The 278,066-nt window shown below is 47.1% G+C and overlaps 1 protein-coding gene across 1 annotated transcript; it reads right to left on the bottom strand.

Annotated features, from left to right (window-relative positions):
* Nucleotides 1-43,820: 43,820 nt before the first annotated feature.
* On the bottom strand, nt 43,821-221,821 carry LOC123649064 (tyrosine-protein kinase SRK2-like). Its single transcript, XM_045566989.1, is given in 4 exon segments — nt 43,821-43,879; nt 44,597-45,346; nt 220,665-221,412; nt 221,813-221,821. Coding segments are annotated over 4 exon segments (1,566 nt in total).
* Between the last annotated feature and the right edge of the window lie 56,245 nt (nt 221,822-278,066).

Raw genomic sequence — 278,066 nt, 5'->3', positions numbered from 1 at the left:
TTCGGAAAAATACCAAATAGTTCTCCACTTAGCGGTTCTTTCAAAAGTTGGGCCACACACCTCTTGGAAAGATCGAGTTACTTTGGCCTAGCTTTCGATTGGTCTGGAGAAGCAATTGGCATTCCTAGCTGATGAATCAAATGATTCTGAAAGGAACGGTGAAAAGTGCGGATCCTGTTTCAGTCTTTAGACTGAAACAGGATCCGCACTATTCACCTGTCCCACAAAGGCGCACTTCTCATGTCTGGCGCTAGTCCAACAAACCCAGGACTGACAGAGGCCCTGCACTTGCCACCCCAGAAAAATATCTCATCTCCAAAGAAGGATTCTTCCGCTAACGGTTGGAAAGGGCTCCCGTTCTTGAAACAGTGGTGAAAAAATTGTGAAATAATACTGAAAGCAATCCTATCTTCCAAGGCTCCTGTGCCAGCTATGGGAAATAGCAAGTTACCTGGGCCTCAGCAGAGGTTTCTCTGCAAAAAGCATCATAGGCTTCAGGATGCAGAGACCGACCTCATGACTATTACGGTGCCAAACGCCATGGAAATGGCAAATAATTACCAACACACTGGTCATTTCAAAGTGTCAGGATGAAATGTGAAGCACGATCCACACTTTTCCCATCTCACGCAAATATGCACTTTCCAACTCTGGAGGTAAACAAATCAAAGGCAGGGCCTACAGAAGCCCTGCGCTTACACCCCACCCAGAAATCTCAACTACCAGGCAGGATTCTTATGCTAATGCGAGAACACTGCTCGGGTTCTGAAAATAATCCTGAAACCACAACGGAATAATACTTAAAAGAACACTTTCTTGGTAGTGTCTAGGACCAACTATTGGAAATGCCAACATTACTGGGCCTCAGCCTGTTTCGTCTGTGAAGACTCTGGTATGCTTAAGGATGCAGAGTCCAGCCTTATGACAATTACGGTGAAAAGTGCTTCGGAAAAATACCAAATAGTTCTCCACTTAGCGGTTCTTTCAAAAGTTGGGCCACACACCTCTTGGAAAGATCGAGTTACTTTCGCCTAGCTTTCGATTGGTCTGGAGAAGCAATCGGCATTCCTAGCTGATGAATCAAATGATTCTGAAAGGAACGGTGAAAAGTGCGGATCCTGTTTCAGTCTTTAGACTGAAACAGGATCCGCACTATTCACCTGTCCCACAAAGGTGCACTTGTCATGTCTGGCGCTAGTCCAACAAACCCAGGACTGACAGAGACCCTGCACTTGCCACCCCAGAAAAATATCTCATCTCCAAAGAAGGATTCTTCCGCTAACGGTTGAAAAGGGCTCCCGTTCTTGAAACAGTGGTGAAAGGATGGTAAAATATTACTGAAAACAATCCTATCTTTCAAGGCTCCTGTTCCTGCTATGGGAAATAGCAAGTTACCTGGGCCTCAGCAGAGGTTTCTCTGCAAAAAGCATCATAGGCTTCAGGATGCAGAGACCGACCTCATGACTATTACGGTGCCAAACGCCATGGAAATGGCAAATAATTACCAACACACTGGTCATTTCAAAGTGTCAGGATGAAATCTGAAGCACGATCCACACTTTTCCCATCTCACGCAAATATGCACTTTCCAACTCTGGAGGTAAACAAATCAAAGGCAGGGCCTAGAGCAGCCCTGCGCTTACACCCCACCCAGAAATCTCAACTACCAGGCAGGATTCTTATGCTAATGCGAGAACACTGCTCGGGTTCTGAAAATAATGCTGAAACCACAACGGAATAATACTTAAAAGAACACTTTCTTGGTAGTGTCTAGGACCAACTATTGGAAATGCCAACATTACTGGGCCTCAGCCTGTTTCGTCTGTGAAGACTCTGGTATGCTTAAGGATGCAGAGACCAGCCTTATGACAATTACGGTGAAAAGTGCTTCGGAAAAATACCAAATAGTTCTCCACTTAGCGGTTCTTTCAAAAGTTGGGCCACACACCTCTTGGAAAGATCGAGTTACTTTGGCCTAGCTTTCGATTGGTCTGGAGAAGCAATCGGCATTCCTAGCTGATGAATCAAATGATTCTGAAAGGAACGGTGAAAAGTGCGGATCCTGTTTCAGTCTTTAGACTGAAACAGGATCCGCACTATTCACCTGTCCCACAAAGGCGCACTTCTCATGTCTGGCGCTAGTCCAACAAACCCAGGACTGACAGAGGCCCTGCACTTGCCACCCCAGAAAAATATCTCATCTCCAAAGAAGGATTCTTCCGCTAACGGTTGGAAAGGGCTCCCGTTCTTGAAACAGTGGTGAAAAAATTGTGAAATAATACTGAAAGCAATCCTATCTTCCAAGGCTCCTGTGCCAGCTATGGGAAATAGCAAGTTACCTGGGCCTCAGCAGAGGTTTCTCTGCAAAAAGCATCATAGGCTTCAGGATGCAGAGACCGACCTCATGACTATTACGGTGCCAAACGCCATGGAAATGGCAAATAATTACCAACACACTGGTCATTTCAAAGTGTCAGGATGAAATGTGAAGCACGATCCACACTTTTCCCATCTCACGCAATTATGCAATTAAGAAATCTGGATGTAAACAAATGAACGGCAGGGCCTACAGAAGCCCCGCGCTTACACCCCACCCAGAAATCTCAACTACCAGGCAGGATTCTTATGCTAATGCGAGAACCCTGCTCGGGTTCTGAAAATAATGCTGAAACCACAACGGAATAATACTTAAAAGAACACTTTCTTGGTAGTCTCTAGGACCAACTATTGGAAATGCCAACATTACTGGGCCTCAGCCTGTTTCGTCTGTGAAGACTCTGGTATGCATAAGGATGCAGAGACCACCCTTATGACAATTACGGTGAAAAGTGCTTCGGAAAAAATACCAAATAGTTCTCCACTTAGCGGTTCTATCAAAAGTTAGGCCACACACCTCTTGGAAAGATCGAGTTACTTTGGCCTAGCCTTCGATTGGTCTGTAGAAGCAATCGCCATTCCTAGCTGATGAATCAAATGATTCTGAAAGGAACGGTGAAAAGTGCGGATCCTGTTTCAGTCTTTAGACTGAAACAGGATCCGCACTATTCACCTGTCCCACAAAGGCACACTTCTCATGTCTGGCGCTAGTCCAACAAACCCAGGAATGACAGAGGCCCTGCATTTGCCATCCCAGAAAAATATCTCATCTCCAAAGAAGGATTCTTCCGCTAACGGTTGGAAAGGGCTCCCGTTCTTGAAACAGTGGTGAAAAAATTGTGAAATAATACTGAAAGCAATCCTATCTTCCAAGGCTCCTGTGCCAGCTATGGGAAATAGCAAGTTACCTGGGCCTCAGCAGAGGTTTCTCTGCAAAAAGCATTATAGGCTTCAGGATGCAGAGACCGACCTCATGACTATTACGGTGCCAAACGCCATGGAAATGGCAAATAATTACCAACACACTGGTCATCTCAAAGTGTCAGGATGAAATCTGAAGCACGATCCACACTTTTCCCATCTCACGCAAATATGCACTTTCCAACTCTGGAGGTAAACAAATCAAAGGCAGGGCCTACAGAAGCCCTGCGCTTACACCCCACCCAGAAATCTCAACTACCAGGCAGGATTCTTATGCTAATGCGAGAACACTGCTCGGGTTCTGAAAATAATGCTGAAACCACAACGGAATAATACTTAAAAGAACACTTTCTTGGTAGTCTCTAGGACCAACTATTGGAAATGCCAACATTACTGGGCCTCAGCCTGTTTCGTTTGTGAAGACTCTGGTATGCTTAAGGATGCAGAGACCAGCCTTATGACAATTACGGTGAAAAGTGCTTCGGAAAAAATACCAAATGGTTCTCCACTTAGCGGTTCTTTCAAAAGTTGGGCCACACACCTCTTGGAAAGATCGAGTTACTTTGGCCTAGCTTTCGATTGGTCTGGAGAAGCAATCGGCATTCCTAGCTGATGAATCAAATGATTCTGAAAGGAACGGTGAAAAGTGCGGATCCTGTTTCAGTCTTTAGACTGAAACAGGATCCGCACTATTCACCTGTCCCACAAAGGTGCACTTCTCATGTCTGGCGCTAGTCCAACAAACCCAGGACAGACAGAGGCCCTGCACTTGCCACCCCAGAAAAATATCTCATCTCCAAAGAAGGATTCTTCCGCTAACGGTTGAAAAGGGCTCCCGTTCTTGAAACAGCGGTGAAAGGATGGTGAAATATTACTGAAAACAATCCTATCTTCCAAGGCTCCTGTTCCTGCTATGGGAAATAGCAAGTTACCTGGGCCTCAGCAGAGGTTTCTCTGCAAAAAGCATCATAGGCTTCAGGATGCAGAGACCGACCTCATGACTATTACGGTGCCAAACGCCATGGAAATGGCAAATAATTACCAACACACTGGTCATTTCAAAGTGTCAGGATGAAATGTGAAGCACGATCCACACTTTTCCCATCTCACGCAATTATGCAATTAAGAAATCTGGATGTAAACAAATGAACGGCAGGGCCTACAGAAGCCCCGCGCTTACACCCCACCCAGAAATCTCAACTACCAGGCAGGATTCTTATGCTAATGCGAGAATCCTGCTTGGGTTCTGAAAATAATGCTGAAACCACAACGGAATAATACTTAAAAGAACACTTTCTTGGTAGTCTCTAGGACCAACTATTGGAAATGCCAACATTACTGGGCCTCAGCCTGTTTCGTCTGTGAAGACTCTGGTATGCTTTAGGATGCAGAGACCACCCTTATGACAATTACGGTTAAAAGTGCTTCGGAAAAAATACCAAATAGTTCTCCACTTAGCGGTTCTATCAAAAGTTAGGCCACACACCTCTTGGAAAGATCGAGTTACTTTGGCCTAGCCTTCGATTGGTCTGTAGAAGCAATCGCCATTCCTAGCTGATGAATCAAATGATTCTGAAAGGAACGGTGAAGAGTGCGGATCCTGTTTCAGTCTTTAGACTGAAACAGGATCCGCACTATTCACCTGTCCCACAAAGGCGGACTTCTCATGTCTGGCGCTAGTCCAACAAACCCAGGAATGACAGAGGCCCTGCACTTGCCACCCTAGAAAAATATCTCATCTCCAAAGAAGGATTCTTCCGCTAACGGTTAAAAAGGGCTCCCGTTCTTGAAACAGCGGTGAAAGGATGGTGAAATATTACTGAAAACAATCCTATCTTCCAAGGCTCCTGTTCCTGCTATGGGAAATAGCAAGTTACCTGGGCCTCAGCAGAGGTTTCTCTGCAAAAAGCATCATAGGCTTCAGGATGCAGAGACCGACCTCATGACTATTACGGTGCCAAACGCCATGGAAATGGCAAATAATTACCAACACACTGGTCATTTCAAAGTGTCAGGATGAAATGTGAAGCACGATCCACACTTTTCCCATCTCACGCAAATATGCACTTTCCACCTCTGGAGGTAAACAAATCAAAGGCAGGGCCTACAGAAGCCCTGCGCTTACACCCCACCCAGAAATCTCAACTACCAGGCAGGATTCTTATGCTAATGCGAGAACACTGCTCGGGTTCTGAAAATAATGCTGAAACCACAACGGAATAATACTTAAAAGAACACTTTCTTGGTAGTGTCTAGGACCAACTATTGGAAATGCCAACATTACTGGGCCTCAGCCTGTTTCGTCTGTGAAGACTCTGGTATGCTTAAGGATGCAGAGACCAGCCTTATGACAATTACGGTGAAAAGTGCTTCGGAAAAATACCAAATAGTTCTCCTCTTGGCGGTTCTTTCAAAAGTTGGGCCACACACCTCTTGGAAAGATCGAGTTACTTTCGCCTAGCTTTCGATTGGTCTGGAGAAGCAATCGGCATTCCTAGCTGATGAATCAAATGATTCTGAAAGGAACGGTGAAAAGTGCGGATCCTGTTTCAGTCTTTAGACTGAAACAGGATCCGCACTATTCACCTGTCCCACAAAGGCGCACTTCTCATGTCTGGCGCTAGTCCAACAAACCCAGGAATGACAGAGGCCCTGCATTTGCCATCCCAGAAAAATATCTCATCTCCAAAGAAGGATTCTTCCGCTAACGGTTGGAAAGGGCTCCCGTTCTTGAAACAGTGGTGAAAAAATTGTGAAATAATACTGAAAGCAATCCTATCTTCCAAGGCTCCTGTGCCAGCTATGGGAAATAGCAAGTTACCTGGGCCTCAGCAGAGGTTTCTCTGCAAAAAGCATTATAGGCTTCAGGATGCAGAGACCGACCTCATGACTATTACGGTGCCAAACGCCATGGAAATGGCAAATAATTACCAACACACTGGTCATTTCAAAGTGTCAGGATGAAATCTGAAGCACGATCCACACTTTTCCCATCTCACGCAAATATGCACTTTCCAACTCTGGAGGTAAACAAATCAAAGGCAGGGCCTACAGAAGCCCTGCGCTTACACCCCACCCAGAAATCTCAACTACCAGGCAGGATTCTTATGCTAATGCGAGAACACTGCTCGGGTTCTGAAAATAATGCTGAAACCACAACGGAATAATACTTAAAAGAACACTTTCTTGGTAGTCTCTAGGACCAACTATTGGAAATGCCAACATTACTGGGCCTCAGCCTGTTTCGTTTGTGAAGACTCTGGTATGCTTAAGGATGCAGAGACCAGCCTTATGACAATTACGGTGAAAAGTGCTTCGGAAAAAATACCAAATGGTTCTCCACTTAGCGGTTCTTTCAAAAGTTGGGCCACACACCTCTTGGAAAGATCGAGTTACTTTGGCCTAGCTTTCGATTGGTCTGGAGAAGCAATCGGCATTCCTAGCTGATGAATCAAATGATTCTGAAAGGAACGGTGAAAAGTGCGGATCCTGTTTCAGTCTTTAGACTGAAACAGGATCCGCACTATTCACCTGTCCCACAAAGGTGCACTTCTCATGTCTGGCGCTAGTCCAACAAACCCAGGACTGACAGAGGCCCTGCACTTGCCACCCCAGAAAAATATCTCATCTCCAAAGAAGGATTCTTCCGCTAACGGTTGAAAAGTGCTCCCGTTCTTGAAACAGCGGTGAAAGGATGGTGAAATATTACTGAAAACAATCCTATCTTCCAAGGCTCCTGTTCCTGCTATGGGAAATAGCAAGTTACCTGGGCCTCAGCAGAGGTTTCTCTGCAAAAAGCATCATAGGCTTCAGGATGCAGAGACCGACCTCATGACTATTACGGTGCCAAACGCCATGGAAATGGCAAATAATTACCAACACACTGGTCATTTCAAAGTGTCAGGATGAAATGTGAAGCACGATCCACACTTTTCCCATCTCACGCAATTATGCAATTAAGAAATCTGGATGTAAACAAATGAACGGCAGGGCCTACAGAAGCCCCGCGCTTACACCCCACCCAGAAATCTCAACTACCAGGCAGGATTCTTATGCTAATGCGAGAATCCTGCTTGGGTTCTGAAAATAATGCTGAAACCACAACGGAATAATACTTAAAAGAACACTTTCTTGGTAGTCTCTAGGACCAACTATTGGAAATGCCAACATTACTGGGCCTCAGCCTGTTTCGTCTGTGAAGACTCTGGTATGCTTTAGGATGCAGAGACCAGCCTTATGACAATTACGGTGAAAAGTGCTTCGGAAAAATACCAAATAGTTCTCCACTTAGCGGTTCTTTCAAAAGTTGGGCCACACACCTCTTGGAAAGATCGAGTTACTTTGGCCTAGCCTTCGATTGGTCTGGAGAAGCAATCGGCATTCCTAGCTGATGAATCAAATGATTCTGAAAGGAACGGTGAAAAGTGCGGATCCTGTTTCAGTCTTTAGACAGAAACAGGATCCGCACTATTCACCTGTCCCACAAAGGCGCACTTCTCATGTCTGGCGCTAGTCCAACAAACCCAGGACTGACAGAGGCCCTGCACTTGCCATCCCAGAAAAATATCTCATCTCCAAAGAAGGATTCTTCCGCTAACCTTTGGAAAGGTCTCCCGTTCTTGAAACAGTGGTGAAAAAATTATGAAATAATACTGAAAGCAATCCTATCTTCCAAGGCTCCTGTGCCAGCTATGGGAAATAGCAAGTTACCTGGGCCTCAGCAGAGGTTTCTCTGCAAAAAGCATCATAGGCTTCAGGATGCAGAGACCGACCTCATGACTATTACGGTGCCAAACGCCATGGAAATGGCAAATAATTACCAACACACTGGTCATTTCAAAGTGTCAGGATGAAATGTGAAGCACGATCCACACTTTTCCCATCTCACGCAATTATGCAATTAAGAAATCTGGATGTAAACAAATGAACGGCAGGGCCTACAGAAGCCCCGCGCTTACACCCCACCCAGAAATCTCAACTACCAGGCAGGATTCTTATGCTAATGCGAGAACCCTGCTCGGGTTCTGAAAATAATGCTGAAACCACAACGGAATAATACTTAAAAGAACACTTTCTTGGTAGTGTCTAGGACCAACTATTGGAAATGCCAACATTACTGGGCCTCAGCCTGTTTCGTCTGTGAAGACTCTGGTATGCTTTAGGATGCAGAGACCAGCCTTATGACAATTACGGTGAAAAGTGCTTCGGAAAAATACCAAATAGTTCTCCACTTAGCGGTTCTTTCAAAAGTTGGGCCACACACCTCTTGGAAAGATCGAGTTACTTTGGCCTAGCTTTCGATTGGTCTGGAGAAGCAATCGGCATTCCTAGCTGATGAATCAAATGATTCTGAAAGGAACGGTGAAAAGTGCGGATCCTGTTTCAGTCTTTAGACTGAAACAGGATCCGCACTATTCACCTGTCCCACAAAGTTGCACTTCTCATGTCTGGCGCTAGTCCAACAAACCCAGGACTGACAGAGGCCCTGCACTTGCCACCCCAGAAAAATATCTCATCTCCAAAGAAGGATTCTTCCGCTAACCTTTGGAAAGGTCTCCCGTTCTTGAAACAGTGGTGAAAGGATGGTGAAATATTACTGAAAACAATCCTATCTTTCAAGGCTCCTGTTCCTGTTATGGGAAATAGCAAGTTACCTGGGCCTCAGCAGAGGTTTCTCTGCAAAAAGCATCATAGGCTTCAGGATGCAGAGACCGACCTCATGACTATTACGGTGCCAAACGCCATGGAAATGGCAAATAATTACCAACACACTGGTCATTTCAAAGTGTCAGGATGAAATCTGAAGCACGATCCACACTTTTCCAATCTCACGCAAATATGCACTTTCCAACTCTGGAGGTAAACAAATCAAAGGCAGGGCCTAGAGCAGCCCTGCGCTTACACCCCACCCAGAAATCTCAACTACCAGGCAGGATTCTTATGCTAATGCGAGAACACTGCTCGGGTTCTGAAAATAATGCTGAAACCACAACGGAATAATACTTAAAAGAACACTTTCTTGGTAGTGTCTAGGACCAACTATTGGAAATGCCAACATTACTGGGCCTCAGCCTGTTTCGTCTGTGAAGACTCTGGTATGCTTAAGGATGCAGAGACCAGCCTTATGACAATTACGGTGAAAAGTGCTTCGGAAAAATACCAAATAGTTCTCCACTTAGCGGTTCTTTCAAAAGTTGGGCCACACACCTCTTGGAAAGATCGAGTTACTTTGGCCTAGCTTTCGATTGGTCTGGAGAAGCAATCGGCATTCCTAGCTGATGAATCAAATGATTCTGAAAGGAACGGTGAAAAGTGCGGATCCTGTTTCAGTCTTTAGACTGAAACAGGATCCGCACTATTCACCTGTCCCACAAAGGCGCACTTCTCATGTCTGGCGCTAGTCCAACAAACCCAGGACTGACAGAGGCCCTGCACTTGCCACCCCAGAAAAATATCTCATCTCCAAAGAAGGATTCTTCCGCTAACGGTTGGAAAGGGCTCCCGTTCTTGAAACAGTGGTGAAAAAATTGTGAAATAATACTGAAAGCAATCCTATCTTCCAAGGCTCCTGTGCCAGCTATGGGAAATAGCAAGTTACCTGGGCCTCAGCAGAGGTTTCTCTGCAAAAAGCATCATAGGCTTCAGGATGCAGAGACCGACCTCATGACTATTACGGTGCCAAACGCCATGGAAATGGCAAATAATTACCAACACACTGGTCATTTCAAAGTGTCAGGATGAAATGTGAAGCACGATCCACACTTTTCCCATCTCACGCAATTATGCAATTAAGAAATCTGGATGTAAACAAATGAACGGCAGGGCCTACAGAAGCCCCGCGCTTACACCCCACCCAGAAATCTCAACTACCAGGCAGGATTCTTATGCTAATGCGAGAACCCTGCTCGGGTTCTGAAAATAATGCTGAAACCACAACGGAATAATACTTAAAAGAACACTTTCTTGGTAGTCTCTAGGACCAACTATTGGAAATGCCAACATTACTGGGCCTCAGCCTGTTTCGTCTGTGAAGACTCTGGTATGCATAAGGATGCAGAGACCAGCCTTATGACAATTACGGTGAAAAGTGCTTCGGAAAAATACCAAATAGTTCTCCTCTTGGCGGTTCTTTCAAAAGTTGGGCCACACACCTCTTGGAAAGATCGAGTTACTTTCGCCTAGCTTTCGATTGGTCTGGAGAAGCAATCGGCATTCCTAGCTGATGAATCAAATGATTCTGAAAGGAACGGTGAAAAGTGCGGATCCTGTTTCAGTCTTTAGACTGAAACAGGATCCGCACTATTCACCTGTCCCACAAAGGCGCACTTCTCATGTCTGGCGCTAGTCCAACAAACCCAGGAATGACAGAGGCCCTGCATTTGCCATCCCAGAAAAATATCTCATCTCCAAAGAAGGATTCTTCCGCTAACGGTTGGAAAGGGCTCCCGTTCTTGAAACAGTGGTGAAAAAATTGTGAAATAATACTGAAAGCAATCCTATCTTCCAAGGCTCCTGTGCCAGCTATGGGAAATAGCAAGTTACCTGGGCCTCAGCAGAGGTTTCTCTGCAAAAAGCATTATAGGCTTCAGGATGCAGAGACCGACCTCATGACTATTACGGTGCCAAACGCCATGGAAATGGCAAATAATTGCCAACACACTGGTCATTTCAAAGTGTCAGGATGAAATCTGAAGCACGATCCACACTTTTCCCATCTCACGCAAATATGCACTTTCCAACTCTGGAGGTAAACAAATCAAAGGCAGGGCCTACAGAAGCCCTGCGCTTACACCCCACCCAGAAATCTCAACTACCAGGCAGGATTCTTATGCTAATGCGAGAACACTGCTCGGGTTCTGAAAATAATGCTGAAACCACAACGGAATAATACTTAAAAGAACACTTTCTTGGTAGTCTCTAGGACCAACTATTGGAAATGCCAACATTACTGGGCCTCAGCCTGTTTCGTCTGTGAAGACTCTGGTATGCTTAAGGATGCAGAGACCAGCCTTATGACAATTACGGTGAAAAGTGCTTCGGAAAAAATACCAAATGGTTCTCCACTTAGCGGTTCTTTCAAAAGTTGGGCCACACACCTCTTGGAAAGATCGAGTTACTTTGGCCTAGCTTTCGATTGGTCTGGAGAAGCAATCGGCATTCCTAGCTGATGAATCAAATGATTCTGAAAGGAACGGTGAAAAGTGCGGATCCTGTTTCAGTCTTTAGACTGAAACAGGATCCGCACTATTCACCTGTCCCACAAAGGCGCACTTCTCATGTCTGGCGCTAGTCCAACAAACCCAGGACTGACAGAGGCCCTGCACTTGCCACCCCAGAAAAATATCTCATCTCCAAAGAAGGATTCTTCCGCTAACGGTTGAAAAGGGCTCCCGTTCTTGAAACAGCGGTGAAAGCATCGTGAAATATTACTGAAAACAATCCTATCTTCCAAGGCTCCTGTTCCTGCTATGGGAAATAGCAAGTTACCCGGGCCTCAGCAGAGGTTTCTCTGCAAAAAGCATCATAGGCTTCAGGATGCAGAGACCGACCTCATGACTATTACGGTGCCAAACGCCATGGAAATGGCAAATAATTACCAACACACTGGTCATTTCAAAGTGTCAGGATGAAATGTGAAGCACGATCCACACTTTTCCCATCTCACGCAATTATGCAATTAAGAAATCTGGATGTAAACAAATGAACGGCAGGGCCTACAGAAGCCCCGCGCTTACACCCCACCCAGAAATCTCAACTACCAGGCAGGATTCTTATGCTAATGCGAGATTCCTGCTTGGGTTCTGAAAATAATGCTGAAACCACAACGGAATAATACTTAAAAGAACACTTTCTTGGTAGTCTCTAGGACCAACTATTGGAAATGCCAACATTACTGGGCCTCAGCCTGTTTCGTCTGTGAAGACTCTGGTATGCTTTAGGATGCAGAGACCAGCCTTATGACAATTACGGTGAAAAGTGCTTCGGAAAAATACCAAATACTTCTCCACTTAGCGGTTCTTTCAAAAGTTGGGCCACACACCTCTTGGAAAGATCGAGTTACTTTGGCCTAGCTTTCGATTGGTCTGGAGAAGCAATCGGCATTCCTAGCTGATGAATCAAATGATTCTGAAAGGAACGGTGAAAAGTGCGGATCCTGTTTCAGACTTTAGACTGAAACAGGATCCGCACTATTCACCTGTCCCACAAAGGCGCACTTCTCATGTCTGGCGCTAGTCCAACAAACCCAGGACTGACAGAGGCCCTGCACTTGCCATCCCAGAAAAATATCTCATCTCCAAAGAAGGATTCTTCCGCTAACCTTTGGAAAGGTCTCCCGTTCTTGAAACAGTGGTGAAAACATTATGAAATAATACTGAAAGCAATCCTATCTTCCAAGGCTGCTGTGCCAGCTATGGGAAATAGCAAGTTACCTGGGCCTCAGCAGAGGTTTCTCTGCAAAAAGCATCATAGGCTTCAGGATGCAGAGACCGACCTCATGACTATTACGGTGCCAAACGCCATGGAAATGGCAAATAATTACCAACACACTGGTCATTTCAAAGTGTCAGGATGAAATGTGAAGCACGATCCACACTTTTCCCATCTCACGCAATTATGCAATTAAGAAATCTGGATGTAAACAAATGAACGGCAGGGCCTACAGAAGCCCCGCGCTTACACCCCACCCAGAAATCTCAACTACCAGGCAGGATTCTTATGCTAATGCGAGAACCCTGCTCGGGTTCTGAAAATAATGCTGAAACCACAACGGAATAATACTTAAAAGAACACTTTCTTGGTAGTGTCTAGGACCAACTATTGGAAATGCCAACATTACTGGGCGTCAGCCTGTTTCGTCTGTGAAGACTCTGGTATGCTTTAGGATGCAGAGACCAGCCTTATGACAATTACGGTGAAAAGTGCTTCGGAAAAATACCAAATAGTTCTCCACTTAGCGGTTCTTTCAAAAGTTGGGCCACACACCTCTTGGAAAGATCGAGTTACTTTGGCCTAGCTTTCGATTGGTCTGGAGAAGCAATCGGCATTCCTAGCTGATGAATCAAATGATTCTGAAAGGAACGGTGAAAAGTGCGGATCCTGTTTCAGTCTTTAGACTGAAACAGGATCCGCACTATTCACCTGTCCCACAAAGTTGCACTTCTCATGTCTGGCGCTAGTCCAACAAACCCAGGACTGACAGAGGCCCTGCACTTGCCACCCCAGAAAAATATCTCATCTCCAAAGAAGGATTCTTCCGCTAACCTTTGGAAAGGTCTCCCGTTCTTGAAACAGTGGTGAAAAAATTATGAAATAATACTGAAAGCAATCCTATCTTCCAAGGCTCCTGTGCCAGCTATGGGAAATAGCAAGTTACCTGGGCCTCAGCAGAGGTTTCTCTGCAAAAAGCATCATAGGCTTCAGGATGCAGAGACCGACCTCATGACTATTACGGTGCCAAACGCCATGGAAATGGCAAATAATTACCAACACACTGGTCATTTCAAAGTGTCAGGATGAAATGTGAAGCACGATCCACACTTTTCCCATCTCACGCAATTATGCAATTAAGAAATCTGGATGTAAACAAATGAACGGCAGGGCCTACAGAAGCCCCGCGCTTACACCCCACCCAGAAATCTCAACTACCAGGCAGGATTCTTATGCTAATGCCAGAACCCTGTTCGGGTTCTGAAAATAATGCTGAAACCACAACGGAATAATACTTAAAAGAACACTTTCTTGGTAGTCTCTAGGACCAACTATTGGAAATGCCAACATTACTGGGCCTCAGCCTGTTTCGTCTGTGAAGACTCTGGTATGCTTAAGGATGCAGAGACCAGCCTTATGACAATTACGGTGAAAAGTGCTTCGGAAAAATACCAAATAGTTCTCCACTTAGCGGTTCTTTCAAAAGTTAGGCCACACACCTCTTGGAAAGATCGAGTTACTTTGGCCTAGCCTTCGATTGGTCTGGAGAAGCAATCGCCATTCCTAGCTGATGAATCAAATGATTCTGAAAGGAACGGTGAAAAGTGCGGATCCTGTTTCAGTCTTTAGACTGAAACAGGATCCGCACTATTCACCTGTCCGACAAAGGCGCACTTCTCATGTCTGGCGCTAGTCCAACAAACCCAGGACTGACAGAGGCCCTGCACTTGCCACCCCAGAAAAATATCTCATCTCCAAAGAAGGATTCTTCCGCTAACGGTTGAAAAGGGCTCCCGTTCTTGAAACAGCGGTGAAAGGATGGTGAAATATTACTGAAAACAATCCTATCTTCCAAGGCTCCTGTGCCAGCTAGGGGAAATAGCAAGTTACCTGGGCCTCAGCAGAGGTTTCTCTGCAAAAAGCATCATAGGCTTCAGGATGCAGAGACCGACCTCATGACTATTACGGTGCCAAACGCCATGGAAATGGCAAATAATTACCAACACACTGGTCATTTCAAAGTGTCAGGATGAAATCTGAAGCACGATCCACACTTTTCCCATCTCACGCAATTATGCACTTTCCAACTCTGGAGGTAAACAAATCAAAGGCAGGGCCTACAGAAGCCCCGCGCTTACACCCCACCCAGAAATCTCAACTACCAGGCAGGATTCTTATGCTAATGCGAGAACACTGTTCGGGTTCTGAAAATAATGCTGAAACCACAACGGAATAATACTTAAAAGAACACTTTCTTGGTCGTCTCTAGGACCAACTATTGGAAATGCCAAGATTACTGGGCCTCAGCCTGTTTCGTCTGTGAAGACTCTGGTATGCTTAAGGATGCAGAGACCAGCCTTATGACAATTACGGTGAAAAGTGCTTCGGAAAAAATACCAAATAGTTCTCCACTTAGCGGTTCTTTCAAAAGTTGGGCCACACACCTCTTGGAAAGATCGAGTTACTTTGGCCTAGCTTTCGATTGGTCTGGAGAAGCAATCGGCATTCCTAGCTGATGAATCAAATGATTCTGAAAGGAACGGTGAAAAGTGCGGATCCTGTTTCAGTCTTTAGACTGAAACAGGATCCACACTATTCACCTGTCCCACAAAGGCGCACTTCTTATGTCTGGCGCTAGTCCAACAAACCCAGGACTGACAGAGGCCCTGCACTTGCCACCCCAGAAAAATATCTCATCTCCAAAGAAGGATTCTTCCGCTAACGGTTGAAAAGGGCTCCCGTTCTTGAAACAGCGGTGAAAGGATGGTGAAATATTACTGAAAACAATCCTATCTTCCAAGGCTCCTGTTCCTGCTATGGGAAATAGCAAGTTACCTGGGCCTCAGCAGAGGTTTCTCTGCAAAAAGCATCATAGGCTTCAGGATGCAGAGACCGACCTCATGACTATTACGGTGCCAAACGCCATGGAAATGGCAAATAATTACCAACACACTGGTCATTTCAAAGTGTCAGGATGAAATCTGAAGCACGATCCACACTTTTCCCATCTCACGCAAATATGCACTTTCCAACTCTGGAGGTAAACAAATCAAAGGCAGGGCCTACAGAAGCCCCGCGCTTACACCCCACCCAGAAATCTCAACTACCAGGCAGGATTCTTATGCTAATGCGAGAACACTGTTCGGGTTCTGAAAATAATGCTGAAACCACAATGGAATAATACTTAAAAGAACACTTTCTTGGTAGTGTCTAGGACCAACTATTGGAAATGCCAACATTACTGGGCCTCAGCCTGTTTCGTCTGTGAAGACTCTGGTATGCTTAAGGATGCAGAGACCAGCCTTATGACAATTACGGTGAAAAGTGCTTCGGAAAAAATACCAAATAGTTCTCCACTTAGCGGTTCTTTCAAAAGTTAGGCCACACACCTCTTGGAAAGATCGAGTTACTTTGGCCTAGCCTTCGATTGGTCTGTAGAAGCAATCGCCATTCCTAGCTGATGAATCAAATGATTCTGAAAGGAACGGTGAAAAGTGCGGATCCTGTTTCAGTCTTTAGACTGAAACAGGATCCGCACTATTCACCTGTCCCACAAAGGCGCACTTCTCATGTCTGGCGCTAGTCCAACAAACCCAGGACTGACAGAGGCCCTGCACTTGCCACCCCAGAAAAATATCTCATCTCCAAGGAAGGATTCTTCCGCTAACGGTTGGAAAGGGCTCCCGTTCTTGAAACAGTGGTGAAAAAATTGTGAAATAATACTGAAAGCAATCCTATCTTCCAAGGCTCCTGTGCCAGCTATGGGAAATAGCAAGTTACCTGGGCCTCAGCAGAGGTTTCTCTGCAAAAAGCATCATCGGCTTCAGGATGCAGAGACTGACCTCATGACTATTACGGTGCCAAACGCCATGGAAATGGCAAATAATTACCAACACACTGGTCATTTCAAAGTGTCAGGATGAAATGTGAAGCACGATCCACACTTTTCCCATCTCACGCAAATATGCACTTTCCAACTCTGGAGGTAAACAAATCAAAGGCAGGGCCTACAGAAGCCCTGCGCTTACACCCCACCCAGAAATCTCCACTACCAGGCAGGATTCTTATGCTAATGCGAGAACACTGTTCGGGTTCTGAAAATAATGCTGAAACCACAACGGAATAATACTTAAAAGAACACTTTCGTGGTAGTGTCTAGGACCAACTATTGGAAATGCCAACATTACTGGGCCTCAGCCTGTTTCGTCTGTGAAGACTCTGGTATGCTTAAGGATGCAGAGACCAGCCTTATGACAATTACGGTGAAAAGTGCTTCGGAAAAATACCAAATAGTTCTCCACTTAGCGGTTCTTTCAAAAGTTGGGCCACACACCTCTTGGAAAGATCGAGTTACTTTGGCCTAGCTTTCGATTGGTCTGGAGAAGCAATCGGCATTCCTAGCTGATGAATCAAATGATTCTGAAAGGAACAGTGAAAAGTGCGGATCCTGTTTCAGTCTTTAGACGGAAACAGGATCCGCACTATTCACCTGTCCCACAAAGGCGCACTTCTCATGTCTGGCGCTAGTCCAACAAACCCAGGACTGACAGAGGCCCTGCACTTGCCACCCCAGAAAAATATCTCATCTCCAAAGAAGGATTCTTCCGCTAACGGTTGGAAAGGGCTCCCGTTCTTGAAACAGTGGTGAAAAAATTGTGAAATAATACTGAAAGCAATCCTATCTTCCAAGGCTCCTGTGCCAGCTATGGGAAATAGCAAGTTACCTGGGCCTCAGCAGAGGTTTCTCTGCAAAAAGCATCATAGGCTTCAGGATGCAGAGACCGACCTCATGACTATTACGGTGCCAAACGCCATGGAAATGGCAAATAATTACCAACACACTGGTCATTTCAAAGTGTCAGGATGAAATCTGAAGCACGATCCACACTTTTCCCATCTCACGCAAATATGCACTTTCCAACTCTGGATGTAAACAAATCAAAGGCAGGGCCTACAGAAGCTCTGCGCTTACACCCCACCCAGAAATCTCAACTACCAGGCAGGATTCTTAGGCTAATGCGAGAACACTGCTCGGGTTCTGAAAATAATGCTGAAACCACAACGGAATAATACTTAAAAGAACACTTTCTTGGTAGTGTCTAGGACCAACTATTGGAAATGCCAACATTACTGGGCCTCAGCCTGTTTCGTCTGTGAAGACTCTGGTATGCTTAAGGATGCAGAGAACAGCCTTATGACAATTACGGTGAAAAGTGCTTCGGAAAAAATACCAAATGGTTCTCCACTTAGCGGTTCTTTCAAAAGTTGGGCCACACACCTCTTGGAAAGATCGAGTTACTTTGGCCTAGCTTTCGATTGGTCTGGAGAAGCAATCGGCATTCCTAGCTGATGAATCAAATGCTTCTGAAAGGAACGGTGAAAAGTGCGGATCCTGTTTCAGTCTTTAGACTGAAACAGGATCCGCACTATTCACCTGTCCCACAAAGGCGCACTTCTCATGTCTGGGGCTAGTCCAACAAACCCAGGACTGACAGAGGCCCTGCACTTGCCACCCCAGAAAAATATCTCATCTCCAAAGAAGGATTCTTCCGCTAACGGTTGAAAAGGGCTCCCGTTCTTGAAACAGCGGTGAAAGGATGGTGAAATATTACTGAAAACAATCCTATCTTCCAAGGCTCCTGTTCCTGCTATGGGAAATAGCAAGTTACCTGGGCCTCAGCAGAGGTTTCTCTGCAAAAAGCATCATAGGCTTCAGGATGCAGAGACCGACCTCATGACTATTACGGTGCCAAACGCCATGGAAATGGCAAATAATTACCAACACACTGGTCATTTCAAAGTGTCAGGATGAAATCTGAAGCACGATCCACACTTTTCCCATCTCACGCAATTATGCAATTAAGAAATCTGGATGTAAACAAATGAACGGCAGGGCCTACAGAAGCCCCGCGCTTACACCCCACCCAGAAATCCAAACTACCAGGCAGGATTCTTATGCTAATGCGAGAACCCTGCTCGGGTTCTGAAAATAATGCTGAAACCACAACGGAATAATACTTAAAATAACACTTTCTTGGTAGTCTCTAGGACCAACTATTGGAAATGCCAACATTACTGGGCCTCAGCCTGTTTCGTCTGTGAAGACTCTGGTATGCATAAGGATGCAGAGACCACCCTTATGACAATTACGGTTAAAAGTGCTTCGGAAAAAATACCAAATAGTTCTCCACTTAGCGGTTCTTTCAAAAGTTAGGCCACACACCTCTTGGAAAGATCGAGTTACTTTGGCCTAGCCTTCGATTGGTCTGTAGAAGCAATCGCCATTCCTAGCTGATGAATCAAATGATTCTGAAAGGAACGGTGAAAAGTGCGGATCCTGTTTCAGTCTTTAGACTGAAACAGTATCCGCACTATTCACCTGTCCCACAAAGGCGCACTTCTCATGTCTGGCGCTAGTCCAACAAACCCAGGACTGACAGAGGCCCTGCACTTGCCACCCCAGAAAAATATATCATCTCCAAAGAAGGATTCTTCCGCTAACGGTTGAAAAGGGCTCCCGTTCTTGAAACAGCGGTGAAAGGATGGTGAAATATTACTGAAAACAATCCTATCTTCCAAGGCTCCTGTTCCTGCTATGGGAAATAGCAAGTTACCTGGGCCTCAGCAGAGGTTTCTCTGCAAAAAGCATCATAGGCTTCAGGATGCAGAGACCGACCTCATGACTATTACGGTGCCAAACGCCATGGAAATGGCAAATAATTACCAACACACTGGTCATTTCAAAGTGTCAGTATGAAATCTGAAGCACGATCCACACTTTTCCCATCTCACGCAAATATGCACTTTCCAACTCTGGAGGTAAACAAATCAAAGGCAGGGCCTACAGCAGCCCTGCGCTTACACCCCACCCAGAAATCTCAACTACCAGGCAGGATTCTTATGCTAATGCGAGAACACTGCTCGGGTTCTGAAAATAATGCTGAAACCACAACGGAATAATACTTAAAAGAACACATTCTTGGTAGTGTCTAGGACCAACTATTGGAAATGCCAACATTACTGGGCCTCAGCCTGTTTCGTCTGTGAAGAGTCTGGTATGCTTAAGGATGCAGAGACCAGCCTTATGACAATTACGGTGAAAAGTGCTTCGGAAAAATACCAAATAGTTCTCCTCTTAGCGGTTCTTTCAAAAGCTGGGCCACACACCTCTTGGAAAGATCGAGTTACTTTGGCCTAGCTTTCGATTGGTCTGGAGAAGCAATCGGCATTCCTAGCTGATGAATCAAATGATTCTGAAAGGAACGGTGAAAAGTGCGGATCCTGTTTCAGTCTTTAGACTGAAACAGTATCCGCACTATTCACCTGTCCCACAAAGGCGCACTTCTCATGTCTGGCGCTAGTCCAACAAACCCAGGACTGACAGAGGCCCTGCACTTGCCACCCCAGAAAAATATCTCATCTCCAAAGAAGGATTCTTCCGCTAACGGTTGGAAAGGGCTCCCGTTCTTGAAACAGTGGTGAAAAAATTGTGAAATAATACTGAAAGCAATCCTATCTTCCAAGGCTCCTGTGCCAGCTATGGGAAATAGCAAGTTACCTGGGCCTCAGCAGAGGTTTCTCTGCAAAAAGCATCATAGGCTTCAGGATGCAGAGACCGACCTCATGACTATTACGGTGCCAAACGCCATGGAAATGGCAAATAATTACCAACACACTGGTCATTTCAAAGTGTCAGGATGAAATCTGAAGCACGATCCACACTTTTCCCATCTCACGCAAATATGCACTTTCCAACTCTGGAGGTAAACAAATCAAAGGCAGGGCCTACAGAAGCCCTGCCCTTACACCCCACCCAGAAATCCAAACTACCAGGCAGGATTCTTATGCTAATGCGAGAACACTGTTCGGGTTCTGAAAATAATGCTGAAACCACAACGGAATAATACTTAAAAGAACACTTTCTTGGTAGTGTCTAGGACCAACTATTGGAAATGCCAACATTACTGGGCCTCAGCCTGTTTCGTCTGTGAAGACTCTGGTATGCTTAAGGATGCAGAGACCAGCCTTATGACAATTACGGTGAAAAGTGCTTCGGAAAAATACCAAATAGTTCTCCACTTAGCGGTTCTTTCAAAAGTTGGGCCACACACCTCTTGGAAAGATCGAGTTACTTTGGCCTAGCTTTCGATTGGTCTGGAGAAGCAATCGGCAATCCTAGCTGATGAATCAAATGATTCTGAAAGGAACGGTGAAAAGTGCGGATCCTGTTTCAGTCTTTAGACTGAAACAGGATCCGCACTATTCACCTGTCCCACAAAGGCGCACTTCTCATGTCTGGCGCTAGTCCAACAAACTCAGGACTGACAGAGGCCCTGCACTTGCCACCCCAGAAAAATATCTCATCTCCAAAGAAGGATTCTTCCGCTAACGGTTGGAAAGGGCTCCCGTTCTTGAAACAGTGGTGAAAAAATTGTGAAATAATACTGAAAGCAATCCTATCTTCCAAGGCTCCTGTGCCAGCTATGGGAAATAGCAAGTTACCTGGGCCTCAGCAGAGGTTTCTCTGCAAAAAGCATCATAGGCTTCAGGATGCAGAGACCGACCTCATGACTATTACGGTGCCAAACGCCATGGAAATGGCAAATAATTACCAACACACTGGTCATTTCAAAGTGTCAGGATGAAATGTGAAGCACGATCCACACTTTTCCCATCTCACGCAATTATGCAATTAAGAAATCTGGATGTAAACAAATGAACGGCAGGGCCTACAGAAGCCCCGCGCTTACACCCCACCCAGAAATCTCAACTACCAGGCAGGATTCTTATGCTAATGCGAGAACCCTGTTCGGGTTCTGAAAATAATGCTGAAACCACAACGGAATAATACTTAAAAGAACACTTTCTTGGTAGTCTCTAGGACCAACTATTGGAAATGCCAACATTACTGGGCCTCAGCCTGTTTCGTCTGTGAAGACTCTGGTATGCTTAAGGATGCAGAGACCAGCCTTATGACAATTACGGTGAAAAGTGCTTCGGAAAAATACCAAATAGTTCTCCACTTAGCGGTTCTTTCAAAAGTTAGGCCACACACCTCTTGGAAAGATCGAGTTACTTTGGCCTAGCCTTCGATTGGTCTGGAGAAGCAATAGCCATTCCTAGCTGATGAATCAAATGATTCTGAAAGGAACGGTGAAAAGTGCGGATCCTGTTTCAGTCTTTAGACTGAAACAGGATCCGCACTATTCACCTGTCCCACAAAGGCGCACTTCTCATGTCTGGCGCTAGTCCAACAAACCCAGGACTGACAGAGGCCCTGCACTTGCCACCCCAGAAAAATATCTCATCTCCAAAGAAGGATTCTTCCGCTAACGGTTGAAAAGGGCTCCCGTTCTTGAAACAGCGGTGAAAGGATGGTGAAATATTACTGAAAACAATCCTATCTTCCAAGGCTCCTGTTCCTGCTATGGGAAATAGCAAGTTACCTGGGCCTCAGCAGAGGTTTCTCTGCAAAAAGCATCATAGGCTTCAGGATGCAGAGACCGACCTCATGACTATTACGGTGCCAAACGCCATGGAAATGGCAAATAATTACCAACACACTGGTCATTTCAAAGTGTCAGGATGAAATCTGAAGCACGATCCACACTTTTCCCATCTCACGCAAATATGCACTTTCCAACTCTGGAGGTAAACAAATCAAAGGCAGGGCCTACAGAAGCCCCGCGCTTACACCCCACCCAGAAATCTCAACTACCAGGCAGGATTCTTATGCTAATGCGAGAACACTGTTCGGGTTCTGAAAATAATGCTGAAACCACAATGGAATAATACTTAAAAGAACACTTTCTTGGTAGTGTCTAGGACCAACTATTGGAAATGCCAACATTACTGGGCCTCAGCCTGTTTCGTCTGTGAAGACTCTGGTATGCTTAAGGATGCAGAGACCAGCCTTATGACAATTACGGTGAAAAGTGCTTCGGAAAAAATACCAAATAGTTCTCCACTTAGCGGTTCTTTCAAAAGTTAGGCCACACACCTCTTGGAAAGATCGAGTTACTTTGGCCTAGCCTTCGATTGGTCTGTAGAAGCAATCGCCATTCCTAGCTGATGAATCAAATGATTCTGAAAGGAACGGTGAAAAGTGCGGATCCTGTTTCAGTCTTTAGACTGAAACAGGATCCGCACTATTCACCTGTCCCACAAAGGCGCACTTCTCATGTCTGGCGCTAGTCCAACAAACCCAGGACTGACAGAGGCCCTGCACTTGCCACCCCAGAAAAATATCTCATCTCCAAGGAAGGATTCTTCCGCTAACGGTTGGAAAGGGCTCCCGTTCTTGAAACAGTGGTGAAAAAATTGTGAAATAATACTGAAAGCAATCCTATCTTCCAAGGCTCCTGTGCCAGCTATGGGAAATAGCAAGTTACCTGGGCCTCAGCAGAGGTTTCTCTGCAAAAAGCATCATCGGCTTCAGGATGCAGAGACTGACCTCATGACTATTACGGTGCCAAACGCCATGGAAATGGCAAATAATTACCAACACACTGGTCATTTCAAAGTGTCAGGATGAAATGTGAAGCACGATCCACACTTTTCCCATCTCACGCAAATATGCACTTTCCAACTCTGGAGGTAAACAAATCAAAGGCAGGGCCTACAGAAGCCCTGCGCTTACACCCCACCCAGAAATCTCCACTACCAGGCAGGATTCTTATGCTAATGCGAGAACACTGTTCGGGTTCTGAAAATAATGCTGAAACCACAACGGAATAATACTTAAAAGAACACTTTCGTGGTAGTGTCTAGGACCAACTATTGGAAATGCCAACATTACTGGGCCTCAGCCTGTTTCGTCTGTGAAGACTCTGGTATGCTTAAGGATGCAGAGACCAGCCTTATGACAATTACGGTGAAAAGTGCTTCGGAAAAATACCAAATAGTTCTCCACTTAGCGGTTCTTTCAAAAGTTGGGCCACACACCTCTTGGAAAGATCGAGTTACTTTGGCCTAGCTTTCGATTGGTCTGGAGAAGCAATCGGCATTCCTAGCTGATGAATCAAATGATTCTGAAAGGAACAGTGAAAAGTGCGGATCCTGTTTCAGTCTTTAGACGGAAACAGGATCCGCACTATTCACCTGTCCCACAAAGGCGCACTTCTCATGTCTGGCGCTAGTCCAACAAACCCAGGACTGACAGAGGCCCTGCACTTGCCACCCCAGAAAAATATCTCATCTCCAAAGAAGGATTCTTCCGCTAACGGTTGGAAAGGGCTCCCGTTCTTGAAACAGTGGTGAAAAAATTGTGAAATAATACTGAAAGCAATCCTATCTTCCAAGGCTCCTGTGCCAGCTATGGGAAATAGCAAGTTACCTGGGCCTCAGCAGAGGTTTCTCTGCAAAAAGCATCATAGGCTTCAGGATGCAGAGACCGACCTCATGACTATTACGGTGCCAAACGCCATGGAAATGGCAAATAATTACCAACACACTGGTCATTTCAAAGTGTCAGGATGAAATCTGAAGCACGATCCACACTTTTCCCATCTCACGCAAATATGCACTTTCCAACTCTGGATGTAAACAAATCAAAGGCAGGGCCTACAGAAGCTCTGCGCTTACACCCCACCCAGAAATCTCAACTACCAGGCAGGATTCTTAGGCTAATGCGAGAACACTGCTCGGGTTCTGAAAATAATGCTGAAACCACAACGGAATAATACTTAAAAGAACACTTTCTTGGTAGTGTCTAGGACCAACTATTGGAAATGCCAACATTACTGGGCCTCAGCCTGTTTCGTCTGTGAAGACTCTGGTATGCTTAAGGATGCAGAGAACAGCCTTATGACAATTACGGTGAAAAGTGCTTCGGAAAAAATACCAAATGGTTCTCCACTTAGCGGTTCTTTCAAAAGTTGGGCCACACACCTCTTGGAAAGATCGAGTTACTTTGGCCTAGCTTTCGATTGGTCTGGAGAAGCAATCGGCATTCCTAGCTGATGAATCAAATGCTTCTGAAAGGAACGGTGAAAAGTGCGGATCCTGTTTCAGTCTTTAGACTGAAACAGGATCCGCACTATTCACCTGTCCCACAAAGGCGCACTTCTCATGTCTGGGGCTAGTCCAACAAACCCAGGACTGACAGAGGCCCTGCACTTGCCACCCCAGAAAAATATCTCATCTCCAAAGAAGGATTCTTCCGCTAACGGTTGAAAAGGGCTCCCGTTCTTGAAACAGCGGTGAAAGGATGGTGAAATATTACTGAAAACAATCCTATCTTCCAAGGCTCCTGTTCCTGCTATGGGAAATAGCAAGTTACCTGGGCCTCAGCAGAGGTTTCTCTGCAAAAAGCATCATAGGCTTCAGGATGCAGAGACCGACCTCATGACTATTACGGTGCCAAACGCCATGGAAATGGCAAATAATTACCAACACACTGGTCATTTCAAAGTGTCAGGATGAAATCTGAAGCACGATCCACACTTTTCCCATCTCACGCAATTATGCAATTAAGAAATCTGGATGTAAACAAATGAACGGCAGGGCCTACAGAAGCCCCGCGCTTACACCCCACCCAGAAATCCAAACTACCAGGCAGGATTCTTATGCTAATGCGAGAACCCTGCTCGGGTTCTGAAAATAATGCTGAAACCACAACGGAATAATACTTAAAATAACACTTTCTTGGTAGTCTCTAGGACCAACTATTGGAAATGCCAACATTACTGGGCCTCAGCCTGTTTCGTCTGTGAAGACTCTGGTATGCATAAGGATGCAGAGACCACCCTTATGACAATTACGGTTAAAAGTGCTTCGGAAAAAATACCAAATAGTTCTCCACTTAGCGGTTCTTTCAAAAGTTAGGCCACACACCTCTTGGAAAGATCGAGTTACTTTGGCCTAGCCTTCGATTGGTCTGTAGAAGCAATCGCCATTCCTAGCTGATGAATCAAATGATTCTGAAAGGAACGGTGAAAAGTGCGGATCCTGTTTCAGTCTTTAGACTGAAACAGTATCCGCACTATTCACCTGTCCCACAAAGGCGCACTTCTCATGTCTGGCGCTAGTCCAACAAACCCAGGACTGACAGAGGCCCTGCACTTGCCACCCCAGAAAAATATATCATCTCCAAAGAAGGATTCTTCCGCTAACGGTTGAAAAGGGCTCCCGTTCTTGAAACAGCGGTGAAAGGATGGTGAAATATTACTGAAAACAATCCTATCTTCCAAGGCTCCTGTTCCTGCTATGGGAAATAGCAAGTTACCTGGGCCTCAGCAGAGGTTTCTCTGCAAAAAGCATCATAGGCTTCAGGATGCAGAGACCGACCTCATGACTATTACGGTGCCAAACGCCATGGAAATGGCAAATAATTACCAACACACTGGTCATTTCAAAGTGTCAGTATGAAATCTGAAGCACGATCCACACTTTTCCCATCTCACGCAAATATGCACTTTCCAACTCTGGAGGTAAACAAATCAAAGGCAGGGCCTACAGCAGCCCTGCGCTTACACCCCACCCAGAAATCTCAACTACCAGGCAGGATTCTTATGCTAATGCGAGAACACTGCTCGGGTTCTGAAAATAATGCTGAAACCACAACGGAATAATACTTAAAAGAACACATTCTTGGTAGTGTCTAGGACCAACTATTGGAAATGCCAACATTACTGGGCCTCAGCCTGTTTCGTCTGTGAAGAGTCTGGTATGCTTAAGGATGCAGAGACCAGCCTTATGACAATTACGGTGAAAAGTGCTTCGGAAAAATACCAAATAGTTCTCCTCTTAGCGGTTCTTTCAAAAGCTGGGCCACACACCTCTTGGAAAGATCGAGTTACTTTGGCCTAGCTTTCGATTGGTCTGGAGAAGCAATCGGCATTCCTAGCTGATGAATCAAATGATTCTGAAAGGAACGGTGAAAAGTGCGGATCCTGTTTCAGTCTTTAGACTGAAACAGTATCCGCACTATTCACCTGTCCCACAAAGGCGCACTTCTCATGTCTGGCGCTAGTCCAACAAACCCAGGACTGACAGAGGCCCTGCACTTGCCACCCCAGAAAAATATCTCATCTCCAAAGAAGGATTCTTCCGCTAACGGTTGGAAAGGGCTCCCGTTCTTGAAACAGTGGTGAAAAAATTGTGAAATAATACTGAAAGCAATCCTATCTTCCAAGGCTCCTGTGCCACTTATGGGAAATAGCAAGTTACCTGGGCCTCAGCAGAGGTTTCTCTGCAAAAAGCATCATAGGCTTCAGGATGCAGAGACCGACCTCATGACTATTACGGTGCCAAACGCCATGGAAATGGCAAATAATTACCAACACACTGGTCATTTCAAAGTGTCAGGATGAAATCTGAAGCACGATCCACACTTTTCCCATCTCACGCAAATATGCACTTTCCAACTCTGGAGGTAAACAAATCAAAGGCAGGGCCTACAGAAGCCCTGCCCTTACACCCCACCCAGAAATCCAAACTACCAGGCAGGATTCTTATGCTAATGCGAGAACACTGTTCGGGTTCTGAAAATAATGCTGAAACCACAACGGAATAATACTTAAAAGAACACTTTCTTGGTAGTGTCTAGGACCAACTATTGGAAATGCCAACATTACTGGGCCTCAGCCTGTTTCGTCTGTGAAGACTCTGGTATGCTTAAGGATGCAGAGACCAGCCTTATGACAATTACGGTGAAAAGTGCTTCGGAAAAATACCAAATAGTTCTCCACTTAGCGGTTCTTTCAAAAGTTGGGCCACACACCTCTTGGAAAGATCGAGTTACTTTGGCCTAGCTTTCGATTGGTCTGGAGAAGCAATCGGCAATCCTAGCTGATGAATCAAATGATTCTGAAAGGAACGGTGAAAAGTGCGGATCCTGTTTCAGTCTTTAGACTGAAACAGGATCCGCACTATTCACCTGTCCCACAAAGGCGCACTTCTCATGTCTGGCGCTAGTCCAACAAACTCAGGACTGACAGAGGCCCTGCACTTGCCACCCCAGAAAAATATCTCATCTCCAAAGAAGGATTCTTCCGCTAACGGTTGGAAAGGGCTCCCGTTCTTGAAACAGTGGTGAAAAAATTGTGAAATAATACTGAAAGCAATCCTATCTTCCAAGGCTCCTGTGCCAGCTATGGGAAATAGCAAGTTACCTGGGCCTCAGCAGAGGTTTCTCTGCAAAAAGCATCATAGGCTTCAGGATGCAGAGACCGACCTCATGACTATTACGGTGCCAAACGCCATGGAAATGGCAAATAATTGCCAACACACTGGTCATTTCAAAGTGTCAGGATGAAATCTGAAGCACGATCCACACTTTTCCCATCTCACGCAAATATGCACTTTCCAACTCTGGAGGTAAACAAATCAAAGGCAGGGCCTACAGAAGCCCTGCGCTTACACCCCACCCAGAAATTTCAACTACCAGGCAGGATTCTTATGCTAATGCGAGAACACTGTTCGGGTTCTGAAAATAATGCTGAAACCACAACGGAATAATACTTAAAAGAACACTTTCTTGGTAGTGTCTAGGACCAACTATTGGAAATGCCAACATTACTGGGCCTCAGCCTGTTTCGTCTGTGAAGACTCTGGTATGCTTAAGGATGCAGAGACCAGCCTTATGACAATTACGGTGAAAAGTGCTTCGGAAAAATACCAAATAGTTCTCCACTTAGCGGTTCTTTCAAAAGTTGGGCCACACACCTCTTGGAAAGATCGAGTTACTTTGGCCTAGCTTTCGATTGGTCTGGAGAAGCAATCGGCAATCCTAGCTGATGAATCAAATGATTCTGAAAGGAACGGTGAAAAGTGCGGATCCTGTTTCAGTCTTTAGACTGAAACAGGATCCGCACTATTCACCTGTCCCACAAAGGCGCACTTCTCATGTCTGGCGCTAGTCCAACAAACCCAGGACTGACAGAGGCCCTGCACTTGCCACCCCAGAAAAATATCTCATCTCCAAAGAAGGATTCTTCCGCTAACGGTTGGAAAGGGCTCCCGTTCTTGAAACAGTGGTGAAAAAATTGTGAAATAATACTGAAAGCAATCCTATCTTCCAAGGCTCCTGTGCCAGCTATGGGAAATAGCAAGTTACCTGGGCCTCAGCAGAGGTTTCTCTGCAAAAAGCATCATAGGCTTCAGGATGCAGAGACCGACCTCATGACTATTACGGTGCCAAACGCTATGGAAATGGCAAATAATTACCAACACACTGGTCATTTCAAAGTGTCAGGATGAAATGTGAAGCACGATGCACACTTTTCCCAGCTCACGCAATTATGCAATTAAGAAATCTGGATGTAAACAAATGAACGGCAGGGCCTACAGAAGCCCCGCGCTTACACCCCACCCAGAAATCTCAACTACCAGGCAGGATTCTTATGCTAATGCGAGAACCCTGCTCGGGTTCTGAAAATAATGCTGAAACCACAACGGAATAATACTTAAAAGAACACTTTCTTGGTAGTCTCTAGGACCAACTATTGGAAATGCCAACATTACTGGGCCTCAGCCTGTTTCGCCTGTGAAGACTCTGGTATGCTTAAGGATGCAGAGACCAGCCTTATGACAATTACGGTGAAAAGTGCTTCGGAAAAATACCAAATAGTTCTCCACTTAGCGGTTCTTTCAAAAGTTAGGCCACACACCTCTTGGAAAGATCGAGTTACTTTGGCCTAGCCTTCGATTGGTCTGGAGAAGCAATCGCCATTCCTAGATGATGAATCAAATGATTCTGAAAGGAACGGTGAAAAGTGCGGATCCTGTTTCAGTCTTTAGACTGAAACAGGATCCGCACTATTCACCTGTCCCACAAAGGCGCACTTCTCATGTCTGGCGCTAGTCCAACAAACCCAGGACTGACAGAGGCCCTGCACTTGCCACCCCAGAAAAATATCTCATCTCCAAGGAAGGATTCTTCCGCTAACGGTTGGAAAGGGCTCCCGTTCTTGAAACAGTGGTGAAAAAATTGTGAAATAATACTGAAAGCAATCCTATCTTCCAAGGCTCCTGTGCCAGCTATGGGAAATAGCAAGTTACCTGGGCCTCAGCAGAGGTTTCTCTGCAAAAAGCATCATAGGCTTCAGGATGCAGAGACCGACCTCATGACTATTACGGTGCCAAACGCCATGGAAATGGCAAATAATTACCAACACACTGGTCATTTCAAAGTGTCAGGATGAAATGTGAAGCACGATCCACACTTTTCCCATCTCACGCAAATATGCACTTTCCAACTCTGGAGGTAAACAAATCAAAGGCAGGGCCTACAGAAGCCCTGCGCTTACACCCCACCCAGAAATCTCAACTACCAGGCAGGATTCTTATGCTAATGCGAGAACACTGTTCGGGTTCTGAAAATAATGCTGAAACCACAACGGAATAATACTTAAAAGAACACTTTCCTGGTAGTGTCTAGGACCAACTATTGGAAATGCCAACATTACTGGGCCTCAGCCTGTTTCGTCTGTGAAGACTCTGGTATGCTTAAGGATGCAGAGACCAGCCTTATGACAATTACGGTGAAAAGTGCTTCGGAAAAATACCAAATAGTTCTCCACTTAGCGGTTCTTTCAAAAGTTGGGCCACACACCTCTTGGAAAGATCGAGTTACTTTGGCCTAGCTTTCGATTGGTCTGGAGAAGCAATCGGCATTCCTAGCTGATGAATCAAATGATTCTGAAAGGAACAGTGAAAAGTGCGGATCCTGTTTCAGTCTTTAGACGGAAACAGGATCCGCACTATTCACCTGTCCCACAAAGGCGCACTTCTCATGTCTGGCGCTAGTCCAACAAACCCAGGACTGACAGAGGCCCTGCACTTGCCACCCCAGAAAAATATCTCATCTCCAAAGAAGGATTCTTCCGCTAACGGTTGAAAAGGGCTCCCGTTCTTGAAACAGTGGTGAAAAAATTGTGAAATAATACTGAAAGCAATCCTATCTTCCAAGGCTCCTGTGCCAGCTATGGGAAATAGCAAGTTACCTGGGCCTCAGCAGAGGTTTCTCTGCAAAAAGCATCATAGGCTTCAGGATGCAGAGACCGACCTCATGACTATTACGGTGCCAAACGCCATGGAAATGGCAAATAATTACCAACACACTGGTCATTTCAAAGTGTCAGGATGAAATCTGAAGCACGATCCACACTTTTCCCATCTCACGCAAATATGCACTTTCCAACTCTGGATGTAAACAAATCAAAGGCAGGGCCTACAGAAGCTCTGCGCTTACACCCCACCCAGAAATCTCAACTACCAGGCAGGATTCTTATGCTAATGCGAGAACACTGCTCGGGTTCTGAAAATAATGCTGAAACCACAACGGAATAATACTTAAAAGAACACTTTCTTGGTAGTCTCTAGGACCAACTATTGGAAATGCCAACATTACTGGGCCTCAGCCTGTTTCGTCTGTGAAGACTCTGGTATGCATAAGGATGCAGAGACCACCCTTATGACAATTACGGTTAAAAGTGCTTCGGAAAAAATACCAAATAGTTCTCCACTTAGCGGTTCTTTCAAAAGTTAGGCCACACACCTCTTGGAAAGATCGAGTTACTTTGGCCTAGCCTTCGATTGGTCTGTAGAAGCAATCGCCATTCCTAGCTGATGAATCAAATGATTCTGAAAGGAACGGTGAAAAGTGCGGATCCTGTTTCAGTCTTTAGACTGAAACAGGATCCGCACTATTCACCTGTCCCACAAAGGCGCACTTCTCATGTCTGGCGCTAGTCCAACAAACCCAGGACTGACAGAGGCCCTGCACTTGCCACCCCAGAAAAATATATCATCTCCAAAGAAGGATTCTTCCGCTAACGGTTGAAAAGGGCTCCCGTTCTTGAAACAGTGGTGAAAGGATGGTGAAATATTACTGAAAACAATCCTATCTTCCAAGGCTCCTGTTCCTGCTATGGGAAATAGCAAGTTACCTGGGCCTCAGCAGAGGTTTCTCTGCAAAAAGCATCATAGGCTTCAGGATGCAGAGACCGACCTCATGACTATTACGGTGCCAAACGCCATGGAAATGGCAAATAATTACCAACACACTGGTCATTTCAAAGTGTCAGTATGAAATCTGAAGCACGATCCACACTTTTCCCATCTCACGCAAATATGCACTTTCCAACTCTGGAGGTAAACAAATCAAAGGCAGGGCCTACAGCAGCCCTGCGCTTACACCCCACCCAGAAATCTCAACTACCAGGCAGGATTCTTATGCTAATGCGAGAACACTGCTCGGGTTCTGAAAATAATGCTGAAACCACAACGGAATAATACTTAAAAGAACACATTCTTCGTAGTGTCTAGGACCAACTATTGGAAATGCCAACATTACTGGGCCTCAGCCTGTTTCGTCTGTGAAGAGTCTGGTATGCTTAAGGATGCAGAGACCAGCCTTATGACAATTACGGTGAAAAGTGCTTCGGAAAAATACCAAATAGTTCTCCTCTTAGCGGTTCTTTCAAAAGCTGGGCCACACACCTCTTGGAAAGATCGAGTTACTTTGGCCTAGCTTTCGATTGGTCTGGAGAAGCAATCGGCATTCCTAGCTGATGAATCAAATGATTCTGAAAGGAACGGTGAAAAGTGCGGATCCTGTTTCAGTCTTTAGACTGAAACAGTATCCGCACTATTCACCTGTCCCACAAAGGCGCACTTCTCATGTCTGGCGCTAGTCCAACAAACCCAGGACTGACAGAGGCCCTGCACTTGCCACCCCAGAAAATATCTCATCTCCAAAGAAGGATTCTTCCGCTAACGGTTGGAAAGGGCTCCCGTTCTTGAAACAGTGGTGAAAAAATTGTGAAATAATACTGAAAGCAATCCTATCTTCCAAGGCTCCTGTGCCAGCTATGGGAAATAGCAAGTTACCTGGGCCTCAGCAGAGGTTTCTCTGCAAAAAGCATCATAGGCTTCAGGATGCAGAGACCGACCTCATGACTATTACGGTGCCAAACGCCATGGAAATGGCAAATAATTGCCAACACACTGGTCATTTCAAAGTGTCAGGATGAAATCTGAAGCACGATCCACACTTTTCCCATCTCACGCAAATATGCACTTTCCAACTCTGGAGGTAAACAAATCAAAGGCAGGGCCTACAGAAGCCCTGCGCTTACACCCCACCCAGAAATTTCAACTACCAGGCAGGATTCTTATGCTAATGCGAGAACACTGTTCGGGTTCTGAAAATAATGCTGAAACCACAACGGAATAATACTTAAAAGAACACTTTCTTGGTAGTGTCTAGGACCAACTATTGGAAATGCCAACATTACTGGGCCTCAGCCTGTTTCGTCTGTGAAGACTCTGGTATGCTTAAGGATGCAGAGACCAGCCTTATGACAATTACGGTGAAAAGTGCTTCGGAAAAATACCAAATAGTTCTCCACTTAGCGGTTCTTTCAAAAGTTGGGCCACACACCTCTTGGAAAGATCGAGTTACTTTGGCCTAGCTTTCGATTGGTCTGGAGAAGCAATCGGCAATCCTAGCTGATGAATCAAATGATTCTGAAAGGAACGGTGAAAAGTGCGGATCCTGTTTCAGTCTTTAGACTGAAACAGGATCCGCACTATTCACCTGTCCCACAAAGGCGCACTTCTCATGTCTGGCGCTAGTCCAACAAACCCAGGACTGACAGAGGCCCTGCACTTGCCACCCCAGAAAAATATCTCATCTCCAAAGAAGGATTCTTCCGCTAACGGTTGGAAAGGGCTCCCGTTCTTGAAACAGTGGTGAAAAAATTGTGAAATAATACTGAAAGCAATCCTATCTTCCAAGGCTCCTGTGCCAGCTATGGGAAATAGCAAGTTACCTGGGCCTCAGCAGAGGTTTCTCTGCAAAAAGCATCATAGGCTTCAGGATGCAGAGACCGACCTCATGACTATTACGGTGCCAAACGCTATGGAAATGGCAAATAATTACCAACACACTGGTCATTTCAAAGTGTCAGGATGAAATGTGAAGCACGATGCACACTTTTCCCAGCTCACGCAATTATGCAATTAAGAAATCTGGATGTAAACAAATGAACGGCAGGGCCTACAGAAGCCCCGCGCTTACACCCCACCCAGAAATCTCAACTACCAGGCAGGATTCTTATGCTAATGCGAGAACCCTGCTCGGGTTCTGAAAATAATGCTGAAACCACAACGGAATAATACTTAAAAGAACACTTTCTTGGTAGTCTCTAGGACCAACTATTGGAAATGCCAACATTACTGGGCCTCAGCCTGTTTCGCCTGTGAAGACTCTGGTATGCTTAAGGATGCAGAGACCAGCCTTATGACAATTACGGTGAAAAGTGCTTCGGAAAAATACCAAATAGTTCTCCACTTAGCGGTTCTTTCAAAAGTTAGGCCACACACCTCTTGGAAAGATCGAGTTACTTTGGCCTAGCCTTCGATTGGTCTGGAGAAGCAATCGCCATTCCTAGATGATGAATCAAATGATTCTGAAAGGAACGGTGAAAAGTGCGGATCCTGTTTCAGTCTTTAGACTGAAACAGTATTCGCACTATTCACCTGTCCCACAAAGGCGCACTTCTCATGTCTGGCGCTAGTCCAACAAACCCAGGACTGACAGAGGCCCTGCACTTGCCACCCCAGAAAAATATCTCATCTCCAAAGAAGGATTCTTCCGCTAACGGTTGAAAAGGGCTCCCGTTCTTGAAACAGCGGTGAAAGGATGGTGAAATATTACTGAAAACAATCCTATCTTCCAAGGCTCCTGTTCTTGCTATGGGAAACAGCAAGTTACCTGGGCCTCAGCAGAGGTTTCTCTGCAAAAAGCATCATAGGCTTCAGGATGCAGAGACCGACCTCATGACTATTACGGTGCCAAACGCCATGGAAATGGCAAATAATTACCAACACACTGGTCATTTCAAAGTGTCAGGATGAAATCTGAAGCACGATCCACACTTTTCCCATCTCATGCAAATATGCACTTTCCAACTCTGGAGGTAAACAAATCAAAGGCAGGGCCTACAGAAGCCCCGCGCTTACACCCCACCCAGAAATCTCAACTACCAGGCAGCATTCTTATGCTAATGCGAGAACCCTGCTTGGGTTTTGAAAATAATGCTGAAACCACAACGGAATAATACTTAAAAGAACACTTTCTTGGTCGTCTCTAGGACCAACTATTGGAAATGCCAAGATTAATGGGCCTCAGCCTGTTTCGTCTGTGAAGACTCTGGTATGCCTAAGGATGCAGAGACCAGCCTTATGACAATTACGGTGAAAAGTGCTTCGGAAAAATACCAAATAGTTCTCCACTTAGCGGTTCTTTCAAAAGTTGGGCCACACACCTCTTGGAAAGGTCGAGTTACTTTGGCCTAGCCTTCAATTTGTCTGGAGAAGCAATCGCCATTCCTAGCTGATGAATCAAATGATTCTGAAAGGAAATGTGAAAAGTGCGGATCCTGTTTCAGTCTTTAGACTGAAACAGGATCCGCACTATTCACCTGTCCCACAAAGGCGCACTTCTCATGTCTGGCGCTAGTCCAACAAACCCAGGACTGACAGAGGCCCTGCACTTGCCACCCCAGAAAAATATCTCATCTCCAAAGAAGGATTCTTCCGCTAACGGTTGAAAAGGGCTCCCGTTCTTGAAACAGTGGTGAAAAAATTGTGAAATAATACTGAAAACAACCCTATCTTCCAAGGCTCCTGTGCCAGCTATGGGAAATAGCAAGTTACCTGGGCCTCAGCAGAGGTTTCTCTGCAAAAAGCATCATAGGCTTCAGGATGCAGAGACCGACCTCATGACTATTACGGTGCCAAACGCCATGGAAATGGCAAATAATTACCAACACACTGGTCATTTCAAAGTGTCAGGATGAAATGTGAAGCACGATCCACACTTTTCCCATCTCACGCAATTATGCACTTACCAACAATGGAGGTAAACAAACAAAGGCAGGGCCTACAGAAGCCCCGTGCTTACACCCCACCCAGAAATCTCAACTACCAGGCAGCATTCTTTGCTAATGCGATAACCCTGCTCGGGTTCTGAAAATAATGCTGAAACCACAACGGAATAATACTTAAAAGAACACTTTCTTGGTAGTCTCTAGGACCAACTATTAGAAATGCCAAGATTACTGGGCCTCAGCCTGTTTCGTCTGTGAAGACTCTCGTATGCTTAAGGATGCAGAGACCAACCTTATGACAATTACGGTGAAAAGTGCTTCCGAAAAATACCAAATAGTTCTCCAGGTAGCGGTTCTTTCAAAAGTTGGGCCAGACACCTCTTGGAAAGATCGAGTTACTTTGGCCTAGCCTTCGATTGGTCTGGTGAAGCAATCGGCATTCCTAGCTGATGAATCAAATGATTCTGAAAGGAACGGTGAAAAGTGCGGATCCTGTTTCAGTCTTTAGACTGAAACAGGATCCACATAATTCACCTGTCCCACAAAGGCGCACTTCTCATGTCTCGCGCTAGTCCAACAAACCCAGGACTGACAGAGGCCTTGCACTTGCCACCCCAGAAAAATATCTCATCTCCAAAGAAGGATTCTTCCACTAACGGTTGAAAAGGGCTCCCGTTCTTGAAACAGTGGTGAAAGGATGGTGAAATAATACTGAAAACAATCCTATCTTCCAAGGCTCCTGTGCCAGCTATGGGAAATAGCAAGTTACCTGGGCTTCAGCAGAGGTTTCTCTGCAAAAAGCATCATAGGCTTCAGGATGCAGAGACCGACCTCATGACTATTACGGTGCCAAACGCCATGGAAATGGCCAATAATTACCAACACACTGGTCATTTCAAAGTGTCAGGATGAAATCTGAAGCAAGATCCACACTTTTCCCATCCCACGCAAATATACACTTACCAACTTTGGAGGTAAACTTATCAAATGCAGGCCTGACAGAAGCCTCGCCCTTACACCCTACCCAGGAATCTCAACTACCAGGGAGGACTCTTATGAGAATGCGAGAAACCTGATCGTGTTCTGAAAACAATGGTGAAACCACAGTGGAATAATACATAAAAGAACACATTCTTGGTAGTCTCTAGGACCAACTATTGGAAATGCCAAGTTTACTGTTCCACAGCCTGCTTTCGTCTGTGAACATTCTCGTATGCTTAAGGATGCATAGACCAACCTTATGACAATTACGGGGAAAAGTGCTACGATAAAATGCCAAATAGTTCTCCACCTAGCGGTTGTTTCAAAATTGTGACACAACTCTTGGAAAGATCGAGTTACTTTGGCCTAGCCTTCGATTGGTCTGGAGAAGGAATCGCCATTCCTAGCTGATGAATCAAATGATTCTGAAAGGAGCGGTGAAAAGTGCGGATCCTGTTTCACTCTTTAGACTGAAACAGGATCCGCACTATTCACCTGTCCCACAAAGTCGCACTTCTCATGTCTGGCGCTAGTCCAAAAAACCCAGGACTCAAAGAGGCCCTGCACTTGCCACCCCAGTAAAATATCTCATCTCCAAAAAGGATTCTTATGCTAATGGTTGAAAAGTGCTCCCATTCTTGAAACAGTGGTGAAAGGATGGTGAAATCATACTGAAAACAATCGTATCTTCAAAGGCTCTGTTGCCAGGTATGGGAAATACCAAGTTACCTGGGCCTTAGTAGAATTTTCTATGCGAAAAGCATCATAGGTTTAAGGATGCAAAGACCAACTTTATGACAATTATGGTGAAAAGTGGTACGGAAAAGTACCAAATACTTCTCAACCTAGCAGTTATTTAAAAGTTGTGCCACATACCTCTTGGAAAGATCGAGTTACTTTGTCCTAGCCCTCCATTGGTCTGGAGAAGGAATTGCCATTCGTAGCTGATGAATCAATGATTCTGAAAAGAACATTTAAAAGTTTTGAAACAGGATCCGCACTATCCACCTCTCACACAAAGGCACACTTCACATTTTTGGCGCTAATCAAACAAACCCATGACCGGCAGAGGCTCTGCACTTGCCACCCCAGAAAAAATATCTCATCCCCAAAGAAGGATTCTTAGCCTGATGGTTGAAAAGTGCTCCCGTTCTTGAAACAGTGGTCAAAGGATGATGAAATAATACTGAAAACAATCGTATCTTCAAAGGCTCTGGTGCCAGGTATTGGAAATACCATGTGCCCTAGGCCTCAGTAGAGTTTTCTCTGCAAAAAGCGTCATAGGCTTAAGGATGCAGAGACCAACCACTATTACGGTGCAAATTGATATGGAAATGGGAAATAATTACCAACATACTGGTTATTTCAAAAGTGTCAGGATGAAATCTGAAGCATAACCCACACTTTTCCCCTCTCACGCAAATATGCACTTACCAAGTCTAGAGGTAAAATATCAAACACAGGGCTGACAGAAGCCCCGCACTTACACCCCACACAGAAATCTCAACTATGAGGAAAAAGTCTTACGTTAATGCGAGAAACCAGCTCTGGTTATGAAAATAATGGTGAAACCACAGTGGAATACAACTTAAAAGAACACTTTCTTCATAGACTCTAGTACCAACTATTGGAAATGCCAAGTTTAGTGGGCCTCAGCATACTTTTGTCTGTGTAAACTATCGTATACTTAAGGATGCAGACACCAACCTTATAACAATTATGGTGAAAAGTGCTATGGAAAAATACAAATAATTCTCAACCTAGCGGTTATTTCAATAGTTGTGCCACACACCTCTTGGAAATATCGAGTTACTTTGACCAACTTTAGATTGGTCTGGAGAAGGAATCGCCCTTCCTAGCTGATGAATCAAATGATTCTGAAAGGAACGGTGAAAAGTGCGGATCCTGTTTCAATCTTTAGACACTGTTCAACTCTCACACACAGGCGCACTTCTCATGTCTGCCGCTAGTCCAACAAATCCAGGACTGACAGAGGCCCTGCACTTGCCAACCCAGAAAATTATTTCATCTACAATGAAGGATGCTTATGCTAATGGTTGAAAGGTGCTCCCATTCTTGAAACTATGGTGAAAGGATTGTGAAATAATACTGAAAACTATCGTATCTTCAAAGACTCTGGTGCCAGGTATGGGAAATACTAAGTTACCTGGTCCTCAGTAGAGTTTTCTCTGCAAAAAGCATCATAGGCTTAAGGATGCGGAGACTAACCTTATCACTATTACGGTACAAAGCGCTATGGATAAGGGAAATAATTCCCAACATACTGGTTACTTCAAAAGTGTCAGGATGAAATCTGAAGCATGATCCACACTTTTACCTTCTCACGCCAATAGGCACTTACCAAGTCTAGAGGTAAACAAATCAAACACAGGGCTGACAGAAGCCCGGCATTTACATCCCACACCGAAATCTCAACTAACAGGAAGGCCTCTTATGCTAATGCGTGAAACCTGCTCTGGATCTGAAAGTAATCGTGAAACCACAGTGAAATAATACTTAAAAGAACACTTTCTTTACAGTCTCTAGTACCAACAATTATAAATGCCAAGTTTACTGGGCCTCAGCATCTTTTCTCTGGGAAATCTATTGTATTCTTAAGGATGCAGACATCAACCTTAAGACAATTATGGTGAAAAGTGCTAGGAAAAAATACCGAATAGTTCTCAACCTAGTGGTTATTTCAAAAGTTGTGCCACACACCTCTTGGAAAGATCGAGTTACTTTGGCCTACCCTTCGATTGGTCTGGAGAAGGCATCGCCATTCCTAACTGATGAATCAAATGATTCTCAAAAGAACGGTTAAAAGTTCTGAAACAGAATCCGCACTATTCACCACACACAAAGGCACACTTCTCATGTGTGCAGCTAGTCCAACAAACCCAGGACTGACAGAGGCCCTGCACTTGTCACCTGAGAAAAATATCTCATCTCCAAACAAGGATTCTTATGCTAACGGTTGAAAAGTGCTCCCAATCTTGAAATACTGGTGAAAGGATGGTGAAATAATGCTGAAAACAATTGTATCTTCAAAGGCTCTGGTGCAAGGTACCGGAAATACCAAGTTACCTGGGCCTCAGTAAAGTTTCCTGTGCGAAAAGCATCATAGGCTTAACGATGCAGAGACCAACCACTATTATGCTGAAAAACGCTATGGAAACAGCAAAACATTACCAACATACTGGTGATTTCAAAAGTGTCAGGATGAAATCTGAAGCATGACCCACACTTTTCCCATCTCACGCAAATATGCACTTACCAACTCTGGAGGTAAACAAATAAAACACAGTCCTGACAGAAGCCCCGCAGTTATTCCCACACAGAAATCTAAATTAAGAGGAAGGATACTTATGCTAATGCATAAAACCTGCTCAGGTTCTGAAAATAATGTTGAAACCACAATGGAATAATACTTAAAAGAACACTTTCTTTATAGTCTCTAGTACCAACTATTGGAAATTCCAAGTTTACTGGGCCTCAGCACGCTTCTCTCTGTGAAAACTACTGATTTCTTAAGGATGCGGAGAACAACCTTATGACAATTATGGTGAAAAGTGCTACGAAAAAATAACGAAATAGTTCTCAACCTAGCGGTTATTTCAAACGTTGTGCCACACACCCCTTGGAAAGATCGAGTTACTTTGGCCTAGCCTTCGATTGGTCTGGAGAAGGAATCCCCATTCCTAGCTGATGAATCAAATGATTCTGAAAAGAACAGTTAAAAGTGCGGATCCTGTTTCAGTCTTTTAGACTGAAACAGGATTCGCACTATTCACCTCTCACAAAAAGGCGCAATTCTCATGTCTGGCGCTAGTCCAACAAACCCAGGACTGACAGAGGCCCTGCACTTGCCACCCCAAAAAGAAAAATTCTCATCTCCAAAGAAGATTTCCTATGCTAACGCTTGAAAAGTGCTCCTGTTGTTGAAACAGTGGTGAAAGGATGGTGAAATAATACTGAAAACAATCGTATCTTCAAAGGCTCTGGTACAAGGTTTGAAAAATACCAAGTTACCTGGGCCTCAGTAGAGTTTTCTCTGTGAAAAACAATGTAGGCTTAGGTATGCAGAGACCAACCTTATCACTATTACTGTGAAAAACGCTATGGAAATGGCAAATAATTACCAACATACTGCTTATTTCAAACGTGTCCGAATGAAATCTGAAGCAAGATCGACCCTTTTCCCATTTCAGGCAAATATGCACTTACCAACTCTGGAGGTAAACAAACCAAAAACAGGGCTAACGGAAGCCTCGCACTTACACCCCACACAGAAAACTCTACTACGAGGAAGGATTCTTACGCCAATTGGCTAAACCTGCTCTGGTTCTGAAAATAATGGTGAAAATACAATGGAGTAATACTTAAAAGAACACTTTCTTTATAGTCTCTAGTACCAACTGTTGGAAATGCCAAGTTTACTGGGCCTCAGCATACTTCTGTCTGTGAAAACATCGTTATTCTTAAGGATGAAGAGAACAATCTTATGAAAATTATGGTGAAATGTGCTACGAAAAAACACCAAATAGTTCTCAACCTAGCGGTTATTTCAAAAGTTTTGCCACACACCTCTTGTAAAGATCGAGTTACTTTGGCCTAGCCTTCGATTGGTCTGGAGAAGGCATCGTCATTCCTAACTGATGAATCAAATGATTCTGAGAAGAACAGTTACAAGTTCTGAAACAGGATCCGCACTATTCACCTCTCACACAAAGGCGCACTTCTCATGTCTGGCGCTAGTCCAACAAACCCAGGACTGACAGAGGCCCTGCACTTGCCACCCAGAAAAATCTCTCATCTCCAAAGAAGGATTCTTATGCTAACACTTGAAAAGTACTCCCGTTCTTGAAACAGTGGTGAAAGGATGGTCAAATAATACTGAAAACAATCGTATCTTCAAAGGCTCTGGTGCCAGGTATGGGAAACACCAACTTACCTGGGCCCCAGTAGAGTTTTCTCTGCGAAAAGCATCATAGGCTTAAGGATGCAGAGACCAACCTTATCACTATTACGGTTAAAATGCTATGGAAATGGCACATAATTACCAACATACTGGTTATTTGAAAAGTGTCAGGATGAAATCAGAAGCACGATCCACACTGTTCCCATCATATGCAAATATGCACTTACCAACTTTGGAGGTAAACAAATCAAACACAGGGCTCACAGAGGCCGCGCACTTACAACCCACACAGAAATCTCAACTACCAGGCAGGATTCTTATGCTAATGGGAGAAACCTGCTCTGGTTCTGAAAGTAATAGTGAAACCGCAGTGAAATAATACTTAAAAGAACACTTTTTTATAGTCTCTATTACCAGCTATTGGAAATGCCAAGTTTACTGGGCCTTAGCGTACTTTTGTCCTTGAAAACTATCGTATGCTTCAGGATGCAGAGACCAACCTTATGACAATTATTGTGAGAAGTGCTACCAAAAAATACCAAGTAGTCTCAACCTAGCAGTTATTTCAAAAGTTTTGCCACACACCTCTTGGAAATCTGGAGTTACTTTGGCCTAGCCTTCGATTGGTCTGGAGAAGGAATCGCCATTCCTCGCTGATGAATCAAATGATTCTGAGAAGAACAGTGAAAAGTGTGGATCCTGTTTCAGTCTTTAGACTGGTGTCTCCTTAACTAGTTTCAGCCCCCAATACTATTTCCACCTGGGTCCTATTAGTCTCCCGCAGAACTAGGCTTTCACAGAGCACACTTTGGGAAACACAGCTCAAATGTGCGAGCAGCAAACCCTACACCTGAATTAGGGTCTGCACAGAACTCTCAGTTTTCTCTGCTAATATAACTGAGGTACAAATTCACTTTTACAAGAGGATCTGAGGTGTCAAATACATTTCCCTGCAAGCAAGCAAGTTTGCTGAGCATATGAATCAGCCATGCAAAAGGGTAGTTGTGGCTGGTTCCCTGGGGAACTTCAGGCTGGCTGGGCCACTGAGAGAGCCGGGCAAGGGGAGGGAGTGCCACCCGACCCCTGTGCTCTCCTGGGAACTCTGACCAGGCCCACCACTGTCACAGGGCCTCATGGGGAATCAGGATGCAAGTCCTTCTTCCACTGTGGTTTCACTATTATTTCCACAACCAGAGCAGATTTCATCCATTAGCAAAAGAATCCTTCCTCGTAGTTGAGATTTCTGTGTGGGGTGTAAGTGCGGGGCTTCTGTCAGTCCTGTGTTTGATTTGTTTACCTCCAGAGTTGGTAAGTGCATATTTGTGTGTGATGGGAACAGTGTGGATTGTGCTTCTGACTTCAACCTGACACTTTAAACTGAAAAAGGATCCACACTATTCACCTCTCACACAAAGGCGCACTTCCCCTGTCTGGCGCTAGTCCAACAAACCCAGGACTGACAGAGGCCCTGCACTTGCCACCCCAGAAAAATATCTCATCTCTAAAGACGGATTCTTATTCTAACGGTTGAATAGTGCTCCCGTTCTTGAAACAGTGGTGAAAGGATAGTGAAATAATACTGAAAACAATCGTATCTTCAAAGGCTCTGGTGCCAGCTCTGGGAAATACCAAGTTACCTGGGCCTCAGTAGAGTTTTCTCTGCGAAAGGCATCATAGGCTTAAGGATGCAGAGACCAACCTTATCACTATTACGGTGAAAAACGCTATGGAAACGGCACATAATTACCAACATAGTGGTTATTTCAAAAGTGTCAGGATGAAATCTGAAGCACGATCTACAGCTTTCCCATCTCACGCAAATATGCACTTACCAACTCTGGAGGTAAACAAATCAAACACAGGGCTGACAGAAGCCCCGCACTTACACCCCACACAGAAATCTCAACTAGGAGGAAGGATTCTTATGCTAATGCATGAAACCTGCTCTGGTTCTGAAAATAATGGTGAAAATACAATGGAGTAATACTTAAAAGAACACTTTCTTTATAGTCTCTAGTAGCAACTATTGGAAATGCCAAGTTTACTGGGCCTCAGCATACTTATGTCTGTGAAAACTTTCTTATGCTTAAGGATGCAGAGACCAACCTTATGACAATTATGGTGAAAAGTGCTATGGAAAAATACCAAATAGTTCTCAACCTAGCAGTTATTTCAAAGGTTGTGCCGCATACCTCTTGGAAAGATGGAGTTACTTTGGCCTACCCTTCGATTGGTCTGGAGAAGCAATCGCCATTCCTAGCTGATGAATCAAATGATTCTGAAAGGAACGATGAAAAGTTTGGATCCTTTTTCAGTCTTTTTTTTTTTTTTTTGTGTTCCTGGACCGCCTAGAATCACGATGAAGATGGACTTGCATCCTGATTCCCCATGAGGCCCTGTGACAGCGGTGGGCCTGGTCGGCGTTCCCAGGAGAGCACAGGGCTCGAGTGGCACTCCCTCCCCTTGCCCGGCTCTCTCAGTGGCCCAGCCAGCCTGAAGTTCCCCAGGGAACCAGCCGCATCTACCCTTTTGCATGGCTGATTCATATGCTCGGCGAATCTCACTGGCTCACAGGCAAATGTATTTGACCCCTCGGATCCTCTTGTGAAGTCAACTTGTACCTCAGTTATATTAGCAGAGAAAACTGAGAGTTCTGTGCAGACCCTAATTCAGGTGTAAGGTTTGCTGCTCACGCGTTTGAGCTGTGTTTCCCAAAGTGTGCTCTGTGAAAGCCTAGTTCTGTGGGAGATTAATAGGACCCAGGTGGAAATAGTATTGGGGGCTGAAACTAGTTCAGGAGACACTAGGTGAGGTGAATGTGAATTGTTGCTTGGATGCAGGACTTCTCAGTGCCTTTATGCTGCTGTGCATTGGGAATCTCCAAGGCAGGAAGGGTGATGAACTGCAGTTTCTCCAAACTGACCTTATCCTAAAGCCATTCCTCAGTGGGAGGTCTGGGGGCATTACTACTCTGCTGAACACAGTTAGGGAAATGCTGGTCTAGAATTGTAGAAACCACAGTGCTCTCAGGTCTTTGCACATGGGGCCGTACCATGTAATGTCAAGAGGCTTTGGGGAGTCGGGGAGGTAAGGCCCAAGGTCTCCCCTGCAGTTGTGGGGCTCTGCTCACCCTCCTGGGCAGTGTATTCACTGTCGATGATCCTGGCCAAACCGAAGTCAGCGATTTTGCAACACAAGGTCTCAGACACCAGGATGTTGGCCGCCCATAGGTAGCGGTGGATAGAATTCATGTGCTCGATGTACGCCATCCCTTCGGTGATCTGGGCTGACATGTCGATCAGTCTCGGGAGGGACAGTCTGCCACTGTCGTCTGTCTTCAGGAAATCCAGCAGGCACCCTCTGGCCACATACTCGGTGACAATATAGATGGGCTCCTTGGGGACCATGGTGTAGAGCCAGACCAGCCTCTCATGCTACAGAGCCTTCATCAGGTTCGACTCACCCAGGAAGGCTTCCGGAGACATCCTTCCCTCATTCAAGGTCTTGATGGCCACCTTCACATTGTTTCTGTAGTAACCCATCCAGACTTCGCCAAACTGCCCTGATCCGAGTTTCCTGACCAGCCTGAGAGACTGCCGGGGGATCTCCCACTTGTCCTGGGCCCAGGGGTTATGAGGAGCAAGGCTGACGCAGGGCATGATCAGCCTCTGGCACAAACCATCCCCTTTCTTGCAGTAGTGCTGCACCAGGGCCTGGAGCGAGGGGAAGGTGACTTGGGGAGAGATGTAGCAGCCCCATTCCTCCAGGGAGCGGATCTTATAGTGCTTGAATATTTCACCCTGGGCGGTGACATCCTTCACGGACAGGGAGAAGGCACCTTTGCTGGTTTCACTCTCTCTGATGAGAAAGGAGCCGGCCTCTCACACAAAGGCGCACTTCTCATGTCTGGCGCTAGTCCAACAAACCCAGGACTGACAGAGGCCCTGCACTTGCCACCGCAGAAAAGTATCTCATCTCCAAAGAAGGATTCTTACGCTAACGGTTGAAAAGGGCTCCAGTTCTTGAAACAGTGGTGAAAGGATGGTGAAATAATACTGAAAACAATCCTATCTTCCAAGGCTCCGGTGACAGCTATGGGAAATAGCAAGTTACCTGGGCCTCAGCAGAGGTTTCTCTGCAAAAAGCATCATAGGCCTCAGGATGCAGAGAAGGACCTCGTGACTATTACGGTGCAAAACATTATGGAAATGGCAAATAATTACCAACATACTGGTGATTTCAAAAGTGTCAGGATGAAATCTGAAGCACGATCCACACTTTTCCCATCTCACGCAAATATGCACTTACAAGCTCTGTAGGTAAGCAAATCAAAGACAGGGCTAACAGAAGCCCCGCACTTAAACCCCACCCAGAAATCTCAACTACCAGGCAGGATTCTTATGCTAATGTGAGAAACCTGCTTGGGTTCTGAAAAAAATGGTGAAACCACAGTGGAATAATACTTGAAAGACCACATTCTTTGTAGTCTCTAGGACCAACTATTGGAAATGCCACGTTTACTGGGCCTCCGCCTGTTTCGTTTGTGAAAACTCTCGGATGCTTAAGGATGCAGAGTCCAACGTTATGACAATTACGGTGAAAAGTGCTACGGAAAAATACCAAATAGTTCTCCACCTAGCGGTTGTTGCAAAAGTTGTGCCACACACCTCTTGGGAAGATCGAGTTACTTTGGCCTAGACTTCGATTGGTCTGGAGAAGGAATCGCCATTCCTAGCTGATGAATCAAATGGTTCTGAAATGAACGGTGAAAAGTGCGGATCCTGTTTCAGTCTTTAGTCTGAAACAGGATCCGCACTATTCACCTGTCCCACAAAGGCGCACGTCTCATGTCTGGCGCTAGTCCAACAAACCCAGGACTGACAGAGGCCCTGCACTTGCCACCCCAGAAAAATATCTCATCTCCAAAGAAGGATTCTTACGCTAACGGTCGAAAAGGGCTCCCGTTCTTGAAACAGTGGTGAAAGGATGGTGAAATAATACTGAAAACAATCCTATCTTCCAAGGCTCTGGTGCCAGCTATGGGAAATAGCAAGTGACCTGGGCCTTAGCAGAGGTTTCTCTGCAGAGAGCATCATAGGCATCAGGATTCATAGACCGACCTCATTAATATTACGTTGCACAACGCTATGGAAACGGCAAATAATTACCAACATACTGGTGACTTGAAAGGTGTTAGGATGAAATCTGAAGCACGATCCACACTTTTCCCATCTCACGCAAATATGCATTTACCAACTCTGGAGGTAAACAAATCAAATGCAGGGCTGACAGAAGACCTGCACTTACACCCCACCCAGAAATCTCAACTACCAGGCAGGATTCTTATGCTAATGCGAGAACCCTGCTCCGGTTGGGAAAACAATGGTGTAACCACGGTGGAATAATACTTAAAAGAGCACTTTCGTTGTAGCCTTAGGACCAACTATTGGAAATGCCAAGTTTACTGGGCCTCCGCCTGTTTCATCTGTGAAAACTGTCATATGATTAACGATGCAGAGACCAACCTTGTGACAATTACGGTGAAAAGTGCTACGGAAAAATACCATATAGTTCTCCACCTAGCGGTTGTACCAAAGGTTGTGCCACACACCTCTTGGAAAGATCGAGTTACTTTGGCCTAGCCTCCGATTGGTCTGGAGAAGGAATCGCCATTCCTAGCTGTTGAATCAAATGATTCTGTAAGGAACGGTAAAAAGTGCGGATCCTGCTTCAGTCTTTAGACTGAAACAGGATCCGCACTATTCACCTGTCCCACAAAGGCGCACTTCTCATGTCTGGCGCTAGTCCAACAAACCCAGGACTGACAGAGGCCCTGCACTTGCCACCCGAGAAAAATATCTTACCTCCAAAGAAGCATTCTTACGGTAACGTTTGAAAAGGGCTCCTGATCTGGAAACAGTGGTGAAAGGATGGTGAAATAATATTGAAAACAATCCTATCTTCCAAGGCTCCAGTGCCAGCTATGGGAAATAGCAATTTACCTGGACCACAGCAGAGGTTTCTCTGCGAAAAGCATCATTGGCTTCAGGATGCAGAGACCGACCTCGTGACTGTTACGGTGCAAAATGCTATGGAAATGGCAAATAATTACCAACATACTGGTGATTTCAAAACTGTCAGGATGAAATCTGAAGCACGATCCACACTTTTCCCATCTCACGCAAATATGCATTTACCAACTCTGGAGGTAAACAAATCAAAGGCAGGGCTGACAGAAGCCCCCCACTTACACCCCACCCAGAAATCTCAACTACCAGGCAGAATTCTTATGCAAATGCGAGAACCCTGCTGGGGTTGTGAAAACAATGGTGAAACCACAGTGCAATAATACTTAAAAGAACACTTTCATTGTAGCCTTAGGACCAAATATTGGAAATGCCAAGTTTACTGGGCCTCCGCCTGTTACGTCTGTGAAAACTCTCGTATGCTTAAGGATGCAGAGACCAACCTTATGACAATTACGGTGAAAAGTGCCACGGAAAAATACCAAATAGTTCTTTTCCTAGCGGTGGTTTCAAAAGTTGTGCCACACACCTCTTAGAAAGATCGAGTTACTTTGGCCTAGCCTCCGATTGGACTGGAGAAGGATTCTGCATTCCTAGCTGATAAATCAAATGATTCTGAAAGGAACGGTGAAAAGTGCGGATCCTGCTTCAGTCTTTAGACTGAAACAGGATGCGCACTATTCACCTGTCCCACAAAGGCGCACTTCTCATTTCTGGCACTAGTCCAACAAACCCAGGACTGACAGAGGCCCTGCACTTGCCACCCCAGAAAAATATCTCATCTCCAAAGAAGGATTCTTACGCTAATGGTTGAATAGGGTCCCGTCCTTGAAACAGTGGTGAAAGGATGGTGAAATAATACTGAAAACAATCCTATCTTTCAAGGCTCCCGTGCCACCTATGGGAAATAGCAGGTTACCTGGGGCTCAGCAGAGTTTTCTCTGAAAAAAGCATCATAGGCTTCAGGATGCAGAGATGGACCTCGTGACTCTTACGGTGAAAAACGCTATGGAAATGGCAAATAATTACCAATATACCGGTGACGTCAAAAGCGTCAGGATGAAATCTGAACCACGATCCACACTTTTCCCATCTCACGCAAATATGCACTTACCAGCTCTGGAGGTAAACAAATCAAAGACAGGGCTGAAAGAAGCCCTGCACTTACACCCCATCCAGAAATCTCAACTACCAGGCAGGATTCTTAAGGTAATGCGAGAACCCTGCTAGGGTTCTGAAAACAATGGTGAAACCACAGTGGAATAACACTTAAAATAATACTTCATTCTAAAAACTGAATCAGGATCCGCACTATTCACCTGTCCCACAAAGGCGCACTTCTCATGTCTGGCGCTAGTCCAACAAAACCAGGACTGACAGAGGCACTGCATTTGCCACCTCAGAAAAATATCTCATCTCCAAAGAAGGATTCTTACGCTAACGGTTGAAAAGGGCTCCCGATCTTGAAACTGTGGTGGAAGGATGGTGAAATAATACTGAAAACGATCCTATCTTCCAGGGCTACGGTGCCAGCTAAGGGAAATAGCAAGTTACCTGGGCCTCAGCAGAGGTATATCTGGGAAAAGCGTCATAGGCTTCAGGATGCAGAGACCGACCTCGTGAATATTACGGTGCAAAACGCTATGGAAATGGCAAATAATTACCAACATACTGGTGATTTCAAACAGTCAGGATGAAATCTGAAGCACGATCCACACATTTCCCATCTCACGCAAATACACACTTACCAGCTCTGGAGGTAGACAAATCAAAGACAGGGCTGACAGAAGCCCTGCACTTACACCCCACCCAGAAATCTCAACTACCAAGCAGGATTCTTATGCTAATACGAGAAACCTGCTTGGGTTCTGAAAACAATGGTGAACCCACACTGGAATAATACTTAAAAGAACACATTGTTTGTAGTCTCTAGGAGCAACTATTGGAAATGCCTCGTTTACTGGGCCTCAGCCTGTTTCGTCTGTGAAAACTCTCGTATGCTTAAGGATGCAGAGACAAACCTTTTGACAATTATGGTGAAAACTGCTATGGAAAAATACCAAATAGTTCTCCCCCTAGCGGTTTTTCAAAAGTTGTGCCACACACCTCTTGGAAAGATCGAGGTACTTTGGCCTAGCCTTCCATTGTACTGGAGAAGGAATCGCCATTCCTAGATGATGAATCAAATGATTCTGAAAGGAACGGTGAAAAGTGCGGATCCTGTTTCACTCTTTAGACTGAAACAGGATCCACACTATTCACCTGTCCCACAAAGGCGCACTTCTCATGTGTGGCGCTAGTCCAACAAACCCAGGACTGACAGAGGCCCTGCACTTGCCACCCCAGAAAAATATCTCATTGCCAAAGAAGGATTCTTCCACTAACGGTTGAAAAGTGCTCCCGTTCTTGAAACAGTGGAGAAAGGATGGTGAAATAATACTGAAAACAATCCTATCTTCCAAGGCTCTTGTGCCAGCTATGGGAAATAGCAAGTTTCCCGGGCCTCAGCAGAGGTTTCTCTGGAAAAAACATCATAGGCTTCAGGATGCAGAGACAGACCTCATGACTATTACGGTGCCAAACGCCATGGAAATGGCAAATAATTACCAACACACTGGTCATTTCAAAGTGCAGGATGAAATCTGAAGCACGATCCACACTTTTCCCATCTCATGCAATTATGCACTTTCCAACTCTGGAGGTAAACAAATCAAAGGCAGGGGTGACAGAAGCCCCGCACTTACACCCCACCCAGAAATCTCAACTACCAGGCAGGATTCTTATGCTAATGCGAGAACCCTGCTCGGGTTCTGAAAATAATGCTGAAACCACAACGGAATAATACTTAAAAGAACACTTTCTTGGTAGTCTCCAGGACCAACTATTGGAAATGCCAAGATTACTGGGCCTCAGCCTGTTTCGTCTGTGAAGACTCTGGTATGCTTAAGGATGCAGAGACCAACCTTATGACAATTATGGTGAAAAGTGCTTCGGAAAAATAACAAATAGTTCTCCACTTAGCGGTTCTTTCAAAAGTTGGGCCACACACCTCTTGGAAAGATGGAGTTACTTTGCCCTAGCCTTCGATTGGTCTGGAGAAGCAATCGCCATTCCTAGCTGATGAATCAAATGATTCTGAAAGGAACGGTGAAAAGTGCGGATCCTGTTTCAGTCTTTAGACTGAAACAGAATCCGCACTATTCACCTGTCCCACAAAGGCGCACTTCTCATGTTTGGCGCTAGTCCAAAAAACCCAGGACTGACAGAGGCCCTGCACTTGGCACCCCAGAAAATTATCTCATCTCCAAAGAAGGATTCTTCCGCTAACGGTTGAAAAGGGCTCCCGTTCTTGAAACAGTGGTGAAAGGATGGTGAAATAATACTGAAAACAATCCTATCTTCCATGGCTCCGGTGCCAGCTATGGGAAATAGCAAGTTACCTGGGCCTCAGCAGAGGTTTCTCTGCAAAAAGCATCATAGGCTTCAGGATGCATAGACCGACCTCATGACTATTACGGTGCCGAACGCCATCGAAATGGCAAGTAATTACCAACACACAGGTCATTTCAAAGTGTCAGGATGAAATCTGAAGCACGATCCACATTTTTCCCATCTCACGCAACTATGCACTTAAGAAATCTGGAGGTAAACAAATCAAAGGCAGGGCTGACAGAAGGCCCGCACTTACACCACACCCAGAAATCTCAACTACCAGGCAGGATTCTTATGCTAATGCGGGAACCCTGCTCGGGTTCTGAAAATAATGCTGAAACCACAACGGAATAATACTTAAAAGAACACTTTCTTGGTAGTCTCTAGGACCAACTATTGGAAATGCCAAGAATCCTGGGCCTCAGCCTGTTTCTTCTGTGAAGACTCTCGTATGCTTAAGGATGCAGAGACCAACCTTATGACAATTACGGTGAAAAGTGCTTCGGAAAAATCACAAATACTTGTCCACTTAGCGGTTCTTTCAAAAGTTGGGCCACACACCTCTTGGAAAGATCGAGTTACTTTGGCCTAGCCTTCGATTGGTCTGGAGAAGCAATCGCCATTCCTAGCTGATGAATCAAATGATTCTGAAAGGAACGGTGAAAACTGCGGATCCTGTTTCAGTCTTTAGACAGAAACAGGATCCACATAATTCACCTGTCCCACAAATGAGCACTTCTCATGTCTGGCCCTAGTCCAACAAACCCAGGACTGACAGAGGCCCTGCACTTGCCACCCCAAAAAAATATCTCATTTCCAAAGAAGGATTCTTCCTCTAACGGCTGAAAAGGGCTCCCGTTCTTGAAACAGTGGTGAAAAAATGGTGAAATAATACTGAAAACAATCCTATCTTCCAAGGCTCCTGTGCCAGCTATGGGAAATAGCAAGTTACCTGGGCCTCAGCAGAGGTGTCTCTGCAAAAAGGATCATCGGCTTCAGGATGCAGAGACCGACCTCATGACTATTACGGTGCCAAACGCCATGGAATTTGCAAATAATTACCAACACACTGATCATTTCAAAGTGTCAGGATGAAATCTGAAGCATGATCCACACTTTTCCCATCTCACGCAAATATGCACTTTCCAACTCTGGAGGTAAACAAATAAAGGCAGGGACTACAGAAGCCCCCCACTTACACCCCACCCAGAAATCTCAACTACCAGGCAGGATTCTTATGCTAATGCGAGAAGGCTGCTCGGGTTCTGAAAATAATGCTGAAACCACAACGGAATAATACTAAGAAGAACACTTTCTTGGTAGTCTCTAGGACGAACTATTGGAAATGCGAAGATTACTGGGCCTCAGCCTGTTTCGTCTGTGAAGACTCTGGTATGCCTAAGGATGCAGAGACCAACCTTATGACAATTACGGTGAAAAGTGCTTCGGAAAAATACCAAATAGTTCTCCACTTAGCGGTTCTTTCAAAAGTTGGGCCACACACCTCTTGGAAACATCGAGTTACTTTGGCGTAGCCTTCGATTGGTCTGGAGAAGCAATCACCATTCCTAGCTGATGATTCAAATTATTCTGAAAGGAACGGTGAAAAGTGCGGATCCTGTTTCAGTCTTTAGACTGAAACAGGATCCGCACTATTCACCTGTCCCACAAAGTTGCACTTCTCATGTCTGGCGCTAGGCCAACAAACCGAGGACTGACAAAGGCCCTGCATTTGCCACCCCAGAAAAATATCTCATCTCTAAAGAAGTATTCTTCCCCTAACGGTTGAAAAGGGCTCCCGTTCTTGAAACAGTGGTGAAAGGATGGTGAAATAATACTGAAAGCAATCCTATCTTCCAAGGCTCTTGTGCCAGCTATGGGAAATAGCAAGTTTCCTGGGCCTCAGCCGAGGTTTCTCTGGAAAAAGCATCATAGGCTTCAGGATGCAGAGACAGACCTCATGACTATTTCGGTGCCAAACGCCATGGAAACGGCAAATAATTACCAACACACTGGTCATTTCAAAGTGTCAGGATGAAATCTGAAGCACGATCCACACTTTTCCCATCTCACGCAAATATGCACTTTCCAACTCTGGAGGTAAACAAATCAAAGGCAGGGCCTACAGAAGCCCTCCCTTACACACCACCCAGAAATCTCAACTACCAGGCAGGATTCTTATGCTAATGCGAGAACACTGCTCGGGTTCTGAAAATAATGCTGAAACCACAACGTAATAATACTTAAAAGAACACATTCTTGGTAGTGTCTAGGATCAACTATTAGAAATGCCAAGATTACTGGGGTCAGCCTGTTTCGTCTGTGAAGACTCTGGTATGCTTAAGAATGAAGAGACCAACCTTATGACAATTACGGTGAAAAGTGCTTCGAAAAAATAACAAATAGTTCTCCACTTAGCGGTTCTTTCAAAAGTTGGGCCACACACCTCTTAGAAAGATCGAGTTACTTTGGCCTAGCCTTCGATTGGTCTGGAGAAGCAATCGCCATTCCTAGCTGATGAATCAAATGATTCTGAAAGGAACGGTGAAAAGTGCGGATCCTGTTTCACTCTTTAGACTGAAACAGGATCCGCACTATTCCCCTGTCCCACAAAGTTGCACTTCTCATGTCTGGCGCTAGTCCAACAAACCGAGGACTGACAAAGGCCCTGCATTTGCCACCACAGAAAAATATCTCATCTCTAAAGAAGTATTCTTCCCCTAACGGTTGAAAAGGGCTCCCGTTCTTGAAACAGTGGTGAAAGGATGGTGAAATAATACTGAAAGCAATCCTATCTTCCAAGGCTCTTGTGCCAGCTATGGGAAATAGCAAGTTTCCTGGGCCTCAGCAGAGGTTTCTCTGGAAAAAGCATCATAGGCTTCAGGATGCAGAGACAGACCTCATGACTATTACGTTGCCAAACGCCATGGAAATGGCAAATAATTACCAACACACTGGTCATTTCAAAGTGCAGGATGAAATCTGAAGCACGATCCACACTTTTCCCATCTCATGCAATTATGCACTTTCCAACTCTGGAGGTAAACAAATCAAAGGCAGGGGTGACAGAAGCCCCGCACTTACACCCCACCCAGAAATCTCAACTACCTGGCAGGATTCTTATGCTAACGCGAGAACCCTGCTCGGGTTCTGAAAATAATGCTGAAACCACAACGGAATAATACTTAAAAGAACACTTTCTTGGTAGTCTCTAGGACCAACTATTGGAAATGCCAAGATTCCGGGGCCTCAGCCTGTTTCGTCTGTGAAGACTCTCGTACGCTTAAGGATGCAGAGACCAACCTTATGACAATTACGGTGAAAAGTGCTTCGGAAAAATCACAAATACTTGTCCACTTAGCGGTTCTTTCAAAAGTTGGGCCACACACCTCTTGGAAAGATCGAGTTACTTTGGCCTAGCCTTCGATTGGTCTGGAGAAGCAATCGCCATTCCTAGCTGATGAATCAAATGATTCTGAAAGGAACGGTGAAAAGTGCGGATCCTGTTTCAGTCTTTAGACAGAAACAGGATCCACATAATTCACCTGTCCCACAAAGGAGCACTTCTCATGTCTGGCCCTAGTCCAACAAACCCAGGACTGACAGAGGCCCTGCACTTGCCACCCCAAAAAAATATCTCATCTCCAAAGAAGGATTCTTCCGCTAACGGCTGAAAAGGGCTCCCGTTCTTGAAACAGTGGTGAAAAAATGGTGAAAAAATACTGAAAACAATCCTATCTTCCAAGGCTCCTGTGCCAGCTATGGGAAATAGCAAGTTACCTGGGCCTCAGCAGAGGTGTCTCTGCAAAAAGGATCATCGGCTTCAGGACGCAGAGACCGACCTCATGACTATTACGGTGCCAAACGCCATGGAATTTGCAAATAATTACCAAGACACTGGTCATTTCAAAGTGTCAGGATGAAATCTGAAGCACGATCCACACTTTTCCCATCTCACGCAAATATGCACTTTCCAACTCTGGAGGTAAACAAATAAAGGCAGGGCCTACAGAAGCCCCCCACTTACACCCCACCCAGAAATCTCAACTACCAGGCAGGATTCTTATGCTAATGCGAGAACCCTGCTCGGGTTCTGAAAATAATGCTGAAACCACAACGGAATAATACTAAGAAGAACACATTCTTGATAGTCTCTAGGACGAACTATTGGAAATGCGAAGATTACTGGGCCTCAGCCTGTTTCGTCTGTGCAGACTCTGGTATGCCTAAGGATGCAGAGACCAACCTTATGACAATTACGGTGAAAAGTTCTTCGGAAAAATACCAAATAGTTCTCCACTTAGCGGTTCTTTCAAAAGTTGGGCCACACACCTCTTGGAAACATCGATTTACTTTGGCCTAGCCTTCGATTGGTCTGGAGAAGCAATCGCCATTCCTAGCTGATGCTTCAAATTATTCTGAAAGGAACGGTGAAAAGTGCGGATCCTGTTTCAGTCTTTAGACTGAAACAGGATCCGCACTATTCACCTGTCCCACAAAGTTGCACTTCTCATGTCTGGCGCTAGTCCAACAAACCGAGGACTGACAAAGGCCCTGCATTTGCCACCACAGAAAAATATCTCATCTCTAAAGAAGTATTCTTCCCCTAACGGTTGAAAAGGGCTCCCGTTCTTGAAACAGTGGTGAAAGGATGGTGAAATAATACTGAAAGCAATCCTATCTTCCAAGGCTCTTGTGCCAGCTATGGGAAATAGCAAGTTTCCTGGGCCTCAGCAGAGGTTTCTCTGGAAAAAGCATCATAGGCTTCAGGATGCAGAGACAGACCTCATGACTATTACGTTGCCAAACGCCATGGAAATGGCAAATAATTACCAACACACTGGTCATTTCAAAGTGCAGGATGAAATCTGAAGCACGATCCACACTTTTCCCATCTCATGAAATTATGCACTTTCCAACTCTGGAGGTAAACAAATCAAAGGCAGGGGTGACAGAAGCCCCGCACTTACACCCCACCCAGAAATCTCAACTACCAGGCAGGATTCTTATGCTGATGCGAGAACCCTGCTCGGGTTCTGAAAATAATGCTGAAACCACAACGGAATAATACTAAGAAGAACACTTCCTTGCTAGTCTCTAGGACCAACTATTGGAAATGCGAAGATTACTGGGCCTCAGCCTGTTTCGTCTGTGAAGACTCTGGTATGCCTAAGGATGCAGAGACCAACCTTATGACAATTACGGTGAAAAGTGCTTCGGAAAAATACCAAATAGGTCTCCACTTAGCGGTTCTTTCAAAAGTTGGACCACACACCTCTTGGAAACATCGAGTTACTTTGGCCTAGCCTTCGATTGGTCTGGAGAAGCAATCGCCATTCCTAGCTGATGATTCAAATTATTCTGAAAGGAACGGTGAAAAGTGCGGATCCTGTTTCAGTCTTTAGACTGAAACAGGATCCGCACTATTCACCTGTCCCACAAAGTTGCACTTCTCATGTCTGGCGCTAGTGCAACAAACCGAGGACTGACAAAGGCCCTGCATTTGCCACCCCAGAAAAATATCTCATCTCTAAAGAAGTATTCTTCCCCTAACGGTTGAAAAGGGCTCCCGTTCTTGAAACAGTGGTGAAAGGATGGTGAAATAATACTGAAAGCAATCCTATCTTCCAACGCTCTTGTGCCAGCTATGGGAAATAGCAAGTTACCTGGGCCTCAGCAGAGGTTTCTCTGGAAAAAGCATCATAGGCTTCAGGATGCAGAGACAGACCTCATGACTATTACGTTGCCAAACGCCATGGAAATGGCAAATAATTACCAACACACTGGTCATTTCAAAGTGCAGGATGAAATCTGAAGCACGATCCACACTTTTCCCATCTCATGCAATTATGCACTTTCTAACTCTGGAGGTAAACAAATCAAAGGCAGGGGTGACAGAAGCCCCCCACTTACACCCCACCCAGAAATCTCAACTACCAGGCAGGATTCTTATGCTAATGCGAGAACCCTGCTCGGGTTCTGAAAATAATGCTGAAACCACAACGGAATAATACTTAAAAGAACACTTTCTTGGTAGTCTCTAGGACGAACTATTGGAAATGCTAAGATTACTGTGCCTCAGCCTGTTTCGTCCGTGAAGACTCTGGTATGCGTAAGGATGCAGAGACCAACCTTATGACAATTACGGTGAAAAGTGCTTCGGAAAAATACCAAATAGTTCTCCACTTAGCGGTTCTTTCAAAAGTTGGGCCACACACCTCTTGAAAAGATCGAGTTACTTTGGCCTAGGCTTCGATAGGTCTGGAGAAGCAATCGCCATTCCTAACTGATGAATCAAATGATTCTGAAAGGAACGGTGAAAAGTGCGGATCCTGTTTCAGTCTTTAGACAGAAACAGGATCCGCACTATTCACCAGTCCCAAAAAGGCACAATTCTCATGTCTGGCGCTAGTCCAACAAACCCAGGACTGACAGAGGCCCTGCACTTGCCACCCCAGAAAAATATCTCATCTCCAAAGAAGGATTCTTCCGCTAACGGTTGAAAAGGGCTCCAGTTCTTGAAACAGTGGTGAAAGGATGGTGAAATAATACTGAAAACAATCCTATCTTCCAAGGCTCCTGTGCCAGCTATGGGAAATAGCAAGTTACCTGGGCCTCAGCAGAGGTTTCTCTGCAAAAAGCGTCATAGGCTTCAGGATGCAGAGACCGACCTCATGACTATTACGGTGCCAAGCGCCATGGAAATGGCAAATAATTACCAACACAGTGGTCATTTCAAAGTGTCAGGATGAAATCTGAAGCACGATCCACACTTTTGCCATCTCACACAAATATGCACTTTCCAACTCTGGAGGTAAACAAATGAAAGACAGGGCCTACAGAAGCCCCGCGCTTACACCCCATCCAGAAATCTCAACTACCAAGCAGGATTCTCATGCTAATGCGAGAACCCTGCTCGGGTTCTGAAAATAATGCTGAAACCACAACGGAATAATACTTAAAAGAACACTTTCTTGGTAGTCTCTAGGACCAACTATTGGAAATGCCAAGATTACTGGGCCTCAGCCTGTTTCGACTGTGAAGACTCTCGTATGCTTAACGATGCAGAGACCAACCTTATGACAATTACGGTGAAAAGTGCTTTGGAAAAATAACAAATAGTTCTCCACTTAGCGGTTCTTTCCCAAGTTGGGCCACACACCTCTTGGAAAGATCGAGTTACTTTGGCCTAGCCTTCGATTGGTCTGGAGAATCAATCGCCATTCCTAGCTGATGAATCAAATGATTCTGAAAGGAACGGTGAAAAGTGCGGATCCTGTTTCACTCTTTAGACTGAAACAGGATCCACACTATTCACCTGTCCCACAAAGGCGCACTTCTCATGTCTGGCGCTAGTCCAACAAACCCAGGACTGACAGAGGCCCTGCACTTGCCACCCCAGAAAAATATCTCATCTCCAAAGAAGGATTCTTCCGCTAACGGTTGAAAAGGGCTCCCGTTCTTGAAACAGTGGAGAAAGGATGGTGAAATAATACTGAAAACAATCCTATCTTCCAAGGCTCTTGTGCCAGCTATGGGAAATAGCAAGTTACCTGGGCCTCAGCAGAGGTTTCTCTGCAAAAAGCATCATAGGCTTCAGGATGCAGAGACCGACCTCATGACTATTACGGTGCCAAACACCATGGAAATGGCAAGTAATTACCAACACACAGGTCATTTCAAAGTGTCAGGATGAAATCTGAAGCACGATCCACATTTTTCCCATCTCACGCAACTATGCACTTAAGAAATCTGGAGGTAAACAAATCAAAGGCAGGGCTGACAGAAGCCCTGCACTTACACCCCACCGAGAAATCTCAACTACCAGGCAGGATTCTTATGCTAATGCGAGAACCCTGCTCGGGTTCTGAAAATAATGCTGAAACCACAACGGAATAATACTTAAAAGAACACTTTCTTGGTAGTCTCTAGGACCAACTATTGGAAATGCCAAGATTCCTGGGCCTCAGCCTGTTTCGTCTGTGAAGACTCTCGTATGCTTAAGGATGCAGAGACCAACCTTATGACAATTACGGTGAAAAGTGCTTCGGAAAAATCACAAATACTTGTCCACTTAGCGGTTCTTTCAAAAGTTGGGACACACACCTCTTGGAAAGATCGAGTTACTTTGGCCTAGCCTTCGATTGGTCTGGAGAAGCAATCGCCATTCCTAGCTGATGAATCAAATGATTCTGAAAGGAACGGTGAAAAGTGCGGATCCTGTTTCAGTCTTTAGACAGAAACAGGATCCACATAATTCACCTGTCCCACAAAGGAGCACTTCTCATGTCTGGCCCTAGTCCAACAAACCCAGGACTGACAGAGGCCCTGCACTTGCCACCCCAACAAAATATCTCATCTCCAAAGAAGGATTCTTCCGCTAACGGCTGAAAAGGGCTCCCGTTCTTGAAACAGTGGTGAAAAAATGGTGAAATAATACTGAAAACAATCCTATCTTCCAAGGCTCCTGTGCCAGCTATGGGAAATAGCAAGTTACCTGGGGCTCAGCAGAGGTGTCTCTGCAAAAAGGATCATCGGCTTCAGGATGCAGAGACCGACCTCATGACTATTACGGTGCCAAACGCCATGGAATTTGCAAATAATTACCAACACACTGGTCATTTCAAAGTGTCAGGATGAAATCTGAAGCACGATCCACACTTTTCCCATCTCACGCAAATATGCACTTTCCAACTCTGGAGGTAAACAAATAAAGGCAGGGCCTACAGAAGCCCCCCACTTACACCCCACCCAGAAATCTCAACTACCAGGCAGGATTCTTATGCTAATGCGAGAACCCTGCTCGGGTTCTGAAAATAATGCTGAAACCACAACGGAATAATACTAAGAAGAACACTTTCTTGGTAGTCTCTAGGACGAACTATTTGAAATGCGAAGATTACTGGGCCTCAGCCTGTTTCGTCTGTGAAGACTCTGGTATGCCTAAGGATGCAGAGACCAACCTTATGACAATTACGGTGAAAAGTGCCTTTGAAAAATACCAAATAGTTCTCCACTTAGCGGTTCTTTCAAAAGTTGGGCCACACACCTCTTGGAAACATCGAGTTACTTTGGCCTAGCCTTTGATTGGTCTGGAGAAGCAATCGCCATTCCTAGCTGATGATTCAAATTATTCTGAAAGGAACGGTGAAAAGTGCGGATCCTGTTTCAGTCTTTAGACTGAAACAGGATCCCCACTATTCACGTGTCCCACAAAGTTGCACTTCTCATGTCTGGCGCTAGTCCAACAAACCGAGGACTGACGAAGGTCCTGCATTTGCCACCACAGAAAAATATCTCATCTCTAAAGAAGTATTCTTCCCCTAACGGTTGAAAAGGGCTCCCGTTCTTGAGACAGTGGTGAAAGGATGGTGAAATAATACTGAAAGCAATCCTATCTTCCAAGGCTCTTGTGCCAGCTATGGGAAATAGCAAGTTTCCTGGGCTTCAGCAGAGGTTTCTCTGGAAAAAGCATCATAGGCTTCAGGATGCAGAGACAGACCTCATGACTATTACGTTGCCAAACGCCATGGAAATGGCAAATAATTACCAACACACTGGTCATTTCCAAGTGCAGGATGAAATCTGAAGCACGATCCACACTTTTCCCATCTCATGCAATTATGCACTTTCCAACTCTGGAGGTAAACAAATCAAAGGCAGCGGTGACAGAAGCCCCGCACTTACACCCCACCCAGAAATCTCAACTACCAGGCAGGATTCTTATGCTAACGCGAGAACCCTGCTCGGGTTCTGAAAATAATGCTGAAACCACAACGTAATAATACTTAAAAGAACACATTCTTGGTAGTGTCTAGGATCAACTATTAGAAATGCCAAGATTACTGGGGTCAGCCTGTTTCGTCTGTGAAGACTCTGGTATGCTTAAGAATGAAGAGACCAACCTTATGACAATTACGGTGAAAAGTGCTTCGAAAAAATAACAAATAGTTCTCCACTTAGCGGTTCTTTCAAAAGTTGGGCCACACACCTCTTAGAAAGATCGAGTTACTTTGGCCTAGCCTTCGATTGGTCTGGAGAAGCAATCGCCATTCCTAGCTGATGAATCAAATGATTCTGAAAGGAACGGTGAAAAGTGCGGATCCTGTTTCAGTCATTAGACAGAAACAGATCCGCACTATTCACCTGTCCCACAAAGGCGCACTTCTCATGTCTGGCCCTAGTCCAACAAACCCAGGACTGACAGAGGCCCTGCACTTGCCACCCCAGAAAAATATTTCATCTCCAAAGAAGGATTCTTCCGCTAATGGTTGAAAAGGGCTCCCGTTCTTGAAACAGTGGTGAAAGGATGGTGAAATAATACTGAAAACAATCCTATCTTCCAAGGCTCCTGTGTCAGCTATGGGAAATAGCAAGTTACCTGGGCCTCAGGAGAGGTTTCTCTGCAAAAAGCGTCATAGGCTTCAGAGTGCAGACACCGACCTCATGAGTATTACGGTGCCAAACGCCATGGAAATGGCAAATAATTACCAACACACTGGTCATTTCAAGGTGTCAGGATGAAATCTGAAGCACGATCCACACTTTTCCCATCTCACGCAAATATGCACTCTCCAACTCTAGAGGTAAACAAATCAAAGGCAGGGCCTACAGAAGACCCGCGCTTACACCCCACCCAGAAATCTCAACTACCAGGCAGGATTCTTATGCTAATGCGAGAACCCTGCTTGGGTTCTGAAAATAATGCTGAAACCACAATGGAATAATACTTAAAAGAACACTTCCTTGCTAGTCTCTAGGACCAACTATTGGAAATGCCAAGATTACTGGGCCTCAGCCTGTTTCTTCTGTGAAGACTCTGGTATGCTTAAGGATGCAGAGACCAACCTTATGACAATTACGGTGAAAATTGCCTCGGAAAAATACCAAATAGTTCTCCAAGTAGCGGTTCTTTCAAAAGTTGGGCCACACACCTCTTGGAAAGATCGAGTTACTTTGGCCTAGCCTTCGATTGGTCTGGAGAAGCAATCGCCATTCCTAGCTGATGAATCAAATGATTCTGAAAGGAACGGTGAAAAGTGCGGATCCTGTTTCAGGCTTTAGACTGAAACAGGATCCGCACTATTCACCTGTCCCACAAAGGCGCACTTCTCATGTCTGGCGCTAGTCCAACAAACCCAGGACTGACAGAGGCACTGCACTTGGCACCCCAGAAAATTATCTCATCTCCAAAGAAGGATTCTTCCGCTAACGGTTGAAAAGGGCTCCCGTTCTTGAAACAGTGGTGAAAGGATGGTGAAATAATACTGAAAACAATCCTATCTTCCATGGCTCCCGTGCCAGCTATGGGAAATAGCAAGTTACCTGGGCCTCAGCAGAGGTTTCTCTGCAAAAAGCATCATAGACTTCAGGATGCAGAGACCGACCTCATGACTATTACGGTGCCAAACGCCATGGAAATGGCAAGTAATTACCAACACACTGGTCATTTCAAAGTGTCAGGATGAAATCTGAAGCACGATGCACACTTTTCCCATCTCACGCAATTATGCACTTACCAACTCTGGAGGTAAACAAATCAAAGGCAGGGCTGACAGAAGCCCCGCACTTACACCCCACCCAGAAATCTCAACTACTAGGCAGGATTTTTATGCTAATGCGAGAACCCTGCTCGGTTTATGAAAATAATGCTGAAACCACAACGGAATAATACTTAAAAGAACACTTTCTTGGTAGTCTCTAGGACCAACTATTGGAAATGCCAAGATTACTGGGCCTCAGCCTGTTTCGACTGTGAAGACTCTGGTATGCCTAAGGATGCAGAGACCAACCTTATGACAATTACGGTGAAAAGTACTTTGGAAAAATACCAAATAGTTCTCCACTTAGCGGTTCTTTCAAAAGCTGGGCCACACACCTCTTGGAAAGATGGAGTTACTTTGGCCAGGCCTTCGATTGGTCTGGAGAAGCAATCGGCATTCCTAGCTGATGAATCAAATGATTCTGAAAGGAACGGTGAAAAGTGCGGATCCTGTTTCAGTCTTTAGACTGAAACAGGATCCGCACTATTCACCTGTCCCAGAAAGGCGCACTTCTCATGTCTGGCGCTAGTCCAACAAACCCAGGACTGACAGAGGCCCTGTACTTGCCACCCCAAAAAATTATCTCATCTCCAAAGAAGGATTCTTCCGCTAACGGTTGAAAAGGGCTCCCGTTCTTGAAAGAGTGGTGAAAGGATGGTGAAATAATACTGAAAACAATCCTATCTTCCAAGGCTCCTGTGCCAGCTATGGGAAATAGCAAGTTACGTGGGCCTTAGCAGAGGTGTCTTTGCAAAAAGGATCATCGGCTTCAGGATGCAGAGACCGACCTCATGACTATTACGGTGCCAAACGCCATGGAAATGGCAAATAATTACCAACACACTGGTCATTACAAAGTGTCAGGATGAAATCTGAAGCACGATCCACACTTTTCCCATCTCACGCAATTATGCACTTTCCAACTCTGCAGGTAAGCAAATCAAAGGCAGGGCCTACAGAAGCCCCCCACTTACACCCCACCCAGAAATCTCAACTACCAGGCAGGATTCTTATGCTAATGCGAGAACCCTGCTCGGGTTCTGAAAATAATGCTGAAACCACAACGGAATAATACTAAGAAGAACACTTTCTTGGTAGTCTCTAGGACCAACTATTGGAAATGCGAAGATTCCTGGGCCTCAGCCTGTTTCGTCTGTGAAGACTCTCGTATGCTTAAGGATGCAGAGACCAACCTTATGACAATTACAGTGAAAAGTGCTTCGGAAAAATACCAAATAGTTCTCCACTTAGCAGTTCTTTGAAAAAGTTGGGCCACACACCTCTTGGAAAGATCGAGTTACTTTGGCCTAGCCTTCGATTGGTCTGGAGAAGCAATCGCCATTCCTAGCTGATGAATCAAATGATTCTGAAAGGAACAGTGAAAAGTACGGATCCTGTTTCAATCTTTAGACTGAAACAGGATCCGCACTATTCACCTGTCCCACAAAGGCGCACTTCTCATGTCTGGAGCTAGTCCAACAAAGCCAGGACTGACAGAGACCCTGCACTTGCCACCCCAGAAAAATATATCATCTCCAAAGAGGGATTCTTCCGCTAACGGTTGAAAAGGGCTCCAGTTCTTGAAACAGTGGTGAAAGGATGGTGAAATAATACTGAAAACAATCCTATCTTCCAAGGCTCCTGTGCCAGCTATGGGAAATAGCAAGTTACCTGGGCCTCAGCAGAGGTGTCTCTGCAAAAAGCGTCATAGGCTTCAGGATGCAGAGACCGACCTCATGACTATTACGGTGCCAAGCGCCATGCAAATACCAAATAATTACCAACACACTGGTCATTTCAAAGTGTCAGGATGAAATCTGAAGCACGATGCACACTTTTCCCATCTCACGCAATTATGCACTTACCAACTCTGGAGGTAAACAAATCAAAGGCAGGGCTGACAGAAGCCCCGCACTTACACCCCACCCAGAAATCTCAACTACTAGGCAGGATTTTTATGATAATGCGAGAACCCTGCTCGGGTTCTGAAAATAATGCTGAAACCACAACGGAATAATACTTAAAAGAACACTTTCTTGGTAGTCTCTAGGACCAACTATTGGAAATGCCAAGATTACTGGGCCTCAGCCTGTTTCGACTGTGAAGACTCTCGTATGCTTAAGGATGCAGAGACCAACCTTATGACAATTACGGTGAAAAGTGCTTCGGAAAAATACCAAATAGTTCTCCACTTAGCGGTTCTTTCAAAAGTTGGGCCACACACCTCTTGGAAAGATCGAGTTACTTTGGCCTAGCTTTCGATTGGTCTGGAGAAGCAATCGCCATTCCTAGCTGATGAATCAAATGATTCTGAAAGGAACGGTGAAAAGTGCGGATCCTGTTTCACTCTTTAGACTGAAACAGGATCCACACTATTCACCTGTCCCACAAAGGCGCACTTCTCATGTCTGGCGCTAGTCCAACAAACCCAGGACTGACAGAGGCCCTGTACTTGCCACCCCAAAAAATTATCTCATCTCCAAAGAAGGATTCTCCCGCTAACGGTTGAAAAGGGCTCCCTTTCTTGAAACAGTGGTGAAAGGATGGTGAAATAATACTGAAAACAATCCTATCTTCCAAGGCTCCTGTGTCAGCTATGGGAAATAGCAAGTTACCTGGGCCTCAGCAGAAGTTTCTCTGCAAAAAGCGTCATAGGCTTCAGAGTGCAGACACCGACCTCATGAGTATTACGGGGCCAAACGCCATGGAAATGGCAAAAAATTACCAACACACTGGTCATTTCAAAGTGTCAGGATGAAATCTGAAGCACGATCCACACTTTTCCCATCTCACGCAAATATGCACTCCCCAACTCTAGAGGTAAACAAATCAAAGGCAGGGCCTACAGAAGACCCGCGCTTACACCCCACCCAGAAATCTCAACTACCAGGCAGGATTCCTATGCTAATGCGAGAACCCTGCTCGGGTTCTGAAAATAATGCTGAAACCACAACGGAATAATACTTAAAAGAACACTTTCTTGGTAGTCTCTAGGACCAACTATTGGAAATGCGAATTTTATTGGGCCTCAGCCTGTTTGGTCTGTGAAAACTCTCGTATGCTTAAGGATGCAGAGACCAACGTTATGACAATTACCGTGAGAAGTGCTTCGGAAAAATACCAAATAGTTCTCCACTTAGCGGTTCTTGGAAAAGTTCGGCCACACACCTCTTGGAAAGATCGAGTTACTTTGGCCTAGCCTTCGATTGGTGTGGAGAAGCAATCGCCATTCCTAGCTGATTAATCAAATGATTCTGAAAGGAACGGTGAAAAGTGCGTATCCTGTTTCAGTCTTTATACTGAAACAGGATCCGCACTAATCACCTGTCCCACAAAGGCGCACTTCTCATCTCTGGCGCTAGTCCAACAAACCCAGGACTGACAGAGGCCCTGCACTTGCCACCCCAGAAAAATATCTCATCTCCAAAGAAGGATTCTTCCGCTAACGGTTGAAAAGGGCTCCCGTTCTTGAAACAGTGGAGAAAGGATGGTGAAATAATACTGAAAACAATCCTATCATCCAAGGCTCCTGTGCCAGCTATGGGAAATATCAAGTTACCTGGGCCTCAGCAGAGGTTTCTCTGCAAAAAGCATCATAGTCTTCAGGATGCAGAGACTGACCTCATGACTATTACGGTGCCAAACGCCATGGAAATGCAAATAATTACCAACACACTGGTCATTTCACAGTGTCAGGATGAAATCTGAAGCACGATCCACACTTTTCCCATCTCACGCAATTATGCACTTACCAACTCTGGAGGTAAACAAATCAAAGGCAGGGCTGACAGAAGCCCCGCACTTACACCCCACCCAGAAATCTCAACTACCAGGCAGGATTCTTATGCTAACGCGAGAACGCTGCTCGGGTTCTGAAAATAATTCTGAAACCACAACGTAATAATACTTAAAAGAACACATTCTTGGTAGTGTCTAGGATCAACTATTAGAAATGCCAAGATTACTGGGGTCAGCCTGTTTCGTCTGTGAAGACTCTGGTGTGCTTAAGGATGCAGAGACCAACCTTATGACAATTACGGTGAAAAGTGCTTCGGAAAAATAACAAATGGTTCTCCACTTAGCGGTTCTTTCAAAAGTTGGGCCACACACCTCTTGAAAAGATCGAATTACTTTGGCCTAGCCTTCGATTGGTCTGGAGAAGCAATCGCCATTCCTAGCTGATGAATCAAATGATTCTGAAAGGAACGGTGAAAAGTGCGGACCCTGTTTCACTCTTTAGAGAGAAAGAGGATCCGCACTATTCACCTGTCCCACAAAGGCACAATTTTCATGTCTGGCGCTAGTCCAACAAACACAAGACTAACAGAGGCCCTGCATTTGCCACCCCAGAAAAATATCTCATCTCCAAAGAAGGATTCTTCCGCTAACGGTTGAAAAGGGCTCCAGTTCTTGAAACAGTGGTGAAAGGATGCTGAAATAATACTGAAAACAATCCTATCTTCCAAGGCTCCTGTGCCAGCTATGGGAAATAGCAAGTTACCTGGGCCTCAGCAGAGGTTTCTCTGCAAAAAGCGTCATAGGCTTCAGGATGCAGAGACCGACCTCATGACTATTATGGTGCCAAGCGCCATGCAAATGGCAAATAATTACCAACACCCTGGTCATTTCAAAGTGTCAGGATGAAATCTGAAGCACGATGCACACTTTTCCCATCTCACGCAATTATGCACTTACCAACTCTGGAGGTAAACAAATCAAAGGCAGGGCTGACAGAAGCCCCGCACTTACACCCCACCCAGAAATCTCAACTACCAGGCAGGATTTTTATGCTAATGCGAGAACCCTGCTCGGTTTATGAAAATAATGCTGAAACCACAACGGAATAATACTTAAAAGAACACTTTCTTGGTAGTCTCTAGGACCAACTATTGGAAATGCCAAGATTACTGGGCCTCAGCCTGTTTCGACTGTGAAGACTCTCGTATGCTTAAGGATGCAGAGACCAACCTTATGACAATTACGGTGAAAAGTGCTTCGGAAAAATAACAGATAGTTCTCCACTTAGCGGTTCTTTCCCAAGTTGGGCCACACACCTCTTGGAAAGATCGAGTTACTTTGGCCTAGCCTTCGATTGGTCTGGAGAAGCAATCGCCATTCCTAGCTGATGAATCAAATGATTCTGAAAGGAACGGTGAAAAGTGCGGATCCTGTTTCACTCTTTAGACTGAAACAGGATCCACACTATTCACCTGTCCCACAAAGGCGCACTTCTCATGTCTGGCGCTAGTCCAACAAACCCAGGACTGACAGAGGCCCTGTACTTGCCACCCCAAAAAATTATCTCATCTCCAAAGAAGGATTCTTCGGCTAATGGTTGAAAAGGGCTCCCCTTCTTGAAACAGTGGTGAAAGGATGGTGAAATAATACTGAAAACAATCCTATCTTCCAAGGCTCCTGTTTCAGCTATGGGAAATAGCAAGTTACCTGGGCCTCAGCAGAGGTTTCTCTGCAAAAAGCGTCATAGGCTTCAGAGTGCAGACACCGACCTCATGAGTATTACGGTGCCAAACGCCATGGAAATGGCAAATAATTACCAACACACTGGTCATTTCACAGTGTCAGGATGAAATCTGAAGCACGATCCACACTTTTCCCATCTCACGCAATTATGCACTTACCAACTCTGGAGGTAAACAAATCAAAGGCAGGGCTGACAGAAGCCCCGCACTTACACCCCACCCAGAAATCTCAACTACCAGGCAGGATTCTTATGCTAACGCGAGAACGCTGCTCGGGTTCTGAAAATAATTCTGAAACCACAACGTAATAATACTTAAAAGAACACATTCTTGGTAGTGTCTAGGATCAACTATTAGAAATGCCAAGATTACTGGGGTCAGCCTGTTTCGTCTGTGAAGACTCTGGTGTGCTTAAGGATGCAGAGACCAACCTTATGACAATTACGGTGAAAAGTGCTTCGGAAAAATAACAAATGGTTCTCCACTTAGCGGTTCTTTCAAAAGTTGGGCCACACACCTCTTGAAAAGATCGAATTACTTTGGCCTAGCCTTCGATTGGTCTGGAGAAGCAATCGCCATTCCTAGCTGATGAATCAAATGATTCTGAAAGGAACGGTGAAAAGTGCGGACCCTGTTTCACTCTTTAGAGAGAAAGAGGATCCGCACTATTCACCTGTCCCACAAAGGCACAATTTTCATGTCTGGCGCTAGTCCAACAAACACAAGACTAACAGAGGCCCTGCACTTGCCACCCCAGAAAAATATCTCATCTCCAAAGAAGGATTCTTCCGCTAACGGTTGAATAGGGCTCCAGTTCTTGAAACAGTGGTGAAAGGATGCTGAAATAATACTGAAAACAATCCTATCTTCCAAGGCTCCTGTGCCAGCTATGGGAAATAGCAAGTTACCTGGGCCTCAGCAGAGGTTTCTCTGCAAAAAGCGTCATAGGCTTCAGGATGCAGAGACCGACCTCATGACTATTAAGGTGCCAAGCGCCATGCAAATGGCAAATAATTACCAACACACTGGTCATTTCAAAGTGTCAGGATGAAATCTGAAGCACGATGCACACTTTTCCCATCTCACGCAATTATGCACTTACCAACTCTGGAGGTAAACAAATCAAAGGCAGGGCTGACAGAAGCCCCGCACTTACACCCCACCCAGAAATCTCAACTACTGGGCAGGATTTTTATGCTAATGCGAGAACCCTGCTCGGTTTATGAAAATAATGCTGAAACCACAACGGAATAATACTTAAAAGAACACTTTCTTGGTAGTCTCTAGGACCAACTATTGGAAATGCCAAGATTACTGGGCCTCTGCCTGTTTCGACTGTGAAGACTCTCGTATGCTTAAGGATGCAGAGACCAACCTTATGACAATTACGGTGAAAAGTGCTTCGGAAAAATAACAGATAGTTCTCCACTTAGCGGTTCTTTCCCAAGTTGGGCCACACACCTCTTGGAAAGATCGAGTTACTTTGGCCTAGCCTTCGATTGGTCTGGAGAAGCAATCGCCATTCCTAGCTGATGAATCAAATGATTCTGAAAGGAACGGTGAAAAGTGCGGATCCTGTTTCACTCTTTAGACTGAAACAGGATCCACACTATTCACCTGTCCCACAAAGGCGCACTTCTCATGTCTGGCGCTATTCCAACAAACCCAGGACTGACAGAGGCCCTGTACTTGCCACCCCAAAAAATTATCTCATCTCCAAAGAAGGATTCTTTGGCTAATTGTTGAAAAGGGCTCCCCTTCTTGAAACAGTGGTGAAAGGATGGTGAAATAATACTTAAAACAATCCTATCTTCCAAGGCTCCTGTTTCAGCTATGGGAAATAGCAAGTTACCTGGGCCTCAGCAGAGGTTTCTCTGCAAAAAGCGTCATAGGCTTCAGAGTGCAGACACCGACCTCATGAGTATTACGGTGCCAAACGCCATGGAAATGGCAAATAATTACCAACACACTGGTCATTTCAAAGTGTCAGGATGAAATCTGAAGCACGATCCACACTTATCCCATCTCACGCAAATATGCACTCTCCAACTCTAGAGGTAAACAAATCAAAGGCAGGGCCTACAGAAGACCCGCGCTTACACCCCACCCAGAAATCTCAACTACCAGGCAGGATTCTTATGCTAATGCGAGAACCCTGCTTGGGTTCTGAAAATAATGCTGAAACCACAATGGAATAATACTTAAAAGAACACTTCCTTGCTAGTCTCTAGGACCAACTATTGGAAATGCCAAGATTACTGGGCCTCAGCCTGTTTCGTCTGTGAAGACTCTGGTATGCTTAAGGATGCAGAGACCAACCTTATGACAATTACGGTGAAAAGTGCCTCGGAAAAATACCAAATAGTTCTCCAAGTAGCGGTTCTTTCAAAAGTTGGGCCACACACCTCTTGGAAAGATCGAGTTACTTTGGCCTAGCCTTCGATTGGTCTGGGGAAGCAATCGCCATTCCTAGCTGATGAATCAAATGATTCTGAAAGGAAGGGTGAAAAGTGCGGATCCTGTTTCAGGCTTTAGACTGAAACAGGATCCGCACTATTCACCTGTCCCACAAAGGCGCACTTCTCATGTCTGGCGCTAGTCCAACAAACCCAGGACTGACAGAGGCCCTGCACTTGGCACTCCAGAAAATTATCTCATCTCCAAAGAAGGATTCTTCCGCTAACGGTTGAAAAGGGCTCCCGTTCTTGAAACAGTGGTGAAAGGATGGTGAAATAATACTGAAAACAATCCTATCTTACATGGCTCCGGTGCCAGCTATGGGAAATAGCAAGTTACCTGGGCCTCAGCAGAGGTTTCTCTGCAAAAAGCATCATAGGCTTCAGGATGCAGAGACAGACCTCATGACTATTACGGTGCCAAACGCCATGGAAATGGCAAATAATTACCAACACACTGGTCATTTCAAAGTGTCAGGATGAAATCTGAAGCACGATCCACACTTTTCCCATCTCACGCAACTATGCACTTAAGAAATCTGGAGGTAAACAAATCAAAGGCAGGGCTGACAGAAGCCCCGCACTTACACCCCACCCAGAAATCTCAACTACCAGGCAGGATTCTTATGCTAATGCGAGAACCCTGCTCGGGTTCTGAAAATAATGCTGAAACCACAACGGAATAATACTAAGAAGAAGACTTTCTTGGTAGTCTCTAGGACCAACTATTGGAAATGCGAAGATTACTGGGCCTCAGCCTGTTTCGTCTGTGAAGACTCTGGTATGCCTAAGGATGCAGAGACCAACCTTATGACAATTACGGTGAAAAGTGCTTTGGAAAAATACCAAATAGTTCTCCACTTAGCGGTTCTTTCAAATGCTGGGCCACACACCTCTTGGAAAGATGGAGTTACTTTGGCCAGGCCTTCGATTGGTCTGGAGAAGCAATCGGCATTCCTAGCTGATGAATCAAATGATTCTGAAAGGAACGGTGAAAAGTGCGGATCCTGTTTCAGTCTTTAGACTGAAACAGGATCCGCACTATTCACCTGTCCCAGAAAGGCGCAATTCTCATGTCTGGCGCTAGTCCAAAAAACCCAGGACTGACAGAGGCCCTGTACTTGCCACCCCAAAAAATTATCTCATCTCCAAAGAAGGATTCTTCCGCTAACGGTTGAAAAGGGCTCCCGTTCTTGAAACAGTGGTGAAAGGATGGTGAAATAATACTGAAAACAATCCTATCTTCCAAGGCTCCTGTGCCAGCTATGGGAAATAGCAAGTTACGTGGGCCTTAGCAGAGGTGTCTCTGCAAAAAGGATCATCGGCTTCAGGATGCAGAGACCGACCTCATGACTATTACGGTGCCAAACGCCATGGAAATGGCAAATAATTACCAACACACTGGTCATTACAAAGTGTCAGGATGAAATCTGAAGCACGATCCACACTTTTCCCATCTCACGCAATTATGCACTTTCCAAATCTGCAGGTAAGCAAATCAAAGGCAGGGCCTACAGAAGCCCTCCACTTACACCCCACCCAGAAATCTCAACTACCAGGCAGGATTCTTATGCTAACGCGAGAACCCTGCTCGGGTTCTGAAAATAATGCTGAAACCACAACGGAATAATACTAAGAAGAACACTTTCTTGGTAGTCTCTAGGACCAACTATTGGAAATGCGAAGATTCCTGGGCCTCAGCCTGTTTCGCCTGTGAAGACTCTCGTATGCTTAAGGATGCAGAGACCAACCTTATGACAATTACAGTGAAAAGTGCTTCGGAAAAATACCAAATAGTTCTCCACTTAGCAGTTCTTTGAAAAAGTTGGGCCACACACCTCTTGGAAAGATCGAGTTACTTTGGCCTAGCCTTCGATTGGTCTGGAGAAGCAATCGCCATTCCTAGCTGATGAATCAAATGATTCTGAAAGGAACAGTGAAAAGTACGGATCCTGTTTCAATCTTTAGACTGAAACAGGATCCGCACTATTCACCTGTCCCACAAAGGCGCACTTCTCATGTCTGGAGCTAGTCCAACAAAGCCAGGACTGACAGAGACCCTGCACTTGCCACCCCAGAAAAATATATCATCTCCAAAGAAGGATTCTTCCGCTAACGGTTGAAAAGGGCTCCAGTTCTTGAAACAGTGGTGAAAGGATGGTGAAATAATACTGAAAACAATCCTATCTTCCAAGGCTCCTGTGCCAGCTATGGGAAATAGCAAGTTACCTGGGCCTCAGCAGAGGTGTCTCTGCAAAAAGCGTCATAGGCTTCAGGATGCAGAGACCGACCTCATGACTATTACGGTGCCAAGCGCCATGCAAATACCAAATAATTACCAACACACTGGTCATTTCAAAGTGTCAGGATGAAATCTGAAGCACGATGCCCACTTTTCCCATCTCACGCAATTATGCACTTACCAACTCTGGAGGTAAACAAATCAAAGGCAGGGCTGACAGAAGCCCCGCACTTACACCCCACTCAGAAATCTCAACTACTAGGCAGGATTTTTATGCTAATGCGAGAACCCTGCTCGGTTTCTGAAAATAATGCTGAAACCACAACGGAATAATACTTAAAAGAACACTTTCTTGGTAGTCTCTAGGACCAACTATTGGAAATGCCAAGATTACTGGGCCTCAGCCTGTTTCGACTGTGAAGACTCTCGTATGCTTAAGGATGCAGAGACCAACCTTATGACAATTACGGTGAAAAGTGCTTTGGAAAAATAACAAATAGTTCTCCACTTAGCGGTTCTTTCAAAAGTTGGGCCACACACCTCTTGGAAAGATCGAGTTACTTTGGCCTAGCTTTCGATTGGTCTGGAGAAGCAATCGCCATTCCTAGCTGATGAATCAAATGATTCTGAAAGGAACGGTGAAAAGTGCGGATCCTGTTTCACTCTTTAGACTGAAACAGGATCCACACTATTCACCTGTCCCGCAAAGGCGCACTTCTCATGTCTGGCGCTAGTCCAACAAACCCAGGACTGACAGAGGCCCTGTACTTGCCACCCCAAAAAATTATCTCATCTCCAAAGAAGGATTCTCCCGCTAACGGTTGAAAAGGGCTCCCGTTCTTGAAACAGTGGTGAAAGGATGGTGAAATAATACTGAAAACAATCCTATCTTCCAAGGCTCCTGTGTCAGCTATGGGAAATAGCAAGTTACCTGGGCCTCAGCAGAAGTTTCTCTGCAAAAAGCGTCATAGGCTTCAGAGTGCAGACACCGACCTCATGAGTATTACGGTGCCAAACGCCATGGAAATGGCAAAAAATTACCAACACACTGGTCATTTCAAAGTGTCAGGATGAAATCTGAAGCACGATCCACACTTTTCCCATCTCACGCAAATATGCACTCTCCAACTCTAGAGGTAAACAAATCAAAGGCAGGGCCTACAGAAGACCCGCGCTTACACCCCACCCAGAAATCTCAACTACCAGGCAGGATTCCTATGCTAATGCGAGAACCCTGCTCGGGTTCTGAAAATAATGCTGAAACCACAACGGAATAATACTTAAAAGAACACTTTCTTGGTAGTCTCTAGGACCAACTATTGGAAATGCCAATTTTATTGGGCCTCAGCCTGTTTGGTCTGTGAAAACTCTCGTATGCTTAAGGATGCAGAGACCAACGTTATGACAATTACCGTGAGAAGTGCTTCGGAAAAATACCAAATAGTTCTCCACTTAGCGGTTCTTGGAAAAGTTCGGCCACACACCTCTTGGAAAGATCGAGTTACTTTGGCCTAGCCTTCGATTGGTGTGGAGAAGCAATCGCCATTCCTAGCTGATTAATCAAATGATTCTGAAAGGAACGGTGAAAAGTGCGTATCCTGTTTCAGTCTTTATACTGAAACAGGATCCGCACTAATCACCTGTCCCACAAAGGCGCACTTCTCATCTCTGGCGCTAGTCCAACAAACCCAGGACTGACAGAGGCCCTGCACTTGCCACCCCAGAAAAATATCTCATCTCCAAAGAAGGATTCTTCCGCTAACGGTTGAAAAGGGCTCACGTTCTTGAAACAGTGGAGAAAGGATGGTGAAATAATACTGAAAACAATCCTATCATCCAAGGCTCCTGTGCCAGCTATGGGAAATATCAAGTTACCTGGGCCTCAGTAGAGGTTTCTCTGCAAAAAGCATCATAGGCTTCACGATGCAGAGACTGACCTCATGACTATTACGGTGCCAAACGCCATGGAAATGCAAATAATTACCAACACACTGGTCATTTCACAGTGTCAGGATGAAATCTGAAGCACGATCCACACTTTTCCCATCTCACGCAATTATGCACTTACCAACTCTGGAGGTAAACAAATCAAAGGCAGGGCTGACAGAAGCCCCGCACTTACACCCCACCCAGAAATCTCAACTACCAGGCAGGATTCTTATGCTAACGCGAGAACGCTGCTCGGGTTCTGAAAATAATTCTGAAACCACAACGTAATAATACTTAAAAGAACACATTCTTGGTAGTGTCTAGGATCAACTATTAGAAATGCCAAGATTACTGGGGTCAGCCTGTTTCGTCTGTGAAGACTCTGGTGTGCTTAAGGATGCAGAGACCAACCTTATGACAATTACGGTGAAAAGTGCTTCGGAAAAATAACAAATGGTTCTCCACTTAGCGGTTCTTTCAAAAGTTGGGCCACACACCTCTTGAAAAGATCGAATTACTTTGGCCTAGCCTTCGATTGGTCTGGAGAAGCAATCGCCATTCCTAGCTGATGAATCAAATGATTCTGAAAGGAACGGTGAAAAGTGCGTATCCTGTTTCAGTCTTTAGAGAGAAAGAGGATCCGCACTATTCACCTGTCCCACAAAGGCACAATTTTCATGTCTGGCGCTAGTCCAACAAACCCAGGACTGACAGAGGCCCTGCACTTGCCACCCCAGAAAAATATCTCATCTCCAAAGAAGGATTCTTCCGCTAACGGTTGAAAAGGGCTCCAGTTCTTGAAACAGTGGTGAAAGGATGCTGAAATAATACTGAAAACAATCCTATCTTCCAAGGCTCCTGTGCCAGCTATGGGAAATAGCAAGTTACCTGGGCCTCAGCAGAGGTTTCTCTGCAAAAAGCGTCATAGGCTTCAGGATGCAGAGACCGACTTCATGACTAATACGGTGCCAAGCGCCATGCAAATAGCAAATAATTACCAACACACTGGTCATTTCAAAGTGTCAGGATGAAATCTGAAGCACGATCCACACTTTTCCTATCTCACGAAAATACGCATTTTCCAACTCTGGAGGTAAACAAATCAAATGCAGGGCTGACAGAAGCCCCGCACTTACACCCCATCCAGAAATCTCACCTACCAGGCAGGATTCTGACGCTAATGCGAGAAACCTGCTCGGGTTCTGAACATCATGGCGAAACCACAGTGGAATAATACCGAAAAGAACACTTTCTTTGCAGTCTCTAGCACCAACTATTGGAAATGCCAAGTTTACTGGGCCTCGGCCTGCTTTCCTCTGTGAAAACTCCCCTATGCTTAAAGATGCAGAGACCAACCTTAGGACAGTTACGGGGAAAAGTGCTACGGAAAAATACCAAATCGTTCTCCACCTAGCGGTTCTTTCCAAAGTTGCGCCACACACCTCTCGGAAAGATCGAGTGACTGCGGCCTAGCTTTCCATTGGTCTGGAGAAGGAATCGTCGTTCCTAGCTGATGAATCAAATGATTCTGAAAAGAACGGTGAAAAGTGCGGATCCTGTTTCAGTCTTTAGACTGAAACAGGATCTGCACTATTCACCTCTCCCACAAAGGCGCACTTCTCGTGTCTGGCGGGAGTCCCACAAACCCAGGACGGACAGAGGCCTTGCACTTGCCACCCCAGAAAAATATCTCATCTCCAAGGAAGGGTCCTTACGCTAACGGTTGAAAAGGGCTCCCGTTCTTGAAACGGTGGTGAAAGGACCGTGAAAGAATACTGAAAACAATCCTATCTTCCAAGGCTCCGGTGCCAGGTATGGGAAATACCAAGATACCTAGGCCTCAGCAGAGGTTTCTCTGCGAAAACCGTCCTAGGCTTCAGGATGCAGAGACCGACCTCATGACTGTTACGGTGCAAAACACCATGAAAATGGCCAATAATTACCAACACACTGGTGATCTCAAAAGGGTCAGGATGAAATCTGAAGCACGATCCACACTTTTCCCATCTCACGCAAATATGCACTTACCAACTCTGCAGGTAAGCAAACCAAAGGCAGGGCTGACAGAAGCCCCGCACTTACACCCCACCCAGAAATCTCAACTGCCAGGCAGGATTCTGACGCTAATGCGAGAAACCTGCTTGGGTTCTGAACATCATGGCGAAACCACAGTGGAATAATACCGAAAAGAACACTTTCTTTGCAGTCTCTAGCACCAACTATTGGAAATGCCAAGTTTACTGGGCCTCGGCCTGCTTTCCTCTGTGAAAACTCCCCTATCCTTAAGGATGCAGAGACCAACCTTAGGACACTTACGGGGAAAAGTGCTACGGAAAAATACCAAAGAGTTCTCCACCTAGCGGTTCTTTCCAAAGTTGCGCCACACACCTCTCGGAAAGATCGAGTGACTGCGGCCTAGCCTTCCATTGGCCTGGAGAAGGAATCGCCGTTCCTAGCTGATGAATCAAATGATTCTGAAAGGAACGGTGAAAAGTGCGGATCCTGTTTCAGTCTTTAGACTGAAACAGGATCCGCACTATTCACCTCTCCCACAAAGGCGCACTTCTCGTGTCTGGTGCGAGTCCCACAAACCCAGGACGGACGGAGGCCCTGCACTTGCCACCCCAGAAAAATATCTCATCTCCAAGGAAGGGTCCTTACGCTAACGGTTGAAAAGGGCTCCCGTTCTTGAAACGGTGGTGAAAGGACCGTGAAAGAATACTGAAGACAATCCTATCTTCCAAGGCTCCGGTGCCAGGTATGGGAAATACCAAGTTTCCTGGGCCTCAGCAGAGGTTTCTCTGCGAAAAGCATCCTAGGCTTCATGATGCAGAGACCGACCTCATGCCTGTTACGGTGCAAAACGCCATGGAAATAGCCAATAATTACCAACATACTGGTGATCTCAAAAGGGTCAGGATGAAATCTGAAGCACGATCCACACTTTTCCCATCTCACGCAAATATGCACTTACCAACTCTGCAGGTAAGCAAACCAAAGGCAGGGCTGACAGAAGCCCCGCACTTACACCCCACCCAGAAATCTCAACTACCAGGCAGGATTCTGAAGCTATTGCGAGAAACCTGCTCGGGTTCTGAACATCATGGCGAAACCACAGTGGAATAATACCGAAAAGAACACTTTTTTTGCAGTCTCTAGCACCAACTATTGGAAATGCCAAGTTTACTGGGCCTCGGCCTGCTTTCCTCTGTGAAAACTCCCCTGGGCTTAAGGATGCAGAGACCAACCTTAGGACAGTTACGGGGAAAAGTGCTACGGAAAAATACCAAATAGTTCTCCACCTAGCAGTTCTTTCCAAAGTTGCGCCACACACCTCTCGGAAAGATCGAGTGACTGCGGCCTAGCCTTCCATTGGTCTGGAGAAGGAATCGCCGTTCCTAGCTGATGAATCAAATGATTCTGAAAGGAACGGTGAAAAGTGCGGATCCTGTTTCAGTCTTTAGACTGAAACAGGATCCGCACTATTCACCTCTCCCACAAAGGCGCACTTCTCGTGTGTGGCGCGAGTCCCACAACCCAGGACGGACAGAGGCCCTGCACTTGCCACCCCAGAAAAATATCTCATCTCCAAGGAAGGGTCCTTACGCTAACGGTTGAAAAGGGCTCCCGTTCTTGAAACGGTGGTGAAAGGACGGTGAAAGAATACTGAAAACAATCCTATCTTCCTAGGCTCCGGTGCCAGGTATGGGAAATACCAAGTTACCTGGGCCTCAGCAGAGGTTTCTCTGCGAAAAGCATCCTAGGCTTCAGGATGCAGAGACCGACCTCATGAGTGTTACGGTGCAAAACGCTATGGAAATGGCCAATAATTACCAACATACTGGTGATCTCAAAAGGGTCAGGATGAAATCTGAAGCACGATCCACACTTTTCCCATCTCACGCAAATATGCACTTACCAACTCTGCAGGTAAGCAAACCAAAGGCAGGGCTGACAGAACCCCGCACTTACACCCCACCCAGAAATCTCAACTACCAGGCAGGATTCTGACGCTAATGCGAGAAACCTACCCGGGTTCTGAACATCATGGCGAAACCACAGTGGAATAATACCGAAAAGAACACTTTCTTTGCAGTCTCTAGCACCAACTATTGGAAATGCCAAGTTTACTGGGCCTCGGCCTGCTTTCCTCTGTGAAAACTCCCCTGTGCTTAAGGATGCAGAGACCAACCTTAGGACAGTTATGGGGAAAAGTGCTACGGAAAAATACCAAAGAGTTCTCCACCTAGCGGTTCTTTCCAAAGTTGCGCCACACACCTCTCGGAAAGATCGAGTGACTGCGGCCTAGCCTTCCATTGGTATGGAGAAGGAATCGCCGTCCCTAGCTGATGAATGAAATGATTCTGAAAGGAACGGTGAAAAGTGCGTATCATGTTTCAGTCTTTAGACTGAAACAGGATCCGCACTATTCACCTCTCCCACAAAGGCGCACTTCTCATGTCTGGCGCGAGTCCCACAAACCCAGGATGGACAGAGGCCCTGCACTTGCCACCCCAGGAAAATATCTGATCTCCAAGGAAGGGTTCTTACGCTAACGGTTGAAAAGGGCTCCCGTTCTTGAAACGGTGGTGAAAGGACGGTGAAAGAATACTGAAAACAATCCTATCGTCCAAGTTACCTGGGCCTCAGCAGAGGTTTCTCTGCGAAAAGCATCCTAGGCTTCAGGATGCAGAGACCGACCTCATGACTGTTACGGTGCAAAACGCTGTGGAAATGGCCAATAATTACCAACATACTGGTGATCTCAAAAGGGTCAGGATGAAATCTGAAGCACGATCCACACTTTTCCCATCTCACGCAAATATGCACTTACCAACTCTGCAGGTAAGCAAACCAAAGGCAGGGCTGACAGAAGCCCCGCACTTACACCCCACCCAGAAATCTCAACTGCCAGGCAGGATTCTGACGCTAATGCGAGAAACCTGCTTGGGTTCTGAACATCATGGCGAAACCACAGTGGAATAATACCGAAAAGAACACTTTCTTTGCAGTCTCTAGCACCAACTATTGGAAATGCCAAGTTTACTGGGCCTCGGCCTGCTTTCCTCTGTGAAAACTCCCCTATGCTTAAAGATTCAGAGACAAACCTTAGGACAGTTACGGGGAAAAGTGCTAGGGAAAAATACCAAATAGTTCTCCACTTAGCCGTTCTTTCCAAAGTTGCGCCACACACCTCTCGGAAAGATCGAGTGACTGCGGCCTAGCCTTCCATTGGTCTGGAGAAGGAATCGCCGTCCCTACCTGATGAATCAAATGATTCTGAAAGGAACGGTGAAAAGTGCGGATCTTGTTTCAGGCTTTAGACTGAAACAGGATCCGCGCTATTCACCTCTCCCACAAAGGCGCATTTCTCGTGTCTGGCGCGAGTCCCACAAACCCAGGACGGACAGAGGCCCTGCACTTGCCACCCCAGAAAAATATCTCATCTCCAAGGAAGGGTCCTTACGCTAGCGGTTGAAAAGGGCTCCCGTTCTTGAAACGGTGGTGAAAGGACGGTGAAAGAATACTGAAAACAATCCTACCTTCCAAGTCTCCGGTGCCAGGTATGGGAAATGCCAAGTTACCTGGGCCTCAGGAGAGGTTTCTCTGCGAAAAGCATCCTAGGCTTCAGGATGCAGAGGCCGACCTCATGCCTGTTACGGTGCAAAACGCTATGCAAATGGCCAATAATTTCCAACATACTGGTGATCTCAAAAGGGTCAGGATGAAATCTGAAGCACGATCCACACTTTTCCCATCTCAGGCAAATATGCACTTACCAACTCTGCAGGTAAGCAAACCAAAGGCAGGGCTGACAGAAGCCCCGCACTTACACCCCACCCAGAAATCTCAACTACCAGGCAGGATTCTGACGCTAATGCGAGTAACCTGCTCGGGTTCTGAACATCATGGCGAAACCACAGTGGAGTAATACCGAAAAGAACACTTTCTTTGCAGTCTCTAGCACCAACTATTGGAAATGCCAAGTTTACTGGGCCTCGGCCTGCTTTCCTCTGTGAAAACTCCCCTAAGCTTAAGGATGCAGAGACCAACCTTGGGACAGTTACGGGGAAAAGTGCTACAGAAAAAATACCAAATATTTCTCCACCTAGCGGTTCTTTCCAAAGTTGCGCCACACACCTCTCGGAAAGATCGAGTGACTGCGGCCTAGCCTTCCACTGGTCTGCAGAAGGAATCGCCGTTCCTAGCTGATGAATCAAATGATTCTGAAAGGAACGGTGAATAGTGCGGATCCTGTTTCAGTCTAAAGACTGAAACAGGATCCGCACTATTCACCTCTCCCACAAAGGCGCACTTCTCGTGTCTGTCGCGAGTCCCACAAACCCAGGACGGACAGAGGCCGTGCACTTGCCACCCCAGAAAAATATCTCATCTCCAAGGAAGGGTCCTTATGCTAGCGGTTGAAAAGGGCTCCCATTCTTGAAACGGTGGTGAAAGGACCGTGAAAGAATGCTGAAAACAATCCTATCTTCCAAGGCTCCGGTGCCAGGTATGGGAAATACCAATTTACCTGGGCCTCAGCAGAGGTTTCTGTGCGAAAAGCATCCTAGGCTTCAGGATGCAGAGACCGACCTCATGACTGTTACCGTGCAGAACGCTATGGAAATGGCCAATAATTACCAACATACTGGTGATCTCAAAAGGGTCAGGATGAAATCTGAAGCACGATCCACACTTTTCCCATCTCACGCAAATATGCACTTACCAACTCTGCAGGTAAGCAAACCAAAGGCAGGGCTGACAGAAGCCCCGCACTTACACCCCACCCAGAAATCTCAATTACCAGGCAGGATTCTGACGCTAATGCGAGAAACCTGCTCGGGTTCTGAACATCATGGCGAAACCACAGTGGAATAATACTGAAAAGAACACTTTCCTTGCAGTCTCTAGCACCAACTATTGGAAATGCCAAGTTTACTGGGCCTCGGCCTGCTTTCCTCTGTGAAAACTCCCCTGTGCTTAAGGATGCAGAGACCAACCCTAGGACAGTTACGGGGAAAAGTGCTACGGAAAAATACCAAAGAGTTCTCCACCTAGCGGTTCCTTCCAAAGTTGCGCCACACACCTCTCGGAAAGATCCAGTGACTGCGGCCTAGCCTTCCATTGGTCTGGAGAAGGAATCGCCGTTCCTAGCTGATGAATCAAATGATTCTGAAAGGAACGGTGAAAAGTGCGGATCCTGTTTCACTCTTTAGACTGAAACAGGATACGCACTATTCACCTCTCCCACAAAGGCGCACTTCTCGTGTCTGGCGCGAGTCCCACAAACCCAGGAAGGACAGAGGCCCTGCACTTGCCACCCCAGAAAAATATCTCATCTCCAAGGAAGGGTCCTTACGCTAACGGTTGAAAAGGGCTCCCGTTCTTGAAACGGTGGTGAAAGGACGGTGAAAGAATACTGGAAACAATCCTGTCTTCCAAGGCTCCGGTGCCAGGTATGGGAAATACCAAGTTACCTGGGCCTCAGCAGAGGTTTCTCTGCGAAAAGCATCCTAGCCTTCAGGATGCAGAGACCGACCTCATGACTGTTACGGTGCAAAACGCTGTGGAAATGGCCAATAATTAGCAACATACTGGTGATCTCACAAGGGTCTGGATGAAATCTGAAGCACGATCCACACTTTTCCCATCTCACGCAAATATGCACTTACCAACTCTGCAGGTAAGCAAACCAAAGGCAGGGCTGACAGAAGCCCCGCACTTACACCCCACCCCGAAATCTCAACTACCAGGCCGGATTCTGACGCTAATGTGAGAAACCTGCTCGGGTTCTGAACATCATGGCGAAACCACAGTGGAATAATACCAAAAAGAACACTTTCTTTGCAGTCTCTAGTACCAACTATTGGAAATGCCAAGTTTACTGGGCCTCGGCCTGCTTTCCTCTGTGAAAACTCCCCTGTGCTTAAGGATGCAGAGACCAACCTTAGGACAGTTACGGGGAAAAGTGCTACAGAAAAATACCAAAGAGTTCTCCACCTAGCGGTTCTTTCCAAAGTTGCGCCACACACCTCTCGGAAAGATCGAGTGACTGCGGCCTAGCCTTCCATTGGTCTGGAGAAGGAATCTCCGTTCCTAGCTGATGAATCAAATGATTCTGAAAGGAACGGTGAAAAGTGCGGATCCTGTTTCAGTCTTTAGACTGAAACAGGATCCTCACTATTCACCTCTCCCACAAAGGCGCACTTCTCGTGTCTGGCGCGAGTCCCACAAACCCAGGACGGACAGAGGCCCTGCACTTGCCACCCCAGAAAAATATCTCATCTCCAAGGAAGGGTCCTTACGCTAACGGTTGAAAAGGGCTCCCGTTCTTGAAACGGTGGTGAAAGGACGGTGAAAGAATACTGGAAACAATCCTGTCTTCCAAGGCTCCGGTGCCAGGTATGGGAAATACCAAGTTACCTGGGCCTCAGCAGAGGTTTCTCTGCGAAAAGCATCCTAGGCTTCAGGATGCAGAGACCGACCTCATGACTGTTACGGTGCAAAACGCTATGCAAATGGCCAATAATTTCCAACATACTGGTGATCTCAAAAGGGTCAGGATGAAATCTGAAGCACGATCCACACTTATCCCATCTCACGCAAATATGCACTTACCAACTCTGCAGGTAAGCAAACCAAAGGCAGGGCTGACAGAAGCCCCGCACTTACACCCCACCCAGAAATCTCAACTACCAGGCAGGATTCTGACGCTAATGCCAGAAACCTGCTCGGGTTCTGAACATCATGGCGAAACCACAGTGGAATAATACCGAAAAGAACACTTTCTTTGCAGTCTATAGCACCAACTATTGGAAATGCCAAGTTTATTGGGCCTCGGCCTGCTTTCCTCTGTGAAAACTCCCCTATGCTTAAGGATGCAGAGACCAACCTTAGGACAGTTACGGGGAAAAGTGCTACGGAAAATTACCAAATAGTTCTCCACCTAGCGGTTCTTTCCAAAGTTGCGCCACACACCTCTCGGAAACATCGAGTGACTGCGGCCTAGCCTTCCATTGGTCTGGAGAAGGAATCGCCGTTCCTAGCTGATGAATCAAATGATTCTGAAAGGAACGGTGAAAAGTGCGGATCCTGTTTCAGTCTTTAGACTGAAACAGGATCCGCACTATTCACCTCTCCCACAAAGGCGCACTTCTCGTGTCTGGCGCGAGTCCCACAAACCCAGGAAGGACAGAGGCCCTGCACTTGCCACCCCAGAAAAATATCTCATCTCCAAGGAAGGGTCCTTACGCTAACGGTTGAAAAGGGCTCCCGTTCTTGAAACGGTGGTGAAAGGACGGTGAAAGAATGCTGGAAACAATCCTGTCTTCCAAGGCTCCGGTGCCAGGTATGGGAAATACCAAGTTACCTGGGCCTCAGCAGAGGTTTCTCTGCGATAAGCATCCTAGGCTTCAGGATGCAGAGACCGACCTCATGAGTGTTATGGTGCAAAACGCTACGGAAATGGCCAATAATTACCAACATACTGGTGATCTCAAAAGGGTCAGGATGAAATCTGAAGCGCGATCCACACTTTTCCCATCTCACGCAAATATGCACTTACCAACTCTGCAGGTAAGCAAACCAAAGGCAGGGCTGACAGAAGCCCCGCACTTACACCCCACCCAGAAATCTCAACTACCAGGCAGGATTCTGACGCTAATGCGAGAAACCTGCTCGGGTTCTGAACATCATGGCGAAACCACAGTGGAATAATACCGAAAAGAACACTTTCCTTGCAGTCTCTAGCACCAACTATTGGAAATGCCCAGTTTACTGGGCCTCGGCCTGCTTTCCTCTGTGAAAACTCCCCTGTGCTTAAGGATGCAGAGACCAACCCTAGGACAGTTACGGGGATAAGTGCTACGGAAAAATACCAAAGAGTTCTCCACCTAGCGGTTCCTTCCAAAGTTGCGCCACACACCTCTCGGAAAGATCCAGTGACTGCGGCCTAGCCTTCCATTGGTCTGGAGAAGGAATCGCCGTTCCTAGCTGATGAATCAAATGATTCTGAAAGGAACGGTGAAAAGTGCGGATCCTGTTTCAGTCTTTAGACTGAAACAGGATCCGCACTATTCAACTCTCCCACAAAGGCGCACTTCTCGTGTCTGGCGCGAGTCCCACAAACCCAGGACGGACAGAGGCCCTGCACTTGCCACCCCAGAAAAATATCTCATCTCCAAGGAAGGGTCCTTACGCTAACGGTTGAAAAGGGCTCCCGTTCTTGAAACGGTGGTGAAAGGACGGTGAAAGAATACTGGAAACAATCCTGTCTTCCAAGGCTCCGGTGCCAGGTATGGGAAATACCAAGTTACCTGGGCCTCAGCAGAGGTTTCTCTGCGAAAAGCATCCTAGGCTTCAGGATGCAGAGACCGACCTCATGAGTGTTACGGTGCAAAACGCTATGGAAATGGCCAATAATTACCAACATACTGGTGATCTCAAAAGGGTCAGGATGAAATCTGAAGCACGATCCACACTTTTCCCATCTCACGCAAATATGCACTTACCAACTCTGCAGGTAAGCAAACCAAAGGCAGGGCTGACAGAAGCCCCGCACTTACACCACACCCAGAAATCTCAACTACCAGGCAGGATTCTGACGCGAATGCGAGAAACCTGCTCGGGTTGTGAACATCATGGCGAAAACACAGTGGAATAATACCGAAAAGAACACTTTCTTTGCAGTCTCTAGCACCAGCTGTTGGAAATGCCAAGTTTATTGGGCCTCGGCCTGCTTTCCTCTGTGAAAACTCCCCTGTGCTTAAGGATGCAGAGACCAACCTTAGGACAGTTACGGGGAAAAGTGCTACGGAAAAATACCAAACAGTTCTCCACCTAGCGCTTCTTTCCAAAGTTGTGCCACACACCTCTCGGAAAGATCCAGTGACTGCGGCCTAGCCTTCCATTGGTCTGGAGAAGGAATCGCCGTCCCTAGCTGATGAATCAAATGATTCTGAAAGGAACGGTGAAAAGTGCGGATCCTGTTTCACTCTTTAGACTGAAACAGGATCCGCACTATTCACCTCTCCCACAAAGGCGCACTTCTCGTGTCTGGCGCGAGTCCCACAAACCCAGGACGGACAGAGGCCCTGCACTTGCCACCCCAGAAAAATATCTCATCTCCAAGGAAGGGTCCTTACGCTAACGGTTGAAAAGGGCTCCCGTTCTTGAAACGGTGGTGAAAGGACGGTGAAAGAATACTGGAAACAATCCTGTCTTCCAAGGCTCCGGTGCCAGGTATGGGAAATACCAAGTTACCTGGGCCACAGCAGAGGTTTCTCTGCGAAAAGCATCCTAGGCTTCAGGATGCAGTGACCGACCTCATGAGTGTTACGGTGCAAAACGCTATGGAAATGGCCAATAATTACCAACATACTGGTGATCTCAAAAGGGTCAGGATGAAATCTGAAGCACGATCCACACTTTTCCCATCTCACGCAAATATGCACTTACCAACTCTGCAGGTAAGCAAACCAAAGGCAGGGCTGACAGAAGCCCCGCACTTACACCACACCCAGAAATCTCAACTACCAGGCAGGATTCTGACGCGAATGCGAGAAACCTGCTCGGGTTCTGAACATCATGGCGAAAACACAGTGGAATAATACCGAAAAGAACACTTTCTTTGCAGTCTCTAGCACCAGCTGTTGGAAATGCCAAGTTTATTGGGCCTCGGCCTGCTTTCCTCTGTGAAAACTCCCCTGTGCTTAAGGATGCAGAGACCAACCTTAGGACAGTTACGGGGAAAAGTGCTACGGAAAAATACCAAACAGTTCTCCACCTAGCGCTTCTTTCCAAAGTTGTGCCACACACCTCTCGGAAAGATCCAGTGACTGCGGCCTAGCCTTCCATTGGTCTGGAGAAGGAATCGCCGTCCCTAGCTGATGAATCCAATGATTCTGAAAGGAACGGTGAAAAGTGCAGATCCTGTATCAGTCTTTAGACTGAAACAGGATCCGCACTATTCACCTCTCCCACAAAGGCGCACTTCTCGTGTCTGGCGCGAGTCCCACAAACCCAGGACGGACAGAGGCCCTGCACTTGCCACCCCAGAAAAGTATCTCATCTCCAAGGAAGGGTCCTTCCGCTAACGGTTGAAAAGGTCTCCCGTTCTTGAAACGGTGGTGAAAGGACGGTGAAAGAATGCTGAAAACAATCCTATCTTCCAAGGCTCCGGTGCCAGGTATGGGAAATACCAAGTTACCTGGGCCTCAGCAGAGGTTTCTCTGCGAAAAGCATCCTAGGCTTCAGGATGCAGAGACCGACCTCATGCCTCTTACGGTGCAAAACGCTATGGAAATGGCCAATAGTTTCCAACATACTGGTGATCTCAAAAGGGTCAGGATGAAATCTGAAGCACGATCCACACTTTTCCCATCTCACGCAAATATGCACTTACCAACTCTGCAGGTAAGCAAACCAAAGGCAGGGCTGACAGAAGCCCCGCACTTACACCCCACCCAGAAATCTCAACTACCAGGCAGGATTCTGACGCTAATGCGAGAAACCTGCTCGGGTTCTGAACATCATGGCGAAAACACAGTGGAATAATACCGGAAAGAACACTTTCCTTGCAGTCTCTAGCACCAACTATTGGAAATGCCCAGTTTACTGGGCCTCGGCCTGCTTTCCTCTGTGAAAACTCCCCTGTGCTTAAGGATGCAGAGACCAACCCTAGGACAGTTACGGGGAAAAGTGCTACGGAAAAATACCAAAGAGTTCTCCACCTAGCGGTTCCTTCCAAAGTTGCGCCACACACCTCTCGGAAAGATCCAGTGACTGCGGCCTAGCCTTCCATTGGTCTGGAGAAGGAATCGCCGTTCCTAGCTGATGAATCAAATGATTCTGAAAGGAACGGTGAAAAGTGCGGATCCTGTTTCAGTCTTTAGACTGAAACAGGATCCGCACTATTCAACTCTCCCACAAAGGCGCACTTCTCGTGTCTGGCGCGAGTCCCACAAACCCAGGACGGACAGAGGCCCTGCACTTGCCACCCCAGAAAAATATCTCATCTCCAAGGAAGGGTCCTTACGCTAACGGTTGAAAAGGGCTCCCGTTCTTGAAACGGTGGTGAAAGGACGGTGAAAGAATACTGGAAACAATCCTGTCTTCCAAGTCTCCGGTGCCAGGTATGGGAAATACCAAGTTACCTGGGCCTCAGCAGAGGTTTCTCTGCGAAAAGCATCCTAGGCTTCAGGATGCAGAGACCGACCTCATGAGTGTTACGGTGCAAAACGCTATGGAAATGGCCTATAATTACCAACATACTGGTGATCTCAAAAGGGTCAGGATGAAATCTGAAGCACGATCCACACTTTTCCCATCTCACGCAAATATGCACTTACCAACTCTGCAGGTAAGCAAACCAAAGGCAGGGCTGACAGAAGCCCCGCACTTACACCACACCCAGAAATCTCAACTACCAGGCAGGATTCTGACGCGAATGCGAGAAACCTGCTCGGGTTCTGAACATCATGGCGAAAACACAGTGGAATAATACCGAAAAGAACACTTTCTTTGCAGTCTCTAGCACCAGCTGTTGGAAATGCCAAGTTTATTGGGCCTCGGCCTGCTTTCCTCTGTGAAAACTCCCCTGTGCTTAAGGATGCAGAGACCAACCTTAGGACAGTTACGGGGAAAAGTGCTACGGAAAAATACCAAACAGTTCTCCACCTAGCGCTTCTTTCCAAAGTTGTGCCACACACCTCTCGGAAAGATCCAGTGACTGCGGCCTAGCCTTCCATTGGTCTGGAGAAGGAATCGCCGTCCCTAGCTGATGAATCAAATGATTCTGAAAGGAATGGTGAAAAGTGCAGATCCTGTATCAGTCTTTAGACTGAAACAGGATCCGCACTATTCACCTCTCCCACAAAGGCGCACTTCTCGTGTCTGGCGCGAGTCCCACAAACCCAGGACGGACAGAGGCCCTGCACTTGCCACCCCAGAAAAGTATCTCATCTCCAAGGAAGGGTCCTTACGCTAACGGTTGAAAAGGTCTCCCGTTCTTGAAACGGTGGTGAAAGGACGGTGAAAGAATACTGGAAACAATCCTGTCTTCCAAGGCTCCGGTGCCAGGTATGGGAAATACCAAGTTACCTGGGCCTCAGCAGAGGTTTCTCTGCGAAAAGCATCCTAGGCTTCAGGATGCAGAGACCGACCTCATGAGTGTTACGGTGCAAAACGCTATGGAAATGGCCAATAATTACCAACATACTGGTGATCTCAAAAGGGTCAGGATGAAATCTGAAGCACGATCCACACTTTTCCCATCTCACGCAAATATGCACTTACCAACTCTGCAGGTAACCAAACCAAAGGCAGGGCTGACAGAAGCCCCGCACTTACACCCCACCCCGAAATCTCAACTACCAGGCAGGATTCTGACGCTAATGCGAGAAACCTGCTCGGGTTCTGAACATCATGGCGAAAACACAGTGGAATAATACCGAAAAGAACACTTTCCTTGCAGTCTCTAGCACCAACTATTGGAAATGCCCAGTTTACTGGGCCTCGGCCTGCTTTCCTCTGTGAAAACTCCCCTGTGCTTAAGGATGCAGACACCAACCCTAGGACAGTTACGGGGAAAAGTGCTACGGAAAAATACCAAAGAGTTCTCCACCTAGCGGTTCCTTCCAAAGTTGCACCACACACCTCTCGGAAAGATCCAGTGACTGCGGCCTAGCCTTCCATTGGTCTGGAGAAGGAATCGCCGTTCCTAGCTGATGAATCAAATGATTCTGAAAGGAACGGTGAAAAGTGCGGATCCTGTTTCAGTCTTTAGACTGAAACAGGATCCGCACTATTCAACTCTCCCACAAAGGCGCACTTCTCGTGTCTGGCGCGAGTCCCACAAACCCAGGACGGACAGAGGCCCTGCACTTGCCACCCCAGAAAAATATCTCATCTCCAAGGAAGGGTCCTTACGCTAACGGTTGAAAAGGGCTCCCGTTCTTGAAACGGTGGTGAAAGGACGGTGAAAGAATACTGGAAACAATCCTGTCTTCCAAGGCTCCGGTGCCAGGTATGGGAAATACCAAGTTACCTGGGCCTCAGCAGAGGTTTCTCTGCGAAAAGCATCCTAGGCTTCAGGATGCAGAGACCGACCTCATGAGTGTTACGGTGCAAAACGCTATGGAAATGGCCAATAATTACCAACATACTGGTGATCTCAAAAGGGTCAGGATGAAATCTGAAGCACGATCCACACTTTTCCCATCTCACGCAAATATGCACTTACCAACTCTGCAGGTAAGCAAACCAAAGGCAGGGCTGACAGAAGCCCCGCACTTACACCACACCCAGAAATCTCAACTACCAGGCAGGATTCTGACGCGAATGCGAGAAACCTGCTCGGGTTCTGAACATCATGGCGAAAACACAGTGGAATAATACCGAAAAGAACACTTTCTTTGCAGTCTCTAGCACCAGCTGTTGGAAATGCCAAGTTTATTGGGCCTCGGCCTGCTTTCCTCTGTGAAAACTCCCCTGTGCTTAAGGATGCAGAGACCAACCTTAGGACAGTTACGGGGAAAAGTGCTACGGAAAAATACCAAACAGTTCTCCACCTAGCGCTTCTTTCCAAAGTTGTGCCACACACCTCTCGGAAAGATCCAGTGACTGCGGCCTAGCCTTCCATTGGTCTGGAGAAGGAATCTCCGTCCCTAGCTGATGAATCAAATGATTCTGAAAGGAATGGTGAAAAGTGCAGATCCTGTATCAGTCTTTAGACTGAAACAGGATCCGCACTATTCACCTCTCCCACAAAGGCGCACTTCTCGTGTCTGGCGCGAGTCCCACAAACCCAGGACGGACAGAGGCCCTGCACTTGCCACCCCAGAAAAGTATCTCATCTCCAAGGAAGGGTCCTTACGCTAACGGTTGAAAAGGTCTCCCGTTCTTGAAACGGTGGTGAAAGGACGGTGAAAGAATACTGGAAACAATCCTGTCTTCCAAGGCTCCGGTGCCAGGTATGGGAAATACCAAGTTACCTGGGCCTCAGCAGAGGTTTCTCTGCGAAAAGCATCCTAGGCTTCAGGATGCAGAGACCGACCTCATGAGTGTTACGGTGCAAAACGCTATGGAAATGGCCAATAGTTACCAACATACTGGTGATCTCAAAAGGGTCAGGATGAAATCTGAAGCACGATCCACACTTTTCCCATCTCACGCAAATATGCACTTACCAACTCTGCAGGTAACCAAACCAAAGGCAGGGCTGACAGAAGCCCCGCACTTACACCCCACCCCGAAATCTCAACTACCAGGCAGGATTCTGACGCTAATGCGAGAAACCTGCTCGGGTTCTGAACATCATGGCGAAAACACAGTGGAATAATACCGAAAAGAACACTTTCCTTGCAGTCTCTAGCACCAACTATTGGAAATGCCCAGTTTACTGGGCCTCGGCCTGCTTTCCTCTGTGAAAACTCCCCTGTGCTTAAGGATGCAGAGACCAACCCTAGGACAGTTACGGGGAAAAGTGCTACGGAAAAATACCAAAGAGTTCTCCACCTAGCGGTTCCTTCCAAAGTTGCGCCACACACCTCTCGGAAAGATCCAGTGACTGCGGCCTAGCCTTCCATTGGTCTGGAGAAGGAATCGCCGTTCCTAGCTGATGAATCAAATGATTCTGAAAGGAACGGTGAAAAGTGCGGATCCTGTTTCACTCTTTAGACTGAAACAGGATCCGCACTATTCACCTCTCCCACAAAGGCGCACTTCTCGTGTCTGGCGCGAGTCCCACAAACCCAGGACGGACAGAGGCCCTGCACTTGCCACCCCAGAAAAATATCTCATCTCCAAGGAAGGGTCCTTACGCTAACGGTTGAAAAGGACTCCCATTCTTGAAACGGTGGTGAAAGGACCGTGAAAGAATGCTGAAAACAATCCTATCTTCCAAGGCTCCGGTGCCAGGTATGGGAAATACCAAGTTACCTGGGCCTCAGCAGAGGTTTCTCTGCGAAAAGCATCCTAGGCTTCAGGATGCAGAGGCCGACCTCATGCCTGTTACGGTGCAAAACGCTATGGAAATGGCCAATAGTTACCAACATACTGGTGATCTCAAAAGGGTCAGGATGAAATCTGAAGCACGATCCACACTTTTCCCATCTCACGCAAATATGCACTTACCAACTCTGCAGGTAAGCAAACCAAAGGCAGGGCTGACAGAAGCCCCGCACTTACACCCCACCCAGAAATCTCAACTACCAGGCAGGATTCTGACGCTAATGCGAGAAACCTGCTCGGGTTCTGAACGTCATGGCGAAACCACAGTGGAATAATACCGAAAAGAACACTTTCTTTGCAGTCTCTAGCACCAACTATTGGAAATGCCAAGTTTACTGGGCCTCGGCCTGCTTTCCTCTGTGAAAACTCCCCTATGCTTAAGGATGCAGAGACCAACCTTAGGACACTTACGGGGGAAAGTCCTACGGAAAAATACCAAATAGTTCTCCACCTAGCGGTTCTTTCCAAAGTTGCGCCACACACCTCTCGGAAAGATCGAGTGACTGCGGCCTAGCCTTCCATTGGTCTGGAGAAGGAATCGCCGTTCCTAGCTGATGAATCAAATGATTCTAAAAGGAACGGTGAAAAGTGCGGATCCTGTTTCAGTCTTTAGACTGAAACAGGATCTGCACTATTCAACTCTCCCACAAAGGCGCACTTCTCGTGTCTGGCGCGAGTCCCACAAACCCAGGACGGACAGAGGCCCTGCACTTGCCACCCCAGAAAAATATCTCATCTCCAAGGAAGGGTCCTTACGCTAACGGTTGAAAAGGGCTTCCGTTCTTGAAACGGTGGTGAAAGGACCGTGAAAGAATGCTGAAAACAATCCTACCTTCGAAGGCTCCGGTGCCAGGTATGGGAAATACCAAGTTACCTGGGCCTCAGCAGAGGTTTCTCTGCGAAAAGAATCCTAGGCTTCAGGATGCAGAGACCGACCTCATGACTGTTACGCTGCAAAACGCTATGGAAATGGCCAATAATTACCAACATACTGGTGATCTCAAAAGGGTCAGGATGAAATCTGAAGCACGATCCACACTTTTCCCATCTCACGCAAATATGCACTTACCAACTCTGCAGGTAAGCAAACCAAAGGCAGGGCTGACAGAAGCCACGCACTTACACCCCACCCAGAAATCTCAACTACCAGGCAGGATTCTGACGCTAATGCGAGAAACCTGCTCGGGTTCTGAACATCATGGCGAAACCACAGTGGAATAATACCGAAAAGAACACTTTCTTTGCAGTCTCTAGCACCAACTATTGGAAATGCCAAGTTTACTGGGCCTCGGCCTCCTTTCCTCTGTGAAAACTCCCCTATGCTTAAGGATGCAGAGACCAACCTTAGGACAGTTACTGGGAAAAGTGCTACGGAAAAATACCAAAGAGTTCTCCACCTAGCGGTTCTTTCCAAAGTTGCGCCACACACCTCTCGGAAAGATCGAGTGACTGCGGCCTAGCCTTCCATTGGTCTGGAGAAGGAATCGCCGTTCCTAGCTGATGAATCAAATGATTCTGAAAGGAACGGTGAAAAGTGCGGATCCTGTTTCAGTCTTTAGACTGAAACAGGATCCGCACTATTCACCTCTCCCACAAAGGCGCACTTCTCGTGTCCGGCGCGAGTCCCACAAACCCAGGACGGACAGAGGCCCTGCACTTGCCACCCCAGAAAAATATCTCATCTCCAAGGAAGGGTCCTTACGCTAACGGTTGAAAAGGGCTCCCGTTCTTGAAACAGTGGTGAAAGGACGGTGAAAGAATACTGGAAACAATCCTGTCTTCCAAGGCTCCGGTGCCAGGTATGGGAAATACCAAGTTACCTGGGCCTCAGCAGAGGTTTCTCTGCGAAAAGCATCCTAGGCTTCAGGATGCAGAGACCGACCTCATGACTGTTACGGTGCAAAACGCTATGGAAATGGCCAATAATTACCAACATACTGGTGATCTCAAAAGGGTCAGGATGAAATCTGAAGCACGATCCACACTTTTCCCATCTCACGCAAATATGCACTTACCAACTCTGCAGGTAAGCAAACCAAAGGCAGGGCTGACAGAAGCCCCGCACTTACACCCCACCCCGAAATCTCAACTACCAGGCCGGATTCTGACGCTAAAGTGAGAAACCTGCTTGGGTTCTGAACATCATGGCGAAACCACAGTGGAATAAGACCGAAAACAACACTTTCTTTGCAGTCTCTAGTACCAACTATTGGAAATGCCAAGTTTACTGGGCCTCGGCCTGCTTTCCTCTGTGAAAACTCCCCTGTGCTTAAGGATGCAGAGACCACCCTTAGGACAGTTACGGGGAAAAGTGCTACGGAAAAATACCAAAGAGTTCTCCACCTAGCGGTTCTTTCCAAAGTTGCGCCACACACCTCTCGGAAAGATCGAGTGACTGCGGCCTAGCCTTCCATTGGTCTGGAGAAGGAATCGCCGTTCCTAGCTGATGAATCAAATGATTCTGAAAGGAACGGTGAAAAGTGCGGACTGAAACAGGATCCGCACTATTCACCTCTCCCACAAAGGCGCACTTCTCGTGTCTGGCGCGAGTCCCACAAACCCAGGACGGACAGAGGCCCTGCACTTGCCACCCCAGAAAAATATCTCATCTCCAAGGAAGGGTCCTTACGCTAACGGTTGAAAAGGGCTCCCGTTCTTGAAACGGTGGTGAAGGACGGTGAAAGAATACTGGAAACAATCCTGTCTTCCAAGGCTCCGGTGCCAGGTATGGGAAATACCAAGTTACCTGGGCCTCAGCAGAGGTTTCTCTGCGAAAAGCATCCTAGGCTTCAGGATGCAGAGACCGACCTCATGACTGTTACAGTGCAAAACGCTATGCAAATGGCCAATAATTTCCAACATACTGGTGATCTCAAAAGGGTCAGGATGAAATCTGAAGCACGATCCACACTTTTCCCATCTCACGCAAATATGCACTTACCAACTCTGCAGGTAAGCAAACCAAAGGCAGGGCTGACAGAAGCCCCGCACTTACACCCCACCCAGAAATCTCAACTACCAGGCAGGATTCTGACGCTAATGCGAGAAACCTGCTCGGGTTCTGAACATCATGGCGAAACCACAGTGGAATAATACCGAAAAGAACACTTTCTTTGCAGTCTCTAGCACCAACTATTGGAAATGCCAAGTTTATTGGGCCTCGGCCTGCTTTCCTCTGTGAAAACTCCCCTATGCTTAAGGATGCAGAGACCAACCTTAGGACAGTTACGGGGAAAAGTGCTACGGAAAATTACCAAATAGTTCTCCACCTAGCGGTTCTTTCCAAAGTTGCGCCACACACCTCTCGGAAAGATCGAGTGACTGCGGCCTAGCCTTCCATTGGTCTGGAGAAGGAATCGCCGTCCCTAGCTGATGAATCAAATGATTCTGAAAGGAACGGTGAAAAGTGCGGATCCTGTTTCAGTCTTTAGACTGAAACAGGATCCGCACTATTCACCTCTCCCACAAAGGCGCACTTCTCGTGTCTGGCGCGAGTCCCACAAACCCAGGACGGACAGAGGCCCTGCACTTGCCACCCCAGAAAAATATCTCATCTCCAAGGAAGGGTCCTTACGCTAACGGTTGAAAAGGTCTCCCGTTCTTGAATCGGTGGTGAAAGGACCGTGAAAGAATGCTGAAAACAATCCTACCTTCGAAGGCTCCGGTGCCAGGTATGGGAAATACCAAGTTACCTGGGCCTCAGCAGAGGTTTCTCTGCGAAAAGCATCCTAGGCTTCAGGATGCAGAGACCGACCTCATGACTGTTACGGTGCAAAACGCTATGGAAATGGCCAATAATTTCCAACATACTGGTGATCTCAAAAGGGTCAGGATGAAATCTGAAGCGCGATCCACACTTTTCCCATCTCACGCAAATATGCACTTACCAACTCTGCAGGTAAGCAAACCAAAGGCAGGGCTGACAGAAGCCACGCATTTACACCCCACCCAGAAATCTCAACTACCAGGCAGGATTGTGACGCTAATGCGAGAAACCTGCTCGGGTTCTGAACATCATGGCGAAACCACAGTGGAATAATACCGAAAAGAACACTTTCTTTGCAGTCTCTAGCACCAACTATTGGAAATGCCCAGTTTACTGGGCCTCGGCCTGCTTTCCTCTGTGAAAACTCCCCTATGCTTAAGGATGCAGAGACCAACCTTAGGACAGTTACGGGGAAAAGTGCTACGGAAAAATACCAAATAGTTTTCCACCTAGCGGTTCTTTCCAAAGTTGCGCCACACACCTCTCGGAAAGATCGAGTGACTGCGGCCTAGCCTTCGATTGGTCTGGAGAAGGAATCGCCGTTCCTAGCTGATGAATCAAATGATTCTGAAAGGAACGGTGAAAAGTGCAGATCTCCGCACTATTCACCTCTCCCATAAAGGCGCACTTCTCGTGTCTGGCGCGAGTCCCACAAACCCAGGACGGACAGAGGTCCTGCACTTGCCACCCCAGAAAAATATCTCATCTCCAAGGAAGGGTCCTTACGCTAACGGTTGAAAAGGGCTCCCGTTCTTGAAACGGTGGTGAAAGGACCGTGAAAGAATACTGAAAACAATCCTATCTTCCAAGGCTCCGGTGCCAGGTATGGGAAATACCAAGTTACCTGGGCCTCAGTAGAGGTTTCTCTGCGAAAAGCATCCTAGGCTTCAGGACGCAGAGACCGACCTCATGACTGTTACGGTGCAAAACGCTATGGAAATGGCCAATAATTACCAACATACTGGTGATCTCAAATGGGTCAGGATGAAGTCTGAAGCACGATCCACACTTTTCCCATCTCACGCAAATATGCACTTACCAACTCTGCAGGTAAGCAAACCAAAGGCAGGGCTGACAGAAGCCCCGCACTTACACCCCACCCAGAAATCTCAACTACCAGGCAGGATTCTGACGCTAATGCGAGAAACCTGCTCGGGTTCTGAACATCATGGCGAAACCACAGTGGAATAATACCGAAAAGAACACTTTCTTTGCAGTCTCTAGCACCAGCTATTGGAAAAGCCAAGTTTACTGGGCCTCGGCCTGCTTTCCTCTGTGAAAACTCCCCTATGCTTAAGGATGCAGAGACCAACCTTAGGACAGTTACGGGGAAAAGCGCTACGGAAAAATACCAAATAGTTCTCCACCTAGCGGTTCTTTCCAAAGTTGCGCCACACACCTCTGGGAAAGATCCAGTGACAGCGGCCTAGCCTTCGATTGGTCTGGAGAAAGAATCGCCGTTCCTAGCTGATGAATCAAATGATTCTGAAAGGAACGGTGAAAAGTGTGGATCCTGTTTCAGTCTGAAACAGGATCCGCACTTTTCACCTCTCCCACAAAGGCGCACTTCTCGTGTCTGGCGCGAGTCCCACAAACCCAGGACGGACAGAGGCCCTGCACTTGCCACCCTAGAAAAATATCTCATCTCCAAGGAAGGGTCCTTACGCTAACGGTTGAAAAGGGCTCCCGTTCTTGAAACGGTGGTGAAAGGACGGTGAAAGAATACTGAAAACAATCCTATCTTCCAAGGCTCCGGTGCCAGGTATGGGAAATACAAGTTACCTGGGCCTCAGCAGAGGTTTCTCTGCGAAAAGCATCCTAGGCTTCAGGACGCAGAGACCGACCTCATGACTGTTACGGTGCAAAACGCTATGGAAATGGCCAATAATTACCAACATGCTGGTGATCTCAAAAGTGTCAGGATGAAATCTGAAGCACGATCCACACTTTTCCCATCTCACGCAAATATACACTTACCAACTCTGCAGGGAAGCAAACCAAAGGCAGGGCTGACAGAAGCCCCTCACTTACACCCCACCCAGAAATCTCAACTACCAGGCAGGATTCTTATGCTAATGCGAGAAACCTGCTCGGGTTCTGAACATCATGGCGAAACCACAGTAGAATAATACCGAAAAGAACACTTTCTTTGCAGTCTCTAGCACCAACTATTGGAAATGCCAAGTTTACTGAGCCTCGGCCTGCTTTCCTCTGTGAAAACTCCCCTATGCTTAAGGATGCAGAGACCAACCTTAGGACAGTTACGGGGAAAAGTGCTACGGAAAAATACCAAATAGTTCTCCACCTAGCGGTTCTTTCCAAAGTTGCGCCACACACCTCTCGGAAAGACCGAGTGACTGCGGCCTAGCCTTCCATTGGTCTGGAGAAGGAATCGCCGTTCCTAGCTGATGAATCAAATGATTCTGAAAGGAACGGTGAAAAGTGCGGATCCTGTTTCAGTCTTTAGACTGAAACAGGATCCGCACTATTCACCTCTCCCACAAAGGCGCACTTCTCGTGTCTGGCGCGAGTCCCACAACCCAGGACGGACAGAGGCCCTGCACTTGCCACCCCAGAAAAATATCTCATCTCCAAGGAAGGGTCCTTACGCTAACGGTTGAAAAGGGCTCCCGTTCTTGAAACGGTGGTGAAAGGACCGTGAAAGAATACTGAAAACAATCCTATCTTCCAAGGCTCCGGTGCCAGGTATGGGAAATACCAAGTTACCTGGGCCTCAGTAGAGGTTTCTCTGCGAAAAGCATCCTAGGCTTCAGGACGCAGAGACCGACCTCATGACTGTTACGGTGCAAAACGCTATGGAAATGGCCAATAATTACCAACATACTGGTGATCTCAAATGGGTCAGGATGAAGTCTGAAGCACGATCCACACTTTTCCCATCTCACGCAAATATGCACTTACCAACTCTGCAGGTAAGCAAACCAAAGGCAGGGCTGACAGAAGCCCCGCACTTACACCCCACCCAGAAATCTCAACTACCAGGCAGGATTCTGACGCTAATGCGAGAAACCTGCTCGGGTTCTGAACATCATGGCGAAACCACAGTGGAATAATACCGAAAAGAACACTTTCTTTGCAGTCTCTAGCACCAGCTATTGGAAAAGCCAAGTTTACTGGGCCTCGGCCTGCTTTCCTCTGTGAAAACTCCCCTATGCTTAAGGATGCAGAGACCAACCTTAGGACAGTTACGGGGAAAAGCGCTACGGAAAAATACCAAATAGTTCTCCACCTAGCGGTTCTTTCCAAAGTTGCGCCACACACCTCTGGGAAAGATCCAGTGACAGCGGCCTAGCCTTCGATTGGTCTGGAGAAAGAATCGCCGTTCCTAGCTGATGAATCAAATGATTCTGAAAGGAACGGTGAAAAGTGTGGAGCCTGTTTCAGTCTGAAACAGGATCCGCACTTTTCACCTCTCCCACAAAGGCGCACTTCTCGTGTCTGGCGCGAGTCCCACAAACCCAGGACGGACAGAGGCCCTGCACTTGCCACCCTAGAAAAATATCTCATCTCCAAGGAAGGGTCCTTACGCTAACGGTTGAAAAGGGCTCCCGTTCTTGAAACGGTGGTGAAAGGACGGTGAAAGAATACTGAAAACAATCCTATCTTCCAAGGCTCCGGTGCCAGGTATGGGAAATACAAGTTACCTGGGCCTCAGCAGAGGTTTCTCTGCGAAAAGCATCCTAGGCTTCAGGACGCAGAGACCGACCTCATGACTGTTACGGTGCAAAACGCTATGGAAATGGCCAATAATTACCAACATGCTGGTGATCTCAAAAGTGTCAGGATGAAATCTGAAGCACGATCCACACTTTTCCCATCTCACGCAAATATACACTTACCAACTCTGCAGGGAAGCAAACCAAAGGCAGGGCTGACAGAAGCCCCTCACTTACACCCCACCCAGAAATCTCAACTACCAGGCAGGATTCTTATGCTAATGCGAGAAACCTGCTCGGGTTCTGAACATCATGGCGAAACCACAGTAGAATAATACCGAAAAGAACACTTTCTTTGCAGTCTCTAGCACCAACTATTGGAAATGCCAAGTTTACTGAGCCTCGGCCTGCTTTCCTCTGTGAAAACTCCCCTATGCTTAAGGATGCAGAGACCAACCTTAGGACAGTTACGGGGAAAAGTGCTACGGAAAAATACCAAATAGTTCTCCACCTAGCGGTTCTTTCCAAAGTTGCGCCACACACCTCTCGGAAAGACCGAGTGACTGCGGCCTAGCCTTCCATTGGTCTGGAGAAGGAATCGCCGTTCCTAGCTGATGAATCAAATGATTCTGAAAGGAACGGTGAAAAGTGCGGATCCTGTTTCAGTCTTTAGACTGAAACAGGATCCGCACTATTCACCTCTCCCACAAAGGCGCACTTCTCGTGTCTGGCGCGAGTCCCACAACCCAGGACGGACAGAGGCCCTGCACTTGCCACCCCAGAAAAATATCTCATCTCCAAGGAAGGGTCCTTACGCTAACGGTTGAAAAGGGCTCCCGTTCTTGAAACGGTGGTGAAAGGACGGTGAAAGAATACTGAAAACAATCCTATCTTCCAAGGCTCCGGTGCCAGGTATGGGAAATACCAAGTTACCTGGGCCTCAGCAGAGGTTTCTCTGCGAAAAGCATCCTAGGCTTCAGGACGCAGAGACCGACCTCATGACTGTTACGGTGCAAAAAGCTATGGAAATGGCCAATAATTACCAACATACTGGTGATCTCAAAAGGGTCAGGATGAAATCTGAAGCACGATCCACACTTTTCCCATCTCACGTAAATATGCACTTACCAACTCTGGAGGTAAGCAAACCAAATGCAGGGCTGACAGAAGCCCAGCACTTACACCCCACCCAGAAATCTCAACTACCAGGCAGGATTCTGACGCTAATGCGAGTAACCTGCTCGGGTTCTGAACATCATGGCGAAACCACACTGGAATAATACCGAAAAGAACACTTTCTTTGCAGTCTCTACCACCAACTATTGGAAATGCCAAGTTTACTGGGCCTCGGCCTGCTTTCCTCTGTGAAAACTCCCCTATGCTTAAGGATGCAGAGACCAACCTTAGGACACTTACGGGGAAAAGTGCTACGGAAAAATACCAAATCGTTCTCCACCTAGCGGTTCTTTCCAAAGTTGCGCCACACACCTCTCGGAAATATCGAGTGACTGCGGCCTAGCCTTCCATTGGTCTGGAGAAGGAATCGCCGTTCCTAGCTGATGAATCAAATGATTCTGAAAGGAACGGTGAAAAGTGCGAATCCCGTTTCAGTCTTTAGACTGAAACAGGATCCGCACTATTCACCTCTCCCACAAAGGCGCACTTCTCGTGTCTGGCGCGAGTCCCACAAACCCAGGACGGACAGAGGCCCTGCACTTGCCACCCCAGAAAAATATCTCATCTCCAAGGAAGGGTCCTTACGCTAACGGTTGTAAAGGGCTCCCGTTCTTGAAACGGTGGTGAAAGGACGGTGAAAGAATACTGAAAACAATCCTATCTTCCAAGGCTCCGGTCCCAGGTATGGGAAATACCAAGTTACCTGGGCCTCAGCAGAGGTTTCTCTGCGAAAAGCATCCTAGGCTTCAGGACGCAGAGACCGACCTCATGACTGTTACGGTGCAAAGCGCTATGGAAATGGCCAATAATTACCAACATGCTGGTGATCTCAAAAGGGTCAGGATGAAATCTGAAGCACGATCCACACTTTTCCCATCTCACGCAAATATGCACTTACCAACTCTGCAGGTAAGCAAACCAAAGGCAGGGCTGACAGAAGCCCCGCACTTACACCCCACCCAGAAATCTCAACTACCAGGCAGGATTCTGACGCTAATGCGAGAAACCTGCTCGGGTTCAAACATCATGGCGAAACCACAGTGGAATAATACCGAAAAGAACACTTTCTTTGCAGTCTCTAGCACCAACTATTGGAAATGCCAAGTTTACTGAGCCTCGGCCTGCTTTCCTCTGTGAAAACTCCCCTATGCTTAAGGATGCAGAGAACAACCTTAGGACAGTTACGGGGAAAAATGCTACGGAAAAATACCAAATAGTTCTCCACCTAGCGGTTCTTTCCAAAGTTGCGCCACACACCTCTCGGAAAGACCAAGTGACTGCGGCCTAGCCTTCCATTGGTCTGGAGAAGGAATCGCCATTCCTAGCTGATGAATCAATTGATTCTGAAAGGAACGGTGAAAAGTGCCGATCTCCGCACTATTCACCTCTCCCATAAAGGCGCACTTCTCGTGTCTGGCGCGAGTCCCACAAACCCAGGACGGACAGAGGCCCTGCACTTGCCACCCCAGAAAAATATCTCATCTCCAAGGAAGGGTCCTTACGCTAACGGTTGAAAAGGGCTCCCGTTATTGAAACGGTGGTGAAAGGACGGTGAAAGAATACTGAAAACAATCCTACCTTCCAAGTCTCCGATGCCAGGTATGGGAAATACCAAGTTACCTGGGCCTCAGCAGAGGTTTCTCTGCGAAAAGCATCCTAGGCTTCAGGATGCAGAGACCGACCTCATGACTGTTACGGTGCAAAACGCTATGGAAATGGCCAACAATTAACAACATACTGGTGATCTCAAAAGGGTCAGGATGAAATCTGAAGCACGATCCACACTTTTCCCATCTCACGCAAATATGCACTTACCAACTCTGCAGGTAAGCAAACCAAAGGCAGGGCTGACAGAAGCCCCGTACTTACACCCCACCCAGAAATCTCAACTACCAGGCAGGATTCTGACGCTATTGCGAGAAACCTACTTGGGGTCTGAACATCATGGCGAAACCACAGTGGAATAATACCGAAAAGAACACTTTCTTTGCAGTCTCTACCACCAACTATTGGAAATGCCAAGTTTACTGGGCCTCGGCCTGCTTTCCTCTGTGAAAACTCCCCTATGCTTAAGGATGCAGAGACCAACCTTAGGACAGTTACGGGGAAAAGTGCTAGGGAAAAATACAAAATCGTTCTCCACCTAGCGGTACTTTCCAAAGTTGCGCCACACACCTCTCGGAAAGATCGAGTGACAGCGGCCTAGCCTTCCATTGGTCTGGAGAAGGAATCGCCGTCCCTAGCTGATGAATCAAATGATTCTGAAAGGAACGGTGAAAAGTGCGTATCCTGTTTCAGTCTTTAGACTGAAACAGGATCCGCACTATTCACCTCTCCCACAAAGGCGCACTTCTCGTGTCTGGCGCGAGTCCCACAAACCCAGGACGGACAGAGGCCCTGCACTTGCCACCCCAGAAAAATATCTCATCTCGAAGGAAGGGTCCTTACGATAACGGTTTAAAAGGGCTCCCGTTATTGAAACGGTGGTGAAAGGACGGTGAAAGAATACTGAAAACAATCCTACCTTCCAAGTCTCCGGTGCCAGGTATGGGAAATACCAAGTTACCTGGGCCTCAGCAGAGGTTTCTCTGCGAAAAGCATCCTAGGCTTCAGGATGCAGAGACCGACCTCATGACTGTTACGGTGCAAAACGCTATGGAAATGGCCAATAATTACCAACATACTGGTGATCTCAAAAGGATCAGGATGAAATCTGAAGTACGATCCACACTTTTCCCATCTCACGCAAATATGCACTTACCAACTCTGCAGGTAAGCAAACCAAAGGCAGGGCTGACAGAAGCCCCGTACTTACACCCCACCCAGAAATCTCAACTACCAGGCAGGATTCTGACGCTAATGCGAGAAACCTGCTCGGGTTCTGAACATCATGGCGAAACCACAGTGGAATAATACCGAAAAGAACACTTTCTTTGCAGTCTCTAGCACCAACTATTGGAAATGCCAAGTTTACGGGGCCTCGGCCTGCTTTCCTCTGTTAAAACCTCCCTATGCTTAAGGATGCAGAGATCGACCTTAGGACAGTTACGGGGAAAAGTGCTACGGAAAAATACCAAATAGTTCTCCACCTAGCGGTTCTTTCCCAAGTTGCGCCACACACCTCTCGGAAAGATCGAGTGACTGCGGCCTAGCCTTCGATTGGTCTGGAGAAGGAATCGCCGTTCCTAGCTGATGAATCAAATGATTCTGAAAGGAACGGTGAAAAGTGCGGATCCTGTTTCAGTCTTTAGACTGAAACAGGATCCGCACTATTCACCTCTCCCACAAAGGCGCACTTCTCGTGTCTGGCGCGAGTCCCACACACCCAGGACGGACAGAGGCCCTGCGCTTGCCACCCCAGAAAAATATCTCATCTCCAAGGAAGGGTCCTTACGCTAACGGTTGAAAAGGGCTCCCGTTCTTGAAACGGTGGTGAAAGGACGGTGAAAGAATACTGAAAACAATCCTACCTTCCAAGTCTCCGGTGCCAGGTATGGGAAATACCAAGTTACCTGGGCCTCAGCAGAGGTTTCTATTCGAAAAGCATCCTAGGCTTCAGGATGCAGAGACCGACCTCATGACAGTTACGGTGCAAAACGCTATGGAAATAGCCAATAATTTCCAACATACTGGTGATCTCAAAAGGGACAGGATGAAATCTGAAGCACGATCCACACTTTTCCCATCTCATGCAAATATGCACTTACCAACTCTGCAGGTAAGCAAACCAAAGGCAGGGCTGACAGAAGCCCCGCACTTACACCCCACCCAGAAATCTCAACTACCAGGCAGGATTGTGACGCTAATGCGAGAAACCTGCTCGGGTTCTGAACATCATGGCGAAACCACAGTGGAATAATACCGAAAAGAACACTTTCTTTGCAGTCTCTAGCACCAACTATTGGAAATGCCAAGTTTACTGGGCCTCGGCCTGCTTTCCTCTGTGAAAACTCCCCTATGCTTAAGGATGCAGAGTCCAACCTTAGGACAGTTACGGGGAAAAGTGCTACGGAAAAATACCAAATAGTTCTCCACCTAGCGGTTCTTTCCAAAGTTGCTCCACACACCTCTCGGAAAGATCGAGTGACTGCGGCCTAGTCTTCCATTGGTCTGGAGAAGGAATCGCCGTTCCTAGCTGATGAATCAAATGATTCTGAAATGAACGGTGAAAAGTGCGGATCCTGTTTCAGTCTTTAGACTGAAACAGGATCCGCACTATTCACCTCTCCCACAAAGGCGCTCTTCTCGTGTCTGGCGCGAGTCCCACAAACCCAGGATGGACAGAGGCCCTGCACTTGCCACCCCAGAAAAATATCTCATCTCCAAGGAAGGGTCCTTACGCTAACGGTTGAAAAAAGCTCCCGTTCTTGAAACGGTGGTGAACGGACGGTGAAAGAATACTGAAAACAATCCTATCTTCCAAGGCTCCGGTGCCAGGTATGGGAAATACCAAGTTACCTGGGCCTCAGCAGAGGTTTCTCTGCGAAAAGCATCCTAGGCTTCAGGACGCAGAGACCGACCTCATGCCTGTTACGGTGCAAAACGCTATGGAAATGGCCAATAATTACCAACATACTGGTGATCTCAAAAGGGTCAGGATGAAATCTGAAGCACGATCCACACTTTTCCCATCTGACGCAAATATGCACTTACCAACTCTGCAGGTAAGCAAACCAAAGGCAGGGCTGAAAGAAGCCCCGCACTTACACCCCACCCAGAAATCTCAACTACCAGGCAGGATTGTGACGCTAATGCGAGAAACCTGCTCGGGTTCTGAACATCATGGCGAAACCACAGTGGAATAAACCGAAAAGAACACTTTCTTTGCAGTCTCTAGCACCAACTATTGGAAATGCCAAGTTTACTGGGCCTCGGCCTGCTTTCCTCTGTGAAAACTCCCCTATGCTTAAGGATGCAGAGACCAACCTTAGGACAGTTACGGGGAAAAGTGCTACGGAAAAATACCAAATAGTTTTCCACCTAGCGGTTCTTTCCAAAGTTGCGCCACACACCTCTCGGAAAGATCGAGTGACTGCGGCCTAGTCTTCCATTGGTCTGGAGAAGGAATCTCCGTTCCTAGCTGATGAATCAAATGATTCTGAAAGGAACGGTGAAAAGTGCGGATCCTGTTTCAGTCTTTAGACTGAAACAGGATCCGCACTATTCACCTCTCCCACAAAGGCGCACTTCTCGTGTCTGGCGCGAGTCCCACAAACCCAGGACGGACAGAGGCCCTGCACTTGCCACCCCAGAAAAATATCTCATCTCCAAGGAAGGGTCCTTACGCTAACGGTTGAAAAGGGCTCCCGTTCTTGAAACGGTGGTGAAAGGACGGTGAAGGAATACTGAAAACAATCCTATCTTCCAAGGCTCCGGTGCCAGGTATGGGAAATACCAAGTTACCTGGGCCTCAGCAGAGGTTTCTCTGCGAAAAGCATCCTAGGCTTCAGGACGCAGAGACCGACCTCATGACTGTTACGGTGCAAAACGCTATGGAAATGGCCAATAATTACCAACATACTGGTGATCTCAAAAGGGTCAGGATGAAGTCTGAAGCACGATCCACACTTTTCCCATCTCACGCAAATATGCACTTACCAACTCTGCAGGTAAGCAAACCAAAGGCAGGGCTGACAGAAGCCCCGCACTTACACCCCACCCAGAAATCTCAACTACCAGGCCGGATTCTGACGCTAATGCGAGAAACCTCCTCGGGTTCTGAACATCATGGCGAAATCACACTGGAATAATACCGAAAAGAACACTTTCTTTGCAGTCTCTAGCACCAACTATTGGAAATGCCAAGTTTACTGGGCCTCGGCCTGCTTTCCTCTGTGAAAACTCCCCTATGCTTAAGGATGCAGAGACCAACCTTAGGACAGTTACGGGGAAAAGTGCTACGGAAAAATACCAAATAGTTCTCCACCTAGCGGTTCTTTCCAAAGTTGCGCCACACACCTATCGGAAAGATCGAGTGACTGCGGCCTAGTCTTCCATTGGTCTGGAGAAGGAATCTCCGTTCCTAGCTGATGAATCAAATGATTCTGAAAGGAATGGTGAAAAGTGCGGATCCTGTTTCAGTCTTTACACTGAAACAGGATCCGCACTATTCACCTCTCCCACAAAGGCGCACTTCTCGTGTCTGGCGCGAGTCCCACAAACACAGGACGGACAGAGGCCCTGCACTTGCCACCCCAGAAAAATATCTCATCTCCAAGGAAGGGTCCTTACGCTAACGGTTGAAAAGGGCTCCCGTTCTTGAAACGGTGGTGAAAGGACGGTGAAAGAATACTGAAAACAATCCTATCTTCCAAGGCTCCGGTGCCAGGTATGGGAAATACCAAGTTACCTGGGCCTCAGCAGAGGTTTCTCTGCGAAAAGCATCCTAGGCTTCAGGATGCAGAGACCGACCTCATGCCTGTTACGGTGCAAAACGCTATGGAAATGGCCAATAATTACCAACACACTGGTGATCTCAAAAGGGTCACGATGAAATCTGAAGCACGATCCACACTTTTCCCATCTCACGCAAATATGCACTTACCAACTCTGCAGGTAAGCAAACCAATGGCAGGGCTGACAGAAGCCCCGCACTTACACCCCACCCAGAAATCTCAACTACCAGGCCGGATTCTGACGCTAATGCGAGAAACCTGCTAGGGTTCTGAACATCATGGCGAAATCACACTGGAATAATACCGAAAAGAACACTTTCTTTGCAGTCTCTAGCACCAACTATTGGAAATGCCAAGTTTACTCGGCCTCGGCCTGCTTTCCTCTGTGAAAACTCCCCTATGCTTAAGGATGCATAGACCAACATTAGGACAGTTACGGGGAAAAGTGCAACGGAAAAATACCAAATAGTTCTCCACCTAGCGGTTCTTTCCAAAGTTGCGCCACACACCTCTCGGAAAGATCGAGTGACTGCGGCCTAGCCTTCCATTGGTCTGGAGAAGGAATCGCCGTTCCTAGCTGATGAACCAAATGATTCTGAAAGGAACGGTGAAAAGTGCGGATCCTGTTTCAGTCTTTAGACTGAAACAGGATCCGCACTATTCACCTCTCCCACAAAGGCGCACTTCTCGTGTCTGGCGCGAGTCCCACAAACCCAGGACGGACAGAGGCCCTGCACTTGCCACCCCAGAAAAATATCTCATCTCCAAGGAAGGGTCCTGACGCTAACGGTTGAAAAGGGCTCCCGTTCTTGAAACGGTGGTGAAAGGACGGTGAAAGAATACTGAAAACAATCCAATCTTCCAAGGCTCCGGTGCCAGGTATGGGAAATACCAAGTTACCTGGGCCTCAGCAGAGGTTTCTCTGTGAAAAGCATCCTAGGCTTCAGGATGCAGAACCGACCTCATGACTGTTACGGTGCAAAACGCTATGGAAATGGCCAATAATTACCAACATACTGGTGATCTCAACACGGTCAGGATGAAATCTGAAGCACGATCCACACTTTTCCCATCTCACGCAAATATGCACTTACCAACTCTGCAGGTAAGCAAACCAAAGGCAGGGCTGACAGAACCCCGCACTTACACCCCACCCAGAAATCTCAACTACCAGGCAGGATTCTGACGCTAATGCGAGAAACCTGCTCAGGTTCTTAACATCATGGCGAAACCACAGTGGAATAATACCGAAAAGAACACTTTCTTTGCAGTCTCTAGCACCAGCTATTGGAAATGCCAAGTTTACTGGGCCTCGGCCTGCTTTCCTCTGTGAAAACTCCCCTATGCTAAAGGATGCAGAGACCGACCTTAGGACAGTTACAGGGAAAAGTGCTACGGAAAAATACCAAATAGTTCTCCACCTAGCGGTTCTTTCCAAAGTTGCGCCACACACCTCTCGGAAAGATCGAGTGACTGTGGCCTAGGCTTCCATTTGTCTGGAGAAGGAATCGCCGTTCCTAGCTGATGAATCAAATGATTCTGAAAGGAATGGTGAAAAGTGCGGATCCTGTTTCACTCTTTAGACTGAAACAGGATCCGCACTATTCACCTCTCCCACAAAGGCGCACTTCTCGTGTCTGGCGCGAGTCCCACAAACCCAGGACGGACAGAGGCCCTGCACTTGCCACCCCAGAAAAATATGTCATCTCCAAGGAAGGGTCCTTACGCTAACGGTTGAAAAGGGCTCCCGTTCTTGAAACGGTGGTGAAAGGACCGTGAAAGAATACTGAAAACAATCCTATCTTCCAAGGCTCCGGTGCCAGGTATGGGAAATACCAAGTTACCTGGGCCTCAGCAGAGGTTTCTCTGCGAAAAGCATCCTAGGCTTCAGGACGCAGAGACCGACCTCATGACTGTTACGGTGCAAAACGCTATGGAAATGGCCAATAATTACCAACATACTGGTGATCTCAAAAGGGTCAGGATGAAATCTGAAGCACGATCCACACTTTTCCCATCTCACGCAAATATGCACTTACCAACTCTACAGGTAAGCAAACCAAAGGCAGGGCTGACAGAAGCCCCGCACTTACACCCCACCCAGAAATCTCAACTACCAGGCTGGATTGTGACGCTAATGCGAGTAACCGGCTCGGGTTCTGAACATCATGGCGAAACCACACTGGAATAATACCGAAAAGAACACTTTCTTTGCAGTCTCTAGCACCAACTATTGGAAATGCCAAGTTTACTGGGCCTCGTCCTGCTTTCCTCTGTGAAAACTCCCCTATGCTTAAGGATGCAGAGACCAACCTTAGGACAGTTACGTTGAAAAGTGCTACGGAAAAATACCAAATAGTTCTCCACCTAGCGGTTCTTTCCAAAGTTGCGCCACACACCTCTCGGAAAGATCCAGTGACTGCGGACTAGGCTTCCATTGGTCTGGAGAAAGAATCGCCGTTCCTAGCTGATGAATCAAATGATTCTGAAAGGAACGGTGAAAAGTGCGGATCCTGTTTCAGTCTTTAGACTGAAACAGGATCCGCACTATTCACCTCTCCCACAAAGGCGCACTTCTCGTGTCTGGCGCGAGTCCCACAAACCCAGGACGGACAGAGGCCCTGCACTTGCCACCCCAGAAAAATATCTCATCTCCAAGGAAGGTCCTGACGCTAACGGTTGAAAAGGGCTCCCGTTCTTGAAACGGTGGTGAAAGGACGGTGAAAGAATACTGAAAACAATCCAATCTTCCAAGGCTCCGGTGCCAGGTATGGGAAATACCAAGTTACCTGGGCCTCAGCAGAGGTTTCTCTGTGAAAAGCATCCTAGGCTTCAGGATGCAGAACCGACCTCATGACTGTTACGGTGCAAAACGCTATGGAAATGGCCAATAATTACCAACATACTGGTGATCTCAAAAGGGTCAGGATGAAATCTGAAGCACGATCCACACTTTTCCCATCTCACGCAAATATGCACTTACCAACTCTGCAGGTAAGCAAACCAAAGGCAGGGCTGACAGAACCCCGCACTTACACCCCACCCAGAAATCTCAACTACCAGGCCGGGTTCTGACGCTTATGCGAGAAACCTGCTCGGTTTCTTAACATCATGGCGAAACCACAGTGGAAGCAGTCGCTAGCACCAGCTATTGGAAATGCCAAGTTTACTGGGCCTCGGCCTGCTTTCCTCTGTGAAAACTCCCCTATGCTTAAGGATGCAGAGACCGACCTTAGGACAGTTACGGGGAAAAGTGCTACGGAAAAATACCAAATAGTTCTCCACCTAGTGGTTCTTTCCAAAGTTGCGCCACACACCTCTCGGAAAGGTCTAGTGACTGTGGCCTAGGCTTCTATTGGTCTGGAGAAGGAATCGCCGTTCCTAGCTGATGAATCAAATGATTCTGAAAGGAACGGTGAAAAGTGCGGATCCTGTTTCACTCTTTAGACTGAAACAGGATCCGCACTATTCACCTCTCCCACAAACGCGCAGTTCTCGTGTGTGGCACGAGTCCCACAAACCCAGGACGGACAGAGGCCCTGCACTTGCCACCCCAGAAAAATATCTCATCTCCAAGGAAGGGTCCTTACGCTAACGGTTGAAAAGGGCTCCCGTTCTTGAAACGGTGGTGAAAGGACGGTGAAAGAATACTGAAAACAATCCTATCTTCCAAGGCTCCGGTGCCAGGTATGGGAAATACCAAGTTACCTGGGCCTCAGCAGAGGTTTCTCTGCGAAAAGCATCCTAGGCTTCAGGACGCAGAGACCGACCTCATGACTGTTACAGTGCAAAACGCTATGGAAATGGCCAATAATTACCAACATACTGGTGATCTCAAAAGGGTCAGGATGAAATCTGAAGCACGATCCACACTTTTCCCATCTCACGCAAATATGCACTTACCAACTCTGCAGGTAAGCAAACCAAAGTCAGGGCTGACAGAAGCCCCGCACTTACACCCCACCCAGAAATCTCAACTACCAGGCAGGATTGTGACGCTAATGTGAGAAACCTGCTCGGGTTCTGAACACCATGGCGAAACCACAGTGGAATAATACCGAAAAGAACACTTTCTTTGCAGTCTCTAGCACCAACTATTGGAAATGCCACGTTTACTGGGCCTCGGCCTCCTTTCCTCTGTGAAAACTCCCCTATGCGTAAGGATGCAGAGACCAACCTTAGGGCAGTTACGGGGAAAAGTGCTACGGAAAAATACCAAATAGTTCTCCACCTAGCGGTTCTTTCCAAAGTTGCGCCACACACCTCTCGGAAAGATCCAGTGACTGCGGCCTAGCCTTCCATTGGTCTGGAGAAGGAATCGCCGTTCCTAGCTGATGAATCAAATGATTCTGAAAGGAACGGTGAAAAGTGCGGATCCCGTTTCAGTCTTTAGACTGAAACAGGATCCGCACTATTCACCTCTCCCACAAAGGCGCACTTCTCGTGTCTGGCGCGAGTCATACAAACCCAGGACGGACAGAGGCCCTGCACTTGCCACCCCAGAAAAATATCTCATCTCCACGGAAGAGTCCTTACGCTAACGGTTGAAAAGGGCTCCCGTTCTTGAAACGGTGGTGAAAGGACGGTGAAACAATACTGAAAACAATCCTATCTTCCAAGGTTCCGGTGCCAGGTATGGGAAATACCAAGTTACCTGGGCCTCAGAGAGGTTTCTCTGCGAAAAGCATCCTAGGCTTCAGGATGCAGAGACCGACCTCATGACTGTTCCGGTGCAAAACGCTATGGAAATGGCCAATAATTACCAACATACTGGTGATCTCAAAAGGGTCAGGATGAAATCTGAAGCACGATCCACACTTTTCCCATCTCACGCAAATATGCACATACCAACTCTGCAGGTAAGCAAACCAAAGGCAGGGCTGACAGAAGCCCCGCACTTACACCCCACCCAGAAATCTCAACTACCAGGCAGGATTCTGACGCTAATGCGAGAAACCTGCTCGGGTTCTGAACATCATGGCGAAACCACAGTGGAATAATACCGAAAAGAACAGTTTCTTTGCAGTCTCTAGCACCAACTATTGGAAATGCCAAGTTTACTGGGCCTCGGTCTGCTTTCCTCTGTGAAAACTTCCCTATGCTTAAGAATGCAGAGACCAAACTTAGGACAGTTACGGGGAAAAGTGCTACGGAAAAATACCAAATAGTTCTCCACCTAGCGGTTCTTTCCAAAGTTGCGCCACACACCTCTCGGAAAGATCGAGTGACTGCGGCCTAGCTTTCGATTGGTCTGGAGAAGGAATCGCCGTTCCTAGCTGATGAATCAAATGATTCTGAAAGGAACGGTGAAAAGTGTGGATGCTGTTTCAGTCTTTAGACTGAAACAGGATCCGCACTATTCACCTCTCCCACAAAGGCGCACTTCTCGTGTCTGGCGCGAGTCTCACAAACCGAGGACGGACAGAGGCCCTGTACTTGCCACCCCAGAAAAATATCTCATCTCCAAGGAAGGGTCCTTACGCTAACGGTTGAAAAGGGCTCCCGTTCTTGAAACGGTGGTGAAAGGACGGTGAAAGAATACTGAAAACAATCCTATCTTCCAAGGCTCCGGTGCCAGGTATGGGAAATACCAAGTTACCTGGGCCTCAGCAGAGGTTTCTCTGCGAAAAGCATCCTAGGCTTCAGGATGCAGAGACCGACCTCATGATAGTTACGGTGCAAAACGCTATGGAAATGGCCAATAATTACCAACATACTGGTGATCTCAAAAGGGTCAGGATGAAATCTGAAGCACGATCCACACTTTTCCCATCTCATGCAAATATGCACTTACCAACTCTCCAGGTAAGCAAACCAAAGGCAGGGCTGACAGAAGCCCCGCACTTACACCCCACACAGAAATCTCAACTACCAGGCAGGATTCTGACGCTAATGCGAGAAACCTGCTCGGGTTCTGAACATCATTGCGAAAACACAGTGGAATAATACCGAAAAGAACACTTTCTTTGCAGTCTCTAGCACCAACTATTGCAAATGCCAAGTTTACTGGGCCTCGGCCTGCTTTCCTCTGTGAAAACTCCCCTATGCTTAAGGATGCAGAGACCAACCTTAGGACACTTACGGGGAAAAGTGCTACGGAAAAATACCAAATAGTTCTCCACCTAGCGGTTCTTTCCAAAGTTGCGCCACACACCTCTCGGAAAGATCGAGTGACTGCGGCCTAGCCTTCGATTGGTCTGGAGAAGGAATCGCCGTTCCTAGCTGATGAATCAAATGATTCTGAAAGGAACGGTGAAAAGTGCGGATCCTGTTTCAGTCTTTAGACTGAAACAGGATCCGCACTATTCACCTCTCCCACAAAGGCGCACTTCTCGTGTCTGGCGCGAGTCCCACAAACCCAGGACGGACAGAGGCCCTGCACTTGCCACCCCAGAAAAACATCTCATCTCCAAGGAAGGGTCCTTACGCTAACTGTTGAAAAGGGCTCCCTGTTCTTGAAACGGTGGTGAAAGGACGGTGAAAGAATACTGAAAACAATCCTATCTTCCAAGGCTCCGGTGCCAGGTATGGGAAATACCAAGTTACCTGGGCCTCAGCAGAGGTTTCTCTGCGAAAAGCATCCTAGGCTTCAGGATGCAGAGACCGACCTCATGACTGTTACGCTGCAAAACGCTATGGAAATGGCCAATAATTACCAACATACTGGTGATCTCAAAAGGGTCAGGATGAAATCTGAAGCACGATCCACACTTTTCCCATCTCACGCAAATATGCACTTACCAACTCTGCAGGTAAGCAAACCAAAGGCAGGGCTGACAGAAGCCCCGCACTTACACCCCACCCAGAAATCTCAACTACCAGGCAGGATTCTGACGCTAATCCGAGAAACCTGCTCGGGTTCTGAACATCATGGCGAAACCACAGTGGAATAATACCGAAAAGAACACTTTCTTTGCAGTCTCTAGCACCAACTATTGGAAATGCCAAGTTTACTGGGCCTCGGCCTGCTTTCCTCTGTGAAAACTCCCCTATGCTTAAGGATGCAGAGACCAACATTAGGACAGTTTCGGGGAAAAGTGCTACGGAAAATTACCAAATAGTTCTCCACCTAACGGTTCTTTCCAAAGTTGCGCCACACACCTCTCGGAAAGATCGAGTGACTGCGGCCTAGCCTTCCATTGGTCTGGGAAGGAATCGCCGTTCCTAGCTGATGATTCAAATGATTCTGAAAGGAACGGTGAAAAGTGCGGATCCTGTTTCTGTCTTTAGACTGAAACAGGATCCGCACTATTCACCTCTCCCACAAAGGCGCACTTCTCGTGTCTGGCACAAGTCCCACAAACCCAGGACGGACAGAGGCCCTGTACTTGCCACCCCAGAAAAATATCTCATCTCCAAGGAAGGGTCCTTACGCTAACGGTTGAAAAGGGCTCCCGTTCTAGAAACGGTGGTGAAAGGACGGTGAAAAAATACTGAAAACAATCCTATCTTCCAAGGCTCCGGTGCCAGGTATGGGAAATACCAAGTTACCTGGGCCTCAGCAGAGGTTTCTCTGCGAAAAGCATCCTAGGCTTCAGGATGCAGAGACCGACCTCATGCTTGTTACGGTGCAAAACGCCATGGAAATGGCCAATAATTACCAACATACTGGTGATATCAAAAGGGTCAGGATGAAATCTGAAGCACGATCCACACTTTTCCCATCTCACGCAAATATGCACTTACCAACTCTGCAGGTAAGCAAACCAAAGGCAGGGCTGACAGAAGCCACGCACTTACACCCCACACAGAAATCTCAACTACCAGGCAGGATTCTGACGCTAATGCGAGAAACCTGCTCGGGTTCTGAACATCATGGCGAAACCACAGTGGAATAATACCGAAAAGAACACTTTCTTTGCAGTCTCTAGCACCAACTATTGGAAATGCCACGTTTACTGGGCCTAGGCCTGCTTTCCTCTGTGAAAACTCCCCTATGCTTAAGGATGCAGAGACCAACCTTAGGGCAGTTACGGGGAAAAGTGCTACGGAAAAATACCAAATAGTTCTCCACCTAGCGGTTCTTTCCAAAGTTGCGCCACACACCTCTCGGAAAGATCCAGTGACTGCGGCCTAGCCTTCCATTGGTCTGGAGAAGGAATCGCCGTTCCTAGCTGATGAATCAAATGATTCTGAAAGGAACGGTGAAAAGTGCGGATCCTGTTTCAGTCTTTAGACTGAAACAGGATCCGCACTATTCACCTCTCCCACAAAGGCGCTCTTCTCGTGTCTGGCGCGAGTCATACAAACCCAGGACGGACAGAGGCCCTGCACTTGCCACCCCAGAAAAATATCTCATCTCCACGGAAGAGTCCTTACGCTAACGGTTGAAAAGGGCTCCCGTTCTTGAAACGGTGGTGAAAGGACGGTGAAAGAATACTGAAAACAATCCTATCTTCCAAGGCTCCGGTGCCAGGTATGGGAAATACCAAGTTACCTGGGCCTCAGAGAGGTTTCTCTGCGAAAAGCATCCTAGGCTTCAGGATGCAGAGACCGACCTCATGACTGTTCCGGTGCAAAACGCTATGGAAATGGCCAATAATTACCAACATACTGGTGATCTCAAAAGGGTCAGGATGAAATCTGAAGCACGATCCACACTTTTCCCATCTCACGCAAATATGCACATACCAACTCTGCAGGTAAGCAAACCAAAGGCAGGGTTGACAGAAGCCCCGCACTTACACCCCACCCAGAAATCTCAACTACCAGGCAGGATTCTGACGCTAATGCGAGAAAGCTGCTCGGGTTCTGAACATCATGGCGAAACCACAGTGGAATAATACCGAAAAGAACAGTTTCTTTGCAGTCTCTAGCACCAACTATTGGAAATGCCAAGTTTACTGGGCCTCGGTCTGCTTTCCTCTGTGAAAACTTCCCTATGCTTAAGAATGCAGAGACCAAAATTAGGACAGTTACGGGGAAAAGTGCTACGGAAAAATACCAAATAGTTCTCCACCTAGCGGTTCTTTCCAAAGTTGCGCCACACACCTCTCGGAAAGATCGAGTGACTGCGGCCTAGCTTTCGATTGGTCTGGAGAAGGAATCGCCGTTCCTAGCTGATGAATCAAATGATTCTGAAAGGAACGGTGAAAAGTGTGGATCCTGTTTCAGTCTTTAGACTGAAACAGGATCCGCACTATTCACCTCTCCCACAAAGGCACACTTCTCGTGTCTGGCGCGAGTCTCACAAACCGAGGACGGACAGAGGCCCTGTACTTGCCACCCCAGAAAAATATCTCATCTCCAAGGAAGGGTCCTTACGCTAACGGTTGAAAAGGGCTCCCGTTCTTGAAACGGTGGTGAAAGGACGGTGAAAGAATACTGAAAACAATCCTATCTTCCAAGGCTCCGGTGCCAGGTATGGGAAATACCAAGTTACCTGGGCCTCAGCAGAGGTTTCTCTGCGAAAAGCATCCTAGGCTTCAGGATGCAGAGACCGACCTCATGACTGTTACGGTGCAAAACGCTATGGAAATGGCCAATAATTACCAACATACTGGTGATCTCAAAAGGGTCAGGATGAAATCTGAAGCACGATCCACACTTTGCCCATCTCACGCAAATATGCACTTACCAACTCTCCAGGTAAGCAAACCAAAGGCAGGGCTGACAGAAGCCCCGCACTTACACCCCACCCAGAAACCTCAACTACCAGGCAGGATTCTGACGCTAATGCGAGAAACCTGCTCGGGTTCTGAACATCATGGCGAAACCACAGTGGAATAATACCGAAAAGAACACTTTCTTTGCAGTCTGTAGCACCAACTATTTGAAATGCCAAGTTTACTGGGCCTCGGCCTGCTTTCCTCTGTGAAAACTCCCCTATGCTTAAGGATGCAGAGACCAACCTTAGGACAGTTACGGGGAAAAGTGCTACGGAAAAATACCAAATAGTTCTCCACCTAGCGGTTCTTTCCAAAGTTGCGCCACACACCTCTCGGGAAGATCGAGTTACTGCGGCCTAGCCTTCCATTGGTCTGGAGAAGGAATCGCCGTTCCTAGCTGATGAATCAAATGATTCTGAAAGGAACGGTGAAAAGTGCGGATCCTGTTTCAGTCTTTAGACTGAAACAGGATCCGCACTATTCACCTCTCCCACAAAGGCGCACTTCTCGTGTCTGGCGCGAGTCCCACAAACCCAGGACGGACAGAGGCCCTGCACTTGCCACCCCAGAAAAACATCTCATCTCCAAGGAAGGGTCCTTACGCTAACTGTTGAAAAGGGCTCCCTGTTCTTGAAACGGTGGTGAAAGGACGGTGAAAGAATACTGAAAACAATCCTATCTTCCAAGGCTCCGGTGCCAGGTATGGGAAATACCAAGTTACCTGGGCCTCAGCAGAGGTTTCTCTGCGAAAAGCATCCTAGGCTTCAGGATGCAGAGACCGACCTCATGACTGTTACGGTGCAAAACGCTATGGAAATGGCCAATAATTACCAACATACTGGTGATCTCAAAAGGGTCAGGATGAAGTCTGAAGCACGATCCACACTTTTCCCATCTCACGCAAATATGCACTTACCAACTCTGCAGGTAAGCAAACCAAAGGCAGGGCTGACAGAAGCCCCGCACTTACACCCCACCCAGAAATCTCAACTACCAGGCCGGATTCTGACGCTAATGCGAGAAACCTCCTCGGGTTCTGAACATCATGGCGAAATCACACTGGAATAATACCGAAAAGAACACTTTCTTTGCAGTCTCTAGCACCAACTATTGGAAATGCCAAGTTTACTGGGCCTCGGCCTGCTTTCCTCTGTGAAAACTCCCCTATGCTTAAGGATGCAGAGACCAACCTTAGGACAGTTACGGGGAAAAGTGCTACGGAAAAATACCAAATAGTTCTCCACCTAGCGGTTCTTTCCAAAGTTGCGCCACACACCTATCGGAAAGATCGAGTGACTGCGGCCTAGTCTTCCATTGGTCTGGAGAAGGAATCTCCGTTCCTAGCTGATGAATCAAATGATTCTGAAAGGAATGGTGAAAAGTGCGGATCCTGTTTCAGTCTTTAGACTGAAACAGGATCCGCACTATTCACCTCTCCCACAAAGGCGCACTTCTCGTGTCTGGCGCGAGTCCCACAAACACAGGACGGACAGAGGCCCTGCACTTGCCACCCCAGAAAAATATCTCATCTCCAAGGAAGGGTCCTTACGCTAACGGTTGAAAAGGGCTCCCGTTCTTGAAACGGTGGTGAAAGGACGGTGAAAGAATACTGAAAACAATCCTATCTTCCAAGGCTCCGGTGCCAGGTATGGGAAATACCAAGTTACCTGGGCCTCAGCAGAGGTTTCTCTGCGAAAAGCATCCTAGGCTTCAGGATGCAGAGACCGACCTCATGCCTGTTACGGTGCAAAACGCTATGGAAATGGCCAATAATTACCAACACACTGGTGATCTCAAAAGGGTCACGATGAAATCTGAAGCACGATCCACACTTTTCCCATCTCACGCAAATATGCACTTACCAACTCTGCAGGTAAGCAAACCAATGGCAGGGCTGACAGAAGCCCCGCACTTACACCCCACCCAGAAATCTCAACTACCAGGCCGGATTCTGACGCTAATGCGAGAAACCTGCTAGGGTTCTGAACATCATGGCGAAATCACACTGGAATAATACCGAAAAGAACACTTTCTTTGCAGTCTCTAGCACCAACTATTGGAAATGCCAAGTTTACTCGGCCTCGGCCTGCTTTCCTCTGTGAAAACTCCCCTATGCTTAAGGATGCATAGACCAACATTAGGACAGTTACGGGGAAAAGTGCAACGGAAAAATACCAAATAGTTCTCCACCTAGCGGTTCTTTCCAAAGTTGCGCCACACACCTCTCGGAAAGATCGAGTGACTGCGGCCTAGCCTTCCATTGGTCTGGAGAAGGAATCGCCGTTCCTAGCTGATGAACCAAATGATTCTGAAAGGAACGGTGAAAAGTGCGGATCCTGTTTCAGTCTTTAGACTGAAACAGGATCCGCACTATTCACCTCTCCCACAAAGGCGCACTTCTCGTGTCTGGCGCGAGTCCCACAAACCCAGGACGGACAGAGGCCCTGCACTTGCCACCCCAGAAAAATATCTCATCTCCAAGGAAGGGTCCTGACGCTAACGGTTGAAAAGGGCTCCCGTTCTTGAAACGGTGGTGAAAGGACGGTGAAAGAATACTGAAAACAATCCAATCTTCCAAGGCTCCGGTGCCAGGTATGGGAAATACCAAGTTACCTGGGCCTCAGCAGAGGTTTCTCTGTGAAAAGCATCCTAGGCTTCAGGATGCAGAACCGACCTCATGACTGTTACGGTGCAAAACGCTATGGAAATGGCCAATAATTACCAACATACTGGTGATCTCAACACGGTCAGGATGAAATCTGAAGCACGATCCACACTTTTCCCATCTCACGCAAATATGCACTTACCAACTCTGCAGGTAAGCAAACCAAAGGCAGGGCTGACAGAACCCCGCACTTACACCCCACCCAGAAATCTCAACTACCAGGCAGGATTCTGACGCTAATGCGAGAAACCTGCTCAGGTTCTTAACATCATGGCGAAACCACAGTGGAATAATACCGAAAAGAACACTTTCTTTGCAGTCTCTAGCACCAGCTATTGGAAATGCCAAGTTTACTGGGCCTCGGCCTGCTTTCCTCTGTGAAAACTCCCCTATGCTAAAGGATGCAGAGACCGACCTTAGGACAGTTACAGGGAAAAGTGCTACGGAAAAATACCAAATAGTTCTCCACCTAGCGGTTCTTTCCAAAGTTGCGCCACACACCTCTCGGAAAGATCGAGTGACTGTGGCCTAGGCTTCCATTTGTCTGGAGAAGGAATCGCCGTTCCTAGCTGATGAATCAAATGATTCTGAAAGGAATGGTGAAAAGTGCGGATCCTGTTTCACTCTTTAGACTGAAACAGGATCCGCACTATTCACCTCTCCCACAAAGGCGCACTTCTCGTGTCTGGCGCGAGTCCCACAAACCCAGGACGGACAGAGGCCCTGCACTTGCCACCCCAGAAAAATATGTCATCTCCAAGGAAGGGTCCTTACGCTAACGGTTGAAAAGGGCTCCCGTTCTTGAAACGGTGGTGAAAGGACCGTGAAAGAATACTGAAAACAATCCTATCTTCCAAGGCTCCGGTGCCAGGTATGGGAAATACCAAGTTACCTGGGCCTCAGCAGAGGTTTCTCTGCGAAAAGCATCCTAGGCTTCAGGACGCAGAGACCGACCTCATGACTGTTACGGTGCAAAACGCTATGGAAATGGCCAATAATTACCAACATACTGGTGATCTCAAAAGGGTCAGGATGAAATCTGAAGCACGATCCACACTTTTCCCATCTCACGCAAATATGCACTTACCAACTCTACAGGTAAGCAAACCAAAGGCAGGGCTGACAGAAGCCCCGCACTTACACCCCACCCAGAAATCTCAACTACCAGGCTGGATTGTGACGCTAATGCGAGTAACCGGCTCGGGTTCTGAACATCATGGCGAAACCACACTGGAATAATACCGAAAAGAACACTTTCTTTGCAGTCTCTAGCACCAACTATTGGAAATGCCAAGTTTACTGGGCCTCGTCCTGCTTTCCTCTGTGAAAACTCCCCTATGCTTAAGGATGCAGAGACCAACCTTAGGACAGTTACGTTGAAAAGTGCTACGGAAAAATACCAAATAGTTCTCCACCTAGCGGTTCTTTCCAAAGTTGCGCCACACACCTCTCGGAAAGATCCAGTGACTGCGGACTAGGCTTCCATTGGTCTGGAGAAAGAATCGCCGTTCCTAGCTGATGAATCAAATGATTCTGAAAGGAACGGTGAAAAGTGCGGATCCTGTTTCAGTCTTTAGACTGAAACAGGATCCGCACTATTCACCTCTCCCACAAAGGCGCACTTCTCGTGTCTGGCGCGAGTCCCACAAACCCAGGACGGACAGAGGCCCTGCACTTGCCACCCCAGAAAAATATCTCATCTCCAAGGAAGGTCCTGACGCTAACGGTTGAAAAGGGCTCCCGTTCTTGAAACGGTGGTGAAAGGACGGTGAAAGAATACTGAAAACAATCCAATCTTCCAAGGCTCCGGTGCCAGGTATGGGAAATACCAAGTTACCTGGGCCTCAGCAGAGGTTTCTCTGTGAAAAGCATCCTAGGCTTCAGGATGCAGAACCGACCTCATGACTGTTACGGTGCAAAACGCTATGGAAATGGCCAATAATTACCAACATACTGGTGATCTCAAAAGGGTCAGGATGAAATCTGAAGCACGATCCACACTTTTCCCATCTCACGCAAATATGCACTTACCAACTCTGCAGGTAAGCAAACCAAAGGCAGGGCTGACAGAACCCCGCACTTACACCCCACCCAGAAATCTCAACTACCAGGCCGGGTTCTGACGCTTATGCGAGAAACCTGCTCGGTTTCTTAACATCATGGCGAAACCACAGTGGAAGCAGTCGCTAGCACCAGCTATTGGAAATGCCAAGTTTACTGGGCCTCGGCCTGCTTTCCTCTGTGAAAACTCCCCTATGCTTAAGGATGCAGAGACCGACCTTAGGACAGTTACGGGGAAAAGTGCTACGGAAAAATACCAAATAGTTCTCCACCTAGCGGTTCTTTCCAAAGTTGCGCCACACACCTCTCGGAAAGGTCTAGTGACTGTGGCCTAGGCTTCTATTGGTCTGGAGAAGGAATCGCCGTTCCTAGCTGATGAATCAAATGATTCTGAAAGGAACGGTGAAAAGTGCGGATCCTGTTTCACTCTTTAGACTGAAACAGGATCCGCACTATTCACCTCTCCCACAAACGCGCAGTTCTCGTGTGTGGCACGAGTCCCACAAACCCAGGACGGACAGAGGCCCTGCACTTGCCACCCCAGAAAAATATCTCATCTCCAAGGAAGGGTCCTTACGCTAACGGTTGAAAAGGGCTCCCGTTCTTGAAACGGTGGTGAAAGGACGGTGAAAGAATACTGAAAACAATCCTATCTTCCAAGGCTCCGGTGCCAGGTATGGGAAATACCAAGTTACCTGGGCCTCAGCAGAGGTTTCTCTGCGAAAAGCATCCTAGGCTTCAGGACGCAGAGACCGACCTCATGACTGTTACAGTGCAAAACGCTATGGAAATGGCCAATAATTACCAACATACTGGTGATCTCAAAAGGGTCAGGATGAAATCTGAAGCACGATCCACACTTTTCCCATCTCACGCAAATATGCACTTACCAACTCTGCAGGTAAGCAAACCAAAGTCAGGGCTGACAGAAGCCCCGCACTTACACCCCACCCAGAAATCTCAACTACCAGGCAGGATTGTGACGCTAATGTGAGAAACCTGCTCGGGTTCTGAACACCATGGCGAAACCACAGTGGAATAATACCGAAAAGAACACTTTCTTTGCAGTCTCTAGCACCAACTATTGGAAATGCCACGTTTACTGGGCCTCGGCCTCCTTTCCTCTGTGAAAACTCCCCTATGCGTAAGGATGCAGAGACCAACCTTAGGGCAGTTACGGGGAAAAGTGCTACGGAAAAATACCAAATAGTTCTCCACCTAGCGGTTCTTTCCAAAGTTGCGCCACACACCTCTCGGAAAGATCCAGTGACTGCGGCCTAGCCTTCCATTGGTCTGGAGAAGGAATTGCCGTTCCTAGCTGATGAATCAAATGATTCTGAAAGGAACGGTGAAAAGTGCGGATCCCGTTTCAGTCTTTAGACTGAAACAGGATCCGCACTATTCACCTCTCCCACAAAGGCGCACTTCTCGTGTCTGGCGCGAGTCATACAAACCCAGGACGGACAGAGGCCCTGCACTTGCCACCCCAGAAAAATATCTCATCTCCACGGAAGAGTCCTTACGCTAACGGTTGAAAAGGGCTCCCGTTCTTGAAACGGTGGTGAAAGGACGGTGAAAGAATACTGAAAACAATCCTATCTTCCAAGGTTCCGGTGCCAGGTATGGGAAATACCAAGTTACCTGGGCCTCAGCAGAGGTTTCTCTGCGAAAAGCATCCTAGGCTTCAGGATGCAGAGACCGACCTCATGACTGTTCCGGTGCAAAACGCTATGGAAATGGCCAATAATTACCAACATACTGGTGATCTCAAAAGGGTCAGGATGAAATCTGAAGCACGATCCACACTTTTCCCATCTCACGCAAATATGCACATACCAACTCTGCAGGTAAGCAAACCAAAGGCAGGGCTGACAGAAGCCCCGCACTTACACCCCACCCAGAAATCTCAACTACCAGGCAGGATTCTGACGCTAATGCGAGAAACCTGCTCGGGTTCTGAACATCATGGCGAAACCACAGTGGAATAATACCGAAAAGAACAGTTTCTTTGCAGTCTCTAGCACCAACTATTGGAAATGCCAAGTTTACTGGGCCTCGGTCTGCTTTCCTCTGTGAAAACTTCCCTATGCTTAAGAATGCAGAGACCAAACTTAGGACAGTTACGGGGAAAAGTGCTACGGAAAAATACCAAATAGTTCTCCACCTAGCGGTTCTTTCCAAAGTTGCGCCACACACCTCTCGGAAAGATCGAGTGACTGCGGCCTAGCTTTCGATTGGTCTGGAGAAGGAATCGCCGTTCCTAGCTGATGAATCAAATGATTCTGAAAGGAACGGTGAAAAGTGTGGATGCTGTTTCAGTCTTTAGACTGAAACAGGATCCGCACTATTCACCTCTCCCACAAAGGCGCACTTCTCGTGTCTGGCGCGAGTCTCACAAACCGAGGACGGACAGAGGCCCTGTACTTGCCACCCCAGAAAAATATCTCATCTCCAAGGAAGGGTCCTTACGCTAACGGTTGAAAAGGGCTCCCGTTCTTGAAACGGTGGTGAAAGGACGGTGAAAGAATACTGAAAACAATCCTATCTTCCAAGGCTCCGGTGCCAGGTATGGGAAATACCAAGTTACCTGGGCCTCAGCAGAGGTTTCTCTGCGAAAAGCATCCTAGGCTTCAGGATGCAGAGACCGACCTCATGATAGTTACGGTGCAAAACGCTATGGAAATGGCCAATAATTACCAACATACTGGTGATCTCAAAAGGGTCAGGATGAAATCTGAAGCACGATCCACACTTTTCCCATCTCATGCAAATATGCACTTACCAACTCTCCAGGTAAGCAAACCAAAGGCAGGGCTGACAGAAGCCCCGCACTTACACCCCACACAGAAATCTCAACTACCAGGCAGGATTCTGACGCTAATGCGAGAAACCTGCTCGGGTTCTGAACATCATTGCGAAAACACAGTGGAATAATACCGAAAAGAACACTTTCTTTGCAGTCTCTAGCACCAACTATTGCAAATGCCAAGTTTACTGGGCCTCGGCCTGCTTTCCTCTGTGAAAACTCCCCTATGCTTAAGGATGCAGAGACCAACCTTAGGACACTTACGGGGAAAAGTGCTACGGAAAAGTACCAAATAGTTCTCCACCTAGCGGTTCTTTCCAAAGTTGCGCCACACACCTCTCGGAAAGATCGAGTGACTGCGGCCTAGCCTTCGATTGGTCTGGAGAAGGAATCGCCGTTCCTAGCTGATGAATCAAATGATTCTGAAAGGAACGGTGAAAAGTGCGGATCCTGTTTCAGTCTTTAGACTGAAACAGGATCCGCACTATTCACCTCTCCCACAAAGGCGCACTTCTCGTGTCTGGCGCGAGTCCCACAAACCCAGGACGGACAGAGGCCCTGCACTTGCCACCCCAGAAAAACATCTCATCTCCAAGGAAGGGTCCTTACGCTAACTGTTGAAAAGGGCTCCCTGTTCTTGAAACGGTGGTGAAAGGACGGTGAAAGAATACTGAAAACAATCCTATCTTCCAAGGCTCCGGTGCCAGGTATGGGAAATACCAAGTTACCTGGGCCTCAGCAGAGGTTTCTCTGCGAAAAGCATCCTAGGCTTCAGGATGCAGAGACCGACCTCATGACTGTTACGCTGCAAAACGCTATGGAAATGGCCAATAATTACCAACATACTGGTGATCTCAAAAGGGTCAGGATGAAATCTGAAGCACGATCCACACTTTTCCCATCTCACGCAAATATGCACTTACCAACTCTGCAGGTAAGCAAACCAAAGGCAGGGCTGACAGAAGCCCCGCACTTACACCCCACCCAGAAATCTCAACTACCAGGCAGGATTCTGACGCTAATGCGAGAAACCTGCTCGGGTTCTGAACATCATGGCGAAACCACAGTGGAATAATACCGAAAAGAACACTTTCTTTGCAGTCTCTAGCACCAACTATTGGAAATGCCAAGTTTACTGGGCCTCGGCCTGCTTTCCTCTGTGAAAACTCCCCTATGCTTAAGGATGCAGAGACCAACATTAGGACAGTTTCGGGGAAAAGTGCTACGGAAAATTACCAAATAGTTCTCCACCTAACGGTTCTTTCCAAAGTTGCGCCACACACCTCTCGGAAAGATCGAGTGACTGCGGCCTAGCCTTCCATTGGTCTGGGAAGGAATCGCCGTTCCTAGCTGATGATTCAAATGATTCTGAAAGGAACGGTGAAAAGTGCGGATCCTGTTTCTGTCTTTAGACTGAAACAGGATCCGCACTATTCACCTCTCCCACAAAGGCGCACTTCTCGTGTCTGGCACAAGTCCCACAAACCCAGGACGGACAGAGGCCCTGTACTTGCCACCCCAGAAAAATATCTCATCTCCAAGGAAGGGTCCTTACGCTAACGGTTGAAAAGGGCTCCCGTTCTAGAAACGGTGGTGAAAGGACGGTGAAAAAATACTGAAAACAATCCTATCTTCCAAGGCTCCGGTGCCAGGTATGGGAAATACCAAGTTACCTGGGCCTCAGCAGAGGTTTCTCTGCGAAAAGCATCCTAGGCTTCAGGATGCAGAGACCGACCTCATGCTTGTTACGGTGCAAAACGCCATGGAAATGGCCAATAATTACCAACATACTGGTGATCTCAAAAGGGTCAGGATGAAATCTGAAGCACGATCCACACTTTTCCCATCTCACGCAAATATGCACTTACCAACTCTGCAGGTAAGCAAACCAAAGGCAGGGCTGACAGAAGCCACGCACTTACACCCCACACAGAAATCTCAACTACCAGGCAGGATTCTGACGCTAATGCGAGAAACCTGCTCGGGTTCTGAACATCATGGCGAAACCACAGTGGAATAATACCGAAAAGAACACTTTCTTTGCAGTCTCTAGCACCAACTATTGGAAATGCCACGTTTACTGGGCCTAGGCCTGCTTTCCTCTGTGAAAACTCCCCTATGCTTAAGGATGCAGAGACCAACCTTAGGGCAGTTACGGGGAAAAGTGCTACGGAAAAATACCAAATAGTTCTCCACCTAGCGGTTCTTTCCAAAGTTGCGCCACACACCTCTCGGAAAGATCCAGTGACTGCGGCCTAGCCTTCCATTGGTCTGGAGAAGGAATCGCCGTTCCTAGCTGATGAATCAAATGATTCTGAAAGGAACGGTGAAAAGTGCGGATCCTGTTTCAGTCTTTAGACTGAAACAGGATCCGCACTATTCACCTCTCCCACAAAGGCGCTCTTCTCGTGTCTGGCGCGAGTCATACAAACCCAGGACGGACAGAGGCCCTGCACTTGCCACCCCAGAAAAATATCTCATCTCCACGGAAGAGTCCTTACGCTAACGGTTGAAAAGGGCTCCCGTTCTTGAAACGGTGGTGAAAGGACGGTGAAAGAATACTGAAAACAATCCTATCTTCCAAGGCTCCGGTGCCAGGTATGGGAAATACCAAGTTACCTGGGCCTCAGAGAGGTTTCTCTGCGAAAAGCATCCTAGGCTTCAGGATGCAGAGACCGACCTCATGACTGTTCCGGTGCAAAACGCTATGGAAATGGCCAATAATTACCAACATACTGGTGATCTCAAAAGGGTCAGGATGAAATCTGAAGCACGATCCACACTTTTCCCATCTCACGCAAATATGCACATACCAACTCTGCAGGTAAGCAAACCAAAGGCAGGGTTGACAGAAGCCCCGCACTTACACCCCACCCAGAAATCTCAACTACCAGGCAGGATTCTGACGCTAATGCGAGAAAGCTGCTCGGGTTCTGAACATCATGGCGAAACCACAGTGGAATAATACCGAAAAGAACAGTTTCTTTGCAGTCTCTAGCACCAACTATTGGAAATGCCAAGTTTACTGGGCCTCGGTCTGCTTTCCTCTGTGAAAACTTCCCTATGCTTAAGAATGCAGAGACCAAACTTAGGACAGTTACGGGGAAAAGTGCTACGGAAAAATACCAAATAGTTCTCCACCTAGCGGTTCTTTCCAAAGTTGCGCCACACACCTCTCGGAAAGATCGAGTGACTGCGGCCTAGCTTTCGATTGGTCTGGAGAAGGAATCGCCGTTCCTAGCTGATGAATCAAATGATTCTGAAAGGAACGGTGAAAAGTGTGGATCCTGTTTCAGTCTTTAGACTGAAACAGGATCCGCACTATTCACCTCTCCCACAAAGGCACACTTCTCGTGTCTGGCGCGAGTCTCACAAACCGAGGACGGACAGAGGCCCTGTACTTGCCACCCCAGAAAAATATCTCATCTCCAAGGAAGGGTCCTTACGCTAATGGTTGAAAAGGGCTCCCGTTCTTGAAACGGTGGTGAAAGGACGGTGAAAGAATACTGAAAACAATCCTATCTTCCAAGGCTCCGGTGCCAGGTATGGGAAATACCAAGTTACCTGGGCCTCAGCAGAGGTTTCTCTGCGAAAAGCATCCTAGGCTTCAGGATGCAGAGACCGACCTCATGACTGTTACGGTGCAAAACGCTATGGAAATGGCCAATAATTACCAACATACTGGTGATCTCAAAAGGGTCAGGATGAAATCTGAAGCACGATCCACACTTTGCCCATCTCACGCAAATATGCACTTACCAACTCTCCAGGTAAGCAAACCAAAGGCAGGGCTGACAGAAGCCCCGCACTTACACCCCACCCAGAAACCTCAACTACCAGGCAGGATTCTGACGCTAATGCGAGAAACCTGCTCGGGTTCTGAACATCATGGCGAAACCACAGTGGAATAATACCGAAAAGAACACTTTCTTTGCAGTCTGTAGCACCAACTATTTGAAATGCCAAGTTTACTGGGCCTCGGCCTGCTTTCCTCTGTGAAAACTCCCCTATGCTTAAGGATGCAGAGACCAACCTTAGGACAGTTACGGGGAAAAGTGCTACGGAAAAATACCAAATAGTTCTCCACCTAGCGGTTCTTTCCAAAGTTGCGCCACACACCTCTCGGGAAGATCGAGTTACTGCGGCCTAGCCTTCCATTGGTCTGGAGAAGGAATCGCCGTTCCTAGCTGATGAATCAAATGATTCTGAAAGGAACGGTGAAAAGTGCGGATCCTGTTTCAGTCTTTAGACTGAAACAGGATCCGCACTATTCACCTCTCCCACAAAGGCGCACTTCTCGTGTCTGGCGCGAGTCCCACAAACCCAGGACGGACAGAGGCCCTGCACTTGCCACCCCAGAAAAACATCTCATCTCCAAGGAAGGGTCCTTACGCTAACTGTTGAAAAGGGCTCCCTGTTCTTGAAACGGTGGTGAAAGGACGGTGAAAGAATACTGAAAACAATCCTATCTTCCAAGGCTCCGGTGCCAGGTATGGGAAATACCAAGTTACCTGGGCCTCAGCAGAGGTTTCTCTGCGAAAAGCATCCTAGGCTTCAGGATGCAGAGACCGACCTCATGACTGTTACGCTGCAAAACGCTATGGAAATGGCCAATAATTACCAACATTCTGGTGATCTCAAAAGGGTCAGGATGAAATCTGAAGCACGATCCACACTTTTCCCATCTCACGCAAATATGCACTTACCAACTCTGCAGGTAAGCAAACCAAAGGCAGGGCTGACAGAAGCCCCGCACTTACACCCCACCCAGAAATCTCAACTACCAGGCAGGATTCTGACGCTAATGCGAGAAACCTGCTCGGGTTCTGAACATCATGGCGAAACCACAGTGGAATAATACCGAAAAGAACACTTTCTTTGCAGTCTCTAGCACCAACTATTGGAAATGCCAAGTTTACTGGGCCTCGGCCTGCTTTCCTCTGTGAAAACTCCCCTATGCTTAAGGATGCAGAGACCAACATTAGGACAGTTTCGGGGAAAAGTGCTACGGAAAATTACCAAATAGTTCTCCACCTAACGGTTCTTTCCAAAGTTGCGCCACACACCTCTCGGAAAGATCGAGTGACTGCGGCCTAGCCTTCCATTGGTCTGGGAAGGAATCGCCGTTCCTAGCTGATGATTCAAATGATTCTGAAAGGAACGGTGAAAAGTGCGGATCCTGTTTCTGTCTTTAGACTGAAACAGGATCCGCACTATTCACCTCTCCCACAAAGGCGCACTTCTCGTGTCTGGCACAAGTCCCACAAACCCAGGACGGACAGATTCCCTGTACTTGCCACCCCAGAAAAATATCTCATCTCCAAGGAAGGGTCCTTACGCTAACGGTTGAAAAGGGCTCCCGTTCTAGAAACGGTGGTGAAAGGACGGTGAAAAAATACTGAAAACAATCCTATCTTCCAAGGCTCCGGTGCCAGGTATGGGAAATACCAAGTTACCTGGGCCTCAGCAGAGGTTTCTCTGCGAAAAGCATCCTAGGCTTCAGGATGCAGAGACCGACCTCATGCTTGTTACGGTGCAAAACGCCATGGAAATGGCCAATAATTACCAACATACTGGTGATATCAAAAGGGTCAGGATGAAATCTGAAGCACGATCCACACTTTTCCCATCTCACGCATATATGCACTTACCAACTGTGCAGGTATGCAAACTAAAAGCAGGGGTGACAGAAGCCACGCACTTACACCCCACACAGAAAGCTCAACTACCAGGCAGGATTCTGACGCTAATGCAAGAAACCTGCTCGGGTTCTGAACATCATGTCGAAACCACAGTGGAATAATACCGAAAGGAACACTTTCTTTGCAGTCTCTAGCACCAACTATTGGAAATGCCAAGTTTACTGGGCCTCGGCCTGCTTTCCTCTGTGAAAACTCCCCTATGCTTAAGGATGCAGAGACCAACCTTAGGACACTTACGGGGAAAAGTGCTACGGAAAAATACCAACTAGTTCTCCACCTAGCGGTTCTTTCCAAAGTTACGCCACACACCTCTCGGAAAGATCGAGTGACTGCGGCCTAGCCTTCCATTGGTATGGGAAAGAATCGCCGTTCCTAGCTGATGAATCAAATGATTCTGAAAGGAACGGTGAAAAGTGCGGATCCTGTTTCAGTCTTTAGACTGAAACAGGATCCGCACTATTCACCTCTCCCACAAAGGCGCACTTCCCGTGTCTGGCGCGAGTCCCACAAACCCAGGACAAACACAGGCCCTGCACTTGCCACCCCAGAAAAATATCTCATCTCCACGGAAGAGTCCTTACGCTAACGGTTGAAAAGGACTCCCGTTCTTGAAACGGTGGTGAAAGGACGGTGAAAGAATACTGAAAACAATCCTATCTTCCAAGGCTCCGGTGCCAGGTATGGGAAATACCAAGTTACCTGGGCCTCAGCAGAGGTTTCTCTGCGAAAAGCATCTTAGGCTTCAGGATGCAGAGACCGACCTCATGACTGTTACGCTGCAAAACGCTATGGAAATGGCCAATAATTACCAACATACTGGTGATCTCAAAAGGGTCAGGATGAAATCTGAAGCACGATCCACACTTTTCCCATCTCACGCAAATATGCACTTACCAACTGTGCAGGTAAGCAAACCAAAGGCAGGGCTGACAGAAGCCCCGCACTTACACCCCACCCAGAAATCTCAACTACCAGGCAGGATTCTGACGCTAATGCGAGAAACCTGCTCGGGTTCTGAACATCATGGCGAAACCACAGTGGAATAATACCGAAAAGAACATTTTCTTTGCAGTCTCCAGCACCAACTATTGGAATGCCAAGTTCAGTGGGCCTCGGCCTGCTTTCCTCTGTGAAAACTCCCCTATGCTTAAGGATGCAGAGACCAAACTTAGGACAGTTACGGGGAAAAGTGCTACGGAAAAATACCAAATAGTTCTCCACCTAGCGTTTCTTTCCAAAGTGTCGCCACACACCTCTCGGAAAGATCCAGTGACTGCGGCCTAGCCTTCCATTGGTCTGGAGAAGGAATCGCCGTTCCTAGCTGATGAATCAAATGATTCTGAAAGGAACGGTGAAAAGTACGGATCCTGTTTCCGTCTTTAGACTGAAACAGGATCTGCACTATTCACCTCTCCCACAAAGGCGCTCTTCTCGTGTCTGGCGCGAGTCCCACAAACCCAGGACGGACAGAGGCCCTGTACTTGCCACCCCAGAAAAATATCTCATCTCCAAGGAAGGGTCCTTACGCTAACGGTTGAAAAGGGCTCCCGTTCTTGAAACGGTGGTGAAAGGACGGTGAAAGAATACTGAAAACAATCCTACCTTCCAAGGCTCCGGTGCCAGGTATGAGAAATACCACGTTACCTGGGCCTCAGCAGAGGTTTCTCTGCGAAAAGCATCCTAGGCTTCAGGATGCAGAGACCGACCTCATGCCTGTTACGGTGCAAAACGCCATGGAAATGGCCAATAATTACCAACATACTGGTGATCTCAAAAGGGTCAGGATGAAATCTGAAGCACGATCCACACTTTTCCCATCTCATGCAAATATGCACTTACCAACTCTGCAGGTAAGCAAACCAAAGGCAGGGCTGACAGAAGCCCAGCACTTACACCCCACACAGAAATCTCAACTACCAGGCAGGATTCTGACGCTAATGCGAGAAACCTGCTCGGGTTCTGAACATCAAGGCGAAACCACAGTGGAATAATACCAAAAAGAACACTTTCTTTTCAGTCTCTAGCACCAACTATTGGAAATGCCAAGTTTACTGGGCCTCGGCCTGCTTTCCTCTATGAAAACTCCCCTAAGCTTAAGGATGCAGAGAACAACCTTAGAACAGTTACGGGGAAAAGTGCTACGGAAAGATACCAAATAGTTCTCCACCTAGCGGTTCTTTCCAAAGTTGCCCCTCACACCTCTCGGAAAGATCGAGTGACTGCGGCCTAGCCTTCGATTGGTCTGGAGAAGGAATCGCCGTTCCTAGCTGATGAATCAAATGATTCTGAAAGGAACTGTGAAAAGTGCGGATCCTGTTTCAGTCTTTAGACTGAAACAGGATCCGCACTATTCACCTCTCCCACAAAGGCGCACTTCTCGTGTCAGGCGCGAGTCCCACAAACCCAGGACGGACAGAGGCGCTGCACTTGCCACCCCAGAAGAATATCTCATCTCCAAGGAAGGGTCCTTACGCTAACGGTTGAAAAGGGCTCCCGTTCTTGAAACGGTGGTGAAAGGACGGTGAAAGAATACTGAAAACAATCCTATCTTCCAAGGCTCCGGTGCCAGGTATGGGAAATACCAAGTTACCTGGGCCTCAGCAGAGGTTTCTCTGCGAAAAGCATCCTAGGCTTCAGGATGCAGAGACCGACCTCATGACTGTTACGGTGCAAAACGCTATGCAAATGGCCAATAATTACCAACATACTGGTGACCTCAAAAGGGTCAGGATGAAATCTGAAGCACGATCCACACTTTTCCCATCTCACGCAAATATGCACTTACCAACTCTGCAGGTAAGCAAACCAAAGGCAGGGCTGACAGAAGCCCCGCACTTACACCCCACCCAGAAATCTCAACTACCAGGCAGGATTCTGACGCTAATGCGAGAAACCTGCTCGGGATCTAAACATCATGGCGAAACCACAGTGGAATAATACCCAAAAGAACACTCTCTTTGCAGTCTCTAGCACCAACTATTGGAAATGCCAAGTTTACTGGGCCTCGGCCTGCTTTCCTCTGTGAAAACTCCCCTATGCTTAAGGATGCAGAGACCAACCTTAGGACAGTTACGGGGAAAAGTGCTACGGAAAAATACCAAATAGTTCTCCACCTAGCGGTTCTTTCCAAAGTTGCGCCACACACCTCTCGGGAAGATCGAGTTACTGCGGCCTAGCCTTCCATTGGTCTGGAGAAGGAATCGCCGTTCCTAGCTGATGAATCAAATGATTCTGAAAGGAACGGTGAAAAGTGCGGATCCTGTTTCAGTCTTTAGACTGAAACAGGATCCGCACTATTCACCTCTCCCACAAAGGCGCACTTCTCGTGTCTGGCGCGAGTCCCACAAACCCAGGACGGACAGAGGCCCTGCACATGCCACCCCAGAAAAACATCTCATCTCCAAGGAAGGGTTCTTACGCTAACTGTTGAAAAGGGCTCCCTGTTCTTGAAACGGTGGTGAAAGGACGGTGAAAGAATACTGAAAACAATCCTATCTTCCAAGGCTCCGGTGCCAGGTATGGGAAATACCAAGTTACCTGGGCCTCAGCAGAGGTTTCTCTGCGAAAAGCATCCTAGGCTTCAGGATGCAGAGACCGACCTCATGACTGTTACGCTGCAAAACGCTATGGAAATGGCCAATAATTACCAACATACTGGTGATCTCAAAAGGGTCAGGATGAAATCTGAAGCACGATCCACACTTTTCCCATCTCACGCAAATATGCACTTACCAACTCTGCAGGTAAGCAAACCAAAGGCAGGGCTGACAGAAGCCCCGCACTTACACCCCACCCAGAAATCTCAACTACCAGGCAGGATTCTGACGCTAATGCGAGAAACCTGCTCGGGTTCTGAACATCATGGCGAAACCACAGTGGAATAATACCGAAAAGAACATTTTCTTTGCAGTCTCCAGCACCAACTATTGGAATGCCAAGTTCAGTGGGCCTCGGCCTGCTTTCCTCTGTGAAAACTCCCCTATGCTTAAGGATGCAGAGACCAAACTTAGGACAGTTACGGGGAAAAGTGCTACGGAAAAATACCAAATAGTTCTCCACCTAGCGTTTCTTTCCAAAGTGTCGCCACACACCTCTCGGAAAGATCCAGTGACTGCGGCCTAGCCTTCCATTGGTCTGGAGAAGGAATCGCCGTTCCTAGCTGATGAATCAAATGATTCTGAAAGGAACGGTGAAAAGTACGGATCCTGTTTCCGTCTTTAGACGGAAACAGGATCCGCACTATTCACCTCTCCCACAAAGGCGCTCTTCTCGTGTCTGGCGCGAGTCTCACAAACCGAGGACGGACAGAGGCCCTGCACTTGCCACCCCAGAAAAATATCTCATCTCCAAGGAAGGGTCCTTATGCTAACGGTTGAAAAGGGCTCCCGTTCCTGAAACGGTGGTGAAAGGACCGTGAAAGAATACTGAAAACAATCCTATCTTCCAAGGCTCCGGTGCCAGGTATGGGAAATACCACGTTACCTGGGCCTCAGCAGAGGTTTCTCTGCGAAAAGCATCCTAGGCTTCAGGATGCAGAGACCGACCTCATGCCTGTTACGGTGCAAAACGCCATGGAAATGGCCAATAATTACCAACATACTGGTGATCTCAAAAGGGTCAGGATGAAATCTGAAGCACGATCCAGACTTTTCCCATCTCACGCAAATATGCACTTACCAACTCTGCAGGTAAGCAAACCAAAGGCAGGGCTGACAGAAGCCCCGCACTTACACCCCACACAGAAATCTTAACTACCAGGCAGGATTCTGACGCTAATGCGAGAAACCTGCTCGGGTTCTGAACATCAAGGCGAAACCACAGTGGAATAATACCAAAAAGAACACTTTCTTTTCAGTCTCTAGCACCAACTATTGGAAATGCCAAGTTTACTGGGCCTCGGCCTGCTTTCCTCTATGAAAACTCCCCTAAGCTTAAGTATGCAGAGAACAACCTTAGAACAGTTACGGGGAAAAGTGCTACGGAAAGATACCAAATAGTTCTCCACCTAGCGGTTCTTTCCAAAGTTGCCCCTCACACCTCTCGGAAAGATCGAGTGACTGCGGCCTAGCCTTCGATTGGTCTGGAGAAGGAATCGCCGTTCCTAGCTGATGAATCAAATGATTCTGAACGGAACGGTGAAAAGTGTGGATCCTGTTTCAGTCTTTAGACTGAAACAGGATCCGCACTATTCACCTCTCCAACAAAGGCGCACTTCTCGTGTCAGGCGCGAGTCCCACAAACCCAGGACGGACAGAGGCGCTGCACTTGCCACCCCAGAAGAATATCTCATCTCCAAGGAAGGGTCCTTACGCTAACGGCTGAAAAGGGCTCCCTGTTCTTGAAACGGTGGTGAAAGGACGGTGAAAGAATACTGAAAACAATCCTATCTTCCAAGGCTCCGGTGCCAGGTATGGGAAATACCAAGTTACCTGGGCCTCAGCAGAGGTTTCTCTGCGAAAAGCATCCTAGGCTTCAGGATGCAGAGACCGACCTCATGACTGTTACGGTGCAAAACGCTATGGAAATGGCCAATAATTACCAACATACTGGTGATCTCAAAAGGGTCAGGATGAAATCTGAAGCACGATCCACACTTTTCCCATCTCACGCAAATATGCACTTACCAACTCTGCAGGTAAGCAAACCAAAAGCAGGGCTGACAGAAGCCCCGCACTTACACCCCACCCAGAAATATCAACTACCAGGCAGGATTCTGACGCTAATGCGAGAAACCTGCTCGGGTTCTGAACATCAAGGCGAAACCACAGTGGAATAGTACCAAAAAGAACACTTTCTTTGCAGTCTCTAGCACCAACTATTGGAAATGCCCAGTTTACTGGGCCTCGGCTTGCTTTCCTCTGTGAAAACTCCCCTATGCTTAAGGATGCAGAGACCAAACTTAGGACAGTTACGGGGAAAAGTGCTACGGAAAAATACCAAATAGTTCTCCACCTAGCGTTTCTTTCCAAAGTGTCGCCACACACCTCTCGGAAAGATCCAGTGACTGCGGCCTAGCCTTCCATTGGTCTGGAGAAGGAATCGCCGTTCCTAGCTGAGGAATCAAATGATTCTGAAAGGAACGGTGAAAAGTGTGGATCCTGTTTCAGTCTTTAGACTGAAACAGGATCCGCACTATTCACCTCTCCCACAAAGGCGCACTTCTCGTGTCTGGCGCGAGTCTCACAAACCGAGGACGGACAGAGGCCCTGCACTTGCCACCCCAGAAAAATATCTCATCTCCAAGGAAGGGTCCTTACGCTAACGGTTGAAAAGGGCTCCCGTTCTTGAAACGGTGGTGAAAGGACGGTGAAAGAATACTGAAAACAATCCTATCTTCCAAGGCTCCGGTGCCAGGTATGGGAAATACCACGTTACCTGGGCCTCAGCAGAGGTTTCTCTGCGAAAAGCATCCTAGGCTTCAGGATGCAGAGACCGACCTCATGCCTGTTACGGTGCAAAACGCCATGGAAATGGCCAATAATTACCAACATACTGGTGATCTCAAAAGGGTCAGGATGAAATCTGAAGCACGATCCAGACTTTTCCCATCTCACGCAAATATGCACTTACCAACTCTGCAGGTAAGCAAACCAAAGGCAGGGCTGACAGAAGCCCCGCACTTACACCCCACACAGAAATCTCAACTACCAGGCAGGATTCTGACGCTAATGCGAGAAACCTGCTCGGGTTCTGAACATCAAGGCCAAACCACAGTGGAATAATACCAAAAAGAACACTTTCTTTTCAGTCTCTAGCACCAACTATTGGAAATGCCAAGTTTACTGGGCCTCGGCCTGCTTTCCTCTATGAAAACTCCCCTAAGCTTAAGGATGCAGAGAACAACCTTAGAACAGTTACGGGGAAAAGTGCTACGGAAAGATACCAAATAGTTCTCCACCTAGCGGTTCTTTCCAAAGTTGCCCCTCACACCTCTCGGAAAGATCGAGTGACTGCGGCCTAGCCTTCGATTGGTCTGGAGAAGGAATCGCCGTTCCTAGCTGATGAATCAAATGATTCTGAAAGGAACGGTGAAAAGTGTGGATCCTGTTTCAGTCTTTAGACTGAAACAGGATCCGCACTATTCACCTCTCCAACAAAGGCGCACTTCTCGTGTCAGGCGCGAGTCCCACAAACCCAGGACGGACAGAGGCGCTGCACTTGCCACCCCAGAAGAATATCTCATCTCCAAGGAAGGGTCCTTACGCTAACGGTTGAAAAGGGCTCCCGTTCTTGAAACGGTGGTGAAAGGACGGTGAAAGAATACTAAAAACAATCCTATCTTCCAAGTCTCCGGTGCCAGGTATGGGAAATACCAAGTTACCTGGGCCTCAGCAGAGGTTTCTCTGCGAAAAGCATCCTAGGCTTCAGGATGCAGAGACCGACCTCATGACTGTTACGGTGCAAAACGCTATGGAAATGGCCAATAATTACCAACATACTGGTGATCTCAAAAGGGTCAGGATGAAATCTGAAGCACGATCCACACTTTTCCCATCTCACGCAAATATGCACTTACCAACTCTGCAGGTAAGCAAACCAAAGGCAGGGCTGACAGAAGCCCCGCACTTACACCCCACCCAGAAATCTCAACTACCAGGCAGGATTCTGACGCTAATGCGAGAAACCTGCTCGGGATCTAAACATCATGGCGAAACCACAGTGGAATAATACCCAAAAGAACACTCTCTTTGCAGTCTCTAGCACCAACTATTGGAAATGCCAAGTTTACTGGGCCTCGGCCTGCTTTCCTCTGTGAAAACTCCCCTATGCTTAAGGATGCAGAGACCAACCTTAGGACAGGTACGGGGAAAAGTGCTACGGAAAAATACCAAATAGTTCTCCACCTAGCGGTTCTTTCCAAAGTTGCCCCACACACCTCTCGGAAAGATCGAGTGACTGCGGCCTAGCCTTCCATTGGTCAGGAGAAGGAATCGCCGTTCCTAGCTGATGAATCAAATGATTCTGAAAGGAACGGTGAAAAGTGCGGATTGTGTTTCAGTCTTTAGACTGAAACAGGATCCACACTATTCACCTCCCCCACAAAGGCGCACTTCTCGTGTCTGGCGCGAGTCCCACAAACCCAGGACGGACAGAGGCCCTGCACTTGCCACCCCAGAAAAATATCTCATCTCCAAGGAGGGGTCCTTACGCTAACGGTTGAAAAGGGCTCCCGTTCTTGAAACGGTGGTGAAAGGACGGTGAAAGAATACTGAAAACAATCCTATCTTCCAAGGCTCCGGTGCCAGGTATGGGAAATACCAAGTTACCTGGGCCTCAGCAAAGGTTTCTCTGCGAAAAGCATCCTAGGCTTCAGGATGCAGAGACCGACCTCATGCTTGTTACGGTGCAAAACGCCATGGAAAAGCCAATAATTACCAACATACTGGTGATATCAAAAGGGTCAGGATGAAATCTGAAGCACCATCCACACTTATCCCATCTCACGCAAATATGCACTTACCAACTCTGCAGGTAAGCAAACCAAAGGCAGGGCTGACAGAAGCCCCGCACTTACACCCCACCCAGAAATCTCAACTACCAGGCAGGATTCTGACGCTAATGCGAGAAACCTGCTCGGGTTCTGAACATCATGGCGAAACCCCAGTGGAATAATACCGAAAAGAACACTTTCTTTGCAGTCTCTAGCACCAACTACTGGAAATGCCAAGTTTACTGGGCCTCGGTCTGCTTTCCTCTGTGAAAACTTCCCTATGCTTAAGGATGCAGAGACCAAACTTAGGACAGTTACGGGGAAAAGTGCTACGGAAAAATACCACATAGTTCTCCACCTAGCGGTTCTTTCCAAAGTTGCACCACACACCTCTCGGAAAGATCGAGTGACTGCGGCCTAGCTTTCGATTGGTCTGGAGAAGGAATCGCCGTTCCTAGCTGAGGAATCAAATGATTCTGAAAGGAACGGTGAAAAGTGTGGATCCTGTTTCAGTCTTTAGACTGAAACAGGATCCGCACTATTCACCTCTCCCACAAAGGCGCACTTCTCGTGTCTGGCGCGAGTCTCACAAACCGAGGACGGACAGAGGCCCTGCACTTGCCACCCCAGAAAAATATCTCATCTCCAAGGAAGGGTCCTTATGCTAACGGTTGAAAAGGGCTCCCGTTCATGAAACGGTGGTGAAAGGACCGTGAAAGAATACTGAAAACAATCCTATCTTCCAAGGCTCAGTTGCCAGGTATGGGAAATACCACGTTACCTGGGCCTCAGCAGAGGTTTCTCTGCGAAAAGCATCCTAGGCTTCAGGGAGCAGAGACCGACCTCATGCCTGTTACGGTGCAAAACGCCATGGAAATGGCCAATAATTACCAACATACTGGTGATCTCAAAAGGGTCAGGATGAAATCTGAAGCACGATCCACACTTTTCCCATCTCACGCAAATATGCACTTACCAACTCTGCAGGTAAGCAAACCAAAGGCAGGGCTGACAGAAGCCCCGCACTTACACCCCACCCAGAAATCTCAACTACCAGGCAGGATTCTGACGCTAATGCGAGAAACCTGCTCGGGTTCTAAACATCATGGAGAAACCACAGTGGAATAATACCCAAAAGAACACTCTCTTTGCAGTCTCTAGCACCAACTATTGGAAATGCCAAGTTTACTGGGCCTCGGCCTGCTTTCCTCTGTGAAAACTCCCCTATGCTTAAGGATGCAGAGACCAACCTTAGGACAAGTACGGGGAAAAGTGCTACGGAAAAATACCAAATAGTTCTCCACCTAGCGGTTCTTTCCAAAGTTGCCCCACACACCTCTCGGAAAGATCGAGTGACTGCGGCCTAGCCTTCCATTGGTCTGGAGAAGGAATCGCCGTTCCTAGCTGATGAATCAAATGATTCTGAAAGGAATGGTGAAAAGTGCGGATCGTGTTTCAGTCTTTAGACTGAAACAGGATCCGCACTATTCACCTCTCCCACAAAGGCGCACTTCTCGTGTCTGGCGCGAGTCCCACAAACCCAGGACGGACAGAGGCCCTGCACTTGCCACCCCAGAAAAATATCTCATCTCCAAGGAGCGGTCCTTACGCTAACGGTTGAAAAGGGCTCCCGTTCTTGAAACGGTGGTGAAAGGACGGTGAAAGAATACTGAAAACAATCCTATCTTCCAAGGCTCCGGTGCCAGGTATGGGAAATTCCAAGTTACCTGGGCCTCAGCAGAAGTTTCTCTGCGAAAAGCATCCTAGGCTTCAGGATGCAGAGACCGACCTCATGCCTGTTACGGTGCAAAACGCCATGGAAATGGCCAATAATTACCAACATACTGGTGATCTCAAAAGGTTCAGGATGAAATCTGAAGCACGATCCACACTTTTCCCATCTCACGCAAATATGTACTTACCAACTCTGCAGGTAAGCAAACCAAAGGCAGGGCTGACAGAAGCCCCGCACTTACACCCCACCCAGAAATCTCAACTACCAGGCAGGATTCTGACGCTAATGCGAGAAACCTGCTCGGGTTCTGAACATCATGGCTAAAACACAGTGGAATAATACCGAAAAGAACACTTTCTTTGCAGTCTCTAGCACCAACTATTGGAAATGCCCAGTTTACTGGGCCTCGGCCTGCTTTCCTCTGTGAAAACTCCCCTGTGATTCAGGATGCAGAGACCAACCTTAGGACAGTTACGGGGAAAAGTGCTATGGAAAAATACCAAACAGTTCTCCACCTAGCGGTTCTTTCCAAAGTTGCGCCACACACCTCTCGGAAAGATCCAGTGACTGCGGCCTAGCCTTCCATTGGTCTTGAGAAGGAATCTCTGTCCCTAGCTGATGAATCAAATGATTCTGAAAGGAACGGTTTCAGTCTTTAGACTGAAACAGGATCCGCACTATTCACCTCTCCCACAAAGGCGCACTTCTCATGTCTGGCGCGAGTCCCACAAACCCAGGACGGACAGAGGCCCTGCACTTGCCACCCCAGAAAAATATCTCATCTCCAAGGAAGGGTCCTTACGCTAACGGTTGAAAAGGGCTCCCGTTCTTGAAACGGTGGTGAAAGGACCGTGAAAAAATACTGAAAACAATCCTGTCTTCCAAGGCTCCGGCGCCAGGCATGGGAAATACCAAGTTACCTAGGCCTCAGCAGAGGTTTCTCTGCGAAAAGCATCCTAGCTTCAGGATGCAGAGACCGACCTCATGACTGTTACAGTGCAAAACACCATGAAAATGGCCAATAATTACCAACATACTGGTGATCTCAAAAAGGTCAGGATGAAATCTGAAGCACGATCCACACTTTTCCCATCTCACGCAAATATGCACTTACCAACTCTGCAGGTAAGCAAACCAAAGGCAGGGCTGACAGAAGCCCCGCACTTAACCCCACCCAGAAATCTCAACTACCAGGCAGGATTCTGACGCTAATGCGAGAAACCTGCTCGGGTTCTGAACATCATGGCGAAACCACAGTGGAATAATACTGAAAAGAACACTTTCTTTGCAGTCTCTAGCACCAACTATTGGAAATGCCAAGTTTACTGGGCCTCGGCCTGCTTTAGTCTGTGAAAACTCCCCTATGTTTAAGGATGCAGAGACCAACCTTAGGACAGTTACGGGGAAAAGTGCTACGGAAAAATACCAAATAGTTCTCCACCTAGCGGTTCTTTCCAAAGTTGCGCCACAAACCTCTCGGAAAGATCGAGTGACTGCGGCCTAGCCTTCCATTGGTCTGGAGAAGGAATCGTCGTTCCTAGCTGATGAATCAAATGATTCTGAAAGGAACGGTGAAAAGTGCGGATCCTGTTTCAGTCTTTAGACTGAAACAGGATCCGCATCATTCACCTCTCCCACAAAGGCGCACTTCTCGTGTCTGGCGCGAGTCCCACAAACCCAGGACGGACAGAGGCCCTGCACTTGCCACCCCAGAAAAATATCTCATCTCCAAGGAAGGGTCCTTACGCTAACGGTTGAAAAGGGCTCCCGTTCTTGAAACGGTGGTGAAAGGACCGTGAAAGAATGCTGAAAACAATCCTATCTTCCAAGGCTCCGGTGCCAGGTATGGGAAATACCAAGTTACCTGGGCCTCAGCAGAGGTTTCTCTGCGAAAAGCATCCTAGGCTTCAGGATGCAGAGACCGACCTCATGACTGTTACCGTGCAGAACGCTATGGAAATGGCCAATAATTACCAACATACTGGTTATCTCAAAAGGGTCAGGATGAAATCTGAAGCACAATCCACACTTTTCCCATCTCACGCAAATATGCACTTACCAACTCTGCAGGTAAGCAAACCAAAGGCAGGGCTGACAGAAGCCCCGCACTTACACCCCACCCAGAAATCTCAACTACCAGGCAGGATTCTGACGCTCATGCGAGAAACCTGCTCGGGTTCTGAACATCATGGCGAAACTACAGTGGAATAATACCGAAAATAACACTTTCTTTGCAGTCTCTAGCACCAACTATTGGAAATGCCAAGTTTACTGGGCCTCGGCCTGCTTTCCTCTGTGAAAACTCCCCTATGCTTAAGGATGCAGAGAACCCTTAGGACAGTTATGGTGAAAAGTGCTACGGAAAAATACCAAATAGTTCTCCACCTAGCAGTTCTTTCCAAAGTTGCGCCACACACCTCTCGGAAAGATCCAGTGACTGCGGCCTAGCCTTCCATTGGTCTGGAGAAGGAATCGTCGTTCCTAGCTGATGAATCAAATGATTCTGAAAGGAACGGTGAAAAGTGCGGATCCTGTGTCAGTCTTTAGACTGAAACAGGATCCGCACTATTCACCTCTCCCACAAAGGCGCACTTCTCGTGTCTGGCGTGAGTTCCACAAACCCAGGATGGACAGAGGCCCTGCACTTGCCACCCCAGAAAAATATCTCGTCTCCAAGGAAGGTTCCTTACGCTAACGGTTGAAAAGGGCTCCCGTTCTTGAAACGGTGGTGAAAGGACGGTGAAAGAATACTGAAAACAATCCTATCTTCCAAGGCTCCGGTGCCAGGTATGGGAAATACCAAATTACCTGGGCCTCAGCAGAGGTTTCTCTGCGAAAAGCATCCTAGGCTTCAGGATGCAGAGACCGACCTCATGACTGTTACCGTGCAAAACGCCATGGAAATGGCCAATAATTACCAACATACTGGTGATCTCAAAAGGGACAGGATGAAATCTGAAGCACGATCCACACTTTTCCCATCTCACGCAAATATGCACTTACCAACTCTGCAGGTAAGCAAACCAAAGGCAGGGCTGACAGAATCCCCGCACTTACACAACACCCAGAAATCTCAACTACCAGGCAGGATTCTGACGCTAATGCGAGAAACCTGCTCGGGTTCTGAACATCATGGCGAAACCACAGTGGAATAATACCGAAAAGAACACTATCTTTGCAGTCTCTAGCACCAACTAATGGAAATGCCAAGTTTACTGGGCCTCGGCCTGCTTTCCTCTGTGACAACTCCCCTATGCTTAAGGATGCAGAGACCAAACTTAGGACACTTACGGGGAAAAGTGCTACGGAAAAATACCAAATAGTTCTCCACCTAGCGGTTCTTTCCAAATTTGCGCCACACACCTCTCGGAAAGATCCAGTGACTGCGGCCTAGCCTTCCATTGGTCTGGAGAAGGAATGGCCGTTCCTAGCTGATGAATCAAATGATTCTGAAAGGAACGGTGAAAAGTGCGGATCCTGTTTCAGTCTTCAGACTGAAACAGGATCCGCACTATTCACCTCTCCCACAAAGGCGCACTTCTCGTGTCTGGCGCGAGTCCCACAAACCCAGGACGGACAGAGGCCCTGCACTTGCCACCCCAGAAAAATATCTCATCTCCACGGAAGAGTCCTTACGCTAACGGTTGAGAAGGGCTCCCGTTCTTGAAACGGTGGTGAAAGGACGGTGAAAGAATACTGAAAACAATCCTATCTTCCAAGGCTCCGGTGCCAGGTATGGGAAATACCAAGTTACCTGGGCCTCAGCAGAGGTTTCTCTGCGAAAAGCATCCTAGGCTTCAGGATGCAGAGACCGACCTGATGCCTGTTACGGTCCAAAACGCCATGGAAATGGCCAATAATTACCAACATACTGGTGATCTCAAAAGGGTCAGGATGAAATCTGAAGCACGGTCCACACTTTTCCCATCTCCCGCAAATATGCACTTACCAACTCTGCAGGTAAGCAAACCAAAGGCAGGGCTGACAGAGGCCCCGCACTTACACCCCACGCAGAAATCTCAACTACCAGGCAGGATTGTGACGCTAATGCGAGAAACCTGCTCGGGTTCTGAACATCATGGCGAAACCACACTGGAATAATACCGAAAATAACACTTTCTTTGCAGTCTCTAGGACCAACTATTGGAAATGTCAAGTTTACTGGGCCTCGGCCTGCTTTCCTCTGTGAAAACTCCCCTATGCTTAAGGATGCAGAGACCGACCTTAGGACAGTTACGGTGAAAAGTGCTACGGAAAAATACCAAATAGTTCTCCACCTAGCAGTTCTTTCCAAAGTTGCGCCACACACCTCTCGGAAAGTTCGAGTGACTGCGGCCTACCCTTCCATTGGTCTGGAGAAGGAATCGCCGTTCCTAGGTGATGAATCAAATGATTCTGAAAGGAACGGTGAAAAGTGCGGATCCTGTTTCAGTCTTTAGACTGAGACAGGATCCGGACTATTCACCTCTCCCACAAAGGCGCACTTCTCGTGTCTGGCGCGAGTCCCACAAACCCAGGACGGACAGAGGCCCTGCACTTGCCACCCCAGAAAAATATCTCATCTCCAAGGAAGGTTCCTTACGCTAACGGTTGAAAAGGGCTCCCGTTCCTGAAACGGTGGTGAAAGGACGGTGAAAGAATACTGAAAACAATCCTATCTTCCAAGGCTCCGGTGCCAGGTATGGGAAATACCAAGTTACCTGGGCCTCAGCAGAGGTTTCTCTGCGAAAAGCATCCTAGGCTTCAGGATGCAGAGACCTACCTGATGCCTGTTACGGTGCAAAACGCTAAGGAAATGGCCAATAATTACCAACATACTGGTGATCTCAAAAGGGTCAGGATGAAATCTGAAGCACGATCCACACTTTTCCCATCTCACGCAAATATGCACTTACCAACTCTGCAGGTAAGCAAACCAAAGGCAGGGCTGACAGAAGCCCCGCACTTACACCCCACCCAGAAATCTCAACTACCAGGCAGGATTCTGACGCTAATGCCAGAAACCTGCTCGGGTTCTGAACATCATGGCGAAACCACAGTGGAATAATACCGAAAAGAACACTTTCTTTGCAGTCTCTAGCACCAACTATTGGAAATGCCCAGTTTACTGGGCCTCGGCCTGCTTTTCTCTGTGAAAACTCCCCTATGCTTAAGCATGCAGAGACCAACCTTAGGACAGTTACGGGGAAAAGTGCTACGGAAAAATACCAAATAGTTCTCCACCTAGCGGTTCTTTCCAAAGTTGCGCCACACACCTCTCGGCAAGATCCAGTGACTGCGGCCTAGCCTTCGATTGGTCTGGAGAAGGAAACGCCGCTCCTAGCTGATGAATCAAATGATTCTGAAAGGAACGGTGAAAAGTGCGGATCCTGTTTCAGTCTTTAGACTGGAACAGGATCCGCACTATTCACCTCTCCCACAAAGGCGCACTTCTCGTGTCTGGCGCGAGTCCCACAAACCCAGGACGGACAGAGGCCCTGCACTTGCCACCCCAGAAAAATATCTCATCTCCAAGGAAGGGTCCGTACGCTAACGGTTGAAAAAGGCTCCCGTTCTTGAAACGGTGGTGAAAGGACGGTGAAAGAATACTGAAAACAATCCTATCTTTCAAGGCTCCGGTGCCAGGTATGGGAAATACCAAGTTACCTGGGCCTCACCAGAGGTTTCCCTGCGAAAAGCATCCTAGGCTTCAGGACGCAGAGACCGACCTCATGACTGTTACGGTTCAAAACGCTATGGAAATGGCCAATAATTACCAACATACTGGTGATCTCAAAAGGGTCAGGATGAAATCTGAAGCACGATCCACACTTTTCCCATCTCACGCAAATATGCACTTACCAACTCTGCAGGTAAGCAAACCAAAGGCAGGGCTGACAGAAGCCCCGCACTTACACCCCACACAGAAATCTCAACTACCAGGCAGGATTCTGACGCTAATGCGAGAAACCTGCTCGGGTTCTGAACATCATGGCAAAAACACAGTAGAATAATACCGAAAAGAACACTTTCTTTGCAGTCTCTAGCACCAACTATTGGAAATGCCAAGTTTACTGGGCCTCGGCCTGCTTTCCTCTGTGAAAACTCCCCTATGCTTAAGGATGCAGAGACCAACCTTAGGACACTTACGGGGGAAAGTGCTACGGAAAAATACCAAATAGTTCTCCACCTAGCGGTTCTTTCCAAAGTTGCGCCACACACCTCTCGGGAAGATCGAGTGACTGCGGCCTAGCCTTCGATTGGTCTGGAGAAGGAATCGCCGTTCCTAGCTGATGAATCAAATGATTCTGAAAGGAACGGTGAAAAGTGCGGATCCTGTTTCAGTCTTTAGACTGAAACAGGATCCGCACTATTCACCTCTCCCACAAAGGCGCACTTCTCGTGTCTGGCGCGAGTCCCACAAACCCAGGACGGACAGAGGCCCTGCACTTGCCACCCCAGAAAAATATCTCATCTACAAGGAAGGGTCCGTACGCTAACGGTTGAAAAAGGCTCCCGTTCTTGAAACGGTGGTGAAAGGACGGTGAAAGAATACTGAAAACAATCCTATCTTTCAAGGCTCCGGTGCCAGGTATGGGAAATACCAAGTTACCTGGGCCTCACCAGAGGTTTCTCTGCGAAAAGCATCCTAGGCTTCAGGACGCAGAGACCGACCTCATGACTGTTACGGTTCAAAACGCTATGGAAATGGCCAATAATTACCAACATACTGGTGATCTCAAAAGGGTCAGGATGAAATCTGAAGCACGATCCACACTTTTCCCATCTCACGCAAATATGCACTTACCAACTCTGCAGGTAAGCAAACCAAAGGCAGGGCTGACAGAAGCCCCGCACTTACACCCCACCCAGAAATCTCAACTACCAGGCAGGATTCTGACGCTAATGCGAGAAACCTGCTCGGGTTCTGAACATCATGGCAAAAACACAGTGGAATAATACCGAAAAGAACACTTTCTTTGCAGTCTCTAGCACCAACTATTGGAAATGCCAAGTTTACTGGGCCTCGGCCTGCTTTCCTCTTTGAAAAATCCCCTATACTTAAGGATGCAGAGACCAACCTTAGGACACTTACGGGGGAAAGTGCTACGGAAAAATACCAAATAGTTCTCCACCTAGCGGTTCTTTCCAAAGTTGCGCCACACACCTCTCGGGAAGATCGAGTTACTGCGGCCTAGCCTTCCATTGGTCTGGAGAAGGAATCGCCGTTCCTAGCTGATGAATCAAATGATTCTGAAAGGAACGGTGAAAAGTGCGGATCCTGTTTCAGTCTTTAGACTGAAACAGGATCCGCACTATTCACCTCTCCCACAAAGGCGCACTTCTCGTGTCTGGCGCGAGTCCCACAAACCCAGGACGGAGAGAGGCCCTGCACTTGCCACCCCAGAAAAATATCTCATCTCCAAGGAAGGGTCCTTACGCTAACGGTTGAAAAGCGCTCCCGTTCTTGAAACGGTGGTGAAAGGACGGTGAAAGAATAGTGAAAACAATCCTATCTTCCAAGGCTCCGGTGCCAGGTATGGGAAATACCAAGTTACCTGGGCCTCAGCAGAGGTTTCTCTGCGAAAAGCATCCTAGGCTTCAGGATGCAGAGACCGACCTCATGACTGTTACGGTGCAAAACGCTATGGAAATGGCCAATAATTAACAACATACTGGTGATCTCAAAAGGGTCAGGATGAAATCTGAAGCACGATCCACACTTTTCCCATCTCACGCAAATATGCACTTACCAACTCTGCAGGTAAGCAAACCAAAGGCAGGGCTGACAGAAGCCCCGTACTTACACCCCACCCAGAAATCTCAACTACCAGGCAGGATTCTGACGCTATTGCGAGAAACCTACTCGGGGTCTGAACATCATGGCGAAACCACAGTGGAATAATACCGAAAAGAACACTTTCTTTGCAGTCTCTACCACCAACTATTGGAAATGCCAAGTTTACTGGGCCTCGGCCTGCTTTCCTCTGTGAAAACTCCCCTATGCTTAAGGATGCAGAGACCAACCTTAGGGCAGTTACGGGGAAAAGTGCTACGGAAAAATACCAAATAGTTCTCCACCTAGCGGTTCTTTCCAAAGTTGCGCCACACACCTCTCGGAAAGATCCAGTGACTGCGGCCTAGCCTTCCATTGGTCTGGAGAAGGAATCGCCGTTCCTAGCTGATGAATCAAATGATTCTGAAAGGAACGGTGAAAAGTGCGGATCCTGTTTCACTCTTTAGACTGAAACAGGATCCGCACTATTCACCTCTCCCACAAAGGCGCACTTCTCGTGTCTGGCGCGAGTCATACAAACCCAGGACGGACAGAGGCCCTGCACTTGCCACCCCAGAAAAATATCTCATCTCCACGGAAGAGTCCTTACGCTAACGGTTGAAAAGGGCTCCCGTTCTTGAAACGGTGGTGAAAGGACGGTGAAAGAATACTGAAAACAATCCTATCTTCCAAGGCTCCGGTGCCAGGTATGGGAAATACCAAGTTACCTGGGCCTCAGCAGAGGTTTCTCTGCGAAAAGCATCCTAGGCTTCAGGATGCAGAGACCTACCTGATGCCTGTTACGGTGCAAAACGCTAAGGAAATGGCCAATAATTACCAACATACTGGTGATCTCAAAAGGGTCAGGATGAAATCTGAAGCACGATCCACACTTTTCCCATCTCACGCAAATATGCACTTACCAACTCTGCAGGTAAGCAAACCAAAGGCAGGGCTGACAGAAGCCCCGCACTTACACCCCACCCAGAAATCTCAACTACCAGGCAGGATTCTGACGCTAATGCCAGAAACCTGCTCGGGTTCTGAACATCATGGCGAAACCACAGTGGAATAATACCGAAAAGAACACTTTCTTTGCAGTCTCTAGCACCAACTATTGGAAATGCCCAGTTTACTGGGCCTCGGCCTGCTTTTCTCTGTGAAAACTCCCCTATGCTTAAGCATGCAGAGACCAACCTTAGGACAGTTACGGGGAAAAGTGCTACGGAAAAATACCAAATAGTTCTCCACCTAGCGGTTCTTTCCAAAGTTGCGCCACACACCTCTCGGCAAGATCCAGTGACTGCGGCCTAGCCTTCGATTGGTCTGGAGAAGGAAACGCCGCTCCTAGCTGATGAATCAAATGATTCTGAAAGGAACGGTGAAAAGTGCGGATCCTGTTTCAGTCTTTAGACTGGAACAGGATCCGCACTATTCACCTCTCCCACAAAGGCGCACTTCTCGTGTCTGGCGCGAGTCCCACAAACCCAGGACGGACAGAGGCCCTGCACTTGCCACCCCAGAAAAATATCTCATCTCCAAGGAAGGGTCCGTACGCTAACGGTTGAAAAAGGCTCCCGTTCTTGAAACGGTGGTGAAAGGACGGTGAAAGAATACTGAAAACAATCCTATCTTTCAAGGCTCCGGTGCCAGGTATGGGAAATACCAAGTTACCTGGGCCTCACCAGAGGTTTCCCTGCGAAAAGCATCCTAGGCTTCAGGACGCAGAGACCGACCTCATGACTGTTACGGTTCAAAACGCTATGGAAATGGCCAATAATTACCAACATACTGGTGATCTCAAAAGGGTCAGGATGAAATCTGAAGCACGATCCACACTTTTCCCATCTCACGCAAATATGCACTTACCAACTCTGCAGGTAAGCAAACCAAAGGCAGGGCTGACAGAAGCCCCGCACTTACACCCCACCCAGAAATCTCAACTACCAGGCAGGATTCTGACGCTAATGCGAGAAACCTGCTCGGGTTCTGAACATCATGGCAAAAACACAGTGGAATAATACCGAAAAGAACACTTTCTTTGCAGTCTCTAGCACCAACTATTGGAAATGCCAAGTTTACTGGGCCTCGGCCTGCTTTCCTCTGTGAAAACTCCCCTATGCTTAAGGATGCAGAGACCAACCTTAGGACACTTACGGGGGAAAGTGCTACGGAAAAATACCAAATAGTTCTCCACCTAGCGGTTCTTTCCAAAGTTGCGCCACACACCTCTCGGGAAGATCGAGTGACTGCGGCCTAGCCTTCGATTGGTCTGGAGAAGGAATCGCCGTTCCTAGCTGATGAATCAAATGATTCTGAAAGGAACGGTGAAAAGTGCGGATCCTGTTTCAGTCTTTAGACTGAAACAGGATCCGCACTATTCACCTCTCCCACAAAGGCGCACTTCTCGTGTCTGGCGCGAGTCCCACAAACCCAGGACGGACAGAGGCCCTGCACTTGCCACCCCAGAAAAATATCTCATCTACAAGGAAGGGTCCGTACGCTAACGGTTGAAAAAGGCTCCCGTTCTTGAAACGGTGGTGAAAGGACGGTGAAAGAATACTGAAAACAACCCTATCTTTCAAGGCTCCGGTGCCAGGTATGGGAAATACCAAGTTACCTGGGCCTCACCAGAGGTTTCTCTGCGAAAAGCATCCTAGGCTTCAGGACGCAGAGACCGACCTCATGACTGTTACGGTTCAAAACGCTATGGAAATGGCCAATAATTACCAACATACTGGTGATCTCAAAAGGGTCAGGATGAAATCTGAAGCACGATCCACACTTTTCCCATCTCACGCAAATATGCACTTACCAACTCTGCAGGTAAGCAAACCAAAGGCAGGGCTGACAGAAGCCCCGCACTTACACCCCACCCAGAAATCTCAACTACCAGGCAGGATTCTGACGCTAATGCGAGAAACCTGCTCGGGTTCTGAACATCATGGCAAAAACACAGTGGAATAATACCGAAAAGAACACTTTCTTTGCAGTCTCTAGCACCAACTATTGGAAATGCCAAGTTTACTGGGCCTCGGCCTGCTTTCCTCTTTGAAAACTCCCCTATGCTTAAGGATGCAGAGACCAACCTTAGGACACTTACGGGGGAAAGTGCTACGGAAAAATACCAAATAGTTCTCCACCTAGCGGTTCTTTCCAAAGTTGCGCCACACACCTCTCGGGAAGATCGAGTTACTGCGGCCTAGCCTTCCATTGGTCTGGAGAAGGAATCGCCGTTCCTAGCTGATGAATCAAATGATTCTGAAAGGAACGGTGAAAAGTGCGGATCCTGTTTCAGTCTTTAGACTGAAACAGGATCCGCACTATTCACCTCTCCCACAAAGGCGCACTTCTCGTGTCTGGCGCGAGTCCCACAAACCCAGGACGGACAGAGGCCCTGCACTTGCCACCCCAGAAAAATATCTCATCTCCAAGGAAGGGTCCTTACGCTAACGGTTGAAAAGCGCTCCCGTTCTTGAAACGGTGGTGAAAGGACGGTGAAAGAATAGTGAAAACAATCCTATCTTCCAAGGCTCCGGTGCCAGGTATGGGAAATACCAAGTTACCTGGGCCTCAGCAGAGGTTTCTCTACGAAAAGCATCCTAGGCTTCAGGATGCAGAGACCGACCTCATGACTGTTACGGTGCAAAACGCTATGGAAATGGCCAATAATTAACAACATACTGGTGATCTCAAAAGGGTCAGGATGAAATCTGAAGCACGATCCACACTTTTCCCATCTCACGCAAATATGCACTTACCAACTCTGCAGGTAAGCAAACCAAAGGCAGGGCTGACAGAAGCCCCGTACTTACACCCCACCCAGAAATCTCAACTACCAGGCAGGATTCTGACGCTATTGCGAGAAACCTACTCGGGGTCTGAACATCATGGCGAAACCACAGTGGAATAATACCGAAAAGAACACTTTCTTTGCAGTCTCTACCACCAACTATTGGAAATGCCAAGTTTACTGGGCCTCGGCCTGCTTTCCTCTGTGAAAACTCCCCTATGCTTAAGGATGCAGAGACCAACCTTAGGGCAGTTACGGGGAAAAGTGCTACGGAAAAATACCAAATAGTTCTCCACCTAGCGGTTCTTTCCAAAGTTGCGCCACACACCTCTCGGAAAGATCCAGTGACTGCGGCCTAGCCTTCCATTGGTCTGGAGAAGGAATCGCGGTTCCTAGCTGATGAATCAAATGATTCTGAAAGGAACGGTGAAAAGTGCGGATCCTGTTTCACTCTTTAGACTGAAACAGGATCCGCACTATTCACCTCTCCCACAAAGGCGCACTTCTCGTGTCTGGCGCGAGTCATACAAACCCAGGAAGACAGAGGCCCTGCACTTGCCACCCCAGAAAAATATCTCATCTCCACGGAAGAGTCCTTACGCTAACGGTTGAAAAGGGCTCCCGTTCTTGAAACGGTGGTGAAAGGACGGTGAAAGAATACTGAAAACAATCCTATCTTCCAAGGCTCCGGTGCCAGGTATGGGAAATACCAAGTTACCTGGGCCTCAGAGAGGTTTCTCTGCGAAAAGCATCCTAGGCTTCAGGATGCAGAGACCGACCTCATGACTGTTCCGGTGCAAAACGCTATGGAAATGGCCAATAATTACCAACATACTGGTGATCTCAAAAGGGTCAGGATGAAATCTGAAGCACGATCCACACTTTTCCCATCTCACGCAAATATGCACATACCAACTCTGCAGGTAAGCAAACCAAAGGCAGGGCTGACAGAAGCCCCGCACTTACACCCCACCCAGAAATCTAAACTACCAGGCAGGATTCTGACGCTAATGCGAGAAACCTGCTCGGGTTCTGAACATCATGGCGAAACCACAGTGGAATAATACCGAAAAGAACAGTTTCTTTGCAGTCTCTAGCACCAACTATTAGAAATGCCAAGTTTACTGGGTTCGGTCTGCTTTCCTCTGTGAAAACTTCCCTATGCTTAAGAATGCAGAGACCAAACTTAGGACAGTTACGGGGAAAAGTGCTACGGAAAAATACCAAATAGTTCTCCACCTAGCGGTTCTTTCCAAAGTTGCGCCACACACCTCTCGGAAAGATCGAGTGACTGCGGCCTAGCTTTCGATTGGTCTGGAGAAGGAATCGCCGTTCCTAGCTGATGAATCAAATGATTCTGAAAGGAACGGTGAAAAGTGTGGATCCTGTTTCAGTCTTTAGACTGAAACAGGATCCGCACTATTCACCTCTCCCACAAAGGCGCACTTCTCGTGTCTGGCGCGAGTCTCACAAACCGAGGACGGACAGAGGCCCTGTACTTGCCACCCCAGAAAAATATCTCATCTCCAAGGAAGGGTCCTTACGCTAACGGTTGAAAAGGGCTCCCGTTCTTGAAACGGTGGTGAAAGGACGGTGAAAGAATACTGAAAACAATCCTGTCTTCCAAGGCTCCGGTGCCAGGTATGGGAAATACCAAGTTACCTGGGCCTCAGCAGAGGTTTCTCTGCGAAAAGCATCCTAGGCTTCAGGATGCAGAGACCGACCTCATGATAGTTACGGTGCAAAACGCTATGGAAATGGCCAATAATTACCAACATACTGGTGATCTCAAAAGGGTCAGGATGAAATCTGAAGTACGATCCACACTTTTCCCATCTCACGCAAATATGCACTTACCAACTCTGCAGGTAAGCAAACCAAAGGCAGGGCTGACAGAAGCCCCGTATTTACACCCCACCCAGAAATCTCAACTACCAGGCAGGATTCTGACGCTAATGCGAGAAACCTGCTCGGGTTCTGAACATCATGGCGAAACCACAGTGGAATAATACCGAAAAGAACACTTTCTTTGCAGTCTCTAGCACCAACTATTGGAAATGCCAAGTTTACGGGGCCTCGGCCTGCTTTCCTCTGTTAAAACCTCCCTATGCTTAAGGATGCAGAGATCGACCTTAGGACAGTTACGGGGAAAAGTGCTACGGAAAAATACCAAATAGTTCTCCACCTAGCGGTTCTTTCCCAAGTTGCGCCACACACCTCTCGGAAAGATCGAGTGACTGCGGCCTAGCTTTCGATTGGTCTGGAGAAGGAATCGCCGTTCCTAGCTGATGAATCAAATGATTCTGAAAGGAACGGTGAAAAGTGCGGATCCTGTTTCAGTCTTCAGACTGAAACAGGATCCGCACTATTCACCTCTCCCACAAAGGCGCACTTCTCGTGTCTGGCGCGAGTCCCACACACCCAGGACGGACAGAGGCCCTGCACTTGCCACCCCAGAAAAATATCTCATCTCCAAGGAAGGGTCCTTACGCTAACGGTTGAAAAGGGCTCCCGTTCTTGAAACGGTGGTGAAAGGGCGGTGAAAGAATACTGAAAACAATCCTATCTTCCAAGGCTCCGGTGCCAGGTATGGGAAATACCAAGTTACCTGGGCCTCAGCAGAGGTTTCTCTGCGAAAAGCATCCTAGGCTTCAGGACGCAGAGACCGACCTCATGACTGTTAAGGTGCAAAACGCTATGGAAATGGCCAATAATTACCAACATACTGGTGATCTCAAAAGGGTCAGGATGAAATCTGAAGCACGATCCACAATTTTCCCATCTCACGCAAATATGCACTTACCCACTCTGCAGGTAAGCATACCAAAGGCATGGCTGACAGAAGCCCCGCACTTACACCCCACCCAGAAATCTCAACTACCAGGCAGGATTCTGACGCTAATGCGAGAAACCTGCTCGGGTTCTGAACATCATGGCGAAACCACAGTGGAATAATACCGAAAAGAACACTTTCTTTGCAGTCTCTAGCACCAACTATTGGAAATGCCAAGTTTACTGGGCCTCGGCCTGCTTTCCTCTGTGAAAACTCCCCTATGCTTAAGGATGCAGAGACCAACCTTAGGACAGGTACGGGGAAAAGTGCTACGGAAAAAAACCAAAGAGTTCTCCACCTAGCGGTTCTTTCCAAAGTTGCGCCACACACCTCTCGGAAAGATCGAGTGACTGCGGCCTAGCCTTCCATTGGTCTGGAGAAGAATCGCCGTTCCTAGCTGATGAATCAAATGATTCTGAAAGGAACGGTGAAAAGTGCGGATCCTGTTTCAGTCTTTAGACTGAAACAGGATCCGCACTATTCACCTCTCCCACAAAGGCGCACTTCTCGGGTCTGGCGCGAGTCCCACAAACCCAGGACGGACAGAGGCCCTGCGCTTGCCACCCCAGAAAAATATCTCATCTCCAAGGAAGGGTCCTTACGCTAACGGTTGAAAAGGGCTCCCGTTCTTGAAACGGTGGTGAAAGGACGGTGAAAGAATACTGAAAACAATCCTACCTTCCAAGTCTCCGGTGCCAGGTATGGGACATACCAAGTTACCTGGGCCTCAGCAGAGGTTTCTCTGCGAAAAGCATCCTAGGCTTCAGGATGCAGAGACCGACCTCATGATTCTTACGGTGCAAAACGCTATGGAAATGGCCAATAATTACCAACATACTGGTGATCTCAAAAGGGTCAGGATGAAATCTGAAGCACGATCCACACTCTTCCCATCTCACGCAAATATGCACTTACCAACTCTGCAGGTAAGCAAACCAAAGGCAGGGCTGACAGAAGCCCCGCACTTACACCCCACCCAGAAATCTCAACTACCAGGCAGGATTCTGACGCTAATGCGAGAAACCTGCTCGGGTTCTGAACATCATGGCGAAACCACAGTGGAATAATACCGAAGAGAACACTTTCTTTGCAGTCTCTAGCACCAACTATTTGAAATTCCAAGTTTACTGGGCCTCGGCCTGCTTTCCTCTGTGAAAACTCCCCTATGCTTAAGGATGCAGAGACCGACCTTAGGACAGTTACGGGGAAAAGTGCTACGGAAAAATACCAAATAGTTCTCCACCTAGCGGTTCTTTCCAAAGTTGCGCCACACCCCTTTCGGAAAGATCGAGTGACTGCGGCCTAGGCTTCCATTGGTCTGGAGAAGGAATCGCCGTTCCTAGCTGATGAATCAAATGATTCTGAAAGGAACGGTGAAAAGTGCGGATCCTGTTTCAGTCTTTAGACTGAAACAGGATCCGCACTATTCACCTCTCCCACAAAGGCGCACTTTTCGTGTCTGCCGCGAGTCCCACAAACCCAGGACGGACAGAGGCCCTGCACTTGCCACCCCAGGAAAATATCTCATCTCCAAGGAAGGGTCCTTACGCTAACGGTTGAAAAGATGTCCCGTTCTTGAAACGGTGGTGAAAGGACGGTGAAAGAATACTGAAAACAATCCTATCTTCCAAGGCTCCGCTGCCAGGTATGGGAAATACCAAGTTACCTGGGCCTCAGCAGACGTTTCTCTGCGAAAAGCATCCTAGGCTTCAGGAAGCAGAGACCGACCTCATGACTGTCCCGGTGCAAAACGCTATGGAAATGGCCAATAATTACCAACATACTGGTGATCTCAAAAGGGTCAGGATGAAATCTGAAGCACGATCCACACTTTTCCCATCTCACGCAAATATGCACTTACCAACTCTGCAGGTAAGCAAACCAAAGGCAGGGCTGACAGAACCCCGCACTTACACCCCACCCAGAAATCTCAACTACCAGGCAGGATTGTGACGCTAATGCGAGAATCCTGCTCGGGTTCTGAACATCATGGCGAAACCACAGTGGAATAATACCGAAAAGAACACTTTCTTTGCAGTCTCTAGCACCAACTATTGGAAATGACAAGTTTACTGGGCCTCGGCCTGCTTTCCTCTGTGAAAACTCCCCTATGCTTAAGGATGCAGAGACCAACCTTAGGACAGTTACGGGGAAAAGTGCTACGGAAAAATACCAAATAGTTCTCCACCTAGCGGTTCTTTCCAAAGTTGCGCCACACACCTCTCGGAAAGATCGAGTGACTGCGGCCTAGTCTTCCATTGGTCTGGAGAAGGAATCGCCGTTCCTAGCTGATGAATCAAATGATTCTGAAAGGAACGGTGAAAAGTGCGGATCCTGTTTCAGTCTTTAGACTGAAACAGGATCCGCACTATTCACCTCTCCCACAAAGGCGCACTTCTCGTGTCTGGCGCGAGTCCCACAAACCCAGGACGGACAGAGGCCCTGCACTTGCCACCCCAGAAAAATATCTCATCTCCAAGGAAGGGTCCTTACGCTAACGGTTGAAAAGGGCTCCCGTTCTTGAAACGGTGGTGAAAGGACGGTGAAAGAATACTGAAAACAATCCTATCTTCCAAGGCTCCGGTGCCAGGTATGGGAAATACCAAGTTACCTGGGCCTCAGCAGAGGTTTCTCTGCGAAAAGCATCCTAGGCTTCAGGATGCAGAGACCGACCTCATGACTGTCCCGGTGCAAAACGCTATGGAAATGGCCAATAATTACCAACATACTGGTGATCTCAAAAGGGTCAGGATGAAATCTGAAGCACGATCCACACTTTTGCCATCTCACGCAAATATGCACTTACCAACTCTGCAGGTAAGCAAACCAAAGGCAGGGCTGACAGAACCCCGCACTTACACCCCACCCAGAAATCTCAACTACCAGGCAGGATTGTGACGCTAATGCGAGAAACCTGCTCGGGTTCTGAACATCATGGCGAAACCACAGTGGAATAATACCGAAAAGAACACTTTCTTTGCAGTCTCTAGCACCAACTATTGGAAATGACAAGTTTACTGGGCCTCGGCCTGCTTTCCTCTGTGAAAACTCCCCTATGCTTAAGGATGCAGAGACCAACCTTAGGACAGTTACGGGGAAAAGTGCTACGGAAAAATACCAAATAGTTCTCCACCTAGCGGTTCTTTCCAAAGTTGCGCCACACACCTCTCGGAAAGATCGAGTGACTGCGGCCTAGTCTTCCATTGGTCTGGAGAAGGAATCTCCGTTCCTAGCTGATGAATCAAATGATTCTGAAAAGAACGGTGAAAAGTGCGGATCCTGTTTCAGTCTTTAGACTGAAACAGGATCCGCACTATTCACCTCTCCCACAAAGGCGCACTTCTCGTGTCTGGCGTGAGTCCCACAAACCCAGGACGGACAGAGGCCCTGCACTTGCCACCCCAGAAAAATATCTCATCTCCAAGGAAGGGTCCTTACGCTAACGGTTGAAAAGGGCTCCCGTTCTTGAAACGGTGGTGAAAGGACGGTGAAAGAATACTGAAAACAATCCTATCTTCCAAGGCTCCGGTGCCAGGTATGGGAAATACCAAGTTACCTGGGCCTCAGCAGAGGTTTCTCTGCGAAAAGCATCCTAGGCTTCAGGATGCAGAGACCGACCTCATGCCTGTTACGGTGCAAAACGCTATGGAAATGGCCAATAATTACCAACATACTGGTGATCTCAAAAGGGTCAGGATGAAATCTGAAGCACGATCCACACTTTTCCCATCTCACGCAAATATGCACTTACCAACTCTGCAGGTAAGCAAACCAAAGGCAGGGCTGACAGAAGCCCCGCACTTACACCCCACCCAGAAATCTCAACTACCAGGCCGGATTCTGACGCTAATGCGAGAAACCTGCTCGGGTTCTGAACATCATGGCGAAATCACACTGGAATAATACCGAAAAGAACACTTTCTTTGCAGTCTCTAGCACCAACTATTGGAAATGCCAAGTTTACTGGGCCTCGGCCTGCTTTCCTCTGTGAAAACTCCCCTATGCGTAAGGATGCATAGACCAACATTAGGACAGTTACGGGGAAAAGTGCTACGGAAAAATACCAAATAGTTCTCCACCTAGCGGTTCTTTCCAAAGTTGCGCCACACACCTCTCGGAAAGATCGAGTGACTGCGGCCTAGCCTTCCATTGGTCTGGAGAAGGAATCGCCGTTCCTAGCTGATGAACCAAATGATTCTGAAAGGAACGGTGAAAAGTGCGGATCCTGTTTCAGTCTTTCGATTGAAACAGGATCCGCACTATTCACCTCTCCCACAAAGGCGCACTTCTCGTGTCTGGCGCGAGTCCCACAAACCCAGGACGGACAGAGGCCCTGCACTTGCCACCCCAGAAAAATATCTCATCTCCAAGGAAGGGTCCTTACGCTAACGGTTGAAAAGGGCTCCCGTTCTTGAAACGGTGGTGAAAGGGCGGTGAAAGAATACTGAAAACAATCCTATCTTCCAAGGCTCCGGTGCCAGGTATGGGAAATACCAAGTTACCTGGGCCTCAGCAGAGGTTTCTCTGCGAAAAGCATCCTAGGCTTCAGGACGCAGAGACCGACCTCATGACTGTTACGGTGCAAAATGCTATGGAAATGGCCAATAATTAACAACATACTGGTGATCTCAAAAGGGTCAGGATGAAATCTGAAGCACGATCCACTCTTTTCCCATCTCTCGCAAATATGCACTTACCAACTGTGCAGGTAAGCAAACCAAAGGCAGGGCTGACAGAAGCCCCGCACTTACACCCCACCCAGAAATCTCAACTACCAGGCAGGATTCTGACGCTAATGCGAGAAACCTCCTCGGGGTCTGAACATCATGGCGAAACCACAGTGGAATAATACCGAAGAGAACACTTTCTTTGCAGTCTCTAGCACCAACTATTGGAAATGCCAATTTTACTGGGTCTCGGCCTGCTTTCCTCTGTGAAAACTCCCCTATGCTTAAAGATGCAGAGACCGACCTTAGGACAGTTACGGGGAAAAGTGCTACGGAAAAATACCAAATAGTTCTCCACCTAGCGGTTCTTTCCAAAGTTGCGCCACACCCCTTTCGGAAAGATCGAGTGACTGCGGCCTAGGCTTCCATTGGTCTGGAGAAGGAATCGCCGTTCCTAGCTGATGAATCAAATGATTCTGAAAGGAACGGTGAAAAGTGCGGATCCCGTTTCAGTCTTTAGACTGAAACAGGATCCGCACTATTCACCTCTCCCACAAAGGCGCACTTCTCATGTCTGGCGCGAGTCCCACAAACCCAGGACGGACAGAGGCCCTGCACTTGCCACCCCAGAAAAATATCTCATCTCCAAGGAAGGGTCCTGACGCTAACGGTTGAAAAGGGCTCCCGTTCTTGAAACGGTGGTGAAAGGACGGTGAAAGAATACTGAAAACAATCCAATCTTCCAAGACTCCGGTGCCAGGTATGGGAAATACCAAGTTACCTGGGCCTCAGCAGAGGTTTCTCTGTGAAAAGCATCCTAGGCTTCAGGATGCAGAACCGACCTCATGACTGTTACGGTGCAAAACGCTATGGAAATGGCCAATAATTACCAACATACTGGTGATCTCAAAAGGGTCAGGATGAAATCTGAAGCACGATCCACACTTTTCCCATCTCACGCAAATATGCACTTACCAACTCTGCAGGTAAGCAAACCAAAGGCAGGGCTGACAGAACCCCGCACTTACACCCCACCCAGAAATCTCAACTACCAGGCAGGATTGTGACGCTAATGCGAGAAACCTGCTCGGGTTCTGAACATCATGGCGAAACCACAGTGGAATAATACCGAAAAGAACACTTTCTTTGCAGTCTCTAGCACCAACTATTGGAAATGCCAAGTTAACTGGGCCTCGGCCTGCTTTCCTCTGTGAAAACTCCCCTATGCTTAAGGATGCAGAGACCAACCTTAGGGCAGTTACGGGGAAAAGTGCTACGGAAAAATACCAAATAGTTCTCCACCTAGCGGTTCTTTCCAAAGTTGCGCCACACACCTCTCGGAAAGATCGAGTGACTGCGGCCTAGTCTTCCATTGGTCTGGAGAAGGAATCTCCGTTCCTAGCTGATGAATCAAATGATTCTGAAAGGAACGGTGAAAAGTGCGGATCCTGTTTCAGTCTTTAGACTGAAACAGGATCCGCACTATTCACCTCTCCCACAAAGGCGCACTTCTCGTGTCTGGCGCGAGTCCCACAAACCCATGACGGACAGAGGCCCTGTACTTGCCACCCCAGAAAAATATCTCATCTCCAACGAAGGGTCCTTACGCTAACGGTTGAAAAGGGCTCCCGTTCTTGAAACGGTGGTGAAAGGACGGTGAAAGAATACTGAAAACAATCCTATCTTCCAAGGCTCCGGTGCCAGGTATGGGAAATACCAAGTTACCTGGGCCTCAGCAGAGGTTTCTCTGCGAAAAGCATCCTAGGCTTCAGGATGCAGAGACTGACCTCATGCCTGTTACGGTGCAAAACGCTATGGAAATGGCCAATAATTACCAACATACTGGTGATCTCAAAAGGGTCAGGATGAAATCTGAAGCACGATCCACACTTTTCCCATCTCACGCCAATATGCACTTACCAACTCTGCAGGTAAGCAAACCAATGGCAGGGCTGACAGACGCCCCGCACTTACACCCCACCCAGAAATCTCAACTACCAGGCCGGATTCTGACGCTAATGCGAGAAACCTGCTCGGGTTCTGAACATCATGGCGAAATCACACTGGAATAATACCGAAAAGAACACTTTCTTTGCAGTCTCTAGCACCAACTATTGGAAATGCCAAGTTTACTCGGCCTCGGCCTGCTTTCCTCTGTGAAAACTCCCCTATGCTTAAGGATGCAGAGACCAACATTAGGACAGTTACGGGGAAAAGTGCAACGGAAAAATACCAAATAGTTCTCCACCTAGCGGTTCTTTCCAAAGTTGCGCCACACACCTCTCGGAAAGATCGAGTGACTGCGGCCTAGCCTTCCATTGGTCTGGAGAAGGAATCGCCGTTCCTAGCTGATGAACCAAATGATTCTGAAAGGAACGGTGAAAAGTGCGGATCCTGTTTCAGTCTTTAGACTGAAACAGGATCCGCACTATTCACCTCTCCCACAAAGGCGCACTTCTCGTGTCTGGCGCGAGTCCCACAAACCCAGGACGGACAGAGGCCCTGCACTTGCCACCCCAGAAAAATATCTCATCTCCAAGGAAGGGTCCTGAGGCTAACGGTTGAAAAGGGCTCCCGTTCTTGAAACGGTGGTGAAAGGACGGTGAAAGAATACTGAAAACAATCCTATCTTCCAAGGCTCCGGTGCCAGGTATGGGAAATACCAAGTTACCTGGGCCTCAGCAGAGGTTTCTCTGCGAAAAGCATCCTAGGCTTCAGGATGCAGAGACCGACCTCATGCCTGTTACGGTGCAAAACGATATGGAAATGGCCAATAATTACCAACATACTGGTGATCTCAAAAGGGTCAGGATGAAATCTGAAGCACGATCCACACTTTTCCCATCTCACGCAAATATGCACTTACCAACTCTGCAGGTAAGCAAACCAAAGGCAGGGCTGACAGAAGCCCCGCACTTACACCCCACCCAGAAATCTCAACTACCAGGCCGGATTCTGACGCTAATGCGAGAAACCTGCTCGGGTTCTGAACATCATGGCGAAATAACACTGGAATAATACCGAAAAGAACACTTTCTTTGCAGTCTCTAGCACCAACTATTGGAAATGCCAAGTTTACTGGGCCTCGGCCTGCTTTCCTCTGTGAAAACTCCCCTATGCGTAAGGATGCATAGACCAACATTAGGACAGTTACGGGGAAAAGTGCTACGGAAAAATACCAAATAGTTCTCCACCTAGCGGTTCTTTCCAAAGTTGCGCCACACACCTCTCGGAAAGATCGAGTGACTGCGGCCTAGCCTTCCATTGGTCTGGAGAAGGAATCGCCGTTCCTAGCTGATGAACCAAATGATTCTGAAAGGAACGGTGAAAAGTGCGGATCCTGTTTCAGTCTTTCGATTGAAACAGGATCCGCACTATTCACCTCTCCCACAAAGGCGCACTTCTCGTGTCTGGCGCGAGTCCCACAAACCCAGGACGGACAGAGGCCCTGCACTTGCCACCCCAGAAAAATATCTCATCTCCAAGGAAGGGTCCTTACGCTAACGGTTGAAAAGGGCTCCCGTTCTTGAAACGGTGGTGAAAGGGCGGTGAAAGAATACTGAAAACAATCCTATCTTCCAAGGCTCCGGTGCCAGGTATGGGAAATACCAAGTTACCTGGGCCTCAGCAGAGGTTTCTCTGCGAAAAGCATCCTAGGCTTCAGGACGCAGAGACCGACCTCATGACTGTTACGGTGCAAAATGCTATGGAAATGGCCAATAATTAACAACATACTGGTGATCTCAAAAGGGTCAGGATGAAATCTGAAGCACGATCCACTCTTTTCCCATCTCTCGCAAATATGCACTTACCAACTGTGCAGGTAAGCAAACCAAAGGCAGGGCTGACAGAAGCCCCGCACTTACACCCCACCCAGAAATCTCAACTACCAGGCAGGATTCTGACGCTAATGCGAGAAACCTCCTCGGGGTCTGAACATCATGGCGAAACCACAGTGGAATAATACCGAAGAGAACACTTTCTTTGCAGTCTCTAGCACCAACTATTGGAAATGCCAATTTTACTGGGTCTCGGCCTGCTTTCCTCTGTGAAAACTCCCCTATGCTTAAAGATGCAGAGACCGAGCTTAGGACAGTTACGGGGAAAAGTGCTACGGAAAAATACCAAATAGTTCTCCACCTAGCGGTTCTTTCCAAAGTTGCGCCACACCCCTTTCGGAAAGATCGAGTGACTGCGGCCTAGGCTTCCATTGGTCTGGAGAAGGAATCGCCGTTCCTAGCTGATGAATCAAATGATTCTGAAAGGAACGGTGAAAAGTGCGGATCCTGTTTCAGTCTTTAGACTGAAACAGGATCCGCACTATTCACCTCTCCCACAAAGGCGCACTTCTCATGTCTGGCGCGAGTCCCACAAACCCAGGACGGACAGAGGCCCTGCACTTGCCACCCCAGAAAAATATCTCATCTCCAAGGAAGGGTCCTGACGCTAACGGTTGAAAAGGGCTCCCGTTCTTGAAACGGTGGTGAAAGGACGGTGAAAGAATACTGAAAACAATCCAATCTTCCAAGGCTCCGGTGCCAGGTATGGGAAATACCAAGTTACCTGGGCCTCAGCAGAGGTTTCTCTGTGAAAAGCATCCTAGGCTTCAGGATGCAGAACCGACCTCATGACTGTTACGGTGCAAAACGCTATGGAAATGGCCAATAATTACCAACATACTGGTGATCTCAAAAGGGTCAGGATGAAATCTGAAGCACGATCCACACTTTTCCCATCTCACGCAAATATGCACTTACCAACTCTGCAGGTAAGCAAACCAAAGGCAGGGCTGACAGAACCCCGCACTTACACCCCACCCAGAAATCTCAACTACCAGGCAGGATTGTGACGCTAATGCGACAAACCTGCTCGGGTTCTGAACATCATGGCGAAACCACAGTGGAATAATACCGAAAAGAACACTTTCTTTGCAGTCTCTAGCACCAACTATTGGAAATGCCAAGTTTACTGGGCCTCGGCCTGCTTTCCTCTGTGAAAACTCCCCTATGCTTAAGGATGCAGAGACCAACCTTAGGTCAGTTACGGGGAAAAGTGCTACGGAAAAATACCAAATAGTTCTCCACCTAGCGGTTCTTTCCAAAGTTGCGCCACACACCTCTCGGAAAGATCGAGTGACTGCGGCCTAGTCTTCCATTGGTCTGGAGAAGGAATCTCCGTTCCTAGCTGATGAATCAAATGATTCTGAAAGGAACGGTGAAAAGTGCGGATCCTGTTTCAGTCTTTAGACTGAAACAGGATCCGCACTATTCACCTCTCCCACAAAGGCGCACTTCTCGTGTCTGGCGCGAGTCCCACAAACCCAGGACGGACAGAGGCCCTGTACTTGCCACCCCAGAAAAATATCTCATCTCCAACGAAGGGTCCTTACGCTAACGGTTGAAAAGGGCTCCCGTTCTTGAAACGGTGGTGAAAGGACGGTGAAAGAATACTGAAAACAATCCTATCTTCCAAGGCTCCGGTGCCAGGTATGGGAAATACCAAGTTACCTGGGCCTCAGCAGAGGTTTCTCTGCGAAAAGCATCCTAGGCTTCAGGATGCAGAGACCGACCTCATGCCTGTTACGGTGCAAAACGCTATGGAAATGGCCAATAATTACCAACATACTGGTGATCTCAAAAGGGTCAGGATGAAATCTGAAGCACGATCCACACTTTTCCCATCTCACGCCAATATGCACTTACCAACTCTGCAGGTAAGCAAACCAATGGCAGGGCTGACAGAAGCCCCGCACTTACACCCCACCCAGAAATCTCAACTACCAGGCCGGATTCTGACGCTAATGCGAGAAACCTGCTCGGGTTCTGAACATCATGGCGAAATCACACTGGAATAATACCGAAAAGAACACTTTCTTTGCAGTCTCTAGCACCAACTATTGGAAATGCCAAGTTTACTCGGCCTCGGCCTGCTTTCCTCTGTGAAAACTCCCCTATGCTTAAGGATGCATAGACCAACATTAGGACAGTTACGGGGAAAAGTGCAACGGAAAAATACCAAATAGTTCTCCACCTAGCGGTTCTTTCCAAAGTTGCGCCACACACCTCTCAGAAAGATCGAGTGACTGCGGCCTAGCCTTCCATTGGTCTGGAGAAGGAATCGCCGTTCCTAGCTGATGAACCAAATGATTCTGAAAGGAACGGTGAAAAGTGCGGATCCTGTTTCAGTCTTTAGACTGAAACAGGATCCGCACTATTCACCTCTCCCACAAAGGCGCACTTCTCGTGTCTGGCGCGAGTCCCACAAACCCAGGACGGACAGAGGCCCTGCACTTGCCACCCCAGAAAAATATCTCATCTCCAAGGAAGGGTCCTGACGCTAACGGTTGAAAAGGGCTCCCGTTCTTGAAACGGTGGTGAAAGGACGGTGAAAGAATACTGAAAACAATCCAATCTTCCAAGGCTCCGGTGCCAGGTATGGGAAATACCAAGTTACCTGGGCCTCAGCAGAGGTTTCTCTGTGAAAAGCATCCTAGGCTTCAGGATGCAGAACCGACCTCATGACTGTTACGGTGCAAAACGCTATGGAAATGGCCAATAATTACCAACATACTGGTGATCTCAAAAAGGGTCAGGATGAAATCTGAAGCACGATCCACACTTTTCCCATCTCACGCAAATATGCACTTACCAACTCTGCAGGTAAGCAAACCAAAGGCAGGGCTGACAGAACCCCGCACTTACACCCCACCCAGAAATCTCAACTACCAGGCAGGATTCTGACGCTAATGCGAGAAACCTGCTCGGGTTCTTAACATCATGGCGAAACCACAGTGGAATAATACCGAAAAGAACACTTTCTTTGCAGTCTCTAGCACCAGCTATTGGAAATGCCAAGTTTACTGGGCCTCGGCCTGCTTTCCTCTGTGAAAACTCCCCTATGCTTAAGGATGCAGAGACCGACCTTAGGACAGTTACGGGGAAAAGTGCTACGGAAAAATACCAAATAGTTCTCCACCTAGCGGTTCTTTCCAAAGTTGCGCCACACACCTCTCGGAAAGATCGAGTGACTGTGGCCTAGGCTTCCATTGGTCTGGAGAAGGAATCGCCGTTCCTAGCTCATGAATCAAATGATTCTGAAAGGAATGGTGAAAAGTGCGGATCCTGTTTCACTCTTTAGACTGAAACAGGATCCGCACTATTCACCTCTCCCATAAAGGCGCACTTCTCGTGTCTGGCGCGAGTCCCACAAACCCAGGACGGACAGAGGCCCTGCACTTGCCACCCCAGAAAAATATCTCATCTCCAAGGAAGGGTCCTTACGCTAACGGTTGAAAAGGGCTCCCGTTCTTGAAACGGTGGTGAAAGGACGGTGAAAGAATACTGAAAACAATCCTATCTTCCAAGGCTCCGGTGCCAGGTATGGGAAATACCAAGTTACCTGGGCCTCAGCAGAGGTTTCTCTGCGAAAAGCATCCTAGCCTTCAGGACGCAGAGACCGACCTCATGACTGTTACAGTGCAAAACGCTATGAAAAAAGCCAATAATTACCAACATACTGGTGATCTCAAAAGGGTCATTATGAAATCTGAAGCACGATCCACACTTTTCCCATCTCACGCAAATATGCACTTACCAACTCTACAGGTAAGCAAACCAAAGGCAGGGCTGACAGAAGACCCGCACTTACACCCCACCCAGAAATCTCAACTACCAGGCTGGATTGTGACGCTAATGCGAGTAACCGGCTCGGGTTCTGAACATCATGGCGAAACCACACTGGAATAATACCGAAAAGAACACTTTCTTTGCAGTGTATAGCACCAACTATTAGAAATGCCAAGTTTACTGGGCCTCGGCCTGCTTTCCTCTGTGAAAACTCCCCTATGCCTAAGGATGCAGAGACCAACCTTAGGACAGTTACGGGGAAAAGTGCTACGGAAAAATACCAAATAGTTCTCCACCTAGCGGTTCTTTCCAAAGTTGCGCCACACACCTCTCGGAAAGATCCAGTGACTGCGGACTAGGCTTCCATTGGTCTGGAGAAGGAATCGCCGTTCCTAGCTGATGAATCAAATGATTCTGAAAGGAACGGTGAAAAGTGCGGATCCTGTTTCAGTCTTTAGACTGAAACAGGATCCGCACTATTCACCTCTCCCACAAAGGCGCACTTCTCGTGTCTGGCGCGAGTCCCACAAACCCAGGACCGACAGAGGCCCTGCACTTGCCACCCCAGAAAAATATCTCATCTCCAAGGAAGGGTCCTTACGCTAACGGTTGAAAAGGGCTCCCGTTCTTGAAACGGTGGTGAAAGGACGGTGAAAGAATACTGAAAACAATCCTATCTTCCAAGGCTCCGGTGCCAGGTATGGGAAATACCAAGTTACCTGGGCCTCAGCAGAGGTTTCTCTGCGAAAAGCATCCTAGGCTTCAGGATGCAGAGACCGACCTGATGCCTGTTACGGTGCAAAACACCATGGAAATGGCAAATAATTACCAACATACTGGTGATCTCAAAAGGGTCAGGATGAAATCTGAAGCACGATCCACACTTTTCCCATCTCACGCAAATATGCACTTACCAACTCTGCAGGTAAGCAAACCAAAGGCAGGGCTGACAGAACCCCGCACTTACACCCCACCCAGAAATCTCAACTACCAGGCAGGATTCTGACGCTAATGCGAGAAACCTGCTCGGGTTCTGAACATCATGGCGAAACCACAGTGGAATAATACCGAAAAGAACACTTTCTTTGCAGTCTCTAGCACCAACTATTGGAAATGCCAAGTTTACTGGGCCTCGGCCTGCTTTCCTCTGTGAAAACTCCCCTATGCTTAAGGATGCAGAGACCAACATTAGGACAGTTTCGGGGAAAAGTGCTACGGAAAATTACCAAATAGTTCTCCACCTAACGGTTCTTTCCAAAGTTGCGCCACACACCTCTCGGGAAGATCGAGTTACTGCGGCCTAGCCTTCCATTGGTCTTTGAAGGAATCGCCGTTCCTAGCTGATGATTCAAATGATTCTGAAAGGAACGGTGAAAAGTGCGGATCCTGTTTCTGTCTTTAGACTGAAACAGGATCCGCACTATTCACCTCTCCCACAAAGGCGCACTTCTCGTGTCTGGCACAAGTCCCACAAACCCAGGACGGACAGAGGCCCTGCACTTGCCACCCCAGAAAAATATCTCATCTCCAAGGAAGGGTCCTTACGCTAACGGTTGAAAAGGGCTCCCGTTCTAGAAACGGTGGTGAAAGGACGGTGAAAAAATACTGAAAACAATCCTATCTTCCAAGGCTCCGGTGCCAGGTATGGGAAATACCAAGTTACCTGACCTCAGCAGAGGTTTCTCTGCGAAAAGCATCCTAGGCTTCAGGATGCAGAGACCGACCTCATGCTTGTTACGGTGCAAAACGCCATGGAAATGGCCAATAATTACCAACATACTGGTGATATCAAAAGGGTCAGGATGAAATCTGAAGCACGATCCACACTTTTCCCATCTCACGCATATATGCACTTACCAACTCTGCAGGTATGCAAACTAAAAGCAGGGGTGACAGAAGCCACGCACTTACACCCCACCCAGAAATCTCAACTACCAGGCAGGATTCTGACGCTAATGCAAGAAACCTGCTCGGGTTCTGAACATCATGGCGAAACCACAGTGGAATAATACCGAAAAGAACACTTTCTTTGCAGTCTCTAGCACCAACTATTGGAAATGCCAAGTTTACTGGGCCTCGGCCTGCTTTCCTCTGTGAAAACTCCCCTATGCTTAAGGATGCAGAGACCAACCTTAGGACACTTACGGGGAAAAGTGCTACGGAAAAATACTAACTAGTTCTCCACCTAGCGGTTCTTTCCAAAGTTACGCCACACACCTCTCGGAAAGATCGAGTGACTGCGGCCTAGCCTTCCATTGGTCTGGGAAGGAATCGCCGTTCCTAGCTGATGAATCAAATGATTCTGAAAGGAACGGTGAAAAGTGCGGATCCTGTTTCAGTCTTTAGACTGAAACAGGATCCGCACTATTCACCTCTCCCACAAAGGCGCACTTCCCGTGTCTGGCGCGAGTCCCACAAACCCAGGACAAACAGAGGCCCTGCACTTGCCACCCCCAGAAAAATATCTCATCTCCACGGAAGAGTCCTTACCTAACGGTTGAAAAGGACTCCCGTTCTTGAAACGGTGGTGAAAGGAGGGTGAATGAATACTGAAAACAATCCTATCTTCCAAGGCTCCGGTGCCAGGTATGGGAAATACCAAGTTACCTGGGCCTCAGCAGAGGTTTCTCTGCGAAAAGCATCCTAGGCTTCAGGATGCAGAGACCGACCTCATGCCTGTTACGGTGCAAAACGCCATGGAAATTGCCAATAATTACCAACATACTGGTGATCTCAAAAGGGTCAGGATGAAATCTGAAGCACGATCCACACTTTTCCCATCTCACGCAAATATGCACTTACCAACTATGCAGGTAAGCAAACCAAAGGCAGGGCTGACAGAAGCCCCGCACTTACACCCCACACAGAAATCTCAACTACCAGGCAGGATTCTGACGCTAATGCGAGAAACCTGCTTGGGTTCTGAACATCATGGCGAAACCACAGTGGAATAATACCGAAAAGAACACTTTCTTTGCAGTCTCTAGCACCAACTATTGTAAATGCCACGTTTACTGGGCCTCGGCCTGCTTTCCTCTGTGAAAACTCCCCTATGCTTAAGGATGCAGAGACCAACCTTAGGGCAGTTACGGGGAAAAGTGCTACGGAAAAATACCAAATAGTTCTCCACCTAGCGGTTCTTTCCAAAGTTGCGCCACACACCTCTCGGAAAGATCGAGTGACTGCGGCCTAGCCTTCCATTGGTCTGGAGAAGGAATCGCCGTTCCTAGCTGATGAATCAAATGATTCTGAAAGGAACGGTGAAAAGTGCGGATCCTGTTTCGGTCTTTAGACTGAAACAGGATCCGCACTATTCACCTCTCCCACAAAGGCGCACTTCTCGTGTCTGGCGCGAGTCATACAAACCCAGGACGGACAGAGGCCCTGCATTTGCCACCCCAGAAAAATATCTCATCTCCACGGAAGAGTCCTTACGCTAACGGTTGAAAAGGGCTCCCGTTCTTGAAACGGTGGTGAAAGGACGGTGAAAGAATACTGAAAACAATCCTATCTTCCAAGGCTCCGGTGCCAGGTATGGGAAATACCAAGTTACCTGGGCCTCAGCAGAGGTTTCTCTGCGAAAAGCATCCTAGGCTTCAGGATGCAGAGACCGACCTCATGACTGTTACGGTGCAAAACGCTATGGAAATGGCCAATAATTACCAACATACTGGTGATCTCAAAAGGGTCAGGATGAAATCTGAAGCACGATCCACACTTTTCCCATCTCACGCAAATATGGACTTACCAACTCTGCAGGTAAGCAAACCAAAGGCAGGGCTGACAGAAGCCCCGCACTTACACCCCACACAGAAATCTCAACTACCAGGCAGGATTGTGACGCTAATGCGAGAAACCTGCTCGGGTTCTGAACATCATTGCGAAAACACAGTGGAATAATACCGAAAAGAACACTTTCTTTGCAGTCTCTAGCACCAACTATTGCAAATGCCAAGTTTACTGGGCCTCGGCCTGCTTTCCTCTGTGAAAACTCCCCTATGCTTAAGGATGCAGAGACCAACCTTAGGACACTTACGGGGAAAAGTGCTACGGAAAAATACCAAATAGTTCTCCACCTAGCAGTTCTTTCCAAAGTTGCGCCACACACCTCTCGGAAAGATCGAGTGACTGCGGCCTAGCCTTCGATTGGTCTGGAGAAGGAATCGCCGTTCCTAGCTGATGAATCAAATGATTCTGAAAGGAACGGTGAAAAGTGCGGATCCTGTTTCAGTCTTTAGACTGAAACAGGATCCGCACTATTCACCTCTCCCACAAAGGCGCACTTCTCGTGTCTGGCGCGAGTCCCACAAACCCAGGACGGACAGAGGCCCTGCACTTGCCACCCCAGAAAAACATCTCATCTCCAAGGAAGGGTCCTTACGCTAACTGTTGAAAAGGGCTCCCTGTTCTTGAAACGGTGGTGAAAGGACGGTGAAAGAATACTGAAAACAATCCTATCTTCCAAGGCTCCGGTGCCAGGTATGGGAAATACCAAGTTACCTGGGCCTCAGCAGAGGTTTCTCTGCGAAAAGCATCCTAGGCTTCAGGATGCAGAGACCGACCTCATAACTGTTACGGTGCAAAACGCCACGGAAATGGCCAATAATTACCAACATACTGGTGATCTCGAAAGGGTCAGGATGAAATCTGAAGCACGATCCACACTTTTCCCATCTCACGCAAATATGCACTTACCAACTCTGCAGGTAAGCAAACCAAAGGCAGGGCTGACAGAAGCCCCGCACTTACACCCCACCCAGAAACCTCAACTACCAGGCAGGATTCTGACGCTAATGCGAGAAACATGCTCGGGTTCTGAACATCATGGCGAAACCACAGTGGAATAATACCGAAAAGAACACTTTCTTTGCAGTCTGTAGCACCAACTATTTGAAATGCCAAGTTTACTGGGCCTCGGCCTGCTTTCCTCTGTGAAAACTCCCCTATGCTTAAGGATGCAGAGACCAACCTTAGGACAGTTACGGGGAAAAGTGCTACGGAAAAATACCAAATAGTTCTCCACCTAGCGGTTCTTTCCAAAGTTGCGCCACACACCTCTCGGGAAGATCGAGTTACTGCGGCCTAGCCTTCCATTGGTCTGGAGAAGGAATCGCCGTTCCTAGCTGATGAATCAAATGATTCTGAAAGGAACGGTGAAAAGTGCGGATCCTGTTTCATTCTTTAGACTGAAACAGGATCCGCACTATTCACCTCTCCCACAAAGGCGCACTTCTCGTGTCTGGCGCGAGTCCCACAAACCCAGGACGGACAGAGGCCCTGCACTTGCCACCCCAGAAAAACATCTCATCTCCAAGGAAGGGTCCTTACGCTAACTGTTGAAAAGGGCTCCCTGTTCTTGAAACGGTGGTGAAAGGACGGTGAAAGAATACTGAAAACAATCCTATCTTCCAAGGCTCCGGTGCCAGGTATGGGAAATACCAAGTTACCTGGGCCTCAGCAGAGGTTTCTCTGCGAAAAGCATCCTAGCCTTCAGGACGCAGAGACCGACCTCATGACTGTTACAGTGCAAAACGCTATGAAAATGGCCAATAATTACCAACATACTGGTGATCTCAAAAGGGTCAGGATGAAATCTGAAGCACGATCCACACTTTTCCCATCTCACGCAAATATGCACTTACCAACTCTGCAGGTAAGCAAACCAAAGGCAGGGCTGACAGAACCCCGCACTTACACCCCACCCAGAAATCTCAACTACCAGGCAGGATTGTGACGCTAATGCGACAAACCTGCTCGGGTTCTGAACATCATGGCGAAACCACAGTGGAATAATACCGAAAAGAACACTTTCTTTGCAGTCTCTAGCACCAACTATTGGAAATGCCAAGTTTACTGGGCCTCGGCCTGCTTTCCTCTGTGAAAACTCCCCTATGCTTAAGGATGCAGAGACCAACCTTAGGTCAGTTACGGGGAAAAGTGCTACGGAAAAATACCAAATAGTTCTCCACCTAGCGGTTCTTTCCAAAGTTGCGCCACACACCTCTCGGAAAGATCGAGTGACTGCGGCCTAGTCTTCCATTGGTCTGGAGAAGGAATCTCCGTTCCTAGCTGATGAATCAAATGATTCTGAAAGGAACGGTGAAAAGTGCGGATCCTGTTTCAGTCTTTAGACTGAAACAGGATCCGCACTATTCACCTCTCCCACAAAGGCGCACTTCTCGTGTCTGGCGCGAGTCCCACAAACCCAGGACGGACAGAGGCCCTGTACTTGCCACCCCAGAAAAATATCTCATCTCCAACGAAGGGTCCTTACGCTAACGGTTGAAAAGGGCTCCCGTTCTTGAAACGGTGGTGAAAGGACGGTGAAAGAATACTGAAAACAATCCTATCTTCCAAGGCTCCGGTGCCAGGTATGGGAAATACCAAGTTACCTGGGCCTCAGCAGAGGTTTCTCTGCGAAAAGCATCCTAGGCTTCAGGATGCAGAGACCGACCTCATGCCTGTTACGGTGCAAAACGCTATGGAAATGGCCAATAATTACCAACATACTGGTGATCTCAAAAGGGTCAGGATGAAATCTGAAGCACGATCCACACTTTTCCCATCTCACGCCAATATGCACTTACCAACTCTGCAGGTAAGCAAACCAATGGCAGGGCTGACAGAAGCCCCGCACTTACACCCCACCCAGAAATCTCAACTACCAGGCCGGATTCTGACGCTAATGCGAGAAACCTGCTCGGGTTCTGAACATCATGGCGAAATCACACTGGAATAATACCGAAAAGAACACTTTCTTTGCAGTCTCTAGCACCAACTATTGGAAATGCCAAGTTTACTCGGCCTCGGCCTGCTTTCCTCTGTGAAAACTCCCCTATGCTTAAGGATGCATAGACCAACATTAGGACAGTTACGGGGAAAAGTGCAACGGAAAAATACCAAATAGTTCTCCACCTAGCGGTTCTTTCCAAAGTTGCGCCACACACCTCTCAGAAAGATCGAGTGACTGCGGCCTAGCCTTCCATTGGTCTGGAGAAGGAATCGCCGTTCCTAGCTGATGAACCAAATGATTCTGAAAGGAACGGTGAAAAGTGCGGATCCTGTTTCAGTCTTTAGACTGAAACAGGATCCGCACTATTCACCTCTCCCACAAAGGCGCACTTCTCGTGTCTGGCGCGAGTCCCACAAACCCAGGACGGACAGAGGCCCTGCACTTGCCACCCCAGAAAAATATCTCATCTCCAAGGAAGGGTCCTGACGCTAACGGTTGAAAAGGGCTCCCGTTCTTGAAACGGTGGTGAAAGGACGGTGAAAGAATACTGAAAACAATCCAATCTTCCAAGGCTCCGGTGCCAGGTATGGGAAATACCAAGTTACCTGGGCCTCAGCAGAGGTTTCTCTGTGAAAAGCATCCTAGGCTTCAGGATGCAGAACCGACCTCATGACTGTTACGGTGCAAAACGCTATGGAAATGGCCAATAATTACCAACATACTGGTGATCTCAAAAAGGGTCAGGATGAAATCTGAAGCACGATCCACACTTTTCCCATCTCACGCAAATATGCACTTACCAACTCTGCAGGTAAGCAAACCAAAGGCAGGGCTGACAGAACCCCGCACTTACACCCCACCCAGAAATCTCAACTACCAGGCAGGATTCTGACGCTAATGCGAGAAACCTGCTCGGGTTCTTAACATCATGGCGAAACCACAGTGGAATAATACCGAAAAGAACACTTTCTTTGCAGTCTCTAGCACCAGCTATTGGAAATGCCAAGTTTACTGGGCCTCGGCCTGCTTTCCTCTGTGAAAACTCCCCTATGCTTAAGGATGCAGAGACCGACCTTAGGACAGTTACGGGGAAAAGTGCTACGGAAAAATACCAAATAGTTCTCCACCTAGCGGTTCTTTCCAAAGTTGCGCCACACACCTCTCGGAAAGATCGAGTGACTGTGGCCTAGGCTTCCATTGGTCTGGAGAAGGAATCGCCGTTCCTAGCTCATGAATCAAATGATTCTGAAAGGAATGGTGAAAAGTGCGGATCCTGTTTCACTCTTTAGACTGAAACAGGATCCGCACTATTCACCTCTCCCATAAAGGCGCACTTCTCGTGTCTGGCGCGAGTCCCACAAACCCAGGACGGACAGAGGCCCTGCACTTGCCACCCCAGAAAAATATCTCATCTCCAAGGAAGGGTCCTTACGCTAACGGTTGAAAAGGGCTCCCGTTCTTGAAACGGTTGTGAAAGGACGGTGAAAGAATACTGAAAACAATCCTATCTTCCAAGGCTCCGGTGCCAGGTATGGGAAATACCAAGTTACCTGGGCCTCAGCAGAGGTTTCTCTGCGAAAAGCATCCTAGCCTTCAGGACGCAGAGACCGACCTCATGACTGTTACAGTGCAAAACGCTATGAAAAAAGCCAATAATTACCAACATACTGGTGATCTCAAAAGGGTCATTATGAAATCTGAAGCACGATCCACACTTTTCCCATCTCACGCAAATATGCACTTACCAACTCTACAGGTAAGCAAACCAAAGGCAGGGCTGACAGAAGCCCCGCACTTACACCCCACCCAGAAATCTCAACTACCAGGCTGGATTGTGACGCTAATGCGAGTAACCGGCTCGGGTTCTGAACATCATGGCGAAACCACACTGGAATAATACCGAAAAGAACACTTTCTTTGCAGTGTATAGCACCAACTATTAGAAATGCCAAGTTTACTGGGCCTCGGCCTGCTTTCCTCTGTGAAAACTCCCCTATGCCTAAGGATGCAGAGACCAACCTTAGGACAGTTACGGGGAAAAGTGCTACGGAAAAATACCAAATAGTTCTCCACCTAGCGGTTCTTTCCAAAGTTGCGCCACACACCTCTCGGAAAGATCCAGTGACTGCGGACTAGGCTTCCATTGGTCTGGAGAAGGAATCGCCGTTCCTAGCTGATGAATCAAATGATTCTGAAAGGAACGGTGAAAAGTGCGGATCCTGTTTCAGTCTTTAGACTGAAACAGGATCCGCACTATTCACCTCTCCCACAAAGGCGCACTTCTCGTGTCTGGCGCGAGTCCCACAAACCCAGGACCGACAGAGGCCCTGCACTTGCCACCCCAGAAAAATATCTCATCTCCAAGGAAGGGTCCTTACGCTAACGGTTGAAAAGGGCTCCCGTTCTTGAAACGGTGGTGAAAGGACGGTGAAAGAATACTGAAAACAATCCTATCTTCCAAGGCTCCGGTGCCAGGTATGGGAAATACCAAGTTACCTGGGCCTCAGCAGAGGTTTCTCTGCGAAAAGCATCCTAGGCTTCAGGATGCAGAGACCGACCTGATGCCTGTTACGGTGCAAAACACCATGGAAATGGCAAATAATTACCAACATACTGGTGATCTCAAAAGGGTCAGGATGAAATCTGAAGCACGATCCACACTTTTCCCATCTCACGCAAATATGCACTTACCAACTCTGCAGGTAAGCAAACCAAAGGCAGGGCTGACAGAACCCCGCACTTACACCCCACCCAGAAATCTCAACTACCAGGCAGGATTCTGACGCTAATGCGAGAAACCTGCTCGGGTTCTGAACATCATGGCGAAACCACAGTGGAATAATACCGAAAAGAACACTTTCTTTGCAGTCTCTAGCACCAACTATTGGAAATGCCAAGTTTACTGGGCCTCGGACTGCTTTCCTCTGTGAAAACTCCCCTATGCTTAAGGATGCAGAGACCAACATTAGGACAGTTTCGGGGAAAAGTGCTACGGAAAATTACCAAATAGTTCTCCACCTAACGGTTCTTTCCAAAGTTGCGCCACACACCTCTCGGGAAGATCGAGTTACTGCGGCCTAGCCTTCCATTGGTCTTTGAAGGAATCGCCGTTCCTAGCTGATGATTCAAATGATTCTGAAAGGAACGGTGAAAAGTGCGGATCCTGTTTCTGTCTTTAGACTGAAACAGGATCCGCACTATTCACCTCTCCCACAAAGGCGCACTTCTCGTGTCTGGCACAAGTCCCACAAACCCAGGACGGACAGAGGCCCTGCACTTGCCACCCCAGAAAAATATCTCATCTCCAAGGAAGGGTCCTTACGCTAACGGTTGAAAAGGGCTCCCGTTCTAGAAACGGTGGTGAAAGGACGGTGAAAAAATACTGAAAACAATCCTATCTTCCAAGGCTCCGGTGCCAGGTATGGGAAATACCAAGTTACCTGACCTCAGCAGAGGTTTCTCTGCGAAAAGCATCCTAGGCTTCAGGATGCAGAGACCGACCTCATGCTTGTTACGGTGCAAAACGCCATGGAAATGGCCAATAATTACCAACATACTGGTGATATCAAAAGGGTCAGGATGAAATCTGAAGCACGATCCACACTTTTCCCATCTCACGCATATATGCACTTACCAACTCTGCAGGTATGCAAACTAAAAGCAGGGGTGACAGAAGCCACGCACTTACACCCCACCCAGAAATCTCAACTACCAGGCAGGATTCTGACGCTAATGCAAGAAACCTGCTCGGGTTCTGAACATCATGGCGAAACCACAGTGGAATAATACCGAAAAGAACACTTTCTTTGCAGTCTCTAGCACCAACTATTGGAAATGCCAAGTTTACTGGGCCTCGGCCTGCTTTCCTCTGTGAAAACTCCCCTATGCTTAAGGATGCAGAGACCAACCTTAGGACACTTACGGGGAAAAGTGCTACGGAAAAATACTAACTAGTTCTCCACCTAGCGGTTCTTTCCAAAGTTACGCCACACACCTCTCGGAAAGATCGAGTGACTGCGGCCTAGCCTTCCATTGGTCTGGGAAGGAATCGCCGTTCCTAGCTGATGAATCAAATGATTCTGAAAGGAACGGTGAAAAGTGCGGATCCTGTTTCAGTCTTTAGACTGAAACAGGATCCGCACTATTCACCTCTCCCACAAAGGCGCACTTCCCGTGTCTGGCGCGAGTCCCACAAACCCAGGACAAACAGAGGCCCTGCACTTGCCACCCCAGAAAAATATCTCATCTCCACGGAAGAGTCCTTACCTAACGGTTGAAAAGGACTCCCGTTCTTGAAACGGTGGTGAAAGGAGGGTGAATGAATACTGAAAACAATCCTATCTTCCAAGGCTCCGGTGCCAGGTATGGGAAATACCAAGTTACCTGGGCCTCAGCAGAGGTTTCTCTGCGAAAAGCATCCTAGGCTTCAGGATGCAGAGACCGACCTCATGCCTGTTACGGTGCAAAACGCCATGGAAATTGCCAATAATTACCAACATACTGGTGATCTCAAAAGGGTCAGGATGAAATCTGAAGCACGATCCACACTTTTCCCATCTCACGCAAATATGCACTTACCAACTATGCAGGTAAGCAAACCAAAGGCAGGGCTGACAGAAGCCCCGCACTTACACCCCACACAGAAATCTCAACTACCAGGCAGGATTCTGACGCTAATGCGAGAAACCTGCTTGGGTTCTGAACATCATGGCGAAACCACAGTGGAATAATACCGAAAAGAACACTTTCTTTGCAGTCTCTAGCACCAACTATTGTAAATGCCACGTTTACTGGGCCTCGGCCTGCTTTCCTCTGTGAAAACTCCCCTATGCTTAAGGATGCAGAGACCAACCTTAGGGCAGTTACGGGGAAAAGTGCTACGGAAAAATACCAAATAGTTCTCCACCTAGCGGTTCTTTCCAAAGTTGCGCCACACACCTCTCGGAAAGATCGAGTGACTGCGGCCTAGCCTTCCATTGGTCTGGAGAAGGAATCGCCGTTCCTAGCTGATGAATCAAATGATTCTGAAAGGAACGGTGAAAAGTGCGGATCCTGTTTCGGTCTTTAGACTGAAACAGGATCCGCACTATTCACCTCTCCCACAAAGGCGCACTTCTCGTGTCTGGCGCGAGTCATACAAACCCAGGACGGACAGAGGCCCTGCATTTGCCACCCCAGAAAAATATCTCATCTCCACGGAAGAGTCCTTACGCTAACGGTTGAAAAGGGCTCCCGTTCTTGAAACGGTGGTGAAAGGACGGTGAAAGAATACTGAAAACAATCCTATCTTCCAAGGCTCCGGTGCCAGGTATGGGAAATACCAAGTTACCTGGGCCTCAGCAGAGGTTTCTCTGCGAAAAGCATCCTAGGCTTCAGGATGCAGAGACCGACCTCATGACTGTTACGGTGCAAAACGCTATGGAAATGGCCAATAATTACCAACATACTGGTGATCTCAAAAGGGTCAGGATGAAATCTGAAGCACGATCCACACTTTTCCCATCTCACGCAAATATGGACTTACCAACTCTGCAGGTAAGCAAACCAAAGGCAGGGCTGACAGAAGCCCCGCACTTACACCCCACACAGAAATCTCAACTACCAGGCAGGATTGTGACGCTAATGCGAGAAACCTGCTCGGGTTCTGAACATCATTGCGAAAACACAGTGGAATAATACCGAAAAGAACACTTTCTTTGCAGTCTCTAGCACCAACTATTGCAAATGCCAAGTTTACTGGGCCTCGGCCTGCTTTCCTCTGTGAAAACTCCCCTATGCTTAAGGATGCAGAGACCAACCTTAGGACACTTACGGGGAAAAGTGCTACGGAAAAATACCAAATAGTTCTCCACCTAGCAGTTCTTTCCAAAGTTGCGCCACACACCTCTCGGAAAGATCGAGTGACTGCGGCCTAGCCTTCGATTGGTCTGGAGAAGGAATCGCCGTTCCTAGCTGATGAATCAAATGATTCTGAAAGGAACGGTGAAAAGTGCGGATCCTGTTTCAGTCTTTAGACTGAAACAGGATCCGCACTATTCACCTCTCCCACAAAGGCGCACTTCTCGTGTCTGGCGCGAGTCCCACAAACCCAGGACGGACAGAGGCCCTGCACTTGCCACCCCAGAAAAACATCTCATCTCCAAGGAAGGGTCCTTACGCTAACTGTTTAAAAGGGCTCCCTGTTCTTGAAACGGTGGTGAAAGGACGGTGAAAGAATACTGAAAACAATCCTATCTTCCAAGGCTCCGGTGCCAGGTATGGGAAATACCAAGTTACCTGGGCCTCAGCAGAGGTTTCTCTGCGAAAAGCATCCTAGGCTTCAGGATGCAGAGACCGACCTCATAACTGTTACGGTGCAAAACGCCACGGAAATGGCCAATAATTACCAACATACTGGTGATCTCGAAAGGGTCAGGATGAAATCTGAAGCACGATCCACACTTTTCCCATCTCACGCAAATATGCACTTACCAACTCTGCAGGTAAGCAAACCAAAGGCAGGGCTGACAGAAGCCCCGCACTTACACCCCACCCAGAAACCTCAACTACCAGGCAGGATTCTGACGCTAATGCGAGAAACATGCTCGGGTTCTGAACATCATGGCGAAACCACAGTGGAATAATACCGAAAAGAACACTTTCTTTGCAGTCTGTAGCACCAACTATTTGAAATGCCAAGTTTACTGGGCCTCGGCCTGCTTTCCTCTGTGAAAACTCCCCTATGCTTAAGGATGCAGAGACCAACCTTAGGACAGTTACGGGGAAAAGTGCTACGGAAAAATACCAAATAGTTCTCCACCTAGCGGTTCTTTCCAAAGTTGCGCCACACACCTCTCGGGAAGATCGAGTTACTGCGGCCTAGCCTTCCATTGGTCTGGAGAAGGAATCGCCGTTCCTAGCTGATGAATCAAATGATTCTGAAAGGAACGGTGAAAAGTGCGGATCCTGTTTCATTCTTTAGACTGAAACAGGATCCGCACTATTCACCTCTCCCACAAAGGCGCACTTCTCGTGTCTGGCGCGAGTCCCACAAACCCAGGACGGACAGAGGCCCTGCACTTGCCACCCCAGAAAAACATCTCATCTCCAAGGAAGGGTCCTTACGCTAACTGTTGAAAAGGGCTCCCTGTTCTTGAAACGGTGGTGAAAGGACGGTGAAAGAATACTGAAAACAATCCTATCTTCCAAGGCTCCGGTGCCAGGTATGGGAAATACCAAGTTACCTGGGCCTCAGCAGAGGTTTCTCTGCGAAAAGCATCCTAGCCTTCAGGACGCAGAGACCGACCTCATGACTGTTACAGTGCAAAACGCTATGAAAATGGCCAATAATTACCAACATACTGGTGATCTCAAAAGGGTCAGGATGAAATCTGAAGCACGATCCACACTTTTCCCATCTCACGCAAATATGCACTTACCAACTCTACAGGTAAGCAAACCAAAGGCAGGGCTGACAGAAGCCCCGCACTTACACCCCACCCAGAAATCTCAACTACCAGGCTGGATTGTGACGCTAATGCGAGTAACCGGCTCGGGTTCTGAACATCATGGCGAAAACACAGTGGAATAATACCGAAAAGAACACTTTCTTTGCAGTCTCTAGCACCAACTATTGGAAATGCCAAGTTTACTGGGCCTCGGCCTGCTTTCCTCTGTGAAAACTCCCCTATGCCTAAGGATGCAGAGACCAACCTTAGGACAGTTACGGGGAAAAGTGCTACGGAAAAATACCAAATAGTTCTCCACCTAGCGGTTCTTTCCAAAGTTGCGCCACACACCTCTCGGAAAGATCCAGTGACTGCGGACTAGGCTTCCATTGGTCTGGAGAAGGAATCGCCGTTCCTAGCTGATGAATCAAATGATTCTGAAAGGAACGGTGAAAAGTGCGGATCCTGTTTCAGTCTTTAGACTGAAACAGGATCCGCACTATTCACCTCTCCCACAAAGGCGCACTTCTCGTGTCTGGCGCGAGTCCCACAAACCCAGGACGGACAGAGGCCCTGCACTTGCCACCCCAGAAAAATATCTCATATCCAAGGAAGGGTCCTTACGCTAACGGTTGAAAAGAGCTCCCGTTCTTGAAACGGTGGTGAAAGGACGGTGAAAGAATACTGAAAACAATCCTATCTTCCAAGGCTCCGGTGCCAGGTATGGGAAATACCAAGTTACCTGGGCCTCAGCAGAGGTTTCTCTGCGAAAAGCATCCTAGGCTTCAGGATGCAGAGACCGACCTGATGCCTGTTACGGTGCAAAACACCATGGAAATGGCCAATAATTACCAACATACTGGTGATCTCAAAAGGGTCAGGATGAAATCTGAAGCACGATCCACACTTTTCCCATCTCAGGCAAATATGGACTTACCAACTCTGCAGGTAAGCAAACCAAAGGCAGGGCTGACAGAAGCCCCGCACGTACACCCCACACAGAAATCTCAACTACCAGGCAGGATTGTGACGCTAATGCGAGAAACCTGCTCGGGTTCTGAACATCATTGCGAAAACACAGTGGAATAATACCGAAAAGAACACTTTCTTTGCAGTCTCTAGCACCAACTATTGCAAATGCCAAGTTTACTGGGCCTCGGCCTGCTTTCCTCTGTGAAAACTCCCCTATGCTTAAGGATGCAGAGACCAACCTTAGGACACTTACGGGGAAAAGTGCTACGGAAAAATACCAAATAGTTCTCCACCTAGCAGTTCTTTCCAAAGTTGCGCCACACACCTCTCGGAAAGATCGAGTGACTGCGGCCTAGCCTTCGATTGGTCTGGAGAAGGAATCGCCGTTCCTAGCTGATGATTCAAATGATTCTGAAAGGAACGGTGAAAAGTGCGGATCCTGTTTCAGTCTTTAGACTGAAACAGGATCCGCACTATTCACCTCTCCCACAAAGGCGCACTTCTCGTGTCTGGCACAAGTCCCACAAACCCAGGACGGACAGAGGCCCTGTACTTGCCACCCCAGAAAAATATCTCATCTCCAAGGAAGGGTCCTTACGCTAACGGTTGAAAAGGGCTCCCGTTCTAGAAACGGTGGTGAATGGACGGTGAACGAATGCTGAAAACAATCCTATCTTCCAAGGCTCCGGTGCCAGGTATGGGAAATACCAAGTTACCTGGGCCTCAGCAGAGGTTTCTCTGCGAAAAGCATCCTAGGCTTCAGGATGCAGAGACCGACCTCATGCTTGTTACGGTGCAAAACGCCATGGAAATGGCCAGTAATTACCAACATACTGGTGATATCAAAAGGGTCAGGATGAAATCTGAAGCACGATCCACACTTTTCCCATCTCACGCAAATATGCACTTACCAACTGTGCAGGTATGCAAACTAAAAGCAGGGGTGACAGAAGCCACGCACTTACACCCCACCCAGAAATCTCAACTACCAGGCAGGATTCTGACGCTAATGCAAGAAACCTGCTCGGGTTCTGAACATCATGGCGAAACCACAGTGGAATAATACCGAAAAGAACACTTTCTTTGCAGTCTCTAGCACCAACTATTGGAAATGCCAAGTTTACTGGGCCTCGGCCTGCTTTCCTCTGTGAAAACTCCCCTATGCTTAAGGATGCAGAGACCAACCTTAGGACACTTACGGGGAAAAGTGCTACGGAAAAATACCAACTAGTTCTCCACCTAGCGGTTCTTTCCAAAGTTACGCCACACACCTCTCGGAAAGATCGAGTGACTGCGGCCTAGCCTTCCATTGGTCTGGGAAGGAATCGCCGTTCCTAGCTGATGAATCAAATGATTCTGAAAGGAACGGTGAAAAGTGCGGATCCTGTTTCAGTCTTTAGACTGAAACAGGATCCGCACTATTCACCTCTCCCACAAAGGCGCACTTCTCGTGTCTGGCGCGAGTCATACAAACCCAGGACGGACAGAGGCCCTGCATTTGCCACCCCAGAAAAATATCTCATCTCCACGGAAGAGTCCTTACGCTAACGGTTGAAAAGGGCTCCCGTTCTTGAAACGGTGGTGAAAGGACGGTGAAAGAATACTGAAAACAATCCTATCTTCCAAGGCTCCGGTGCCAGGTATGGGAAATACCAAGTTACCTGGGCCTCAGCAGAGGTTTCTCTGCGAAAAGCATCCTAGGCTTCAGGATGCAGAGACCGACCTCATGACTGTTACGGTGCAAAACGCTATGGAAATGGCCAATAATTACCAACATACTGGTGATCTCAAAAGGGTCAGGATGAAATCTGAAGCACGATCCACACTTTTCCCATCTCACGCAAATATGGACTTACCAACTCTGCAGGTAAGCAAACCAAAGGCAGGGCTGACAGAAGCCCCGCACTTACACCCCACACAGAAATCTCAACTACCAGGCAGGATTGTGACGCTAATGCGAGAAACCTGCTCGGGTTCTGAACATCATTGCGAAAACACAGTGGAATAATACCGAAAAGAACACTTTCTTTGCAGTCTCTAGCACCAACTATTGCAAATGCCAATTTACTGGGCCTCGGCCTGCTTTCCTCTGTGAAAACTCCCCTATGCTTAAGGATGCAGAGACCAACCTTAGGACACTTACGGGGAAAAGTGCTACGGAAAAATACCAAATAGTTCTCCACCTAGCAGTTCTTTCCAAAGTTGCGCCACACACCTCTCGGAAAGATCGAGTGACTGCGGCCTAGCCTTCGATTGGTCTGGAGAAGGAATCGCCGTTCCTAGCTGATGAATCAAATGATTCTGAAAGGAACGGTGAAAAGTGCGGATCCTGTTTCAGTCTTTAGACTGAAACAGGATCCGCACTATTCACCTCTCCCACAAAGGCGCACTTCTCGTGTCTGGCGCGAGTCCCACAAACCCAGGACGGACAGAGGCCCTGCACTTGCCACCCCAGAAAAACATCTCATCTCCAAGGAAGGGTCCTTACGCTAACTGTTGAAAAGGGCTCCCTGTTCTTGAAACGGTGGTGAAAGGACGGTGAAAGAATACTGAAAACAATCCTATCTTCCAAGGCTCCGGTGCCAGGTATGGGAAATACCAAGTTACCTGGGCCTCAGCAGAGGTTTCTCTGCGAAAAGCATCCTAGGCTTCAGGATGCAGAGACCGACCTCATAACTGTTACGGTGCAAAACGCCACGGAAATGGCCAATAATTACCAACATACTGGTGATCTCGAAAGGGTCAGGATGAAATCTGAAGCACGATCCACACTTTTCCCATCTCACGCAAATATGCACTTACCAACTCTGCAGGTAAGCAAACCAAAGGCAGGGCTGACAGAAGCCCCGCACTTACACCCCACCCAGAAACCTCAACTACCAGGCAGGATTCTGACGCTAATGCGAGAAACCTGCTCGGGTTCTGAACATCATGGCGAAACCACAGTGGAATAATACCGAAAAGAACACTTTCTTTGCAGTCTGTAGCACCAACTATTTGAAATGCCAAGTTTACTGGGCCTCGGCCTGCTTTCCTCTGTGAAAACTCCCCTATGCTTAAGGATGCAGAGACCAACCTTAGGACAGTTACGGGGAAAAGTGCTACGGAAAAATACCAAATAGTTCTCCACCTAGCGGTTCTTTCCAAAGTTGCGCCACACACCTCTCGGGAAGATCGAGTTACTGCGGCCTAGCCTTCCATTGGTCTGGAGAAGGAATCGCCGTTCCTAGCTGATGAATCAAATGATTCTGAAAGGAACGGTGAAAAGTGCGGATCCTGTTTCAGTCTTTAGACTGAAACAGGATCCGCACTATTCACCTCTCCCACAAAGGCGCACTTCTCGTGTCTGGCGCGAGTCCCACAAACCCAGGACGGACAGAGGCCCTGCACTTGCCACCCCAGAAAAACATCTCATCTCCAAGGAAGGGTCCTTACGCTAACTGTTGAAAAGGGCTCCCTGTTCTTGAAACGGTGGTGAAAGGACAGTGAAAGAATACTGAAAACAATCCTATCTTCCAAGGCTCCGGTGCCAGGTATGGGAAATACCAAGTTACCTGGGCCTCAGCAGAGGTTTCTCTGCGAAAACCATCCTAGCCTTCAGGACGCAGAGACCGACCTCATGACTGTTACAGTGCAAAACGGTATGAAAATGGCCAATAATTACCAACATACTGGTGATCTCAAAAGGGTCAGGATGAAATCTGAAGCACGATCCACACTTTTCCCATCTCACGCAAATATGCACTTACCAACTCTACAGGTAAGCAAACCAAAGGCAGGGCTGACAGAAGCCCCGCACTTACACCCCACCCAGAAATCTCAACTACCAGGCTGGATTGTGACGCTAATGCGAGTAACCGGCTCGGGTTCTGAACATCATGGCGAAAACACAGTGGAATAATACCGAAAAGAACACTTTCTTTGCAGTCTCTAGCACCAACTATTGGAAATGCCAAGTTTACTGGGCCTCGGCCTGCTTTCCTCTGTGAAAACTCCCCTATGCCTAAGGATGCAGAGACCAACCTTAGGACAGTTACGGGGAAAAGTGCTACGGAAAAATACCAAATAGTTCTCCACCTAGCGGTTCTTTCCAAAGTTGCGCCACACACCTCTCGGAAAGATCCAGTGACTGCGGACTAGGCTTCCATTGGTCTGGAGAAGGAATCGCCGTTCCTAGCTGATGAATCAAATGATTCTGAAAGGAACGGTGAAAAGTGCGGATCCTGTTTCAGTCTTTAGACTGAAACAGGATCCGCACTATTCACCTCTCCCACAAAGGCGCACTTCTCGTGTCTGGCGCGAGTCCCACAAACCCAGGACCGACAGAGGCCCTGCACTTGCCACCCCAGAAAAATATCTCATATCCAAGGAAGGGTCCTTACGCTAACGGTTGAAAAGGGCTCCCGTTCTTGAAACGGTGGTGAAAGGACGGTGAAAGAATACTGAAAACAATCCTATCTTCCAAGGCTCCGGTGCCAGGTATGGGAAATACCAAGTTACCTGGGCCTCAGCAGAGGTTTCTCTGCGAAAAGCATCCTAGGCTTCAGGATGCAGAGACCGACCTGATGCCTGTTACGGTGCAAAACACCATGGAAATGGCCAATAATTACCAACATACTGGTGATCTCAAAAGGGTCAGGATGAAATCTGAAGCACGATCCACACTTTTCCCATCTCACGCAAATATGCACTTACCAACTCTGCAGGTAAGCAAACTAAAAGCAGGGGTGACAGAAGCCACGCACTTACACCCCACCCAGAAATCTCAACTACCAGGCAGGATTCTGACGCTAATGCAAGAAACCTGCTCGGGTTCTGAACATCATGGCGAAACCACAGTGGAATAATACCGAAAAGAACACTTTCTTTGCAGTCTCTAGCACCAACTATTGGAAATGCCAAGTTTACTGGGCCTCGGCCTGCTTTCCTCTGTGAAAACTCCCCTATGCTTAAGGATGCAGAGACCAACCTTAGGACACTTACGGGGAAAAGTGCTACGGAAAAATACCAACTAGTTCTCCACCTAGCGGTTCTTTCCAAAGTTACGCCACACACCTCTCGGAAAGATCCAGTGACTGCGGCCTAGCCTTCCATTGGTCTGGGAAGGAATCGCCGTTCCTAGCTGATGAATCAAATGATTCTGAAAGGAACGGTGAAAAGTGCGGATCCTGTTTCAGTCTTTAGACTGAAACAGGATCCGCACTATTCACCTCTCCCACAAAGGCGCACTTCCCGTGTCTGGCGCGAGTCCCACAAACCCAGGACAAACAGAGGCCCTGCACTTGCCACCCCAGAAAAATATCTCATCTCCACGGAAGAGTCCTTACGCTAACGGTTGAAAAGGGCTCCAGTTCTTGAAACGGTGGTGAATGGACGGTGAAAGAATACTGAAAACAATCCTATCTTCCAAGGCTCCGGTGCCAGGTATGGGAAATACCAAGTTACCTGGGCCTCAGCAGAGGTTTCTCTGCGAAAAGCATCCTAGGCTTCAGGATGCAGAGACCGACCTCATGACTGTTCTGGTGCAAAACGCTATGAAAATGGCCAATAATTACCAACATACTGGTGATCTCAAAAGGGTCAGGATGAAATCTGAAGCACGATCCACACTTTTCCCATCTCACGCCAATATGCACTTACCAACTCTGCAGGTAAGCAAACCAAAGGCAGGGCTGACAGAAGCCCCGCACTTACACCCCACCCAGAAATCTCAACTACCAGGCAGGATTCTGACGCTAATGCGAGAAACCTGCTCGGGTTCTGAACATCATGGCGAAACCACAGTGGAATAATACCGAAAAGAACACTTTCTTTGCAGTCTCTAGCACCAACTACTGGAAATGCCAAGTTTACTGGGCCTCGGCCTGCTTTCCTCTGTGAAAACTCCCCTATGCTTAAGGATGCAGAGACCAACATTAGGACAGTTTCGGGGAAAAGTGCTACGGAAAATTACCAAATAGTTCTCCACCTAACGGTTCTTTCCAAAGTTGCGCCACACACCTCTCGGAAAGATCGAGTGACTACGGCCTAGCCTTCCATTGGTCTGGGAAGGAATCGCCGTTCCTAGCTGATGATTCAAATGATTCTGAAAGGAACGGTGAAAAGTGCGGATCCTGTTTCTGTCTTTAGACTGAAACAGGATCCGCACTATTCACCTCTACCACAAAGGCGCACTTCTCGTGTCTGGCACAAGTCCCACAAACCCATGACGGACAGAGGCCCTGTACGTGCCACCCCAGAAAAATATCTCATCTCCAAGGAAGGGTCCTTACGCTAACGGTTGAAAAGGTCTCCCGTTCTAGAAACGGTGGTGAAAGGACGGTGAAACTATACTGAAAACAATCCTATCTTCCAAGGCTCCGGTGCCAGGTATGGGAAATACCAAGTTACCTGGGCCTCAGCAGAGGTTTCTCTGCGAAAAGCATCCTAGGCTTCAGGATGCAGAGACCGACCTCATGCTTGTTACGGTGCAAAACGCCATGGAAATGGCCAATAATTACCAACATACTGGTGATATCAAAAGGGTCAGGATGAAATCTGAAGCACGATCCACACTTTTCCCATCTCACGCATATATGCACTTACCAACTGTGCAGGTATGCAAACTAAAGGCAGGGGTGACAGAAGCCACGCACTTACACCCCACCCAGAAATCTCAACTACCAGGCAGGATTCTGACGCTAATGCAAGAAACCTGCTCGGGTTCTGAACATGATGGCGAAACCACAGTGGAATAATACCGAAAAGAACACTTTCTTTGCAGTCTCTAGCACCAACTATTGGAAATGCCAAGTTTACTGGGCCTCGGCCTGCTTTCCTCTGTGAAAACTCCCCTATGCTTAAGGATGCAGAGACCAACCTTAGGACACTTACGGGGAAAAGTGCTACGGAAAAATACCAACTAGTTCTCCACCTAGCGGTTCTTTCCAAAGTTACGCCACACACCTCTCGGAAAGATCGAGTGACTGCGGCCTAGCCTTCCATTGGTCTGGGAAGGAATCGCCATTCCTAGTTGATGAATCAAATGATTCTGAAAGGAACGGTGAAAAGTGCGGATCCTGTTTCAGTCTTTAGACTGAAACAGGATCCGCACTATTCACCTCTCCCACAAAGGCGCACTTCCCGTGTCTGGCGCGAGTCCCACAAACCCAGGACAAACAGAGGCCCTGCACTTGCCACCCCAGAAAAATATCTCATCTCCACGGAAGAGTCCTTACGGTAACGGTTGAAAAGGACCCCCGTTCTTGAAACGGTGGTGAAAGGACGGTGAAAGAATACTGAAAACAATCCTATCTTCCAAGGCTCCGGTGCCAGGTATGGGAAATACCAAGTTACCTGGGCCTCAGCAGAGGTTTCTCTGCGAAAAGCATCCTAGGCTTCAGGATGCAGAGACCGACCTCATGCCTGTTACGGTGCAAAACGCCATGGAAATTGCCAATAATTACCAACATACTGGTGATCTCAAAAGGGTCAGGATGAAATCTGAAGCACGATCCACACTTTTCCCATCTCACGCAAATATGCACTTACCAACTCTGCAGGTAAGCAAACCAAAGGCAGGGCTGACAGAAGCCCCGCACTTACACCCCACACAGAAATCTCAACTACCAGGCAGGATTCTGACGCTAATGCGAGAAACCTGCTTGGGTTCTGAACATCATGGCGAAACCACAGTGGAATAATACCGAAAAGAACACTTTCTTTGCAGTCTCTAGCACCAACTATTGTAAATGCCACGTTTACTGGGCCTCGGCCTGCTTTCCTCTGTGAAAACTCCCCTATGCTTAAGGATGCAGAGACCAACCTTAGGGCAGTTACGGGGAAAAGTGCTACGGAAAAATACCAAATAGTTCTCCACCTAGCGGTTCTTTCCAAAGTTGCGCCACACACCTCTCGGAAAGATCCAGTGACTGCGGCCTAGCCTTCCATTGGTCTAGAGAAGGAATCGCCGTTCCTAGCTGATGAATCAAATGATTCTGAAAGGAACGGTGAAAAGTGCGGATCCTGTTTCAGTCTTTAGACTGAAACAGGATCCGCACTATTCACCTCTCCCACAAAGGCGCACTTCTCGTGTCTGGCGCGAGTCATACAAACCCAGGACGGACAGAGGCCCTGCACTTGCCACCCCAGAAAAATATCTCATCTCCACGGAAGAGTCCTTACGCTAACGGTTGAAAAGGGCTCCCGTTCTTGAAACGGTGGTGAAAGGACGGTGAAAGAATACTGAAAACAATCCTATCTTCCAAGGCTCCGGTGCCAGGTATGGGAAATACCAAGTTACCTGGGCCTCAGAGAGGTTTCTCTGCGAAAAGCATCCTAGGCTTCAGGATGCAGAGACCGACCTCATGACTGTTCCGGTGCAAAACGCTATGGAAATGGCCAATAATTACCAACATACTGGTGATCTCAAAAGGGTCAGGATGAAATCTGAAGCACGATCCACACTTTTCCCATCTCACGCAAATATGCACATACCAACTCTGCAGGTAAGCAAACCAAAGGCAGGGCTGACAGAAACCCCGCACTTACACCCCACCCAGAAATCTCAACTACCAGGCAGGATTCTGACGCTAATGCGAGAAACCTGCTCGGGTTCTGAACATCATGGCGAAACCACAGTGGAATAATACCGAAAAGAACAGTTTCTTTGCAGTCTCTAGCACCAACTATTGGAAATGCCAAGTTTACTGGGCCTCGGTCTGCTTTCCTCTGTGAAAACTTCCCTATGCTTAAGAATGCAGAGACCAAACTTAGGACAGTTACGGGGAAAAGTGCTACGGAAAAATACCAAATAGTTCTCCACCTAGCGGTTCTTTCCAAAGTTGCGCCACACACCTCTCGGAAAGATCGAGTGACTGCGGCCTAGCCTTCCATTGGTCTGGAGAAGGAATCGCCGTTCCTAGCTGATGAATCAAATGATTCTGAAAGGAACGGTGAAAAGTGTGGATCCTGTTTCAGTCTTTAGACTGAAACAGGATCCGCACTATTCACCTCTCCCACAAAGGCGCACTTCTCGTGTCTGGCGCGAGTCTCACAAACCGAGGACGGACAGAGGCCCTGTACTTGCCACCCCAGAAAAATATCTCATCTCCAAGGAAGGGTCCTTACGCTAACGGTTGAAAAGGGCTCCCGTTCTTGAAACGGTGGTGAAAGGACGGTGAAAGAATACTGAAAACAATCCTATCTTCCAAGGCTCCGGTGCCAGGTATGGGAAATACCAAGTTACCTGGGCCTCAGCAGAGGTTTCTCTGTGAAAAGCATCCTAGGCTTCAGGATGCAGAGACCGACCTCATGACTGTTACGGTGCAAAACGCTATGGAAATGGCCAATAATTACCAACATACTGGTGATCTCAAAAGGGTCAGGATGAAATCTGAAGCACGATCCACACTTTTCCCATCTCACGCAAATATGGACTTACCAACTCTGCAGGTAAGCAAACCAAAGGCAGGGCTGACAGAAGCCCCGCACTTACACCCCACCCAGAAATCTCAACTACCAGGCAGGATTCTGACGCTAATGCGAGAAACCTGCTCGGGTTCTGAACATCATTGCGAAAACACAGTGGAATAATACCGAAAAGAACACTTTCTTTGCAGTCTCTAGCACCAACTATTGCAAATGCCAAGTTTACTGGGCCTCGGCCTGCTTTCCTCTGTGAAAACTCCCCTATGCTTAAGGATGCAGAGACCAACCTTAGGACACTTACGGGGAAAAGTGCTACGGAAAAATACCAAATAGTTCTCCACCTAGCAGTTCTTTCCAAAGTTGCGCCACACACCTCTCGGAAAGTTCGAGTGACTGCGGCCTAGCCTTCGATTGGTCTGGAGAAGGAATCGCCGTTCCTAGCTGATGAATCAAATGATTCTGAAAGGAACGGTGAAAAGTGCGGATCCTGTTTCAGTCTTTAGACTGAAACAGGATCCGCACTATTCACCTCTCCCACAAAGGCGCACTTCTCGTGTCTGGCGCGAGTCCCACAAACCCAGGACGGACAGAGGCCCTGCACTTGCCACCCCAGAAAAACATCTCATCTCCAAGGAAGGGTCCTTACGCTAACTGTTGAAAAGGGCTCCCTGTTCTTGAAACGGTGGTGAAAGGACGGTGAAAGAATACTGAAAACAATCCTATCTTCCAAGGCTCCGGTGCCAGGTAAGGGAAATACCAAGTTACCTGGGCCTCAGCAGAGGTTTCTCTGCGAAAAGCATCCTAGGCTTCAGGATGCAGAGACCGACCTCATAACTGTTACGGTGCAAAACGCCACGGAAATGGCCAATAATTACCAACATACTGGTGATCTCGAAAGGGTCAGGATGAAATCTGAAGCACGATCCACACTTTTCCCATCTCACGCAAATATGCACTTACCAACTCTGCAGGTAAGCAAACCAAAGGCAGGGCTGACAGAAGCCCCGTACTTACACCCCACCCAGAAACCTCAACTACCAGGCAGGATTCTGACGCTAATGCGAGAAACCTGCTCGGGTTCTGAACATCATGGCGAAACCACAGTGGAATAATACCGAAAAGAACACTTTCTTTGCAGTCTGTAGCACCAACTATTTGAAATGCCAAGTTTACTGGGCCTCGGCCTGCTTTCCTCTGTGAAAACTCCCCTATGCTTAAGGATGCAGAGACCAACCTTAGGACAGTTACGGGGAAAAGTGCTACGGAAAAATACCAAATAGTTCTCCACCTGGCATTTCTTTCCAAAGTGTCGCCACACACCTCTCGTAAAGATCGAGTGACTGCGGCCTAGCCTTCGATTGGTCTGGAGAAGGAATTGCCGTTCCTAGCTGAGGAATCAAATGATTCTGAAAGGAACGGTGAAAAGTGTGGATCCTGTTTCAGTCTTTAGACTGAAACAGGATCCGCACTATTCACCTCTCCCACAAAGGCGCACTTCTCGTGTCTGGCGCGAGTCTCACAAACCGAGGACGGACAGAGGCCCTGCACTTGCCACCCCGAAAAATATCTCATCTCCAAGGAAGGGTCCTTATGCTAACGGTTGAAAAGGGCTCCCGTTCTTGAAACGGTGGTGAAAGGACCGTGAAAGAATGCTGAAAACAATCCTATCTTCCAAGGCTCCGGTGCCAGGTATGGGAAATACCAAGTTACCTGGGCCTCAGCAGAGGTTTCTCTGCGAAAAGCATCCTAGGCTTCAGGATGCAGAGACCGACCTCATGCCTGTTACGGTGCAAAACGCCATGGAAATGGCCAATAATTACCAACATACTGGTGATCTCAAAAGGGTCAGGATGAAATCTGAAGCACGATCCACACTTTTCCCATCTCACGCAAATATGTACTTACCAACTCTGCAGGTAAGCAAACCAAAGGCAGGGCTGACAGAAGCCCCGCACTTACACCCCACCCAGAAATCTCAACTATCAGGCAGGATTCTGACGCTAATGCGAGAAACCTGCTCGGGTTCTGAACATCATGGCGAAAACACAGTGGAATAATACCGAAAAGAACACTTTCTTTGCAGTCTCTAGCACCAACTATTGGAAATGCCCAGTTTACTGGGCCTCGGCCTGCTTTCCTCTGTGAAAACTTCCCTATGCTTAAGGATGCAGAGACCAACCTTACGACACTTACGGGGAAAAGTGCTATGGAAAAATACCAAATAGTTCTCCACCTAGCAGTTCTTTCCAAAGTTGCGCCACACACCTCTCGTAAAGATCGAGTGACTGCGGCCTAGCCTTCGATTGGTCTGGAGAAGGAATCGCCGTTCCTAGCTGATGAATCAAATGATTCTGAAAGGAACGGTGAAAAGTGCGGATCCTGTTTCAGTCTTTAGACTGAAACAGGATCCGCACTATTCACCTCTCCCACAAAGGCGCACTTCTCGTGTCTGGCGCGAGTCCCACAAACCCAGGACGGACAGAGGCCCTGCACTTGCCACCCCAGAAAAACATCTCATCTCCAAGGAAGGGTCCTTACGCTAACTGTTGAAAAGGGCTCCCTGTTCTTGAAACGGTGGTGAAAGGACGGTGAAAGAATACTGAAAACAATCCTATCTTCCAAGGCTCCGGTGCCAGGTATGGGAAATACCAAGTTACCTGGGCCTCAGCAGAGGTTTCTCTGCGAAAAGCATCCTAGGCTTCAGGATGCAGAGACCGACCTCATAACTGTTACGGCGCAAAACGCCACGGAAATGGCCAATAATTACCAACATACTGGTGATCTCGAAAAGGTCAGGATGAAATCTGAAGCACGATCCACACTTTTCCCATCTCACGCAAATATGCACTTACCAACTCTGCAGGTAAGCAAACCAAAGGCAGGGCTGACAGAAGCCCCGCACTTACACCCCACCCAGAAACCTCAACTACCAGGCAGGATTCTGACGCTAATGCGAGAAACCTGCTCGGGTTCTGAACATCATGGCGAAACCACAGTGGAATAATACCGAAAAGAACACTTTCTTTGCAGTCTCTAGCACCAACTATTGGAATGCCAAGTTCACTGGGCCTCGGCCTGCTTTCCTCTGTGAAAACTCCCCTATGCTTAAGGATGCAGAGACCAACCTTAGGACAGTTACGGGGAAAAGTGCTACGGAAAAATACCAAATAGTTCTCCACCTAGCGTTTCTTTCCAAAGTGTCGCCACACACCTCTCGGAAAGATCCAGTGACTGCGGCCTAGCCTTCCATTGGTCTGGAGAAGGAATCGCCGTTCCTAGCTGATGAATCAAATGATTCTGAAAGGAACGGTGAAAAGTACGGATCCTGTTTCCGTCTTTAGACTGAAACAGGATCCGCACTATTCACCTCTCCCACAAAGGCGCTCTTCTCGTGTCTGGCGCGAGTCCCACAAACCCAGGACGGACAGAGGCCCTGTACTTGCCACCCCAGAAAAATATCTCATCTCCAAGGAAGGGTCCTTACGCTAACGGTTGAAAACGGCTCCCGTTCTTGAAACGGTGGTGAAAGGACGGTGAAAAAATACTGAAAACAATCCTATCTTCCAAGGCTCCGGTGCCAGGTATGGGAAATACCAAGTTACCTGGGCCTCAGCAAAGGTTTCTCTGCGAAAAGCATCCTAGGCTTCAGGATGCAGAGACCGACCTCATGCTTGTTACGGTGCAAAACGCCATGGAAAAGCCAATAATTACCAACATACTGGTGATCTCAAAAGGGTCAGGATGAAATCTGAAGCACGATCCACACTTTTCCCATCTCACGCAAATATGCACTTACCAACTCTGCAGGTAAGCAAACCAAAGGCAGGGCTGACAGAAGCCCCGCACTTACACCCCACACAGAAATCTCAACTACCAGGCAGGATTCTGACGCTAATGCGAGAAACCTGCTCGGGTTCTGAACATCAAGGCGAAACCACAGTGGAATAATACCAAAAAGAACACTTTCTTTTCAGTCTCTAGCACCAACTATTGGAAATGCCAAGTTTACTGGGCCTCGGCCTGCTTTCCTCTATGAAAACTCCCCTAAGCTTAAGGATGCAGAGAACAACCTTAGAACAGTTACGGGGAAAAGTGCTACGGAAAGATACCAAATAGTTCTCCACCTAGCGGTTCTTTCCAAAGTTGCCCCACACACCTCTCGGAAAGATCGAGTGACTGCGGCCTAGCCTTCGATTGGTCTGGAGAAGGAATCGCTGTTCCTAGCTGATGAATCAAATGATTCTGAAAGGAACGGTGAAAAGTGCGGATCCTGTAATAGTCTTTAGACTGAAACAGGATCCGCACTATTCACCTCTCCCACAAAGGCGCACTTCTCGTGTCAGGCGCGAGTCCCACAAACCCAGGACGGACAGAGGCGCTGCACTTGCCACCCCAGAAGAATATCTCATCTCCAAGGAAGGGTCCTTACGCTAACGGTTGAAAAGGGCTCCCGTTCTTGAAACGGTGGTGAAAGGACGGTGAAAGAATACTAAAAACAATCCTATCTTCCAAGCCTCCGGTGCCAGGTATGGGAAATACCAAGTTACCTGGGCCTCAGCAGAGGTTTCTCTGCGAAAAGCATCCTAGGCTTCAGGATGCAGAGACCGACCTCATGACTGTTACGGTGCAAAACGCTATGGAAATGGCCAATAATTACCAACATACTGGTGATCTCAAAAGGGTCAGGATGAAATCTGAAGCACGATCCACACTTTTCCCATCTCACGCAAATATGCACTTACCAACTCTGCAGGTAAGCAAACCAAAAGCAGGGCTGACAGAAGCCCCGCACTTACACCCCACCCAGAAATATCAACTACCAGGCAGGATTCTGACGCTAATGCGAGAAACCTGCTCGGGTTCTGAACATCAAGGCGAAACCACAGTGGAATAGTACCAAAAAGAACACTTTCTTTGCAGTCTCTAGCACCAACTATTGGAAATGCCCAGTTTACTGGGCCTCGGCTTGCTTTCCTCTGTGAAAACTCCCCTATGCTTAAGGATGCAGAGACCAACCTTAGGACAGTTACGGGGAAAAGTGCTACGGAAAAGTACCAAATAGTTCTCCACCTAGCGATTCTTTCCAAAGTTGCGCAACACACCTCTCAGAAAGATCCAGTGACTGCGGCCTAGCCTTCCATTGGTCTGGAGAAGGAATCGCCGTTCCTAGCTGATGAATCAAATGATTCTGAAAGGAACGGTGAAAAGTGCGGATCCTGTTTCAGTCTTTAGACTGAAACAGGATCCGCACTATTCACCTCTCCAACAAAGGCGCACTTCTCGTGTCTGGCGCGAGTCCCACAAACCCAGGACGGACAGAGGCCCTGCACTTGCCACCCCAGAAAAATATCTCATCTCCACGGAAGAGTCCTTACGCTAACGGTTGAGAAGGGCTCCCGTTCTTGAAACGGTGGTGAAAGGACGGTGAAAGAATACTGAAAACAATCCTATCTTCCAAGGCTCCGGTGCCAGGTATGGGACATACCAAGTTACCTGGGCCTCAGCAGAGGTTTCTCTGCGAAAAGCATCCTAGGCTTCAGGATGCAGAGACCGACCTCATGACTGTTACGGTGCAAAACGCTATGGAAATGGCCAATAATTACCAACATACTGGTGATCTCAAAAAGGTCAGGATGAAATCTGAAGCACGATCCACACTTTTCCCATCTCACGCAAATATGCACTTACCAACTCTGCAGGTAAGCAAACCAAAGGCAGGGCTGACAGAAGCCCCGCACTTACACCCCACCCAGAAATCTCAACTACCAGGCAGGATTCTGACGCTAATGCGAGAAACCTGCTCGGGTTCTGAACATCATGGCGAAACCACAGTGGAATAATACCGAAAAGAACACTTTCTTTGCAGTCTCTAGCACCAACTACTGGAAATGCCAAGTTTACTGGGCCTCGGTCTGCTTTCCTCTGTGAAAACTTCCCTATGCTTAAGGATGCAGAGACCAAACTTAGGACAGTTACGGGGAAAAGTGCTACGGAAAAATACCACATAGTTCTCCTCCTAGCGGTTCTTTCCAAAGTTGCACCACACACCTCTCGGAAAGATCGAGTGACTGCGGCCTAGCTTTCGATTGGTCTGGAGAAGGAATCGCCGTTCCTAGCTGAGGAATCAAATGATTCTGAAAAGAACGGTGAAAAGTGTGGATCCTGTTTCAGTCTTTAGACTGAAACAGGATCCGCACTATTCACCTCTCCCACAAAGGCGCACTTCTCGTGTCAGGCGCGAGTCCCACAAACCCAGGACGGACAGAGGCGCTGCACTTGCCACCCCAGAAGAATATCTCATCTCCACGGAAGAGTCCTTACGCTAACGGTTGAGAAGGGCTCCCGTTCTTGAAACGGTGGTGAAAGGACGGTGAAAGAATACTGAAAACAATCCTATCTTCCAAGGCTCCGGTGCCAGGTATGGGAAATACCAAGTTACCTGGGCCTCAGCAGAGGTTTCTCTGCGAAAAGCATCCTAGGCTTCAGGATGCAGAGACCGACCTCATGACTGTTACGGTGCAAAACGCTATGGAAATGGCCAATATTTACCAACATACTGGTGATCTCAAAAGGGTCAGGATGAAATCTGAAGCACGATCCACACTTTTCCCATCTCACGCAAATATGCACTTACCAACTCTGCAGGTAAGCAAACCAAAGGCAGGGCTGACAGAAGCCCCGCACTTACACCCCACCCAGAAATCTCAACTACCAGGCAGGATTCTGACGCTAATGCCAGAAACCTGCTCGGGTTCTGAACATCATGGCGAAACCACAGTGGAATAATACCGAAAAGAACACTTTCTTTGCAGTCTCTAGCACCAACTAATGGAAATGCCAAGTTTACTGGGCCTCGGCCTGCTTTCCTCTGTGACAACTCCCCTATGCTTAAGGATGCAGAGACCAAACTTAGGACACGTACGGGGAAAAGTGCTACGGAAAAATACCAAATAGTTCTCCACCTAGCGGTTCTTTCCAAATTTGCGCCACACACCTCTCGGAAAGATCCAGTGACTGCGGCCTAGCCTTCCATTGGTCTGGAGAAGGAATCGCCGTTCCTAGCTGATGAATCAAATGATTCTGAAAGGAACGGTGAAAAGTGCGGATCCTGTTTCAGTCTTCAGACTGAAACAGGATCCGCACTATTCACCTCTCCCACAAAGGTGCACTTCTCGTGTCTGGCGCGAGTCCCACAAACCCAGGACGGACAGAGGCCCTGCACTTGCCACCCCAGAAAAATATCTCGTCTCCAAGGAAGGGTCCTTACGCTAACGGTTGAAAAGGGCTCCCGTTCTTGAAACGGTGGTGAAAGGACGGTGAAAGAATACTGAAAACAATCCTATCTTCCAAGGCTCCGGTGCCAGGTATGGGAAATACCAAGTTACCTGGGCCTCAGCAGAGGTTTCTCTGCGAAAAGCATCATAGGCTTCAGGATGCAGAGACTGACCTGATGCCTGTTACGGTGCAAAACGCCATAGAAATGGCCAATAATTACCAACATACTGGTGATCTCAAAAGGGTCAGGATGAAATCTGAAGCACGATCCACACTTTTCCCATCTCACGCAATTATGCACTTAAGAAATCTGGAGGTAAACAAATGAAAGGCAGGGCCTACAGAAGCCTCGCGCTTACACCCCACCCAGAAATCTCAACTACCAGGCAGCATTGTTATGCTAATGCGAGAACCCTGCTCGGGTTCTGAAAATAATGCTGAAACCACAATGGAATAATACTAAAAGAACACTTTCTTGGTAGACTCTAGGACCAACTATTGGAAATGCCAAGATTCCTGGGCCTCAGCCTGTTTCGTCTGTGAAGACTCTGGTATGCTTAAGGATGCAGAGACCAACCTTATGACAATTACGGTGAAAAGTGCTTCGGAAAAATACCAAATAGTTCTCCACCTAGCGGTTCTTTCAAAAGTTGGGCCACACACCTCTTGGAAAGATCGAGTTACTTTGGCCTGGCCTTCGATTCGTCTGGTGAAGGAATCGCCATTCCTAGCTGATGAATCAAATGATTCTGAAAGGAATGGTGAAAAGTGCGGATCCTGTTTCAGTCTTTAGATTGAAACAGGATCCGCACTATTCACCTGCCCCACAAAGGGGCACTTCTCATGTCTGGCGCTAGTCCAACAAACCCAGGACTGACAGAGGCCCTGCACTTGCCACCCCAGAAAAATATCTCATCTCTAAAGAAGGATTCCTCCACTAACGGTTGAGAAGGGCTCCCGTTCTTGAAACAGTGGTGAAAGGACGGTGAAATAATACTGAAACAATCCTATCTTCCAAGTCTCCTGTGCTAGCTATGGGAAATAGCAAGTTACCAGGGCCTCAGCAGAGGTTTCTCTGCAAAAAGCATCACATTCTTCAGGATGCAGAGACCGACCTCATGACTATTACGGTGCCAAACGCCATGGAAATGGCAAATAATTACCAACACACTGGTCCTTTGAAAGTGTCAGGATGAAATCTGAAGCACGATCCACACTTTTCCCATCTCACGCCATTATGCACTTAAGAAATCTGGAGGTAAACAAATCAAAGGCAGGGCCTACAGAAGCCCCGTGCTTACACCGCACCCAGAAATCTCAACTACCAGGCAGGATTCTTATGCTAATGCGAGAACCCTGCTCGGGTTCTGAAAATAATGCTGAAACCACAACGGAAAAATACTTAAAAGAACCCTTTCTTGGTAGTCTCTAGGACCAACTATTGGAAATGCCAAGATTACTGGGCCTCAGCCTGTTTCGTCTGTGAAGACTCTGGTATGCTTAAGGATGCAGAGACCAACCTTATGACAATTAGGGTGAAAAGTGCTTCGGAATAATACCAAATAGTTCTCCACCTAGCGGTTCTTTCAAAAGTTGGGCCACACACCTCTTGGAAAGATCGAGTTACTTTGGCCTAGTCTTCGATTCGACTGGTGAAGCAATCGCCATTCCTAGCTGATGAATCAAAGGATTCTGAAAGGAACGGTGAAAAGTGCGGATCCTGTTTCAGTCTTTAGATTGAAACAGGATCCGCACTATTCACCTGCCCCACAAAGGCGCACTTCTCATGTCTGGCGCTAGTGTAACAAACCCAGGACAGACAGAGGCCCAGCACTTGCCACCCCAGAAAAATATGTCATCTCCAAAGAAGGATTCTTCCGCTAACGGTTGCAAAGGGCTCCCGTTCTTGAAACAGTGGTGAAAAAATTCTGAAATAATACTGAAAACAATCCTATCTTCCAAGGCTCCTGTGCCAGCTATGGGAAATAGCAAGTTACCTGGGCCTCAGCAGAGGTTTCTCTGCAAAAAGCATCATAGGCTTCAGGATGCAGAGACCGACCTCATGACTATTACGGTGCCAAACGCCATGCAAATGGCAAATAATTACCAACACACTTGTCATTTCAAAGTGTCAGGATGAAATCCGAAGCACGATACAAACTTTTCCCATCTCACGCAAATATGCACTTTCCAACTCTGGAGGTAAACAAATCAAAGGCAGGGCCTACAGAGTCCCGCGCTTACACCCCACCCAGAAATCTCAAGTACCAGGCAGGATTCTTATGCTAATGCGAGAACCCTGCTCGGGTTCTGAAAATAATGCTGAAACCACAACGGAAAAATACTTAAAAGAACCCTTTCTTGGTAGTCTCTAGGACCAACTATTGGAAATGCCAAGATTACTGGGCCTCAGCCTATTTCGTCTGTGAAGACTCTGGTATGCTTAAGGATGCAGAGACCAGCCTTATGACAATTACGGTGAAAAGAGTTTCGGAAAAATACCAAATAGTTCTCCACCTAGCGGTTCTTTCAAAAGTTGGGCCACACACCTCTTGGAAAGATCGAGTTACTTTGGCCTAGCCTTCGATTGGTCTGGTGAAGCAATCGCCATTCCTACTGATGAATCAAATGAATCTGAAAGGAATGGTGAAAAGTGCGGATCCTGTTTCAGTCTTTAGACTAAAACAGGATCCGCACTACTCACCTGTCCCACAAAGGCGCACTTCTCATGTCTGGCGCTAGTCCAACAAACCCAGGAGTTACAGAGGCCCTGCACTTGCCACCCAAGAAAAATATCTCATCTCCAAAGAAGGATTCTTCCGCTAACGGTTGAAAAGGGCTCCCGTTCTTGAAACAGTCGTGAAAGGATGGTGAAATATTACGGAAAACATTCCTATCTTCCAAGGCTCCTTTGCCAGCTGTGTGAAATAGCAAGTTACCTGGGCCTCAGCAGAGGTTTCTCTGGAAAAAGCATCATAGGCTTCAGGATGCAGAGACCGACCTCATGACTATTACGGTGCCAAACGCCATGGAAATGGCAAATAATTACCAACACACTGGTCATTTCAAAGTGTCAGGATGAAATCTGAAGCACGATCCACACTTTTCCCATCTCCCGCAAATATGCACTTTCCAACTCTGGAGGTAAACAAATCAAAGGCAGGGCCTACAGAAGCCCCGGGCTTACACCCCATGCAGAAATCTCAACTACCAGGCAGCATTCTTATGCTAATGCGAGAACCCTGCTGGGGTTCTGAAAATAATGCTGAAACCACAACGGAATAATACTTAAAAGAACACTTTCTTGGTCGTCTCTAGGACCAACTATTGGAAATGCCAAGATTACTGGGCCTCAGCCTGTTTCGTCTGTGAGGACTCTGGTATGCTTAAGGATGCAGAGACCAGCCTTATGACAATTACGGTGAAAAGTGCTTCAGAAAAATACCAAATATTTCTCCACTTAGCGGTTCTTTCAAAAGTTGGGCCACACACCTCTTGGAAAGATCGAGTTACTTTGGCCTAGCCTTCGATTGGTCTGGTGAAGCAATCGCCATTCCTAGCTGATGAATCAAATGATTCTGAAAGGAATGGTGAAAAGTGCGGATCCTGTTTCAGTCTTTAGACTGAAACAGGATCCGCACTATTCACCTGTCCCACAAAGGCGCACTTCTCATGGCTGGCGCTAGTCCAACAAACCCAGGACTGACAGAGGCCCTGCACTTCCCACCCAAGAAAAATATCTCATCTCCAAAGAAGGATTCTTCCGCTAACGGTTGAAAAGGGCTCCCGTTCTTGAAACAGTGGTGAAAGGATGGTGAAATAATACTGAAAACAATCCTATCTTCCAAGGCTCCTGTGCCAGCTATGGGAAATAGGAAGTTACCTGGGCCTCAGCAGAGGTTTCTCTGCAAAAAGCATCATAGGCTTCAGGATTCAGAGACCGACCTCATGACTATTAAGGTGCCAAACGCCATGGAAATGGCAAATAATTACCAACACACTGGTCATTTCAAAGTGTCAGGATGAAATCCGAAGCACGATCCAAACTTTTCCCATCTCACGCAAATATGCACTTTCCAACTCTGAAGGTAAACAAATCAAAGGCAGGGCCTACAGAAGCCCCGCGCTTACACCCCACGCAGAAATCTCAACTACCAGGCAGGATTATTATGCTAATGCGAGAACCCTGCTCGGGTTCTGAAAATAATGCTGAAACCACAACGGAATAATACTTAAAAGAACACTTTCTTGGTAGTCTCTAGGACCAACTATTGGAAATGCCAAGATTACTGGGCCTCAGCCTGTTTCGTCTGTGAAGACTCTGGTATGCTTAATGATGCAGAGACCAGCCTTATGACAATTACGGTGAAAAGTGCTTCGGAAAAATACCAAATAGTTCTCCACTTAGCGGTTCTTTCAAAAGTTGGGCCACACACCTCTTGGAAAGATCGAGTTACTTTGGCCTAGCCTTCGATTGGTCTGGTGAAGCAATCGCCATTCCTACTGATGAATCAAATGATTCTGAAAGGAATGGTGAAAAGTGCGGATCCTGTTTCAGTCTTTAGACTAAAACAGGATCCGCACTATTGACCTGTCCCACAAAGGCGCACTTCTCCTGTCTGGCGCTAGTCCAACAAACCCAGGAGTTACAGAGGCCCTGCACTTGCCACCCAAGAAAAATATCTCATCTCCAAAGAAGGATTCTTCCAATAACGGTTGAAAAGGGCTCCCGTTCTTGAAACAGTCGTGAAAGGATGGTGAAATATTACTGAAAACAATCCTATCTTCCAAGGCTCCTTTGCCAGCTATGTGAAATAGCAAGTTACCAGGGCCTCAGCAGAGGTTTCTCTGCAAAAAGCATCATAGGCTTCAGGATGCAGAGACCGACCTCATGACTATTACGGTGCCAAACGCCATGGAAATGGCAAATAATTACCAACACACTGGTCATTTCAAAAATGTCAGGATGAAATCTGAAGCACGATCCACACTTTTCCCATCTCACGCAAATATGCACTTTCCAACTCTGGAGGTAAACAAATCAAAGGCAGGGCCTACAGAAGCCCCGCGCTTACACCCCACCCAGAAATCTCAACTACCAGGCCGCATTCTTATGCTAATGCGAGAACCCTGCTCGGGTTCTGAAAATAATGCTGAAACCACAACGGAATAATACTTAAAAGAACCCTTTCTTGGTAGTCTCTAGGACCAACTATTGGAAATGCCAAGATTACTGGGCCTCAGCCTGTTTCGTCTGTGAAGACTCTGGTATGCTTAAGGATGCAGAGACCAGCCTTATGACAATTACGGTGAAAAGAGCTTCGGAAAAATACCAAATAGTTCTCCACGTAGGGGTTCTTTCAAAAGTTGGGCCACACACCTCTTGGAAACATCGAGTTACTTTGGCCTAGCCTTCGATTGGTCTGGAGAAGCAATCGCCATTCCTAGCTGATGAATCAAATGATTCTGAAAGGAACGGTGAAAAGTGCGGATCCTGTTTCAGTCTTTAGACTGAAACAGGATCCGCACCATTCACCTGTCCCACAAAGGGGCACTTCTCATGTCTGGCGCTAGTCCAAAAACCCAGGACTGACAGAGGCCCTGCACTTGCCACCCCAGAAAAATATCTCATCTCCAAAGAAGGATTCTTCCGCTAACGGTTGAAAAGGGCTCCCATTCTTGAAACAGTGGTGAAAGGATGGTGAAATAATACGGAAAACAATCCTATCTTCCAAGGCTCCTGTGCCAGCTATGGGAAATAGCAAGTTACCTGGGCCTCAGCAGAGGTTTCTCTGCAAAAAGCATCATAGGCTTCAGGATGCAGAGACCGACCTCATGACTATTACGGTGCAAAACGCCATGGAAATGGCAAATAATTACCAACACACTGGTCATTTCAAAGTGTCAGGAAGAAATCTGAACCACGATCCACACTTTTCCCATCTCACGCAATTATGCACTTAAGAAATCTGGAGGTAAACAAATGAAAGGCAGGGCCTACAGAAGCCCCGCGCTTACACCACACCCAGAAATCTCAACTACCAGGCAGCATTCTGTGCTAATACGAGAACCCTGCTCGGGTTCTGAAAATAATGCTGAAACCACAACGGAATAATACTTAAAAGAACACTTTCTTGGTAGTGTCTAGGACCAACTATTGGAAATGCCGACATTACTGGGCCTCAGCCTGTTTCGTCTGTGAAGACTCTGGTATGCTTAAGGATGCAGAGACCAGCCTTATGACAATTACGGTGAAAAGTGCTTCGGAAAAATACCAAATAGTTCTCCACTTAGCGGTTCTTTCAAAAGTTGGGCCACACACCTCTTGGTAAGATCGAGTTACTGTGGCCTATCCTTTGATTGGTCTGGAGTATGAATCGCCATTCCTAGCTGATGAATCAAATGATTCTGAAAGGAACGGTGAAAAGTGCAGATCCTGTTTCAGTCTAAAGACTGAAACAGGATCTGCATTTTTCACCTCTCACACAAAGGCGCACTTCTCATGTCTGGCCCTACTCAAACAAACACAGGACTGACAGTGGTCCTGCAGGTGCCTCCCCAGGAAAATATGTCATATCCAAAGAAGGATTCTTATGCTAATGGTTGAAAAGTTGTCCCGTTCTTGAAATAGTGGTCAAAGGATGGTGAAATAATACTGAAACCAATCGTATCTTCAAAGGCTCTGGTGCCAGGTATGGGAAACACCAAGTTACCTGGGCTGGAGAAGAGTTTTCTCAGAGAAAGGCATCATAGGCTTAAGGATGCAGAGACCAACTGCTATTATGGTGTAAAGTACAATTGAAATGCAAAATAATTAGCAACATACTGGTTATTTCAAAAGTGTCAGGATGAAATCTGAAGCACGATCCACACTTTTCCCATCTCACGCAAATATGCACTTACCAACTGTGAAGGTAAACAAATCAAACACAGGACTGCCTGAAGCCGCGCACTTACACCCCACACAGAAATCTCAAAAAGGAAGAAGGATATTTATGCTAATGCGTGAAACTTGCTCTTGTTCTGAAAACAGTGGTGATACCACAGTGCAATAATACTGAAAGAACACTTTCTTTATAGTCACTCGTACCAACTATTGGAAATGCCAAGTTTACTGGGCCTCAGCATACTTTTGTCTGTGAAAACTATCCTATGTTTAAGGATGCAGAGACCAACCTTATGACAATTATGGTCAAACGTGCTACAGAAAAATACCAAATAGTTCTCAACACAGTGGTTATTTCAAAAGTTGTGCCACACAGCTCTTGGAAAGATCCAGTTACTTTGGCCTAGCCTTTGATTGGTCTGGAGAAGGAATCGCCATTCCTAGCTGATAAATCAAATGACTCTGAAAGGAACAGTGAAAAGCGTGGATCCTGTTTCAGTCTAAAGACTGAAACAGGATCTGCATTTTTCACCTCTCACACAAAGGCGCACTTCTCATGTCTGGCGCTAGTCCAAAAAACCCAGGACTCAAAGAGGCCCTGCACTTGCCACCCCAGTAAAATATCTCATCTCCAAAAAGGATTCTTATGCTAATGGTTGAAAAGTGCTCCCATTCTTGAAACAGTGGTGAAAGGATGGTGAAATCATACTGAAAACAATCGTATCTTCAAAGGCTCTGTTGCCAGGTATGGGAAATACCAAGTTACCTGGGCCTTAGTAGAGTTTTCTATGCGAAAAGCATCATAGGCTTAAGGATGCAAAGACCAACTTTATGACAATTATGGTGAAAAGTGGTACGAAAAAGTACCAAATAGTTCTCAACCTAGCAGTTATTTCAAAAGTTGTGCCACATACCTCTTGGAAAGATCGAGTTACTTTGTCTTAGCCCTCCATTGGTCTGGAGAAGGAATTGCCATTCGTAGCTGATGAATCAATGATTCTGAAAAGAACATTTAAAAGTTTTGAAACAGGAAAGTTCTATCCACCTCTCACACAAAGGCACACTTCACATTTTTGGTGCCAGTCAAACAAACCCATGCCCGCAGAGGCTCTGCACTTGCCACCCCAGAAAAATATCTCATCTCCAAAGAAGGATTCTTAGCCTGGTGGTTGAAAAGTGCTCCCGTTCTTGAAAAAGTGGTCAAAGGATGATGAAATAATACTGAAAACAATCGTATCTTCAAAGGCTCTGGTGCCAGGTATTGGAAATACCATGTTTCCCATGCCTCAGTAGAGTTTTCTCTGCAAAAAGCATCATAGCCTTAAGGATGCAGAGACCAACCACTGTTACGGTGCAAATTGCTATGGAAATGGGAAATAATTACCAACATACTGGTTATTTCAAAAGTGTCAGGATGAAATCTGAAGCATGACCCACACTTTTCCCCTCTCACGCAAATATGCACTTACCAACTCTGGAGGTAAATAAATCAAACACAGGGCTGACAGAAGCCCCGCACTTACACCCCACACAGAAATCTCAACTAGGAGGAAGGATTCTTATGCTAATGCATGAAACCTGCTCTGGTTCTGAAAATAATGGTGAAACCACAATGGAGTAATACTTAAAAGAACACTTTCTTTATAGTCTCTAGTAGCAACTATTGGAAATGCCAAGTTTACTGGGCCTCAGCATACTTTTGTCTGTGAAAACTTTCGTATCCTTAAGGATGCAGAGACCAACCTTATGACAATTATGGTGAAAAGTGCTATGGAAAAATACCAAATAGTTCTCAACCTAGCAGTTATTTCAAAAGTTGTGCCACATACCTCTTGGAAACATGGAGTTACTTTGGCCTAGCCTTCGATTGGTCTGGAGAAGGAATCGTCATTCCTAGCTGATGAATGAAATGATTCTGAAAGGAACGGTGAAAGGTGCGGATCCTGTTTCAGTCTTTAGGCTGAAACAGGATCCGCACTATTCACCTATCCCACAAAGGCGCACTTCTCATGTCTGGCGCCAGTCCAACAAACCAGGACTGACAGAGGCCCTGCACTTGCCACCCCAGAAAAATATCTCATCTCCAAAAAAGGATTCTTACGCTAACGGTGGAAAAGGGCTCCTGTTCTTGAAACAGTGGTGAAAGGATGGTGAAATAATACTGAAAGGAATCCTATCTTCCAAGGCTCCGGTGCCAGCTATGGGAAATAGCAAGTTACCTGGGCCTCAGAAGGCATTTCTCTGCAGAAAGCATCATAGGCTTCAGGATGCAGAGACCGACCTCATGACTATTACGATGCAAAACGCTATGGAAATGGCAAATAATTACCAACATACTGGTGATTTCAAAAGTGTCAGGATGAAATCTGAAGCACGATCCACACTTTTCCCATCTCACGCAAATATGCACTTACCAGCTCTGGAGGTAAACAAATCAAACTCAGGGCTGACAGAAGCCCCGCACTTACACCCCACCCAGAAATCTCAACTACCAGGCAGGAATCATATGCTAATGCCAGAAACCTGCTTGGGTTCTGAAAACAATGGTGAAACCACAGTGGAATAATACTTTAATGAACACATTCTATGTAGTCTCTAGGACCAAGTATTGGAAATGCCAATTTTACTGGGCCTCAGCCTGCTTTCGTCTGTGAAAACTCTCGTATGCTTAAGGATGCAGAGACCAACCTTATGACAATTACGGTGAAAAGTGCTATGGAAAAACCCCAAATAATTCTACACCTAACGGTTGTTTCAAAAGTTGTGCCACACACCTCTTGGAAAGATCGAGTTACTGTGGCCTATCCTTTGATTGGTCTGGAGTATGAATCGCCATTCCTAGCTGATGAATCAAATGATTCTGAAAGGAACGGTGAAAAGTGCAGATCCTGTTTCAGTCTAAAGACTGAAACAGGATATGCATTTTTCACCTCTCACACAAAGGCGCACTTCTCATGTCTGGCCCTACTCAAACAAACACAGGACTGACAGTGGTCCTGCAGGTGCCTTCTCAGGAAAATATGTCATATCCAAAGAAGGATTCTTATGCTAATGGTTGAAAAGTTCTCCCGTTCTTGAAATAGTGGTCAAAGGATGGTGAAATAATACTGAAACCAATCGTATCTTCAAAGGCTCTGGTGCCAGGTATGGGAAACACCAAGTTACCTGGGCTGGAGAAGAGTTTTCTCAGCGAAAGGCATCATAGGCTTAAGGATGCAGAGACCAACTGCTATCATGGTGTAAAGCGCAATTGAAATGCAAAACAATTAGCAACATACTGGTTATTTCAAAAGTGTCAGGATGAAATCTGAAGCACGATCCACACTTTTCCCATCTCACGCAAATATGCACTTACCAACTCTGAAGGTAAACAAATCAAACACAGGGCTGCCAGAAGCCGCGCACTTGCACCCCACACAGAAATCTCAACAAGGAAGAAGGATATTTATGCTAATGCGTGAAACTTGCTCTGGTTCTGAAAACAGTGGTGAAACCACAGTGCAATAATACTGAAAAGAACACTTTCTTTATAGTCACTCGTACCAACTATTGGAAATGCCAAGTTTCCTGGGCCTCAGCATACTTTTGTCTGTGAAAACTATCCTATGCTTAAGGATGCAGAGACCAACCTTATGACAATTATGGTCAAACGTGCTACAGAAAAATACCAAATAGTTCTCAACACAGTGGTTATTTCAAAAGTTGTGCCACACAGCTCTTGGAAAGATCCAGTTACTTTGGCCTAGCCTTTGATTGGTCTGGAGAAGGAATCGCCATTCCTAGCTGATAAATCAAATGACTCTGAAAGGAACAGTGAAAAGCGTGGATCCTGTTTCAGTCTAAAGACTGAAACAGGATCTGCATTTTTCACCTCTCACACAAAGGCGCACTTCTCATGTCTGGCGCTAGTCCAAAAAACCCAGGACTCAAAGAGGCCCTGCACTTGCCACCCCAGTAAAATATCTCATCTCCAAAAAGGATTCTTATGCTAATGGTTGAAAAGTGCTCCCATTCTTGAAACAGTGGTGAAAGGATGGTGAAATCATACTGAAAACAATCGTATCTTCAAAGGCTCTGTTGCCAGGTATGGGAAATACCAAGTTACCTGGGCCTTAGTAGAGTTTTCTATGCGAAAAGCATCATAGGCTTAAGGATGCAAAGACCAACTTTATGACAATTATGGTGAAAAGTGGTACGAAAAAGTACCAAATAGTTCTCAATCTAGCAGTTATTTAAAAGTTGTGCCACATACCTCTTGGAAAGATCGAGTTACTTTGTCCTAGCCCTCCATTGGTCTGGAGAAGGAATTGCCATTCGTAGCTGATGAATCAATGATTCTGAAAAGAACATTTAAAAGTTTTGAAACAGGATCCGCACTATCCACCTCTCACACAAAGGCACACTTCACATTTTTGGCGCCAGTCAAACAAACCCATGCCCGCAGAGGCTCTGCACTTGCCACCCCAGAAAAATATCTCATCTCCAAAGAAGGATTCTTAGCCTGATGGTTGAAAAGTGCTCCCGTTCTTGAAACAGTGGTCAAAGGATGATGAAATAATACTGAAAACAATCGTATCTTCAAAGGCTCTGGTGCCAGGTATTGGAAATACCATGTGCCCTAGGCCTCAGTAGAGTTTTCTCTGCAAAAAGCGTCATAGGCTTAAGGATGCAGAGACCAACCACTATTACGGTGCAATTTGCTATGGAAATGGGAAATAATTACCAACATACTGGTTATTTCAAAAGTGTCAGGATGAAATCTGAAGCATAACCCACACTTTTCCCCTCTCACGCAAATATGCACTTACCAAGTCTAGAGGTAAAATATCAAACACAGGGCTGACAGAAGCCCCGCACTTACACCCCACACAGAAATCTCAACTAGGAGGAAAAATTCTTACGCTAATTCGAGAAACCAGCTCTGGTTATGAAAATAATGGTGAAACCACAGTGGAATACAACTTAAAAGAACACTTTCTTCATAGACTCTAGTACCAACTATTGGAAATGCCAAGTTTACTGGGCCTCAGCATACTTTTGTCTGTGAAAACTTTCGTATCCTTAAGGATGCAGAGACCAACCTTATGACAATTATGGTGAAAAGTGCTATGGAAAAATACCAAATAGTTCTCAACCTAGCAGTTATTTCAAAAGTTGTGCCACATACCTCTTGGAAACATGGAGTTACTTTGGCCTAGCCTTCGATTGGTCTGGAGAAGGAATCGTCATTCCTAGCTGATGAATGAAATGATTCTGAAAGGAACGGTGAAAGGTGCGGATCCTGTTTCAGTCTTTAGGCTGAAACAGGATCCGCACTATTCACCTATCCCACAAAGGCGCACTTCTCATGTCTGGCGCCAGTCCAACAAACCAGGACTGACAGAGGCCCTGCACTTGCCACCCCAGAAAAATATCTCATCTCCAAAAAAGGATTCTTACGCTAACGGTGGAAAAGGGCTCCTGTTCTTGAAACAGTGGTGAAAGGATGGTGAAATAATACTGAAAGGAATCCTATCTTCCAAGGCTCCGGTGCCAGCTATGGGAAATAGCAAGTTACCTGGGCCTCAGAAGGCGTTTCTCTGCAGAAAGCATCATAGGCTTCAGGATGCAGAGACCGACCTCATGACTATTACGATGCAAAACGCTATGGAAATGGCAAATAATTACCAACATACTGGTGATTTCAAAAGTGTCAGGATGAAATCTGAAGCACGATCCACACTTTTCCCATCTCACGCAAATATGCACTTACCAGCTCTGGAGGTAAACAAATCAAACTCAGGGCTGACAGAAGCCCCGCACTTACACCCCACCCAGAAATCTCAACTACCAGGCAGGAATCATATGCTAATGCCAGAAACCTGCTTGGGTTCTGAAAACAATGGTGAAACCACAGTGGAATAATACTTTAATGAACACATTCTATGTAGTCTCTAGGACCAAGTATTGGAAATGCCAATTTTACTGGGCCTCAGCCTGCTTTCGTCTGTGAAAACTCTCGTATGCTTAAGGATGCAGAGACCAACCTTATGACAATTACGGTGAAAAGTGCTATGGAAAAACCCCAAATAATTCTACACCTAACGGTTGTTTCAAAAGTTGTGCCACACACCTCTTGGAAAGATCGAGTTACTGTGGCCTATCCTTTGATTGGTCTGGAGTATGAATCGCCATTCCTAGCTGATGAATCAAATGATTCTGAAAGGAACGGTGAAAAGTGCAGATCCTGTTTCAGTCTAAAGACTGAAACAGGATATGCATTTTTCACCTCTCACACAAAGGCGCACTTCTCATGTCTGGCCCTACTCAAACAAACACAGGACTGACAGTGGTCCTGCAGGTGCCTTCTCAGGAAAATATGTCATATCCAAAGAAGGATTCTTATGCTAATGGTTGAAAAGTTCTCCCGTTCTTGAAATAGTGGTCAAAGGATGGTGAAATAATACTGAAACCAATCGTATCTTCAAAGGCTCTGGTGCCAGGTATGGGAAACACCAAGTTACCTGGGCTGGAGAAGAGTTTTCTCAGCGAAAGGCATCATAGGCTTAAGGATGCAGAGACCAACTGCTATCATGGTGTAAAGCGCAATTGAAATGCAAAACAATTAGCAACATACTGGTTATTTCAAAAGTGTCAGGATGAAATCTGAAGCACGATCCACACTTTTCCCATCTCACGCAAATATGCACTTACCAACTCTGAAGGTAAACAAATCAAACACAGGGCTGCCAGAAGCCGCGCACTTGCACCCCACACAGAAATCTCAACAAGGAAGAAGGATATTTATGCTAATGCGTGAAACTTGCTCTGGTTCTGAAAACAGTGGTGAAACCACAGTGCAATAATACTGAAAAGAACACTTTCTTTATAGTCACTCGTACCAACTATTGGAAATGCCAAGTTTCCTGGGCCTCAGCATACTTTTGTCTGTGAAAACTATCCTATGCTTAAGGATGCAGAGACCAACCTTATGACAATTATGGTCAAACGTGCTACAGAAAAATACCAAATAGTTCTCAACACAGTGGTTATTTCAAAAGTTGTGCCACACAGCTCTTGGAAAGATCCAGTTACTTTGGCCTAGCCTTTGATTGGTCTGGAGAAGGAATCGCCATTCCTAGCTGATAAATCAAATGACTCTGAAAGGAACAGTGAAAAGCGTGGATCCTGTTTCAGTCTAAAGACTGAAACAGGATCTGCATTTTTCACCTCTCACACAAAGGCGCACTTCTCATGTCTGGCGCTAGTCCAAAAAACCCAGGACTCAAAGAGGCCCTGCACTTGCCACCCCAGTAAAATATCTCATCTCCAAAAAGGATTCTTATGCTAATGGTTGAAAAGTGCTCCCATTCTTGAAACAGTGGTGAAAGGATGGTGAAATCATACTGAAAACAATCGTATCTTCAAAGGCTCTGTTGCCAGGTATGGGAAATACCAAGTTACCTGGGCCTTAGTAGAGTTTTCTATGCGAAAAGCATCATAGGCTTAAGGATGCAAAGACCAACTTTATGACAATTATGGTGAAAAGTGGTACGAAAAAGTACCAAATAGTTCTCAATCTAGCAGTTATTTAAAAGTTGTGCCACATACCTCTTGGAAAGATCGAGTTACTTTGTCCTAGCCCTCCATTGGTCTGGAGAAGGAATTGCCATTCGTAGCTGATGAATCAATGATTCTGAAAAGAACATTTAAAAGTTTTGAAACAGGATCCGCACTATCCACCTCTCACACAAAGGCACACTTCACATTTTTGGCGCCAGTCAAACAAACCCATGCCCGCAGAGGCTCTGCACTTGCCACCCCAGAAAAATATCTCATCTCCAAAGAAGGATTCTTAGCCTGGTGGTTGAAAAGTGCTCCCGTTCTTGAAACAGTGGTCAAAGGATGATGAAATAATACTGAAAACAATCGTATCTTCAAAGGCTCTGGTGCCAGGTATTGGAAATACCATGTGCCCTAGGCCTCAGTAGAGTTTTCTCTGCAAAAAGCGTCATAGGCTTAAGGATGCAGAGACCAACCACTATTACGGTGCAAATTGCTATGGAAATGGGAAATAATTACCAACATACTGGTTATTTCAAAAGTGTCAGGATGAAATCTGAAGCATAACCCACACTTTTCCCCTCTCACGCAAATATGCACTTACCAAGTCTAGAGGTAAAATATCAAACACAGGGCTGACAGAAGCCCCGCACTTACACCCCACACAGAAATCTCAACTAGGAGGAAAAATTCTTACGCTAATTCGAGAAACCAGCTCTGGTTATGAAAATAATGGTGAAACCGCAGTGGAATACAACTTAAAAGAACACTTTCTTCATAGACTCTAGTACCAACTATTGGAAATGCCAAGTTTACTGGGCCTCAGCATACTTTTGTCTGTGAAAACTATCGTATACTTAAGGATGCAGACACCAACATTATAACAATTATGGTGAAAAGTGCTATGGAAAAATACAAATAATTCTCAACCTAGCGGTTATTTCAATAGTTGTGCCACACACCTCTTGGAAATATCGAGTTACTTTGACCAACTTTAGATTGGTCTGGAGAAGGAATCGCCCTTCCTAGCTGATGAATCAGATGATTCTGAAAGGAACGGTGAAAAGTGCGGATCCTGTTTCAATCTTTAGACACTGTTCAACTCTCACACACAGGCGCACTTCTCATGTCTGCCGCTAGTCCAACAAATCCAGGACTGACAGAGGCCCTGCACTTGCCAACCCAGAAAATTATTTCATCTACAATGAAAGATGCTTATGCTAATGGTTGAAAGGTGCTCCCATTCTTGAAACTATGGTGAAAGGATTGTGAAATAATACTGAAAACTATCGTATCTTCAAAGACTCTGGTGCCAGGTATGGGAAATACTAAGTTACCTGGCCCTCAGTAGAGTTTTCTCTGCAAAAAACATCATAGGCTTAAGGATGCGGAGACTAACCTTATCACTATTATGGTACAAAGCGCTATGGATAAGGGAAATAATTCCCAACATACTGGTTACTTCAAAAGTGTCAGGATGAAATCTGAAGCATGATCCACACTTTTACCTTCTCACGCCAATAGGCACTTACCAAGTCTAGAGGTAAGCAAATCAAACACAGGGCTTACAGAAGCCCGGCATTTACATCCCACCCCGAAATCTCAACTAACAGGAAGGCCTCTTATGCTAATGCGTGAAACCTGCTCTGGATCTGAAAGTAATCGTGAAACCACAGTGAAATAATACTTAAAAGAACACTTTCTTTACTGTCTCTAGTACCAACTATTATAAATGCCAAGTTTACTGGGCCTCAGCATCTTTTGTCTGAGAAATCTATTGTATACTTAAGGATGCAGACATCAACCTTATGACAATTATGGTGAAAAGTGCTAGGAAAAAATACCAAATAGTTCTCAACCTAGTGGTTATTTCAAAAGTTGTGCCACACACCTCTTGGAAAGATCGAGTTACTTTGGCCTAGCCTTCGATTGGTCTGGAGAAGGCATCGCCATTCCTAACTGATGAATCAAATGATTCTGAAAAGAACGGTTAAAAGTTCTGAAACAGAATCCGCACTATTCACCACACACAAAGGCACACTTCTCATGTGTGCAGCTAGTCCAACAAACCCAGGACTGACAGAGGCCCTGCACTTGTCACCTGAGAAAAATATCTCATTTCCAAACAATGATTCTTGTGCTAACGGTTGAAAAGTGCTCCCAATCTTGAAACACTGTTGAAAGGATGGTGAAATAATACTGAAAACTATCGTATCTTCAAAGACTCTGTTGCCAGGTATGGGAAATACTAAGTTACCTGGCCCTCAGTAGAGTTTTCTCTGCAAAAAGCATCATAGGCTTAAGGATGCGGAGACTAACCTTATCACTATTACGGTACAAAGCGCTATGGATAAGGGAAATAATTCCCAACATACTGGTTACTTCAAAAGTGTCAGGATGAAATCTGAAGCATGATCCACACATTTACCTTCTCACGCCAATAGGCACTTACCAAGTCTAGAGGTAAACAAATCAAACACAGGGCTGACAGAAGCCCGGCATTTACATCCCACACCGAAATCTCAACTACCAGGAAGGCCTCTTATGCTAATGCGTGAAACCTGCTCTGGATCTGAAAGTAATCGTGAAACCACAGTGAAATAATACTTAAAAGAACACTTTCTTTACAGTCTCTAGTACCAACAATTATAAATGCCAAGTTTACTGGGCCTCAGCATCTTTTGTCTGAGAAATCTATTGTATTCTTAAGGATGCAGACATCAACCTTATGACAATTATGGTGAAAAGTGCTAGGAAAAAATACCAAATAGTTCTCAACCTAGTGGTTATTTCAAAAGTTGTGCCACACACCTCTTGGAAAGATCGAGTTACTTTGGCCTAGCCTTCGATTGGTCTGGAGAAGGCATCGCCATTCCTAACTGATGAATCAAATGATTCTGAAAAGAACGGTTAAAAGTTCTGAAACAGAATCCGCACTATTCACCACACACAAAGGCACACTTCTCATGTGTGCAGCTAGTCCAACAAACCCAGGACTGACGGAGGTCCTGCACTTGTCACCTGAGAAAAATATCTCATCTCCAAACAAGGATTCTTATGCTAACGGTTGAAAAGTGCTCCCAATCTTGAAATACTGGTGAAAGGATGGTGAAATAATGCTGAAAACAATTGTATCTTCAAAGGCTCTGGTGCAAGGTACCGGAAATACCAAGTTACCTGGGCCTCAGTAAAGTTTCCTGTGCGAAAAGCATCATAGGCTTAAGGATGCAGAGACCAACCACTATTATGCTGAAAAACGCTATGGAAACAGCAAAACATTACCAACATACTGGTGATTTCAAAAGTGTCAGGATGAAATCTGAAGCATGACCCACACTTTTCCCATCTCACGCAAATATGCACTTACCAACTCTGGAGGTAAACAAATAAAACACAGTCCTGACAGAAGCCCCGCAGTTATTCCCACACAGAAATCTAAATTAGGAGGAAGGATACTTATGCTAATGCGTAAAACCTGCTCAGGTTGTGAAAATAATGGTGAAACCACAATGGAATAATACTTAAAAGAACACTTTCTTTATAGTCTCTAGTACCAACTATTGGAAATGCCAAGTTTACTGGGCCTCAGCATGCTTCTCTCTGTGAAAACTACTGATTTCTTAAGGATGCGGAGAACAACCTTATGACAATTATGGTGAAAAGTGCTACGAAAAAATAACGAAATAGTTCTCAACCTAGCGGTTATTTCAAACGTTGTGCCACACACCCCTTGGAAAGATCTAGTTACTTTGGCCTAGCCTTCGATTGGTCTGGAGAAGGAATCCCCATTCCTAGCTGATGAATCAAATGATTCTGAAAAGAACAGTTAAAAGTGCGGATCCTGTTTCAGTCTTTTAGACTGAAACAGGATTCGCACTATTCACCTCTCACAAAAAGGCGCACTTCTCATGTCTGGCGCTAGTCCAACAAACCCAGGACTGACAGAGGCCCTGCACTTGCCACCCCAAAAAGAAAAATTCTCATCTCCAAAGAAGATTTCCTATGCTAACGCTTGAAATGTGCTCCTGTTGTTCAAACAGTGGTGAAAGGATGGTGAAATAATACTGAAAACAGTCGTATCTTCAAAGGCTCTGGTACAAGGTTTGAAAAATACCAAGTTACCTGGGCCTCAGTAGAGTTTTCTCTGTGAAAAACAATGTAGGCTTAGGTATGCAGAGACCAACCTTATCACTATTACTGTGAAAAACGCTATGGAAATGGCAAATAATTACCAACATACTGCTTATTTCAAAAGTGTCAGAATGAAATCTGAAGCAAGATCGACCCTTTTCCCATTTCAGGCAAATATGCACTTACCAACTCTGGAGGTAAACAAACCAAAAACAGGGCTAACGGAAGCCTCGCACTTACACCCCACACAGAAATCTCAACTACGAGGAACGCTTCTTACGCCAATTGTCTAAACCTGCTCTGGTTCTGAAAATAATGGTGAAACCACAGTGCAATAATACTTAAAAGAACACTTTCTTTATAGTCTCTAGTACCAACTGTTGGAAATGCCAAGTTTACTGGGCCTCAGCATACTTCTGTCTGTGAAAACATCGTTATTCTTAAGGATGAAGAGAACAATCTTATGAAAATTATGGTGAAAAGTGCTACGAAAAAACACCAAATAGTTCTCAACCTAGCGGTTATTTCAAAAGTTTTGCCACACACCTCTTGTAAAGATCGAGTTACTTTGGCCTAGCCTTCGATTGGTCTGGAGAAGGCATCGTCATTCCTAACTGATGAATCAAATGATTCTGAGAAGAACAGTTACAAGTTCTGAAACAGGATCCGCAATATTCACCTCTCACACAAAGGCGCACTTCTCATGTCTGGCGCTAGTCCAACAAACCCAGGACTGACAGAGGCCCTGCACTTGCCACCCAGAAAAATCTCTCATCTCCAAAGAAGGATTCTTATGCTAACACTTGAAAAGTACTCCCGTTCTTGAAACAGTGGTGAAAGGATGGTCAAATAATACTGAAAACAATCGTATCTTCAAAGGCTCTGGTGCCAGGTATGGGAAACACCAACTTACCTGGGCCCCAGTAGAGTTTTCTCTGCGAAAAGCATCATAGGCTTAAGGATGCAGAGACCAACCTTATCACTATTACGGTTAAAAATGCTATGGAAATGGCACATAATTACCAACATACTGGTTATTTGAAAAGTGTCAGGATGAAATCAGAAGCACGATCCACACTGTTCCCATCATATGCAAATATGCACTTACCAACTTTGGAGGTAAACAAATCAAACACAGGGCTCACAGAGGCCGGGCAGTTACAACCCACACAGAAATCTCAACTACCAGGCAGGATTCTTATGCTAATGGGAGAAACCTGCTCTGGTTCTGAAAGTAATAGTGAAACCACAGTGAAATAATACTTAAAAGAACACTTTTTTATAGTCTCTATTACCAGCTATTGGAAATGCCAAGTTTACTGGGCCTTAGCATACTTTTGTCCTTGAAAACTATCGTATGCTTCAGGATGCAGAGACCAACCTTATGACAATTATGGTGAGAAGTGCTACCAAAAAATACCAAGTAGTCTCAACCTAGCAGTTATTTCAAAAGTTTTGCCACACACCTCTTGGAAATCTGGAGTTACTTTGGCCTAGCCTTCGATTGGTCTGGAGAAGGAATCGCCATTCCTCGCTGATGAATCAAATGATTCTGAGAAGAACAGTGAAAAGTGTGGATCCTCTTTCAGTCTTTAGACTGGTGTCTCCTTAACTAGTTTCAGCCCCCAATACTATTTCCCCCTGGGTCCTATTAGTCTCCCGCAGAACTAGGCTTTCACAGAGCACACTTTGGGAAACACAGCTCAAATGTGTGAGCAGCAAACCTTACACCTGAATTAGGGTCTGCACAGAACTCTCAGTTTTCTCTGCTAATATAACTGAGGTACAAATTCACTTTTACAAGAGGATCTGAGGTGTCAAATACATTTCCCTGCAAGCAAGCAAGTTCGCTGAGCATATGAATCAGCCATGCAAAAGGGTAGATGTGGCTGGTTCCCTGGGGAACTTCAGGCTGGCTGGGCCACTGAGAGAGCCGGGCAAGGGGAGGGAGTGCCACTCGAGCCCTGTGCTCTCCTGGGAACTCCGACAAGGCCCACCACTGTCACAGGGCCTCATGGGGAATCAGGATGCAAGTCCTTCTTCCACTGTGGTTTCACTATTATTTTCACAACCAGAGCAGATTTCATCCATTAGCAAAAGAATCCTTCCTCCTAGTTGAGATTTCTGTGTGGGGTGTAAGTGCGGGGCTTCTGTCAGCCCTGTGTTTGATTTGTTTACCTCCAGAGTTGGTAAGTGCATATTTGTGTGTGATGGGAACAGTGTGGATTGTGCTTCTGACTTCAACCTGACACTTTAAACTGAAAGAGGATCCACACTATTCACCTCTCACACAAAGGCGCACTTCTCCTGTCTGGCGCTAGTCCAACAAACCCAGGACTGACAGAGGCCCTGCACTTGCCACCCCAGAAAAATATCTCATCTCTAAAGACGGATTCTTATCCTAACGGTTGAATAGTGCTCCCGTTCTTGAAACAGTGGTGAAAGGATAGTGAAATAATACTGAAAACAATCATATCTTCAAAGGCTCTGGTGCCAGCTCTGGGAAATACCAAGTTACCTGGGCCTCAGTAGAGTTTTCTCTGCGAAAGGCATCATAGGCTTAAGGATGCAGAGACCAACCTTATCACTATTACGGTGAAAAACGTTATGGAAACGGCACATAATTACCAACATAGTGGTTATTTCAAAAGTGTCAGGATGAAATCTGAAGCACGATCCACACCTTTCCCATCTCACGCAAATATGCACTTACCAACTCTGGAGGTAAACAAATCAAACACAGGGCTGACAGAAGCCCCGCACTTACACCCCACACAGAAATCTCAACTAGGAGGAAGGATTCTTATGCTAATGCATGAAACCTGCTCTGGTTCTGAAAATAATGGTGAAACCACAATGGAGTAATACTTAAAAGAACACTTTCTTTATAGTCTCTAGTAGCAACTATTGGAAATACCAAGTTTACTGGGCCTCAGCATACTTATGTCTGTGAAAACTTTCTTATGCTTAAGGATGCAGAGACCAACCTTATGACAATTATGGTGAAAAGTGCTATGGAAAAATACCAAATAGTTCTCAACCTAGCAGTTATTTCAAAGGTTGTGCCGCATACCTCTTGGAAAGATGGAGTTACTTTGGCCTACCCTTCGATTGGTCTGGAGAAGGAATCGCCATTCCTAGCTGATGAATCAAATGATTCTGAAAGGAATGATGAAAAGTTTGGATCATTTTTCAGTCTTTTTTTTTTTTTGTGTGTTCCTGTACTGCCTAGAATCACGATGAAGATGGACTTGCATCCTGATTCCCCATGAGGCCCTGTGACAGCGGTGGGCCTGGTCGGCGTTCCCAGGAGAGCACAGGGCTCGAGTGGCACTCCCTCCCCTTGCCCGGCTCTCTCAGTGGCCCAGCCAGCCTGAAGTTCCCCAGGGAACCAGCCGCATCTACCCTTTTGCATGGCTGATTCATATGCTCGGCGAATCTCACTGGCTCACAGGCAAATGTATTTGACCCCTCGGATCCTCTTGTGAAGTCAACTTGTACCTCAGTTATATTAGCAGAGAAAACTGAGAGTTCTGTGCAGACCCTAATTCAGGTGTAAGGTTTGCTGCTCACGCGTTTGAGCTGTGTTTCCCCCAGTGTGCTCTGTGAAAGCCTAGTTCTGTGGGAGATTAATAGGACCCAGGTGGAAATAGTATTGGGGGCTGAAACTAGTTCAGGAGACACTAGGTGAGGTGAATGTGAATTGTTGCTTGGCTGCAGGACTTCTCAGTGCCTTTCTGCTGCTGTGCATTGGGAATCTCCAAGGCAGGAAGGGTGATGAACTGCAGTTTCTCCAAACTGACCTTATCCTAAAGCCATTCCTCAGTGGGAGGTCTGGGGGCATTTCTACTCTGCTGAACACAGTTAGGGAAATGCTGGTCTAGAATTGTAGAAACCACAGTGCTCTCAGGTCTTTGCACATGGGGCCGTACCATGTAATGTCAAGAGGCTTTGGTGAGTCGGGGAGGTAAGGCCCAAGGTCTCCCCTGCAGTTGTGGGGCTCTGCTCACCCTCCTGGGCAGTGTATTCACTGTCGATGATCCTGGCCAAACCGAAGTCAGCGATTTTGCAACACAAGGTCTCAGACACCAGGATGTTGGCCGCCCATAGGTAGCGGTGGATAGAATTCATGTGCTCGATGTACGCCATCCCTTCGGTGATCTGGGCTGACATGTCGATCAGTCTCGGGAGAGACAGTCTGCCACCGTCGTCTGTCTTCAGGAAATCCAGCAGGCACCCTCTGGCCACATACTCGGTGACAATATAGATGGGCTCCTTGGGGACCATGGTGTAGAGCCAGACCAGCCTCTCATGCTACAGAGCCTTCATCAGGTTCGACTCACCCAGGAAGGCTTCCGGAGACATCCTTCCCTCATTCAAGGTCTTGATGGCCACCTTCACATTGTTTCTGTAGTAGCCCATCCAGACTTCGCCAAACTGCCCTGATCCGAGTTTCCTGACCAGCCTGAGAGACTGCCGGGGGAACTCCCACTTGTCCTGGGCCCAGGGGTTATGAGGAGCAAGGCTGACGCAGGGCATGATCAGCCTCTGGCACAAACCATCCCCTTTTTTGCAGTAGTGCTGCACCAGGGCCTGGAGCGACGGGAAGGTGACTTGGAGAGAGATGTAGCAGCCCCATTCCTCCAGGGAGCGGATCTTATAGTGCTTGACTATTTCACACTGGGCGGCGACATCCTTCACGGACAGGGAGAAGGCACCTTTGCTGGTTTCACTCTCTCTGATGAGAAAGGAGCCGGCCTCTCACACAAAGGCGCACTTCTCATGTCTGGCGCTAGTCCAACAAACCCAGGATTGACAGAGGCCCTGCACTTGCCACCCAGAAAAATATCTCATCTCCAAAGAAGGATTCTTATGCTAACGCTTGAAAAGTGCTCCCGTTCTTGAAACAGTGGTGAAAGGATGGTGAAATAATACGGAAAACAATCCCATTTTCCAAGGCTCCGGTGCCAGCTCTGAGAAATACCAAGTTACCTGGGACTCAGTAGAGTTTTCTCTACCGAAAGGCATCATAGGCTTCAGGATGCAGAGACCAACCTTATCACTATTACAGTGAAAAACGCTATGGAAATGGCACATAATTACCAACATACTGGTGATTTCAAAAGTGTCAGGATGAAATCTGAAGCACGATCCACACTTTTCCCATCCCACCCAAATAGGAACTTTCCAACTCAGGAGGTAAAAAAATCAAAGGCAGGGATGACAGAAACCCCCAATTACACCCCACCCAGAAATCTCAACTACCAGGCAGGATTCTCATGCTAATACGAGAACCTAGCTCGGGTTGTGAAAACAGTGGTGAAACCACAGTGGAATAATACTTAAAAGAACACTTCCTTTGTAGTCTCTAGGTACAACTATTGGAAATGCCAAGTTTACTGGGCCTCAGCCTGCTTTCGTCTGTGAAAACTCTCGTATGCTTAAGGATGCAAAGACCACCCTTATGACGATTACGGTGAAACGTGCAACGGAAAAATGCCAAATAGTTCTCCACCTAGCGGTTCTTTCAAAAGTTGTGCCACAAACCTCTTGGAAAGATCGAGTTACTTTGGCGTAGCCTTCGATTGGTCTGGAGAAGGAATTGCCATTTCTAGCTAATGAATCAAATGATTCTGAAAGAAACGGTGAAAAGTGCGGATCCTGTTTCAGTCGTTGGACTGAATCAGGATCCGCACTATTCACCTGTCCCACAAAGGCGCACTTCTCATGTCTGGCGCTAGTCCAACAAACCCAGGACTGACAGAGGCCCTGCACTTGCCACCGCAGAAAAGTATCTCATCTCCAAAGAAGGATTCTTATGCTAACGGTTGAAAAGGGCTCCAGTTCTTGAAACAGTGGTGAAAGGACGGTGACATAATACTGAAAACAATCCTATCTTCCAAGGCTCCTGTGCCAGCTATGGGAAATAGCAAGTTACCTGGGCCTCAGCAGAGGTTTCTCTGCGAAAAGCATCATAGGCCTCAGGATGCAGAGAAGGACCTCGTGAATATTACGGTGCAAAACGTTATGGAAATGGCAAATAATTACCAACATACTGGTGATTTCAAAAGTGTCAGGATGAAATCTGAAGCACGATCCACACTTTTCCCATCTCACACAAATATGCACTTACAAGCTCTGTAGGTAAACAAATCAAAGACAGGGCTGACAGAAGCCCCGCACTTAAACCCCACCCAGAAATCTCAACTACCAGGCAGGATTCTTATGCTAATGTGAGAAACCTGCTTGGGTTCTGAAAAAAATGGTGAAACCACAGTGGAATAATACTTGAAAGACCACATTCTTTGTAGTCTCCAGGACCAACTATTGGAATTGCCACGTTTACTGGGCCTCCGCCTGTTTTGTTTGTGCAAACTCTCGGATGCTTAAGGATGCAGAGACCAACGTTATGACAATTACGGTGAAAAGTGCGACGGAAAAATACCAAATAGTTCTCCACCTAGCGGTTGTTTCAAAATTGTGCCACACACCTCTTGGGAAGATCGAGTTACTTTAGCCTAGACTTCGATTGGTCTGGAGAAGGAATCACCATTCCTAGCTGATGAATCAAATGGTTCTGAAATGAACGGTGAATAGTGCGGATCCTGTTTCAGACTTTAGTCTGAAACAGGATCCGCACTATTCACCTGTCCCACAAAGGCGCACGTCTCATGTCTGGCGCTAGTCCAACAAACCCAGGACTGACAGAGGCCCTGCACTTGCCACCCCAGAAAAATATCTCATCTCCAAAGAAGGATTCTTACGCTAACGGTCGAAAAGGGCTCCGTTCTTGAAACAGTGGTGAAAGGATGGTGAAATAATACTGAAAACAATCCTATCTACCAAGGCTCCGGTGCCAGATATGGGAAATAGCAAGTGACCTGGGCCTTAGCAGAGGTTTCTCTGCAGAAAGCATCATAGGCATCAGGATTCATAGACCGACCTCATTAATATTACGTTGCACAACAGTATGGAAACGGCAAATAATTACCAACATACTGGTGACTTCAAAGGTGTTAGGAAGAAATCTGAAGCACGATCCACACTTTTCCCATCTCACGCAAATATGCATTTACCAACTCTGGAGGTAAACAAATCAAATGCAGGGCTGACAGAAGACCTGCACTTACAACTCACCCAGAAACCTCAACTACCAGGCCGGATTCTCATGCTAATGCGAGAGCCCTGCTCCGGTTGTGAAAACAATGGTGTAACCACTGTGGAATAATACTTAATAGAGCACTTTCGTTGTAGCCTTAGGACCAACTATTGGAAATGCCAAGTTTACTGGGCCTCCGCCTGTTTCATCTGTGAAAACTCTCGTATGATTAAGGATGCAGAGACCAACCTTGTGACAATTACGGTGAAAAGTGCTACGGAAAAATACCAAATAGTTCTCCACCTAGCGGTTATACGAAAGGTTGTGCCACACACCTCTTGGAAAGATCGAGTTACTTTGGCCTAGCCTCCGATTGGTCTGGAGAAGGAATCGCCATTCTTAGCTGTTGAATCAAATGATTCTGTAAGGAACAGTAAAAAGTGCGGATCCTGCTTCAGTCTTTAGACTGAAACAGGATCCGCAATATTAACCTATCCCACGAAGGCGAACTTCTCATGTCTGGCGCCAGTCCAACAAACCCAGGACTGACAGAGGCCCTGCACTTGCCACCCGAGAAAAATATCTTACCTCCAAAGAAGGATTCTTACGGTAATGTTTGAAAAGGGATCCTGATCTGGAAACAGTGGTGAAAGGATGGTGAAATAATATTGAAAACAATCCTATCTTCCAAGGCTCCAGTGCCAGTTATGGGAAATAGCAAGTTTCCTGGACCACAGCAGAGGTTTCTCTGCGAAAAGCATCATAGGCTTCAGGATGCAGAGACTGACCTCGTGACTGTTACGGTGCAAAATGGTATGGAAATGGCAAATAATTACCAACATACTGGTGATTTCAAAACTGTCAGGATAAAATCTGAAGCATGATCCACACTTTTCCCATCTCACGCAAATATGCACTTACCACCTCAGGAGGTAAACAAATCAAAGGCAGGGCTGACAGAAGCCCCCACTTACACCCCACCCAGAAATCTCAACTACCAGGCAGGATTCTTATGCTAATGCGAGAACCCTGCTCGGGTTGTGAAAACAATGGTGAAACCACAGTGCAATAATACTTAAAAGAACACTTTCTTGGTAGTCTGTAGCACCAACTATTGGAAATGCCAAGTTTACTGGGAATCAGCCTGCTTTCGTCTGTGAAAACTCTGGTGTGCTTAAGGATGCAGAGACCCACCTTATGACAATTACGGTGAAAAGTGCTACGGAAAAATACCAAATAGTTCTCCACCTAGCGGTTCTTTCAAAAGTTGTGCCACATACCTCTTGGAAAGATCGAGTTACTTTGTCCTAGCCTTCGATTGGTCTGGAGAAGGAATCGCCACTCCTATCTGATGAATCAAATCATTCTGAAAGGAACGGTGAAAAGTGCGGATCCTGTTTCAGTCTTTAGACTGATACAGGATCCGCACTATTCACCTGTCCCAAAAAGGCGCACTTCTCATGTCTGGCGCTTGTCCAACAAACCCAGTACTGACGGAGGCCCTGCACTGGCCACCCCAGAAAAATATCTTATTTCCAAAGAAGGATTCTTACGCTAACGGTTGAAAAGACCTCCCGCTCTTGAAACAGTGGTGAAAGGATGGTGAAATAATCCTGAAAACTATCCTATATTCCTAGGCTCTGGTGCCAGATATGGGAAATAGGAAGTTACCTGGGCCTCAGCAGAGGTTTCTCTGCGAAAAGCATCATAGGCTTCAGGATGCAGAGACCGACCTCGTGACTATTACGGTGCAAAACGCTATGGAAATGGAAAATAATTACCAACATACTGGTGATTTCAAAAATGTCAGGATGAAATCTGAAGCACGATCCACACTTTTCCCATCTCACGCAAATATGCACTTACCAACTCTGGAGGTAAACAAATCAAACTCAGGACTGACAGAAGACCCCCATTTACACCCTACCCAGAAATCTCAACTACCAGGCAGGATTGTTATGCTAATGCGAGAATCCTGCTGGGGTTCTGAAAACAATGGAGACACCACAGTGGAATAATACTGAAAAGAACACATTCTTTGTAGTCTCTAGGACCAACTATTGGAAATGCCAAATTTACTGGGCTTCGCTTGCTTTCATCTGTGAAAACTCTCCTATGCTTAAGGATGCAAGGACCAACCTTATGACAATTACGGTGAAAAGTGCTACGGAAAAATACGAAATAGTTCTCCACCTAGCTGTTCTTTCAAAAGTTGTGCCACACACCTCTTGGAAAGATCGAGTTACTTTGGCCTAGCCTTCGATTGGTCTGGAGAAGCAATCGCCACTCCTAGGTGATGAATCAAATGATTCTGAAAGGAAGGGTGAAAATTGCGGATCCTGTTTCAGTCTAAAGACTGAAACAGGATCCGCACTATTCACCTGTCCCACAAAAGCGCACTTCTCCTGTCTGCTGCTTGTCCAACAAACCCAGGACTGACAGAGGCCCTGCACTGGCCACCCCAGAGAAATATCTCATCTCCAAGAAGGATTCTTCTGCTAACGGTTGAAAGGGCTCCCGTTCTTGAAACAGTGATGAAAGGATGGTGAAATAACACTGAGAACAATCCTGTCTTCTAAGGCTCCGCTGCCAGCTATGGGAAATAGCAAGTTACCTGTACCTCAGCAGAGGTTTCTCTGCGAAAAGCATGATAGGCTTCAGGATGCAGAGACCTTCCTCATGACAATTACGGTGCAAAACGCTGTAGAAATGGCAAATAATTACCAACATACTGGTGATTTCAAAAGTGTCAGGATGAAATCTGAAGCACGATCCACACTTTTCCCATCTCACGCAAATATGCACTTTCCAACTCTGGAGGTAAACAAATCAAAGGCCGGGCTCACAGAAGCCTGGCACTTACACCCCACCCAGAAATCTCAACTACCAGGCACGACTCTTATCCTATGGCGTGAACCCACCTTAGGTTCTGAAAAAAATGGTGAAACCACATTGGAATAATACCTAAAAGAACACTTTCTTGGTAGTCTCTATGACCAACTATTGGAAATGCCAAGTTCACTGGGCCTCAGCCTGCTTTCGTCTGTGAAAACTCTGGTTTGCTTAAGGATGCAGAGACCAACCTTATGACAACTATGGTGAAAAGTGTTACGGAATAATACCAAATGGTTCTCCACCCAGCGGTTCTTTCAAAAGTTGTGCCACTCACCTCTTAGAAAGATCGAATTACTTTGGGCTAGCCTTCGATTGGTCTGGAGAAGGAATCGCCATTCCTAGCTGATGAATCAAATGATTCTGAAAGGAACGGTGAGAAGAGCGGATCCTGTTTCAGTCTTTAGACTGAAACAGGATCCGCACTATTCACCTGTCCCACAAAGGCGCACTTCTCATGTCTGGTGCTAGTCCAACAAACCCAGGAATGACACAGGACCTGCACTGGCCACTCCAGAAAATTATCTCGTCTCCAAGATGGATTCATCCGCTAACGGTTGAAAAGGGCTCCCGTTCTTCAAACAGTGGTGAAAGGATGGTGAAATAACACTGAGAAGAATCCTGTATTCCAAGCTCCGGTGCCAGCTATGGGAAATAGCAAGTTACCTGGGCCTCAGCAGAGGTTTCTCTGCGAAAAGCATCATAGGCTTCAGGATGCAGAGACCGACCTCGTGACTATTACGGTGCAAAACTCTATGGAAATGGCAAATAATTACAAACATACTGGTGATTTCAAAAGTGTCAGGATGAAATCTGAAGCACGATCCATACTTTTCCCATCTCACGCAAATATGCACTTACCAACTCTGGAAGTAAACAAATCAAAGGCAGAGCTGACAGAAGCCCCGAACTTACACCCCACCCAGAAATCTCAACTACCGGGCAGGATTATTATGCTATGGCGAGAACCCTGCTCCGGTTCTGAAAATAATGGTGAAAACACAGTGGAATAATGCTTAAAAGGACACTTTCTTGGTAGTCTCTAAGTCCAACTATTGGAAATGCCAAGTTTACTGGGAAACAGCCTGCTTTCGTGTGTGAAAACTCTGGTATGCTTAAGGATGCAGAGACCAACCTTATGACAATAACGGTGAAAAGTGCTACGGAAAAATACCAAACAGTTCTCCACCTAGCGATTCTTTCAAAAGTTGTGCCACACACCTCTTGGAAAGATCGAGTTACTTTGACCTAGCCTTCGATAAGTCTGGAGAAGGAATCGCCATTCCTAGCTGATGAATCAAATGATTCTGAAAGGAACGGTGAAAGTGTGGATCCTGTTTCAGTCTTTCGTCTGAAAGAGGATCCGCACTATTCACCTGTCCCACAAAGGCCCACTTCTCATGTCTGGCGCTAGTCCAAAAAACCCAGGACTAACAGAGGCCCTGCACTGGCCACCCCAGAGAGATATCTCATCTCAAAGAAGGATTCTTACGCTAACGGTTGAAAAGGGCTCCCGTTCTTGAAACACTGGTGAAAGGATGGTGAAATAGCACTGAAAACAATCCTATCTTTCTAGGCTCCGGTTCCAGCTATGGGAAATAGGAAGTTACCTTTGTCTCAGCAGAGGTTTCTCTGCGAAAAGCATCATAGGCTTCAGGATGCAGAGACCGACCTCATGACTATTACAGTGCAAAACGCTATGGAATTGGCAGATAATTACCAACATACTGGTGATTTCAAAAATGTCAGGATGAAATCTGAAGCACGATCCACACTTCCCATCTCACGCAAATATGCACTTACCAACTCTGGAGGTAAACAAATCAAAGGCAGGGCTGACAGAAGCCCCGCACTTACACCCCACCCAGAAATCTCAAATACCAGGCAGGATTCTTATGCTATGGGGAGAACCCTGCTCGGGTTCTAAAAATAAAGGTGAAACCACAGTGGAATAATGCTTAAAAGAACACTTTCTTGGCACTCTCTAGGTCCAACTATTGGAAATGCCAAGTTTACTGAGAATCAGCCTGCTTTAGTCTGTGAAAACTCTGGTATGCTTAAGGATGCAGAGCCCAACCTTATGAGAATTACGGTGAAACGTGCTACGGAAAAATACCAAATAGTTCTCCAACTAGTGGTTCTTTCAAAAGCTGTGCCACACACCCATTGGAAAGATCGAGTTACTGTGGCCTAGCCTTCGATTGCTCTGGAGAAGGAATCGCCATTCCTAGCTGATGAATCAAATGATTCTGAAAGGAACGGTGAAAAGTGCGGATCCTGTTTCAGTCTTTAGACTGAAACAGGATCCGCACTATTCACCTGTCCCACAAAAGCGCTCTTCTCATGTCTGGCGCTAGTCCAACAAACCCAGGACTGACAGAGGCCCTGCACTGGCCACCCCAGAAAAATATCTCATCTCCAAAGAAGGATTCTTACGCTAACGGTTGAATAGGCTCCCTTTCTTGAAACAGTGGTGAAAGGATGGTGAAATAACACTGAAAACAATCCAGTCTTGCAAGGCTCCGGTGCCAACTATGGGAAATAGGAAGTTACCTGGGCCTTAGCAGAGGTTTCTCTGCGAAAAGCATCATAGGCTTCAGGACGCAGAGACCGACCTCATGAGGATTACGGTGCAAAACGCTATGGAAATGGCAAATAATTACCAACATACTGGTGATTTCAAAATGTCAGGGTAAAATCTGAACCACGATCCACACTTTTCCCATCTCACGCAAATATGCACTTACCAACTGTGGAGGTAAAGAAATCAAACGCAGGGCTGACAGAAGCCCCGCACTTACACCCCAACCAGAAATCTCAACTACCAGGAACGATTCTTACGCTATGGCGAGAACCCTGCTCGGGTTCTGAAAATAATGGTGAAGCCACAGTAGAATAATACTTAAAAGAGCACTTTCTTGGTAGTATCTAGGACCAACTATTGGAAATGCCAAGTTTACTGGGCCTCAGCTTGCTTTCGTCTGTGAAAACTCTGGTGTGCTTAAGGATGCAGAGCCCAACCTTATGACACTTACGGTGAAAAGTGCTACGGAAAAATACCAAATAATTCTCCACCTAGTGCTTCTTTCAAAAGTTGTGCCACACACCTCTTTGAAAGATCGAGTTACTTTGGCCTAGCCTTCGATTGTTCTGGAGAAGGAATCGCCATTCCTAGCTGATGAATCACATGATTCTGAAAGGAACGGTGAAAAGTGCGGATCCTGTTTCAGTCTTTAGACTGAAACAGTGTCCGCACTATTCACCTGTCCCACAAAGGCGCACTTCTCATGTCTGGCCCTAGTCCAACAAACCCAGGACTGACACAGGCCCTGCACTGGCCACCCCAGAAAAATATCTCATCTCCAAAGAAGGATTCTTACGCTAACGGTTGAAAAGGGCTCTCGTTCTTGAAACAGTGGTGAAAGGATGGTGAAATAGCACTGAAAACAATCCTGTCTTCCAAGGCTCCTGTGCCAGCTATGGGAAATTGCAAGTTACCTAGGCCTCAGCAGAGGTTTCTCTGCGAAAAGCATCATATGCTTCACGATGGAGAGACCGACCTCATGACTATTACGGTGCAAAACGCTATGGAAATGGCAAATAATTACCGACATCCTGGTGATTTCAAAAGTGTCAGGATGAAACCTCAAGCAAGATCCACACTTTTCCCGTCTCACGCAAATATGCACATACCAACTCTGGAGGAAAACAAATCAAAGAAAGGGCTGACAGAAGCTTCGCACTTACATCCCACCCAGAAATCTCAACTACCAGACAGGATTCTTATGCTATGGCGAGAACCCTGCTGGGGTTCTGAAAATAATGGTGAAACCACAGTGGAATAATACTTAAAAGAACACTTTCTTGGTAGTCTGAAGGACTAACTGTTGGAAATGCCAAGTTTACTGGGCCTCAGCCTGCTTTCGTCTGTGAAAACTCTGGTGTGCTTAAGGATGCAGAGACCAACCTTATGACAATTACGGTGAAAAGTGCTACGGAAAAATACCAAATAGTTCTCCACCTTGCAGTTCTTTCAAAAGTTGTGCCACACACCTCTTCGACACATCGAGTTTCTTTGGCCACGCCTTCGTTTGGTCTGGAGAAGGAATCGCCACTCCTAGGTGATGAATCAAATGATTCTGAAAGAAACGGTGAAAAGTGCGGATCCTGTTTCAGTCTTTAGACTGAAACAGGATCCGCACTATTCACCTGTCCCACAAAGGCGCACTTCTCATGTCTGGCGCTAGTCCAACAAACCCAGGACTGACAGAGGCCCTGCACTTGCCACCCTGGAAAAATATCTCATCTCCAAAGAATGATTCTTATGCTAACGGTTGAAAAGGGCTCCCGTTCTTGAAATAGTGGTGAAAGGATGGTGAAATAATACTGAAAACTATCCTATATTTCTCGGCTCTGGTACCAGCTATGGGAAATAGCAACTTACCTAGGCCTCAGCAGAGGTTTCTCTAAGGAAAGCATCATAGGCTTCAGGATGCAGAGACCGACCTCATGAATATTACGGTGCAAGACGCTATGGAAATGGCAAATAATTACCAACATACTGGTGATTTCAAAAGTGTCAGGATGAAATCTGAAGCACGGTCCACACTTGTCCCATCTCACACAAATATGCACTTACCAACTCTGGAGGTAAACAAATGAAAGGCAGGGGTGACAGAAGCCCAGCACGTACACGCCACCCAGAAATCTCAACTACCAGGCAGGATTCTTATGGTAATGCGAGAACCCTGCTCGGGTTCTGAAAATAATGGTGAAACCACAATGGAATAATACTTTAAAGAACACTTTCGTGGTAGTCTGTAGGACCAACTATTGGAAATGCCAAGTTTACTGGGCCTCAGCCTGCTTTCGTCTGCGAAAACTCTGGTGTGCTTAAGGATGCAGAGCCCAACCTTATGAAAATTATGGTGAAAAGTGCTACGGAAAAATACCAAAGAGTTCTCCTAATAGCGGTTCTTTCAAAAGTTGTGCCACACAGCTCTTGGAAAGATGGAGTTACTTTGGCCTAGCCTTCGATTGGTCTGGAGAAGCAATCGCCATTCCTAGCTGATGAATCAAATGATTCTGAAAGGAACGGTGAAAAGTGCGGATCCTGTTTCAGTCTTTAGACTGAAACAGGATCTGCACTATTCACCTGTCCCACAAAGGCGCACTTCTCATGTCTGGCGCTAGTCCACCAAACCCAGGACTGACAGAGGCCCTGCACTGGCCACCCCAGAAAAATATATCATCTCATAAGAAGGATTCTTACGCAAACGGTTGACAAGGGCTCCCTTTCTTGAAACACTGGTGAAAGGATGGTGAAATAATACTGAAAGCAATCCTGTCTTCCAAGGCTCCGGTGCCAGCTATGGGAAATAGCAAGTTACCTGGGCCTCAGCAGAGGTTTCTCTGCGAAAACCATTATAGACTTCAGGATGCAGAGACCGACCTCATGACTATTACGGTGCAAAACGCTATGGAAATGGCAAATAATTACCAACATACTGGTGATTTCAAAAGTGTCAGGATGAAACCTGAAGCACGATCCACACTTTTCCTGTCTCACACAAATATGCACTTAAAAAATGTGCAGGTAAACAAATCAAAGGCAGGGCTGACAGAAGCCCCGAACTTACACCCCACCCAGAAATCTCAACTACCAGGCAGGATTCTTATGCTATGGCGAGAACCCTGCTCGGTTCTGAAAATAATGGTGAAAACACAGTGGAATAATACTTAAAAGAACACTTTCCTGGTAGTCTCTAGGACCAACTATTCTAAATGCCAAGTTTACTGGGCCTCAGCCTGCTTTCGTCTGTGAAAACTCTGGTGTGCTTAAGGATGCAGAGCCCAACCTTATGACCATTACGGTGAAAAGTGTTACGGAAAAATACCAAATATTTCTCCACCTAGGGGTTCTTTCAAAAGTTGTGCCACAAAACTCTTGGAAAGATCGAGTTACTCTTTCCTAGCCTTCGTTTGGTCTGGAGAAGGAATCGCCACTCCTAGGTGATGAATCAAATGATTCTGAAAGAAACGGTGAAAAATGCGGATCCTGTTTCAGTCTTTAGACTGAAACAGGATCCGCACTATTCACCTGTCCCACCAAGGCGCACTTCTCATGTCTGGCGCTAGTCCAACAAACCCAGGACTGACAGAGGCCCTGCACTGGCCACCCCAGAAAAATATCTCATCTCCAAAGAAGGATTCTTATGCTAACGGTTGAAGAGGGCTCCCGTTCTTGAAATAGTGGTGAAAGGATGGTGAAATAATACTGAAAACTATCCTATATTTCTCGGCTCTGGTACCAGCTATGGGAAATAGCAACTTACCTAGGCCTCAGCAGAGGTTTCTCTGAGGAAAGCATCATAGGCTTCAGGATGCAGAGACCGACCTCATGAATATTACGGTGCAAGACACTATGGAAATGGCAAATAATTACCAACATACTGGTGATTTCAAAAGTGTCAGGATGAAATCTGAAGCACGGTCCACACTTGTCCCATCTCACACAAATATGCACTTACCAACTCTGGAGGTAAACAAATGAAAGGCAGGGCTGACAGAATCCCAGCACTTACACGCCACCCAGAAATCTCAACTATCAGGAAGGATTCTTATGGTAATGCGAGAACCCTGCTCGGGTTCTGAAAATAATGGTGAAACCACAGTGGAATAATACTTAAAAGAACTCTTTCTTGGTAGTCTCTAGGACCAACTATTGGAAATGCCAAGTTTACTGTGCCTCAGCCTGCTTTCGTCTGTGAAACCTCTGGTGTGCTTAAAGTTGCAGAGACCAACCTTATGACAATTACGGTGAAAAGTGCTACGGAAAAATACTAAAGAGTTCTGCACCTAGCGGATCTTTCAAAAGTTGTGCCCATCACCTCTTCGAAAGATCGAGTCACATTGGCCTAGCCTTCGATTAGTCTGGAGAAGGAATCGCCATTCCTAGCTGATGAATCAAATGATTCTGAAAGCAACGGTGAAAAGTGCGGATCCTGTTTCAGTCTTTAGACTGAAACAGGATCCGCACTATTCTCCTGTCCCACAAAGGCGCACTTCTCATGTCTGGCGCTAGTCCAACAAACCCAGGACTGACAGAGGCCCTGCACTGGCCACCCCAGAAAAATATCTCATCTCCAAAGAAGGATTCTTACGCTAATGGTTGAAAAGGAATCCCATTCTTGAAACAGTGGTGAAAGGATGGTGAAATGACACTGAAAACAATCCTGTCTTCTACGGCTCCATTGCCAGCTATGGGAAATAGTAAGTTACCTGGGCCTCAGCAGAGCTGTCTCTGCGAAAAGCATCATAGGCTTCCGGATGCAGTGACGGACCTCATGACTATTACGGTGCAAAACGCTATGGAAATGGCAAATAATTACCAACATACAGGTGATTTCAAAAGTGTCTGGATGAAATCTGAAGCACGATCCACACTTTTCCCATCTCACGCACATATGTACTTACCAACTCTGGAGGTAAACAAATCAAAGGCAGGGCTGACAGAAGCCCCGCACTTACACCCCACCCAGAAATCTCAACTACCAGGCAGGACTCTTATGCTATGGCGAGAACCCTGCTCGGGTTCTGAAAATAATGGTGTAACCACAGTTTAATAATACTTAAAAGAACACTTTCTTGGTAGTCTCTAGGACCAACTATTGGAAATGCCAAGTTTACTGGGCCTCAGCCTGCTTTCGTCTGTGAAAACTCTGGTGTGCTTAAGGATGCAGAGCCCAACCTTATGACAATTACGGTGAAAAGTGCTACAGAAGAATACCAAATAGTTCTCCACCTAGCGGTTCTTTCAAAAGTTGTGCCACACAACTCTTGGAAAGATCGAGTTACTTTCTCCTAGCATTCGATTGGTCTGGAGAAGGAATCGCCATTCCTAGCTGATGAATCAAATGATTCTGAGAGGAATGGTCAAAAGTGCGGATCCTGTTTCAGTCTTTATACTGAAACAGAATCTGCACTATTCACCTGTCCCACAAAGGAGCACGTCTCATGTCTGGCGCTTGTCCAAAAACCCAGGACTGACACAGGCCCTGCACTTGCCACCCCAGAAGAATATCTAATCCCCAAAGAAGGATTCTTACGCTAACGGTTGAAAAGGGCTCCGATTCTTGAAACACTGGTGAAAGGATGGTGAAATAATACTGAAAACAATCCTATCTTCCTAGGGTCCGGTGCCAGCTATGGAAAATAGCAAGTTACCTGGGTCTCAGCAGAGGTTTCCCTGCGAAAAGCATCATAGGCTTCAAGATGCAGAGACCGACGTCATGACTATTACAGTGCAAAACGCTATGGAAATGGAAAATAATTACCAACATACTGGTGATTTCAAAAGTGTCAGGATGAAACCTGAAGCACGATCCACACTTTTCCTGTCTCACACAAATATGCACTTAAAAAATGTGCAGGTAAACAAATCAAAGGCAGGGCTGACAGAAGCCCCGAACTGACACCCAACCCAGAAATCTCAACTACCAGGCAGCATTCTTATGCTATGGCGAGAACCCTGCTCGGGTTCTGAAAATAATGGTGAAAACACAGTGGAATAATACTTAAAAGAACACTTTACTGGTAGTCTCTAGGACCAACTATTGGAAATGCCAAGTTTATGGGCCTCAGCCTGCTTTCGTCTGTGAAAACTCTGGTGTGCTTAAGGATGCAGAATCCAACCTTATGACAATTACGGTGAAAAGTGTTACGGAAAAATACCAAATATTTCTCCACCTAGCGGTTCTTTCAAAAGTTGTGCCACACAACTCTTGGAAGGATCGAGTTACATTCTCCTAGCCTTCGATTGGCCTGGAGAAGGAATCGCCATTCCTAGCTGAAGAATCAAATGATTCTGAAAGGAACGGTGAAAAATGCGGATCCTGTTTCAGTCTTTAGACTGAAACAGGATCCCCACTATTCACCTGTCCCACAAAGGCGCACTTCTCATGTCTGGCACTAGTCCAACAAACCCAGGACTGACAGAGGCCCTGCACAGGCCACCCCAGAAAAATATCTCATCTCCAAAGAAGGATTCTTTCGCTAACGGTTGGAAAGGGCTCCAGTTCTTGAAACACTGGTGAAAGGATGGAGAAATAACACTGAAAACAATCCGTTCTTCGAAGGCTCCGGTGCCAGCTATGGGAAATAGCAAGTAACCTTGGCCTCAGCAGAGGTTTCTCTGCAAAAAGCATCATAGGCTTCAGGATGCAGAGACCGACCTCATGACTATTACGGTGGAAAAGTCTATGGAAATGTTAAATAATTGCCAACATACTGGTGATTTCAAAAGTGTCAGGATGAAACCTGAAGCACGATCCACACTTTTCCCATCTCACGAAAATATGCACTTACCAACTCTGGAGGTTAACAAATGAAAGGCAGGGCTGACAGAAGCCCAGCACTTACACCCCACCCAGAAATCTCAACTACCAGGCAGGATTCTTATGCTATGGCGAGAACCCTGCTCGGGTTCTGAAAATAATGCTGAAACCACAGTGGAATAATACTTTAAAGAACACTTTCTTGGTAGTCTGTAGGACCAACTATTGGAAATGCCAAGTTTACTGGGCCTCAGCCTGCTTTCGTCTGTGAAAACTCTGGTGTGCTTAAGGATGCAGAGCCCAACATTATGAAAATTACGGTGAAAAGTGCTACGGAAAAATACCAAAGAGTTCTCCAAATAGCGGTTCTTTCAAAAGTTGTGCCACACAGCTCTTGGAAAGATCGAGTTACTTTGGCCTAGCCTTCGATTGGTCTGGAGAAGGAATCGCCATTCCTAGCTGATGAATCAAATGATTCTGAAAGGAACGGTGAAAAGTGCGTATCATGTTGCAGTCTTTAGACTGAAACAGGATCCGCACTATTCACCTGTCCCACAAAGGCGCACTTCTCATGTCTGGCGCTAGTCCAACAAACCCAGGACTGACAGAGGCCCTGCACTGGCCACCCCAGAAAAATATCTCATCTCATAAGAAGGATTCTTACGCAAACGGTTGACAAGGGCTCCCTTTCTTGAAACACTGGTGAAAGGATGGTGAAATAATACTGAAAGCAATCCTGTCTCCAAGGCTCCGGTGTCAGCTATGGGAAATAGCAAGTTACCTGGGCCTCAGCAGAGGTTTCTCTGCGAAAACCATTATAGGCTTCAGGATGCAGAGACCGACCTCACGACTGTTACGGTGCAAAACGCTATGGAAATGGCAAATAATTACCAACATACTGGTGATTTCAAAAGTGTCAGGATGAAATCTGAAGCACGATCCACACTATTCCCATCTCACGAAAATATGCACTTACCAACTCTGGAGGTAAACAAATCAAAGGCAGGGCTGACAGAAGCCCCGCACTTACACCCCACCCAGAAATCCAACTACCAGACAGGATTCTTATGGAAATGGAGAACCCTGCTCCGGTTCTGAAAATAATGGTGAAACCACAGTGGAATAATACTTAAAAGAACACTTTCTTGGTAGTCTCTAGGACCAACTATCAGAAATGCCAAGTTTACTGGGCCTCACCCTGCTTTCGTCTGTGAAAACTCTGGTGTGCTTAAGGATGCAGAGACCAACCTTATTACAATTACGGTGAAAAGTGCTACGGAAAAATAGCAAATAGTACTCCACCTAGCAGTTCTTTCAAAAGTTGTGCCACAAACCTCTTGGAAAGATCGAGTTACTTTCGCCTAGCCTTCGATTGATCTGGAGAAGGAATCGCCATTCCTAGCTGATGAATCAAATGATTCTGAAAGGAACGGTGAAAAGTGTGGATCCTGTTTCAGATACACACTTTCACCTATCCTACAAATGCGCACTTCTCATGTCTGGCGCTAGTCCAACAAACCCAGGACTGACAGAGGCCCTGCACTGGCCACCCCAGAAATATATCTCATCTCCAAAGAAGGATTCTTACGCTAGCGGTTGAAAAGGGCTCCCGTTCTTCAAAAAGTGGTGAAAGGATGGTGAAATAATAGTGAAAACAATCCTCTCTTCCTAGGCTCCTGTCCCAGCTGTGGGAAATAGTAAGTTACCTGGGTCTCAACAGAGGTTTCCCTGCGAAAAGCATCATAGGCTTCAGGATGCAGAGACCGACCTCATGACTATTACTGTGCAAAACGCTATGGAAATGGAAAATAATTACCAACATACTGGTGATTTCAACGGTGTCAGGATGAAATCTGAAGCACGATCCACACTTTTCCCATCTCTCACAAATATGCACTTACCAACTCTGGAGGTATACAAATCAAAGGCAGGGCTGACAGAAGCCCCACACTTACACCCAACCTAAATCTCAACTACCAGGCAGGATTCTTATGGTAATGCAAGAACCCTGCTCCGGTTATGAAAATAATGGTGAAAGCACAGTGGAATAATACTTAAAAGAACACTTTCTTGGTAGTCTCTAGGACCAACTATTGGAAATGCCAAGGTTACTGGGCCTCAGCCTGCTTTCGTCTGTGGAAACTCTGGTGTGCTTAAGGATGCAGAGACCAACCTTATGACAATTACGGTGAAAAGTGCTACGGAAAAATACCAAATAGTTCTCCACCTAGCGGTTCTTTCAAAAGTTGTGCCACACACCTCTTGGAAAGATCGAGTTACTTTGGCCTAGCCTTCGATTGGTCTGGAGAAGGAATCGCCATTCCTAGCTGATGAATCAAATGGTTCTGAAAGGAACGGTGAAAAGTGCGGATCCTGTTTCAGTCTTTAGACTGAAACAGGATCCGCACTATTCACGTGTCCCACAAAGGCGCACTTCTCATGTCTGGCGCTAGTCCAACAAACCCAGGACTGACAGAGGCCCTGCTCTGGCCACCCCAGAGAAATATCTCATCTCCAAAGAAGGATTCTTATGCTAACGGTTGAAAAGGGCTCCCGTTCTTGAAACAGTGGTGAAAGGATGGTGAAATAACACTGAAAAGAATCCTGTATTCCAAGGCTCCGGTGCCAGCTATGGGAAATTGCAAGTTACCTGGGCCTCAGCAGAGGTTTCTCTGGGAAAAGCATCACAGGCTTCAGGATGCAGAGACCGACGTCATGACTATTATGGTGCAAAACTCTATGGAAATGGCAAATAATTACCAACATACTGGTGATTTCAAAAGTGTCAGGATGAAATCTGAAGCAAGATCCACACTTTTCCCATCTCAAGCAAATATGCACTTACCAACTCTGCAGGTAAACAAATCAAACACAGGGCTGACAGAAGACCAGCACTTACACCCCACCCAGAAATCTCAACTACCAGGCAGCATTCTTATACTATGGCTACAACCCTTTTCGGGTTCTGAAAACAATGGTGAAACCACAGTGGAATAATACTTAAAAGAACATTTTCTTGGTAGTCTCTAGGACCAACTATTGGAAATGCCAAGATTACTGGGCCTCAGCCTGCTTTCCACTATGAATACTCTGGTGTGCTTAAGCATGCAGAGACCAACCTTATGACAATCACGGTGAAAAGTGCTTCGGAAAAATACCAAATAGTTCTCCACCTAGCGGTTCTTTCAAAAGCTGTGCCACACACCTCTTGAAAAGATCGAGTTACTTTGTCCTAGCCTTCGATTGGTCTGGAGAAGGAATCGCCACTCCTAGCTGATGAATCAAATGATTCTGAAAGCAACGGTGAAAAGTGCGGATCCTGTTTCAGTCTTTAGACTGAAACAGGATCCGCACTATTCACCTGTCCCACAAAGGCGCACTTCTCATGTCTGGCGCTAGTCCAACAAACCCTAGGAATGACAGAGTCCCTACAGTGGCCACCCCAGAAAAATATCTCATCTCCAAAGAAGGATTCTTACGCTAAAGGTTGAAAAGGGCTCCCATTCTTGAAACAGTGGAGAAAGCATGGTGAAATAATACTGAAAACAATCCTATCTTCCTAGGCTCCGGTCCCAGCTATGGGAAATAGCAAGTTACCTGGGTCTCACCAGAGGTTTTCCTGCGAAAAGCATCATAGGCTTCAGGATGCAGAGACCGACCTCATGACTATTACGGTGCAAAACGCTATGGAAATGGAAAATAATTACCAACATCCTGGTGATTTCAAATTGTCAGGATGAAATCTGAAGCACGATCCACACTTTTCCCGTCTCACGCAAATATGCACTTACCAACTCTGGAGGTAAACAAATCAAAGGCAGGGCTGAGAGAAGAACCGCACTTACACGCCACCCAGAAATCTCAACCACCAGGCAGGATTCATATGCTAATGCGAGAAACCAGCACGGGTTCTGAAAATAGTGGTGAAATGACAGTGGAATAATACTTAAAAGAACACTTTCTTGGTAGTCTCTAGGACCAACTATTGGAAATGACAAGTTTATGGGCCTCAGCCTGCTTTCGTCTGTGGAAACTCTGGTGTGCTTAAGGATGCAGAGACCAACCTTATGACAATCACGGTGAAAAGTGCTTCGGAAAAATACCAAATAGTTCTCCACCTAGCGGTTCTTTCAAAAGCTGTGCCACACACCTCTTGAAAAGATCGAGTTACTTTGTCCTAGCCTTCGATTGGTCTGGAGAAGGAATCGCCACTCCTAGCTGATGAATCAAATGATTCTGAAAGCAACGGTGAAAAGTGCGGATCCTGTTTCAGTCTTTAGACTGAAACAGGATCCGCACTATTCACCTGTCCCACAAAGGCGCACTTCTCATGTCTGGCGCTAGTCCAACAAACCCAGGACTGACAGAGGCCCTGCTCTTGCCACCCCAGAAAAATATCTTATCTCTAAAGAAGGATTTTTCCCCTAACGGTTGAAAAGGGCTCCCGTTCTTGAAACAGTGGTGAAAGGATGGTGAAATAATACTGAAAACAATCCTATCTTCCAAGGCTCCTGTGCCAGCTATGGGAAATAGCAAGTTACCTGGGCCTCAGCAGAGGTTTCTCTGCAAAAAGCATCATAGGCTTCAGGATGCAGAGACCGACCTCATGACTATTACGGTGCCAAACGCCATGGAAATGGCAAATAATTACCAACACACTGGTCCTTTCAAAGTGTCAGGATGAAATCTGAAGCACGATCCACTCTTTTCCCATCTCACGCAAATATGCACTTTCCAACTCTGGAGGTAAACAAATCAAAGGCAGGGCTACAGAAGCCCAAGGCTTACACCCCACCCAGAAATCTCAACTACCAGGCAGGATTCTTATGCTAATGCGAGAACCCTGCTCGGGTTCTGAAAATAATGCTGAAACCACAACGGAATAATACTTAAAAGAACACTTTCTTGGTAGTCTCTAGGACCAACTATTGGAAATGCCAAGTTTACTGGGCCTCAGCCTGTTTCGTCTGTGAAGACTCTGGTATGCTTAAGGATGCAGAGACCAACCTTATGACAATTACGGCGAAAAGTGCTTCGGAAAAATACCAAATAGTTCTCCACTTAGCGGTTCTTTCAAAGGTTGGGCCACACACCTCTTGTAAAGATCGAGTTACTTTGGCCTAGCCTTCGATTCGTCTGGAGAAGCAATCGCCATTCCTAGTTGATGAATCAAATGATTCTGAAAGGAACGGTGAAAAGTGCGGATCCTGTTTCAGTCTTTAGACTGAAACAGGATCCGCACTATTCACCTGTCCCACTAAGGCGCACTTCTCATGTCTGGCGCTAGTCCAACAAACCCAGGGCTGACAGAGGCCCTGCACTTGCCACCCCAGAAAAATATCTCATATCCAAAGAAGGATTCTTCTGCTAAAGGTTGAAAAGTGCTCCCGTTCTGGAAACAGTGGTGAAAGGATGGTGAAATTATAATGAAAACAATCCTATCTTCCAAGGCTCTTGTGCCAGCTATGGGAAATAGCAAGTTCCCTGGGCCTCAGCAGAGGTTTCTTTGCAAAAAGCATCATAGGCTTCAGGATGCAGAGACCGACCTCATGACTATTACGGTGCCAAACGCCATGGAAATGGCAAATAATTACCAACACACTGGTCATTTCAAAGTGTCAGGATGAAATCTGAAGCACGATCCACACTTTTCCCATCTCACGCAATTACAAACTTAGGAAATCTGGAGGTAAACAAATCAAAGGCAGGGCTTACAGAAGCCCCGCACTTACACCCCACCCAGAAAACTCAACTACAAGGCCGCATTCTTATGCTAATGCGAGAACCCTGCTCGGGTTCTGAAAATAATGCTGAAACCACAGCGGAATAATACTTCAAAGAACACTTTCTAGGTAGTCTCTAGGACCAACTATTGGAAATGCCAAGATTACTGGGCCTCAGCCTGTTTCGTCTGTGAAGACTCTGGTATGCTTAAGGATGCAGAGACCAACCTTATGACAATTACGGTGAAAAGTGCTTCGGAAAAATACAAAATAGTTCTCCACCTAGCGGTTCTTTCAAAAGTTGGGCCACACACCTCTTGGAAAGATCGAGTTACTTTGGCCTAGCCTTCGATTGGTCGGGGAAGCAATCGGCATTCCTAGCTGATGAATCAAATGATTCTGAAAGAAACGGTGAAAAGTGCAGATCCTGTTTCAGTCTTTAGACTGAAAGAGGATCCGCACTATTCACCTGTCCCACAAAGGCGCTCTTCTCATGTCTGGCGCTAGTCCAACAAACCCAGGACTGACAGAGGCCCTGCACTAGCCACCCCAGAAAAATATCTCATCTCCAAAGAAGGATTCTTCCAATAACGGTTGAAAAGGGCTCCCGTTTTTGAAACAGTGGTGAAAGGATGGTGAAATAATACTGAAAACAATCCTATGTTGCAAGGCTCCTGTGCCAGCTATGGGAAATAGCAAGTTACATGGGCCTCAGCATAGGTTTCTCTGCAGAAAGCATCATAGGCTTCAGGATGCAGAGACCAACCTCATGACTATTACGGTGCCAAAAGCCATGGAAATGGCAAATAATTACCAACACACTGGTCATTTCAAAGTGTCAGGATGAAATCTGAAGCACGATCCACACTTTTCCCATCTCACGCCATTATGCACTTAAGAAATCTGGAGGTAAACAAATCAAAGGCAGGGCCTACAGAAGCCCCGCGCTTACCCGCCACCCAGAAATCTCAATTACCAGGCAGGATTCTTATGCTAATGCGAGAACCCTACTCGGGTTCTGAAAATAATGCTGAAACTACAACGGAATAATACTTAAAAGAACACTTTCTTGATAGTCTCTAGGAACAACTATTGGAAATGCCAAGATTACTGGGCCTCAGTCTGTTTCGTCTGTGAAGACTCTGGTATGCTTAAGGATGCAGAGACCAACCTTATGACAATTACGGTGAAAAGTGCTTCGGAAAAATACCAAATAGTTCTCCACTTAGCGGTTCTTTCAAAAGTTGGGCCACACACCTCTTGGAAACATCGAGTTACTTTGGCCTAGCCTTAGATTGGTCTGATGAAGCAATCGCCATTCCTAGCTGATGAATCAAATGATTCTGAAAGGAACGGTGAAAAGTGCGGATCCAGTTTCAGTCTTTAGACTGAAACAGGATCCGCACTATTCACCTGTCCCACAAAGGCGCACTTCTCATGTCTGGCACTAGTCCAACAAACCCAGGACTGACAGAGGCCCTGCACTTGCCACCCCAGAAAAATATCTCATCTCCAAAGAAGGATTCTTCCGCTAACGGTTGAAAAGGGCTCCCGTTCTTCAAACAGTGATGAAAGGATGGTGAAATAATACTGAAAACAATCCTATCTTCAAGGCTCCTGTGCCAGCTATGGGAAAGAGCAAGTTACCTGGGCCTCAGCAGAGGTTTCTCTGCGAAAAGCATCATAGGCTTCAGGATGCAGAGACCGACCTCATGACTATTTCGGTGCCAAACGCCATGGAAATGCAAATAATTACCAACACACTGGTCATTTCAAAGTGTCAGGATGAAATCTGAAGCACGATCCAAACTTTTCCCATCTCACGCAAGTATGCACTTTCCAACTCTGGAGATAAACAAATCAAAGGCAGGGCTGACAGAAGCCCCGCACTTACACCCCACCCAGATATCTCAACTACAAGGCAGGATTCTTATGCTAATGCGAGAGCCCTGCTCAGGTTCTTAAAATAATGCTGAAACCACAACGGAATAATACTAAAAAGAACACTTTCTTGGTAGTCTCTAGGACCAACTATTGGAAATGCCAAGTTTACTGAGCCTCAGCCTGTTTCCTCTGTGAAGACTCTGGTATGCTTAAGGATGCAGAGACCAACCTTATGACAATTACGGTGAAAAGTGCTTCGGAAAAATACAAAACAGTTCTCCACTTAGCGGTTCTTTCTAAAGTTGGGCCACACACCTCTTGGAAAGATCGAGTTACTTTGGCCTAGCCTTCGATTGGTCTGGTGAAGCAATCGCCATTCCTAGCTGATGAATCAAATGATTCTGAAAGGAACGGTGAAAAGTGCGGATCCTGTTTCAGTCTTTAGACTGAAACAGGATCCGCAATATTCACCTGTCCCTCAAAGGCGCACTTCTCATGTCTGGCGCTAGTCCAACAAACCCAGGAGTGACAGAGGCCCTGCACTTGCCACCCCAGAAAAATATCTCATCTCCAAAGAAGGATTCTTCCGCTAAAGGTTGAAAAGGGCTCCCGTTCTGGAAACAGTGGTGAAAGGATGGTGAAATAATACTGAAAACAATCCTATCTTCCAAGACTCTTGTGCCAGCTATGGGAAATAGCAAGTTACCTGGGCCTCAGCAGAGGTTTCTCTGCAAAAAGCATCATAGGCTTCAGGATGCAGAGACCGACCTCATGACTATTACGGTGCCAAACGCCATGGAAATGCAAATAATTACCAACACACTGGTCATTTCAAAGTGTCAGGATGAAATCTGAAGCACGATCCACACTTTTCCCATCTAATGCAATTATACAATTTCCACCTCTGGAGTTAAACAAATCAAAAGCAGGGCTGACAGAAGCCCCGCACTTACACCCCACCCAGAAATCTCAACTACCAGGCAGGATTATTATGCTAATGCGAGAACCCTGCTCGGGTTCTGAAAATAATGCTGAAACCACAACGGAATAATACTTAAAAGAACACTTTCTTGGTAGTCTCTAGGAACAACTATTGGAAAAGCCAGGATTACTGGGCCTCAGCCTGTTTCGTCTGTGAAGACTCTCGTATGCTTAAGGATGCAGAGACCAACCTTATGACAATTACGGTGAAAAGTGCTTCGGAAAAATACCAAATAGTTCTCCACTTAGCGGTTCTTTCAAAAGTTGGGCCACACACCTCTTGGAAACATCGAGTTACTTTGGCCTAGCCCTCGATTGGTCTGGAGAAGCAACCGCCATTCCTAGCTGATGAATCAAATGATTCTGAAAGGAACGGTGAAAAGTGTGGATCCTGTTTCAGTCTTTAGACTGAAACAGGATCCGCACTATTCACCTGTCCCACAAAGGTGCACCTCTCATGTCTTGCGCTAGTCCAACAAACCCAGGACGGACAAAGGGCCTGCACTTGCCACCCCAGAAAAATATCTCATCTCCAAAGAACTATTCTCCCACTAACGGTTGAAAAGGGCTCCCGTTCTTGAAACAGTGGTGAAAGGATGGGAAATAATACTGAAAACAATCCTATCTTCCAAGGCTCCTGTGCCAGCTATGGGAAATAGCAAGATACCTGGGCCTCAGCAGAGGTTTCTCTGCAAAAAGCATCATAGGCTTCAGGATGCAGAGACCGACCTCATGACTATTATGGTGCCAAACGTAATGGAAATGCAAATAATTACCAACACACTGGTCATTTCACAGTGTCAGGATGAAATCTGAAGCACGATCCACACTTTTCCCATCTCACGCAATTATGCACTTACCATCTATGGAGGTAAACAAATCAAAGGCAGGGCTGACAGAAGCCCTGCACTTACACACCACCCAGAAATCTCAACTACCAGGCAGGATTTTTATGCTAATGCGAGAACCCTTCTCGGCTTCTGAAAATAATGCTGAAACCACAATGGAATAATACTTAAAAGAACACTTTCTTGGTAGTCTCTAGGACCAACTATTGGACATGCCAAGATTACTGGGCCTCAGCCTGTGTCGTTTGTGAAGACTCTCGTATGCTTAAGGATGCAGAGACCAACCTTATGACAATTACGGTGAAAAGTGCTTCGGAAAAATACAAAATAGTTCTCCACCTAGCGGTTCTTTCAAAAGTTGGCCCACACACCTCTTGGGAAGATCGAGTTACTTTGGCCTAGCCTTCGATTGGTCTGATGAAGCAATCGCCATTCCTAGCTGATGAATCAAATGATTCTGAAAGGAACAGTGAAAAGTGCGGATCTTGTTTCAGTCTTTAGACTGAAACAGGATCCGCACTATTCACCTGTCCCACAAAGGCGCACTTCTCATGTCTGGCGCTAGTCCAACAAACCCAGGACTGACAGAGGCCCTGCTCTTGCCACCCCAGGAAAATATCTCATCTCTAAAGAAGGATTTTTCCCCTAACGGTTGAAAAGGGCTCCCGTTCTTGAAACAGTGATGAAAGGATGGTGAAATAATACTGAAAACAATCCTATCTTCCAAGGCTCCTGTGCCAGCTATGGGAAATAGCAAGTTACCTGGGCCTCAGCAGAGGTTTCTCTGAAAAAGCATCATCGACTTCCGGATGCAGAGACCGACCTCATGACTATTACGGTGCCAAACGCCATGGAAATGCAAATAATTACCAACACACTGGTCCTTTCAAAGTGTCAGGATGAAATCTGAAGCACGATCCACACTTTTCCCATCTCACGCAAATATGCACTTTCCAACTCTGGAGGTAAACAAACTAAAGGCTGGGCCTACAGAAGCCCCAGTCTAATACCCCACCCAGAAATCTCAACTACCAGGCAGGATTCTTATGCTAATGCGAGAACCCTGCTCGGGTTCTGAAAATAATGCTGAAACCACAACGGAATAATACTTAAAAGAAGAATTTCTTGGTAGTCTCTAGGACCAACTATTGGAAATGCCAAGTTTACTGGGCCTCAGCCTGTTTCGTCTGTGAAGACTCTGGTATGCTTAAGGATGCAGAGACCAACCTTATGACAATTACGGTGAAAAGTGCTTCGGAAAAATACCAAATAGTTCTCCACTTAGCGGTTCTTTCAAAAGTTGGGCCACACACCTCTTTGAAAGATCGAGTTACTTTGGCCTAGCCTTAGATTGGTCTGGAGAAGCAATCACCATTCCCAGCTGATGAATCAAATGATTCTGAAAGGAACGGTGAAAAGTGCAGATCCTGTTTCAGTCTTTAGAGTGAAACAGGATCCTCACTATTCACCTGTCCCACAAAGGCGCACTTCTCATATCTGGCACTAGTCCAACAAACCCAGGACTGACAGAGGGCCTGCACTTGCCACCCCAGAAAAATATCTCATATCCAAAGAAGGATTCTTCCGCTAACGGTTGAAAAGGGCACCCGTTCTTGAAACAGTGGTGAAAGGATGGTGAAATAATTCTGAAAACAATCCTATCTTCCAAGGCTCCTGTGCCAGCTATGGGAAATAGCAAGTTACCTGGGCCTCAGCAGAGCTTTCTCTGCAAAAACCATCACAGGCTTCAGGATGCAGAGACCGACCTCATGACTATTACGGAGCCAAACGCCATGGAATTGGCAAATAATTACGAACACACTGGTCCTTTCAAAGTGTCAGGATGAAATCTGAAGCAAGATCCACACTTTTACCGTCTCACTCAAATATGCACTCTCCAACTCTGGAGGTAAACAAATCAAAGGCAGGGCTGACAGAAGCCCCGCACTTACACCCCACCCTGAAATCTCAACTACCAGGCAGGATTCTTATGCTAATGCGAGAACCCTGCTCGGGTTCTGAAAATAATGCTGAAACCACAATGGAATAATACTTAAAAGAACACTTTCTTGGTAGTCTCTAGGACCAACTATTGGAAATGCCAAGTTGACTGGGCCTCAGCCTGTTTCGTCTGTGAAGACTCTGGTATGCTTAAGGATGCAGAGACCAACCTTATGACAATTACGGTGAAAAGTGCTTCGGAAAAATAACAAATAGTTCTCCACTCAGCGGTTCTTTCAAAAGTTGGGCCACACACCCCTTGGAAAGATCGAGTTACTTTGGCCTAGCCTTGGATTGGTCTGGAGAAGCAATCGCCATTCCTAGCTGATGAATCAAATGAATCTGAAAGGAACGGTGAAAAGTGCGGATCCTGTTTCAGTCTTTAGACAGAAACAGGATCCACACTATTCACCTGTCCCACAAAGGCGCACTTCTCATGTCTGGCGCTAGTCCAACAAACCCACGACTGACAGAGGCCCTGCACTTGCCACCTCAGAAAAATATCCCATCTCCAAAGAAGGATTCTTCCGCTAACGGTTGAAAAGGGCTGCCGTTCTTGAAACAGTGGTGAAAGGATGGTGAAATAATACTGAAAACAATCCTATCTTCCAAGGCTCCTGTGCCAGCTATGGGAAATAGCAAGTTACCTGGGCCTCAGCAGAGGTTTCTCTGCAAAAAACATCATAGGCTTCAGGATGCAGAGACTGACCTCATGACTATTACGGTGCCAAACGCCATGGAAATGCAAATAATTACCAAAACACTGGTCATTTCAAAGTGTCAGGATGAAATCTGAAGCACGATCCACACTTTTCCTATCTCACCCAATTATGCACTTACCAACTCTGGAGGTAAACAAATCAAAGGCACGGCTGACAGAAGCCCTGCACTTACACCCCACCCAGAAATCTCAACTACCAGGCAGGATTCTTATGCTAATGGGAGAGCCCTGCTCAGGTTCTGAATATAATGCTGAAACCACAAGGGAATAATACTTAAAAGAACACTTTCTTGGTAGTCTCTAGGACCAACTATTGGAAATGCCAAGTATACTGGGCCTCAGCCTGTTTCGCCTTTGAAGACTCTGGTATGCTTAAGGATGCAGAGACCAACCTTATGACAATTACGGTGAAAAGTGCTTCGGAAAAATACCAAATAGTTCTCCACTTAGCGGTTCTTTCAAAAGTTGGGCCACACACTCTTGAAAAGATCGAGTTACTTTGGCCTAGCCTTCGATTGGTCTGGAGAAGCAATCACCATTCCTACCTGATGAATCAAATGATTCTGAAAGGAACGGTGAAAAGTGTGGATCCTGTTTCAGTCTAAAGACTGAAACAGGATCCGCACTATTCACCTGTCCCACAAAGGCGCACTTCTCATGTCTGGCGCTAGTCCAACAAACCCAGGACTGACAGAGGCCCTGCACTTGCCACTCCAGAAAAATATCTCATCTCTAAAGAAGGATTCTTCCGCTAACGGTTCAAAAGGGCTCCCGTTCTTGAAACAGTGGTGAAAGGATGGTGAAATAATACTGAAAACAATCCTATCTTCCAAGGCTCCTGTGCCAGCTATGGGAAATAGCAAGTTACGTGGGCGTCAGCAGAGGTTTCTCTGCAAAAAGCATCATAGGCTTCAGGATGCAGAGACCGACATCATGACTATTACGGGGCCAAACGCCATGGAAATGCAAATAATTACCAACACACTGGTCATTTCACAGTGTCATAATGAAATCTGAAGCACGATCCACACCTTTCTCATCTCACGCAATTATGCACTTACCAATTCTGGAGGTAAACAAATCAAAGACAGGGCTGACAGAAGCCCCGCACTTACACCCCACCTAGAAATCTCAACACCACGCAGGATTTTTATGCTAATGCGTGAACCCTGCTGGGGTTCTGAAAATAATGCTGAAACCACAACGGAATAATACTAAAAAGAACACCTTCTTGGTAGTCTCTAGGACCAACTATTGGAAATGCCAAGATTACTGGGCCTCAGCTTGTTTCGTCTGTGAAGACTCTGGTATGCTAATGGATGCAGAGACCAACCTTATGACAATTACGGTGAAAAGTGCTTTGGAAAAATACCAAATAGTTGTCCACGTAGCGGTTCTTTCAAAAGTTGGGCCACACACCTCTTGGAAAGATCGAGTTACTTTGGCCTAGCCTTGGATTGGTCTGGTGAAGCAATCGCCATTCCTAGCTGATGAGTCAAATGATTCTGAAAGGAACGGTGAAAAGTGCGGATCCTGTTTCAGTCTTTAGACTGAAACAGGATCCGCACTATTCAACTGTCCCACAAAGGTGCACTTCTCATGTCTGGCGCTAGTCCAACAAACCCAGGACTGACAGAGGCCTTGCACTTGCCACCCCAGAAAAATATCTCATCTCCAAAGAAGGATTCTTCCGCTAACAGTTGAAAAGGGCTCCCGTTCTTGAAACAGTGGTGAAAGGATGGTGAAATAATACTGAAAACAATCCTATCTTCCAAGGCTCCTGTGCCAGCTATGGGAAATAGCAAGTTCCCTGGGCCTCAGCAGAGGTTTCTCTGCAAAAAGCATCATAGGCTTCAGGATGCAGAGACCGACCTCATGACTATTACGGTGCCAAACGCCATGGAAATGGCAAATAATTACCAACACACTGGTCATTTCAAAGTGTCAGGATGAAATCTGAAGCACGATCCACACTTTTCCCATCTCACGCAATTATGCACTTAAGAAATCTGGAGGTAAACAAATCAAAGTCAGGGCCTACAGAAGCCCGGCGCTTACACCCCACTCAGAAATATCAAATACCAGGCAGGATTCTTATGCTAATGCGAGAACCCTGCTCGGGTTCTGAAAATAATGCTGAAACCACAACGGAATAATACTTTAAAGAACACTTTCTTGGTAGTCTCTACGAACAACTATTGGAAATGCCAAGATTACTGGGCCTCAGTCTGTTTCGTCTGTGAAGACTCTGGTATGCTAATGGATGCAGAGACCAACCTTATGACAATTACGGTGAAAAGTGCTTTGGAAAAATAACAAATAGTTCTCCACTTAGCGGTTCTTTCAAAAGTTGGGCCACACACCTCTTGGAAAGATCGAGTTACTTTGGCCTAGCCTTCGATTGGTCTGGAGAAGCAATCGCCATTCCTAGCTGATGAATCAAATGATTCTGTAAGGAACGGTGAAAAGTGCGGATCCTGTTTCAATCTTTAGACTGAAACAGGATCCGCACTATTCACCTGTCCCACAAAGGCGCACTTCTCATGTCTGGCGCTAGTCCAACAAACGCAGGACTGACAGGGGCCCTGCACTTGCCACCCCAGAAAAATATCTCATCTCCAAAGAAGGAGTCTTCCGCTAACGGTTGAAAACGGCTCCCATTCTTGAATTAGTGGTGAAAAAATTGTGAAATAATACTGAAAACAATCCTACCTTCCAAGGCTCCTGTGCCAGCTATGGGAAATAGCAAGTTACCTGGGCCTCAGCAGAGGTTTCTCTGCAAAAAGCATCATAGGCTTCAGGATGCAGAGACCGACCTCATGACTATTACGGTGCCAAAAGCCATGGAAATGGCAAATAATTACCAACACACTGGTCATTTCAAAGTGTCAGGATGAAATCTAAAGCACGATCCACACTTTTCCCATCTCACGTCATTATGCACTTAAGAAATCTGGAGGTAAACCAATCAAAGGCAGGGCCTACAGAAGCCCCGCGCTTACACCCCACCCAGAAATCTCAACTACCAGGCAGGATTCTTATGCTAATGCGAGAACCCTGCTCGGGTTCTGAAAATAATGCTGAAACCACAACGGAATAATACTTAAAAGAACACTTTCTTGGTAGTCTCTAGGACCAACTATTGGAAATGCCAAGATTACTGGGCCTCAGCCTGTTTCGTCTGTGAAGACTCTGGTATGCTTAAGGATGCAGAGACCAACCTTATGACAATTATGGTGAAAAGTACTTCGGAAAAATACAAAACAGTTCTCCACCTAGCTGTTCTTTCAAAAGTTGGGCCACACACCTCTTGGAAACATCGAGTTACTTTGGCCTAGCCTTCGATTGGTCTGGTGAAGCAATCGCCATTCCTAGCTGATGAATCAAATGACACTGAAAGGAATGGTGAAAAGTGCGGATCCTGTTTCAGTCTTTAGACTGAAACAGGATCCGCACTATTCACCTGTCCCACAAAGGCGCACTTGTCATGTCTGGCGCTAGTCCAACAAACCCAGAACTGACAGAGGCGCTGCACTTGTCACCCCAGAAAAATATCTCATCTCCAAAGAAGGATTCTTCCGCTAACGGTTGAAAAGGGCTCCCGTTCTTGAAACAGTGGTGAAAAAATTGTGAAATAATACTGAAAACAATCCTATCTTCCAAGGCTCCTGTGCCAGCTATGGAAAATAGCAAGTTACCTGGGCCTCAGCAGAGGTTTCTCTGCAAAAAGCATCATAGGCTTCAGGACGCAGAGACCGACCTCATGACTATTACGGTGACAGACGCCATGGAAATGGCAAATAATTGCCAACACACTGGTCATTTCCAAGTGTCAGGATGAAATCTGAAGCACGATCCACACTTTTCCCATCTCACGGAAATATGCACTTTCCAACTCTGGAGGTAAACAAATCAAAGGCAGGGCCTACAGAAGCCCCGCGCTTACACCCCACCCAGAAATCTCAACTACCAGGCAGGATTCTTATGCTAATGCGAGAACCCTGCTCGGGTTCTGAAAATAATGCTGAAACCACAACGGAATAATACTTAAAAGAACACATTCTTAGGAGTCTCTAGGACCAACATTGGAAATGCCAAGATTACTGGGCCTCAGCCTGTTTCGTCTGTGAAGACTGTCGTATGCTTAAGGATGCAGAGACCAGCCTTATGACAATTACGGAGAAAAGTACTTCGGAAAAATACCAAATAGTTCTCCACTTAGCGGTTCTTTCAAAAGTTGGGCCACACACCTCTTGGAAAGATCGAGTTACTTTGGCCTAGCCTTGGATTGGTCTGGAGAAGCAATCGCCATTCCTAGCTGATGAATCAAATGATTCTGAAAGGAATGGTGAAAAGTGCGGATCCTGTTTCAGTCTTTAGACTGAAACAGGATCCGCACAATTAACCTGTCCCACAAAGGCGCTCTTCTCATTTCTGGCGCTAGTCCAACAAACCCAGGACTGACAGAGGCCCTGCACTTGCCACCCCAGAAAATTATCTCATCTCCAAAGAAGGATTCTTCCAATAACGGTTGAAAAGGGCTCCCGTTTTTGAAACAGTGGTGAAAGGATGGTGAAATAATACTGAAAACAATCCTATCTTCCAAGGCTCCTGTGTCACCTATGGGAAATAGCAAGTTCCCTGGGCCTCAGCAGAGGTTTCTCTGCAAAAAGCATCATAGGCTTCAGGACGCAGAGACCGACCTCATGAGTATTACGGTGCCAAACGCCATGGAAATGGCAAATAATTACCAACACACTGGTCATTTCAAAGTGTCAGGATGAAATCTGAAGCACGATCCACACTTTTCCCATCTCACGCAATTACGCACTTAGGAAATCTGGAGGTAAACAAATCAAAGGCAGGGCCTACAGAAGCCCCGCGCTTACACCCCACCCAGAAATCTCAACTACCAGGCTGCATTCTTATGCTAATGCGAGAACCCTGCTCGGGTTCTGAAAATAATGCTGAAACCACAACGGAATAATACTTCAAAGAACACTTTCTTGGTAGTCTCTAGGACCAACTACTGGAAATGCCAAGATTACTGGGCCTCAGCCTGTTTCGTCTGTGAAGACTCTGGTATGCTTAAGGATGCAGAGACCAACCTTATGACAATTACGGTGAAAAGTGCTCAGGAAAAATACCAAATAGTTCTCCACCTAGTGGTTCTTTCAAAAGTTGGGCCACACACCTCTTGGAAAGATCGAGTGACTTTGGCCTAGCCTTCGATTGGTCTGGTGAAGCAATCGCCATTCCTAGCTGATGAATCAAATGATTCTGAAAGGAACGGGGAAAGTGCGGATCCTGTTTCAGTCTTTAGACTGAAACAGGATCCGCACATTCACCTGTCCCACAAAGGCGCACTTCTCATGTCTGGCGCTAGTCCAACAAACCGAGGACTGACAGAGGCCGTGCACTTGCCACCCCAGAAAAATATCTCATCTCCAAGGAAGTGTCCTTACGCTAACGGTTGAAAAGGGCTCCCGTTCTTGAAACGGTGGTGAAAGGACCGTGAAAGAATAGTGAAAACAGTCCTATCTTCCAAGGCTCCGGTGCCAGGTATGGGAAATACCAAGTTACCTGGGCCTCAGCAGAGGATTCTCTGGGAAAAGCATCCTAGGCTTCAGGATGCAGAGACCGACCTCATGCCTGTTATGGTGCAAAACGCCATGGAAATGGCCAATAATTACCAACATACTGTTGATCTCAAAAGGGTCAGGATGAAATCTGAAGCACGATCCACACTTTTCCCATCTCACGCAAATATGCACTTACCAACTCTGCAGGTAAGCAAACCAAAGGCAGGGCTGACAGAACCCCGCACTTACACCCCACCCAGAAATCTCAAGTACCAGGCAGGATTCTGACGCTAATGCGAGAAACCTGCTCCGGTTCTGAACATCAAGGCGAAACCACCCTGGAATAATACCGAAAAGAACACTTTCTTTGCAGTCTCTAGCACCAACTATTGGAAATGCCAAGTTTACTGGGCCTCGGCCTGCCTTCCTCTGTGAAAACTCCCCTATGCTTAAGGATGCAGAGAACAACCTTAGGACAGTTACGGTGAAAAGTGCTACCTAAAATACCAAATAGTTCTCCACCTAGGGGTTCTTTCCAAAGTTGCGCCACACACCTCTCGGAAAGATCCAGTGACTGCGGCCTAGCCTTCCATTGGTCTGGAGAAGCAATCGCCGTTCCTAGCTGATGAATCAAATGATTCTGAAAGGAACGGAGAAGAGTGCGGATCCTGTTTCAGTCTTTAGACTGAAACAGGATCCGCACTCTTCACCTCTCCCACAAAGGCGCACTTCTCGTGTCTGGCACGAGTCCGACAATCCCAGGACGGACAGAGGCCCTGCACTTGCCACCCCAGAAAAATATCTCATCTCCAAGGAAGGGTCCTTACGCTAACGGTTGAAAACGGCTCCCGTTTTTGAAACGGTGGTGAAAGGACGGTGAAAGAATACTGAAAACAATCCTATCTTCCAAGGCTCCGGTGCCAGGTATGGGAAATACCAAGTTACCTGGGCCTCAGCAGAGGTTTCTCTGCGAAAAGCATCCTAGGCTTCAGGATGCAGAGACCGACCTGATGCCTGTTACGGTGCAAAACGCCATGGAAATGGCCAATAATTACCAACATACTGGTGATCTCAAAAGGGTCAGGATGAAATCTGAAGCACGATCCACACTTTTCCCATCTCACGCAAATATGCACTTACCAACTCTGCAGGTAAGCAAACCAAAGGCAGGGCTGACAGAAGCCCCGCACTTACACCCCACCCAGAAATCTCAACTACCAGGCAGGATTCTGACGCTAATGCCAGAAACCTGCTCGGGTTCTGAACATCATGGCGAAACCACAGTGGAATAATACCGAAAAGAACACTTTCTTTGCAGTCTCTAGCACCAACTATTGGAAATGCCAAGTTTACTGGGCCTCGGCCTGCTTTCCTCTGTGAAAACTCCCCTATGCTTAAGGATGCAGAGACCAACCTTAGGACAGTTACGGGGAAAAGTGCTACGGAAAAATACCAAATAGTTCTCCACCTAGCGGTTCTTTCCATAGTTGGGCCACACACCTCTCGGAAAGATCGAGTGACTGCGGTCTAGCCTTCCATTGGCCTGGAGAAGGAATCGCCGTTCCTAGCTGATGAATCAAATGATTCTGAAAGGAACGGTGAATAGTGCGAATCCTGTTTCAGTCTTTAGACTGAAACAGGATCCACACTATTCCCCTCTCCCACAAAGGCGCAAATCTCGTGTCTGGCGCGAGTCCCACAAACCCAGGACGGACAGAGGCCCTGCACTTGCCACCCCAGAAAAATATCTCATCTCCAAGGAAGGGTCCTTACGCTAACGGTTGAAAAGGGCTCCCGTTCTTGAAACGGTGGTGAAAGGACGGTGAAAGAATACTGACAACAATCCTATCTTCCAAGGCTCCGGTGCCAGGTATGGGAAATACCAAGTTACCTGGGCCTCAGCAGAGGTTTCTCTGCGAAAAGCATCCTAGGCTTCAGGACGCAGAGACCGACCTCATGACTGTTACGGTGCAAAACGCTATGGAAATGGCCAATAATTACCAACATACTGGTGATCTCAAAAGGGTCAGGATGAAATGTGAAGCACGATCCACACTTTTCCCATCTCACGCAAATATGCACTTACCAACTCTGCAGGTAAGCAAACCAAAGGCAGGGCTGACAGAAGCCCCGCACTTACACCCCACCCAGAAATCTCAACTACCAGGCAGGATTCTGATGCTAATGCGAGAAACCTGCTCGGGTTCTGAACATCATGGCAAAACCACAGTGGAATAATCCCGAAAAGAACACTTTCTTTGCAGTCTCTAGCACCAACTATTGGAAATGCCAAGTTTACTGGGCCTCGGCATGCTTTCCTCTGTGAAAACTCCCCTGTGATTGAGGATGCAGAGCCCGACCTTAGGACAGTTACGGGGAAAAGTGCTACGGAAAAATACCAGATAGTTCTCCACCTAGCGGTTCTTTCCAAAGTTGCGCCACACACCTCTCGGAAAGATCCAGTGACTGCGGCCTAGCCTTCCATTGGTCTGGAGAAGGAATCGCCGTTCCTAGCTGATGAATCAAATGATTCTGAAAGGAACGGTGAAAAGTGCGAATCCTGTCGCACTATTCACCTCTCCCACAAAGGCGCACTTCTCGTGTCTGGCGCGAGTCCCACAAACCCAGGACGGACAGACGCCCTGCACTTGCCACCCCAGAAAAATATCTCATCTCCAAGGAAGGGTCCTTACGCTAATGGTTGAAAAGGGCTCCCGTTCTTGAAACGGTGGTGAAAGGACCGTGAAAGAATACTGAAAACAATCCTATCTTCCAAGGTTCCGGTGCCACGTATGGGAAATACCAAGTTACCTGGGTCTCAGCAGAGGTTTCTCTGCGAAAAGCATCCTAGGCTTCAGGATGCAGAGACCGACCTCATGACTGTTACGCTGCAAAACGCTATGGAAATGGCCAATAATTACCAACATACTGGTGATCTCAAAAGGGTCAGGATGAAATCTGAAGCACGATCCACACTTTTCCCATCTCACGCAAATATGCACTTACCAACTCTGCAGGTAAGCAAACCAAAGGCAGGGCTGACAGAAGCCCCGCACTTACACCCCACCCAGAAATCTCAACTACCAGGCAGGATTCTGACGCTAATGCGAGAAACCTGCTCGGGTTCTGAAAATCATGGCGAAACCACAGTGGAATAATACCGAAAAGAACACTTTCTTTGCAGTCTCTAGCACCAACTATTGGAATGCCAAGTTCACTGGGCCTCGGCCTGCTTTCCTCTGTGAAAACTCCCCTATGCTTAAGGATGCAGAGACCAACCTTAGAACAGTTACGGGGAAAAGTGCTACGGAAAAATACCAAATAGTTCTCCACCTAGCGTTTCTTTCCAAAGTGTCGCCACACACCTCTCGGAAAGATCCAGTGACTGCGGCCTAGCCTTCCATTGGTCTGGAGAAGGAATCGCCGTTCCTAGCTGATGAATCAAATGATTCTGAAAGGAACGGTGAAAAGTACGGATCCTGTTTCCATCTTTAGACTGAAACAGGATCCGCACTATTCACCTCTCCCACAAAGGCGCTCTTCTCGTGTCTGGCGCGAGTCCCACAAACCCAGGACGGACAGAGGCCCTGTACTTGCCACCCCAGAAAAATATCTCATCTCCAAGGAAGGGTCCTTACGCTAACGGTTGAAAACGGCTCCCGTTCTTGAAACGGTGGTGAAAGGACGGTGAAAAAATACTGAAAACAATCCTATCTTCCAAGGCTCCGGTTCCAGGTATGGGAAATACCAAGTTACCTGGGCCTCAGCAAAGGTTTCTCTGCGAAAAGCATCCTAGGCTTCAGGATGCAGAGACCGACCTCATGCCTGTTACGGTGCAAAACGCCATGGAAAAGCCAATAATTACCAACATAGTGGTGATATCAAAAGGGTCAGGATGAAATCTGAAGCACGATCCACACTTATCCCATCTCACGCAAATATGCACTTACCAACTCTGCAGGTCAGCAAACCAAAGGCAGGGCTGACAGAAGCCCCGCACTTACACCCCACCCAGAAATCTCAACTAACAGGCAGGATTCTGACGCTAATGCGAGAAACCTGCTCGGGTTCTGAACATCATGATGAAACCACAGTGGAATAATACCGAAAAGAACACTTTCTTTGCAGTCTCTAGCACCAACTACTGGAAATGCCAAGTTTACTGGGCCTCGGTCTGCTTTCCTCTGTGAAAACTTCCCTATGCTTAAGGATGCAGAGACCAAACTTAGGACAGTTACGGGGAAAAGTGCTACGGAAAAATACCAAATAGTTCTCCACCTAGCGGTTCTTTCCAAAGTTGCACCACACACCTCTCGGAAAGATCGAGTGACTGCGGCCTAGCTTTCGATTGGTCTGGAGAAGGAATCGCCGTTCCTAGCTGAGGAATCAAATGATTCTGAAAGGAACGGTGAAAAGTGTGGATCCTGTTTCAGTCTTTAGACTGAAACAGGATCCGCACTATTCACCTCTCCCACAAAGGCGCACTTCTCGTGTCTGGCGCGAGTCCCACAAACCCAGGACGGACAGAGGCCCTGCACTTGCCACCCCAGAAAAACATCTCATCTCCAAGGAAGGGTCCTTACGCTAACTGTTGAAAAGGGCTCCCTGTTCTTGAAACGGTGGTGAAAGGACGGTGAAAGAATACTGAAAACAATCCTATCTTCCAAGGCTCCGGTGCCAGGTATGGGAAATACCAAGTTACCTGGGCCTCAGCAGAGGTTTCTCTGCGAAAAGCATCCTAGGCTTCAGGATGCAGAGACCGACCTCATCACTGTTACGGTGCAAAACGCCATGGAAATGGCCAATAATTACCAACATACTGGTGATCTCAAAAGGGTCAGGATGAAATCTGAAGCACGATCCACACTTTTCCCATGTCACGCAAATATGCACTTACCAACTCTGCGGGTAAGCAAACCAAAGGCAGGGCTGACAGAAGCCCCGCAGTTACACCCCACCCAGAAATCTCAACTACCAGGCAGGATTCTGACGCTAATGCCAGAAACCTGCTCGGGTTCTGAACATCATGGCGAAACCACAGTGGAATAATACCGAAAAGAACACTTTCTTTGCAGTCTCTAGCACCAACTATTGCAAATGCCAAGTTTACTGGGCCTCGGCCTGCTTTCCTCTGTGAAAACTCCCCTATGCTTAAGGATGCAGAGACCAACCTTAGGACACTTACGGGGAAAAGTGCTACGGAAAAATACCAAATAGTTCTCCACCTAGCAGTTCTTTCCAAAGTTGCGCCACACACCTCTCGGAAAGATCGAATGACTGCGGCCTAGCCTTCGATTGGTCTGGAGAAGGAATCGCCGTTCCTAGGTGATGAATCAAATGATTCTGAAAGGAACGGTGAAAAGTGTGGATCCTGTTTCAGTCTTTAGACTGAAACAGGATCCGCACTATTCACCTCTCCCACAAAGGCGCACTTCTCGTGTCTGGCGCGAGTCCCACAAACCCAGGACGGACAGAGGCCCTGCACTTGCCACCCCAGAAAAACATCTCATCTCCAAGGAAGGGTCCTTACGCTAACTGTTGAAAAGGGCTCCCTGTTCTTGAAACGGTGGTGAAAGGACGGTGAAAGAATACTGAAAACAATCCTATCTTCCAAGGCTCCGGTGCCAGGTATGGGAAATACCAACTTACCTGGGCCTCAGCAGAGGTTTCTCTGCGAAAAGCATCCTAGGCTTCAGGATGCAGAGACCGACCTCATAACTGTTACGGTGCAAAACGCCATGGAAATGGCCAATAATTACCAACATACTGGTGATCTCGAAAGGGTCAGGATGAAATCTGAAGCACGATCCACACTTTTCCCATCTCACGCAAATATGCACTTACCAACTCTGCAGGTAAGCAAACCAAAGGCAGGGCTGACAGAAGCCCCGCACTTACACCCCACACAGAAATATCAACTACCAGGCAGGATTCTGACGCTAATGCGAGAAACCTGCTCGGGTTCTGAACATAATGGCGAAACCACAGTGGAATAATACCGAAAAGAACACTTTCTTTGCAGTCTCTAGCACCAACTATTGTAAATGCCACGTTTACTGGGCCTCGGCCTGCTTTCCTCTGTGAAAACTCCCCTATGCTTAAGGATGCAGAGACCAACCTTAGGGCAGTTACGGGGAAAAGTGCTACGGAAAAATACCAAATAGTTCTCCACCTAGCGGTTCTTTCCAAAGTTGCGCCACACACCTCTCGGAAAGATCGAGTGACTGCGGCCTAGCCTTCCATTGGTCTGGAGAAGGAATCGCCGTTCCTAGCTGATGAATCAAATGATTCTGAAAGGAACGGTGAAAAGTGCGGATCCTGTTTCAGTCTTTAGACTGAAACAGGATCCGCACTATTCACCTCTCCCACAAAGGCGCACTTCTCGTGTCTGGCGCGAGTCCCACAAACCCAGGACGGACAGAGGCCCTGTACTTGCCACACCAGAAAAATATCTCATCCCCAAGGAAGTGTCCTTACGCTTACGGTTGAAAAGGGCTCCCGTTCTTGAAACGGTGGTGAAAGGACGGTGAAAGAATACTGAAAACAATCCTATCTTCCAAGGCTATGGTGCCAGGTATGGGAAATACCAAGTTACCTGGGCCTCAGCAGAGGTTTCTCTGCGAAAAGCATCCTAGGCTTCAGGACGCAGAGACCGACCTCATGACTGTTACGGTGCAAAACGCCATGGAAATGGCCAATAATTACCAACATACTGGTGATCTCAAAAGGGTCAGGATGAAATCTGAATCACGATCCACACTTTTCCCATCTCACGCAATTATGCACTTACCAACTCTGCAGGTAAGCAAACCAAAGGCAGGGCTGACAGAAGCCCCGCACATACACCCCACCCAGAACTCTCAACTACCAGGCAGGATTCTGACGCTAATGCGAGAAACCTGCTCGGGTTCTGAACATCATGGCGAAACCACAGTGGAATAATACCGAAAAGAACACTTTCTTTGCAGTCTCTAGCACCAACTACTGGAAATGCCAAGTTTACTGGGACTCGGCCTGCTTTCCTCTGTGAAAACTCCCCTATGCTTAAGGATGCAGAGACCAACCATAGGACAGTTACGGGGAAAAGTGCTACGGAAAAATACCAAATAGTTCTCCACCTAGCGGTTTTTCCAAAGTGTCGCCACACACCTCTAGGAAAGATCCAGTGACTGCGGCCTAGCCTTCCATTGGTCTGGAGAAGGAATCGCCGTTCCTAGCTGATGAATCAAATGATTCTGAAAGGAACGGTGAAAAGTACGGATCCTGTTTCCGTCTTTAGACTGAAACAGGATCCGCACTATTCACCTCTCCCACAAAGGCGCTCTTCTCGTGTATGGCGCGAGTCCCACAAACCCAGGACGGACAGAGGCCCTGTACTTGCCACCCCAGAAAAATATCTCATCTCCAAGGAAGGGTCCTTACGCTAACGGTTGAAAACGGCTCCTGTTCTTGAAACGGTGGTGAAAGGACGGTGAAAAAATACTGAAAACAATCCTATCTTCCAAGGCTCCGGTGCCAGGTATGGGAAATACCAAGTTACCTGGGCCTCAGCAAAGGTTTCTCTGCGAAAAGCATCCTAGGCTTCAGGATGCAGAGACCGACCTCATGCTTGTTACGGTGCAAAACGCCATGGAAAAGCCAATAATTACCAACATACTGGTGATATCAAAAGGGTCAGGATGAAATCTGAAGCACGATCCACACTTTTCCCATCTCACGCAAATATGCACTTACCAACTCTGCAGGTCAGCAAACCAAAGGCAGGGCTGACAGAAGCCCCGCACATAAACCCCACCCAGAACTCTCAACTACCAGGCAGGATTCTGACGCTAATGCGAGAAACCTGCTCGGGTTCTGAACATCATGGCGAAACCACAGTGGAATAATACCGAAAAGAACACTTTCTTTGCAGTCTCTAGCACCAACTATTGTAAATGCCGCGTTTACTGGGCCTCGGCCTGCTTTCCTCTGTGAAAACTCCCCTATGCTTAAGGATGCAGAGACCAATCATAGGGCAGTTACGGGGAAAAGTGCTACGGAAAAATACCAAATAGTTCTCCACCTAGCGGTTCTTTCCAAAGTTGCGCCACACAGCTCTCGGAAAGATCGAGTGACTGCGGCCTAGCCTTTCATTGGTCTGGAGAAGGAATCGCCGTTCCTATCTGATGAATCAAATGATTCTGAAAGGAACGGGGAAAAGTGCGGATCCTGTTTCAGTCTTTAGACTGAAACAGGATTCGCACTATTCACCTATCCCACAAAGGCGCACTTCTCGTGTCTGGCGCGAGTCCCACAAACCCAGGACGGACAGAGGCCCTGCACTTGCCACCCCAGAAAAACATCTCATCTCCAAGGAAGGGTCCTTACGCTAACTGTTGAAAAGGGCTACCTGTTCTTGAAACGGTGGTGAAAGGACGGTGAAAGAATACTGAAAACAATCCTATCTTCCAAGGCTCCGGTGCCAGGTATGGGAAATACCAAGTTACCTGGGCCTCAGCAGAGGTTTCTCTGCGAAAAGCATCCTAGGCTTCAGGATGCAGAGACCGACCTCATGACTGTTACGGTGCAAAACGCCATGGAAATGGCCAATAATTACCAACATACTGGTGATCTCGAAAGGGTCAGGATGAAATCTGAAGCACGATCCACACTTTTCCCATCTCACGCAAATATGCACTTACCAACTCTGCAGGTAAGCAAACCAAAGGCAGGGCTGACAGAAGCCCCGCACTTACACCCCACCCAGAAATCTCAACTACCAGGCAGGATTCTGACGCTAATGCGAGGAACCTGCTCGGGTTCTGAACATCATGGCGAAACCACAGTGGAATAATACCGAAAAGAACACTTTCTTTGCAGTCTGTAGCACCAACTATTTGAAATGCCAAGTTTACTGGGCCTCGGCCTGCTTTCCTCTGTGAAAACTCCCCTATGCTTAAGGATGCAGAGACCAACCTTAGGACACTTACGGGGAAAAGTGCTACGGAAAAATACCAAATAGTTCTCCACCTAGCGGTTCTTTCCAAAATTGCGCCACACACCTCTCGGAAAGATCGAGTGACTGCGGCCTAGCCTTCCATTGGTCTGGAGAAGGAATCGCCGTTCCTAGGTGATGAATCAAATGATTCTGAAAGGAACGGTGAAGAGTGCGGATCCTGTTTCAGTCTTTAGACTGAAACAGGATCCGCAATATTCACCTCTCCCACAAAGGCGTACTTCTCGTGTCTGGCGCGAGTCCCACAAACCCAGGACGGACAGAGGCCCTGCACTTGCCACCCCAGAAAAATATCTCATCTCCAAGGAAGGGTCCTTATGCTAATGGTTGAAAAGGGCTCCCGTTCTTGAAACGGTGGTGAAAGGACGGTGAAAGAATACTGAAAACAATCCTTTCTTCCAAGGCTCCGGTGCCAGGTATGGGAAATACCAAGTTACCTGGGCCTCAGCAGAGGTTTCTCTGCGAAAAGCATCCTAGGCTTCAGGATGCAGAGACCGACCTCATGACTGTTACGGTGAAAAACGCCATAGAAATGGCCAATAATTGCCAACATACTGGTGATCTCAAAAGGGTCAGGATGAAATCTGAAGCACGATCCACACTTTTCCCATCTCACCAAATATGCACTTACCAATTCTGCAGGTAAGCAAACCAAAGGCAGGGCTGACAGAAGCCCCGCACTTACACCCCACCCAGAAATCTCAACTACCAGGCAGGATTCTGACGCTAATGCGAGAAACTTGCTCGGGTTTTGAACATCATGTCGAAACCACAGTGGAATAATACCGAAAGGAACACTTTCTTTGCAGTCTCTAGCACCAACTATTGGAAATGCCAAGTTTACTGGGCCTCGGCCTGCTTTCCTCTGTGAAAACTCCCCTATGCTTAAGGATGCAGAGACCAACCTTAGGACACTTACGGGGAAAGGTGCTACGGAAAAATACCAAATAGTTCTCCACCTGGCGGTTCTTTCCAAAGTTGCGCCACACACCTCTCGGAAAGATAGAGTGACTGCGGCCTAGCCTTCCATTGGTCTGGAGAAGGAATCGCCGTTCCTAGCTGATGAATCAAATGATTCTGAAAGGAACGGTGAAAAGTGCGGATCCTGTTTCAGTCTTATACTGAAACAGGATCCGCACTATTCACCTCTCCCACAAAGGCGCACTTGTCGTGTCTGGCGCGAGTCCCACAAACCCAGGACGGACAGAGGCCCTGCACTTGCCACCCCAGAAAAATATCTCATCTCCAAGGAAGGGGTTTACGCTAACGGTTGAAAAGGGCTCCCGTTCTTGAAACGGTGGTGAAAGGACGGTGAAAAAATACTGAAAACAATCCTATCTTCCAAGGCTCCGGTGCCAGGTATGGGAAATACCAAGTTACCTGGGCCTCAGCAGAGGTTTCTCTGCGAAAAGCATCCTAGGCTTCAGGATGCAGAGACCGACCTCATGCTTGTTACGGTGCAAAACGCCATGGAAAAGCCAATAATTACCAACATACTGGTGATATCAAAAGGGTCAGGATGAAATCTGAAGCACGATCCACACTTATCCCATCTCACGCAAATATGCACTTACCAACTCTGCAGGTCAGCAAACCAAAGGCAGGGCTGACAGAAGCCCCGCACTTACACCCCACCCAGAAATCTCAACTACCAGGCAGGATTCTGACGCTAATGCGAGAAACCTGCTCGGGTTCTGAACATCATGGCGAAACCACAGTGGAATAATACAGAAAAGAACACTTTCTTTGCAGTCTGTAGCACCAACTATTGGAAATGCCACGTTTACTGGGCCTCGGCCTGCTTTCCTCTGTGAAAACTACCCTATGCGTAAGGATGCAGAGACCAACCTTAGGGCAGTTACGGGGAAAAGTGCTACGGAAAAATACCAAATAGTTCTCCACCTAGCGGTTCTTTCCAAAGTTGCGCCACACACCTCTCGGAAAGATCGAGTGACTGCGGCCTAGCCTTCCATTGGTATGGGAAAGAATCGCCGTTCCTAGCTGATGAATCAAATGATTCTGAAAGGAACGGTGAAAAGTGCGGATCCTGTTTCAGTCTTTAGACTGAAACAGGATCCGCACTATTCACCTCTCCCACAAAGGCGCACTTCCCGTGTCTGGCGCGAGTCCCACAAACCCAGGACAAACACAGGCCCTGCACTTGCCACCCCAGAAAAATATCTCATCTCCAAGGAAGGGTCCTTACGCTAACGGTTGAAAAGGGCTCCCTTTCTTGAAACGGTGGTGAAAGGACGGGGAAAGAATACTGAAAACAATCCTATCTTCCAAGGCTCCGGTGCCAGGTATGGGAAATACCAAGTTACCTGGGCCTCAGCAGAGGTTTCTCTGCGAAAAGCATCCTAGGCTTCAGGATGCAGAGACCGACCTGATGCCTGTTACGGTGCAAAACGCCATGGAAATGGCCAATAATTACCAACATACTGGTGATCTCAAAAGGGTCAGGATGAAATCTGAAGCACGATCCACACTTTTCCCATCTCACGCAAATATGCACTTACCAACTCCGCAGGTAAGCAAACCAAAGGCAGGGCTGACAGGAGCCCCGCACATACACAACACCCAGAAATCTCAACTACCAGGCAGGATTCTGACGCTAATGCGAGAAACCTGCTCGGGTTCTGAACATCATGGCGAAACCACAGTGGAATAATACCGAAAAGAACACTTTCTTTGCAGTCTCTAGCACCAACTATTGGAATGCCAAGTTCACTGGGCCTCGGCCTGCTTTCCTCTGTGAAAACACCCCTATGCTTAAGGATGCAGTGACCAACCTTAGGACAGTTACGGGGAAAAGTGCTACGGAAAAATACCAAGGAGTTCTCCACCTAGCGTTTCTTTCCAAAGTGTCGCCACACACCTCTCGGAAAGACCCAGTGACTGCGGCCTAGCCTTCCATTGGTCTGGAGAAGGAATCGCCGTTCCTAGCTGATGAATCAAATTATTCTGAAAGGACCGGTGAAAAGTACGGATCCTGTTTCCGTCTTTAGACTGAAACAGTATCCGCACTATTCACCTCTCCCACAAAGGCGCACTTCTCGTGTCTGGCGCGAGTCCCACAAACCCAGGACGGACAGGGGCCCTGTACTTGCCACCCCAGAAAAATATCTCATCTCCAAGGAAGGGTCCTTACGCTAACGGTTGAAAACGGCTCCCGTTCTTGAAACGGTGGTGAAAGGACGGTGAAAGAATACTGAAAACAATCCTATCTTCCAAGGCTCCGGTGCCAGGTATGGGAAATACCAAGTTACCTGGGCCTCAGCAGAGGTTTCTCTGCGAAAAGCATCCTAGGCTTCAGGATGCAGAGACCGACCTCATGCTTGTTACGGTGCAAAACGCCATGGAAAAGCCAATAATTACCAACATACTGGTGATATCAAAAGGGTCAGGATGAAATCTGAAGCACGATCCACACTTATCCCATCTCACGCAAATATGCACTTACCAACTCTGCAGGTCAGCAAACCATAGGGAGGGCTGACAGAAGCCCCGCACTTACACCCCACCCAGAAATCTCAACTACCAGGCAGGATTCTGACGCTAATGCGAGAAACCTGCTCGGGTTCTGAACATCATGGCGAAACCACAGTGGAATAATACCGAAAAGAACACTTTCTTTGCAGTCTCTAGCACCAACTATTGTAAATGCCGCGTTTACTGGGCCTCGGCCTGTTTCCTCTGTGAAAACTCCCCTATGCTTAAGGATGCAGAGACCAACCTTAGGGCAGTTACGGGGAAAAGTGCTACGGAAAAATACCAAATAGTTCTCCACCTAGCGGTTCTTTCCAAAGTTGCGCCACACACTTCTCGGAAAGATCGAGTGACTGCGGCCTAGCCTTCCATTGGTCTGGAGAAGGAATCGCCGTTCCTAGCTGATGAATCAAATGATTCTGAAAGGAACGGTGAAAAGTGCGGATCCTGTTTCAGTCTTTAGACTAAAACAGGATCCGCACTATTCACCTCTCCCACAAAGGCGCACTTCTCGTGTCTGGCGCGAGTCCCACAAACCCAGGACGGACAGAGGCCCTGTACTTGCCACACCAGAAAAATATCTCATCTCCAAGGAAGGGTCCTTACGCTTACGGTTGAAAAGGGCTCCCGTTCTTGAAACGGTGGTGAAAGGACGGTGAAAGAATACTGAAAACAATCCTATCTTCCAAGGCTACGGTGCCAGGTATGGGAAATACCAAGTTACCTGGGCCTCAGCAGAGGTTTCTCTGCGAAAAGCATTCTAGGCTTCAGGATGCAGAGACCGACCTCATGCTTGTTACGGTGCAAAACGCCATGGAAATGGCCAATAATTACCAACATAATGGTGATCTCAAAAGGGTCAGGATGAAATCTGAAGCACGATCCACACTTTTCCCATCTCACGCAAATATGCACTTACCAACTCTGCAGGTCAGCAAACCAAAGGCAGGGCTGACAGAAGCCCCGCACATACACCCCACCCAGAACTCTCAACTACCAGGCAGGATTCTGACGCTAATGCGAGAAACCTGCTCGGGTTCTGAACATCATGGCGAAACCACAGTGGAATAATACCGAAAAGAACACTTTCTTTGCAGTCTCTAGCACCAACTACTGGAAATGCCAAGTTTACTGGGCCTCGGCCTGCTTTCCTCTGTGAAAACTCCCCTATGCTTAAGGATGCAGAGACCAACCATAGGACAGTTACGGGGAAAAGTGCTACGGAAAAATACCAAATAGTTCTCCACCTAGCGGTTCTTTCCAAAGTTGCGCCACACACCTCTCGGAAAGATCCAGTGACTGCGGCCTAGCTTTCGATTGGTCTGGAGAAGGAATCGCTGTTCCTAGCTGATGAATCAAATGATTCTGAAAGGAACGGTGATAAGTGCGGATCCTGTTTCAGTCTTTAGACTGAAACAGGATCCGCACTATTCACCTCTCCCACAAAGGCGCACTTCTCGTGTCTGGCGCGAGTCCAACAAACCGAGGACGGACAGAGGACCTGCACTTGCCACCCCAGAAAAATATCTCATCTCCAAGGAAGGGTCCTTACGCTAACGGTTGAAAAGGGCTCCCGTTCTTGAAACGGTGGTGAAAGGACGGTGAAAGAATACTGAAAACAATCCTATCTTCCAAGGCTCCGGTGCCAGGTATGGGAAATACCAAGTTACCTGGGCCTCAGCAGAGGTTTCTCTGCGAAAAGCATCCTAGGCTTCAGGATGCAGAGACCGACCTCATGCCTGTTACGGTGCAAAACGCCATGGAAATGGCCAATAATTACCAATATACTGGTGATCTCAAAAGGGTCAGGATGAAATCTGAAGCACGATCCACACTTTTCCCATCTCACGCAAATATGGACTTACCAACTCTGCAGGTAAGCAAACCAGAGGCAGGGCTGACAGAAGCCCCGCACTTACACCCCACCCAGAAATCTCAACTACCAGGCAGGATTCTGACGCTAATGCGAGAAACCTGCTCGGGTTCTGAACATCATGGCGAAACCACAGTGGAATAATACCGAAAAGAACACTTTCTTTGCAGTCTCTAGCACCAACTATTGGAAATGCCAAGTTTACTGGGCCTCGGCCTGCTTTCCTCTGTGAAAACTCCCCTATGCTTAAGGATGCAGAGACCAACCTTAGGACACTTACGGGGAAAAGTGCTACCGAAAAATACCAAATAGTTCTCCACCTAGCAGTTCTTTCCAAAGTTGCGCCACACACCTCTCGGAAAGATCGAGTGACTGCGGCCTAGCCTTCGATTGGTCTGGAGAAGGAATCGCCGTTCCTAGCTGATGAATCAAATGACTCTGAAAGGAACGGTGAAAAGTGCGGATCCTGTTTCAGTCTTTAGACTGAAACAGGATCCGCACTATTCACCTCTCCCACAAAGGCGCACTTCTCGTGTCTGGAGCGAGTCCCACAAACCCAGGACGGACAGAGGCCCTGCACTTGCCACCCCAGAAAAACATCTCATCTCCAAGGAAGGGTCCTTACGCTAACTGTTGAAAAGGGCTTCCTGTTCTTGAAACGGTGGTGAAAGGACGGTGAAAGAATACTGAAAACAATCCTATCTTCCAAGGCTCCGGTGCCAGGTATGGGAAATACCAAGTTACCTGGGCCTCAGCAGAGGTTTCTCTGCGAAAAGCATCCTAGGCTTCAGGATGCAGAGACCGACCTCATAACTGTTACGGTACAAAACGCCACGGAAATGGCCAATAATTACCAACATACTGGTGATCTCGAAAGGGTCAGGATGAAATCTGAAGCACGATCCACACTTTTCCCATCTCACGCAAATATGCACTTACCAAATCTGCAGGTAAGCAAACCAAAGGCAGGGCTGACAGAAGCCCCACACTTACACCCCACCCAGAAACCTCAACTACCAGGCAGGATTCTGACGCTAATGCGAGAAACCTGCTCGGGTTCTGAACATCATGGCGAAACCACAGTGGAATAATACCGAAAAGAACACTTTCTTTGCAGTCTCTAGCACCAACTATTGGAATGCCAAGTTCACTGGGCCTCGGCCTGCTTTCCTCTGTGAAAACTCCCCTATGCTTAAGGATGCAGAGACCAACCTTAGAACAGTTACGGGGAAAAGTGCTACGGAAAAATACCAAATAGTTCTCCACCTAGCGGTTCTTTCCAAAGTTGCGCCACACACCTCTCGGAAAGATCCAGTGACTGCGGCCTAGCCTTCCATTGGTCTGGAGAAGGAATCGCCGTTCCTAGCCGATGAATCAAATGATTCTGAAAGGAACGGTGAAAAGTGCGGATCCTGTTTCAGTCTTTAGACTGAAACAGGATCCGCACTATTCACCTCTCCCACAAAGGCGCACTTCTCCTGTCTGGCGCGAGTCCCACAAACCCAGGACGGACAGAGGCCCTGCACTTGCCACACCAGAAAAATATCTCATCTCCAAGGAAGGGTCCTTACGCTTACGGTTGAAAAGGGCTCCCGTTCTTGAAACGGTGGTGAAAGGACGGTGAAAGAATACTGAAAACAATCCTATCTTCCAAGGCTACGGTGCCAGGTATGGGAAATACCAAGTTACCTGGGCCTCAGCAGAGGTTTCTCTGCGAAAAGCAGCCTAGGCTTCAGGATGCAGAGACCGACCTCATGCTTGTTACGGTGCAAAACGCCATGGAAATGGCCAATAATTACCAACATACTGGTGATCTCAAAAGGGTCAGGATGAAATCTGAATCACGATCCACACTTTTCCCATCTCACGCAAATATGCACTTACCAACTCTGCAGGTCAGCAAACCAAAGGCAGGGCTGACAGAAGCCCCGCACATACACCCCACCCAGAACTCTCAACTACCAGGCAGGATTCTGACGCTAATGCGAGAAACCTGCTCGGGTTCTGAACATCATGGCGAAACCACAGTGGAATAATACCGAAAAGAACACTTTCTTTGCAGTCTCTAGCACCAACTACTGGAAATGCCAAGTTTACTGGGCCTCGGCCTGCTTTCCTCTGTGAAAACTCCCCTATGCTTAAGGATGCAGAGACCAACCATAGGACAGTTACGGGGAAAAGTGCTACGGAAAAATACCAAATAGTTCTCCACCTAGCGGTTCTTTCCAAAGTTGCGCCACACACCTCTCGGAAAGATCGAGTGACTGCGGCCTAGCTTTCGATTGGTCTGGAGAAGGAATCGCTGTTCCTAGCTGATGAATCAAATGATTCTGAAAGGAACGGTGATAAGTGTGGATCCTGTTTCAGTCTTTAGACTGAAACAGGATCCGCACTATTCACCTCTCCCACAAAGGCGCACTTCTCGTGTCTGGCGCGAGTCCAACAAACCCAGGACGGACAGAGGCCCTGCACTTGCCACCCCAGAAAAATATCTCATCTCCAAGGAAGGGTCCTTACGCTAACGGTTGAAAAGGGCTCCCGTTCTTGAAACGGTGGTGAAAGGACGGTGAAAGAATACTGAAAACAATCCTATCTTCCAAGGCTCCGGTGCCAGGTATGGGAAATACCAAGTTACCTGGGCCTCAGCAGAGGTTTCTCTGCGAAAAGCATCCTAGGCTTCAGGATGCAGAGACCGACCTGATGCCTGTTACGGTGCAAAACTCCATGGAAATGGCCAATAATTACCAACATACTGGTGATCTCAAAAGGGTCAGGATGAAATCTGAAGCACGATCCACACTTTTTCCATCTCACGCAAATATGCACTTACCAACTCCGCAGGTAAGCAAACCAAAGGCAGGGCTGACAGGAGCCCCGCACATACACAACACCCAGAAATCTCAACTACCAGGCAGGATTCTGACGCTAATGCGAGAAACCTGCTCGGGTTCTGAACATCATGGCGAAACCACAGTGGAATAATACCGAAAAGAACACTTTCTTTGCAGTCTCTAGCACCAACTATTGGAATGCCAAGTTCACTGGGCCTCGGCCTGCTTTCCTCTGTGAAAACACCCCTATGCTTAAGGATGCAGAGACCAACCTTAGGACAGTTACGGGGAAAAGTGCTACGGAAAAATACCAAAGAGTTCTCCACCTAGCGTTTCTTTCCAAAGTGTCGCCACACACCTCTCGGAAAGATCCAGTGACTGCGGCCTAGCCATCCATTGGTCTGGAGAAGGAATCGCCGTTCCTAGCTGATGAATCAAATGATTCTGAAAGGAACGGTGAAAAGTGCGGATCCTGTTTCAGTCTTTAGACTAAAACAGGATCCGCACTATTCACCTCTCCCACAAAGGCGCACTTCTCATGTATGGCGTGAGTCCCACAAACCCAGGACGGACAGAGGCCCTGTACTTGCCACACCAGAAAAATATCTCATCTCCAAGGAAGGGTCCTTACGCTTACGGTTGAAAAGGGCTCCCGTTCTTGAAACGGTGGTGAAAGGACGGTGAAAGAATACTGAAAAGAATCCTATCTTCCAAGGCTACGGTGCCAGGTATGGGAAATACCAAGTTACCTGGGCCTCAGCAGAGGTTTCTCTGCGAAAAGCATCCTAGGCTTCAGGATGCAGAGACCGACCTCATGCTTGTTGCGGTGCAAAACGCCATGGAAATGGCCAATAATTACCAACATACTGGTGATCTCAAAAGGGTCAGGATGAAATCTGAATCACGTTCCACACTTTTCCCATCTCACGCAAATATGCACTTACCAACTCTGCAGGTCAGCAAACCAAAGGCAGGGCTGACAGAAGCCCCGCACATACACCCCACCCAGAACTCTCAACTACCAGGCAGTATTCTGACGCTAATGCGAGAAACCTGCTCGGGTTCTGAACATCATGGCGAAACCACAGTGGAATAATACCGAAAAGAACACTTTCTTTGCAGTCTCTAGCACCAACTACTGGAAATGCCAGGTTTACTGGGCCTCGGACTGCTTTCCTCTGTGAAAACTCCCCTATGCTTAAGGATGCAGAGACCAACCATAGGACAGTTACGGGGAAAAGTGCTACGGAAAAATACCAAATAGTTCTCCACCTAGCGGTTCTTTCCAAAGTTGCGCCACACACCTCTCGGAAAGATCGAGTGACTGCGGCCTAGCTTTCGATTGGTCTGGAGAAGGAATCGCTGTTCCTAGCTGATGAATCAAATGATTCTGAAAGGAACGGTGATAAGTGTGGATCCTGTTTCAGTCTTTAGACTGAAACAGGATCCGCACTATTCACCTCTCCCACAAAGGCGCACTTCTCGTGTCTGGCGCGAGTCCAACAAACCCAGGACGGACAGAGGCCCTGCACTTGCCACCCCAGAAAAACATCTCATCTCCAAGGAAGGGTCCTTACGCTAACTGTTGAAAAGGGCTCCCTGTTCTTGAAACGGTGGTGAAAGGACGGTGAAAGAATACTGAAAACAATCCTATCTTCCAAGGCTCCGGTGCCAGGTATGGGAAATACCAAGTTACCTGGGCCTCAGCAGAGGTTTCTCTGCGAAAAGCATCCTAGGCTTCAGGATGCAGAGACCGACCTCATGACTGTTACGGTGCAAAACGCCATGGAAATGGCCAATAATTACCAACATACTGGTGATCTCAAAAGGGTCAGGATGAAATCTGAAGCACGATCCACACTTTTCCCATCTCACGCAAATATGCCCTTACCAACTCTGCAGGGAAGCAAACCAAAGGCAGGGCTGACAGCAGCCCCGCACTTACACCCCACCCAGAAATCTCAACTACCAGGCAGGATTCTGACGCTAATGCGAGAAACCTGCTCGGGTTCTGAACATCATGGCGAAACCACAGTGGAATAATACCGAAAAGAACACTTTCTTTGCAGTCTGTAGCACCAACTATTTGAAATGCCAAGTTTACTGGGCCTCGGCCTGCTTTCCTCTGTGAAAACTCCCCTATGCTTAAGGATGCAGAGACCAACCTTAGGACACTTACGGGGAAAAGTGCTATGGAAAAATACCAAATAGTTCTCCACCTAGCGGTTCTTTCCAAAGTTGCGCCACACACCTCTCGGAAAGATCGAGTGACTGCGGCCTAGCCTTCCATTGGTCTGGAGAAGGAATCACCGTTCCTAGCTGATGAATCAAATGATTCTGAAAGGAACGGTGAAGAGTGCGGATCCTGTTTCAGTCTTTAGACTGAAACAGGATCCGCAATATTCACCTCCCCCACACAGGCGTACTTCTCGTGTCTGGCGCGAGTCCCACAAACCCAGGACGGACAGAGGCCCTGCACTTGCCACCCCAGAAAAATATCTCATCTCCAAGGAAGGGTCCTTACGCTAACGGTTGAAAAGGGCTCCCGTTCTTGAAACGGTGGTGAAAGGACGGGGAAAGAATACTGAAAACAATCCTATCTTCCAAGGCTCCGGTGCCAGGTATGGGAAATACCAAGTTACCTGGGCCTCAGCAGAGGTTTCTCTGCGAAAAGCATCCTAGGCTTCAGGATGCAGAGACCGACCTCATGCTTGTTATGGTGCAAAACGCTATGGAAAAGCCAATAATTACCAACATACTGGTGATCTCAAAAGGGTCAGGATGAAATCTGAAGCACGATCCACACTTTTCCCATCTCACGGAAATATGCACTTACCAACTCTGCAGGTAAGCAAACCAAAGGCAGGGCTGACAGAAGCCCCGCACTTACACCCCACCCAGAAATCTCAACTACCAGGCAGGATTCTGACGCTAATGCGAGAAACCTGCTCGGGTTCTGAACATCATGGCGAAACCACAGTGGAATAATACCGAAAAGAACACTTTCTTTGCAGTCTCTAGCACCAACTACTGGAAATGCCAAGTTTACTGGGCCTCGGTCTGCTTTCCTCTGTGAAAACTTCCCTATGCTTAAGGATGCAGAGACCAAACTTAGGACAGTTACGGGGAAAAGTGCTACGGAAAAATACCAAATAGTTCTCCACCTAGCGGTTCTTTCCAAAGTTGCGCCACACACCTCTCGGAAAGATCGAGTGACTGCGGCCTAGCCTTCCATTGGTCTGGAGAAGGAATCGCCGTTCCTAGCTGATGAATCAAATGATTCTGAAAGGAACGGTGAAAAGTGCGGATCCTGTTTCAGTCTTTAGACTAAAACAGGATCCGCACTATTCACCTCTCCCACAAAGGCGCACTTCTCATGTCTGGCGTGAGTCCCACAAACCCAGGACGGACAGAGGCCCTGTACTTGCCACACCAGAAAAATATCTCATCTCCAAGGAAGGGTCCTTACGCTTACGGTTGAAAAGGGCTCCCGTTCTTGAAACGGTGGTGAAAGGACGGTGAAAGAATACTGAAAACAATCCTATCTTCCAAGGCTCCGGTGCCAGCTATGGGAAATACCAAGTTACCTGGGCCTCAGCAGAGGTTTCTCTGCGAAAAGCATCCTAGGCTTCAGGATGCAGAGACCGACCTCATGACTGTTACGGTGCAAAACGCCATGGAAATGGCCAATAATTACCAACATACTGGTGATCTCAAAAGGGTCAGGATGAAATCTGAAGCACAATCCACACTTTTCCCATCTCACGCAAATATGCCCTTACAAACTCTGCAGGGAAGCAAACCAAAGGCAGGGCTGACAGCAGCCCCGCACTTACACCCCACCCAGAAATCTCAACTACCAGGCAGGATTCTGACGCTAATGCGAGAAACCTGCTCGGGTTCTGAACATCATGGCGAAACCACAGTGGAATAATACCGAAAAGAACACTTTCTTTGCAGTCTGTAGCACCAACTATTTGAAATGCCAAGTTTACTGGGCCTCGGCCTGCTTTCCTCTGTGAAAACTCCCCTATGCTTAAGGATGCAGAGACCAACCTTAGGACACTTACGGGGAAAAGTGCTATGGAAAAATACCAAATAGTTCTCCACCTAGCGGTTCTTTCCAAAGTTGCGCCACACACCTCTCGGAAAGATCGAGTGACTGCGGCCTAGCCTTCCATTGGTCTGGAGAAGGAATCGCCGTTCCTAGCTGATGAATCAAATGATTCTGAAAGGAACGGTGAAGAGTGCGGATCCTGTTTCAGTCTTTAGACTGAAACAGGATCCGCAATATTCACCTCCCCCACAAAGGCGTACTTCTCGTGTCTGGCGCGAGTCCCACAAACCCAGGACGGACAGAGGCCCTGCACTTGCCACCCCAGAAAAATATCTCATCTCCAAGGAAGGGTCCTTACGCTAACGGTTGAAAAGGGCTCCCGTTCTTGAAACGGTGGTGAAAGGACGGGGAAAGAATACTGAAAACAATCCTATCTTCCAAGGCTCCGGTGCCAGGTATGGGAAATACCAAGTTACCTGGGCCTCAGCAGAGGTTTCTCTGCGAAAAGCATCCTAGGCTTCAGGATGCAGAGACCGACCTGATGCCTGTTACTGTGCAAAACGCCATGGAAATGGCCAATAATTACCAACATACTGGTGATCTCAAAAGGGTCAGGATGAAATCTGAAGCACGATCCACACTTTTCCCATCTCACGCAAATATGCACTTACCAACTCTGCAGGTAAGCAAACCAAAGGCAGGGCTGACAGAAGCCCCGCACTTACACCCCACCCAGAAATCTCAACTACCAGGCAGGATTCTGACGCTAATGCGAGAAACCTGCTCGGGTTCGGAACATCATGGCGAAACCACAGTGGAATAATACCGAAAAGAACACTTTCTTTGCAGTCTCTAGCACCAACTACTGGAAATGCCAAGTTTACTGGGCCTCGGTCTGCTTTCCTCTGTGAAAACTTCCCTATGCTTAAGGATGCAGAGACCAAACTTAGGACAGTTACTGGGAAAAGTGCTACGGAAAAATACCAAATAGTTCTCCACCTAGCGGTTCTTTCCAAAGTTGCACCACACACCTCTCGGAAAGATCCAGTGACTGCGGCCTAGCCTTCCATTGGTCTGAAGAAGGAATCGCCGTTCCTAGCTGATGAATCAAATGATTCTGAAAGGAACGGTGAAAAGTGCGGATCCTGTTTCAGTCTTTAGACTAAAACAGGATCCGCACTATTCACCTCTCCCACAAAGGCGCACTTCTCATGTCTGGCGTGAGTCCCACAAACCCAGGACGGACAGAGGCCCTGTACTTGCCACACCAGAAAAATATCTCATCTCCAAGGAAGGGTCCTTACGCTTACGGTTGAAAAGGGCTCCCGTTCTTGAAACGGTGGTGAAAGGACGGTGAAAGAATACTGAAAACAATCCTATCTTCCAAGGCTACGGTGCCAGGTATGGGAAATACCAAGTTACCTGGGCCTCAGCAGAGGTTTCTCTGCGAAAAGCATCCTAGGCTTCAGGATGCAGAGACCGACCTCATGCTTGTTACGGTGCAAAACGCCATGGAAATGGCCAATAATTACCAACATACTGGTGATCTCAAAAGGGTCAGGATGAAATCTGAATCACGTTCCACACTTTTCCCATCTCACGCAAATATGCACTTACCAACTCTGCAGGTCAGCAAACCAAAGGCAGGGCTGACAGAAGCCCCGCACATACACCCCACCCAGAACTCTCAACTACCAGGCAGGATTCTGACGCTAATGCGAGAAACCTGCTCGGGTTCTGAACATCATGGCGAAACCACAGTGGAATAATACCGAAAAGAACACTTTCTTTGCAGTCTCTAGCACCAACTACTGGAAATGCCAGGTTTACTGGGCCTCGGCCTGCTTTCCTCTGTGAAAACTCCCCTATGCTTAAGGATGCAGAGACCAACCATAGGACACTTATGGGGAAAAGTGCTACGGAAAAATACCAAATAGTTCTCCACCTAGCGGTTCTTTCCAAAGTTGCGCCACACACCTCTCGGAAAGATCGAGTGACTGCGGCCTAGCTTTCGATTGGTCTGGAGAAGGAATCGCTGTTCCTAGCTGATGAATCAAATGATTCTGAAAGGAACGGTGATAAGTGTGGATCCTGTTTCAGTCTTTAGACTGAAACAGGATCCGCACTATTCACCTCTCCCACAAAGGCGCACTTCTCGTGTCTGGCGCGAGTCCAACAAACCCAGGACGGACAGAGGCCCTGCACTTGCCACCCCAGAAAAACATCTCATCTCCAAGGAAGGATCCTTACGCTAACTGTTGAAAAGGGCTCCCTGTTCTTGAAACGGTGGTGAAAGGACGGTGAAAGAATACTGAAAACAATCCTATCTTCCAAGGCTCCGGTGCCAGGTATGGGAAATACCAAGTTACCTGGGCCTCAGCAGAGGTTTCTCTGCGAAAAGCATCCTAGGCTTCAGGATGCAGAGACCGACCTCATCACTGTTACGGTGCAAAACGCCATGGAAATGGCCAATAATTACCAACATACTGGTGATCTCAAAAGGGTCAGGATGAAATCTGAAGCACGATCCACACTTTTCCCATCTCACGCAAATATGCCCTTACCAACTCTGCAGGGAAGCAAACCAAAGGCAGGGCTGACAGAAGCCCCGCACTTACACCCCACCCAGAAATCTCAACTACAGGCAGGATTCTGACGCTAATGCGAGAAACCTGCTCGGGTTCTGAACATCATGGCGAAACCACAGTGGAATAATACCGAAAAGAACACTTTCTTTGCAGTCTGTAGCACCAACTATTTGAAATGCCAAGTTTACTGGGCCTCGGCCTGCTTTCCTCTGTGAAAACTCCCCTATGCTTAAGGATGCAGAGACCAACCTTAGGACACTTACGGGGAAAAGTGCTATGGAAAAATACCAAATAGTTCTCCACCTAGCGGTTCTTTCCAAAGTTGCGCCACACACCTCTCGGAAAGATCGAGTGACTGCGGCCTAGCCTTCCATTGGTCTGGAGAAGGAATCGCCGTTCCTAGCTGATGAATCAAATGATTCTGAAAGGAACGGTGAAGAGTGCGGATCCTGTTTCAGTCTTTAGACTGAAACAGGATCCGCAATATTCACCTCTCCCACAAAGGCGTACTTC

Source organism: Lemur catta, chromosome 13, assembly GCF_020740605.2.
Source record: "Lemur catta isolate mLemCat1 chromosome 13, mLemCat1.pri, whole genome shotgun sequence".
NCBI lineage: Eukaryota > Metazoa > Chordata > Mammalia > Primates > Lemuridae > Lemur > Lemur catta.
Note: the sequence above shows the minus strand (reverse complement) of the source record. Positions and strands in the feature narration are given on the sequence as shown.